Genomic DNA, 216,611 nt, shown 5'->3' on the forward strand with positions numbered 1-216,611 from the left:
ATGGCTGGAGCCAAGAGAGTCAAAAAGAAAAGGGGGCTGCATAACAATGTAAATGTACTTGGTGTTACTAGATTGTATACCAAAAATGGTTAAAATGCTACATTTTATATTGTTATTTATATTTTACTACAATAAAAAAATGTAAAAGAAGCCTGGCTGGTGTGGCTCAGTGGTTGAGTGTTGACCTATGAGCCAGGAGATCACAGTTCAATTCTGGTAGGGACACATGCCGGGGTTGCCAGCTTTGATCCCCAGTCTGGGGCGTGCAGGAGGCAGCCAATCAACGATTCTCTCTCATCACTGATGTTTCTATCTCTCCCTCTCCCTCCCTCTCTCTGAAATCAATAAAAACATATTTTAAAAAGTATATAAAAGCCCTAACCGGTATGGCTCAGTGGATAGAGTGTCGGCCTACGGACTTAAACGTCCCAGGTTCGATTCCGGTCAAGGGCATGTACCTTGATTGCAGGCACATCCCCAGTGGGGGGTGTTCAGGAGGCAGCTGATCGATGTTTCTCTCTCATCGATGTTTCTAACTCTCTATCCCTCTCCCTTCCTCTCTGTAAAAAAATCAATAAAATATATATATTTTTAAAAAGTATATAAAAAAGAGAATTGACCAATGAATGCATAGATAAGTAGAACAAAGTGGTCATCTCTCTCTCCCTCCGTCCTTCCACTCTCTTTCCCTTCCTCTCTCTCTCTCAAATCAATAAATAAAAATTAAAAGAAAAAAAAGTTATTTGAAAAGATCAAGAAAATTAACAAAACTTTAGCTAGACTAACCAATAAAAAAAAAGGGAAGACAAATGATTAAAATCAATAATGAAAGGGGATATTACTACAAATCTTAACAGAAATAAAAGGGATTATAAGGGAATACTATACACCGTTGTAGACTAACAAAAAATGGACACATTCATAGAAAGACATAAAGTACCAAAATGGACTCAAAGGTAAATAGAGCCCTAGCCAGTTTGACTCAGTGGGTAGGGCGACAGCCTATGGACTGAAGGGTCCCAGGTTCTATTCTGGTCAAGGGCACATGCCTGGGTTGTGGGCTTGATCCCCAGTGGGGAGCATGCAGGAGGCAGCTGATCAATGATTCTCTCCCATAATTGATATTTCTATCTCTCCCTCTTCCTTCCTATCTGAAATCAATAAAAAAAATTTAAAATAAAGAGAATACATTATTTTTAAAAAAAGTAAATAGAAACTCTGACTAGTCCTATAATGAAGAGATTGAGTTAGTAATAAAAACTTCCCACAAAGAAAAGCCCAGCACCAGACATTTTCACTGATAAACTCTACTGAATGTTAAAAAAATATATATATTAATGGCAATCCTTCTCAACTGCCAGGAGCTGGTCCATCCTTGCTGTTTCAAGGGACCTGGCATATATGGCATACTGTTCTTAATATGTTTGCTCACCTTCTTGGCACTATGTGTTTTAATCAAGGTTACCTCTCTGAGAAAGGTTGTTTCCCCAGGTAGGGATTTTCCCCTGAAGTTAGGGAGGGAATAAAACCCATTAACTAAGTGCCAGGCGGGTAATTAATCACTTTAACTACGAACAATCATACTTAAGCTACATAATCTTTACTCCCTGGAATGGAGATAAGAAACGCCCTAACCGCGAGTCTCTAGGGACCCAGACTCAAATGGGAGAAGCGGGACTGTCTGGCTTCAGTCGGAACTCGAAGGCAGCTTTCTCTCCGAGGTTTGCAGCGGTTGCTGGGACTCTGTGAGGCAGAGCCCCTAGGGACGGAACTGAGAGCAGCCATAACTGCTCGCTCCTGCCCGCCCTGTAGATCCCCAGGGACCCGCCCCGCCCAAGCCCTGCTCAGAGCCATTTGCCGGATAGCCTCAGGCAAATGCTAGATTAGCACCGCCCTAGAGATCCAGCACAGAAGCTCTCCCACTGCAGACACAGCGGACTCTCATAGCCAGTTAGCCTGGAGGTCAAATCACCCCGAGTATTGCCGACATCAATCAAGGCTTAACTACAAGACTGCGCACAAAGACCACTAGGGGGTGTACCAAGAAAGCATAAAAAATGCGGAGACAAAGAAACAAGACAAAACTGTCAATGGAGGATATTGAGTTCAGAACCACACTTTTAAGGTCTCTTAAGAACTGTCTAGAAGCCGCCGATAAATGTAGTGAGATCTTCAAGAAAACTAATGAGACCCTCAATGTTATGATAAAGAACCAACTAGAAATTAAGCATACACGGACTGAAATAACGAATACTATACAGACTCCCAACAGCAGACCAGAGGAGCGCAAGAATCAAGGCAAAGATTTGAAATGTGAAGAAGCAAAAAACACCGAACCAGAAAAGCAAAATGAAAAAAGAATCCAAAAATACGAAGATAGTGTAAGGAGCCTCTGGGACAGCTTCAAGCGTACCAACATCAGAATTATAGGGGTGCCAGAAGATGAGAGAGAGCAAGATATTGAAAACCTATTTGGAGAAATAATGACAGAAAACTTCCCCCACCTGGTGAAAGAAATAGACTTACAGGTCCAGGAAGCGCAGAGAACCCAAAACAAAAGGAATCCAAAGAGGACCACACCAAGACACATCATAATTAAAATGCCATGAGCAAAGGACAAAGAGAGAATCTTAAAAGCAGCAAGAGAAAGAAACTCAGTTACCTACAAGGGAATACCCATACGACTGTCAATTGATTTCTCAACAGAAACTTTGCAGGCCAGAAGGGAATGGCAAGAAATATTCAAAGTGATGAATACCAAGAACCTACAACCAAGATTACTTTATCCAGCAAAGCTATCATTCAGAGCTGAAGGTCAGATAAAGAGCTTCACAGATAAGGAAAAGCTAAAGGAGTTCATCACCACCAAACCAGTATTATATGAATTGCTGAAAGGTATCCTTTAAGAAGAGGAAGAAGAAGAAAAAGGTAAAGATACAAATTATGAACAACAAACATGCATCTATCAACAAGTGAATCTAAGAATCAAGTGAATAATCTGGTGACCATAATAGAATCAGGGACATAGAAAGGGAATGGACTGACTATTCTTGGTGGGGAAAGGGGTGTGGGAGATGCGGGAAGAGACTGGACAAAAATCGTGCACCTATGGATGAGGACAGTGGGTGGGGAGTGAGGGCAGAGGGTGGGGCGGGAACTGGGAGGAGGGGAGTTACGGGGGGGGAAAAAAGGAACAAATGTAATAATCTGAACAATAAAGATTTAATTAAAAAAAAAAAAAGAAACGCCCTAACCTTTGGAATAGAGATTGATAGGATTGGAATCAACTGGTATAAATACAGATGTAACAAGACACAGAACCTAGACACAGAACCTACACAGAACCTAGAGACAAAAGAACTTCGCTGGAGAGAATATGGCAAAAGATCCTGGACAGAAACTGGAGACAGAACCTAGAGACAGAACCTAGCGAGAGAACCTTTCTGAAGAACCTAGAGACAGAACCTGGCTACAGAACCTAGATAGAACATGGCAAGAGAACCTGACTAGAACCTGGTGACAGAACCTGGCTGGAGAACCTAGCGAGGGAACATGGCTACAGAACCTGGCTGGAGAACCTAGCAAGAGAATATGGACACAGAACCTGGCTGGAGATCCTAACCAGAACTTCGCTGGAGATCCTGAACAGAACTTGGCTGGAAATCCTGGCTAGAGATCCTGGCTAGGCTGCTGATCAACTGAACGCTGTCTCCGTGTCATTCCTTCTTCGCCGACTCCGTCCACACCTTTGGGGACCCCTGGACCTGCTGGGTTGGACCCCAGCACTCAACCTCTTACAAAAATAGGAGGGAAATCTTCCCTACTTATTCTAAGAGGCCTATATTACCCTGATACCAAAGATATATATAAAAAAGCAATTACAGACCAATATATTGATATATTGTATGAGTAGAGATGTAAAAAATCTTCAACAAAATACTAGCAAACAATATATAAAAAGTATTAGCCCTGGCCAATGTTGTTCAGTGGTTAGAGCACTGGCCCACACACTGATGGGTCATGGGTTTGATTCCCAGTCAAGGGCACGTACCTGGGTTGCAAGTTTGTGCGATCCCCGCCCTGGTTGGGCTGCTGTGGGAGGTAAGCAATCTATGTGTCTCTTTCACATCAATGTTTCTCTCTCTCTCCCCCTCCTACTCTCTCCATCTACCTCCCTCCTCCCCTCTCTCCCTCCCTCCCATTCTCTAAAAACCAATGGAAAAAATATCCTCGAGTGAGGATTAACAAAAAAAGTATTACACCCATGGTCAAATGATTTTCAACAAAGGTGTCAAGACCATTCAAAGGGGACAGAATAGTCTTTTCAACAAATGGTGCTGGAACAAATGAATATCCACGTACAAAAGAATGAATATTGGATCTTAGCCGGTTTGGCTCAATGGATAGAACATCAGCCTGCAGACTGAAGGGTCCCAGTTTCGATTCTGGTCAAGGGTACATGCCAGGGTTGCATTGCGGGGCTCCATCCCAGTTGGGGGCGTGTAGGAGGCAGCGGATCAATGATTACCTCTCATCATTGATGTTTCTATCTCTCTCTCCCTCTCCCTTCCTCTTTGAAATCAACGTTTTATATATAGAGAGAGAGAGCGAGAGAGAGCCCCTACACATTAAATACAAAAATTAACTCAAAATTAATCATAGACCTAAAAATATAAGAATTAAAATTATAACACTGTTAGGTGAAAACATAGCGGTAAATCTTTGTAGCCTTGGGTTAGGCAACAGTTTCTCAGATATCAAAAGCATAAGCAACTAAAGGAAAAACACAAAATGGGACTTCACCAAAACTTAAAATTTTGTGCTTCAAATGATACCAATGAAAAAAGTGAAAAGATAATCCATAGAACGGGAGAAAATATTTGCAGATTATGTATCTGATACAGGTCTAGTATCTACAATACCAAAAACACTCTTACAAACTCAACAAAAGATAACCCAATTTTAAAATGGGCAAAGGACTTCTTCAATAGACATTCCTCCAAAGAAGATAAACAAACGGACAATTAGCATATGAAAATAGGCTCACCATCACTAATCATCAGGGAAGTACAAAAACAACAACAACAACCCACAAGATACCAATTCACACCACCTAGGATGGCTAAAGTAAAAACACGCAACAACAATCAGTGACGATGTAGAGAAACTGGAATCCTGTTACGTGGCTGGTGGGGATGTCAAATGGGACAGCTATTGTGAAAAACAGTTGTCCGTTCCTCAGAATGTTGAACAGTCAGTTTATGACCCAGCAATTCCACGCCTGGCACTGTATATACTACCAGGTATATACATACCTAAGAGAAATGAAGACATAGTGTGCTCGAAGTCAGAGGCTCAAGTCTGTCTTGAAGACTTTTTGACTTGCAACCCCAATCGGATATATTAGTACTGCACAATCCAATCGGAAGCACAGCCCTTGCAGACTGGGTTGTGGTTTTTTGGGGTTTTGGTGGGGGGGATTGGGGGGGATATTTTTGTTTGCTCACTTGCCTGCCACGCTGCCGTCAAGCACTCACTGTCGCAAAAGACACGTCCTTCCACATTTCTTTTCCCTTCCGCCGTCAACCGCGGCCCAGCTTCGCTCCCAGAAGGCCTCGGAGCACGACTAAAGGGAGTGACAGCGCGCTTTACGACAGTTGCTTTGTGGCAGCGCCAGAGGAGAAAGATGGCGGCCACCTTAGTAGCTAGAGGAGCGGGTCCGGCTCCAGCCTGGGGGCCGGAGGCCATTACCCCCGACTGGGAAAACCGGGAAGTCTCCACAGGGGTGAGGAAGGACTCGGGGTTCAGGAGATGTGCGCACGTCCGAATGCGGTGGGAGGACAGGCCTGGGAGCGTTGGGAGGCCCGGGGGGCGGGGGCGGGAGGTGGTCTGGGATGCGCTGGAGGCCGAGGGAGAGGTGTCCCGAGGGTGGTGGTGGTAGGACGCGGAAGGCGGGCGGAAGGGTGGAGTTCTGGAAACTTGCGCGACACAGGCTAAGGCTGGGATGAGCCTGTGGGGATTTGAGGGTTGGAATTCTGGTATTTCGCGGGTCGTTGAGGCCCCTCTGAGACTTGACAGTGGGTCCCTCGTACTCTAGGGGCTGGTAGGGGGATCATTGTTTGCTTGTGCTGGAGGATGCGAACAGGCCCAGACTCACCCCTTTCTCTTCTTTCCCAGACCACTATCATGGCCGTTCAGTTTGACGGGGGCGTGGTTCTGGGCGCCGATTCCCGAACAACCACGGGGTGAGCTCACGGCGGACGTGGGAAAGGTCTTCCTGTCTTTCTCTTCCTTCCATGCCTGCCAGCCCATCCTTACCCCCCGCACTCAGCTGCGGGAGGGGCAGGTTTCTCCTCTCCCTGGAGATAAGGATTTGTTCCAGCTTCTGCAACTCACCCGTAGGTGAAATTCTTGCAGAAGTCTGTCCTCCAGACTGCTTCAGTTTGGATGAGAACAGGAAGTAGAGGACGCCCTATTCCTGAGGCCAGAGGGAGTAGATAATAATGGGATGGAGGTGGGAGACAAGTGGGGTCCTTTCCCTCACTATCCTGTCATTCTGCAGGTCCTACATCGCCAACCGGGTGACTGACAAGCTAACCCCTATTCACGATCGTATCTTCTGCTGCCGCTCAGGCTCTGCAGCTGATACCCAGGCTGTAGCTGATGCTGTTACCTATCAGCTTGGTTTCCACAGGTGCTTGTGGGCTGGGAAGAAACAAGTATGTGAAGGGAGCTGGGGTGGTCTGACTTCTAGGTCCTGATCATGCTTTCCCTGTGACCCCCTGGTCTTCTAGCATTGAGCTGAACGAGCCGCCTCTGGTCCACACTGCAGCCAGCCTCTTCAAGGAAATGTGTTACCGATACCGCGAAGACCTGATGGCAGGGATCATCGTCGCAGGCTGGGACTCCCAAGAAGGAGGGCAGGTCAGATACTCCCCACCCCGGGAGTCTTGGGGCCATGCCTTTGATCTTCTCCCCACCCCAGCCATTTTCTGTTTGCAGCCTCTACCTCACTATTAACTCTTCCCAGATCAGTCCCACAATGGACAGGTGAATGTACATGTGTTGTGAGGAGGGTACAACTGATGACTCTTTTCCTCCCTCCACCTGGCAGGTGTACTCGGTGCCCATGGGGGGGATGATGGTAAGACAGTCCTTTGCCATTGGAGGCTCCGGAAGCTCCTATATTTATGGCTATGTCGATGCTACCTACCGGGAAGGTATGACCAAGGAAGAGTGTCTACAATTCACTGCTAATGGTGAGAACGGGTTTCTGGGCCTGTGAGCTTCAACCCCCATACCCACGCCAGTCCAATTTTCATCATTCCTTGTAGTGATGCCAGCAGCCAACTCTGACCCCCAACTTTTTTTTATCCACAGCTCTCGCTTTGGCCATGGAGAGGGATGGCTCCAGTGGAGGGGTGATCCGTCTGGCATCCATATCAGAATCAGGGGTAGAGCGGCAGGTACTCTTGGGAGACCAGATCCCCAAATTCTCCATTGCCACTTTACCGCCTCCCTGAACCCTGGGATTCTAGGGTACAGTAAGAGACATCCCATACTGACCCAAAAATTAAATAAACAGTTTGTCAAAAAGAGTCTGTGTGCTTTGAGGTTCTTTTTTTTTTTACTTCAAGCCCAAACTTGTCTGGTCCACTACAGTTTGTACAGACCACTGCTCTGAGCTCTGGGGGCATTGGAGAGGAGCCTTTACAGGGGTGGTTTTCAAACTCTTCAGGCCACCTTCCCCCACATTTCCTTTCCTCTACTAAATCCAGCTCCTTGTGACACCAGACTGTAGTTTATGCAGAACCACCAACAAATGATCATATCCCCACCCCTGTTCAAGCCCGAGGTAGAACTCAGTATTTTGGCTGAGACTAAGGTCTCCTCCCGTTAGCCTGCCTCCTGCCTGTCATCATGGGAGGCTACTGGCTCTAAAGCCAGAAGGACTCCAGATCTCCTCTGACTCAGGCTCATGGTCCAAACTCCCTCTGTCACCTCATCTTGTCAGGAGCAGCAGTGTGACTTCCTTGGCTTTTGGGAGAAAGGTGTTTGCAATTGGAGCTTCAGATGGACATTGGGTGGGAGAGGGCAGCCACAGAGAGTGCGGTGGGCCAGTTCCAGAAGCCACCGTTCCCATGGGGAGTGTAGTGATATGTTGGCCTTCAGCCCCTTAGGTGGGAGGCAGAGAGTGGATTCTGGCCCCTCCGTGGCTGTCTCCACTCAAGCCAGGGCCCTAAGTGAGCAAAGTGGTGTTCATTGACAGTGACCAACATTCTTAATCCTGTCCCAATCTTCTTTTCTCCCCACTATGGGCCAGGGAACTGAATAAGCTACATTTGAAAACTTTGCTCTAGAACAGGGGTGGGCAAACTTTTTGACTCGAGGGCCACAATGGGTTCTTAAACTGGACCGGAGGGCCGGAACAAAAGCATGGATGGAGTGTTTGTGTGAACTAATATAAATTCAAAGTAAACATCATTACATAAAAGGGTACGGTCTTTTTTTTTTTTTTAGTTTTATTCATTTCAAACAGGCCGGATCCGAGGGCGTAGTTTGCCCACGGCTGCTCTAGAATATAATCCTGCCCTGTAGAGGGGTAGTATCTGATTAAGTGAAAAAGAGCTGAAAGGATCTCTGTCCTCAAACGTGTGCTTCAAACTTAAAGTAACCAATAGAGAACTTCTGATTTTCCTGCCAAACCTGTTCTGATCCTCCCTGCCTTAGGGCATCTTGGGTTCCTCTCTTTCCCGTGTACTCCACATTCAGTCTAACAGTAAGTCCTAAAACTCTCCAAAAATACCTGTAGAATCCGTCTGCCTCTCACTGTGCTGTCTTGGGCCAAGCCACCTTTATCTCTTCCCTGGAGGATGGCAACACCCTCTCCTACATGGCCTTACTGCTTCCATACTTGATCTTCTCCAATCTTTTCCAGGTACAGCAACTAAAGTAATCTTTCATTGTAAGTGAAATCATGTTGTTTCCCTGCTCACAATTCTTCAGTGGCTTACCATTCCATCTAGAATGCTATTTTAGCCCCTTACCATGGCCTAGAAGACTCAGTAGTTCCCTTCAATCTTGCCACTCCAGTCACTGGCTTTTTTCCCTAGAACCTAAGAGGTTTTGCACTTAATAGTTACTGTTTTTTTTGCCTGAGACTACTCTGCTGATTTTTTAAAAAATTATTTTTTAGCCAAAACCGGTTTGGCTCAGTGGATAGAGTGTCGGCCTGTGGACTGAAAGGTCCCAGGTTCGATTCCGGTCAAGGGCATGTACCTGGGTTGCGGGCACATCCCCATTAGGAGATGTGCAGGAGGCAGCTGATCGATGTTTCTCTCTCATCGTTTCTAACTCTCTATCTCTCTCCCTTCCTCTCTGTAAAAAAATCAATAAAATATATTTTAAAAAAATAAAAATAAAAAATTATTTTTTAGAGCAGTTTTAGGTCCACAACAAAATTGACCAGAAGATACAGAGCTTTCCCATAACCTTCCTGCCCCCCACATATGCATAGCCTCTCCCACTATCAGCATCCTGCACTGAGTGGTGCACTTTTTACAGTTGATGAGCCTACATTGACACATCATTCAGGTCTCAGCTCTGAATGGCACCTTATCAGAAAGGCCTTCCCTAACCACCTGAAATTTAAGAAACAGACCCCCACCACCACCTCTTCCATATTACCCTGTTTAATTTTCTTCATAGCAGCAGTTATTGCTATCTCATATTATCATGTTTCCTTGTTTCCTTACTGTCTACCTCCTCTATTAGGAAGTAAGGTCAGTGAGAAGAAAGAATTCTTTCTGCTTGTTCACTGATATGTCCTCAGTGCCTAGAAGAGAGTGGACACTGAATGAACATGACAGCCCTGTCTGCTGTCCTGCCTAGCCCCCAACCTCTGCAAATGCTCTCACCACACAACTCTGCAGTTTGATTTCAGCAAACTTCCAGCTAGCCACAGCGGGCTCTTCATTAGATCAGCTACACCATATTGACCACTCCTATGTTCCCCACTCCCACCCAATTCTGCACTTCCCACCTCAGCCCCCTAACCAAGCCTACTCCCCATCTACTCTTCCACCCCAACATACATGCACATACACAGAACATTTGGCAACTCTGAATATATTTAATGAGAAGATCACGAGAGACTTGGGGGAACCAGAAACTGGAATCACTGAGAAGCGGGGGGAAGGAAGGCTGCCAAGGCTTCCTAGAGGTTCAGCCCCTGGTTGTCCCCTTCAAATGGTGGAGTCATTGGCTGATGCTATGTCATGCAGCTGGTGGCGGAAGGAGAGCCGGGCTTTCCTGCTGAAGTAGGCACTAGACCCTAGGGAGGGCATCCCTCCCTCAGGCATGATGGGGGCTATCACTGGGCTGGGATCTGGATCTGGAGGGGCAGCTGGATCCAGACCTAAAAGGGAGATTGAAAGAAGAAGGGAATTGTGAGTCTGGATCCCTTTTACCCCCACACCACCACCCTCAGTGAGGAGGAAAAAGGCCAGGGAAGACATCTGAGGGTCCTGGGTGAATGTTGGTGGCATCAGCAGGGAGAGGGAGAGGAGTCCTTGAGAGAGCAGGCCTGTGCAGTTGCAAAGGGCCCCACACTCAGAAGGACCCCATGCTGGGTGTACTGCTCTACTCTCGTCATCTTGAAATTCTTAATCATTTTTTAATATAGGGTCCCACTTCTGCATTTTGCATTGGGCCCTACAAAGTATTTAGCCAGCTCTGTGGGGAAGCCATAGACCCACCTCCCATCCAGGGAAACAGACTATCCTTTTCCCTTCACTGGGTTAAGCATTTACCTTTCTCCCAGTGCAGTTTATAGCTTCCTGATGCCCCCTCCTTTTCCCCATACCTGCTCCTCTTTCAGTCCCCCGCTGTCTCCGGCACACACACCATGGGAAACACCATGCCCCCTTGAGACCCATCTCAACAGTGGAGGAGACCAGGGTGTTGGGAACGGCCAGGAGGGCCCCAGGAGAAGGGGTGTGGTTTCCAAGCCCCACTGTGGGCAAAACTACCACTTAGCCTCAGACCGCCTGGTGATTAGAGGCGCCAGGAGATGGAAGGGGGAGAAGAGGGTGGAGGGAAGGGGTGGAGGGATACCCCACTCAAACACCTGTCCTTTTGTGCCCTCTTAATTTGGGGGCTCTCTTGAAGCTTGTGGAGAAGCAGGAGACTGAGACGGGTGGCATGGCAGAGACACGCAGAGGGGCTGGGACATACAGGTGCAGTGAAAATTCACTACAGCAATGCTGGACATCTTGGTGCCAGCCGGTACACTGCTGGGGACTCATTTATATTTTCAAGTGAGAATTCCCAAGATGTAAAGTCTTAAAGAATAGTCCTTTTTTTTAAAATTTTTATTTTATTTTACTTAGAACAGGAAACTTTACCAGTCAGGGAAATATTATGTTCTCATTAAATGATACAGTAGCTCTTGTCCCCTTTTATGAAGATAATGAGTTGTAATTGATTAATTATGCTGTGCCAGGTAGATTCTACGGACTTGCACATGTTATCTTTTTCATGTCAGTGTTCCTTTGAGGCAAGTGTTATTACTATCTGATTTTAGAGGCGAGGAATCAGAGGCACTGAGGGACTCGGTAACTTGCCCAAGGCACACGGCAGTTCTCAGCAGGGCAGGAACTCACCCCCACTCCCATCAGTCTGACTCCAGAGTCCACTTTGCTTGCCACCACACTGAGCTTCCCTAGCATGTCCCTGGCAGCTCTGAGGCCTCAGCCAGGCAGGGAAGGTGCCCAGAGCCTGGGCTGGGAGCCGCAGGTCCACCCTAGACAAGGACTCTAAATGCCTTTAGTAAAGCTGCATGAGAGTATTCCCTTATGATGTGGGTGAGAAGGGTTGGGAAGCACTGCTGACTATATTGCCTGACTGAGACAGAAGCCTGTTTTCTGTTTTTAAATCAACTTTATTTACTGAAGTAAAAATTTACACACAATTTAATACACACATCCTAGTGTACAGTTCTATGGGTTTTGACAAGTATATACACCCATGTAATCACCACCCCAATCAAGATACAGGACATTGCATCACAGAGTTCCCTTACATGTCCTTTCACAGTCACTCTTTTCCCCACCCCCTGCCACAGGCAACTACTGATCTGATTTCCACCACTGTAGATCGGTTTTGCCTGTTTCAGAACTTTCTATAAATGGCAGCATATAGTATTACTCTTTTGTGTCTGACTTCTTTCAGCATCATGGTTTTGAAATTCGCTCATGTTGCATGCATTAACAGTTTGGTTTGTTGTTGTTTTTTGTATCAACGGCTGTATTAAGAGAGAATTCACACATCATAAAATTCACCCTTTTTAACCTTCTGTCCAACATTTAGCAAGGCTGCAGTGGTAGCAGCTGCTCTTTGAGCGTCCCTGTGCTGCCAAAGAGGACAAGAAGAAGAAAAATGCCAGAAAGTTGGCCAAGAAAGACAAAGACCCAGTGAACAAATCTGGGGGCGAGGCCAAAAAGAAGTGACCCAAAGCGAAAGTTGGGGACAAGCTCAATAGCCCAGCTTCACTTGACAAAGCAACCTATGACAAACTCTGTAAGGACGTTTCCAACTATAAGCTTATAACCTTGACTCTTGTCAGGACAGCCCTAGGAGCTCCTTAGTAAGGACTTATTAAATGAGTTTCAAAGCACAGAGCTCAAGTCATGTACCAGAGACACCGAGGGTGGGGACGCCCCAGCTGCTGGTGAAGATGCATGAACAACAGGTCCCACCAGCTGCACATTTTGAAAAATAAAACTTTATTAAATAAAAAACACCCTTTTAAAGTGTACAATTCAGTGGTTTTTAGTGTAGTCACAGAGCTGGGCAACCATCACAACCAATTTTATAACAATTTTATAACATTACCCTCAAAAGAAAGTCTGTACCCATTAGCAGTCACTCCCCTGTCCTTCTCCCCAGCTACTGGCAACCACTAATCTACTTTCTATAGCTATGGATTTATTCTTCTGGACATTTCATACAAAAGAGTCATACAAAATGTGGTTCTTTTGTGTCTGGTTTATTTCATTTAACATGTTTTCAAGATTCATCCATGTTGTAGCGTATTAGGACACTGTTCTTTTTTATGGCTGAATAATATCCTACTGTAGAGATTAAACCACATTTTGTGTATCTATTGATTAGTTGATGGACATTTGGGTTGTTTCTAGTTTTGGGTTATTTGAGTAATATTACCATGTACATTCATATACAAGTTTTTGTGTGGACATGTTTTCAATTCTCTTGGGTATATATCTAGGAGTGGCATTGTTGGGCCATATGATAACTCTATGCTTAACAGTTTGAGGAACCTTTTCCAAGGTGAGTGCACTATTTTATATTTTATGCACTTTTATTGCTAAATAATATAGCCTATATACCACCAATTAATCAAAATAAAAAACTTCTGCTCTTTAAAAGGCACCATTATTTTATTTTAAAATTTATTTATTGATTTTTTTTTTTTTTTTAGAGAGCAGAAGGGAGAAAAACATTGATTTGTTGTCCAACTTATTTATGTATTCATTGGTTGATTCTTGTATGTGCCCAGACAGGGAATGGAACCCGCAACCTTAAAAGGCACCATTATTTTATTTTATTTTATTTTATTTTTGTAAAATATATTTTATTGATTTTTTACAGAGAGGAAGGGAGAGAGATAGAAAGTTAGAAACATTGATGAGAGAAAAACATTGATCAGCTGCCTCTTGCACACCCCCTCCTGGGGATGAGCCTGCAACCAAGGTACATGCCCTTGACCAGAATCGAACCCGGGACCCTTGAGTCCGCAGGCCGACGCTCTAGCCACTGAGCCAAACCAGTTAGGGCAGGCACCATTATTTTAAAAGGACGAGCCACGTTCTAGAGGAAAATATTTGCAATGCAGATATTTGATAGAGGATTTGTATCCAAATATATATCTAGAACTCCTACAATTCAATAATAAGACAACGTGATTTAAAAAAAAAAACAGTGAAGACTTAACAGACACTTTACAAAAGATCTACAAATGGCCAATAAGCACATGACATATGGTCAACATCATCAATAACCAGAGAAATACAAATAAAACTACAGTGATGTATGACTTTACATATTAGGATGGCTAGCCCTGCAAAGATTGGCAGCATCAAATGTTGGCCATGTGAGGAGCAACTGAAAATGTCAGATGAGACAACTGTTTTGGAAAACAGCTTGGCAGTTTCTTACAAGGTTAAAGCACAGTTACCCTATGACCCAGCAACTCCCCTCCTAGCTATTTACCCAAGAGAAATGAAAACATGTATCTACACAGACGTACACAGGAACGTTCTAGGAGCTTTATTCACAAGAGATAAAAACGAGAAACAACCCAAACGTCCCTCCAAAGAAGAGATAAAGAAATCTGTTTTCAAGTGTTTTGAAATAGATTGTCCTTTACAACCTGAACATGTTCCTGTTTCCTCCTACGCTGTAAGTTCCAGGACAGCAGCTCCCGCGACTGTCTCGCTCACTTCTGTAAGCTTCACGTCTGGCGGGAGCAAGTGCGCAAAAACTGTTGAATGAATGAAAGAATGCAAGCCTGCGTACATTGACTTTATGGCCACCATCCCTCGGGCCTTTTATCTCCCCTCCCATCTACAAACGCCGGCCGGGAGGTATCCGGTGTGGCTCACTGCCCGCCCGGGAAGGAACAGCCGCCGGTCCCCACCGGGAGGCGCGTCTCCGTTGGGGCCGGAAAGCGCCCGGGGGCCGCGCCAAGGGGAGGTGCGGTGCGCCGCGTCGAGCGCCCACAGGGCGGCAGCAGGGCACACCCGGACCGACGGCGCGGGACAGACGGACGGACCGGCTGACGGCGCCCGACCGCCGCACGGAGCCGGCGCGCGGCCCAGCAGAACAGAGGAGGACCCCCCGGCCCAGGGCGGCGCGCAGGACGGCGGGGGCGGGACGGACCCGACGAGGATCGCGCGGAGGTGAGGCGGGGGCCGTCCCGCCCCCCAGGGCAGGCCCCGAGCGCCGCCCGGCCCGGGATCGCTGGGGTGGGGGCTCCCGCTCCGGCTCAGCTCTGCTCCGTCTGCTCGCGACCCCGCGGCGGCGCTGGCTCGGGCTGCCCGAGGGAGGGGTCCGAGGAGGGGAGCGCGGAGGACCGGGGCCCAGGAAGTCGGGCGGGGTCCGGCATGAGCCCGGGCTGCGGAGCCTCCTGACTCAGCCGCACTCTCAGATTTTGGGGTTTCCCTGCCAGGCGGAGAGCGCGTAACTTCCTCTTTCCCGCAGGGATTCCCCCTCCCAGCCGGGCTGGCCTAGCCCGAGTCCCCTGGCGCCCCCGGGGCCCCTCTCCCTGGCTTCTGCTCTGCCCCAGTTCAGCGATATCGGGGCCTGACTGGGTGTTCCTGGCTGCACGCCCTGCTTACAGAGCAGGAGGCGGGATCCAGGGGTCCTGGATGAAGGACTGGGGTCGGGATGGATGTTAGAGGCGGGTTGGAGGGGGTTTGCAGGTGATGAGGCCGCAATCAGGGAGACTGGAGTTATGGGAAGCTAAGCGGGTTGGTAAGAGGGGACCTGTGGGAAGTGGAGAGCCTTGGGGGCGAGATAGGAGGGGCATTTCTGCAGGGCAGATCATTTCTCTGAGGTTTCCCCTTACTCCTAGGATGGCGGCTAGCCCAGAGAGCCTCTTCTCTTCCGGGGGCGACCTGGACTCCAGCCAGTTACAGATGGAGCCCGATGAGGTGGACACTCTGAGGGAGGGAGAGGACCCAGGTACACAGGGAGCACGGCGCTCAGGGAGAGGAGGGGGAGGGGGCTGATACCTCCTGGGGTCTACACTCTTCCACTTTCTTTCCTCCCAGCTGATCGGATGCACCCCTTTCTGGCCATCTATGACCTTCAGCCTCTGAAAATGCACCCCTTAGTGTTTGCCCCTGGGGTTCCTGTCATCGCCCAAGTGGTGGGCACTGAAAGATATACCAGTGGATCCAAGGTAGCTGGGCTGGGACCAAAGGATGGGGGGGCGGGGGGAGGGTTAAGGGAGCACTGGCCAGAGTTGGGGGTTGCAGCCCAACCAGGGAATATCCATTCAGTTCCTCACACCCCCAGGTGGGAACCTGCACTCTGTATTCTGTCCGCTTGACTCATGGGGACTTTACCTGGACAACCAAGAAGAAGTTCCGGCATTTCCAGGAGCTACACCGGGACCTCCTGAGACACAAAGTCTTGATGAGTCTGCTCCCTCTGGCTCGGTGAGGGAGGACCAGACTGCTTCCTGTGTTGGGCAGGCGCACCTCGCCCTGTGGGAGCTGTCACTGCCCCAACCCCCATCAGTCCTTCTGCCTAGTCTCGCCCCCTAGACCCCAACTTCTCCTCCCTCAGGGGCTTTCCTCCCCCAACTCACCACTGAGCCTTCTCCCCTGACCCTGGTTACCAGGAAACCTTCCCTGCTCAGCTCTCTCAGTCCATGGTTCTGTGCCAGTATCTTAGCCGGGCTGGATGCCCAAAATGCCCTTGGCAGCCTCCTCCATTTCTTTCTTTTTAAAAAATAAAAAATATTTTTGCCCTAGCCAGTTTGGCTCAGTGTATAGAGTGTCAACCTGTGGACTGAAGGGTGCCAGGTTCGAGTCCAGTCAAGGACACATGCCAGGGTTGTGGGCTCCATCCCCAGTAGGGGGCATGCAGGAGGCAGCCGATCAATGATTCTCTCTCATCACTGATGTTTCTATCTCTCTTCCTCTCCTTTTCTCTCTGAAATCAATAAAAATATATTTTTAATAGAGACATGAATGATGAGAATCATTGATCGGTTGCCTCCTGCACGCCCCCTACTGGGGATCGAGTCCACAACCTGGGCATGTGCCCTGACCCAGAATCGAACCTTGACCTCTTGGTTCATAGGTGGATGCCCAACCATTGAGCAACACCGGTCGGACTCCATTTCTTTCTTTCTTTTTTTTTTTTATATATTTTATTGATTTTTTACAGAGAGGAAGGGAGAGGGATAGAGAGTTAGAAACATCGATGAGAGAGAAACATCGATCAGCTGCCTCCTGCACATCTCCTACTGGGGATGTGCCCACAACCCAGGTACATGCCCTTGACCGGAATCGAACCTGGGACCCTTCAGTCCGCAGGCCGACGCTCTATCCACTGAGCCAAACCGGTTTCGGCCGGACTCCATTTCTTATCTCCATTCTCAGCATAGGGGGGCCTTCCTGCCAGCCCCTAGGTCTCCTTTCTCCAAGGCCCCATCTCTAGTGCTTCAGGAACCCAGGTGCTCAGCCTCCCAGCTCTTACTTGACCCTCACCCCATCCCTTCCACAGCTTTGCTATTCCCTATCCTCCAGCCCGAGAGGCAGCCGACAGAGAGATGCCCTCTCTACCCCGGGCAGGTCCTGAGGGCTCCACCAGACATGCATCCAGCAAACAGGTGCGACCAAACACCAGGCCCTCGGGGAAGGCGTTGGTGTGCAAGCGGCTCTGGTCCCATCTGTCTCTGTCTCCCATTTCTACTTCAGAAATACTTGGAGAATTACCTCAACCGCCTCCTGACCATGTCTTTCTACCGCAACTACCATGCCATGGTAAGGTTCAGGGGCTGGCTGCCTGGGTCTTCTTAGGAGGAGCAAGATAATCAGACCCCCATGGGGCAGAGGACTGCGGTCAGTAGGGCCTGAAAACTAGAGTCTGTCCTCTGAGCCTGTTTCTTCTGCAGACGGAGTTCCTGGAAGTCAGTCAGCTGTCCTTTATTCCAGAGCTTGGATCCAAAGGACTGTAAGTGTCTGACACCCCTCGTCCAGGCACCTGTAAAATGTCTGTGTCTGAATCACTGCCTGAGAATGGGGGATGAAGTGAAGGGCTCCCCATCCAGCATCTCTTCCTGGTTTTTCCCACAGGGAAGGGGTGATCCGGAAGCGCTCCGGTGGCCACCGTGTTCCTGGCTTTACCTGCTGTGGCCGAGACCAAGTTTGCTATCGCTGGTCCAAGAGGTGAGGCCTGGGGTGGAGCAGCTGGGCCTTGGGTCAGGATGAGGAAGGAGGTCCCAGGGGCAGGGAGGAACAGACAGAGCCCTTCTGCTCCAGGTGGCTGGTGGTGAAGGACTCCTTCCTGCTCTACATGTGCCTCGAGACAGGCACCATCTCGTTTGTTCAGCTCTTCGACCCTGGCTTCGGCGTGCAGGTGGGGAAAAGGAGCACAGAGACACGGTATGGAGTCCGGATCGACACCTCCCACAGGTAAGACCTTTCTGGTGTGGACAGACGCCTGGCGAGTCAATAGTCAGCCTAGGGCCCTGAGGGGAGTTTTGTGGAAGAGCCCGTGGAAGAAGGGAAGGCATTTCCATGCCCCTGGAGCTGGCCTTGATTTGGAATCAGGGAACGGTTCTAGCCAGATGCTTGGGATTGCTCTTAGCGTCTAGGCCCAGAGAAAGGGGCTGAGTGTAAGCTTGAGGGAGGGACTCTTTTTTTTCTTTTTTAAAAATATATTTTATTGATTTTTTACAGAAAGGAAGGGAGAGGGATAGAGAGAAACATCCATGAGAGAGAAACATCGATCAGCTGCCTCCTGCACACCCCCTACTGGGGATGTGCCCGCAACCAAGGTACATGCCCTTGACTGGAATTGAACCTGGGACCCTTCAGTCTGCAGGCTGACACTCTATCCACTGAGCCAAACCGGTCAGGGCGAGGGAGGGACTCTTGGTGTAAAAGAAATGCACTCCATTCATTCATTTATTCATTGGACAAACCTGTGTGCCTGACATAATACTAGGTGCCAGGAACCCAACTGAATAAGGCAGATATATGCCCTGTCCCTATGGAGCCGTGATTTAGGGACTAAGGGAGGAAGTGGGGAAAATATGATAGCTAAAGTGGGGAGGTTTCCGGGCCAGACCAGAGGTACTGAGGGTGAGGGTTGTGGTCCGTCTCATTGTTCCCGTCCAGGTCCCTAATTCTCAAGTGCAGCAGCTACCGGCAGGCCCGGTGGTGGGGCCAGGAAATCACTGAGCTGGCCCAGGGCCCGGGCAGAGACTTCCTGCAGCTGCACCGGCATGAAAGCTACGCTCCACCCCGGCCTGGGACTTTGGCTCGGTGGTAAGACACTGATGCGCCTACTGAGCTCTGTGCCTTCTGTGGCCTTCTGGACCCTCTTGGTGTGGAGTCTTTGATTCTCTTTTATCTCCATTAACCCCTTCTGACCTCAGTAACCTCCCTCTTTGACTTCTTGAATCTCTCCAACCCCCTGACCTCTTTAAACACACTGATCTCTCTCATTCTCCTCTGATACTTCTTCTTCTTTTTTTTTTAATTCTCACCCGAGGATATTTTTCCATTGATTTTTAAAGAGAGTGGAAGAGAGAGGGAAAGACAGAGAGAAATATTGATGTGAGAGAAATATATCGATTGGTTGCCTCCTGCGCATACCCCGACCAGGGCCTGGGCTGGGGAGGAGCCTGAAACTGAGAGGTACATGCCCTTGACTGGAATCGAACCCGGGACCCTTCAGTCCACAGGCCAACGCTCTATCCACTGAGCTAAACCGGCTAGGGCTCCTCTGATATTTCTCACCCTCAAACTTGGTAATCTCTTCTGATCCCTGAACAATCTGACCTCCTGTGATCTTGTAAACCCCCTTTCACCACACTGACCAGACTTTGTGTTCTCTATGATCTCCTCAAATCTCTCTGATTTATTCATTTTATTTATAAACATTTCCTAAGCACTACTATATGCCATGTCCAGTGCCAGGAATAAGAGTTCAGTCGGTGATTCATTCACAAAACAATGGGAGCTCACCAAGCTGGTGGTAGATACAGGATAGGAGCAGTGTCTGCCCCAGCGTGGGAACGTCAGGACTGTGCTTCCAGAAGGCAGTAACCCTGAGGTTTGCCTTAGCAAGATAAAGAAAATGGAGAAGGGCTGTCCATGCAGAGAAGCTAGAAATAGCCTGGTGTGTTTGGGAACCACTGGTCTGACCGTTGTTGTGGAGTGAGGAGGAGTGGCCAGAGAAGAGCCTGGGAGTCGCACCCCCTGTCCTGTCCCCGAATACTAAGCTAAGGAGGCTGACTGTTATGATAGGCAGGGGGCAGTCATGGAAGGACGGAAGGGGTGCTGAGATTTGTTTTTAAGTTGAGAATAATAATAGCTAGTACTTACGTAGCACTTACTGTGTGCCAGGAACTGTTTTAAGTGTTTTATATGTACTACCTTACTGAATCGCCACAACAACCCTACAAGGCAGGTATAGTTATCTCCATTTTACAGATGAGAAAACCGAGGCGAGGGGACGTTAGGTAACTGGCCCAGGGTCACACACCTTGTAAGCAGTGGCACCAGGGTTCAAATCCAGGCAGGCTAGGTTAAGACGCTGCTGTTAACCATCATACTAGAATGTTATTAAAAAGTCAAACACGTTGCCCTAGCCAGTTTGGCTCAGTGGATAGAGCATTGGCCCACGGACTGAAGGGTTCCGGGTTCGATTCTGGTCAAGGCCATGTACCTCGGTTCTCTCTCACATTGATGTTTCTCTCACTCTCTCTCTCCCTCTCCCTTCCACTCTCTCTAAAAATCAAGGCAAAAAATAAAAAATAAACAAAAATAAAAATCAATGCAACCCTAGCCGGTTTGGTTCAGTGGAGAGAGCGCCGGACTGCAGACTGAAGAGTCCCTGGTTCAATTCCGGTCAAGGGCACATGCCCAGGTTGTGAGCTTGATCCCCAGTGTGGGGCATGCAAGAAACAGCCGACCAATGATTCTCTCCTATCATTGATGTTTCTATCTCTCTCTCCCTCTCCCTCTCCCTTCCTCTCTGAAATCAATAAAATGTATTTTTTTAAAAAAGAAAAAAAAATCAATGGAAAAAAATCTTCGGATGAGGATTTAAAATAAATAAATAAAAGTCAAACACGTTAACAAAATTAAAGTTCCCACTCATTGCATAATCCTTTATTCCCCCCCCCCCCCCCCCCATACATCCTCCCAACAATCCCCTTTTCACCTCAGAAGTAACCCTGGCAACAGTTTGAAATTTATCCTCCCAGATTTTTCTCTGCATATTTTCATATTCTTATTTGTTACTTTTTGTTTTAATGTAAATGAGATCATGTACTCTCTTCTATGACATTTTTTCACTTAATACATGTATTAGAGATTAGGTGTTTAGGTTTTTTTTCCCATTTTTTACTTTCTTTTTTAAATGTTTGTATTAATTTCAGAGAGCGGAAGGGAAAGGGAGAGAGAGATAGAAACATCAATAGTGAGAAAGAGTCATTGATCACACCCCCTACCAGGGATTGAGCCCGCAACCTGGGCATGTGCCCTGACTGGGAATCGAACCGTGATCGCCTGGTTCATAGGTCAATGCTCAACCACTTAGCCACACTGGCCAGGCCCCATTTTTTACATTTTCCCCATTTTTCATTCTTGTAAGTAATGCCGCAATGAACATAATCTTTGCACAAGCATTTAATTGGATATATTCCTAGAAATAGAATTACTATGTGAATTTAATGGTTTTAATGCATATGTACATCTAACATTCAGATAGATACTGCCAAGTTGTCATCTAAAAAGGTTATAACCAATGTATCCATAGTCTATGAGAATACTCACTTCCTCATATGCTAACATTAAATGTTACCAGTGATTTTTGCCAATTTAGCGAATTAAAAAATGTTATTTCACTTTATACCAGTTTTTTTGCTTACTAGTGAAGTTGAATATCTTTTCTTATATTTGACTAGAGGCCCAGTGTATGACATTCGTGCACTGGGGGTGGGGAGGTCCCTCAGCCTGTCCTGCGCCCTCTCTCACAGTCTGGGACCCCTTGGGGGATGTCCGGGGCTCTCGCAGTCCGGGACCCCTTGTTCCTTACCACCTGTCTGCAGTGGAGGCGGGAGAGGCTCCCACCCGCCACTGCACTCGCCAGCTGTGAGCCAGGCTTCTGGCTGAGGGGCACTTCCCCTGTGGGAGAGCACTCACCACTAGAGGGCAGCTCCTGCACTGAGTGTCTGCCCCCTGGTGGTCAGTGAGTGTCATAGCAACCAGTTGTTCTGCTGTTTGGTCGATTTGCATATTAGCCTTTTATTATATAGGATCATTATAATTTCCTCTGTGAACTGTTCTTATTCTTTGTTCACTTTTCAGTTGGTTGATATCCTTTGTTGGAAATCTTTATGTGTGATGTATTAATCTTCACAATCTTTAGTCATTTTCCTTACTTTATTGTCTTTCCTAATTTTTAATTTTTTTTTTGCTCATATTGGCAAATTTATCCCACTTTCATATATCTGATACCATCTGACCATTCTGATCACTATTGATCTTTGACCCTGCTGTCACCTCTGACCCATGACTATCCTCTGGTCTTCACTCTCCAGAGCTTTCTGACTCCCCTGACCTCCTTGGCTTGGCCTCCCCCCAGGTTTGTGAATGGGGCAGGTTACTTTGCCGCTGTGGCAGATGCCATCCTGCGAGCTCAAGAGGAGATTTTCATCACAGACTGGTGGTACGTGGGGGGAAAGCCCAAGCAAGAAGGTTTGGGATAGGGCCTATGTCAGATCAACTATGGATCCCAGGAGGGAGTGGAAAGGGAGGTATGGCTGGTTGTCTGGGGCTTAGCTCACCCTCCTCAACCCCTTCCCTGAATCCTAGGTTGAGTCCTGAGATTTACCTGAAGCGTCCAGCCCATTCAGATGACTGGAGATTGGATGTTATGCTCAAGAAAAAGGCGGTGAGGAGAGTGGTCAGGCTGGAGGGGAGGTGTGGTGGGGTTGGCTAGAAGGGACGGAAGCATGAAGGAACATAGGAACCCAAGGCTTCAAGGGGAGGAAACATGCCCATCTTGGCTCAGTGTCCGGCAAACATCACCTCCTCCTCTTCCCTAAGAAGAACTGACACCTCCCTCTTCATGCTCCTCTACCTGGTATAGATTGCCCTCCCAGTGCCCATTGTACTTTATTGTGTTACCTGGGGGTGTTCATGTCTATTTCCCATTGGACTGATTAATATCACTAGTTCCAGTACAAGGCACAATGTCTACCATGTTGGAGGCATCCATAGATGTTGACGGACAGGAGGAAAGCTACGTGGATGATGGAGAGTGGGTGGGCAAATAGATAGGTAAATGATGGAAAGGGAGATATATGGAAGGATTTGAGTTTGGAAAGGTGGATCAATAGGAAGGTGGGTGAATAGTTGGATGAATGATAGACAGTGGATCAGAGGATGAACAAATGGTTGGGAGAATGGATAGTGATAGATAGGTGGGTAGGTATATAGGTGGATGAATGAGTGCATTGCTCACCCACTGCTAAGTGCTTTGCAAGCATCAAAGCCGGGTAAGTGGCAGAGCATCGAGGTTCTCCAGGCTGGGTAGGGGGGACATTCAGGAATCCTGAGCCAGGGGAAGAGTTTTGGGAAGGTGGAAAGAGGCCATTCTGAGAGACGCATTAGGATATGATACCTTGTGCACCACCAGGAGGAGGGTGTCCGTGTGTCCGTCCTACTGTTTAAGGAAGTGGAGCTGGCCTTGAGCATCAACAGTGGCTATAGCAAAAGGGCTCTGATGCTGCTGCACCCCAACATAAAGGTGACTCACACCTCAGAGACCCTTCCCACACACAGCCCTCCTCACCACCCTTCCCTCCTCTCCACCCTCCCGTTCCTTAAGCATCATATCCTTCTCTTTCCACTTCCCTCCCAACAGTACCTCTTGTCTTTCTCTCGCCTAAGCCCACCCTCATGAACTGCTCCATACCTGCTCCAGGTGATGCGTCACCCAGACCATGTGACATTGTGGGCCCATCATGAGAAGCTACTGGTGGTGGACCAAGCTGTGGCCTTCTTGGGAGGGCTGGATCTCGCCTATGGCCGCTGGGATGACCTGCACTACCGACTGACTGACCTGGGAGACTCCTCCGAATCAGCTGCCCCAGAGGTAATCCCCCACGGTCTTCCTGAACACCCCCAAACTCAGCTAACCTAAATCTATACCCCTTTCCAGCTCCAGCCTTTCCCCTCATTTCCACTAACCCACTCCCACCCGCCACCCCCAATTCCTCTAGGAAGTGCAGCTGAAGGGGAGGGCTGGGAAGTCAGACTGTCCGTTTCATTCTTACTCTGTGTCTCTGTCCCTGTCTCATACTCTTTCAGTGTTCCTCTCTTCTCTTTGGCCCTGGCTCTGTATGGCCCCATGACCTCTCCTTGCCCATGGCTTGGGTGTGTTCCCCCTCACAGCCTCCCAACCCGTGCTCAGACTCTACAGCCACCCCAGATTTCTCTCACAACCAACTCTTCTGGCTGGGCAAGGACTACAGCAATCTTATCACTAAGGACTGGGTACAGCTGGACCGGCCTTTTGATGGTGAGGGGTCCCCTCCCCCAAAGTCCCCGAGAGCTGGGAGCAGGGGCAAAAGTCTGGGGCTGTGACTGAGAATGGGATAAGCTGGGTCAAGGATAATGCAGCCTTTTCCTCTGGTCAGCTGCTCCTCCTCCCTGCCTCAAGTGTCCCCAAGAAACCATCCCTGACCTCTCTTCTGGGATCCCCAGATTTCATTGACAGGGGCGACCACAGCCCGGATGCCATGGCGGGATGTTGGAGTGGTTGTCCACGGCCCACCTGCCCGAGACCTGGCCCGGCACTTCATCCAGCGTTGGAACTTCACCAAGGTGCTCCCTCCCTCCTGTGGATGCTGGAGGTTGGGAGGGAGCCAGGGGCAGCTTGCCACCTCCCACTGACTCTGCCATCCCTCCCCTCAGACTACCAAGGCCAAGTACAAGACACCCATGTATCCTTACCTGCTGCCCAAGTCCACCAGCACTGCACACCAGCTCCCCTTCACACTCCCAGGGGGGCAGTGCGCCACCGTGCAGGTGAGGCCGGACCGACTTCAACCTGCCCCCCACTCCCCCTCCCTTCAGCCCACTCTCCTTGAGCTGAGAGCCCTCCAGACTCCGCCCCTCCTGGGGTCAGGCACCACCTCATATTTGCCATTCCCCCAGGTCTTGCGGTCAGTGGACCGCTGGTCAGCAGGGACTTTGGAGAACTCCATCCTCAATGCCTACCTGCACACCATCAGGGAAAGCCAGCACTTCCTCTACATTGAGGTCTGACTGGGGGTAGTGGGCGGGGGGGGGGGGGGCGGGGGGGAGGAGAGAGAGTGGAGGGATGTCCCAGGAGAGAGACAGGATGTCAGCAGATCGGTGCTGATGGGCTGGTATAGCTGGGCCCGAGGGAAAACGGGAGCCTAGGGCTGAGGCCTGGAGCCTGGAGATGGGGATGGCAGCCGGGGAGCTGAGGGCAGGGCCGGGGGCTTGGCTGCTGATATCTCTTTGGTCCCTGCCCCAGAATCAGTTCTTCATTAGCTGCTCAGATGGACGGACGGTTCTGAACAAGGGTGGGCGATGAGATTGTGGACAGAATCCTGAAGGCCCACAAGTAAGGTGGACTGGCAGGTGGGGGGAACTGAGGGCGTGGTTTAAGCCCAACTGGAGGGGCGGGGCTGTGGGGAGAAATCACACCTCTGACTCTCCCCAATTCCCAGGCAAGGGCAATGCTTCCGAGTCTACGTGCTTCTGCCCCTGCTTCCCGGTTTTTGAAGGTGACATCTCCACAGGTGGTGGGAACTCCATCCAGGCCATTCTGCACTTCACTTACAGGTGCCCTTCTATGGGGTCTCCATGGCCCCATTCACCCTGCCCCCACCTGATTCTATCCCGATCCCTTCCCACTAGACCTTTGAGGTCTTGTCTTCCTCTCTCCAGACATCCCCCATCCCCTCCTCCAGCCTTTATTTCTCTCCACCACTCTTTTCCCTCAGGACCCTGTGTCGAGGGGAATATTCAATCCTACATCGCCTCAAAGCAGCCAGTGAGTTCTGGGGGCTGGAGGTTCAAGCCCTGGACCCCTTGGGAGGGGGAGATGGGGGACCTGGAGACCCGGGGGGGGGAAGGAGTCTATTATTCCTGTGTGCTTCTGGGGCTGCTGCCCTGAGACCACAGGTGGTCTTTCCCTGGAGGGAGAAGTGTATAGACTGGGCTCTGAAGCGAGGAGGTGGATGGGCCAGGGCTCCATATGCACATGGAAGGCACCTGTCATCTCACCCCCCTCCACCGATCTCTCGCTTTCAGTGGGGACAGCGTGGCGGGACTATATATCTATCTGTGGGCTCCGCACACACGGAGAGCTGGGTGGGCACCCAGTCTCAGAGCTCATCTATATCCACAGCAAGATGCTCATTGCTGACGACCGCACAGTCATCATCGGTCAGTGCTGGGTCTGAGTCCCTGGCAGGAAGAGCGGGTGGGAGAGGCGTGAAGGGCAACGGGGTGAAGGGAGGCCCAGTTGGGGATGGAGGCCAAAGAAGGCGTGTTGCCCACAGGCATGTGCTCTGGTGGAGGTGATGGGGTGAAGGGGGTCACCCTGGGTTCAGACAGGCCCAATGTGTCCTGCACCCACCCCAGGCTCTGCCAACATCAATGACCGGAGCCTGCTGGGGAAGCGGGACAGCGAGCTGGCCGTGCTGATCGAGGACACGGAGATGGAGCCGTCCCTCATGGATGGTGTGGAGTACCAGGCGGGCAGGTTTGCCTTGAGCTTGCGGAAGCACTGCTTCAGGTAGAGCCTGGGTGGGCCCTACAGGGTGTGGCAGGAGGGGGAGGGGGATCTATCTTCTGAGGAGGTGGGAGGATTGCTTAGGCATACTACTGGGTTTCCCAATAGGCAAACCAATCAAGTTTGGGGTGCCAGCAAAGTAGGGGCACCAAAAAATGAGAAAAAATACTTTAAAACTAATTTGGTATGTTTTTCAAAACATCGTAGTCACCAAAGTAGAGACACATGAAGGCTCGTGGATACTATTTTACTGTTTAGCATTGCATCCACTTTGAATGACCTGGGTAGGCACAGCATGACTTTCCTGGTATTCGGGCTCTCTGAGGATCCTAATCTGGTCCTGCTGGGACCCCTTTCTCATGTAGCGTGGTTCTCGGGGCGGATGCCCGGCCAGACTTGGATCTCCGAGACCCCATCTGTGACGACTTCTTCCAGTTGTGGCAAGACACAGCTGAGAGCAATGCCAATATTTATGAGCAGGTGGGAGCTTCGGGGAGTGGACCGGGGTGTGTGTGTGTGTGTGTGTGTGTGTGTGTGTGTGTGTGTGTCGGGGGAGGGGGGGTCATGGATTATCCTGTTCAGAGTGGGATGGGAAGAAGCCCCACCACACAGCCATACTCAGAAGGCGCATGAGACTCTGGGGCATATCATGGGATTCAGTGGCTCAGGGTTGGTATGGGGATGTGGGCTTCCAGCTTAGCTGAGCTTGGGCTCTTGACAAAGTCTCCCCAAGTCTTATTGGCTTCTCTGTCCCCCCTCCCTCCCAGATCTTCCGCTGCCTGCCATCCAATGCCACACGCTCACTGCGGACACTCCGGGAGTACGTGGCTGTGGACCCCCTAGCCATCGTCAGCCCTCCCTTGGCCCGGTCTGAGCTCACCCAGGTCAAGGGCCATCTGGTGCACTTTCCCCTCAAGTTCCTGGAGGATGAGTCTTTGTTGCCCCCACTGAGTAGCAAGGAAGGTGTGATGCCCCTAGAAGTGTGGACATAGCCGGGGCTCCAGCCAGAAGAGGTCACCAGCTCCATGGTCTGGCTCCCTGCCCTGGAGGACTGAGGGCAGTGCCCTTTGAGACCCGTGCGAGCAGCATCTCTGAAAGGGATGGGAGAACGGACAGAGGACCCTTTCTTGAGAATCAGCCAAAGAGGGCATTCCCAGCCCCGGGCTTGGGTGGCAGGAGAGGGTCCCAGAAAAGTTCACCTTCCCTCCAGTCCAATTCAAACCACTGCTACAGAGGAGACGCGAAACTCCTGCCAGGATTCCTGGGGCAAGCCTTCCCATCTCTCCCTTCCTCTGCCCCAGGGCCTCTCCCAGCCCATTGCTGCCAAGGTGGAGAGAAGGATGGAGCCACTCCTGGCTTCAGCCCCCACAGTGGGGAGTGTAGGAGCCGCACACTGACTCCCTCCACATCCTGCTGCCAGACACTAACTTTGTATCAGTTCAATAAGCGTTTCATAAATAAAAGCATGGGAAAAATCCATGCCTCTTCCTCAGTCGGAGTGAGTACTGTCTCAGCCACCCTCCCTGCCTACACAAAGCACCGGTTTCTTCACCCTGCCACCCCACTCCTTTCTTCTTCCTGCTGTCTCCATTTCCACTGTACTTGTCTGCGGCTTTGGGAGCTCGGTTTCCTAGGTGCCGGGGAAGGTCACACTGCTGCCTGGGCAGAAGGAAAGCAGGATGCCTGGAGAACAGTGGAGCTGGTGTTGCAGTTGCACGTGAGGGAGGTGCACAGAGAAGGGCTGGAGGAGCTGCCTCCTGTTCCTCAAGTGACAGCACAGGGAGAGGCTCAGGGAAGCCCCTTTCCAAGTGGTTAAGGGTATAGGCTTTAGGTCAGGAAGAGCAGGGCCCAGATCCTGGAGTGATCACTTAGTACCAGGTGCCTTCTCAAGTCACATCACTCTGGGCCTCAGTGATCCCAACTGGGAAATGGGAACAATCCTATATAATAAAGATGTAATATGCAAATGGTTGTTACACCATGAAGCAACAAGCAACCAGGTAATGACTGGATCACGGATCAGCAGGAGGGTGGGGCAGTGAGCTACAAGCAGGTGGCGGAAAGCTACAGGAGCGGGCAGGGCAGCAAACTATGACGCAGGGGCGGGGGGGGGGGGTGGTTAAGTGGGGGAGCTACAGGAGGGCAGCAGCGAGCTGGCAAGCTACTGGTGCATGGATTTGTGCACAGGGCTACTAGTGCTTACATAACTGGCTTGCTGCAAAGATTCAGTCGTTGACTTAGTTACTGAGCACTTGCTATTTCCCAGGCATGGTTCTAGACCAGGGGTGGGCAAACTTTTTGACTCGAGGGCCACAATGGGTTCTTAAACTGGACCGGAGGGCCGGAACAAAAGCATGGATGGAGTGTTTGTGTGAACTAATATAAATTCAAAGTAAACATCATTACATGAAAGGGTACGGTCTCTTTTCTTTTTAGTTTTATTCATTTCAAACGGGGCGGATCCGGCCGGCGGGCCGTAGTTTGCCCACGGCTGTTCTAGACTCACAGAAGTGAGCATAACAAAGCCCTCATCCTTGTGGGGCACTTGGGCACATACGGACTGTTCTGAAGCTTCACTGTCCAGTACAGTAGCCATGAGCCACTTTTTTCAGTTTATATTGAAATTAATTAAAATTAGAAATAATTAAACATTTAGTTTATCACTTGCACAGGACACATTTCAAGTGCTCAGTTGTTGCTAGTGGCTAGCATATTGGACAGTGCACAAGGTCCTATTGAATGTCGCTGCTCCAGAGGAAGAAAGAGAGAAAATAAATGGTATAGTTTATGAGAGAGTATAGCACACACCAGCTTGAGAAGGATTATCTCCCAGGTGTGGAGAAAAAGGGATAATGGGTATGCAGAGAGCCCTCCAAATGAATCAGTGACTTATTATTTTTTAAAATATGTTTTTAATGATTTCAGAGAGGAAGGGAGAGGGAGAGAGCCATAGATACATCAATGATGAGAGAGAATCATTAATTGGCTGCCTCCTACTGGGGATTGAGCCTGAAACCCGGGCATGTGCCCTCATAGAGGAGAATCAAACAAACCATGACCTTCTGGTTCATAGGTCGATGCTCCACCACTGAGCCACACTGGCCAGACAGAGACTTTTCTTAAGCTGGGTGGTGGGTGTATGCATTTTTATTACATATATTCATACTTTTTTATGTAAATATGAAATATTTTGCCATTAGAAAATAGTTGAGCAAAGGTCCTGGCTCTTGTACTTCATTCCCCCCAAGCCTCACTCCACAGTCTCAGAATGGACCACAAGGGAGTAGAGTGAGGAGTGTGCTGTGGATAACGATGTGGCAAGAGGAAATGCTGTCGTCTGTTCCCATCTTTTCAATCCAGTCCTCCCTCTGAAGAAGGCATTTCCACACATGAAACCCCCTCCCACATGTAGCGGTCCCCTGGTGCTAATTGATATTCTGCTAATTAGCCTCATTGTCAGCACTAAGTGGCTCTTTCCCTAGGAGACCATTACCTCATTAACTGTGGAGTGGGTGGAGACAGCAGCTGCCTGGGGCTGGGCCAGGGGCTGGGCACGGTGGCTTTCTGCTTTACATTGTTGGTGTATCTTCCCACAACCGCCTCCCCCCCCCCCCCCCCCCCCCCCGCCCCCCAAACATTTGTCCTGGAGTTTCTTGAATGGAGGCCACCAAGTGCAGGGAAAAGAGTAGTAAGCTTGGAATAGGAAGAGTTGGCTCTAAGGAGACTAGCAATTTTCAACCTTTTTTTTTATCTCATGGCATACATAATTACTAAGATTCTGTGGCACACCAAAAAATATATTTTTGCTGATCTGACAAAAATAAGTATATATTTTTTCTTTTTAAAAAAATTTTTATTGTTTAAAGTATTACATATATCTCCTTTCTCTCCATTGACCTCTCCCCAGCCATTCCCACCCCCCAGCACATGCCCTCACCCCCCTACTGTGTCCATGGGTTAAGCTTATATGCATGCATACAAGTCCTTTGATCTCTTACTCCCACCTTCCCTCTGAAGTTGGATGGTCTGTTCGATGCTTCTATGTCTCTGGATCTATTTTTGTTCATCAGTTTATGTTGTTCATTATATTCCACAAATCGGAGAGATCATATCTTTCTCCATCTGGCTTATTTTGCTTAGCATAACGCTTTTCAGGTCCATCCATGCAAATGGTAAGAGTTCCTTCTCTTTTACAGCAGCATAGTGTTCCATCGTGTAGATGTACCACAGTTTTCTAATCCACTCATCTGCTGATGGGCACTTAGGCTGTTTCCAAATCTTAGCTATGGTAAATTGTGCTGCTATGAACATAGGGGTGAATATGTCCTCTCTGATCGGTGTTTCTGTTTTCTTGGACTATATTCCTAGAAGTGGGATCACAGGGTCAAGTGGGAGTTCCATTTTTCATTTTTTGAGGAAACTCCATACTGTTTCCTCCACAGTGGCTGCATCAGTCTGCACTCCCACCAGCAGTGCACGAGGGTTCCTTTTTCTCCACATCCTCACCTTATTCATTTACACCAGACAGCTATTGTTCTGTTGGCTGTTGTCTTTTTTTTTTTTTTTTTGACAATCTAGGGCAGTGGTCAGCAAACTCATTAGTCAACAGAGCCAAATATCAACAGTACAATGATTGAAATTTCTTTTGAGAGCCAAATTTTTTAAACTTAAACTATATAGGTAGGAACCTATACGTACATTGTTATTAACTTAATTAGGGTACTCCTAAGGCTTAGGAAGAGCCACACTCAAGGGGCCAAAGAACCACATGTGGCTCGTGAGCGGCAGTTTGCTGACCCCGGATCTAGGGAAAAGAGGTTAGTGCTCCTATAGGGTGGTGAAAGCCTGAGGTGGGGGTGGGGGCGGGCTAGAGGAGGTCAATGGGGGGAAAAAAGGAACATCTATAATATTTTTAACAATAAAGATTAAAAAAAAAAAAAGAGGTCAGTGCTCCTGACTAAATAGATGTTGCATGTTTTAAAAATTCTTGCAGCACACCAGTGTGCCGGGGCACACCAGTTGAACATTGCGGCTCAGCCCTGGCCAAGTAGCTCAGTTGGTTAGCGCTTCATCCCCACACGCCAAGGTTGTAGGTTCCATCCCCGGTTAGGGCACATACAGGAAGCAACCGATGAGTGGATAAATATGTGGCACAACAAATTGATGTTTCCCTCTCTGTCTCCCTCAAAATCAATATTTAAAATTACAAAGAAAATTGTTGCTCTAGACCAGCGGTTCTCAACCTGTAGGTCGCAACCCCTTTGGGGGTCGAACGACCCTTTCACAGGGGTTGCCTAAATACATCCTGCATATCAGATATTTATATTATGATTCATAACAGTAGCAAAATTACAGTTATGAAGTAGCAACAAAAATAATTTTATGGTTGGGGGTAACCACAACATGGGGAACTGTATTAAAGGGTCGTGTCATTAGGAAGGTTGAGAACCACTGCTCTAGACCCAGGCAGAAGAAAATAAATTCAGCCTCCCAAGGTGGTGGGAGACACCGAGGGTCACTGGGCCTGTGGAAAATGCTCACTCATTGCCCTGGAGTACTATAATTTGTCTTATTTTTAATATATTAACTTTCTTCATACCTGACCCAGGACTTCCTCCATCCACCTCATTGTCTCTCATTAAGTTTTTATTAAGGACACATTTCATATACATATAGAGGAGTGGTCAAAAGTAGGTTAATAATAATACAATAATTAATTAATATCAGAATAAACTGTTTCACTTACAATTGTAAACCTACTTTTGCCAACCCTGTATATATAAAAGTAGGGAATAGGATAATGAACCCTCACATATATGGGAATCCATATTCTGGCTTTGATAATTATTAACACTGGACCAATTTTGTTTCCATCTTCCCTAACCCCCAGATTAATTGTCTCTTGAGGTTTGAATGGCCATTTATCCTATCGCTGTGATCTTAATTTGCTCATTCAATGATTCCATATCTCTTCATTAAACACTGCCTATGAGTCAGGCATTAGTAAGTTTATTGAAGACCTAGTATATGCCAAGTGTTTTACATACCATTTTATTTTATATTACCCTCCCTGTTATTATCTCTATTTTACAGATAATAGAAGTGAGCCTCAGATATTTAATGACTTGTTCAAAGCACTAACTTTAAATTCTATGTTTTTTCCTACGACCCAATGGTCTTGACCTTGAATTATTATATATCACTGTGCTTCCCAGACAACAGAGGTCTTCATGCCTTCATTCACTTACGTGTTACCGAACCTCCAAGTGTGGGTCCCAGGCCCTGTGTTAAACACAACTGACACAATCCCTCCTGTAAGGAGATTCAACAGGCATTTCAACAGGCATTTAACGCAAATTCAAAGCGTTAAATGTTACCATGGTTTTAAGCCAGGTAAAATCTCAATCTCAGTCAAGGAAGGCTGCATGGAGGAAGTTTAGGACAAAACATGTAGCACAAAACAAAGGGCAGAGGGCATGGTTAGAATGTTCCAGGGAGAACAGCCACAGTGCAAAGGCAGGAGGAGGGTCTGTTGAATTCTGTGATTTTAGCATGGCTAGAATATGTAGAGTTGAACGGTGGAATAATGGAAAACAAGGCGGGAGAAGCAGGCAGAATCTTGAAGGGTCTTTGATGCCAAACTTTAGACTTTATTCAAAAGACAGTGGGGGTGCCCAGCTGGTGTGGCTCAGTGGTTGAGCATGAACCTATGAATCGGGAGGTCAGAGTTTGATTCCCAGTCAGGGTACATGCTGGAGTTGAGGGCTCCATCCCCATGTGGTGTGTGTGTGTGTGTGTGTGTGTGTGTGTGTGTGTGTGTGTGTGTGCAGGAAGCAGCCAACAACGATTCTCTTATCATTGATGTTTCTCTCTCTCCTCCCTTCCTCTCTCTGAAGTCAATAAAAGCATATTTTTAAAAATATATTTTATTGATTTTTTACAGAGAGGAAGGGAGAGGGACAGAGAGCTAGAAACATCGATGAGAGGGAAACATCAATCAGCTGCCTCCTGCACATCTCCCACTGGGGATGTGCCCGCAACCAAGGCACATGCCCTTGACCAGAATCGAACCTGGGACCCTTGAGTCTGCAGGCCGACACTCTATCCACTGAGCCAAGCCGGCCGGGGCAAAAGCATATTTTTAAAAAAAGACTGTGGGCAGCCAGTGAAGGGTCTTAAATAGGAGAGTGACACCAGATTTGAGTTTTAGAAAAATCACTAAGGATTTGGAGAATTGATGTCAGGGGGTTGGACAGGGAGACCAAGTAGGAGACTGATAAGAGTAACGGAGATGAGTAAGGTGTGTGGCTTGGACAAGGACAATGGCAAGGTAAATAAGAGGGCAGAGGAGCAAGCCTGGACGTGCACCTGAAAGTTCTCAGGAGAAGGGCTCAGGGAGGAAGGTGTCAGCCCCTTCCCAAGCACTTTCCATTATTCAAACTCTCCTAAATGATGCTTACATTAAGGCTGGTGGCGGGGTCCGTCAGAGATAGTATTGTTTCTGGAAGTGATCTGGAGGAGCAGCCTTCTCCCTCAACATCACCGTGAAAGAAATGTCCAGAGAAGCGAAGCGACTTGCTCAAGGTCCCCCAGCACGTCAATGGCAGAACGTGACTCCTTGTTCTTTACATGCAAGTACCCGGCCTCCCGTGAGGCCAGCAGCTGGGGGTGCTCTGCCTGCATGAATGGACCTGAGGGGACCCGAGCAAGATGGAAGAGCTTGGACACATTCTTCCTCCTCCCCTCTGCCTCTCCCTGCCACGCTTTCCCCCACACGTGGCTCCAGCCATCAGTCAAGGCATAATTGTTGAAACAGCTCCCCGGTGCAGAACAAGAGGTTCAGAAATTACGGTCTGCGGCAAGAGTACCTATCTTGAGATCTGAGATCCCCTCCTCCACAACCCTCTCCCGCTAGGGAGGGGATAAAGGGCATTCCTGAGGCACCCAGTCCCACCCACTGCACTCCCCAACTCCCTGGTGGTTTCTCCAGGCAAGTTCTCACTGAGAGGCCCCTCCCTCAGCGGGCCCACTGTTGCCATGGCAACTAGGTGGGTGGACAGCCCATCCTACCTAGAGGCCACCCAACCCTCGCGTGGGGAGTTACCATAACAACCCCCTTAGTAATAGAGGGGGTGGTGTCCCTCCCCCTTCCCCTGCAAAGAGAGCGGTGGGTGGTTTGATTGGCAGCTGGGCACGCGAAAGAGGAGGGGAAGGGAAAAGGGAAGGAAAGGCGTCAAAGGAGAGCTAAGAAGAACATGGGGGAGAGAAAGGGCAAAAATTAGGGGAAGGGAAGGAAACACGTGTGCGCACGCGCGGCAGCGGGCGGTGCGCGGCCGCCTCGGCCGCCGCCCACTTCTTTCACGCCCGGCTCGCGCGGTCGCTCGGTCCTCACGCGCGCCGGTCTCTCCCTCCTCTGCGCTTGCGCGCAGGTGCCGGCGCCTAGGGGGAGGGGGACCCGGCGCGCTCGCGTCACGTTCTCTCGTCCACCCTCCCCGCGCGCCGCCACTCCGCGCCTGCGCAGCAGAGTCGGCAGGCTCGGGTTGCAGGCTCCCGGGCGAAGGCTCCTGTCAGCCCGTGGGTCGGTCCTCCCGCCGGCCCTCCCCTTCCCCGGTGGTGTCCGCCCCCAGGATCCCCCGATGGGGGAGAAGTGGCGACGGCGGCAGCGGAATAGCCGAGCAGGAGCGTGAGCGGCTCCGGGGCCCCATTCGCCGCGGAGGCCATGGGCGACCCAGCCCCCGCCCGCAGCCTGGACGACATCGACCTGTCCGCCCTGCGGGTGAGCGCGCCGTCCCCGAGCTTCGCCGGGGTTCCGGTCCCCGTCGCAGGGGAGCGGGTTGGCTGCCCGCCTCGCGTGCGCCCCGGAGGCCCTCTCCGGCAGCCCGCCCGGCCCCCCTCGGCGACCCCCGCTCCTTTCCCGGGCGCCCCCCGGGGCTGGGCCCCCGCCCTGTGCTCTCCTCTCTCCACTTGCTGCAGATTCTGGGGAGCCAGTTCGGTCCCCACCCTGTGGGGTCCCGCCCCCACACTTCCCTGCCACCTCTACCTTCGCTAAGGTTCCGGGCTCTCTTCCTTCTGGGTGTCCTATGGTCACCCTCGAGTTCCTCTAAACTTAAGCTCCATCACCTGCAGAATCCTTATTATGGTGCCCCTCCCTGGCTCCCTCGTCCGCCCCCCTGCCCCCCCGCCCCCCTCTTGAACCTCTTTCAATCCTTGCCTTTACTTAGGGCACGGATTTCCTCCCCCTCCTTTTTCTGGGTTTCTCGAATGTTGACTTTGCAACTGTCTTGACCAGCCTGCCTCTCATCACTCTTTATCCTCCTCGGCCGCCCCTGAATTGCATCTCTCTCTGGTCGGAATTTCAGCCTCCCCACCCCACCCCGCCCCGCCTGCCGTCGTCCTCGTCCCCCCGTTCAGCTCTCCCCAGCGCTTCTCTGGTGTTTCGAGTGCAGCAGCCTAGAACCAGGCATTTCCGGTCTCAGGGTCCCTGCATATTACATTACCAACTCTGCAGCAGCGGGGCTGCGAGGGAAGACAAGTGCACTGGTGGAGGAGGGGACGCGCTCATTCTCTTCAGAAACTCCAGCACGGGTTGGGGAGAGGATGTGTGTGTGTGTACACACACACACACACACACACCACATGCTCTATGTTATGTGGTCGGTCAGGAGGTTGGGAAAACCTGCTTAAGGTGTGGGGAGGTCGCGAAGACCTCTCCGGGGAGGGGCTCATTTGAAAAGGGATGGGAATTTCTTCGAAATACCTATTTATTGTTCCGCCCGGGGCGCTGGCATGCCCTCCTATGGGAGCTTTCAGGAGCACTTGTGTGCTTTTCGTTCTTCAATAAGGAGCTCTGGCTTCAGGGCCAATTGAGTGGTTTCAAGGTGAACACTCCAGACTGTCAACCCAGGTGGTGTTTTTGTCCTGTGTCCTTCGAGCCTTTTCATCAGGCCAAGATGTGGGGAGAGTAGGATTTCCCGTCTCTGGGTTAGCTTCTCTGGAGGCCGTTGACATTGTCTTCTGGCTTTGGAGTTAGCCAGGGAACACGGCCAGTATCAGAAAAAAAAAAGAAAAAGAAAAAAAGAAAAAGGCGGTCAGCCACACAGGTGCCCCGGATATGACTGGAGGGGAGAGGGGAATTGAAGAGAACAGAGTCAGGTTGTTAATTGGGTTTCTCGAGGTGACACAGATTTTCTTGCCATTCAGGTCATAATTTGGTTGGTGCAATGTTGGGCTAGGAGACCTGACTTGCTGGAGATAAGGTGATAAGTAGCTGAGGAGGGAGAGACTGAGCATCGGATTTCTGTGTGTGTCTGGGTGGGGAGAGTGTCTGAAGGCTTTAGCAGGGAGATTCTTAAGGTCAGTTTAAACTTTGATTCTCAAGTGAAGCCAGTTAGGGTATAAGGTGGTAATTCAGGCTCCCCTTGATTTGCTCCTCTCTGGGATGAGTCCCCACTTTCCCTTCTTCCTTTCCCACTTTAGTTGTTCATTAACTCTGGCTACAGGTTCTGTGGCTGTGGTGACTAAAATACAATAAAAAAGGGGTGAGTTCAAACCATGACCTTTGATTTAAACCTTATGGGACTCTGCTTAGGCTTCTGTTTTCCTTTAGCCTCCTCTGCTAGTTTGGCCTGGATCCTCAGCCTGAGATTTCCAGCAATTCTGCAAACACCCTTTGACCTTGGATGTGGTATTTCCTTTCTGGACTTTTCTGCTGGAAGCAATGTTTGCCTCCTTCCTCAGTTGCCTCCTGCCTTAGTCTCCTCTCTCCTTCCAGAGAGGCCGCTGATCTGCTCCCAAGTGCTTCTGTCTTTCCTGCCTCCGGCTTCTTAATACAGCATCCCCTCCCCCCAGGACCACCCGGGTACTCAGGGCTTGAGAGGGAGCTGTGCTTTCTTTGAAATGGGGCTAGAAAGGGCTGCTTCCTCCTTGATGCTGACCTTTTCTCAGTGCCTGTCCCCTCTACTCCACCCGAGAGAGCTGCTGTGGCACTGTGGAGCAACTAGCTCAGTCATCTCTTGCTCTGTTCCTGTTTGTTTTCCAGGGAGAAATTGGTAACCTAGAGAATTAACAGCAAAGATGTTTCCCATTGCCCTAGCCTAGCTGGTTTGACTCAATAGATAGAGCGTCGGCCTGTGGACTCAAGGGTCACAGGTTCGATTCTGGTCAAGGGCACATGCCTGGGTTGTGGGCTCGATCCCCAGTGTGGGGCATGCAGGAGGCAGCATGTCAGTGATTCTCATCATTGATGTTTCTATCTCTCTCGCCCTCTCCCTTCCTCTCTGAAATTAATAAAAATATATATTTTTAAAAAGATGTTTCCCTTTATATCATCTTGTGTTGGGGGCCTGGGGAGGTGGATGCGAGAGGAACATATTCAGCATTTATTAGCTGGTCTTGAAGAGGCCAAATTGTCATTCTCTTGTTTCAAGATAAAGCTTGATTTTTAGCTGGTGATGAGAGTAATAGTCTGATATTAGGGAAGATTGAATTGCACTGATCTCTTAGTCATGTGTGGGGAAGCCAGGTGTACCTGCCGCTTTGTAATCACAGGCACACTTGACCTCTTTGAGGCTCCATTTCACCCTCAGCCCAGTAGTATGGGGCTGTGTTCCTAAGTTCAAGTCCTGGCTTTTTCACTGAAACCTTGGCCTTGTTCCTCCTCCTTCCCTTACTTGCTACAGATTGTGCAAAGAGCCTTAACCTCTCTGAGGCTCTGTTTCCTCATTTGTGTAGGAGAGGATAGTATAGCACTGAACTCACTTGTTGAGGGTTAATGAAATACTGTGTGCTAACTACTTAGTCCAATTCCTGGCACATAGTGACCATATACTAGCTTTTATTGTTGTTAATTGTTATCAAATGGCAATCAGAGAAGCCTTCTAGGGCAACTGTATCTAAAATAGCACTCCCTCCCTTGCTTAATATTTACATAAAATTTTATATAACATCCCCTTAGTCTGCTGTATTTTTACTTCATAGTACATATCACCAGCTGACCTATATATTTTCATCAACCCTGACTGAAATGTAAGTACAGTGAAAGCTAGGATTGTGACTGTTGTTCACTTTTGCATCCCCAGCGCCTATAACCGTGTTTTGCACATACAGGGGGCTCAAACGGTTGTTGAACAAATGTATGTTATAATAAGTGAAAGCTCTTAGCACAGTGCTTGCTTAGAGAAAGCATTCAACACACGTCATGCTTGTTCGGCTTCCTCCTGCCGCTCGTTTATATGCACACAATTAAGAATCTATCTTTTCTGAGTTGTTTGGAAATCAGACCTTGTCTGGTGGTAAAGAGGGTCCCGGAAACTTCCATCTGAGCGATGCTCGTGAAGTAAAGTTAGGGTCATCCAAGAGAAAATTTGGGCCTCTTGTTTCAAACCTTTTTTGTGTCCACGTTTGGTTATATTCCAGAAGAGTCTTCTGACATGGAACTCTGGGCTTCTCACGGAGGGCAAGTATCAGTGGAAGTGGATGGGACAAGAAGGGAGCAGACCCCAGGCTGGCCTCTTTCCTTTGCATTGCTCCTTTTGGTTGACCCACTTCAGTAAATCAAACAGCTTCTCTTTCCTGTCCAACCAGCTGGAAGTTTTAGACTGCAGTGTTCCTTGAAACTATGGAGCTAAGTACAGTGTTGATGTATTGAAATAATATCACGGAGCGCAGTCAAGAGAGACTTGTTGCTAGGTAGTAGGGCTGACAGAGATGTTCTTTTCCAACGATTTTGTGTTGTTGTGTCTGTTCTTTGGAGAAGTCTCTTCCCCCTCCTTGTCTCCTCATGAGACTGTAGAGCCAGCACCACTTGGAAAGCTGGCAGTTCTGGGCATGCATTTCTAGGCTGCTGAGCAACATGGGACTGCTACTGTGTTCTGATGTGCTAGCTGTCCAAATGTTGATGACAGATGCCTCCGGCAGGGGAATGGGAAGACTGACCTCCTACTGCAGGAGAAACGGTATTAAATAGTGACTTTTTCCTTAGAGAACTGTAAATGGGGAGTGGGGCTGTTTGGGGAGCTCGTGGCATTTGGAGTGAAGTGAAATGCTGCTTGGCAAAATGAAGGAAGAGTGCAGAGAGTTTTGCTGGAACTAGATGTTCAGCCATTCCCCCAAACGAGGGCAGAGGCACCACCACCCTTTATGCTGTGGGATAGGACAGATTGCCATAGTCCTTAGTGATACATGGAGGGGAAGGTCTTTGCAAAAGGGAGGTTTTGACAGTTAAGATAGTAGTAGGAGGGTTAGCCAGAAAGCCAGCGATCCACTGCCTCAAGCTTGCCCCAGGAGCTCAGTCGACACTATGCTGTGTGGAATCCTGATTTCAGACTTAGCCTCCCCCTTTCCTTGCAGTTTTGAACTGTGTGCTTAACACAAGGTAACCAGTGCTCGCTTCGGCAGTGTATATACTAAAATTGGAATGATACAGAGAAGGTTAGCATGGCCCCTGTGCAAGGATGACTCTCAAATTCATGAAGCGTTCCATATTTTTTAAAAAGAAAGAAAAGGCAGGATAACTCACACAGCTTGGATAGGTAGAGTGTCCTCAGTTGTCATCTTGGGGACAAGATGGCAGAAAGTGTGTAACCACTCTTTGCAAGCGTGCACCTTTCGCATAGGCCTATAAATAAGGAATGTGGTAACCTCTCAACCCAGAAGTATAAAGCAGTTCTGGGGCCGCGGAGCATCTCCAGAAGCCATCTGAGAGTCTGTCTGACTAATCATTCTGTCTCCAAAGCTGTGCCAGAGAAAGTTAATAATATCCTTTCTTGCATCAGTCAGTCACCAATCATTGTCAGTCTGCTGTATTGAGAATCAGGCTCTCGGCACTATGGAAAGGATGTAATATTGTAGTCAGTACTGTACAAAGCTATTTAATCAGAGCTCTGGGAGCATCCACTTAAGAAATGCCTTTGTGCCCTGGCCAGGTAGCTCAGTTGGTTAGAGCGTCAACCCAATATGCCAAGGTTTTGGGTTTGATCCACGGTTGAGGAACATAAAAGAATCAACCAATGAATGCATGGGTAGGTGGAACAACAGATCGATGTTTTTTCTGCTCTCTCCTTCCCTTCCTCTCCCTCTCTAAAAAAATCAATAAAAATTTAAAAAGAAATGCCTTTGCAAGTTCAGCAGGCTCCCCTTTTCTGATCTGTTATTGCTTTCCTCAATGCCTAAGACCCTTGGAGGAATTTCTTGTTAAATTTGTTTTCCTTGAACTATACTCATTTTCTGTTATCCTCAGTCATCTTGAAACCCAGTCTTTTCCCTCCCCCAGCAAACACTTTATATCCTCCAGCTCCCTCAGTCTTTTCTTTCCTAGGTTTAAGAAATAGAACAAAAGTAATCAGGTTAATAAGTCAACTCTCAAAGCATTTCTTGAATGCCCACAGAATACAGAAAGACACAAAACATCACTTGGTAGAAGACTTGGACCCTGTCCACAGCCAGCATTCATTGTCTTCTCTCTCCTGTTCTTCCTGCCATTCTTTTCCCAACCAAGCAGTCCTTGACTTGCATCTGGGATTTTCCTATCTACAGGAAGCTCCTCCAGAGAGTAATTGGAAAGGTACTTGAGGTGCTTTATAAGGGCAGGGAATGGTAGAGGAAGGAGAGAAGAAAGGGATGGAATTGTGGTGACTCAAGGAGCCTCGGGAGATGTTGAGGATGTACTTGCTAACTGTGGGAAGGATTTCCTATCCTGTCTGAGGAAAGATCTAGAACTAGGCACAGAAGATACAGTGACAAACAAAATAATCATTGGTTTTCCTGCAGTGTAGGTAGTAGGAGAGACATTAATAAAATAATCAATGAATGAGCCCTGCCTGGTGTGGCTCAGTTGGTTGAGTGTTGTCTCATTCATTGAGATCTCTGATTTGATTCCTGGTCAAGGTACATGCCCAGGTTGCAGGCTCGGTCCCCAGTAGGGGTCGTGCAGGAGACAGCTGATCCATGTTTCTCTCTCTGATCCATGTTTCTTTCTCTCTCCCTCTTCATTCCTCTCTCTTTAAAATCAATAAAAACATATCTGTATATATAAAAGCCTAATATGCTAAGTGTTCAACCAATCGGTGGACTGTTTGGTCAACCACTCAACCAGTCACTATGATGCATACTGACCACCAGGGGGCAGACGCTCCGACCGGTAGATTAGCTTGCGGCTGATGGCGACTGGGCAAGACAGGCCCGACATGCCCTGGAGCCCTCCTGTGGTACCTCCCCGGCCAGCCAACCTCCTGCAATCCCTCTCCAGCTGGCCAGCCCCCATCTGCCCTGATTGGGACTGGATGAAATGGCCCTGAGTGGCCCTGATTGCCAGCCAGGCAGAGGGACCTTACCTGTCCACGAATTTGTGCACCGGGCCTCTAGTTAAAAAAATATTCATATATAATACATACACATACAATTGCAAACCATGGTAAGGACTGTAGGAGAAAACTTTAGTATGACATGAAAACATATAATAAGAATTGTCTTTACTTTTTTTTTTTAAAATATATTTTATTGATTTTTTTTACAGAGAGGAATAGAGAGTTAGAAACATTGATGAGAGAGAAACATCAATCAGCTGCCTCCTGCACACCTTCTACTGGGGATGTGCCCGCAACCAAGGAACATGCCCTTGACCGGAATCGAACCTGGGACCTTTCAGTCTGCAGGCTGACGCTCTATCCACTGAGCCAAATCGGTTAGGGCTGTCTTTACTTTTTACGCGACAGAAATATTTGGTTGGTTGATTGAGAGAGAAGTAAATCACATATAAGAAGACCAACCTCGTATTGCCATAGAAGGAGTAGATAGAAGTGAACCAGCAGGTAGAGTTTGGTGATGATGAGAAATGGGAGACCCTGGAATGGGGCCGTTCTTAGGGTGGGACATTTGGTCAAAAATCAAGGGCTTGGGGCCTGAGGATGGGATGGAATTTTCTTCTTCTTCTTCTCCTCCTCCTCCTCCTCCTCCTCCTCCTCTTTCTCCTCCTCCTTCTAATGCTTTTTATTTATTTTTATTTATTTCACAGAGGAAGGGAGAGGGAGAGAGAGACAAATACTGATGATGAGAGCAAATCATTGATTGGCCACCTCCTGCACGCCCCCTACTGGGGACCGAGCCCACAACCTGGGCATGTGCCCTCGACCGGAATCAAACCTGGGACCCCTCAGTCCACAGGCCAACACTCTATCCACTGAGTCAAACCAGCCAGGGCTGGGTGGAATTTTCAAAAGGATTTCTTCTGAGCCTTACTTGTGTGTGGCGGGGGGTGGGGGTGGGGGCGTTATTTGTTTCAAAGGGTAAGGGCATATGACTCATATGACCCTCATTTTTATTTAGTTAGGGGAGAAACTCTGAGTATGGGTTTTGTGGACTCACATGTTGCTTTGCAGAGGGTGCATGAAGGAATGTGCTTGTTGCCTAGAGAGGGCCTGTGAGGGAGAAGGGCATATTAGTAGATGTTTTATTTTTTAAAGTTAAAATTATATATATTTAGGGTATACAACATGATGTGTTTTTTTGTTTTGTTTTTGTTAATCCTCACCTGAGAATATTTTTACCATTGATTTTTAGAGAGAGAGGGAAGGAGGGTGGGAGGGGAAGAGAGAGAAATATCGATGTGAGAGAGACACATTGATTGGTTGCACACGCCCTGACCGTGGCTGAGGATTGAATCTACAACCTAGGTATGTACCTGTGACCCAGGAATCAAACCTGTGACCCTTTGGTGTGTGAGCTGATGTTCTAACCATGGAGCACACCAGCCAGGGCTGCAACATGATATTTTGATATACACAGTGAAATGGTTGCTACAGTCAAGCTAATTAACATAGTCATCTCTTCACGTAGTTACCTCTGACTGTGTATTACTAAATGGCATTAACATAAGTGGTAGCTAGGATTGGAAGGTAGGTAAGTCTCACAGAAATAAGTACAAGTAGGCCTGGTTGTTGTGGTCTGTGGGAAGTAGGATTCTTCCTGACATTAGATGTATATAACTAGATGATACTCTCAGTTTACATTGTGTACAAGTGAAGGGTGTGTAGGGGGAGTCTTACTGATTTTGCATGTTCGAAATGAAACAGGGGTGAGGAAGCCAGAGTCTTGGGCTTCTTGGAGGAGCCATACTCCAGGAGCAGCTTCAGTACCTGGGGTGTCAGAGTAGAAGACAGTGGGATAGACGGAGAAATGTTTGATGGCACAGCCTGTGGGAGGAGCCTTAGTGGTTGGAGAGAGATGAATGGAGGGAATGGACTCTCTGCCTAAGAAAAATGGTGATGGTTGGTAAGGGAGGAGGCAGAAAACCTTTGACAGAGGAGGTGGTTAGGACCTCAGACTCCTCTAGGAAGTGCATGTCCCCACAGCAGGAGAATCTTACAAGGCCGAAGGTGACGTGGGGAGCTTCTGTAATCACAGCCGGGAACTCCCTCCACCCGGAGTCTGACTGAGTCAGTGCATGTGGCAGGGAATGCACCCCTGCCTTGCCTCTGGGAAGAGAAGGCCTCCTTAAAGGCCTGCCATTAGCTGGTCTTCTGAAGAAGAATGGGAAATTCCTCACAACCTCTTCTGCCAGGATCCATTTGAGGCTGTGATTTGAAGGGCTTGCAGTGCTGAGCTGCTCTCGGAACCATAGGTTTGGAGGAGTTTTCTATGTACAGCGGTGCTCGCAGGGACAGATTGAGGATCAGGAGGGGCTGAGTGAAGAAAATTCCACCTCCTTCAAGAGTTACCTCAGCTGCTTTTTCCACGAAGACTCTCCTGCCTATGCTAGTCCTCACTGTTTGTGTTCTCCGCCTTCTCACAGACCTTACAATTTGGTATTTGGTTATATATTACCTCTTATTGAAAATATTTTATGGGTGTGTGTTTTTTTCCTATCACTTCCTTAGGTATAGGGACTAAGATCTGTATTTTCCATTGAGTTCTCACAGTGCTTACAAAAATGCCGAGCACATAGTAGGGGTTCAGTAATAACCTGCTTGGTAAGAGATGTGGATTTGAACATTCCTATGACTTGTCCTTTCCCACTAGATTCAGTCCACAAGCACCAAAGCGTGCCTAATATGTGCTTGGCACTGCAACAGAAAACAATACAGGTTATTCAGTGCACTGCCTTCCAGGGGGTGTTTGGAAATGGGGAGGGAGGTTTAATTGTCACATGTCTTGGAAGCACTAACAGCATTAAATATTTGGGGTTCAGAGATGTTGAACACCCTACAATGTCTGGACAGCACATTGAAAAATTGTGGGGTTTTTTCACCTAAATTTCCAATATTGCCTCTTGTAAACTTGTTATAAACGAGGGAAAGGTTAGGTGGAGCACTAGACAGCTTTCTTTCATGAAATTGGAAAGTAGTTCCTAAGTGACCTTTTGCTTCTTTTGGGGTGGGGAGAAGAATGTAGGCTTTGCATTACTTTTCTGCATGGCGTATATCTCTTCTAACAGCTTTTATTTGTCTGCCAGCACACCTCAGGAGGTAAAATGGGCCTGCTCCAAGCCAGACTGTAGGGAAGGTTTTCATGTTCTCTTTTCACCACCCACCCATTTTTTCTTTCAAGGCACATTTAAGAAAGTGGCTGAAGCATGTAGCTCTTGGTCTTTCATTCTAAGTGGCTCAGGAAAGAGTTTTCAAAAAAAAATCAATGAAACAGGGCCACCCCAAAGCCTAAGCAGTATGAGGCAGAGGTAGGGATGTGCGCACACAGTGTTCGAGAAGGACAGCACCTTTGTCTCATCTTTCTGGTCCCCTTGAACACAGAGGTGTCATCACTCAAATTTCAGAAAAGTAACCAGATGTAGAAGGCAACTTGCCTAGTGGATTCTTTGGAGAAAAAGACCGTTGGGGGTGGGTGAGTGGCTGGGAGTAGAGCTGCTGATGGGGACAAGTTGATGAAGCTGTCCATTCACTTCTCACTACGCATCTCCTAATCTAATTTAGGAGAGCAGAACTCTGAGTGCTATATTTCTGACTGGAAGCTTTATTCAACAAACATGTATACGTGTATTTTTTAGGAACTGTTCTAGGTTGTGAAAGCTTATATGTGGGTGACATCAATTAAAGGGAGTAGGTTTTTAATATCAGGTAGTGTGAGTTTGGATGCTTCTCTCATGTGGGACTATGGGCCATGGAAAAGACCTAAATTCTTATGGAAAGAAGAAGGCGGTTAACTGCTAATGTGTTTTGGGGAAACCATGGGTAGCCTTTTAGGCCCCTTTAATGTTCCCTTCTGGGCCTTCAAGCCTGCAGTTTGGAGCTGGGTCAGGCTCCGTATCCCTCTGCGGTGTCTACACTGCTGGAGAGACCCAAAGCATGACCTAGAATTGAGTTAGATTTCTTAGACCAATTCAATGGCCTCCCTGGCCTCCTCACTTTCCTTTGTCCACACTATTTACCGGTTTTTCATTGAACTTCATGGGGAAAGAGGAGAAAAGGAAGGAGAGACAGGCTTGGCTCTCAAGTCGCCCAGGGAGAAAGGAAGGCAGGAGAAGCCTGCCTTACAGGTCAAAATCCAGGCCACAGAGGCCTTGAGCTAGTAGGTTGGGGGTGACAACTTAGGGCCCACTGTACAGGGCTGTGTCCCTAGATCACCAGTTCTTGTGTTGGATTCCAAGGACTGAGGAAGAGTTTAAGGACTCGTAGTCTTTTTTCCTGTCTCCTATGCACAACAGAAGGAGGTTACACACGTATAGTGTTTTCTTCTCCAGGGTCTGCCCAATACTGAATGGCCCTTCATGCCACAGTCCCTCTCACCGCAACCTGAAGCCTACTTTTCTCTTAGATTGAGCCTAAAAATCCTTTGAGTACCTACTATGTGGGGCACTCTGTTCACAACACTGACTTAAACATCTGAATACCAGATGTGTGATTTGCAGTGTAGTATATGTAAGCAAAGGTGTATTTATGAGGTAGTGATTGTGTGTGCGCATTGAGGTTGATTGTTTTCCTTGGACTGATCCTGTTACCGAACCCTGGTGCTCAAAGTTTGAATGAAGAAATGTTCTACTCACTCACTCTTAGAAACACTGCATTTTTTAGCTGTTATCCTACAGTATGGTATTACTCACTGACTGCATATGGTTATCATCACCATCACTAATAAAAGTAAAAAGTGATTTAAGTGCCTATATTTAAAGCAGAGCATTCACGGGCCATCTTTTTTTTTTTTTTAAGTTATTTTATTGATTTCTTTAGAGAGAGAGGAAGGGAGAGGGAGAGACAGAGAAAAACATCAATCTGCTGCCTCCTGTACACCCATTCTGGGGATCAAGCCTGCAACCTGGGTATATGTCCTGACGGGGAATTGAACTCTGACCTCCTGGTTCATAGCCCGATGCTCAACCACTGAACCACACCTGCTGGGCCCATCTTACATTTTTAAGGTGCCAGCAGTAGGTCAGGTCTCAGAGCTAGTTAGGTCTGACTTCCAAAACTCTTGTGCTTTAACCACTCCATTGTATTGCCCAGTCCCCACCAGAAACAAAGAGCTCCCATGTGTTTGGTCAGCCTGGGGTCCAAGGTCATTCTGCACAGATGAGGTGTGTTTCACAAGTCAATGATGAATGCCCAGATACTTCCCAGATCCCCTGCCCTGGCCTCCTAAGTTCCTTAGACTGGGTAAAATTGACAGTCTCCAGAGAGCTCCTAGCTGGAGGCCTACTGACTGTAGAGGCTATTAGAGCTTAGGCAATGTGACACTTGGAGTGAGCATGGCATTAGAAGCTGGGAGACCTGATTCCAGCTTCAGTCTCATCTCTAGTTTACAGGATGAGAGTGCTTTCTCTAGGATGGTTTCCTCACTAGCAGAAGAAGGGGATGAGAACAGTGGCTTTTAGTCACAGGCTGAATCAGAATTACGCGGGTACCTTTTTAACCTACATATACCCAGGCCCTGCCCTTAGAGGTGATTCAGTCATTCAGGGTGGGGCCGGGTGTGTGTGTTGTTCCAGGTAATCCGATGCATTTTCCTTCCAGAACGACTGGACCAGATGAAACCTAAGGTTTTTCTAGACCCAGGAGTCCACTCCTGCCTTCTTTCCTTCCTCCCTTCCTAAAAATTTTTGAGTGGTTACTATGTTCACAACACTGACTTAAACGTCTGAATGTCCGATGCGTGATTTGCAATGTAGTATATGTAAGGAAAGGGAACTTATGGGGTGGTGATTGTGTGTGTGAAGCTGGGCACAGGAGGAGCTGAGAAAAACGATATTGGAGGAGGTTGGCCAGAGTTGGGTAACTGGGGATGATGTGTGAGTCGGTCTGGGAAACAGCAGCACCTGCTGTGTAAAGATCTCAGTTTGGCTGAGTGGATAGAGGATCAGCCTGTGGACTGAAGGGTCCCAGGTTTGATTCTGGTCAAGAGCACATGCCTGGATTGCAGTCTTGATCCCCAGTAGGGGGCGTGTAGTAGGCAGCAGCTTATCAATCATTCTCTCTCATCATTGATGTTTCTATCTCTCCCTTCCTCTCTGAAATCAATAAAAAAATATATTTTAAAAAAAGATTTCAGGGTGGGGATAAAGTTGGGGTATGCGGCTGGATATCTGGGAAGGACACAAGAAAAAGATCTAAAGGACTGTTTGAAGTATGAATCTCAGAATATGTTCACTCTAGAGACTGTTTCCTGAATCTCTTAGTGCTGAGTGGAGAGCAGTCAGACTAGGTGAGGCTTGACCCTGTAAGAAAGGAAATTTTTACTTGGGTTTTAAAGATAGGGAGGGGCCAGAAAGGTAGGACTTTCCCCATCATCATTCATCCCTAAAAGCATAGCCCTTGTAGACAGGCTTTCATTCAAATCCCAGTTCTATCACTTAATGTGTGACCTCTGACAAAGTCATTACTACCCCTATGCCTCATTGTCATCATTTGTCAAATGAGGATAACAAGACCCACCCAATAGAGCTGTTGCGAGGGTTAAATACAAGTGTAGGTCTGGTAAGTGCTCATTAGATAGGTGGTAGCTGCCTGATTTCTCTTATGAAAGAAAGCACCCAGAAAGGGTGTCTCCCGGGGTTCTGTTAATATTCCTCTCCTCCTGTGTTTTGTTTGGGAAAGAGAAAACCACCCAGTCTATTGAGTTCTAGCTTAATGGCTGTGGGTGGGTGAGTCACTGAGCCCCCACGTGTGGGCATAGAATTCCATGAGCCTGACCTCCCTTTCTCTGCCCTAGAGCCTTCTACCATCTCCTGAGAGTCTTCCAGCTTCATTGGAAGAAAGAGCAACTTTAAAATCTAATACCTGAACTTGAAACTCCTGTTTGTCCTGCCCCCTGAGTCAGGAATTTCCTGCAGTAGCTAGGCAATCACTCTGGCCCTGCTTACACTTTTGTGTAAAGGCTCTCTGGACCCACCCAGAGGAAGCACTGAGCCTGGGGGTGGGACCAGTGCCTCACCCTTGGGAACATTCTGATGGGGATACATTGCTTTGTTTTGATGTGTAAGACAGGACATTCGCACTAAAATGTATAAAGTGCTTTGGCAAAAGGCACAGATTCCTGGGTGGGTGTCTAGGGCCTCTGGGCTCCTCACAAGGCCTTGCCTGGAGATTAGAGACTTTTCCAAACTCAGATCCTTGGGCCTTTCCTACTACCCGACCTTTGCTTGCTTAACTCTTATCCTTTTGGTCTTAGCTTAAATATCACTTCCCCAGCAGGCCTTTCCTGGCTCACCTCCCCCACCATGACCTCCCTTTCATCTTTCTAATAGTGTTTTGTACTTTTTTATAGTTGGATTTGTGTAATTGTGTCATCATGTTCTTAATGTCTGCTTCCTGTAAACCCCATTTCTATTTTCATTGCCAAACTCTACTGTCTAGTAGGCACTTGATATTTGAACTGGTGTCCTGGGGCCTAGAGTTGATATGAATGCAGGCAGGGAGGTTTTCTTAGGAGAAAGAGGAGAGATGGGCCTGTTGAAAAGTTGGGTGAGCATATTTGCTCCATCGTGCTGGTCAGGAAGTTCCTTCTGTCTCACCTACATCCTTTGGGCTATAATTTATTCTGAGTTAGTCCTTGGCAGAGCCAGAGACTATCTGGTCTCCACCCTTTGGACACTAACCCTGGTTTTCCTTTGTAAGTCTGATTCTGACAGTTCTCCATTCCCCTCCCTGCTGGCCCCACCCTTTATCTGCTCAGACGGCCATTCCTTCCCAGTTCTCTTTTCATAGTCCTCTGGTCTTTCATAGCATTCTTTCTCTCATGGCAGCTGGTTGGTCTCCCATCTGGAAGTAGAAGCATACAGGGGTAAGACAAGTCACGGGTTTTCTTGGTCATAAAGCTTCCCCAGTCTTTTGCCTTGGATTTGTGGACACCTGACTCCCACAGAAGGAGGTTGGCAATGAGGTATAATGATTTGTTTGTGCTCCAATTGAAAACCAGCAGTGAGAAGCCTTATTATTATCCAACCTCTGATTTTTGTTACCCTCTTCCGTGAGCTTGTTGTCTGCCAGCTTGAATGAGCTTGATGTCTTCCCCCCTTCCCTGCCTGCCTCCTGCTTCCATACTCTGCCCTTTCTTGCCTGCCCTAGTGTCTACTTCCCAGGGACTCCCCCTCTTCCCTGCCCTTTTTAGCCCTACCTCCAAGGCCATAGATCTTTTTCTCTCCCTTCCCTTTCACCTGCCCTCCTCTCAATTCTACTTTTTCATCTTATTTCTTTTCTGTTTAGTTGCCACTTCTTTACTCTAAATCCTAGTAACACCAACAGGCTTATTAGTAAATGACCTTTTTATTGTGTTTTAGCATGTGAATTTTTTTTATTTGGGGGTAACATTGGTTAATAACATTATATAAGTTTTAGGTGGTGTATGCCATTATAACTTGATACCTGTATACACTATGGCATGCTCACCACCAAAAGTCTAGTTTCCATCTAACACCATAATATTTTATCCCCTTTACCCATTTAACCCTCCTTCCCCCCTGTAACCACCAATCTGTTGTCTGTATCTCTGAGTTTGTTTTTAATTGATTTTTTTTGTTTCCTTTTTTAATAATCCAGATATGGGTGAAAACATATGGTTTTAGTTTTTGTTTTCTATCTGACTTACTATGTTTAGCATAATAACCTCAAGATCCATCCATGTTGTTGCAAATTGCAATATTTTATCTTTTTTATGACTGAATAGTATTCCATCATAGATGTATCACATCTCTATCTATTCATCATTGATGAACAGAAGGTTTGACACAGTTTTTCCTTGCTCTATGGGAGGCAGTCTCTTCATAATAACTATGCAAATTTGTTGCATTTTATGGGTTTCAAAGTGTTTACATCCATGAATTCTTGTGAGATGAGTTTGGGTAGATCAGGAAGAGAAACTCTGAGAGGTTAAATAATTTGCTGTTTGACTAAATTACATGAAAGAATTAGAACGAGTGCCCAGGCCTTCTGATCCTTGGTGAAGTATAAACACTAACCATTTCATACCATTCCATTTTTACTACACTTCTGGCTTTCTTTTTGCAAATAAATAAATAAAATCTGTCCTTGCTTTTTCCTCTTAAAATTTTCAATCTTCCTGTAAGTTGTCCTCAGAGGTGGGATCACCTTCTGTCCTCACCACCCCATTCTCTGCCCGCTTCTTTCTCCTTTTCAGAATACTTCGCTCCTTTCTCCTCCAGGAAGCCTTCACTCTATCTCTTTTACCTTGTTGCTTCCTACGGTCTTTGGGTCCTTATTAATGTTCCCATTTGGGTTTTGCCAACTATATAGGAGTTCCCAGCTTTCAGAAAGTCCACTTTCTAATGACATCTATATACCAAATATATAAATTAGGGGGTGCTGAGTCACATGACAAAAACGGATTCCAAGCCCTGGCCAGGTAGCTCATTGGTTAGAGCATCGCCCCAGTATGCCAAGGTTGTGGGATTGATCTCCAGTCAGGACACATAACAAGAAGCAACTAATGAATGCATAAATAAGTGGAACAACAAATCGATAGTTCTCTGTCCTTCTTTCTCTCTAAAATCAATAAATTTATTTTTTAAAAAAAGGATTCACATTTAGTAGCTGACTTAGTGCATTGCTTTTAAGTAAATATTCATGGATTATTTTGAAAGAATGGCGATAAATCCAAATTATTGTTAGAAACCATTGTATTAAGGAGAAGGGAAGGCTTTTCTAGATAACACCAGCCTTCTTTTATGTTTATTTTTATTCAACAGGTTGTGGTATTGAATGTGGCCCTGACCTCCAAGAACTTAGGCTAGCAGAAAAAACAGCCAGTTAAAGAGTCAATCACAAAAATGTAATTGGTGCCATGAAGGGGACAGTACAGAGTCCTGTGAGAGCAGAGGATAGTCAGGGAACCTTCCTGGAGGAGGTGAGGCCTACATCGAGGTCTGGAAGAATGGGCATGGGACATTCAGGTAAGGAGGGAAGAGCAAACAGCATGTGCATAGACCCTGAAGTGAGAAAGGGCATGGCAGATTAGAAGAACTGAAAGAAATCCAGTAGAGTGTAGGGCTCTTGCCCCTCAGCCTCCTTCCCAACCTAACATGAAACAGAACGACCCCAAGATGGGAACTGACAAAGCTCCAGATAGATTGTCCTGGGATAATCAGTTGTAAGGCAGTCAGATCTGAGCCCGAGGAAGACCCTTTTGGCCCACAGATGAAATGCAAATGGAATCTAGTGGACAAAGCCAGGGGGTGGACTATGGGAAGCCTCCTTGGATTTGCCATGAGAAGACTAAGCAAGCTTTAGTTCTGACTTCACCGTCACAAACATTTAGCTTCTCGGAGACTTGGCTCTCTCATGTGTGAAATGGGGTAATAATTTCCACCTGGCTTCCCTATGGGTCTGAAGTGCAAATGAGATAATGGCTGTGAAGGCACCGTGTGGTTTGTAAGGTGCTGGGCAGTTGGGTGATGGCATCAGTTGGCTGTAGCCATGAGGTGATGAAATTGATTCTGCTGGTTGCAGAAAGATCAAATTGCTCTGATAGCTTGTAACATTTTAAAAGCAAAGAACTTAAAAAGTTGAGACTTGCCCTGCCTGGTTTGGCTCAGTGGATAGAGCGTCGGCCTGCAGACTGAAGGATCCCGGGTTCGATTCTGGTCAAGGGCACATGCCCAGGTTGCGGGCTCAAGCACCAGTGGGCGGCATGCTGAAAGCAACCAATCAATGGTTCTCTCTCATCATTGATGTTTCTATCTCTCTCTCTCCCTATCCCTTCCTCTATGAAATCAATAAAAATATATATATAAGCAAAACAAAACAAGCAAAAAAAGTTGAGACTTGGGAAGTGAGTATTGGAGCGGAAAAGGGAAGTACCACCTCAGCGGCCTAGAAGACTTGGCAACGTCTGCCAGGTCTGGGCAGGGGATGGCCAGAATGACCGCCAGCAGTCTTCAGACCTGAGAGCAGGGGTTGTTCTCCTAGGCCTGCAATTCTTAATTTTCCCTTAGAAGGCTCTGGAGGCAGGCGGAACTTCAGAAACAAGCTGTCTATCTTTTAGGTTTTTGGGTTTATTTTTAAATTTCTGACTGTAATGGTATTTATATTTTCCTTTTTCCTTTTCCCACTTCTCCAGCTCAGCATCAGGAAGGGACCATCTGTCTCCTGCCTTGCCTGTGGCCATTTTAGAACCAGCACAAGGCTGCTTGAATTCTGGTCCATCTTCCATTTCCCTCCCTCCCCCTCTGCCTGACTTTCTCTCCTCTGCACTCTCCCTCTGTCTCCCTCCATGTATCAGCTATCCATCTCCTGGGGGCCTCTGCAGCCCTGAAGACCTCTGGTCTGGCTAAAGCACTGGCCCAGGGTCCCTGATCCTGGCATGGAGACGTGGAGGGCAACTGCTTCTAACCTCCTTGCTGAGGCTGTGCCCCTCTGCTCTGACTGGTTTCTGATTAGAATGGTATTTATGTTCATGTATGTGGCATGTCTGAACTTGTTTTTGCCTTTGTTTGTATCTGCAAGCGTGTATGTTCATGTGTGTATCCTGGCATAGAGACTCAGGAGGAGTGACTTAAAAACTACTGCGCCCCCAGCATATCATTCCTGGATTTCCCCCCTCCCCCCTCCTCCAGGAGCCTACTTGATTTCTTCCCTATTTCCATAAAAACACTTCAAAACATGTATAACAGTCAATAGCTAAACAAAGTACTAGTACTTCACTGTGTGGAACCAGAATAAAAGAATCTGGTTCAGTTCCACAGTGAGAGGTAGGTTAGCCCAGAGCAGAGTGGAGAGTCAGTTTTACAGAATGATGAAAGCTGGGAAAGGAGTTTTTTGAAGACTTTATTGAGTCCAGTTTATTATTGGACATGATGGGCAATGGGGGATTGATGAGGGTTTTTTGTTTGTTTGTTTGTTTTTAATCCTCGCCTGCAGACATGCCTAGAGGGAGGGATGTGGGGAGGGAGCAAGGGAGAGAGAGAGAAACTTCCGTGTGATGGAGATACGTTGATCGGTTGCCTTCCATACGTGCCCTGACCAGGAATCCAACTGGCAACTTTTCGTCTTTCCATGCACACGACGACAATCAATGAGCCACTCTGGCTGGGCTGATGAGGGTTTTAATCTTCCTTTCACTTTGTCTTCCTTCCAGTTTGTTGGTCCAATGAGAGGTGTTCTGATGATCCCTCTCCTAGATCCCCCCTCTTCCTCTTTGTATGGGCTTTCTGGGTCACAGGAAGAGCTCAGGACAGTGATGGCGAACCTTTTGAGCTCGGCGTGTCAGCATTTTGAAAAACCCTAACTTAACTCTGGTGCCGTGTCACATATAGAAATTTTTTGATATTTGCAACCATAGTAAAACAAAGATTTATATTTTTGATATTTATTTTATATATTTAAATGCCATTTAACAAAGAAAAATCAACCAAAAAAATGAGTTCGCGTGTCACCTTTGACACACGTGTCATAGGTTTGTCATCACTGGCTCAGGACTTCCTTTCTCACCATGGGAATATTTCATCTGTTTCATGCTTTGGCTTTGGGCCTGCTTTCCACACTGAGCCCTGTTGGGTAGGAATGGGGGTGATGCAGCATACTTCCCCTGGTTGATTTAGGGGTAGATGGAGACTGACTCGGGCCTTGGAGGACCAACTCCTGTTGAGAAAGGCAGGCATCTGAACCAGTTGTGTCTTTGGGGCTGTGTCTGGTTTCCCTGCTTGGGTAGGAAGGAAGAGGTGACATAATGAAACTTTCCTTGCCACTTCCCTACCTCCAACCCACACATCCACTCCCATTTCCCCCTCTTATGCACTCTCTTTCTCACACACACACCTTTCTGTATTTTTTTTTATCATATGCACACATATCCTGTAGCTACTCATAGCTAATTGAAGGATGTTTAAGTATCCACCCCTCTACCAGAATAATCCCCCGACTCCCTATCTCTGCCACTACTGAGTAAGCGAGGCCTGTGCCTTGTGGGACTTGAACTGTTGGAGCAGCCCTGTCTCTGCCCCTCATCTCACAGGCCCTTAGCTTCTCCCCTGGTGGTGGAGTATCTCCTATAGAAGGGGTTTAGGCTGGGCACCCTGGCTGGTAGTGGGACTACGGGATGGGGCTTCAGGTTGCATTTGCATGGCTGTCACTGTTTAGCACTTAGATTATTGGGTTTTGGGGTGTGGCTTTGTGGCTGCTGCTGAGCTTCTGCGAGGTGGAGGGCCTCCTCCCCTAGGCTGTGCCTTGGTACCACGCTGCTACCACACTGCCTTTGCCCCCCTCTTCCTCTTTGTGTGGGCTTTCTGGGTCACAGGAAGAGCTCAGGAAAACAGGCCTATTGTTTTTTTCTCTCAGTCCAGCCCAGTCCAGCACCAGATAAATAGAGGCTCCACAGGCCCTGGCAGCCCGGCTCTTCAAGGGCAAAAGAGTTGTTTGTCTTGGGACTTTCTTATGCCAGCTCTGTATACCGCAAGTTCCCATTCTCTTTCCCTAGTAGCCCCGCCATTATTTTTCCTACTTCCCCCTCTGTTTGTCTCTATACACATTTTTCTGGGTCTCTCATCCTCTGTGGAGTCCTGGTGTGCTTGGCAATAGGAGTGGGCCTGTCTCCTGTAAGTGGGAGGATACGGGGCTGTGGCCCCCTCCCTCAGCCCTTGTCCTCCTATCCCCCGACACCCCAGGGCAGCCCCACCTCCTGGCGCTGCTTCCCTGTTGGGGGTAGGATGGCACCTTGCCTGGGTTTAGGAATGGCACTGGTTATGGCAGCAGGACATGCTGGAACATATTTGAGTGAATAATCATTGCTGGGCTTGAAACACAGAAGAGACCAGTCCTTCCCTCATCTCTTTCCCAAGGACTCTAGCCTTTCCCCGGGCTTTATGCTTCTAATTCTTTCTGCTATTCTAGCAGCGTCCTAGACTCAATATCCTGGAATTCTTAGTGCATGGACCCTTCCAGCTCTGGAATTCTGTAACAAAAAAGTAGGGACTACATTTTCCTATTTTACCTGCTTCTCCTGCAGTTTCCTCACAAGCAGTCTTACTCTATGTTTTAGCATGTTACTCTTCTCAACATGTTAATTTGCTGTATTGATGTCTGACTTAGAAGCTCTTAGAAGGTAGAGCCAGGGTTTAAGAAGGCATTCTTGGACAGACACTTAAAAAAGATGACAGTTGCCTTGCCAGCGTGGTTCAGTGGTTGAGCATCAACCTATGAACCAGGAGGTCACGGTTCGATTCCTGGTCAGGACACATGACTAGGTTGCAGGCTCGATCCCCAATGTGGGGCATGCAGGAGCCAGCTGATCAATGATTCTCTCTCTTCCTCTCCCTTCCTCTCTGAAATCAATAAAAAAAAAAGTATATGTATATTTTTAAATCTTTATTGCTGAAAGTATTACATATGTCCCCTTCTTTCCCCCATTGACCCCTTCTAGCTAAAAATATATTTAAAAAAAAGATGCCAGCTAATACACACACACACACACACACACACACACACTAAAACCCTAATATGCAAATCGACTAAACGGAGGAACGACTGGCAGAACGGTCACTGTCACATGCACTGACCACCAGGGGGGCAGATGCTCAACACAGCAGAAGCCAGGCTCACAGCTGGTGAGCGCAATGGCGCCTCTCCTGCCTCCGCTGCAAGCAGGTGGTAAGGAGCGAGGGGCCCCGGACTGCGAGAGCCCTGGACTGTGAGAGGGATGTCTGACTGCCAGCTTAGGCCCGATCCCAGACTATGAGAGGGTGCAAGCCAGGCTGAGGGACCGCCCCCCCCACAAGTTCATGAATTTCGTGTACCGGGCCTCTAGTATATATACTAGTATATTTGTTGTTGTTGATGTTGTTGTTAATCCTTACCTGAGGATATCTTTTCCAGATGCTTTTTCAGAGAGTGTAAAAGGGAGGGAGGAAGGAGAGAGAGAGAGAGAGAGAGAGAGAGAGAGAGAGAGAGAGAGAGAGAGAGAAACATTGATGTGAGAGAGCCACATTGACTGGTTGCCTCTCGCAGGTGCCCTGATTGAGGACAGGGGGTGAACCTGCAACCTAGGTACATGTCCTTGACTGGGAATGAACCCAGGATCATTCAGTCTGTGGGCTGATGCTCTAACCACTGAGCAACCAGCCGGGGGGGGGGGGACCCACTATGCCAGCTAATATTGATAATAAATAGCAGATTGGCCCTAGCCAATTTGGCTCAGTGGATAGAGGTCAGCCTGCAGACCGAAGGGTCCTGGGTTCAATTCTGATCAAGGACATGGCATGTACCTTTGTTGCAGGCTCCTCCCTGGTCCAGGCCCTGGTAGGGGCCTGTGGACGAGGCAACCAATTGATGTGTTTCTCTCACATTGATATTTCTCTGTCTTTCCCTCTCTCTTCCACTCTCTCTAAAAATCAATGGAAAAATATCCTTGGGTGAGGATTAAAAATACTTTTTAAAAAATAAATAAATAGCAATTTGCTTTCGTTGACATACTTAAAAAAACAACAAACCCTTGCCAAAACCGGTTTGGCTCAGTGGATAGAGCGTCGGCCTGCAGACTGAAGGGTCCCAGGTTCAATTCCGGTCAAGGGCATGTGCCTTGGTTGCGGGCACATCCCCAGTGGGGAGTGTGCAGGAGGCAGCTGATCGATGTTTCTCTCTCATTGATGTTTCTGGCTCTCTATCTCTCTCCTTTCCTCTCTGTAAAAACTCAATAAAATATATTTAAAAAAAAAAAAAAACAAAAACAACAAACCCTTACCCTCAGAGGATTTCATCTACATGCAGGGCAGACACAGCATGAATGACTGACTTGAATGACTGTGGCCATTTGGAGATGGCAATAAGAAGTACCCTGGGAAGAGGCACATTACTAGAGGAGGTATTGTTAGTGGAACAAGACTGGAGGCCAGGGTTCTAATCTGCTAGCTCTGGGCCACTTCCAAGAAATGTGACCCCAAACCTAAGGTATTCCCCTCATTGTGCCTATTCTGTCTCCCACCCCTTTCATCCTAAATTTCATTCTGACTCCAGACCTCTCCTATACATTTCTAGGTACTCACATGCTAACTGTGAGGGAGCAATTGAGGTTTCCTCCTTCCCGTGTCCTACAGCTTTCAGTCACTGCTCCCCTAGTCCTTGGGCTTCAGGTAGTACCCCCCTGCCACCCTGTCCCACAGCCTCTGAACTGGACTGTGATTTGATAATCCTGAAATAATTAATGCATAAACTCCTTTGCATTTTCTCTTGGGAAATGGGTACAGTGTTCATTTCTTAACTTAATCTCAATCTGTCCTACTACTGCATTAAAGTGACTTTTTGGTTTCAAGGAAGGGAAAAGAAAATGCCAGTTGGTACTGGTCCCGAGCATCAGACCAACTGCCTTGCTGTTTGTCAGAGCTGTGCTTGCCATTTCCCTGTAGTTCTTTCTGTGGATACAAGCTGTGAGAGAGACCCAGGGAGCCCCTTCAGGGTCAGCAGAGCAAGGAAGAAAGAGCCGAAGGCCAGTTTGTGCCCAGTTCTCTCCTGGCCAGTCCTAGTGAGTACAGCCCTCGACGAAGGTGTAAATCCTCCGCGTCTTGGGAAGGATCAAGACGCTGTGCCTGGTCCTCATTCAGCTCACCTGTATCAAACACATAGCATGTGTTGAAGGCTGGGGAGATTCTAAAGCACAAGGTAGTGCCTTTTGGAGGTCCGTGGCTATAGCTGGGGAGATGAACACACTTGAAATCATTAAAGGGGAATTTAGGACAGAGGAGGAGAGTCTGAAGGGACCACTCTTCCCTTTCTGCCCCTTGCCCACCCTCAGGCTCCGTTTCCTCTTTTCCACCCAGGTCGGTGCCTCTTCTCTCCCTCTGGCTCTTTATCCTCAATTTCTTCCAGAAAGCTTTCCTTGACCAAACCCATCTCTACCTTGCTCTGTCTGGCATTTAAACATTAAATCAACAAGCATCCAAGTACCTTATGCGTACTCAGAAACATAACAGGTGCTGTGAGGAAAACAGAACGGGCAACAGGCACTCCCTGAGTCGTGCAAGGGTAACATTTGAATGAGCTGCCCCTCACTGTGTTAAATGAGTGTGGGACATGGTCCCTTGTATTACACATTGCACACGGAGTTACATCCACCTGGAACGATTCTGCAGTTAACATCATTGCTGTCTCTTCATATCTGAATGTGCATATTATAAATCGTAAGTGATATACCGTGTAAAGCACAGTGCCATGTAACTTGTCGCTGGCTGTTTTTGACCTACGTGAGGGGAGTTGTCAGTCATCTCAGAGCCACACTCTTCAATAATTTATCCCAACACTTTGGTGATGCCTTCCTCAGCCTCTACATCAACGGAATGCTTTATAAAGTTTTATGGTTTATAAAATGTGGAGGACGAGAAATGCTTAGTAACATCAGCTCTAGTGCGTGAAAGAAAGCAGCCACAGGCTGTTACTCCACATGCTTACTATGCAGCAAAAGTAGTTTGTGTGTGATACAGATTCTGAGCTGCACAGAGCCTCACTGCTGTTATTTTTCATTCAGGCACCCATATCAGCACAGGTTTGCATAACGCACGCTGTGTAGTACCCAGGAACCCACCTGGTTCCTGCCCTTAAAGAGCTTCTGTTCTATTTGGGAAGTTGAGACATAAGCATGTGAAAAGTTAAATAGTGATGTTGTGGTCTAGTTTGTTTGGTTGCAAGGAACCTGCGCAAACTATATCAAATGAAGGGATGACGGTAGCACAGACTCTGGAGCCAGGCTATAAGCATTCAGATCCTGCCTCTGCCACTTAATTAGCTGTTTGACTTTGGACAGTTACTTTACATTCACTGTGCCTCAGTTTCCTCATCTGTAAAATGGTACTAACAATAGTGTCAATGTCATGGAGTTGTGTGGGATTACATTAATTGGTATTAGAATAGCGCTGGCTATTAGAAATAATTTTTATTTACTTTAAGGTCCAGAATCTCATTAGCACCTGAGCATAGCCAGTTCCTTGGAACTATAGGGTAGTTCTGGATTGATTCACAGTAACATAAAGAAACAACTAGAACAAATCAGTTCATCTCTCCCCACTTCCATCTCCCTCCACTTTGCTTTATTCTCAGCTTTCATTTACCTGAGATAGTAATGGCCTCTCCAGCCCTGACTCTCTGTGTACTGTCTGGCATCTTCCCTCTGGGTTTTAGTTGGAAAGACTGAGGGGGAAATCATCTTTTTTTCTTCAGTCTTGGATTGACTACTCTTGTGCCAGGAACCCTTTTCTTAAACTCACGAGCTATGGTTGAAAACATGGTCCCTTAGACAATAGGAACTGTGAGCAACTAGGGCAAAACAGAGCAGGGCGACGCAGTACTGGAGTCACATTTTTGAGGTCAGACCTTGGCTCTACCACTTCCTGGCTGTGTGTAACTCTGGGCAAGTCATTTAATTGCTCCAAACTTTCTTCATCTGCGAAATTAATGTACCAACAGTACCAACCTCAGAGTTTGTTAGGAGATTATACTCCTAAAGCGCTAAGCAGTACCAGAAACAAAATACTAACAAATTGCTACCTTTTTAATTATTAAGGGGCTATGGGGAGTGTGGGCAATGAGAGATATCCCTGAGACAGATAATCTAGGAGAGCTCATAAGATAATAAAGGAAAGGGCCACAAGGATGGAATCGATAATAGCATTCATTGCTCAGAGGAGAGTAGTACTGGGAATGCTTTTAGACCCCAGCTTAAACATGTTGTCCTGAATGAGCCTTTCCTCAATTCCTCTGACTTGGTCAAGTTTGTTCTCTTAGCGCCAATTCTTTTCCATTGTATGTAAGATGTATCACGGTTATAATTAAACAATTGTTGAGTTACTTGATGTCTGCCTCCCCCATTAGAATGTAATCACCATTATGGCAGAGTCTGCCCGTTTTATTCACCGTATGTCTGAGTCCGACACAGCTCCTAGCACACAGCTAGGATACATTAGGTTGGCAGCTTCATGGAATGTGGACTTGAGCATTTAGAATTATAGAGGTAGAACTGGAAAGTTATTCTATTTGTTGGAAGGGAAACAGTGACTTGCCCCCGAAACCCACAGCCTGTTCACAGCAGAGCCAAGAATAGAAATCAAGTTGCCTCACTCTTCATCATATAAGTGGTTGCATTTCATCATTTTCTGTGTTTGTCTCAGGACTTTTTCATTTGTGTCATTAGGTCAGAAGCCCTTTGAGAGCTTCCTTCATATTAGTAGAGTAGCTTTCTTGAGTGGAAACTGTAATTAATCAACAATAATTTATTGAGCGTTATGGAACGTGCTCTTGGGATTATTATTTCTTTATTGAGGTATAATTGATATACAACATTATATTAGGCTCAGGTGTATCACACAATGACTTGACATGTATGGGAAAGGATCACCACAATAAGTTCAGTTAACATCTGTTACCATATATACAGAATTTTTATTTTCTTGTGATAACTTTTAAGATTTACTCTTAGCAATTTTCAAATATGCAAATAGTATTATTAACTATAGTCGCCATGCTGTATATTACATTCCTATGACTTATTTTATAACTGGAAATTTGTACCTTTAAACTACCTTCAGTATTATTATTTTTAATAACAGTTTTACTGATATAACTCACATACCTCCAAATTCATTCTTTTAAAGTATTTTAGAAGTCTTTTTTTTTTTTAAATATATTTTATTGATTTTTTACAGAGAGGAAGGGAGAGAGATAGACAGTTAGAAACATCGATGAGAGAGAAACATCGACCAGCCGCCTCCTGCACATCTCCTACTGGGGATGTGCCCGCAACCCATGCACATGCCCTTGACCGGAATCGAACCCGGGACCCCTCAGTCGCAGGCCGACACTCCATCCACTGAGCCAAACCGGTTTCAGCAGAAGTCTTTTTTTTATTATTATTTTTTATTGATTTTTTTTACAGAGAGGAAGGGAGAGAGAGAGAGAGAGTTAGAAACATCGATGGGAGAGAAACATCGATCAGCCGCCTCCTGCACATCTCCTACTGGGGATGTGCCCGCAACCCAGGTACATGCCCCTGACCGGAATCGAACCTGGGACCCTTCAGTCCGCAGGCCGACGCTCTATCTGCTGAGCCAAACTCTTTTCGGTGAAGTATTTTAGAAGTCTTATGACCAAGGATTTATAGAAGAAGCCACATGGAGACTGGTAGGAAGAGCAGAGATTGAAGAGGGCTGGCCCCGCTCCCACGGACTGTGACTGAGATTCCAGAGGGATATCTCAGCTACAAAGGTTCCCCCTGAGGAGCTTAGGTCTCAATCCCATGCTGGGCTTCCCAGCCCAGAGCACCAGACCCAGGAAGAGATGTCCATATAACATCTGGCTTTGAAAATCAGCAGGGATTCTGTCTGCCAGGGAGAAATGGCAGTCTGCTAGAGACACAGGCGCCCTACTAAAGGGTCAATGCACAAAATCTCAATTGCAACTACTCACCTTGGGCTATGGCAGAGGAAGGGTGGAGCCGATTAAAGTCTTGTATGGGGGGAGGTTTGTGGCTCTGGGGAGAGAGCTGAGGGCACAGCTGCCAGGACCCCTGTGATGAATCATTCTTCTATACCACGACTCCATCTTTCTTGGATAGAGTACTCTCTCCTTATGGCATCAGCCTAGAGGAAAGCAATGGCCCCACCCTGCTGAGGAGTCAGCTGCCTGGGCTGGGGTGTAGATGTCTGGGCAGACTCAGAGAGCGTCAGTGACTAAGTGGTGTGGTGTTGGGATGGGGGCCATCCCCCCCACTTTCCCATGAATCCCTCACTGGAGATCTCCTAGCCCCACCCCTTGGGCTCCAGGTAGCTAGTGGTCATGCTCTATTGAACTTGAGCTCCTGGCATAATTTTGGACAGCTGAGTTTTGTGGCTCTAGGACGGGCGCCATTTTTCCCTCGCATGCCCGACTGCTTTGTTTGGGCCTCATAAACTCTGCTGGACTCAGCCTGGTGACTCCCTGAGACCCTGCCTCATGACAAAGGTCTGCTGGCATGCAGCAGGTGGCAGCTAGAGTGGGTATACCCTGGCACATTTGCTGATCCAGCCTTAGATCCAGCACTGACACTGAGTTTCAACCTGCATCAACCTGGTGAACACCACTCACCCTACCTAGTGACTCACCGAGAGCCTACTTCATTCAACTTGAGTGCTGTCAGGGACTCTTTCAGTGACTGAGCCTAACAGGCAGCTGGCAGGAGGAAGCAGATCTTGGGATTCCTTAGGACTTTTGCTGACCTGCTTTTGGCTCTGGCGCTGGTAAAAGCTGGCCTTGGTGGTCAGCTTGGTACTTCCCACGCATACCCAGCCCAGCAGAGGCAGGCACAAGCAGTAGATTGCTTTGTAATTTCTAACAGGTTGCCCAGAGCTAGTCACAGGCAGTGTCTGACATTGGCCTGCACCAGTGTCCCTCCCAGAACCAACTCACCCAGTGGCCAGCTTTAGACAACAGAGCAGCATCCAATTAACTTAATAAGCAGCATATCCAAAGGGATATCTTGGCAGTCACCAGACCCTGCTGAGGCAAATTTAGCTACATGTGATCAACACCTGCACAGCCTGAGGGTCAACCCCACACACGAGTGGGCCCATAGTAATCAAGACTAAATTATAACAGGAGGACCCACACAAGGGACTTTCCTGGAGCACCCAGATCAGGTGATTAAGGAGACAGTGCCACTGGGTCTCACAAGACACCTACTACCTATAGCTACCCTACCAAGACTGGGAGTCATAGCAGATCTACCTAATACATAGAAGAAACACAAAGTGGTCGCCAAAATGGGAAGACAAAGAAACATGCCCCAAATGAAAGAATAGGAGAAATCTCCAGAAAAAGAGCTAAGTGAAATGGAGGCAAGCAATTTATCAGGTATAGAGTTAAAAATGGTTATACGGATGCTCAAGGAACTTAGTAAGAGCATCAACAAAGAGATAGTAAGCAGATAAAAGGACATAGAGCCAGGCTGGTGTGGCTCAGTAGTTGACTGTGGACCTATGAGCCAGGAGATCACAGTCCCATTCCTGGTCAGGGCACATGCCCAGGTTGCAGGCTCAATCCCCAGTGGTGGGTGTGCTGGAGGCAGCCCAGCAATGATTCTCTCTCATCATTGATGTTTCTGTATCTCTCCCTCTTCCTTCCTCTCTGAAATCAATAAAAATATATATATTTAAAAAGATTAGAACCGAAATAAATGTAATAGAGTCTAAAAAAATACAAAAGATAATTAAATCAAGAGCTGGTTCTTTGAAAAGATAAACAAGATTGACAAACCTTTAACTAGACTCATCAAGGAAAAAAGAAAGAGGATCCAAAAGATAAAATCAGAAATAAAGAGAAGCAACAACTGACACCAAAGAAATACAAAGCACTGTAAGAAAATATTACCAATAACTATATGCCAACAAATCAGACAATCTGGATAAAGTGGATAGATTCCCAGAAACATACAATCTTCCAAAACTGATTCAGGAAGAATCAGAATCTGAATAGACAGATTACAACTAGTGAAACTGAAGCAGTAATCCAAACACTCCCAACAAACAAAGGTCCTGGACTGGATGGCTTCACAGGTGAATTTTACCAAACATTCAAAGAAGAGCTGACACCTATCTTTCTCAAACTACTCCAGAAAATTAAAAGGAGTGAAGACTCCTAAGTTCATTTTAAGAGGCTAGCATTATCCTCATTCCAAAATCAGATAAGGAAAGGAAGAAAATTAGCCAGTATCCCTGATGAATATAGATTCTAAAATCATCAACAAAATATTAGCAAACCTGATGGAGCAATACATTAAAAAGATCATACACGGTGATACAGTGGGCTTTATTCCAGGGATGCAAGGTTATTAAAATACCCGCAAATCAATAAATGTGATACAACACATAACAAAACGAAGGATAAAAATCGCAATAGATGCAGAAAAAGCATTTGATAAAATCCAGCACCCATCTATAATAAAAACTCTCAGCAAAGGGGGAATAGTGAGAACATACCTGAACATAATAAAGACCATATATGACAAATCCACAGGCTACATCATACTCGGTGGCAAAAACTAAAAGTGTTTTCCTTAAGATCATGAATAAAACAGGAATGCCCACTTTCACCATTTGTTCAACGTAGGACTGGAAGTCCTAGCCCCAGGAATCAGACAAGAAGAAATAAGAGGCATTTAAATTGGAAAGGGAGAACTAAAGATGTCGTTACTTACAGATGACATAATACTGTATCTAGAGAACCCTAAAGATTCCACCAAGAAAAACTCCTAGAACTGATAAATGAATTCAGTAAAGTAGCAGGGTACAAATAAATATCCAGAAATTGGTTGCATTTTTATGTACCAATAATGAACTAAGAAGACAATCCCATTTTCAGTGGCATAACAAAGAAAATACCTTGGATGTAAAAGACCTATACTCAGAAAATTAGAAGACACTGAAGAAAGAAGTTGAAGAAGACACCAATAAGTAGAAGCGTATACCATGTTCATGGGTAGGAAGAATTAACATCATTAAAACTTTTATACTACCCTGGCTGGATGGCTTCAGTGTTTTCTCATTTCTAAAATCAATAAAAACATACTTAAAAAAAATGTCCATAGTACTCAAAGCAATCTACAGATTCAATGCAATTCTTATTAAGATACCAATGGCCCATTTTACAGACCTAGAGCAAATGTTCCAAAAATTTATATGGAACCACAAAAGATCCTGAATAGCCATAGCAATCTTGAGAGAGAACAAAGTTGGAGGAATCATGCTACCTGATATCAAACTATACTATTAGGCCATAGTAATCAAAATAGCATGGTACTTAGCCTAGTTGGTGTGGCTCAGTGGTTGAGCATTGACCTTTATGAACCAGGAGGTCACTGTTAGATTCCTGGTCAGGGCACATGCCCGGGTTTTGGGCTCGATCCCCAGTAGGGGGAATGCAGGAGGCAACCGATCAGTGATTGTCCCTCATCATTGATGTTTCTATTTCTCGATCCCTCTTCCTTCCTCTCTCTGTCTAAAAATCAATTTTAAAAAAACATATTTAAAAAATGGGCAGAGAAGCTGAATAGACATTTCTCCAAAGAAGTTACACAGTGGCCAATAAGCACATGAAAAGATGTTCAACATCATTAGTCATGAGGACAATTAGAAACAAAATCATAAGATACTACTTTATATCCACTAAAATAGATATAACAAAAGGATGGATAATAACTAGCGTTGGTGAGGGTGTGAAGAACTTGGAACCCTCACACGTTGTTGGTGGGTATATAAAATGATGACATTATTTTGGCAAACAGTTTGGCAGTCCTCAAAATGTAAAATAAAGAGTTACATATATATGACCCAGCAATTCTACTCCTAAGTAGATACCCAAGAGACTTGAAAATAGTATATGTCCACACAAAAATCTATACATGAAATATTCACAGTGGCATTATGCATAACAGCCAAAAAGTAGAAACAACCTAAATGTCCATCAACTGATGAGTGGGTAAATGTGATATATCCACATAATGGAATATTATTTGGCAATAAAAAATATATCAAGTAATGATATATACTATAACATGGATGAACCTTGAAAAGATTATGTTAAATTGAAGCTAGTCAAAAAAGGCCACATATTGTTTAGCTCCGTTTATGTGTAATGCCCATAATAGGCAAATCCATAGCGATAGAAAATAGATTAGTGACTTCCAGGGGTTGAATGGAGGTAGGAATGGGTAGTTACTGCTAATATGTACTGAGTTTTATTTGGGTTGGATGAAAATGTGCTGATGTTAATGGTGATGGCAGGTCTGTAAATATACAAAAAACACTTTAAAATACTTTATTATTTTTTAATTTTTATTGAAGTAATTAGGATTTAACTGGTTAATAAAATTATATAGGCTTCATGTGTATAATTCTATAATACATCATCTGTATATTGTAGTGTGTGTTTACCACCCAAAGTCAAGTCTCCTTCTGTCACCATTTATCCCACTTTGCCCTATTCTACCTCTCCCCACTCCCTTTCCCTCTGGTAATCACCACACTGTTGTATCTGTGTCTGTGAGTTTTTTGTTTGTTTGTTTAATCCTTTCACCTTTTCATCCAGCCCCCCAAAGTGCATACCCTCCAACAGCTGTCAGTCTATTTATTGTATCTATGTTTCTATTCTGTTAGTTTATTTGTTCATTAGGTTCCACATGTAAATGAACTCATATGGTATTTGTCTTTCTATGACTAGCTTATTTCACTTAGCATAATACTCTCCAGGTTCATCTATGCTATGGCAAAAGGTAAAATTTCCTTTTTTTTTTACAACCGGTTAGTATTCCATTGTGTAAATGTATCACTGCTTTTTTAGCCACTCATCTACTGATAGGCACTTGAGCTGCTTCCAAATCTTGGCTATCCTATCTAGTAATAGACAAACATGGTAATTGACCGTACCTTCACTATGCCTCCCATTGGCCAATCAGTGTGATACGCAAATTAGCCGCCAACAAAGATGGCAGCTAATTTGCATACTGCAGGCAGGGCGGGACAGCGCCATCCTGCCTGCCCTGCCGCCATCTGGGCCTGCGATCTGCGACCCTGGGTGGCGGGTGTCCGTGTGCAACCCGACCCAGGGTGGCCGGGTGGTGCAGCAGCGATTGGCCAGCCCACCCAGCCTCCATCTGGGCATCCTGTGTGCGACCCATCCCAGGGCAGCCAGGCGGGGCAGCAGCAATCGGCCGACCCGCCCGGGGCATCCCGTGTGCAACCCGACCTCGGGCGGCGCCCCAACCCCCGGATCGGCCCTGCTATGTGCATGACCCGGGGAGGTGGGGCAGGCACCGAGGGATCGGGCCTGCCATCTGCCACCCGGGGAGTGGGCCTAAGCCAGCAGGTGGCTATCTCCCTGGGGTCCCAGACTGTGAGAGGGCACAAGTGGGGCTGAGGGACAACCCCCCCCCCCCACCGCTAGTGCACAGATTTTTGTTCACCGGGCCTCTAGTCTATAATAACAGTGTAATATGCTAATTAGACCAGACGTTGTTCTGGACAAAGCCACAGCAGGTGGGGGCCGCGGCCAAGGCCCTTGTACAAATTTCGTGCATTAGGCCTCTATTTATAAATAACACTGCAATGAACAGGGCTGCATATATTCTTTCAAATCAGTGTTTTGGGTTTCTTTGGACATACTCCCAGAAGTGTTATTGCTGGATCATAAGACAGTTCCATTTTTAATTTTTTAAGGAAACTCCATACTGTTTTCTACAGTGGTTGCACCAGTCTGCATTCCCACCAACAAGGGTTCCCTTTTCTCCACATCCTCACCAATCTCTGCCCTTTTTTTGTTGTTGTTGAAATGTGGGCTTCTATTTTTATTATTATTTTTTTTAATATTTTTTCCACTATATGTTTACTTACTGATATTTTATCTTTTTTAAAATTTATTTTATTGATTTTTTTACAGAGAGGAAGGGAGAGGGATAGAGAGTTAGAAACATTGCCCAGCTGCCTCCTGCACACCCCCTACTGGGGATGTGCCTGCAACCAAGGTACATGCCCCTGACCGGAATCGAACCTGGGACCCTTCAGTCCGCAGGCCAACGCTCTACCCACTGAGCCAAACCGGTTAGGGCTATTTTTATTATTTTTTAAAGATATATTTTTATTGATTTCAGAGAGGAAGGGAGAGGGAGAGAGATATAGAAACATCAATGATGAGAGAGAATCATTGATTGGCTGCCTCCTGCACACCCCCTACCAGGGATTGAGCCTGAAACCTGGGCATGTACCCTTGACTGGAATCAAACCTGGGATCCTTCAGCCTGCAGGCCAACATTCTACCCACTGAGCCAAACCAGCTATGGCTCTGCCCATTTTTTAATTGGATCATTTGTCTTTTTGTTATTTTATTATTGAGGAGTCCTTTTTATTTTTTTTTTATTTTTATTTTTTTAAATATATTTTATTGATTTTTTACAGAAAGGAAGGGAGAGAGATAGAGAGCCAGAAACATCGATGAGAGAGAAACATCGATCAGCTGCCTCCCGCACACTCCCCACCGGGGATGTGCCCGCAATCCAGGTACATGCCCTTGACCGGAATCAAACCCGGGACCCTTCAGTCCGCAAGCCAACGCTCTATCCACTGAGCCAAACCGGTTTCGGCGAGGAGTCCTTTTTAAATAAAAATCTCTTATCAGATGTAAGTCGCTTATCTAGATACAAATCCCTTATCTGATATATAATTTTCAAATGTTCTCTTCCATTCTGTGGTGTGTGTTTTCATTTTTCTGCTGGCATCCTGTGAATCACGAAAGTTTTTAATTTTGAGAAGTTCAGTTTATCTTTTTTTTTCTTTTGTTGCTTGTGTTTTTGGTGTCATGTGTAAGAAACCTAGTCCAATGTCATGAAGATTTACTCCTATGTTTTCCTTTAAGACTCATGGTTTAAGCTCTTACATTTTAAAATCTGTGATTTATTTTGAGTAAATGTTTTTGTATATGGTATGAGGGAGGGGTCCAGCTTCATTCTTTTGCAGGTGGATATTCAGTTGTCCCAGCATCATGTGTTGAAAAGACTATTGAATGATCTTAGTACTCTTGTCAAAAATTAATTGATCGCAAATTTAGGCATTTATTTTTGGATTCTCAGTTCTGACCCATTGATCTATATGTCATGTTATCATGCTAATATCATGCTGTCTTGATTGCTATAACTGTATAGTAAGTTTTGAAATTGGGAAGTGTGAGCCTTCCACTCCAACTTTGTTGTTCTTTTTCAAGATAGTTTGTCTCTTCTGGATCCCTTACATTTCTACATGATTTTTAGGGTAAGCTTGTCAATTTCTACAAAAAGCCAGCTGGGCCCGCCTGGTGTGGCTCAGTGGTTGAGCATTGACCCATAAACCAAGAGGTCCTCGGTTCCATTCCTAGTCAGGGCACATTCCCAGGTTGCAGGCTCCATCCCCAGTAGGGGGCATATAGGAAGCAGTCAATTTATGATTCTGTCTCATCATCGATGTTTCTATCCCTCTCTCCCTCTCCCTTCCTGTCTCTGAAATCAATAAAAACTTTTTTTTTTTTTAAAGCCAGCTGGGATTTGATAGAAATGCATTGAATCTGTAGATCTTAACAAAATTAAGTATTCTGATCCATAAACATAGGATATCATTCCATTTACTTAGATCTTTAATTTTTTCAACAATGTTTTGTCGTTTTTAACACTTTTTTTGGTTAAATTTATTCCTTTTGGTGCTTTTGTAACTTGTACTGCTTTCTTACTAGTAGTTTTATTTTTGGACTGTTTATTGTAGTATGTGGAAATGCACTTGTATCCTTCAACTTGCTGAACTAACCTGCTTGATTAGTTCTAATAGGGTATTAATGTATTTCTTAGAATTTTCTACATACAAGATTATGTCATCTGCACATAGAGATAGTTTTACTTCTTCATTTTCAACCTGGATGTCTGTTATTTCCTCTTCTTGCCTAGTTTCCATACAGAACATTGAATAGAAGTGGCAAGAGTAAACAACCTTGTCTTATTCTAAGATTATATTATTTATAGTATATATAAAAATATATCCATTTGGTCATATTCTTGAGAAAGTTAAACTCACGGTAGAGATGAAATTAATATGTGAAATTGAGGGTGAAATTCATGGGTGGAATAGCTTGTGGTGGGCTAGAGTAGCTAGGGAAGATTTCCTGGGGGAAAAAACAACAATTTGGGATTTGGCTTGGCTGATAGGAGGTGATTTTTTAGGCATGCTTGGATACTTGAACATAGAAAAAAATGGGGAGTAAAGATAGAGATTCTGTAGAGCTATTATAGGAGAGAGCAGTAGTTGGTCATCCAGAGCGCTGATGGATCTCCTACCACTGCTCAGCCTGCCTGGCTTCACTCAGCTCTCTGGACGGTCTACACCTTCCATTCACCAATTAGTAACCCCATAAAGTTTAATGTTGCTCAAAATGGGTCCACTGCCTTTTGCATTAGAATCACCCAGGAGGATCTGTTAAATAGACCGATACCTGCTCCTCACCTGTGGTGCTGAATCAGAATCTCTGGAGGCAGATCCTAGAGTCTGATTCCCAGATGATTCCTATATCTCGTGAAGTTTGGGAGACAGTATCTTAAAGCACCTTGTGTACCATCTGTTCCCAAGTTTTTCCCAACTCACTCAGGCCCCCAATTCTACTTAGTAGATGATCTTCCCTCTGACATCCTTAAAGTCATAGTCATTCGATATTTATGGAGTTCCCTCATCTTCCTTCCTCTTTACCTCAATAGACCAGTATCTCTTCACTTTTTATCTTTTCCTGTCCTTCTCCCTTCTCTCTTTAGTTATTCATACTCTTTTTCCCACCCCTTCCCACCTGCCAGCAGCTGGCTGGACAAGAAATTAGACTGCTGAGAGCAAAGAGTTTGAGCACCAAGAGAAAGAGCTGGAGAAGGCCTACCACAGCGTCGTTACAGAGCTGTGTCCGCGTGCAGGGGCCAAGCCAGGACTGTTTTGGTGGCTTCCCAGTAGCAGAGCACCTCCCTCTGCAGGCACCTCCATTAGATTGCCATCAAAGAGGGTGACCAGGCACGGACAGGTGCATATTTGAAGGGCTCACATTTGAGACCAGATCAATACATAAATCATATTTAAACTGCTAAGCATTTCTGGGCATTCTGAATCATTGGGTATGTGAATAAGAGAGAAATAGGCACTGTTGTATTTTATCACTATGTAAATCAGTGGAAGATACAGATTACATACTATGGAATACACATATACATGCATGTACACATGTATATCATTAAAAATCAATTCATCGCCAAAGCCGGTTTGGCTCAGTGGATAGAGCGTCGGCTTGCGGACTGAAAGGTCCCAGGTTCGATTCCGGTCGAGGGTATGTACCTGGGTTGCGGGCATATCCCCAGTAGGAGATGTGCAGGAGGCAGCTGATCGATGTTTCTCTCTCATCGATGTTTCTAACTCTCTATCTCTCTCCCTTCCTCTCTGTAAAAAATCAATAAAATATATTTAAAAAAAAAATCAATTCATCGAACATCATCAGTCTCCTCTCTGGCTTCTTCCCTTCCACCCCTTCCACAAGCATGAGAGATCTTCCCTATTTTAAAAACCCTTTCGTCTGGCCCTTCTGCCTCCTCTAGCCATCATCTGATTTCCCCCTTCCTCTCAAAGTTAACATTCTCCAGTGAGGGTGCAGCACCCATAGCCTTTACTGCCTTGTTACGCCATCTCCTCTTCCTGCTCTCACAACTGCAGTTCCCACAGAGGTTCCTAGTGGTTTCCTGGGTGCTGAGTCACTGCTGTTTTCCTCAGCCCTGATTGCCTCCTCCTCTGGTGTCTGTTCTGCTGCTCTCCATCATGGTGCACATGGCCATTCCTCAGAGGCTGACCTTGGCTCTTCTATTCTTTTTTCCCTGTGCATGCTCCCTGGACATCTGGTCTCCTGTCTCCAACTCTCACAGTGTGAATGTCCTCTAAATCTTTATCTCCGGACCTTTGTTTCTAACTGCCTGATAGACATTTACTCCTAGCGTCCCCTAACATCTCAAACTCAGGACCCAAACCCAGACTGCTGTCCCTTAGCATATCATGGCCTTCCCCACTCCTTTGTTTTTTAAAATATGTTTTTATTTATTTCAGAGAGAAAGGAAGGGGCGTAGGGAGAGAGGGAGAGGGAGAGACAGACAGACAGACAGACAGACAGACATGGATGGGTTGCCTCCTGCATGCCCCCTACTGGGGATTGAGCCTGCAACCTTGGTACGTGCCCCCACCAGGAATTGAACCAGTGACCTTTTGGCTCATGGGACTTCGCTGAACCAACTGAGCCACTCCAGCCAAGCGGCCTTCCCCAGTCTTAAATTCCTATCGGCAACTGAAACCTTAGCCAGCCGCCAAAGCCCAGCCTAGACTCTCCTCTGGGGAGTCTGCCTGAGATTTCCAACCTGAATTTAGTTCTGTTCCCTGAAACCAGGAAAGAGATTTTTTTTATCCAATACATCTCCCTCTTAGTTTGTATGTGGAAGATGAGTCCCCAAACCATTAAATACCTGCTTAGGAACATACAGCTAATGCTAACGTCCTTAGAAACTCACTCTCCAGTGCTCTTTCCACTCTACCAAGCAGTTTCTTAATGCCTTGAGTGCTTTCAGTTGCTCTTATGGCAAATAATCATATACTGCCATGTGGACATGCTGGGGTCCTTGTAAAGTTAGAGGATCCTTGAGCGACCTTCCATGTTTCTCAGGTATCACTGAGCTCCTCATTGTGCCTGATTGAGGAGTCATCACTCAGTTAGTGCTCAGTAAATATTTAATTGCTGGATGAAAGAAGAGAAAGTCTCCTTATAGATTTTCCCTGATTAGGGCCTAGCCCGGTGCAGGGTAGATGTAGACACTCAGGAAATATTTATTGGTGACGGGAAGCTGTAACGAAAGGCTCAGGTGTTGGGACTCTTCTTAGGCAGTGGGAGCCATGCTGGTTCCAGGGAGAAGAGTAGGATTTAAAAAGCACCGTGTTAGGAGGGCTCAATCTGGCGTCTGCGGCAGAAGGAAGAGTGGTGAGGCAGGAGCTCCAGGAGGGAAAAGGGGAGGGATTGCCGGGCTGGCAGCGTTAGGAATTGAGAGGGAAAGACAGTCAGGGACATTTTGAAGGGAGAAAGGATAGGTGACTGTGATGTGGAGAAGGAATGGGGAGGAGGTAGAGAACGGTAGAGGAGAGGTTTTGCTTTGAAAATGGTATTGCTCTTGACGAGGGGAGAGGAGTCCTCTCTGAGGAGCATGCTCTGTGCAGGATGTTAGGTACATAACTGCTGTGTCACATTGATGCTCTCAGCCTAGTTCTTAGCGTAACCATTTCAAGTAGGTGTGTTATCTTTGCTTGTGGGTCAGAACACGGGCTTGAAACCATTAAATCATCTACTGAACCCAGTGAGTCTGACCTCAGAGATAGTTCTTCCAAACATCTAGGAGGAGACAGATTCGGAGCTAAGATGATAAAATTAAATCTGTGCTGATTTGAGGTGATGGTGGTATATTATTATGACTCGAGCAGGCCCATCATATTTTCTCTTAGATTAGGAGCATCCAGAAAATTCTAAGTCCTTTTTCCTTGTCTCTGTCCATCTAGGAAGAACTAAGTTGGATGCAGAAAAAGACTTCTCAACAGAGTTAAGAGGCCCCCAAATAGATGAGCCCTTCTTTGGGGGAGACTTGTAGGGAACGGGGCTCCCTTCTCTAAGTCTAGATTTGCAGGTAGACACGACACCTTCTTCCAGGTTCCTTGCAACTCTTCAGGCCTCTCATTAGTCCTCACACTACAGTGACAATATCTCCCTTTCCTGTGGGGCCTGCTGTTTTATTAGACCTGTTCAAGGACTTTTTTAAAGTAATTTCAGCTGGAGCTAAATAATTGAACATAGAACCACGAAATTCTTGGTCTGGCCAGCCTAGGTTCGTTCAGAGCCCGTAGAAGGAGCCGTCTTCTACTTCTATCAGGTCTCCCCCTGGAGTAGCTCGTGGAGTAGCTCGTGTTCTTTCAGGCTTCTGTATGCGAGGCTCTGGGCGAGGTGGGTACTGGACACACCGGTAAACAAGGAGGACTTAGTCCCTTTTATCTGGGAATGTATACACAAGTCGATACACAATTTCAGTGCATGCTAATACGCACTCTGATAGGGGAAGTACATTGTTATCCTCCAGTTCCCCTCTTTGAGAAAATGGACGGAGATAGTATAGGGTAAGGATATTATAAAAAAGCCTGGGGCTGGTGTCTTCCTGGTCCCAACCATACCCAAGCTATGTTCCATGTGCTGGCTTCAGTGGATGACAGACAGGTGAAGGATTCTTTTGGTGTTTTTTGTTTGTTTTTTAGAAATCTTATATTGGTTTTCAAAATCAGGGGGAAAGGCGTTTTAGATTATATACTTCTAGGATTATCAGCACAGAGGCCCCAGCACTGCCTGGAGAGTGTGTTTCCTAAGTGACATCCTCAGTTTATGCCTCTCCTCTCAGTCCTGCAGGTGGCGGGAGAGGGCCTGCCCAGTCTGCAGGAGCTCAGGAGGCAGGCTGGCTCTCCGCTTGCAGCCCCACTTCCCAGCCTCTCTCCCTCTTTCAAAAAAGAAGTCCTGCCAGGAGGGGTGGGCAGGCCTCCCGGCAGCTGTGCTGCTCCGCCAGGCTGCCTGCTCTTGGCTCGGCAGGCAGTGAGCCTCTTTAGAGGCTTTGTCTGAGCCTCTCGGGCTCTCTCCTCCTGGCACTGCTTGGCTCAGGAAAGCAGGAACCGAAAGTTCTCCTTCTCATCTGCCCCTGCCAGTGGCCCTCTCACTGTCACCTGCTCTCCCTCCTACCTAGAGGTCTCTTCTACCCCCAAAGGCCACAAACACTGGCTCTGAAGCCCTTGGTCTTGGGAGGACTGGGAAGGGGGAAAATGTCAAAAGGATGGTGGCTCTCAAGTTCCAACTCCCTGCTTTTAAAAAATTAATAACTATAAGTAACTGTTATTGCACACACGCTCTTAACCAATGCCAGGCACCGTCTTAACCATTTTATGGGCATTGCCTCATTTAAAGTTGACACCAACCTGCCCTAGCCAGTTTGGCTCAGTGGATAGAGCGTCAGCCCGTCGACTGAAGGGTCCTAGGTTCCATTCCAGTCAGTGGCATGTACCTGGGTTGCAGGCTCAATCCCCAGCCCTGGTCAGGGCATGTGTGGGAGGCAACCAGTTGCTATGTCTCTTACATCAATGTTTCTCTCTGTGTCTCTCCCCCTCCCTTCCACTCTCTAAAAATCAATGGAAAAATATCCTTGGATGGGGATTAACAATCAATCAGTCAATCAAATAAAGTTGACACCAATCCAAGAGGTGGGTACTCAGGCACCCCCTTTTGCAGATAGGCTATACACTCTCAGAGTTTGTCATTGAGTTTGAAATCAGGAGCATACCTTTGAAAAGGTAGCTGGGCTCTGGCTTCTGTTTTCTCTCATCTTCTGACTTTTCCTATAGAACATGAACTCTGAACCAGTCCAGGAAAGGGACAGCTGGCCATCAGGGTCCCCCTGCAGGCCTCGCATAATACACTAGTCTTCACTTTTCTCTCCTGATGGAATACATCCCCACCACCACCCCCAGGCTACATAATCTTTTTCTGAAGTCCAACACGTTATTCTTTCTCTCCCTCTCCCCTCCCCTCCAGGACCCTGCTGGAATCTTTGAGCTGGTGGAAGTGGTTGGCAATGGAACCTATGGACAGGTGTACAAGGTGAGACTCTAATGGTGCAGAAGTGTGACTGTCTTCCATGGGGCCTTCTCAGGAGGGGTGGGAGAAGTATATTCCAGGTCAGGAAAGTGGAGTGGTTATGGGAGATTGCCGAGGCTGGGGACCTGGGAAAGAAGAGAGAGAAGAGGAAAGTAATGAGGGAAGGAAGCAGGAAACAGCAAGAAGTGGGATGTTTTTGCTGGCTTCTGCCCGAGTTTGGAATTACTGGTATAGCAGGGACAGGTTTGGAGTTGAATGGGGTGTGGGAAAGGAACAGCTGAAGACAGAAGGAACGATATCAGAGCTCACCTGGGCGTTCAGAGTAAAGCTCAGGCCAGAGGTGCAGGTGTGGCCTGACAACAGAAAAACCCAGGACTTGGAGTGGGTGGGATCCCATGAGTGACCCTCTGCAGAGGGGAAGCGGCTTTCTTGAGCTCCCACAGCTGGTCTGCAGCAGGGCCAGAGCCGGAGCTCAGGCCTTCTGCCCTTGAGGCCACCTCTCTCCCACAGAAGTGGTGTTTCCTCAGCCACTGATTGTACTTTCTGGTCTGGCCAGCTCGGCATTCTCCTGTGGCCTGATCTCTGGTCCCACTTGAATGGGGGGAGGTGGCCACAGCAGAGAGATGTTCAAGGTGGATGCTGCCCCAGGGAATACACACCGGCTTCTTTGTCTCCAGACACGATGCTGAGTCTTCTCACAAGTCTCCTCTGCATCTCCGGGGCCTGTTTCCTGGGTCACTGGGACCACCTGCCCTTCTCTTACCCTTCTTCCATGGAAGCTTTGGGAAACAGGCACCTCCTCCCCCCATTTCCCCATCTCTTGCCTAATTGTTGCCATGGAAATCCTAGCTCTGTGTTCCACTGCTTTTCTGGGCTTGGGTCTTGAATGACTGAGGATAAAAATAATCCCCGGCCTGGCAATGCCCATGTTCATCCCCTGAGGGGCTGCTTTCCCTCACCCTGCTCTTCCCCAGGAAGCCTTGGGCTTTCCTGTCCAAACCCCAGGCGGCTCCTGCTAGGAATTTTAGGAGGAGGGAGGGGGGGGGCAATAGCAGGGCCATCCTATATATATAGAAGTTTCTTCCCATTAGCACTGGTGATGGGGCCATCGACATGTTAGTCGATGTTTCCTTCTGTGTTTCCCTGAGTTTCCTAAAACTCTCAGCTCTATTTTTAAAAAATATGTTTTTTATTGATTTTTTTTTTTTTAGAGAGAGTGAGGAAGGGAGAAGGATAGAGAGATAGAAACATCTATGAAAGAGAAACATCATTGATCAGCTGCCTCCTGCACACCCCCTACTGGGGATCGAGCCTGCAGCCCGGGCATGTGCCCTGACCTGACCGGAACCGAGTTGGTGACCTCCTGCTTCCTGGGTCGATGCTCATCCTCTGAGGCACACCAGCGAGTTCAGCTCTATCTTAATTCTTTCCTGTCAACAAAATAAAAAGCTGGGGGGTGGGGGGAATCCTGGGAATAGCCTCCTATCCAAAGGGGGCTTGTGTGGCATAGAAGATGCAGAGAGAGGCCAAGGCCCTCCCTCCTCAGCCTCTTTCCCAGCTCCCTGCAGCTCCATCTGAGGATGGAGAAGGTATCCTTGACTCCCGCTCTAACTTTCAAACTGTAGGAAGTACAAGCCAGAGAGGCTTGAGTATGAAGGGAGCAGACCCTTCATTTTTACCAAGCACAGAGCTTGGAAATCCAGTCTTGGTAGTTTTTCTGTAGCCACTGTTAGTCCTGTGATCAACCAATAAATTGAGGTGTCTAGCCACCATGAGGGGCATGTTTTAAGATAGAAAAGAGCCAAAAGGTGTGGCTTCTCCCAGAATCAGGCCCTTCGTGAGCATGACCCAGGCCCCTCTGTGTGCATGTTCACCTTTCTGTGCACAGGGTCGGCACGTCAAGACTGGGCAGCTGGCTGCCATCAAGGTCATGGATGTCACGGAGGTAGGAGCCGCGGGGGCAGCGGGGGGTGGGGGGGGGCGTGGAGCATTGAGAATGAGGCTCACCTCCTCGCATTCACCCAGGATGAGGAGGAAGAGATCAAGCAGGAGATCAACATGTTGAAAAAATACTCTCACCACCGCAACATCGCCACCTACTATGGAGCCTTCATCAAGAAGAGCCCCCCTGGGAATGACGACCAGCTCTGGGTGAGTGCCCTCTGGCCTGCCCCCGGCCCTCCCTGCCCTTTCTGTCTCCAGCGTCAGTACCCGAGTCTCCTTGCCAGCCCTCTCTTCAGTCCCACAGCCTCTCCTGTGCATGGATGGAGGGACCTCCTGACCCACACTTGGCAGTCTCTTGTCCTCTGGGCGTTTCGGTGGCAGGGGTTCTGGGGCTCGCCTTTGCCCTAACCAGTCCCTTACCTGTGTCCAACAGGCCCTTCATAAGTATCAAGCAATGCAATGCTAGCAAGGGCTGGGAAGGACCCAGGGAGCTTAGTTGATGAGTTCTCCTGCGCTGGCACAGCCCCTAGGAAAGCAGCAGGCCAAACTCTGTGGTAGGCGAACGTAGAGCGTGGACCCCTCCTGGCAGTGTACAAGCCTCTGGGTGATTGTTCTAACCAGAACTTACTGCAGCCCTTTTGGTCTCCCCCAAATTCCCTCATGGCCCAGAACATTTCTAAGTCATTCACCCTCCCTGCCTGGGCGCTGGTGCCAGCTGATTCCTCAGCCTCATCCTCTCTGGTACTCAGCCAGACCCAAGGACAGAGCAGCAGAGAACATGGTGGTGGCTGGCAAGGTGTGGGTGGGGGGCGGCCGGGGATTGGTGCCCATGCCAGGTCTCCCCTTGCAGCAGTTGCCAGATGAGTACTTATTTAGCACTTTCTGCATACCCTGCACAAATAAGTATGAATCATGGTTCCTGTTTCTATGCAGTAGACTTTCTGAAGGCATGCACATGCGACACACAAGCACACACACACACACACTCACGCACACATTCACATTTCATACACACAAAAGAAGGTGATGGGTTAGAGAGGTTTACCTGCCAACTGTACCTAGTGAGAGATCCTTGAGGACTAGAGGTCAGGTGCTAGTGACCAGGCGCCCCCTTCTAGACCTGTTGGACATTGTCTTTCCACTATGCTATGCTCAAATGTGGAGCATATGTAAATTATTTTTGCATATGCAAATGTCCACATCTCTTCCAACCGTTTTCTGTGCTGGGTGTGGCTTTTAGAAAAGGTACAGTGAAAACATTTCGACAGACACGCCTTCACCGGGGGACTCCCTTTGGCACCTGCCTCTGGGCCTCTGGTTCTCCCTAGAGATGGCACAGGCGCCCTCCTCATCTCCCCGCTGTAGTCTTACCTCTGTTTGTGGAGTTTCTCCCAGAACACTACCAGGTTCCCTCAGCTCTCTGGTAGACCCAGTGCACTCTTTTTGTCTCTAGCAGACTGGAGAATTGCTGGTTCTAGCCCCTTTCTTGACTCGGGATGAGCGGTTGGCAAACTTTTTCTGTGAGGGACCAGACAGTAAATATTTGGGGCTTTGTGGATCATACTGTCTGTCACTACTCAGCTCAGCCATTGTACCATGAAAGCAGCCATAGACAATATATAAATGAGTGGGCATCACTATATCCCCCAGAACCTTTATTTAGGACACTAATTTGCATATCATGTGATTTTTTTTTTTATTCTTTTCAGCCATTTGAAAATGTAAAAAACTAGCCATAGTTTGCTGACCTTGCTCTAGAGCAGTAGGGGTTATGAATCCCAAAAAGGATCTGATGAGCACATTGGATCCCTCATTTTGTCTACAATTTTAGGGATTCCTTGGGCTCCTACTTGGGACAAAGACCATGTCCCCAAACCCTCCCTGTCTATCTTTTCCCAACTGTATTTCCTTCCCCTTTTCCTCCTAACCTCAGGAAGGTCTGTGGTCTTTGTGAGAGGGGGCATGTGGCCCCTGCCCTTCAACTTATACCACTTTTGACCCCAAGGCCTCTGGTTCTCCTCCAGGGCACTGGCAGGGGAAAGGGGCCTTGCCTAACTGCTACTTTTCCTTCCGGTCTCCCTGGGACTACAGCTGGTAATGGAGTTCTGTGGTGCTGGTTCCGTGACGGACCTGGTAAAGAATACAAAAGGGAATGCCCTGAAGGAGGACTGCATCGCCTACATCTGCAGGGAGATTCTGCGGGTAAGCGCCAGGCCCCTCCCTGCCTCCTGCTCCTGGGCCACCCCCTCTGGAGCTTCTCCCTGGGCATGGACCCCCCTGCACTGAGGAGGAAATGGAATTATGCCCTTTTTATTTAATTTAATTTATTTATTTTTATTGATTTCAGAGAGGAAGGGAGAGGGATAGAGACAAACTATCAATGTGAGAGAATCATTTATTGGCTGCCTCCTGCACGCCCCCTACTGGGGGGTATCAAGCCCGAAACCCGGGCATGTGCCCTTGGCCAGAATTAAGCCTGGGACCCTTCAGTCTGCAGGCCGTCGCTCTATCCCCTGAGCCAAACCAGCTAGAGCCGTGCCCTCTTTTAAGGAGCAAGTGGCCTGATGGGGTTGGAGGCTAGAGACAGAGTCCTAACCGTGAGGACTCAAACTGTTGGAGGAGACAGGTGCCACTGTTGCCAAGCTCTGCTATTTCTCCACTTGGAATCTACACCTGCTGGGGATCCCCAGGAGCCACCATGCTGAGGAAACTCTCCAGAAATCTCAGCCTGTACTTTGGGCACATGGTGGAGAGGGACTGCTTCTTCAGCTCAGCCCCATCCAGACTGATGACCTCCCCTCCGCTCTCAGTCAATCCAAGTCCTCGCTTCTTCTCCCTCCTCCAACATCAAGCCTAATTCCCCCCACTCTCTGCCCAGGGTCTGGCCCATCTCCACGCCCACAAGGTGATTCACCGAGACATCAAGGGGCAGAACGTGCTGCTGACAGAGAATGCCGAGGTCAAGCTAGGTGCGCTGCTTCCTCTGGGCGGACGGCCCTCTGACCTCCAGGCGAGAGGCCCCTTTCCCTCTGGGGGCTTCAGTCCCACAGCCTGTAGGCTGGGGGGCTTGCTTTCCCATAACCCTCCCCTGGGGTGCCTGCTGTCTGCTATGTCCCCAGTGCTGTGCAGGTCCCTTTGGAAAGATGATCTGAGGTGATGTCCTTTCACCTTGGTTTTTCCCAAGACGCAGGGAAACTAGGTCAGGTTCTTCAGGGTGTTGATGGGATGGGAGAGGTTCCGGGGAGTGTCTAGGTAGAGCCAGGACCACAGCTGCCTTGGGACACACCCATGCTGGGTCCAGGATGAGGGGAGCAGATGTGACACTCTGCTATGACCCCTCGCCTCATGTCTTCTCAGTGGATTTTGGGGTGAGTGCTCAGCTGGACCGCACCGTGGGCAGGCGAAACACTTTCATTGGGACCCCCTACTGGATGGCCCCGGAGGTCATCGCCTGTGATGAGAACCCCGATGCCACCTATGATTACAGGGTACGGACCAGAGAGTGTGCAGCATGGGGCAGCTAAGGCAGGAAGTGAGATGGGGGTGATGGATAGATTGAAAATATCGGGGACTTAAGCAGCTTGGAGGCAAAATGAAGGTCTAATGATGTGTTGGCTATGAGGGGTTGGGGGACATTTTGTGGCAAGGGAGGTATGGGTGGGAATATTGGGTAAGTTGGAGGACATGCAGGGTTAGAGGAGGGGCCTCAGGAAGGGATTGGCCAGCAAGGGGTTCTGAAGAGACAGGGATAGTAGGTGAAGAGAGTTACCAGGAGCGTTCACCTGTCCTTTCTTTCCCCTCTGTAGAGTGACATTTGGTCTCTAGGAATCACAGCCATTGAGATGGCAGAGGGAGCCCCCCGTAAGTGCGGAGTCTGGGAGAGAAGGGAGGGCCCAGAAAGTGGCTGTAGGGGAGAGGTGGGCCTTGGGAGGTCATGGTGAGAAGGGCTCCTTTAGGCTCTCAGCATGGCAGAGGGACTGACGGTCTCTTCTGTGTCCTAGCTCTGTGTGACATGCATCCCATGCGAGCCCTCTTCCTCATCCCTCGGAACCCACCACCCAGGCTCAAGTCCAAGAAATGGTAGGTCTCTGGGGATTTGGTGTCTAGGAAGGTCTCTGGACAAGGCCACCTCCACCATAACCCCCTGGGTTCAGGCTTGGGTCTGCACCATACAAGAGGCATTGGGAGGGGCTGGTACTGCAGCCACAGCATTAGGGGCGCTGGTGTTGGGGTATGGAGAAGACAGAAGGGAAGTCAAAGTGGCTTTTTAAAAAAATTTAAATTCTTTATTGTTTAAAGTATTACATAAGTCTTTTCTGCCCCCCATTGACCTCTCCCCAGCCACTCTCACCCCCCAGCACATGCCCTCCCCCCGCTACTGCCTGTGTCCTTTGATTATGCTCATATGCGTGCATACAAGTCCTTTGGTTGATCTCTTACCCTCCCGAAGTGGCTTTTTGATGAATGATCTCCCCTCTTCCTCCTGTGACACCCCCTCCCAAGGGGGCCCTCCTAGTGTGAGCCATTGTTTCCAGGTCTAAGAAGTTCATCGACTTCATTGACACATGTCTCATCAAGACTTACCTGAGCCGCCCACCAACAGAGCAGCTGCTAAAGTTCCCCTTCATCCGTGACCAGCCCACAGAGCGGCAGGTCCGCATCCAGCTCAAGGACCACATCGACCGGTCTCGGAAGAAGCGGGGCGAGAAAGGTCAGTGGGGGAGGTGGGGGTGGGGGGTCAGGACACACTTCAGCCCTTGCTCCTCTTCACCAGCCCTGGCTCCTCCTTGCTCCCTTTCGGGCACCTCTCCCAGGCCCCAGCTGTCCCCATCCGACGACACCTCCTTTCCCAGGCTTTCAACGCCAGAGTGCTTTTTCTCATAGCGCCAATTCAAGCCAGCCTTCCAAATGAGTGTGGCCCTTTTGCATCCTTACAAAAGCTTCCTGTTGAGCACATTCATTTGTGAGTGCATGCACACATTCAGTCACATCCCACCTACTGTTGGGTCTAATCCCCATGCCTGTGCAGGCCCAAACCTGAGACCCACCGTCATTCCATTGCTCCCAGGAGGTGGGCAGGGACCCAGGTGCGTGGCCATCCAGACAGATCTTATTGGTTGTCCCCGTCTAAGGTTTTCCTAGCCCAGGGTGGGGTCTGGGGCACTGGGTGAAGAAACAGCAGTGATCTCCCCCCTGCAGAGGAGACAGAATATGAGTACAGCGGCAGTGAAGAGGAAGATGACAGCCATGGAGAGGAAGGAGAACCAAGGTGGGCTTGGCAGGTGGGGTTTGGGGGCCTCACTTTTCATCCGAGGGAACATCAGAGGTCCTTGGCTTGGGGACTCTCAGCCTGGGGATGGTGGGTTAGAGACCCATAAAACGATCTCTGAGAGCTGAGAAGAAATGGAATGAATGAACAAGAGGTGGCAAGAGCCCAGGCCAGTGTGGCTCGGTTGGTTGAGAGGTCGTCCCATGCACCAAATGGGCGCTGGTTTGATTCCTGGTCAGGGCACATGCCCGGATTGTGGGCTTGGTCCCCAGTAGGGGCATGTAGGTGGCAGCCTGTCGATATTTCTCTCTCTCTCAAAGAAAAAAAAAAAATCAGAAATTAAAAAAAAATAAAAAGCGGGGAGAGGGTAATTCAGGGCGCAGGCTGGGGTATTGCTGGAGGACAGGGTCCAAGACTGGGCAGGAGAGAGTGACCAGAGGCAGACTGTCTGGTCCAGGCAGAGCAGCTACTCTGGTGTCTCCCAGACGTGAAAGTGGGAAATGACTACTGGGTTCTGACCCCGCCCTTCATTGTGCCACCCTGACCCAGCTCCATCATGAACGTGCCCGGCGAGTCCACGCTACGCCGCGAGTTCCTCCGGCTCCAGCAGGAGAATAAGAGCAACTCGGAGGCTTTAAAGCAGCAGCAGCAGCTGCAGCAGCAACAGCAGCGAGACCCTGAGGCGCACATCAAACACCTCCTGCACCAGCGGCAGCGCCGCATCGAGGAGCAGAAGGAAGAGCGGCGGCGGGTTGAGGAGGTGGGGTTGTCCTGGGAGGACCTGGCCAGGCCTGGTTCAGCACCCCTCCTGGCCCCATCCCTGCTTCCATTAGGACAACAGGGAGAAGGGGGAGCAAACTAGGGCTTCCTAACCCCCTTTGTTCAGAATTGGATAGAAAGGGTCTGTGCTGTTAGAGGCCAGTCCCCACGTGCACTGCCCGCTCATCAGTCCTGTGTGAATGGTGGTGCTCTCAGCCTCCCTTGGGAGCAGAGCTATTTCTGAAAAGCCATACTGGTTCCCCACAGACAGGACTGTCCCTGTCCTTGTTGTCTGGCCCCCGGAGCTGGGGTCTGTGTACAAATACTCCAGGCCCCTGAGCATCTGACTGATAAGCAGTTGTCTAGTCTGAACATGAAGAGGAGTCTTCTCTTTACCCTCCTTTTACTTTTAATTTTTGGCTTAGATTTGCTGGAAAGTACAGTCTTGTCAGTCGGACTTGCTGGAGGTGGGTGGGAGGAATTCATTTTAATAGAGAATCTTAAATAGCTACAGTTTTTTATTTTAACCACCATTTTAAAAGATCTATATGCATATTTATTTTTTCTATGCATCTGTATTTTTTATTTTGCAGAGGGCCATGGTGGGAAAGGCAAGGTATAGGTTAGTTTTAAAGATGCCTTAAGTGATGAACTTTTTGTTGAAACAATTACATGATTTCGAAGTTCACGGAGAACTGGGCTTAACACAAAAATTAATAGACAGAGGCATCCACACTGTCTATGAACTGCTCCCCAAAGCAGGCACAAGTCTTTGTTGAACAAAACACAATTTGTAAGGAAGCCTGCTACCGGAGAACATAGTAAACATTGTCTTAAGGTCGTTGAGTGACAGAAAATTGTGTCTAGCGGGTGTTTACTGGAGCAGGCCTGCCGAATCCTCATTGTGGAGATAGCCCCGGCACAGGCCCCCACTGTACTGGCCCTGAGGGCTTAGCTTTTCCTTTTCCCTTTCCCTTTGTTTCTCTTTCTGAACATGAAAGATCCTTCTAAAGAACCACCTTTTACTTTTGTTTCAGCTTAGATTTGTTGGAAAGTACAGTCTTGTCAGGTGGGAGGGAGACATTCATTTTAATAGAGACCTTTTTCTCTTTTTCTTTTATTGGGGCAGACTCTGGTCGGAAAGGTTGTGAAAGTAAAATGCAACCTGAGCCTCTGATGTTGGCTGAGGACCTGGCCGAGTCCCTCCCCGCTGGGTTGTGCTTCTGTGCATGGGCATCTGCTGCTCTCTTGTGGCCAGAGGCCATCATTACAGCCCACTCCTTTTGGATTTACAGGCAGGTTGTTTAGAGGCCAGTATTGACTCTGGTTTTTGGTGGGCGAATGGCTAGGAGAAGGTGTTATCCAGTCCAGCCCACTCCAAGGGCAGCAGCCAGCTGCTGAGTCTCTGGTCCCAAGCTCACAGCCACATTGGACGAGTAATTTTTCCCAAGCTCAGCCCCCCATGGGCTCCTGTGTAGGAGTTGGTAGGTCTGTGGAAACAAGTTGAGGCCATTCTCTCTCACCATCATCCCAGGTGAGAAGGAGCATTGTCCTGAAAGGGTCGCCTTTCCAGGAGATGCCCAAAGTGGGCTGGTTTCCCCTTCCAGGGCTGTCTGAGTGTGCAGTCCTTAAGACCACACCTCTCTCACCCACAGCAACAACGGCGCGAGCGGGAACAGCGGAAGCTGCAGGAGAAGGAACAGCAACGGCGTCTGGAGGACATGCAGGCCCTGCGGCGGGAGGAGGAGAGGCGGCAAGCAGAGCGGGAGCAGGTACAGGCCCCCAGCACACACTGCACACACCCCTCCCCTCCCCGGCCTCCCTGCCCGCTCCTGCTGCCTGCATCCCTGCTCCCCGAAACCCTTTCCCCCTTCTTTCCCTACCCCTAGATTCCTCCTATCTTTTCTAGCTTCACTCTTTCTCTCTGTTTTCTCCCACCCTTCAACCCCCAACCCTGGCTCCCTGCCCTCCTCCTGTCTCTGTGCCTTCATTCCCCATCTCTTTGCCCACCCTGACTCCTCTCCCCTGCACTTTCCCTCATGGGTCCTCCACCCTGACTTCCTCCTCATTCCCTGCCCCTTCGGGGCTCATCCCCTCCCCATCCTCTCTATTGCTCTTCCCTGCTCTCCTCATCCTCACCCCACCGACCCTTCCTCTTTCTCCAACTCCTTCGCCGCCGCCGCCTTTTCCTCTTTCCCTGCCCTTTGCCCCCACCCCAACCCCACCCCCCAGGAATATATTCGTCACAGGCTAGAGGAGGAGCAGCGACAGCTCGAGATCCTTCAGCAACAGCTGCTCCAGGAACAGGCCCTACTGCTGGTAACGGGGTCCCCCAGCTTTCTCTGGGAAGATGCGTATCAGAGCTTCTCTGCCGGAAGGAATGGGCTGGGAGCACTTCAGGGGAAGGGACTCACCCAGGCATCAAGGGGAGACATCTCTCTAGGCAGGAGAAAAGAAAGGGCATGCCACCTCTAACTTCCAGGGCTACATCTTGCTGAGCCCCTCTTCCTACCCTTGGGCCCAGGAATACAAGCGGAAGCAGCTGGAGGAGCAGCGGCAGTCGGAGCGCCTGCAGAGGCAGCTGCAGCAGGAGCACGCCTACCTCAAGTCCCTGCAGCAGCAGCAGCAGCAGCAGCAGCTGCAGAAACAGCAGCAGCAGATCCTTCCCGGGGACAGGAAGCCCCTGTACCATTACAGTCGGGGCATTAACCCCGCCGACAAGCCAGCCTGGGCCCGAGAGGTACTCACTGCCTCCTAACAGCCTAAGCCACCACCCTCCCAAGCCCTCTGCCCGAGGCCTGAGCTGTAGGAAATGGTCATTCCGCACTGGCAGACACTGAGAAGGGGGAAGGGGTGCTCTGCACAGGCATGAGGGCTGGAGCAGTGGGGCAGGTGGGGACCTACATTTTGAGGACAGTGAAGCAAAAACTGGCCTGCTTGGCATCCGTTTGAATCACAGGTGGAAGAGAGAACAAGGATGAACAAGCAGCAGAACTCTCCCTTGGCCAAGACCAAGCCAAGCAGCACAGGGCCTGAGCCCCCTGTTCCTCAGGCCTCCCCGGGGCCCCCAGGACCACTTTCCCAAACTCCTCCTATGCAGAGGCCGGTGGAGCCCCAGGAGGGACCGCACAAGGTGAGTTTCTTCCCATTTCCGTCCTAACACAGACATAGGGAGCCTCAGGCAGCGCAGGGACACGCACACACAGACACATACTTAGCCAGGGATCACAGACCTCATGATAGGTACCTGGGCAGACATCACCTGCTTGCTGCTGCATGTCTGTCCTACATCTTGCCTGTTCTTGGGCTCCAGGAGCCCCTTCCACTCGATGGGTAATTGGAAGCTGGAGGCTTTACTTGCCCCTTCCTCTCGGCCCAGGCCCCGGCTCACAGGTGGGGATGTGCACAGAGTGGGCAGCCTACCCTCCCTGGTCTCTCCCTGCAGAGCCTGGTGGCACACCGGGTCCCACTGAAGCCATATGCAGCGCCTGTACCCCGATCCCAGTCCCTGCAGGACCAGCCCACCCGAAACCTGGCTGCCTTCCCAGCCTCTCATGACCCTGACCCTGCCGCCCCCACACCCACTGCCACGCCCAGTGCCCGAGGAGCTGTCATCCGCCAGAATTCAGACCCTACCTCGGAAGGGCCTGGCCCCAGCCCGAACCCCCCAGCCTGGGTCCGGCAGGATAATGAGGCCCCACCCAAGGTAAGGACAGGCCTGTGGGACCAGGAAAGAGCACAAAATACAGTTGACCCTTGAACAATGTGGAGGTTGGGGGCACTGACTTACACACAGTCAAAAATCTAAGTGTAACTTTATAAAAATATGTTTTTATTGCTTTTTAGAGAGAGAGGAAAGGATAGGGAGAAAGGAGAGAGAGAAAGAAACATTGATGAGAGAGAAACATTGATCCTCCTGCATGCCCCCGACCGGGGATTGAGCCTGCATCCTGGGCAGATGGCCTGACCGGGAATCAAATCAATGACCTCTTGGTGCATGGGTCGATACTCAACCATTGAGCCACACTGGCCGGGCTAAGTGTAACTTTTAAATGCCCCAGAACTAAATTACTAATAGCCTACTGTTGACTAGAAGCCTTACCAGTAACATAAAGGTGATTAACACATAATTTTGTATGTTACACATATTATATAAACTAGAGAAAAGAAAATGTTATTAAGAAAGTCATAAGGAAAAAATAATACACTCACAGTGCTCTACATGTTTCTTGAGAAAAATCTGTGTGTAAATGGACCTGTGCAGTTCAAACCCATGTTATTCAAGGGTCAACTATAGTAAGAGAGAAAATGGAGGAGAGTGGAGGGAGCAGTGAGGTAGAGATGGGTTTGGGGTTGGAAGGGAAGAGGAAGGCAAGTCATCCAGCACAGCCCCCGTCCCGACGGGGTTTCCGTCTGGTGGCCCCTGACTGTGCCGTGGCGATCCCAGCGGGTGACCCCGGCGTGAGTGTGGGAATGGAAAGATGCCCAGGGTGTTGGGGAAGCACTAGGGGCAGACCTTCTGGGTTGGAACCCCAGCTCTGCCATTTCCTAGCTTCATGCCTCTGCACAGGTTCACAGGGGCCAGGGGAGCACCTGTGGGGCCTCAGCGAGGACGAGATGTTTGTGGTTCCAGCACAGAGCTGGCTCCCGGCACACTGACCCTCCTCCTCTCCTCAGGTGCCTCAGAGGACCTCATCTATTGCCACTGCCCTTAACACCAGTGGGGCCGGAGGGGCTCGGCCAGCCCAGGCTGTCCGTGCCAGGTAACACTGAGCTGTGCAGAGCTGGGTGGCAGGCTAGGGAGCGGGGCGGGGACAGAGGGGAGTTTGTCAGGTTACCCGCTTAGGGGTGGGCAAGCCCCGACCCAGTCACCTCAGCCCCCTCCCTGCCCCTGCCCCCGGCACCCCTGTGCTCCCTTCACAGACCTCGCAGCAACTCCGCCTGGCAAATCTATCTGCAAAGGAGGGCAGAGCGGGGGAGCCCCAAGCCTCCAGGGCCCCCTGCTCAGCCCCCTGGTCCGCCCAACGCCTGTAGGTAATGGAGTTGTCCCCTCACTCACTCCCACCCTCACTTCTGCCACCTACTTGCCTCCCCTGGTGATGGCTCCCTCTGCAGTGCAGCTCAGCCCCCAGGCAGGGGAGCCCCTTGTCGCCCTGACCCCGTCTCTGCTCTCCCACAGCAACCCCGACCTCAGAAGGAGCGACCCTGGCTGGGAGCGCTCGGAGAGTGTCCTCCCCGCCGCTCATGGGCACCTTCCCCAGGCCGGCTCTCTGGAGCGGAACCGTGTGGGAGGTACGTGGGTGGGCCTGGCAGCCTGCTCTGGGGCCTGGACGTCTCCCTCAGGGTAGGGACTGAGACATCCTCAGGGGTAGGGTGGGCCCTGGGCTGGGTGTGGAGCGTGTCTGAGCTCCGGGGCTCAGGCCCAGGTCTCAGCCCAGGGTGTGGGCTCGAGGTCACCCCCATCGGGTGTCAGTGACCTCCTTCTCCCACCGTGCCATACCAGCCTCTTCCAAATTGGACAGCTCCCCAGTGCTGTCCCCTGGGAACAAAGCCAAGCCTGATGACCACCGCTCACGGCCAGGCCGGCCCGCAGTAAGTCGGCAGGTGGCAGCTGTGGCCCTGCCTTCTGGTCTGTGACTTTGGGGCCAGCTTGGAGCCTCTTCAGCTTGGGTGCTGGGAGGTGGGCCTTCATTAACCTGCCTGGGGGGGGGCTGTGGTATTACAGATGTACTTCTCAGTTACTAACCTATCTTAACCTCTCTCCTGCCTCTTCCTGGCTGCCCTTCCCCTGTGGCCCCTCCCAGAGCTATAAGCGAGCCATTGGTGAGGTTAGTGAGAAGGGGCCTGCTTGCGGGAGCCCTCCTGTGACCCTGCCCCTTCTCCTTGGACATCCTTTACCACCGCCCTCCTCCCCCACACCCCTCACACAGCTCCTCCCTTCCAGGATTTTGTGTTGCTGAAAGAGCGGACCCTGGATGAGGCCCCACGGCCTCCCAAGAAGGCCATGGACTACTCATCGTCCAGTGAGGAGGTGGAGAGCAGTGAGGACGACGAAGAGGAAAGCAATGGCGAACCATCAGAAGGGAGCAGAGACACCCCTGGGGCCCGGTATGGGGCTCCCTGGGGGGGGGGGGTGGCACGCCCATATCAGAGGCACCCAGAGAAGGGCTGTAGGTTGGAGGGAGGGGGGCCTGGGGCACATCTGTGGGAGCCTGGTGTCACTGCGGTGAGTGCTTCCTTCCTTTCTCTGGAGAACGGGGTGTTCCTCTCTCCCGTTGTGCTGTCAGTGGGAGTGGCGGTGGTCTCTTCAGGTGTCTCTGCCACCAGCCTGCCCCAACCCAAGTGTGGGGCCCAGGACACCCAACAGCAGGACAAGGTTGCTCAGTGGGGGCTGAGCGCATTGTGTTTTGAATAGAATCTGAAGCTGAAAGCGCTAGGCCTGCTCTCGCCTGCTGCCATGGTACTTGGGTGGCAGGCAGGACCTGGAGGCCCTCATGACCTCCCTCTCCCATAGCAGCGATGGGGATACAGACAGTGTCAGCACCATGGTGGTCCATGATGTGGAGGAGATCGCCGGGACCCAGACCCCCTATGGGGGTGGCACCATGGTGGTCCAGCGTGTGAGTAGGCACCCCATTCTTCCCAGCACCTGCTGTGACCCTCCTTGGCCCTAGCACTGGCCCCCTTCCCTCTGTTCCTTTAGACACCTGAAGAGGAGCGAAGCCTGCTGCATGCCGACAGCAACGGTTACACAAACCTGCCAGACGTGGTCCAGCCCAGCCACTCGCCCACTGAAAGCGGCAAAGGTCAAAGCCCCCCCGTGAAGGATGGAGGCAGTGATGTAAGTGGGTGCAGGCTGGTCCATGGGACGAGGGGAGGGCACTGGCAGTGGGCAGATCAGGGGGTGTTGGGGGCTACTGTGCTGGGCGGGCAGAGCACCTGGGCCAGGGTTCCCCTGGGGGCACATGGGGCCTAGGAACAATAGAAGGGGGGGCACAGGCCAGGGTCTCACATGTTTGCCTGACTCCCACTCCTGCCCCCACAGTACCAGTCTCGTGGGCTGGTGAAGGCCCCTGGCAAGAGCTCGTTCACGATGTTTGTGGACCTCGGCATCTACCAGTCCGGAGGCAGTGGGGACACCATCCCTATCACAGGTGAGGATGGGAGGACGGAGCTGCCAGGAGGCCTGGAGAGGGCAAAGGTGAAGCCCCGGCGAGGCGGTTCACAAAGCGGGTGCTCACGGCCGCCCCTCACCTGCGCACCTGCCCTGGCACAGAGGCAACCAGAGCTCCTGAGCCTCTCTCCCCGAGAGGGACGATGCTCAGCAGCACAGGGCCCTGCGGGACGGAAGGAGCACTTTGCCAGGCCTTTGGCTGTTCCAACTCCTTCATGCACCTCCTCCAGTCTCCGGTCTTTCTCTTTCCTTCTGAGTATTCAGAGGAGCCGAGACTGAGTGTAAAGGTAGAGTAAGAAGAGACGGGGTAAGGGGACAGCAGCCCACCCCCACTTCTCTCCCCCCGCAGCCCTAGTGGGTGGAGAGGCCAGTCGGCTCGATCAGCTGCAGTATGACGTGCGGAAAGGCTCTGTGGTCAACGTGAACCCCACCAACACACGGGCGCACAGTGAAACCCCCGAGATTCGCAAGTACAAGAAGCGGTTCAATTCCGAGATCCTCTGCGCGGCCCTTTGGGGTAAGCCAGGGCTGGGAAGGAAAAGAGGGATCTGTGTGCCCCTCTGCCCCTGGTCGGGTGAGGGCCTGGCTCTGCCTCTGATCTGCCCAAGGGCTCCCGTTGCAGGCGTCAACCTGCTGGTGGGCACGGAGAACGGGCTGATGTTGCTGGACCGAAGTGGGCAGGGCAAGGTGTATGGACTCATTGGGCGGCGGCGCTTCCAGCAAATGGATGTGCTGGAAGGACTCAACTTGCTCATCACCATCTCAGGTGTGTGTGTGGAGGGCGGGGGCGGGGACAGGGCCTGGAGGAGGGGGCTCAGCTCCTTGGCTCTCTGTCACCATCTTCAGCCGGGGCAGAGGGCACCCTTGGTCCAGGAGCCAGAAGGTGGGGCCACTTTCTCACCCCTTGTGGTACGCAGAAAAGGATGGCGGGAGGCCGAATCTGGATCTCCAGCGAAGGGAGTGTGTGTGTGTCCTCGCCCCTCAGGGAAAAGGAACAAACTGCGCGTGTACTACCTGTCCTGGCTCCGGAACAAGATTCTGCACAACGACCCAGAAGTGGAGAAGAAGCAGGGCTGGACCACCGTGGGGGACATGGAGGGCTGCGGGCACTACCGCGTGGGTGAGGAGGTCACAGCAGAGTGGCCAGAGCACATTTGTTTATGAGAAGAAATGAGGGTTTGGGCTTAATGGTCATGAAGCCAGAGACGTGGGGCCTGGCTTGGGGGTGTAGGACAGACCTGTGGGAGGGGCCCCGCAGTCCAAGGGAAGTCCCAGCATCCCTCTTCTTTCCTGCCCCCAGTGAAATACGAACGTATTAAGTTCCTGGTCATCGCCCTGAAGAATTCCGTAGAGGTGTATGCCTGGGCCCCCAAACCCTACCACAAATTCATGGCCTTCAAGGTAATCCCAGCCTCAGCCCCCCAACACTGCTCCAAGGTCTGACTCCTCCACCTGTGTCCCCTGATCCCTTCTTTCCTCCACAGTCCTTTGCTGACCTGCCTCACCGCCCCCTGCTGGTGGACCTGACGGTAGAGGAGGGACAGCGGCTCAAAGTCATCTACGGCTCCAGTGCTGGCTTCCACGCAGTGGATGTCGACTCGGGGAACAGCTACGACATCTACATCCCTGTTCATGTAAGCTCAGCTGGACTGTGGGCAGAGGGGGGCCGCCGGTCTGGGCTCCAGACTCAGGGACTCCAGCCCCCCTCCTCCCAGATCCAGAGCCAGATCACACCCCACGCCATCATCTTCCTCCCCAACACCGATGGCATGGAGATGCTGCTGTGCTACGAGGACGAGGGCGTCTACGTCAACACGTACGGGCGGATCATTAAGGATGTGGTGCTGCAGTGGGGAGAGATGCCCACTTCCGTGGGTGAGTGGTGCTTGTCCCCGAGCTGCGGGTCCCCGAGCTGGCCCTAGAGTGGGCCTGGGCTGCAGTCCACTCACTGCCCCTCCCCTCTTTCTCCTCCAGCCTACATCTGCTCCAACCAGATAATGGGCTGGGGCGAGAAAGCCATCGAGATCCGCTCCGTGGAGACAGGCCACCTGGACGGGGTCTTCATGCACAAACGAGCTCAGAGGCTCAAGTTCCTGTGTGAGCGGAATGACAAGGTAGGCGCCCCTTGCCCCTGGAAAGGGCTGGGGCCTGCATTGGTCTGGCTTCCAAAACCTTAGGTTCCGACCAAGGAGGTGACCATTGTGGAGTCTTCCTGAAAGGGGCCCCTTGGGGAACACACTCAGTCTCAGCCTGCCCTTTCCCTTCCCTCTATCCACCCCCCGCCCCCTCCCCCCAGTTTCTTTCACCCTAAAGGTCTGCCAGCTGCCCTCTTCCCCAAGCAATTCTGCTCTTCAGGGCGATAGGGGTAGTTCTTCCCTTTTTTTGGGTAATCCTCACCCAGGGATTTTTTTTTCCCGTTGATTTTTAGAGAGGTGGTGGGGGGGGGGGGCATGTGGAGAGAGAGACACATCAACTGGTTGCCTCCTGCATGTGGAAGATTGAACCTGCAACCCAGGTATGTGCCCTTGACCAGGAGTCGGACCTGCGACCCTTTGTTTCGTGGGCCGTTGCTCTAACCACTGCACACACTGGTTGGGGCGGGTGGGGTTACTCTGAGACTAAACTGCAGTGTCTCTCTCTCCCAATTAATGGAACCCCTCCCCCCAACCCCTTGGTGACTTCTTCTCTTCCCCCCTCCCCCCAGGTATTCTTTGCCTCCGTCCGCTCTGGGGGCAGCAGCCAAGTTTACTTCATGACTCTGAACCGCAACTGCATCATGAACTGGTGACAGGCCCTGGGCTGGAGCTCTCCCCTGGGACCCAGCTCTCCCCCCCAGCCAGACTTCCCAGGCCGCCCTGCTTCCCCCTCCTTGGGCTTTTGCTTTTACTGGTTTGATTCACTGGAGCCTGCTGGGAACGTGACCTCTGACCCTTGATGCTTTTGTGATCACATGACCACCTTCTTCCCCAACATGTTCTCTTCCCCAAAACTGTGCCTGTCCCATCTTCTGGAGAGAGGCACAGCTTCCCCTTCACAGGAATCGAGCGGGCTCAGCCCCTCCCCCCTTTTCTCCGCTTGAGAGGAGAGTGCGTGGGGCTTGGAGCCCGTACCCCACTGCTGCTGACTGGGCAGGGCCCTGGGCCCCTTTATTTGCACGTCAGGGGAGCCGGCTCCCCCCTTGAATGTACCAGACCCTGGGGGGGTGTCACTGGGCCCTAGGTTTTAGGGGGGTCACCAGCCACTCCAGGGGCAGGGACCATTTCCTCATTTTCTGAAAGCACTTTAATGATTCCCCTCCTCCCAAACCCCAGGGAATGGAAGGGGGACCCCGCCAGCCAAAACATTTCTCCCTTTCCAGCCCTCATCTCTTCTAGCCTCTGTCCTTTCCTGGTGGAGGGAGGGAGCATGGAGCTCTGGCCTCCACACCCCTTGCTTGCATCTGTATATAGTGTGAGCAGCAAGTAGCCCTGTTCCCTCCCTGTCCCTACCCCTCCTCAGTGTAGTGGCCTTGGATATCCCGTTTGTTAATAAAGACTATTCTACCAGCTCCCACCACTTCAGACCCCTTTTTATTCTGTTTTCTCTCACAGTCCAGCTACTCGCCAGGGCAAGCAAGCAGAGTTAGGACGAAGGGGGTAGGGTGGGGTGGGATCTACAGTGAGTCTTGGGGATCCAAGTAGGTGGGCAGTACTTGACCAAGAAAACGTAGAAGAAATGACGGAGGGAGGGCCAGGGCATCCTCAGCCTTATTCTGTGGGCCTGTGGGGCCTGCCCTGAGGGCACTTGGTCCCAGCAACCGTGTCTCTCCTGCGTGGCCATCGAATAGCTGCCAGCTTAGAAGCTCACAGGGCTAGAAGGTCCTACGCGGCTGGAGCCTGAGCAAAACTGGAAGGTCAGCAAGGCTAGGTCTAGGATGGTCTTTGCTTCCCAGAGGACTGGCATTCAGGAGCTGCTTGAACAACCATCTTGACTGGCTCAGTGGTGGGCAGGGACCTGTGAACCAGGAGGTCACGGTTCAGTTCTGGTCAGGGCACGTGCCAGGTTATGGGCTCGATACCCAGTGTGGGGCATGCATGCAGGAGGCAGCCAATCAATGATTCTCTCTTATTGGTACTTGTATCTCTCCCTTCCTCTCCAAAATCAATAAAAAGTTTTTAAAGTCTTTCCTCTTTCTAATCCCTGCGCAGTGATCAGACCTACACACTTGTGCACAGGCAACATGTGTTTACAAAATACTGATTTATTATCCGTGGTGGTAAAGGATCATAATATAGCAGTGGTAGCAACTTGTTTTTCAAAATCTGTTTCCTCCTGGAGACGGACAGGAAAGTTGAAATCAGGCGGCCAGCAGCGCAGGTCTACATGCACGGCGGGTAGGGCAGGTCGGGCACTTGGTTTAAGTAGCCCCCCAGGAAGATGAGGCTGGAGCCCACACTGAAGAGCACCAGCGCCGCCCAGAAGCAGATGTTGTCCAGGGCCTTCCCCATGCGCACCCAGTCGGACACCTCCTAGGAAGGGGCAGGCGCCAGCTGAGTCCCTGCAGCACAATAGCTGGTGGGGAGGCCTCGGCAGCGCCCCGCCCGCCCCTGGCTCCGGCCCCACCTCGCCGCTGGCCTCCTGGTCTCGCGTGCTCTCGGCCATGAAGTTCACGGCGTCCACACAGCAGCGGATCTCGGGGGCGGCGGCGCCCAGGCTCTGGTAGAGGGCAGCTGCCGGGAGGTGGGCGCACCCCGGAGGGTTATGAAGGCCTCCCCCAGTTCAGGCGCCCCCGTTGGCCCACCCGGCCACGCTGCTCACCCGTCCAGGTGCCGTGCCGGTACCTCTGCCCCTCAAACACGAGCTCGCTCCGCGGCTTTTTCAGTATCAGCTCCTCCGCGCGGAGCAACAGGCCCACGGACGATGCTCGCCTTGGGGGCGAGGCTGCCCCGGGGGCCTCCGGGGGCGCGCCCGAGCCCAGGAGGCGCGGCAGCAGCTCCAGCAAGACCTAGGGCCGGGGGGGGGGGGGGGGGGGGGGGGGGCCGGAGGCCGGGCGGCGCTCAGCTCCAAGGCCTCCCGCTCGCCCGCCTGCCCCGCAGCCGCCCACCCGCCCACCCCGCGCTTACGTGGCGCAGCCGCGGGGACGTGGCGTGAGTGGTGGGCGTCCGCAAAGACACGTTGAGCACGACGACGCAATTCATTACAATGAGCGTGGCAACCACCATGACGAAGATGAGGTACCTGGGGAGCCCGAGGTGCGTGACCTCACAGCCTCCCCACGGCCCGAGCCGCAGGTGGAGCGCCGGGCCTCTGACCTCACAAACCCTCCTCTCCGCCGGGAGTGGGGCCTCCCCAGCCGCTCCGCTGCGGGGCCGCGCGCGCTCCCCGGCGCTCTCCCTCTCCGACCGCCCGTGGCAGCCATGAAGGGGACCCCCGGCTCCCTGGAAACCCTGCTGTGGGTCTACCACTTCCACAGTTCCACGGAGGTGAGGCGACGCCCGGGGCCCGGCCTGAGGGTAGCACCTCGACACCCTCGGGGAAGGTCTCCAGGCCCCCCCCCCGCGACCTTTGTCCCCTGACCCGACGGCTCCACTGCCCCTGCGCCTCCCCAGGTGGCCCTCCAGCCCCCGCTTCTGTCGTCGCTGGAGCTCGCTGTGGCCGCGGCCCACGAGTATCTGGAGCAGAGGTTCGCAGAGCTGCAGTCTCGGGGAACGCCCGCTCCGAAGCCCACCCTGGGGCTGCTGCTAAGAGAAGCCGCGGCCAGCGCCGTGAACTTGGGCACCACCTTGCTAGAGGTAGGGCGCTGGGGGCTGAGGAGGGGCGGAGACGGGGGACAGGGACCTCTGCGTCCGCAGCTAACTCCGGGACCCCCACCCCCATGCAGATCTCAGCCCTGTGGCTGCAGCAGGAGGTGCGGAAACTCGGCGGACATGCCCCGGACGCCGGAGATCCGGGTGGCGCGCTGGCCCGGGTGGCCCAGGCTGCGGGGCAGGGCACTCGGCAAGCAGGGGCTGCGGCGGGCGCGAGCGCGCGGTTCCTGCTCCAGGGGGCCTGGCTGTGCCTGTGCGGACGCGGTCTCCCGGGGTCCGCCTCATTCCTGCAGCGATGCGGAAGCCAGCTGGATCTCGGAACCGCCGGGGAACCGGTGAGTTCGGGATGGGCAGGTGATTTGGGAGCCAGAGGTGGCGCGGTGGGGGAGACACGGAGCCGCCTCCCCGCCTCCCGTCCTCCCCCGGCAACAGAGACACGCAGAAGGCCTCAAGGTGGCGTCCAGCGGCGGTGCGGAGGATGGGGGGCCAGAGAACCCACAGGCGTCCCAGACCCACCCTGTGTTCAAATAAAGCCCAGGCGGAGACCAGGCAGCCAAGGCGGCTCCCAGAGTCATTTGGGTTTGGCCCCGCCCACTCCGGCCCAACCCCCTTAGCCCCGCCCCGTGCCAGCCTGGCTCCGCCCTTCGCGCTAGCCACGCGCCGCACGGGCACCGTCGGACCCCGGCGCCCTCACCTGCCCAGCAGCGGCACGCTCAGCGACGTCTCGGGGATTTTCTGGGCGATCAGGAACAAGAAGACGGTCTGGGCGAGCAGGACGTTGATGGAGACGGTGCATTTCTGGCCGCCGGCTGGAGGGAGCGCCCAGTGAGAGCTGCTGCACCCCCCCCCGCAGCACACACACACAAACATCCCGGAACGAGCCCCACCTGAGGGTTGAGGCGACTCCTTACCCTGCGCCGGCAGGAAGTAGGCGAGCAGCACCAGGCCTGAGATGAGCACGCAGGGCACAATGATGTTAATGATGTAGAAGAGCGGCTTCCGGCGAATGATGAGCGTGTACACGATGTCAATGCCCCCTGCGCCGTCAGCGGAGCCTCCGTCCTGGCGGTGGATCTCCCCGGGGCAGAAGTCGATGGCCCACTCGCCGTTCTCTGCAGGACGGGGCACGTGCTCAGCCTGCTCTGAGGCCCCACACCTGAGGGCGGGAGCCCATAACTCCGGGCGGAGGAGAGAGTCTGCAGCGCTCTGCACCGGGGAGGGTGGGGCAGGTGGGCTGGACGGCTCGGGCCTTGGGCCTTCGGCAGACGGGCAATTCGGGCAGGGCCGAAGCGGGTATTCCGGGTGAGGTACGGAAGGACCGCGAGGAGGTAGGACTGGTCCGACCATCGAGAATAATTTCAGGAAAGGGGCAAATTAAAGCGCGGCTGCCAAAGTCGGTCCCTAGGCTTGAAGATCTGGGGCAGCCCCACTTTGCAAGTCCATTCTCGGGACCCGTCTGGAAGCGGGTTTTAGGAGCAGGAGGGGACCTCACCGGTGTAGGCCTCAGTGTCGATATCGATCTTGCTGATGGTTTCGCCGTCATCGCCCACCACAAAGACGAACTCCACCTCTTGGGCATTGTACGTCTCAGAGCTGTGGAGGCAGGGGGCCCCCACCCCAGCAACTCGGACCCAGGCCCTAAGCCTCAGGCCCTGTCCTGGAAGCTGGGCTCTGGCTGGGTGAGAACGCCCCACCCCATTACCCCAATTATGTTGTTTTCTCCCCCACTTCAAATTCGCTGGAGCAGCCCCAACCCTTTCCAGAGTCTGGCTCCGCCTCCAGCACAAAGCCCCGCCCCCCGATTAGTGTTTTCCCCCCCCCCGTATGACGTCACTCCCTGCTCCCCTAATCCCGTAATGGTCCGGGCCCGAAGGAACTGTGCCCACCGGAAGATGAGCGAGCAGTTCTGCCAGTCGAAGGGGAAGTAGGAGACTTCCACGGCGCAGACGCTGCGGTAGATGGCGGGGGGCAGCCAGCTGACGTGGCCGCCTTCGTAGACCAGCACGTTGCAGTCGTAAGCCACCCCGAACTGGCCGTCGATGCTGTGGGCCCCAGAAACCCGGCGTTCGCGGAGGTCCGCCACCCCTCGCCCTCCAAGCAACCTCCCGCCTCGGCCAGGTCCAACCCAGCCCCTCGGGCCTCGGCTTCCAACAGCCTGGTTTCCCTCCGGTCCGTACTTGTTTTCCAGCACAATCTCTGGTAGCCATACGTGTTTGGACGGGACCCGCAGGATTCCGATGTCCCCAAAGTCCTCCTTGCTGAAGTTGAGTCGGTAATCGTCCCAATCCTAAGGGGGGGGGGGGGGGGGGTGACGGGAGGACGTGTGCCCTGCATCTCCCACCTGGTGCCCGCGAAGAGTGTGGGAGGAAGGGGTGCACTGGACCAGACCTCGCACTGTCCCCCAGATTGGACTCACGATTCCAATCCAGACGCTGGTGGTGAGGGTCTCCTCTTTCTCGTTCTGCGCAGGGGAGATGGGGAGGGGTTCCAGGGCCACAGTGAGCGTTAGGATAGCGCTCAGTGGTTGGGGCCAAAAGTGGGATTTCAAGCTCAGAGATGGTGCTGGGAGTGGAAGTGGGGGATCTTACCAGCGAGATGAGGTTGGTCAGGGTGACCTTGATGTTGATGCTGACAGTGTCCTCAGGCTCCCTCACTGGCCTGCATTGTGGGTCATAATTGTCGAAAAGATGGTGATAAAGGCGCAACTCCTCATTCCCCTCACCTCGGCCTGGGGATGGTGACAAGCAGCAGAGACACTGAGATGAAGAGGCTAGGGGGCCTCTCCCCTCTGCCCCCTCCGAGTCTGTGCGGGGCCCTGCTCCCCTGTGTGTCTGCCTCTGAGACGATGTACTTTCCCATGAGTGTCTTCGGAACCAATGTTGTGCCTGGGGACCAAATATTGCAACCCAGTGTACATCGTGGTCTCTATCTTGTTTATGTTCATGTCTGTGTGTGTGTGTGCGTGTGTGTGTGTGTGTGTGCGTGTGTGTCCAGCCACCTCCCCCGACCCTGTCCATACCAAGAAGCTGCAAGAGGAATAGGGCGCTGAGCAGAGCCCCTGCCATCCTGCTGTCTGGTCCTCAGGGTTATTCTGAACGTTGGCAGGCTTGGAGCGGGCAGGCCAAGGCTCATGAGTGAGGGGGGGCGGGGTGTTAGTTCCGGGCCGAGTTAGGGGACTGTCACCTAATCCTCTTACCGCCCCACCCCTGCTGAAGCCAGGGACAGCTTGTCTGCTTCCAGAGACAGCTGCCTCGTCCCATGTTCCCTGCCACCACCCCATCCCAGCATCCTTTGCTTGGCCTTCAGCCAGCTTCCCAGCAACAGAGCTCATCCTCTCGTGACTGGAGCAGGCTGGGTTCAGGTGAACCCTTTCAGAGCACCTGGAACCACAAGCCTGGCATCAGGCGGATGGGGAAACCCTGCTTCAACATGCACTGATGCCCTTTCACTAAGCTGCCTTGTGCAGGTGACAGCCCTTGCCTCCCATACTCACCATGTGGAACACACATTACTAGCCCCTCAGCCAGCCAAGGTCACACTGGTGCGGTTTCTGCTGGCAGAGTTTGGCAAAAGCAAAGCGTCTGTAAAGACCTGGTAATCAGACAGGCGGTCACAGGGGAGCAGTCTGCAGCAATAGACTTCAGCTGGCAAAGATGACCGTGCTGAACAGGGCCCAGCTCCTCCCACAACCCATCCCCAAGTCGGCCTGCTCCCAGCCCCTCACCTTGCCTCTCTCTGCTGCCATCTCATGGCCACATATGATAGTACTGTCTCCCCCCCCCCCCCCCCACACACACACAACTTAACCCTTTCAGTGTTTCTTAAAGTCTCCCTGGACCACCCTAATCAATCACCAAGGACGCTTATTTAAAATTCAGATGTTTAGTCTCCATCCCCAAAGAATCCCAATTAGGAAGAGGGCAGAGATGGGATGCCAGGAGTCTGTTTTTTAAGAAGCTATCCAGCTCTGGCCTGTGTGGCTCAGTTGAGCATCTCCCATGCACTGAAAGGTCACAGGTTCAATTCCGGTCAGGGTGCATCCCCAGGTTTCAGGTTTCATCCCAGTGGGGTGCATATGGGAGGCAGCCAATCCATCTCTCTCCCTCTCTCTCTCTCTCTCTCTCTCTCTCTCTCTCTCTCTCTCTCTCTCTCTCTCTCCCCCTTTAAAATCAGCTAGCTTCCTAGTAACAGAGCAGATCCTCTCGTGACTGGTGAAACAGCGATGATCTCTAAAATCAATAAAAACATTTTTTAAAAGAAGCTATCCATATAAGAAGCACTTTTTATGCCTTACGCATTGCCTCCTCAAGCCAATCCAGCAACGCAGTTACCATTGTGCTGAATGTATAAAAGAGGACCTTAAGATCAGGTGTAAGATCACAGAAATAGATTGGCACTAATGCATGAGACTTATCAATAAGCTTTATTAATCATTTTACCTGTGTTCATTTTACACTTCACAAAATACTTTCATGGCCATTTTGGGGGTCTCCTTCCTCTACCTGTGAGGTCCCCATGTTACAAGCACGGACACTAAAGATCAGAGGGGCCACACAGTTTATCCATTTCCCACACATCTTTGAAGCTGCTTTGCTTCCTCTGCTAACTGCCTTACCATTCCACGCTTTCCACTTCAGACCCCAGAAAGAATCTTCTCGGCCATCTCACCTTTCTGCATGTGATACATAGACTGATTCTAAAATCTGTGATGCTGCTTATTCCAGAGCCTCTAGATTAGGGACTGGGCAAATAGCTGTGATAAACAGATATTTATTCAAACATTAGTGGCACCTGCAACACTCCCTGAACAGGGCCAGATGCCGTTGTTATAAAGATGAGCAAGACATGGCCTCAAGGCTTATGAGCAGACAGTGTCACCAGAACTGTCAAAAGGGTAAAAAAACAGGAGCCGCTTGGCCGGTCTGGCTCAGTGGTTGAGTGTCGACCTATGAACCAGGAAGTCATGGTTAGCTTCCAGGTCAGGGCACATGCCCGGGTGCAGGCTAGGTCCCCAGTGTGGGGCATGCGGGAGGCAGCTGATCAATGACTCTCATCATTGATATTTCTATCTTCTCCCTTCCTTTCTGAAATCAATGAAACTATATGTATTTTTAAAAACCTACAATAGTGAGGCAAAGCCACATCTGGACCAGCAGCCTGCATGTGGGAGAGTAGTTTGGGGTGGAGGGAGAGTGCGTGGAAATCCTCATTCCTTGCTGCTCAAGCCCTGAGTTGCTGCTTGGGTCACAGCCCAGCATGTATCACTTTCGCCACAGAGCACCTCGCTGCAGGACCCCTGGCTGGGACTGTAACTCGCTGCAGGACCCCTGGCTGGGACTGTAACTCGCTGCAGGACCCCTGGCTGGGACTGTAACTCGCTGCAGGACCCCTGGCTGGGACTGTAACTCGCTGCAGGACCCCTGGCTGGGACTGTAACTTGTGGGTGAAGGTCTTGCTCAGACCAGTGCATCCCACCAACATCTCTTGCAAAATCTGCACATCAGAAACCTTCCCCTACAGCTCTCACCGGTTTGGCTCAGTGGATAAAGCATTGGCCTGTGGACGGAAGGGGCTGCGTTTCGATTCTGGTCAAGGGCACATGCCTGGGTTGCAGGCTCGATCCCCAGTTGGGGGCATGCAGGAGGCAGCCAATCAATTCTCTCTCATCATTGATGTTTATATCTCTCCCTTCTCCTTCCTCTCTGAAATCAATTATATATATATATATATATATATATATATATATATATATATATATATATAATCTCTTAAAAAGAAACCTTCCCTTATGTAGTCGCCAGGAGGGCCGCTCACCCCTCATCCCTTCCTCCTCCTCCCCGCTCTGGCTCCTGGCCGCAGTCCATCCCACTAGTGCTGGCACAGAGCTGGGCCATCTTTTTTCTTTTCCTTTTCTTTTTTGCTGTTTACTCAGGACCACAATTGTCTGAGGAACTGAGACTTTCTTTCAAGTTGGTGGAGTCAGGCACCAACCTCAGGCCTGGGTTTAGTATTTTTATAATAAAAAGTCCACAGATCCTTAGTGGGCTCCCTGACAATTTTGTTTCTGGGACGCCTTAACTTCCAAGCTAGACTCAAAGATCTCAGCTCAACAGGAAGCCACTCCCTTCACCTACTGGCTCTTGGCTGGTAACTCACAACAGCTGCAGCTGTCGCCGTTGGCCAGGCCAAGCGTCTCTTTCTTAGTCATCTGTGTCCTCACAGTGGAAATATCCCCAAGCTGCTCTGACCAAGGGGCCCCCTCTGACACAACAAAAGAGACCCTTTTGTCAATTGGGAGAGTGGATTGGCTGAGCTGGGACAGGGACAGCAGACACTGATTTCTAGGCTGTCTTCCTCACCGGAACCTAAGCTCTCCGGTCACTGAGACCTTGCTAGTTTACTGTGTTCAGCAGCACAGAGCCCAGCACATAGTAGGCATGCAATCAAAATTTACTGAATGAGTGAAAGAATGAGTGCCTTCAAATATATGGTGATGGAAGATGATTTGACCTTGGGTGGTGGGCACACAATGTATCATAGAAATGTAAACTTAAAACCTATGTAACCTTATTAACCAATATCACCCCAATAAATTTAATATTAAAAAAAAATGAGTGCCTTCCCTAGCTGGTTTGGCTTAGTAGATAGAGCATCGGCCTGTGGACTGAAGGGTTCCGGGTTTGATTCTGGTCAAGGGCATGTACCTCGGTTGCAGGCCCCTCCCCGGCTCCTGCAGGAGGCAACCAATCAATGTGTGTTTCTCTCACATCGATGTTTCTCTCTGTCTTTCCCTCTCTCTAAAAATCAGTGGTAAATATCCTCGGGTGAGGACTTAAAAAAAATAAATAAATACAAATGAGCGCCTTACCTTCCCAGCATCCTCCCATCTACTGAGAACTGTTCTTCTCCAGCCAGGTGACTCCCGAGGCTCTGCCAAGCGCTTAGAGCAGTGGTTCTCAACCTTGGCTGCACATTAGAATCACCTGGAAATCTTTTTAAAATCCTGATTTCTGGGCCTCATCCTCCGGAAATTCTGTTTCTTTGTTATGGGGTGGGGCCACAACATTAGTAACAAAGAAATAATTTCCGGAGGATGAGGCCCAGAAATCAGGATTTAAAAAAGATTCCCAGGTGATTCTAATGTGCAGCCAAGGTTGAGAACCACTGACTTAGAGGCTCCTCACCTCTGGCCAGAGTTGATGGATCCAGAACACCTGGCCACAGAAAGCCCTTCCCTGAGAATATTGTTCAGCAGGAAGTCAGTCTCTCTTTGCTGTAGGAGGGCAAGAGATAAATTTCACATTTTTGTTGTTATTAATCCTCACCAAGGTTATTTTCCCATTTATTTTTAGAGAGAGTGAAAGGGAGGGAGGGGAAGAGGGGAGGGAAGAGAGAGAGAGAGAGAGAGAGAGAGAGAGAGAGAGAGAGAGAGAGATGTGAGAGAAATACATCAATTGGTTGCCTCCTGCACAAGGCCAAACTGGGCTGGGGATCAAACCAGCAACCGAGATATGTGTCCAGGAATTGAACCCATGACCCTTTGATTCCCCCGTCAAGGCCCTAACCACTGAGCAACCGGCCAGGGCAAGATATAAATTTAGATGCACAAGGCAGCCATGTTCATTCCCCATCCTTTATATGACTGAGAGAGAATGCAGCCGGTACACAGAGACCAAAAAAAAAAAAAAAAAAAGGCCTCCAGTATCCCAGGCCCCGGCCCCAGAAATTCCAGGGGCCCATCTGCATTTGTCTCCTCCTGCAGGCTGCTCGAATGAGGAACATCAGCATCCTTCCAGTAAATCCTCCTTTTCTTGACTTAAAGATATAGGGATTAAAAAAAAAAAATACGCCAGCCAGTGCTGCTCAGTAGTTGAGCATCGGTCTATGAACCAGGAGATCACCATTTCATTCCCAGTCAGAGCACGGTTGCTCGATCCCCAGTGAGGGGCATGCAGGAGGCCGATGAGTGATTCTCTCTCATCATTGATGTTTCAATCTCTCTCTCCCTCTCCCTTCCTCTCTGAAATCAATAAAAATATATTTGAAAAGAAAAACAAAGAAAACTAAAAAAGAAGAAATAAACTAGTATAAAGAAAAAAAAATGCCTCGTAACACACGTCAATTGATTGCCCAGAAAAACCCTTCTGATAAAAAAGGTAATGCATGCCCATCACTAGAACTGAAGACTGCAGAAGGACATAGCGAAAACCCAAAGCTTGTTTCTATCCCTTCTTTCTCCCAAAGGTTGGCAGTGTGGTTAGCTGTAAACCTTCCTAAAGTCCAGCACATGTAAGTATATATATATATATAAAAATACTAGAGGCCTGGTGCACAGATTTGTGCACTGGTGGGGGGCATGGCCTGTGGGGATCAGCCTGCTGTGAAAGCGTTGCTCATCTCTGTCATCTGAGTGGCTGCTCCCGCTGTGGGAGTACACTGACCACCAGGGGGCAGCTCCTGCATTGAGCATCTGTCTCCTGGTGATCAGTGCAAGACATAGCGACTGGTCCACCCGTCATTCTGGTCATTCCACTGTTCGGTTGCTGGGCTTTTATATATATAGATATGGCATCAGACTATGCTTACTATTCTGCAACTTTTGTTGAGATTGGCCCATATCAGTACATACAAGTCTTCCTTGTTCTTTTAAACTGCTGCACAGCGTTCCACGGCATGAATGTGCCATAGATACTTTATCCAGTTCCCAATGGATAGACATTTAAGTGCTAACCATTTGGGGTTTTGCAATGACAAACTATGTGAACATGTTTATGCATTTATCTTTGGCATACTTTTGCAAATGTATCCATTGGGTTAATTCCTAGCAGTGAAATTGCTGGGGCAGAGTTCATGCATTTTCTTTTAACCGTTGATGCCTTTTGCCAAATTGTTCTCCAAAAAAGCCTTCACACCAACAGAGTGTGAGAGTGCCCGTGTCCTCATACCCTCCCCGGCAGAGAACATTATCAACCTTTCTTTTCTTTTTCTTAAAAGCCTCTATTTATTGCCTGGCCGACATGGCTCATAAGAAGATAAAAGGTGGAGAGAAGAAGGCAGAAAGGCAAGGGACCTCGAAACCCAAGGAACAGCAGGATGGCGGTGAGTTTCCTGAGTTTTCTTTTTGCTTCGCTCATCCGTCTCGAAAGTGAAGTCAGCAGGCTGGACACCAAGGCGCAGACAAAACAAAGAAGCAAACAAAATAAAACAGCCCACAACAAAAACCTGCTCTCTCTAGCCAACGGACCAGGAAAGGGCCGCCTAACAAGAGAGAAAACTTGGAAAATAACGGCTCTATTCCAGCGAAATACCACAGAAGAACTGTGGCCACACCCACACCCGACCACACCAGTGCTGAGCCTAGACTTCCACCCTTCCCAGGATATAATGAGGCGCCCCAACTCACCAGGGTGGTTTCCGAGAAGGCCAAGTAGGGAGGGGGAACTTTCACCCCCTACTCCCCCTCCCCCACCAGCGGGAAATGAGGCCTCCCACACCGCAGGGTCAGAAGGCCATGTGGGTGCGGGGACTTCAGTCCCGGGCTGGCAGTGGGGAGGAGCCCTCACCTCCCTGCTGGGCTGCGGCAGAGGAGGCCTCCGCTCATTATATCCTCCCCAGGTGGCAGTGCAGACCTGTGGGAACTGGGACACCCCCCTCCCCCCTCGCGCTGCAGTGAGGCGGCCCTCACCTCCATCCAATGTCAACAGGGGCTGAGCTGGGCTTTGAGGGCTACCTCCATCTGGCAGTGAAAAGACAGCACCCCCCCCGCCACCCCCAGCCCTGTCATAGAAAACCGGCTAAAAGAGGAGGGTTAAATAAGACCCAGAGTCTCATAAAATAAGACAGAAATGTCCATGTTTGGCGTGCGCCAAGCACACAGCACGCGCTGGAGTAAGAATGACAGTCGGGGAAATCCACGTGTCAAGACCGGGGTCTTTCCTGCGCATGCGCGGCTGCGAAAGCAGCGAGACGGTCCAACAGGAGACCCCGGGCCTGAGCGCGGCTGCAGCAGTGCTCGAGAGGAAGCAGCCGGAAGCAGCCGAACCGGCGCCTGCTGAGCAAGCTGCCGAGATGAGGAGGCTGGCCCGGGGAGGGAGGCGATGCGGAAGGAGCCCGGCATGCCTCGTGGCATCTGCCCAGCGCGGTGACGAGCCCCTGTGCACTGGGGACGGGAGGAGGGAGCGCCCGGCTAGGGGGCTGCCAGCTCTGCTGCCCGGGAGGCCGCGCACGGCTCACTCCGCAGCCTCTCGCCTCCGATCGAAGCCCCTCCCCTGCAGCCACGTGCCTGAGGGCTGGGGCGGGGGAAGGGGGGGGTGGAGGGGGCTCCAGTGCGTGGGGACGGCCAGGGCCACGTGCTGTACCTGTTGCCTTGGGGCCACCCCCAGGTCTGGGTGGATGTGTTCAAGCGTGAACTCCGCCTCCCGCACAGCTGAAAGCCGAGCTTGCGCTCGCAGGGACTTGCTGCGGACTGGTTTTATGAGGCTTTCCTTAATTTTAGTACGAAACACGCACTGACCAGAAGTGATAGTTGGATGACAGATGAAATGAGGAAGTGTTGGCGAGTCCTAGGGCGCCCTGGGCCCAGGGCTCCTGCGGGCCACTGCAGGGACCTGCTTAGAAGGCGCATGCTGGCAACCCATCCCCTCTCCTGCCTCCTATGTTTTCCCTTTTTCTCTGAAAATGTTGTAACAGGAATGAGTATCAGACCCTTTTGGTTTAAAATAAACACAATTTTAGCATTAAAAAATGTCCATGTTTCCATTGAAAATCATTCATCATACCAAGAACTGGGAAGGCCCTGGCTGGTTTGGTTCAGTCAATAGAGCGATAGAGCGTTGGCCTGTGGCCTGAAGGGTCCCGGTTCAATTCCTGGTCAGGAGGGCACATGCCCAGGTTGCGGGCTTGATCCCCAGTAGAGGGCGTGCAGGAGGCAGCCAATCAATGATTCTCTCTTACCATGGATGTTTCTAGCTCTCTCTCCCTCTCCCTTCCTCTCTGAAATCAATAAAAAAATATATTTTTATTTATATTTTATATATTTTTATTTTTTATATTTATATTTATTTTATATATATTTTATTTTTATATATTTTTTATTTATAATTTTATTCTTTTATATATATTTTTATTGATTTCAGCTAGGAAGAGAGAGGGAGAGAGAGCTAGAAACATCCATGATGAGAGAGAATCATTAATCGGCTGCCTCCACACCCCCTACTGGGGATCAAGCCCGTAACCTGAGCATGTGCCCTTGACCGGAATCAACCCGGGACCCTTCAGTCCACAGGCCGAGGCTCTATCCACTGAGCCAAACCAGCTAGGGCTATATATATATCTTTTAAAAAAACTGGGAAGATCTCAAATTGAATGAAAAAAAGACAATCAGCAGCTGCCAACACCAAAAGGAGAGAGGTATTAAAATTATCTGAAAAAAAACCTTTTCAAGCAGCCACAATAAAAATGCTTTAACAAGAAATTATGACTTGTTTGAAACAAAGAAAAAATAAAAAGCTTTAGCAGAGAAATAGGTCTAAAGAAGAACCAAACAGAAATTTTAGAACTAAAATTATAGTAGTTGAAATTAAAGTTCAGTTGAAATGGGCTCAACAACACTATTCATGAGAAAGCTTGTGAGATGGCACAGAGCAGCACTCCAATGAAAAGTATAATTTAAGTGGATTTCCCTAAAAAGCAAAAATGATTGTATTTCCAATCTTTTTAGTGAACTAAGATTTCAACTCAAGAAAGTAAAAAGAGAACATGAAAATAAGCTCAAAGTATGAGGAATTATTAATGATGAAACTAGCCAGTGATGGCGAACCTTTTGAGCTCGGCGTGTCAGCATTTTGAAAACCCTAACTTAACTCTGGTGCCGTGTCACATATAGAATAGAAATATTTTGATATTTGCAACCGTAGTAAAACAAAGATTTATATTTTTGATATTTATTTTATATATTTAAATGCCATTTAACAAAGAAAAATCAACCAAAAAAATGAGTTCGCGTGTCACCTCTGACACGCGTGTCATAGGTTCGCCATCACTGAACTAGACATTCATCATCAAATAGAAAGAACACAGCAATTGAATAGTAACACTAATAAATTTAGTTCTTCGACTGGTCCAATAAAATAGACCAATCTTTGGTAAGTCTGATGAAGAAAGAAAGGAAGGGGCAGGGGAAGGAAGAGAGAAAGAGAGAAAATACAAATAAACAATATTAGGGGTTATTACTATAGATAAGGAGATTTTAACAAATGATAAAAATATAAATGTTCAAACATGCAATAGTAAATTTGAGCAGGAACGTTAAAGGTATATTTTAGTAGAAATATCAATTACCAAGTTTGACTCAACATGAAGAACTCTCAACAGAGCAATAATTATGGTAGGAATTGGAAAGGTATCCAAGGAGCTATCTATCCCCCCAAAGGCATGAGGTCCAGATGGTTTTATAGGTGAATTCCACCAAGCCTGCACGGAACGGAAAACCCCTAATTTTTCCAGAGAATATAAAAATTTCCAACTTACTTTACAAGGCCAATGTAACTCCAATAACAAAGCAGAACAAAACCAACAGAAAAAGACAAAGCCCCTCAAAAGAAATCTATGGGTCACTCTCATTTTCGTTGTTTATTTTTAACTTATGAGGCTCTATACTTTTTTAAAATTTTTTTTATTGATTTCAGAGAGGAAGGAAGAGTGAGAGAGAGATAGAAACATCAATAATGAGAGAGAATCATTGATCGGCTGCCTCCTGCAAGCCCCCCACTGGGGATCGAGCCCACAACCTGGGCATGTGCCCTTGACCAGAATCGAACCTGGGATCTTTCAGTTCGCAGGCCGACGCTCTATCCACTGAGCAAAACCGACTAGGGTGAGGCTCTATACTTTTAAAAATTAAATTTATTAGGGTGACGTTGGTTAATAATCACATTATATGTTTTAGATATACACCTTTATAATATGGCATCTGTAAATGTTGTCACAAATGGCAATATTTCATCTTTTATGGCCACATAGTATTCCATCATATATATGAACCACATCTTTGTCCAATCATTTGTTAATGGACACTTATATTATTTCCATGTCTTGGCGATTGTAAATAGTGCTGCAATGAACATAGGGGTACATATATCTTTACAAATAAGTATTTTCAAAAATTTTGGGTAGCCCTAGCCAGTTTGGCTCAGTGGAAAGAGAGCGTCAGCCTGCAGACTGAAGGGTCCCAGGTTCGATTCCGGTCAAGGGCACATGCCTGGGTTGCAGGCTTAATCCCCAGTGTGGGGCATGTGGGAGGCAGCCTATCGATGATTCTGTCATCGCTAATGTTTCTATCTCTCTCTCCTTCTCCCTTCCTCTCTGAAATAAATAAAAATATTTAAAAAAAATTTAGGTAGATGCCTAGGAGAGAGATTGCTAGGCATATGGTAACTCTATTCTTAATTTTTTGAGGAGCATCCATACTGCTTTTCAGAGTGGCTGCACCAGTTTACATTACCACCAGCAATATATGAAGGTTCCCTTTCTCCACGTTCTCTGCAACATTTGTTATCTCTTGTGTTATTGATAGTAGCCATTCTAACCGTATGAGGTGGTATTCCGTGGTTTTGATTTGCATTTCCTTTATGACTAGTGATGTTGGACATTTTAAAAATATATTTGTTGGCCAGATGTATGTCTTCCTTGGAGAAGTGTCTATTCAGATCTTCTGCCAATTTTTATTTGGATTGTTTGTTTTGTTGCTGTTGAGTTGTATGAGTTCTCTATATATTTCGGATATTAGTCCCTTATTGGAGGTATCATTTGCAAATTCTTCTCCCATTCAGTTGGTTGCCTTTTTGTTTTGTTGATGGTTTTGTTGTTGTGCAGAGCTTTTTGGTTTGAGATAGTCCCATTCATTTATTTTTGCTTTTATTTCCCTTCCCTTTGGGGTCAAGTTCACAAAACACCACCAAGGCCAATGTTGTAAGTTTAATGCCTGTGTTTTCTTCTATGTGTTTTGTTTTTTCAGGTCTTACATTCAAATCTTTAATCCATTTTGAGTTAATTTTTGTGTATGGTGTCAGATAGCAGTCTACTTTCATTCCTTGGTATATGACTTTCTGGTTTCCCAACACCGTTTTTGTTTTTGTTTTTTTTTAAATATATTTTATTGATTTTTTTACAGAGAGGAAGGGAGAGGGATAGAGAGTTAGAAACATCGATGAGAGAGAAACATCGACCAGCTACCTCCTGCACACTCCCTACTGGGGATGTGCCCGCAACCAAGGTACATACCCTTGACCGGAATCGAACCTGGGACCCTGAGTCCACAGGCTGATGCACTATCCACTGAGCCAAACCAGTTAGGGCCCAACACCGTTTTTTGAAGAGACTTTCCTTTCACCATTGTATGTTTCTGGCTCCTTTGTTGAAAATTAGTTGGCCATATATATGTGGTTTATTTCTGGGCTCTCAGTCCTTTATAAAATTAAAAACATTTTTTTCCATCTCCCTCCCCTTTGGCAACCATCTGCTTATTCTCTATATCTATGTGTCTATTTTCTATATTTATGGGCTCTCAATTCTGTTCCATTGGTCTGAGTATCTGTAGTTCTGCCAATACCATATTGTTTTGATTATTGTAGCTTTGTAGTATAGTTTGAAGTCAGGGAGTGTGATACCTCTGGCTTTGTTTTGTTTTGTTTGTTTGTTTGTTTGTTTTTTAGTTGTTTTGGCTATTTTGGGTCTTTTGTGTTTCCATACAAATTTGAGAATTTTTTTGTTCTGTTTCTGTAAAAAAAAATGCCATTGGGATTTTTATAGTAATTGCATTAATTCTGTATATTGCTTTAGGTAATATGGCCATTTTAACAATGTTAATTCTTCCAATCCATGAACATGGAATATTTTTCCATTTATTCGGTTTTAACAATGTCTTATAGTTTTCTGGGTATGGATCCTTCACCTTCTTTGTTAAGTTTATTCCTAGGTATTGTATCCCTTTTGTTGCACTTACAAATGGGATTATTTTCTTTATTTCTCTTTTTGATGTTTCATTGTTAGTGCAATGAATTTTTGTAAATTGATCTTGTGTCCTGCAACTTTACAGTATTTGTTTATGATTTCTAATAGTTGGTTTGTTTGTTTTTTGAGTCTTTAAAGTTCTCTTCCTATAGAATCATGTTATCTGCAAGTAGGGACAGTTTTCTTCATTCCCAATTTGGATGCCTTTTATTTTTGGTCTTTTTCTTGTCTAATTTCTCTAGCTAGCACTTCCAGTACTATGTTGAATAACAGAGCAGGATAATGTTGGGCTCATAAACTGAGGTAGGAAGTATATCCTCACCCTCCTCCTCAATTTTTTTAAAAATAGGTTGAGATAGATTGGTATTATATCTTTGAATGTTTGGTAGAATTCACCAGTGAAGCCACCTAGTCCTGAACTTTTGTGGGGGGGGGGGGGGGACTTTGTGATTGTTGTTTCAATTTTCTTACTAGTGATTGGTCTATTTAGGTTTTCCAGTTCTTCATGATTCAGTCTAGGAAGGCTGTATATTTCTAAGGTTGTATATTTGTCCATTTCTTATAGGTTAGTGAATCTGGTGGAGTATAGGCTTTCAGAATATTCTTGTATAACCCTTTGTGTTTCTATGATATCCGTTGTGACTTTTCCTCATTCATTTCTGATTTTATTTGAGTCTTTTCTCTTTTGTCCTTAGTGAATCTAACCAAAGATTTGTTAAGTTTATTTTTCTTTTCAAAGAAACTGGAAATTAACTTTAAGAAGCTGAAAAACCACAAACACTTGGAGATTAAACAACATGCTACTGGCCCTGGCTGGATAGCTTAGTTGGTTAGATCTTTGTCCTGATACGCTAAGGTTGAAGGTTTGATCTCTGGTTAGGGCACATGCAAGAAGCAACCAATGGATGCATAAATAAGTGGGACAACAAGTCGATGTTTCTCTCTCCCCACCCCTCTCTCTAAAATCAATAAATAAACCACATGCGAGAACCAAGATGGCGGCATAGGTTAACGCCGGAGTTTGCTGCTTTGAACAACTACTTCAAAAGTGAAACTAAAACACGGAACGGACATCACCCAGAACCACAGGAACGCTGGCTGAGTGGAAGTCCTACAACTAGGAGGAAAGAGAAACGCATACGGACACTCAGAGGAGGCGCAGTGCTGAAGTCAAATTCTGAGGTGCGGAGTGCACGGAGCGGACTGGCGGCGGAGGGCGCGGTTGGCGTTTTCAATCGGGAGGGAGTCACAGACTCTGAGCTCCAGATACAGGCGAGTCTTTAGGGACCCAGACTCAAAGGGAGAAGCGGGACTGTCTGGCTTCGGTCAGAGCGAGTGCAGCTTTCTCTCCGAGCTTTGCAGCGGGTGCTGGGACTCAGAGAGGCAGAGCCCCTGGGGACAGGACTGAGAGCCGCCATAACTGCTCTCTCCGGCCCACCCTGTTGATCCTGTGCGACCCGCCCCGCCCAAGCCCTGCACAGAGGCATTTGCCGGATAGCCTCAGGCAAAGGCTAGATTAGCACCTCCCTAGGGGACAGAAGTTCTCCTCACTGCTGACACAGCTGATTCTCATAGCCACTTGGCCTGGAGGTCAAACCCTCCCTGGGATTAGCTACAACAATCAAGATTTATCTATAAGACTGCGAACAAAGACCACTAGGGGGTGCACCAAGGAAGCATAACAAAATGCGGAGACAAAGAAACAGGACAAAATTGTCAATGGAAGAAATAGAGTTCAGAACCACACTTTTAAGGTCTCTCAAGAACTGTTTAGAAGCTGCCGATAAACTTAATGAGATCTACATGAAAACTAATAAGACCCTCGATCTTATATTGGGGAACCAACTAGAAATTAAGCACACACGGACTGAAATAACGAATATTATACCGACGCCCGACAGCAGACCAGAGGAGCGCAAGAATCAAGTCAATGATTTGAAATGCGAGGAAGCAAAAAACATCCAACTGGAAAAGCAAAATGAAAAAAGAATCCAAAAATGCGAGGATAGTGTAAGGAGCCTCTGGGACAGCTTCAAGCGTACCAACATCAGAATTATAGGGGTGCCAGAAGATGAGAGAGAGCAAGATATTGAAAACCTATTTGAAGAAATAATGACAGAAAACTTCCCCCACCTGGTGAAAGAAATGGACTTACAGGTCCAAGAAGCGCGGAGAACCCCAAACAAAAGGAATCCAAAGAGGACCACACCAAGACACATCATAATTAAAATGCCAAGAGCAAAAGATAAAGAGAGAATCTTAAAAACAGCAAGAGAAAGAAACTCAGTTACCTACAAGGGAATACCCATACGACTGTCAGCTGATTTCTCAACAGAAACTTTGCAGGCCAGAAGGGAGTGGCAAGAAATATTCAAAGTGATGAATACCAAGAACCTACAACCAAGATTACTTTATCCAGCAAAGCTATCATTCAGAATTGAAGGTCAGATAAAGAGCTTCACAGATAAGGAAAAGCTAAAGGAGTTCATCACCACCAAACCAGGATTATATGAAATGCTGAAAGGTATCCTTTAAGAAGAGGAAGAGGAAGAAAAAGGTAAAGATACAAATTATGAACAACAAATATGCATCTATCAACAAGTGAATCTAAGAATCAAGTGAATAAATAATCTGATGTACAGAATGAACTGGTGATTATAATAGAATCAGGGACATAGAAAGGGAATTGACTGACTATTCTTGGGGGGGAAAGGGGTGTGGGAGATGTGGGAAGAGACTGGACAAAAATCATGCACCTATGGATGAGGACAGTGGGTGGGGAGTGAGGGCGGAGGGTGGGGCGGGAATTGGGAGGAGGGGAGTTATGGGGGGGGAAAAAAATAAAAAATAAATAAATAAATAAAAAATAAACCACATGCTACTGAAAAACTATTGTGTCAAAGAAGAAGTAAAAGAAAATGTCAAAATATATCGAGAGACAATTAAGAATGACAATATGACATACCAGCATTTTGGGAGTGCGGCGTGTTTTCTGTCCTTGAGAATGTCCCATGTGCCCTTGAGGAGAATGTGTGTTCTGTCGTTTGGGGATGAAAAGTTCTATAAATATTGATTAAGTCCATTTTGTCTAATTTCCCTATTGACTTTCTGTCTGGAGGATCTGTCCATTGCTGACAATGGTGTATTCAGTCCTCTACTATAATTGTATTTTTGTCCGTTTTCCCCTGTTGGACTGTGAGTAATTGCTTTATGTATTTTGGTGCATATACTAGTATATGTGTTATATCTTCTTGGTATTATCTACTTTGTCACTATAAAGTGCCCATCTTTGTCTCTTATTACCATTTTTATCTTGAAATCTATTTTGTCTGATATAAGTACTGCTATGCCCACTTTTCTCTAGATGCCATTTGCTTCAAGTATCATCTTCCACCTTTTCATTTTGAGCCTCTGTTCGTCTTTGGAGCTTAGATGAATCCCCTGCAGGCAACATAGAGTTGAGTCTTGTTTATTAATTCCTTCCACTGCTCTGTGCTTTTGATTGGTGAGTTTAGTCCATTTACACCTGGGGTGATTATTGATATATGGGGACTTACTACAGCCATTTTATCTCTCATTTTCTGATTGCTCTGTATCTCCATTGTTTCTTTTCCCTTGTGATTCTGTTCACTATTTTGTTTTGGTGGTTTAGTATTATGTTTTTTCTGTTCACTTCTGTTGTTGTTTTATGTTTTAGTTCTGGATTTTTGTTTTGTGGTTACCATTATGTTTGTGTAAAACTTCTCATGCATAAAATAGTCCTTTTTCTTCTACTTGCCTTTTATCTTCATTCACCTGTATCGGTTCGATCCTTTTTCTCCTCCCCTTTTATGATTTTGTTGTTACAAATTATCTCTCTTTATGTTGTACACTTGTTACCAAATTTCAGTAATTGCAGTTATTTTTAATGTCCCCCTTTAACCTTTATGTTATAATTAAGTATTTAATATCCTATTCTGACGTAGTTTTGCAGTTTCCTGTTTCTGTCTGTCTATTGTTCTTTTTACTCAAAGCTTTGTATACTTTTGTCTTTTTGTATGTGGTAGAAGAACTTCTGGAGACGGGAAGTCCCAGGTCAGGGTGCATGCTATGGGCTCCGGGAGAGGGTCTCTTTCTGGCCTGCAGATGCCATCTTCTTCTATCCTCGCAGGGCAGAAGATTAATTTTTGACAGTTTGAATAAAATGTGACCTGGAGAAGTTCTTTTAGCATTGGTCTATTAGCTTCCTCCCAGCGGTTCTCAACCTGTGGGTCGCGACCATCGGAAAACACATATAGCGTATCAGATATTTGCATTACGATTCATAACAGTAGCAAAATTACAGTTATGAAGTAGCAACGAAAATAATTGTATGGTTGGGGGTCACCACAACATCAGGAACTGTATTAAAGGGTTGCGGCATTAGGAAGGTTGAGAGCCACTTTAGAGTCTATTCTGAAGTCCAGTTCTTTCCAAAAGCTTGGGAAATTCTCATCAATTATTTCTTTCACTAAGTTCTGTGTTCCCATCTCCCACTCTCCTCCTTTTGGTATACCTGTGATCCTCACGTTGCTCTTTCTAATTTAGTCAGATAGTTCTCATAGAGTTCTTTCATTAAAAACAAAACAAAACCAACAACCTTTTAGTTCTCTTTCTTCTCCCTCCTGAGTCACTTAGAGGTTGTTGTTGTTTTTACTTATAAATTTTTATCTTCATGTTCACTCTTCGATCTGATCTGCTCTATTTTCAATGTTCTCTAGTGTATTCCTCTTCTCCTTTATTGAATTCTTCAGCTCTAGAATTGCTTTTTTGTTCTCTCTTATAGTTTCAATCTCTTTGGTAAAAATCACTGAACTGTCTTTTTTTTAAAAAAATTGTAAGTATATTGGGCATTTTATTATGTGGTTTTTGTTGTTGTTGTTGTTGATTTGTTTTTTTGGGTTTCAGAGAGATAGAAACATCAAAGATGAGAATCATTGATCAGCTGCCTCCTGCACGCCCCACACTGGGGTTTGTGCCTGCAACCTGGGCATGTGCCCTTGACTAGAATCGAACCCGGGACCCTTCAGTCCACAGGCTGACGCTCTATCCACTGAGCCAAACCAGCTAGGGCTGAACTGGCTTTCTGTGTATATCACTGAGCTTCTTCATAACTGCGATCTTTGACTTTGAGTTTGGTTTCTGGGGACTTTTTTTCTTTCTGTTACCTTAGTTGTTTATGGTTTTTAATGGTTTGCTTCTCTGCCTGCGCATGGAGGTAATGAACTTTTTTCTTGTTTAGATGCTGTTTGCTCTCAAAAATTCAGCAGGTTGATGGATAGGTTACTTTCTTCTTGCTGTGGTGCTTAAGTCATCTCAGTTTTCTTTACCAGGCTGTGCCAGGGAGTGTGGGCAGGGGAGGTAAATTAGCTGTCTTGCAGCTCCATCCCCCTCCCAGTAATGGCTGTCAGTACTGTTCTGTTGTTTTAAGCTTCCCAGCCACCTCTACCTGGCTCTACCCTGACGGGGAAAGGACAAGGGAGATGTCCTTTTTCAAGTGAGAAACTACTTCTCCTCCTCTTCTGCTCCAGGCCACATGAGGAGAAGGGCCGCACCCTGACTCTTGCAGGAGCTGCAGTGGATGCTGAACTGCATTGGTGCCCACTGTCCCGTCCTTCCCCTGTGCCACTTCCCCTACTTATTTCAATACGCCCACCTTCTGATGTCCTGAATCTTCCAGGTGTGTTTGTGTTAAGCAAGATCCTTTATTGAGTTATAGTTCTATGACCTGTTGCAAGTTTAAGTGGAGCAACAATGGAGTCTTCTTAATCATGATGCTGACATCAACTTGGACTACTCTTATTTTCTAATGTAGATGTAAAAGTTTTAAAGAAAATGTGAGCAAACCAACCTAGAATTATACTAAAAAAAAAAAAAAAATCATAATGGCCACAATAGGGTTCATCCCAAGCATTCAAAGATGCAAAATTGGAAAAAATTAATGACATTGACATGGAAGAAAATAAAATATAGGATCATTTCAGCAGGTGCCAAAGCACATGAATCTCTTACGTATGACTGCAAAAATCCTTCAACTTATGAATCCTTGGAGAAGCAGAACTTGGTTCCTATTACAAAAGCTGGAAATATCAGATACTTGCTTTCACTGACCCACGGAGTCACAGGCACAGGATCCATCAGGTCACACCAGATGTTGATTCAGGAGTTAGTATCACAAAGAGTAGCAGTGGCACCGAATTCTCTCTCTCTGCAGCGGGAGGTTGAGTAAACACTGAGTCCCCGGCTGGGCAGCTGGAGCAGTCCAGGCTTCAGTGACCTGGTCTTGCAGCAGGAGCAGAGCTTTGCTCGCCAGACTGGTTCTGCAGCCTAATTCTGGGCACTGTCCTGGCTACACAGCTCCAAGTTCGGTTCTCTAGCCCTCACGGACAAATCTGTAAAGTAGCCCGTGTATTTTTAATAAATTCCTTTCAGCCTAAATTAACCGGATCATCTGCTGCTGCTTACCACTATTGACCCTGCTACTAAGGCAGCAAAAACCAACAGCTCAGGGCCTTATTCCGCACTGTAATCTCTCTCTACAACTTTCTGCCTCACTTCCTGCTGTTTGCTGTCTCCTTTTCTCCACATTTTCAAATACTTTTTGCAAATATGTAAATGGCAAGACTATGGACTAACTGCATCTGGCTCGTGCCCACCCCTTGTCCAGTCACCAATGGCAAATAGACAAGGGCAGACTCATGCCCTTTCTGGGGTATAGTAGGTAGGACATTTAAATCATTAGGATATGGTGGCTGGATCTCTGAAATAGGCACCTAACCTGATGTTGGCAAGTCCTAAAAGCTTTCTAGATGAAGGAATTCTGGGCTGGAACTTTCCATATAAGTAAGAGTTACATAGGAGGAGGTAAGAGATGAGAGAGTCCAGGCACAAGAAAGAAAATGGTCTAGTGTTAAGAGATGGGGCTGGAGAGGTAGGCAAGCATCAGATCGCATAGGACTCTATAAGTCATGTGAGGGGTCTTAGACTTCCTCCTGGAAAGAGCCATTGATGAGTAAGCAGTGAAGTATTTGAGCAAATCTGAAGTTCTGAAAGATAGCTCCAGTGGAGAATGGGAGAAAGGGAAGTCAGAAAGCTAGGACACCAGATGGGAGGCTGTTTCGGTGAAGCAGCAGAGAGAAGATGGCACCCTGGACTAGAAATGGTGGCAGTAGGGAAAGAAAAAAAGTGGATTTGAAAGTGACTAGGAGGTAAAATCAATGGAATTTGGTGACAAGTTAGATGTGGGGAGGAGGGGGGGAGGAGTTAAGGATAACTATCAGGGATTTTGTTTATATTGATTGAATGACTAGACCAGCATTTTCTTTCTTTCTGTTGTTCTCTTTCCTCCTTTGGGCTTTCATTTTATTTTGTCTTCTTTTTTTTTTTAATCCTCACCCAAGGATATTTTTCCATTGATTTTTGGAGAGAGTGGAAGAGAGAGAGAAAGACAGAGAGATATATTGATGTGAGAGAAACACATTGATTGGTTGCCTCCTGCATGCACCCCAACCAGGGCCCGGGCTGGGGAAGGAGCCTGCAACTGAGGCATGTGCCCTTGACCAAAATCGAACCTGAGAACCTTTGGTCTGCAGGCTGACGCTCTATCCACTGAGCCAAACCAACTAGGGCTCATTTTGTCTTTGTTTTTGTTCTTTTCTTTTATTTCTTTAAAAAAAAAAAACCTCTTTTTTAAAAATATATTTTATTGATTTTTTACAGAGAGAAAGGGAGAGGGATAGAGAGTTAGAAACATCGATGAGAAAGAAACATCGATCAGCTGCCTCCTGCACACCCCCCACTGGGGATGTGCCCACAACCAAGGTACATGCCCTTGACCGGAATCGAACCTGGGACCCCTCAGTCCGCAGGCTGACACTCTATCCACTGAGCCAAACCAGTTAGGGCAAAAAAACCCCACCTCTTTTTTAATCAATATTTTTTAGAGAGAGAGGGAGAGACACATTGATGTGAGAGTGAAACATTCATCAGCTGCCTCCTGCATGTCCTCCATTGGGGCTTGAGCTCCCAACTCGGGCATGTGCCCTGACCAGGAGTTGAACTGGCAACCATTCAGTGCAGGAGATGACATCCAACCAACGGAGCCACACCAGCCAGGGCATCTTTTGTTCTTTTTTTGTATCTATCTTAGACCAGCAATTTTTTTTAATTTATTGTTTTTAGAGAGCGAGAGGAACATCAGTTTGTTGTTCCATTTATGATGCATTCTTTGGTTATTTTTTGGATGTGCCCTAACTGGAACTCAAATCCACAACCTTGCCATTTCAGGATGACACTCTAACAAGCCAGGGCCAGACCAGCAATTTTTAAAAATATGTTTTTATTGATTTTAGAGAGAAGAAGGGAGAGGGGTAGATAGAAACATCAATGATAGAGAAACATCTATCAGCTGCCTCCTGCACACTCCCTACTGGGTGGGGATTAAGCCCAAAACCCAGGCATGTGCGCTGACTGGGAATTGAACCAGGGACCTCTTGTTTCATGGGTCGACACTCAACCACTGAGCCACAGTGGCTGGGCCAGACCAGTGATTTTCAACCAGTATGCTGTGGCACACTAGTGTGCTGCGAAAATTTTTAAAACATGCTATACCTGGCTATTTAGTCAGGGGCACTGACCTCTTTTCCCTTAGACTGTCAAATTTTTAAAAATAACAACAGCCCTACCTGGTTTGGCTCAGTAGATAGAGCATCAGCCCACGGATTGAAGGATCTCATGTTCAGTTCCAGTGAAGCATGTACCTCGGTTGCAGGCTCGATCCCCAGCCCCGTTGGGGCACATGCAGGAGGCAACCAATAGATGTGAAAGAGACACGTTGATGTTTCTCTCTCTCTGTCCCTTACTCTCCCTAACACTCTCTCTAAAATCAATGGAAAAATACCCTTGGGTGAGGATTAACAAAAAAACAAACAAAACAGAAAAATGACAACAGCCTGGCAGGTGTGGCTCAGTAGTTGAGTGTCAACCCATGTTTCTCTGTCATTGATGTTTCTATCTCTCTCCAATTCCCTTCCTATCTCTAAAATCAATGAAAATATATTAAAAATAAATAAAGCCCTAACTGGTTTGGCTCAGTGGCTAGAGCGTCGGCCTGCGGACTGAAGGGTCCCAGGTTCGATTCCGGTCAAGGGCATGTACCTTGGTTGTGGGCACATCCCCAGTAGGGGGTGTGTAGGAGGCAGCTGAATCGATGTTTCTCTCTCATCAATGTTTCTAACTCTCTATCCTTCCCCCTTCCTCTCTGTAAAGAATCAATAAAATATATTTTTTAAAAATAAAATAAAAAATAAAAATGATGTTACTTTTAAAAATAGATAAATAAATAAATATCAATAGCCAACACAATAGCAGTCCAGTGTGAATGCCATCTTGAACCATACATATATGTCATATAATAAAGTTGCATCTTGTTGATCATGTTGCATAATAAGGTTGCAACTATTGGTTAAGTTTTTGGTACCAGAAATCCTTATATACAAATACCGGCATCTGGCTTTTTTTTTTTTTTTTAATAGCACCTGACTTTTTAAAAAGTCACTTTAGAGCAAAAAGTGTAGGTTATTATTATTATTATTATTTGTAAATCAATCAAAGTTATACCTATTTTTTTGTCAGATCGACAAAAATGTATTTTTTGATGTGCTGCAGAATTTTAGTAATTAGTTTATGTGTGCCATGAAATGAAAACGGTTGAAAATCGCTAGTAGAGAAATAAAGGCATAATGGTACCATTCACCAGGCTGGACAACACGGGCAGATAAGCTACTTGGAGAGAGATGAGCTCTGTTTTGAACATATTGTTCTACTGTCTTTGGGACACTCAAGAAATCCAAAAGGCAGTGGGATATATGTGTTTGGGTCTCAAGAGAGAGGTCTGGCCCTAACCGGTTTGGCTCAGTGGATAGAGTGTCAGCCTGCGGACTGAGGGGTCCCAGGCTCGATTCCGGTCAAGGGCATGTACCTTGGTTTCGGGCACATCCCCAGTGGGGGGTGTGCAGGAGGCAGCTGATCGATGTTTCTCTCTCATTGATGTTTCTAACTCTATCCCTCTCCGTTCCTCTCTGTGAAAAATCAACAAAATATATTTTTTTAAAAAAGAGAGAGGTCTGGGCTAGAGATAAAATTTTAAAAGTCACTGGAGTACAAGTGGTAGTTGAATGCAAGGGAATGGACAAGGATAATCTCAGGGGTTTGTGTAGCATAAAAAAAAGAAGGGGCCCAAAGAACCAAAGTCTGGGGGCTGGTTAATTTTCATGAAGGGCAGAGGAAGAAGAATCCATGGAGATGGGGAAGGGCTAGCCGGAAAGGTAAGAGGAAAATCAGGAAGATTAGTGTTAGGAGTCCCAAGGTGGGTGTGACCGTGAGTATGCAGGCTGCGGAAAATAATGGAGAAGTGTCCAGTGGCCGTAGAGGGGTTGGGGGCACTGGCAAACTTGGCAAGAACGCTAAACAGTGGAGGGGTGAAACCAGCCTAGAGTCAGGTGAGAAGGCAGAGGGAGGTGAGGGTAAAATTAGGCGACTCGAACGATGTAGCTGTGGAGGGGAAGTGAGAGTGGCAGCTGGAGGTTTCTAAAAGCTGGATGAGGGTGGTGGTTAAAGAAGTCCACTCCCAATCTCCCTGCTGGAGAAGGAAAGTGGGAGAAATTAGAGCCAAAAGGAGGGCTTGGGGGAAGGCTTTGGAAGGGGGTGATAAGGGCCTGTGTCCGGGAGGGAGACTGTTGACGGGGTCACAGGAGTCCCTATCAGGTTGGCACTTCCTCCCATCCCCATTCCCTTCCTGCCCCTGCCCAGGCCCTCCCTAGAGCTGGAAGAAAGAAGGACCGAGTCACACCCTGGAAGAAGCTCTGTGCCTTTGGAGGTTTTTCTGCCTGCCCTTCTGCCTGCCCGTAAGCTGGGGTTAGGGCTGGGAGGGGAGGGGAGAGGGTCTGAGGGAGGGATGAGAGCCAAGGACCTGCAGCTAGCAGTTAAGGCTTTGGGGGACAAGGGCAGGAGAGGGGAGTGGAGGTTGGGAGGTGTGGGAGCCAAGTTTCCGGAAAGGATCCCGGAGGCTTCAGCGAGGGCTAGGGCCTGGGGGGATAATGTTGGGGCCAGTGAGGTACCCGCTCAAACTCCCCTTGCCCACAGGTCCTCATGCCTCTCCTCCTCTTGCTGCTCCTGCTACCGAGCCTTTCACATCCCTTTCCCTCCTGTGAGGTCTCCAGAGTGGCCAGCCAGGTGGAAGCGAACTGTGACAATCAGGGTCTGAAGGCGATGCCTTCAGATTTGCCGGCAGACACCACCATCCTCCGCCTGGGCGAGAACCCCCTGCGCACCTTCTCCATGGCGTCCCTGGCGCCTCTGACTAGGCTCACTCAGCTGCATCTGGGTGACAGCCAACTGACGGAACTGCAGGCCGATGTGAAACTACCGCTGCTGGAGACCCTGGAAATACCCAAAAACCAGTTGAGAAGCCTGCCCTCGCTGGGACAGACACTGCCAGCACTCACCACCCTGGATGTCTCCTTCAACCAGCTGACCTCATTGTCTCCTGGGGCCCTGGATGGCCTCAGCCACCTCCATGAGCTCTCCCTGCGGGGCAACAGGCTGAAGAGTCTGCCACCCCGGCTCCTGGCGTCCACGCCCCAGCTGAAGAAGCTCAATCTGGCTGAAAACCGGTTGACGGAGCTGCCCCTTGAGCTCCTGGATGGGCTGGAGGAGCTGGACACCCTCTACCTCCAAGGAAACTGGCTGCGTACAATACCGGAGGGCTTCTTTGGAGATCGCCTTCTGCCTTTCGCCTTTCTCCACAATAACCCCTGGTTCTGTGACTGCAGCATCCGTTATTTCAGTCGCTGGCTGCGAGACAATGCTGACAGTGTCTACTTATGGAAGGAGGGTGAGGAAAACAAGGCCATGACCCCCAATGTGGGGAGCGTGCGATGTGTCAATATGGCAACACCCGTCTCTGACTTCGTAGGGAAGGACTGTGGCCCTCTCAGAAGTGTGGATGGCCTAGACTATGATGTATATGACGAGGGCGCTACGAGTGAGAAGGTGCCTACCACGAGGGCTGTGATCACCAGCACCAAAGCCCATACAACTCCCAGGGGCCTACGCTACTCAGAATCTACTGCTTCTCCAGACAGCCAAATGCCCTACTTGCCTCCAACTCGTGAGTCCACTAAGAAACAGACCACATTTCCAACCACGTTAGAATCCATTACATTCTCCCGCACCCCCAAACCCACGACTGAAACCACCAAGACCTCGACCACCCCAGAGCCCACCACAGCCCCGACCTCCCCAGAGCCCACCACAGCCCCGACCACCCCAGAGCCCACCACAGCCCCGACCACCCCAGAGCCCACCACAGCCCCGACCACCCCAGAGCCCACCACAGCCCCGACCTCCCCAGAGCCCACCACAGCCCCGACCACCCCAGAGCCCACCACAGCCCCGACCACCCCAGAGCCCACCACAGCCCCGACCACCCCAGAGCCCACCACAGCCCCGACCACCCCAGAGCCCACCACAGCCCCGACCACCCCAGAGCCCACCACAGCCCCGACCACCCCAGAGCCCACCACAGTCCCGACTACCCCAGAGCCCACCACAGCCCCGACCACCCCAGAGGCCACAACCCTGACCACCCCAAAACCCATCACAACCCCGAGCACCCCAGAAACCACAACTCCAACCACCTCAGAACCCATAACCTCAGAAGCCAGCACACTCCAGACCACTTCAGAACTGACCACAGAACCCACCTCCCCCTCTCCCTTAAAATCCACAACAATCATCTCTGACTTTTTCGACCCCGAAAAGGTCCGAGGACTGGCTCAAGGGAATGTGGATAGCTCCAGAAACGACCCTTTTCTCAACCCCGACTTTTGCTGTCTCCTCCCCCTGGGCTTCTACATCTTGGGTCTCCTCTGGCTCCTGTTTGCTTCTGTGGTCCTCATCCTGCTGCTGATCTGGGTCCGGCACATGAAAGCGCAGGCCCTGGACTTTGGCCAGCCTGTTGCCCTGACCACAGCCAAGCACACCACACATCTGGAGCTGCAGAGGGGAAGGCAAGTGGCTGTGCCCCGGGCCTGGCTGCTTTTCCTCCAAGGATCACTCCCAACTTTCCGCTCCAGCCTCTTCCTGTGGATCCGGCCTAATGGCCGTGTGGGGCCTCTGGTGGCAGGACGGCGGCCCTCAGCCCTGAGTCTGGGTCGTGGTGAGGACCTGCTGGGTACAGTGGGCATTAGGTACTCTGGCCACAGCCTCTGAGATTGGGTGATTTGGGGACTTTGAGAGGCTCTGATGGGCTTTCTTATTGGGATCTAGTGGGGGGTGGGGGCTAGTGAAAATCACAGGGTCAGGGGGAGGTCTTAATTACTTTCTTATCAGAAGCCTTCCCTTCATACCACAGGAACATAACCTCAAAACCAGTAAGCCGGAGAGGAAGTGAGATGGAGTTGGATGGTTCAAAGAAAAAAACACTGGATGTAGGTGGGGGGGTCTCAGACCACTAGGTTATTACTACTTTCGGGAAGTTTTAGATAAAAGCAAATAAAAAACAGAATAGAACCTGGCTGGTGTGGCTCAGCAATTGAGCATCGTCCTATAAACCAAGAGGTCATGGTTCAATTCCTGGTCAGGGCACATGCCTGGGTTGTGGGCTCAATTCCCAGTGTGGGGCATGGAGGAGACAGCCAATCAGTGATTGATGTTTCTACCTCTCTATTCCTCTCCCTTCCTCTCTCTAAAAAAAATCAAAAAAAAAAAAATCAAAAATACTTTTTAAAAATAGAATAGTGGCCCTCACATTTATCTGTATTGAAAATTTAGAGATTTATCAAGATGTGAACCCTGATTGTCTTGGGGTGGTATAAATATGGTTTTCCTTCCCTCTGCTTGGCATTTTCTATCACCACATTATTTGTACAATAAAAAATAATTTCAAAAAGAAAAATGAAGTTCTTTTGGAGAGAAGAGTGGCTGGGACACCTGTCCTTGGCATTCCCAAGGCTCCAGCTACCCCCACTCTAGTTGCACTACTCACCCAAAAAGATCTAGCCGTAGATTGCACTTCTCCTGCTTGGGGTGCCTACTTGTCTTCTCCAGGGGTGACCACCCTCCAGACCACCCCAAGCACCAGTTCCAGATCAAGAACCATACGTTTCCCTGGAGGTTAGTAACACCATGAGGCCCGTCTGTGGCCGCAGCACGAGTGAAGGTGGGTGCTTGCTCTCACCTGCAGCCTCAGAATGCAGCTTTCCTGCACTGTTCAGGTGAGTGGGACAGAGGAAAGGTGTGGGTTTTACCGAGGAGTCCGTTTCCTACTCTCAAGCGAGGACACACGCTAATGGAACCCACTTCTCTCACCTTGTGCCACATTCTCCCGTTCTCCTCACCACATCTGATGGGGCCCTGTCCTACCTTGCCTCCAGCACAAACCTAGGCTTGGGGCCCAGAGAATGAGGAGACCCCCCTCTCCCAGATGGTGCTGGAAGAATCTTCCTAACTCAGAAACCCAACTGAATTTCTCCTGCTCTGAACTCTTCCCTGGGTAGAGGACAAACTCCTGAGCGTGACAATCAAGGACTTCTGTGCACTGATCCATTGAACACTTCAGCTCCATCTCACAAACACTTCACCACCTGTGTCCCGGCTATTGCACCTGCTCCCCGGCCTTTCCCCTCTACGTCTTTGCAGTCATGTCAGCCACAACTGCCCCGCCCCCCCTTCCCCAGCTAGTCTGCTACTGTGCACAGGTCTCTCCTCCCCCAAGCAAAGCCGGATGCTCCAAGTTACCCAGCACCTGCCTTTGCTACACTCCCAGCAACCCGAACTGCTCCTGTGCCATCTTCCCCTCTGGACTTGGAATTCCTTAAGTATAAGACTCAGACCCCAAGTGTCTCAAAGTGGCCACAAGGCGCAGGCCAGCATGTACATGGAGCAGGTAAAGACAGGCAGAGGTGGGAGGGCCCAGCACGATGCCAGGCTGCTGAGCTCCACTTCTATCAAGAGGCTCTGCCAAGAGGACAGCTCCCACCTGCTGCCTGCCTGTCCCCTGGCCTGGCTCACAAGCCTTCAGACCTCATACTGCCCAACCCTCCTTCCAGCTGACCTTCTCATACCCTTTTATGCCCCAAGAGGTTTGGGGGCTCCTAGAGGCCAGGGTCTAGGAGTCACGCAGACAAGGCAGTCACTCTCCCCAACCAAGTGCCCAGATCAAGTCTCGGGTTCCTCAAACTCCAGGCTTTGGGAGTCTGGCTCCTGTGCTCACTCCCCCCGCCCTCCCCCCAACACACAGGTCGGCCTTCTCTTCCCATACTCTTTATTCCCTCCCTCTTTAGGCCACAGAAGCAGTCACCAGTCCCGAGGCTTTCCCGGGGATTACATGAGCTGACTTGTGCTGACTTGTGCATCTGTCGCATTCTTGGCCAAGTGGCTGGGAAGCAAGACACAGTGCTTGGGTTTTGGTTTTCCTCGCCCAGTCAGCTGCCACAGTGAGGCTGATTTACATCGCACTTTCATAAAACCAGCAGGTGCTTTTTCTTTAATCGGTTTTCTTAAAAATTCCAGTTGATGTTCTCCAGGGGCGTCACTTCTTTGTCCAGTCTCCCCCCTCCTCCAGCCCTCACAACTCTTCAAATTTGGGGGTAGTGTTATCAATCCAATTACAATGTCCTCAGGGAAGTGGAGGAAATCCAATTTATTGATTATGTCCTCTCACTGCAGACCCTCTGACCATTCTGACAGCTCCCGCGCTCTCTAGTCCCTCAGCTCTGCCTTGGTTTCCCTACTGAGAAGGAGGAATCTTCTGCTGTCCTATGTGACGTGAAACTAACACCCAAGAGGAGGCTGGAAATTCTCAGGGAGTTTCTCAGCTTCCCCCAAGGCACAGCCAGGGACAGAGAGGTCATGAAGATCAGGACAAGCAGGGTGAGCTGGAGCAGGGGGAGGGCAGACCAGACTCCTTTACCGCAGAGGAAGGAACCACACTGTGGAGGGAAAATAAATAGAGGGGCCCAGGGCAGCAGTCCAGGCCCCCCAGGGGCACACTGACTGTAGGAGCAGCAGGCGAGTGGGAGCCCAGCACACTGGCTCCAGGCCCCTCGCCTGCCTCAGCCACTGAGGAAAAGACGCTTGTAGGCCTTGTTCATCTGCTCCAAGAAGATGAAGGTGAGGACGGTGTGGGGGCCCAAGCGGGCATAGTATGGTGTAAATCCCTTCCACAGGCTGAAGAAGCCCTCGTAGCGAACGACCTTCGCCAGCACATCCTAGACAGGCAGGTGGGCAGGACACTGGGGCTAGGACCTGGCCTCTGGGGCCCTGGCCCTCATACCCAGCTACCCTCACTGTTTTCCCAGGACATCCAATCCTCCAGCCCAAGCCCCCAGCCCTGTTTCCTCACCAGGCCGTTTTTGTATTCCGGCTTCCCGTCAATCATTCGCATGTTCTGGATCCTGAAGGAGAGGAGGCAGGGGCATGAGAGACCTAACGGGGGCCCTCCCTTCCTTCCCCAGGCCCAGGTCTGCAGACTCACCGGGTCTTGACAATGTCCACGGGCATGGAGGCAGCAGTAGTGACCAGGCCACTGATCATGCTGGCACAGAAGTGGCACAAGATGTTGTCAGAGAAGTAACCTGGGGGAGGTGGAGCAGGGAGTGGCAGTCAGCTGGAGCCCGGCTCAGGCCAGGCTGGGAGCTAAGGGCCCAGCTCTAGGTCTCACCTGAGTCCAGTAAGAACTGCTTGGATTGGGAGTAAGAGGCGAGCTGGGCAGCATTGACGACGACCGCCCGAGCCATGGTAGGGATGCAGCCCTGGGTGGGGAGTGGAAGAGGATTCAGAAATGCCTGGGTCCTGACCCCACCCCTCGGGTCTCCAGCCCCTTCACTCACCCTCCATAGTGTGGGGACCCCCTCTTCCCGAGCGATTCGAACCAGGGCATTAAACACATTTTTGTAGCCACGGCGTTGGTCAGCTGGAAGCCTGGTGGGAAGGCAGGGAGAGGCCAAGCTCAGGACAGACCATCCTGTCCCACAGGAACAAAAAAAGGGTGTCCAGAACAGGTGAATGCTCTGCTTCAGATGGAAGATAAGAAGTGAGTCCTTAATTCTAGATTCCAAGGAATGGAGCTGGAGGCGGGCTCAGACCTGGAACTCACCGGCCATCGGCGGTCATGCGAATAAGAGCCACCTCAGCTGGTGTTCCCACAAAGGCACCAGTTGCACCTGCAGTCATGCCAATCAGGGCCTTCAGCAGAAAGCCGGGAGGTGTACCATCAGCCCCAGTCAGGCGTTCAAACAGCACAGTATAGATGCCAAGGCGAGTGGTGGTGTAAGTGGCCTGGCGCAGTAGGCCAGCTGACAGCCTGGCGAGTGAAGGGGTCAGTCTATTAGGCCAAGGTCTGGAGCTACCAACCCGCACCCTAACCCCCATCCTGTGGCCTCAATACCCGGTGTAAATGCCCCGCAGCCCTTCTGCCTTAAGGATACTGGTAAGGGCATGGAAGCTGGTTTTGTACTCTCGTGTTTTGGCTCCTTCCCCGCTCAGCTGCATCCGGTTCTTCACCAGGTCCAAGGGTTGTACAAAAACGGTAGCTCCCATCCTGGGGGAAGACAGGGGTAGAGTCCAAGTGTCCCAGATCTACCAGTGCCTACTGGTGCCTGGCAACAAGTCACAAGGGGCAGGGCCTGCCATACGATTGACTAAATGTTCAGGAGGTCGTTGGACATGAGTCTAAGTCTATGCGTGTATCAGGAGCAATGGGTCTAAACAGTCCAATGATCCAGCATGCAATGAAAAGTGCTCCATGCAACTCCAAGGGAGTCAAGCAGTGACTTGGGACTGCATGCAGTCCGACCCATTCAGGACCGGCAGGAGCCATGCAATGACCTGGAACTCCATAAACCCGGCAGAGCCAAGCCAAGCAATGGGTTGAGAAATTCAGGTGGCCGCCCAGCGGGAGCCGTGCAATGACCCCGCATGCAGCCTAGTAAGGGCCCTGCAATGGGTAAAAATATCCTGGTATCCCATCAAGGACCTCGAAGAACACTGAGGACGGCGCTGACCCCGTGCCGGCTCAGTACACTGCAACAGACCCCAAGATGAACTGGGCCCGGTTACTTGCACCCGTCCCTTCCTCCTCTTTACCATCCCTAGGGCCTGCGCTTACCCAGCCAGGCCCCCAAACAGGAACTTGACCGACTTAGGGGACGTACGGGGTTTCCCGTCCATCCCGCCGGCCCCGGGACTCGCCGTCGCCGCCATCGCTACTCGATGGCCCTGGACACCCGGTCCCGTGCACGCGCGGCCCCGCTCGCGCCCAAGGTGACACCACGCGCAACAGGGGCGAGGGCGCGCGCGCACAGGCCGGCGGCTCGGGGTCCAGAACCACGGGGATGAGGGCGCAGGCGCGCAGCGCAAAGGTGGCCGGGAGTAAGGCGGAGCTTAAGGAGGAGCTCAAAGATGTACTGCGAAGGGGTGTGGCTGATTTCGGAAGTCAGAGCATAGGCGCAATTTTTACCAAGTTGGAATCGCGGGAAAATAAAGAGGGTGTTGAAGATCTCGCGAGATCGGGTAAACTAGGGTAGCCAGAGTTAGGCGGTATCTCGCGATAGATACAGCAAGTTTCAGCAGGTGGGAGGGAACTGTGATGAGGTCTCTCGCGAGACCTGAAGGTACCGCGACAGCGGCAGCGACAGCGGCCACAGGGAGGAGAGGTTTGTAAACTGGTCAGCTCCAGGATTCGGGCTGTAAAAGGGGAACGACTAGGTCGTCTTCTGGAACTTCAGTGCTTCCTTCATCTCCACAGGCACTCCCTCCACCTCTAACCTTTCTTTTAACCGGCCTTTTAGGACCGGAAGTCCATCTTGAGCGTCCAATGCTGGAAGCGGCCTGACTTTCCTTACCGGAAATCCTTTTCCAGGACCTAGGAAGACGGCCCACCTGGCCGGAAGTCCCACCTCTTTGAGCGCCCCCACCCTCCCAGAAGTTTTTCTGTCACCGGTGTTTACCTCCCTCTCCTTTCCCCGTTTTATCCCCATTCTAGGGAAGGCTACATTTAGTGTCCCCCTCCTAGGTCCACTAAACGGTTTGGATATCTCATTTTCCGAGCCGGGGTTCCTTCCCCGTATCTCCATGTAGCTGGGAAGTGGAACCTGGGGGTGTTGGACCCCTGGGATCCTGGAGGGGCAGAGAGGGCGCAGAACTCCGCTTCTGCTCCTGCTACCAGGACGCCGGGGCCTCAGCCTCTCCCTTCCCGCTGCCATGCACTCTGCGGCCTTCTCGCTTCCTGTAGTTGTGGCCACTGTGCTGTGGGGAGCGGCCCCCATCCGGGGTCTCATTCGAGCGGTGAGTCAAAGGGGTAGTTGGGGGAAGGGCGCTTGAGGGAGAGATTGCAGGCTGAAGGGGAACATGCAATCTTTTGTCCGCAGACCTCGGACCACAATACCAGCATGGACTTTGCAGACCTCCCAGCTCTCTTTGGTTCTGCCTTGAGCCAGGAGGGACTTCAGGTAATTTTCTTTCCTCTTTTCTGTTTCCTTAAACCTCCCATCCAGGATAGGGATTGAGGAGCCATACATACCCTTGGATGAAGCTAGAGGTAGGAAGAGTTGAGTGAGAAAGTGCATTAGCACATCTAGCGTGGAATCCAGAATCTAGAGGGAGAAGACCACGCCTAGCCTAAGAAATCTGAACCCTGTGAGGGAGACTGAAAGTGGATCAAGATAAAAGGCAGGGAGAAGTGGTGTTTACAGTAGAATCTCTGGGGTCAGTTATTGCTTTATATGATCATGGACAAGTTGATCTCTCTGAGCCTTAGTTTTACTTTACCATGTGATAATAATAGATGTTATCTCACAGGGCTATTGTGAGGATTAAATTAGATAAAGAAATTTTGTAGTACTTAATCACAAAGATGCCCACACATCAAAAATTGGGCCATAGATATCAATGTAATTGTTTGTAAGATGGGTAATTGGAAAATTAAAGAGAGGTGTTAAAAAACAAAATTCTAGCCTGGCAGGTGTGGTTCAGTGGTTAAGCCTTGGCCCATGCAGAGAGATCACAGGTTCCATTCCAGGTCAGAGCACATGCCGGTTGTGGGCTCCATCCCCGGTCAAGGCTGTGCAGGAGGCAGCCAATCAATGATGCTTCTCTCTTATTGATATTTCTGTCTCTCCCTCTCCCTTCCTCTCTCTCTAAAATCAATAAAAACACATTCTAAAAAACACACAGAATTCTACCGAGTAAATTTTAGACCTTCCTGGCTTTATCCAATGATTTATGAATTGGGCAATAACCCATGGAGCAAATAGAAAGTAACTCCAAAGAATTGTACATATTGAAAGACTTTTAAGGCAGAAGGGAGCAGGACAAGGGAGTTACATTAGCAAAGAGCTGGTTGTTTTTGGCAAGGTCACCTTTCGGTAATGGCAGGGGGTCTATCAGGCAGATTACTTCACTAGTGCTGACCAGGTAATTCCAGAATGGCTTATGATTCCATTCCTGGGAGTGGCTGAAACTGTAATTAAGTTCGGTATTAAGTCTCAGTTTGGTGACATGGGGCTTAGCACAAGTGACTCCATTTTTTAAATTGAGGTTAGAGAGAGAGGAAGGGAGAGAAACATCAATCACTGCCCTCCCATACACACCAGGGATTGAGCCTGAAACCTAGTGTGTGCCCTGACTGGGAATGGACCCTGTGACCTCTTTTGTGTATGGGATGACACTCCAACCAATTGAGCCACACAGGTCAGGGCCCTGTTGCCTCTTTTCTATTTATATTTTGTGTGTGTTGCCGCTTCTTTTTAACAGAGAGGAGTATGTTCTGTATGAGTATGTACTGGAGAGGGGAGTGTGAAATGGAACTTGAGAGAAAGTGACATGGCTAAGTGGAGAGGTGATGTACAATCAGTGGGAAACTGGAATGCAGAATTTGAATTAGAGAATTGGAGTATGGGGTGTAGGTTAGCTCATCTGGGACATGGAGAGGGATAAAGGGATGGTCTAGTAAAAGGATGTTGTTTGATATATTTTCATATTCAAGAAGCTGAGAAGAGGTAGATTTCTGACTTAGGTGGAATGCTCAGACCCCAGGAATGAGAAGGAAGTAGATAGAGAACATGTATGTGGGAGCCAGTGTGCTTGGTGGGCCCTATGGAGAGCAGAACCTAGGGAGGTGAAATCCAACTGTTTACTTCTCTTCTCCAGGGCTTTCTTGTGGAGGCTCACCCAGCCAATGCCTGCAGCCCCATTGCCCCACCACCCCCAGCCCCGGTCAACGGGTCAGTCTTTATTGCACTGCTTCGAAGATTCGACTGCAACTTTGACCTCAAGGTTGCTGAATATGGAGTGGGAGCTGGGAATCTGAGGGTAAAAAATGCACCAGGAATGAAGGGAGATAAGACCCATAATGGCTCCTTATCCTATCTTGTCTCCGTAGGTCCTGAATGCTCAGAAAGCTGGGTATGGTGCAGCCGTGGTACACAATGTTAATTCCAATGAACTTCTGAACATGGTGTGGAATAGTGGTAAGGTTGGACCTGAAGGGCTGGGTTTTCAGTAGAGTTCAGACTTAAGAGATGGTGGATGGGCTAGAGCAGTGGTCGGCAAACTGCGGCTCACAAGCTGCACGCGGCTCTTTGGCCCCTTGAGTGTGGCTCTTCCACAAAATACCGACCTCTGCGCATGGGCCACGAAGTTCCAATCACACTATATGTGTGCGCCCACACGTATTTTGTGCGGGCCGAGCACTGGGCTAGAGAATTAGGGGAAAGAAGTCAATCTTTGGGTGGGATGGCACAAAAGAACCAAATGCTAGGATTACCAAAGCATTTGAGTAAAGGGTTGAGTCCTCGGTGTAATGAATGCCCTGATCCCTGCAGAGGAAATCCAACAACAGATCTGGATCCCGTCTGTGTTTATTGGGGAGAGGAGCTCCGAGTACCTGCGTGCCCTCTTTGTCTACGAGAAGGGGTAGGATGTGTCCCTCTTTCCCACTCTTTCTTTAGCACTTCCATGCCAATCTGGAGCCCAAGCCTCAGGCCCTTCTGTCTCTTGACTTTCCGCCCCTTTTCCATCCATGGGCCTTATCCAGAGTCAGTTACTTTTTCTCTTCCTTTGTCACTTTGCTTTTCCTGCCCCTCTGATCCTGATCTTCCTTTCCCCAGGGCTCGAGTGCTTCTGGTCCCGGACAGTGCTTTCCCATTGGGCTATTACCTCATCCCTTTCACAGGGATTGTGGGACTGCTGGTTTTGGCCATGGGAGCAGTGATGGTGAGTAGCTCAGGGAGCATGATGGGAAGAGCTGAGGCCTTTAAAACCACACTGGCTCTGGGGTTTAGTAATGGGGATGCTTTGTACTGGATTGTCCAGTTTTGTTCCCTAAGGCTGATCTGATCCATCACTCCCTTTCCCCAGATAGTTCGTTGTATCCAGCACCGGAAACGGCTCCAGCGGAACCGACTGACGAAAGAGCAACTTAAACAGATTCCGACACATGACTATCAGAAGGGTGAGGGGGATAGGGGAGCAGAAGGCCTTCCCCATAGTGTATGGTTCTGAAGGAGTTTGAGCCCAGGAGATAAGGGGCAAAGAAAGATGGCAGGGAGATGTCAGCCTGAGATGCTACCTTTCCTCTTTTAGAGAGGGAGATGGATAGAGATAGAAACATCGATTTGAGAAACATAGATTGGGTGCCTCCTGCACCCCCCTACCGGGGATCAAACTCACAACCTGGGCATGTGTCCTGAACAGAAATCCAACCAGTGACCTCTTGGTTCATGGGTTGACAACTCACCTGAGCCACACCAGCCAGGCACCTTTCCTCTTTTTACCCACACATATAATGAAGACAGGATAAGAACAGAGCAGATGAGAAGTAAAGATGACTAATGGAGTAGTTGGGGGGAAAAGATGAGGACCAACCTTGATTATAAGAGAGAACATAAATGGAAGGAGTGGGCAGGATTTACCCTGAGAACAGGTGAGGAGGGGCTAGGTCTTTCGGCCCAGGAGTCTCCATGCCCAAATAAGGCAATAGTAGAAGCCCTACCCTCATCTCCACCCCTCCCACTGCTGTTATCTCCACCCGCACCCCTCCCCAGATAAAACCCACTTCCCTTCTTACCTCTGCTTTTCTTTGTCCCTTCTAAACCTCCGTTCCTCGTGTCCTACCTTGGCTTTATCCTTGCAAGTCCCAGTCTTAGCTATTCCACTGGCTTTGTAGAACCAGGGAAAATAACTTGCAAGGGTTAGCTACCTATAGGCTTCCCAGAGTGAGTGCTTATGGGCCCTGGTCCAAAGTACCTGAATAAAAGGACTCCTTTTTTCCGCCCCCCAGGAGACCAGTACGATGTCTGTGCCATCTGCCTGGATGAGTATGTGGATGGTGACAAGCTGAGGGTACTCCCCTGTGCACATGGTGAGGCCCTCAGTTTCAGTGCCCATGTCCCACTCTACCAGCAGGCGTGTTGTTTCACTTCACTTCATTCCTCTCGGCAGCCTATCACAGCCGCTGTGTGGACCCCTGGCTCACTCAGACCCGGAAGACCTGCCCCATTTGCAAGCAGCCTGTCCATCGAGGTCCTGGGGATGAGGAGCAGGAGGAAGAAACTCAGGGACAAGATGGTGATGAGGAAGGGGAACCAAGGGACCATCCTGCCTCAGAGCGGACCCCACTTCTGGGCTCTAGCCCTACAACGCCCACCTCTTTTGGCTCCCTAGCCCCAGCCCCACCTGTTTTTCCTGAGTCTTCAATAGATCCCGTACCCTCTCCTTCGCCCTCAGCTGCCATCCTAGTCTAATAACCCTTGTCATCCCCACCCTGATTACCTATTTTGCACAGCCTTTCTCTAGCCTTCTGTGTTGGAGAATAGGGGATATTTCTACCCTGGGTTTCTCCCTTACCCAATCCCATCCTTTTGAGGGGGTTGGTACAAAGGGACTGGGTCTTCAATTACTGGGTTAATAAAATTGTTTTTGTTGACTAAGGAAGGGGAAGATCATTCTCACACAAATGGACCTCTTACCCACTTGGGAAATTGCCCCCTTTTTTGGTATAAAGGGGCAAGGGAGTTCTGGAAGAGACTAACCTAAACATGGGGATAGCCCCAGCATTTTGTGAGTCAGAGAGGGGGAGCCCCACCCACAGGATGACTCAACTGTCCCTGCCTTGCTTGCAGGCTGGGGCCCATTCTATGGTCTGGATGGCTCTATTCCATTATTCACTAATTCAACTAGCACCTGCACCTAGGGTTAGAAACAGGCGGCCAGATAGGCCTGAGGCAGGTGCTCAGTCCTAGACTTTGTAGTGCTTCAACCCTTCCTGCTCCCAACCCCAAACAAGGATAAAGGAGGCAAGTCCTAATGACTGCCCTCCACTCAGGCTAAAACCACACAACACCTTGTTAGAATCTTTTTTATTCAGAAAAAAACAAAAATTTTTTTCCAACCACACACGGGAGGGGTATGGATAGGGGGAGGTGTCTTCCGCCCAGCCCTGGCCCCCAGCCCATGTGGTTTTGGCAGCAATAAGGGGTATAGGGTAATGGCCCAAAAAATAAAAATGGTATATGTGTGTGTATAGGAAGGAGAGTGCCAAAGCAGTGGGGAGTGGTAGGGGGAAGGGAAAGACGAGGTCAGTACTGGGAACGCCGCAGGTGGACGGCCATTTCAAAACATTTCTTGTTGATCACACCACCGTGGGTACCTTCTTTGCCCATCAGCAGGATTAGCGCTAGAGGAAAGAGAGAGGAGGCTAGGACCCAGGTGTCACAATGCTACCCCCTGCCAGCTGTTGAGCAGCTGTCCAGCCCTGGGGGCTGTAACCCAACCTCATTTCCCAAACCCCACCCCCACCCACCCCCCCCACACACAGGCAGGCCCGACTGTCAGTCACCCTGAAACAATAGGGCTTTTCAAAAAAAAAAAAAAAAAAGGCGGGGGGGGGGGGGTGTCAAGCTAAAAGACTGGAAGCAGAACACTAAAATTTAGGGGTCAAAGGCTTATAGACCTGACGCCTGTTCAGGCTAGAAATGGATATGGATGAGCCTGCCAACTCCAAATTTTAACAAAAGGGTTCAAAAGACAACTCCTAAGTGCTGACTACAATCAACAGTCAGCCTCCTCCCAAAAAGGAGTTTCTCATCTGAAAAGCCTCAAGTAGGAAGAGACTGAAGAGGTAATATAGTCGATTTCTTTATATTTTAAGATGAGGAACTAAGAACTGGAGGGACTGTCCAATATCCTAAATACCCAGCAGGCTGGGAGAAGGCTGCTCTCATCCCTTCACACTGGGGAGCCACACAGAAGAACCCAAAAGATTCATAGAAGGACGTACATTAGGGATATTGGAGCTACAGACTACAGAAAGAGAAGACTCAGAAAACTCACCCTTGGCAGTCATGGCGACAGCGACGTTGAAGGTGGGGGCTCCCCCAGTGCTCTTGGTACGAAGATCCATGCTATGGTCCCCGTCCTGCAGCAGTGAGTCCCGGATCACAGAACATTTCTGGCCCCCGATTGTCAGCCCATTCACGCACATACTTCCCCGGTCTTTGCCAACCAGGACATTAATTTCAGCTGGCTGGAAGGGGAACCAAGCACTCAAGTTAGTACACCAAGGTTCCCACCTTCTCCAAGGGCATACCTGCTTCTCACTTCTCGGGAGAGGAAATGTGTGTGTTAAGTGATTTGTACTCATCTATGAAAGCGGAGAAGCTCTTAGGACTTTCTGGAAGTTAGTCCACAAAAAGATCAGGATCCTCAAACCCAGAGAATGGTAACATGAAGAGATGGCATATTCCTCTGGAGACTTAGCAAACCCAGGAAATAAAGGGCCAAAAGCCAGTGAGGAAAGTGGAGTGGAATGGAGTGGGGAGCCTTTGGATGCTCAGAACCCTCCTTCAGGAAAAGCAGAAGCTAATAGGGGAAGAGAGGGGGCGGGCAAAGCCGGAGAAGCAACTTTGTCCTTATTTGGTCAAAGGTTCTGAAGGAGTTGTTAGGGGCCCGGACGCCTGGGTCTCCAAGTAACCTGGAGTTTAGGTCCAGGTACCTATGCCCCAAGATGAGGAAGCAGATCCCTGGGGGCTTTCCGGGGAAGTTGGAAAACTTCTAAAAGGGGACCTGGGATGGACCCAGCACGCCAGCTCTCGGGTATAGGTACCCCAAGGAACCTTCCCACCCCTCCCCCTTACACCCCAAATCCCCACATCCGGTCCCCTCCCGCCCGGAAATCCCCTCCCCCCCAATTTGAACTTCCGCTCCCCCTCCCCACTTCCGGGCAGTGTGGACCCGGGAGGCAGTGATGGGGACAGCAGGGGTCATTCCTTATACTACCCTAAACTTCTCACAAAGTTCCCCTGCTGCAGGCCCCGCAGGATGGCGGGAAGGGAGGGCGAGGGGACTTCCGGATTTGGTCTCACAGGAATGCTGAAGTCCACCACGCAGACTTGGGGAGGGGAGTTGGGGACATGAGGCGGCCCAGTCTTTTCCAACCAAGTTGGGAGGGGCAGGGAGCCCACAGAGGACCAGCAAGGAACCCCGACCACGCTCCCTCCCGCATAAGGGGGAACAATGGTGGAGGGGGCATGAGTTGGCGGCCGGAAGTGGAGCTCGGGGGTCCAAGGGTCCCACAGTCCTTTCTCAAGCATAATCCCCGGTTGGAACTGCAGCGCGTGCCCGCCCCGCCCTGAACGAGGCGGAAGTGGGCCGCCGCACCGGGCGGCGCACCCCTCCCCGCCCTGTGCCCCGGATGTAACGCCCCGTCGCGGAAAGCGGGCGGCGGGCTGGATGGGAGACACCGCCTGGGGCGTAGCACTTCGGGGGCTGCCGAGGAACCCTCACGTGCAGCCGCCATTCGCGCCGCTTCCAGGGCAAGGGCCGGGTCTCGGCCTTTCGCAGCCCTTCCCAGACCGCACCCGCCGCCACACAAGTCCCTCCCTCAGAGTCCAAGCTCGGCCAGTACCCGGACCGCGGAGGCCTCGCAGTACCGTGATGTTGGCGAAGGTTTTCCCGGGGACGGAGGCCCAGACGGAGGGCGTGTCCTTATAGCCCACGATGGCCGCGTCCTGACAGGTCCCGTCCGCCATGAGGTTGCCGATGTAGGCTTCCCACCCGGCCGTCGTCGACATGGCGCTGCTGCTGGGGCTGCTCTCGGCGCTGCTGCTGGGGCCGCGGGCTGGGCTCCGGCTGGCGGGCGGGGGGAGGCGGAGAGCTCGGGGCACGCGCTGCCGTCCGGACCGCGGCTCTGCTAGCTGTGCAGCAACCCTCGCACCGCCACTTCCTGCTCCTCCCCCCCCTTCTAGATTTTTATTTGCAAAGGGCGGTAGGGGCGGGGCCTGCTCCCCATTCCCTCCCTACCTCCCCCCTTGCCTGCCCAGATACCTAACTTTGTGCAAATGCAATTTAAAAAATCCCTCCCCCATTGCAAAATTTGCAAAGGTCAATGGAAAACAACATAAAGGGATGAAACGAGTGGGGAGCAGGAAGAGGTTAGGGTGAAGGCTCCCTCCAATTTGCATTGAGTGTGAACCACACTTGGGTATAAGGGAAGGGAGTGAGCCAGAGGAAGGAAAGTAAAAGGAGGAATTACCGACCTGCCAATTTAGCAAATTAGAGTGGGTTCGGGGAACTCAGGGTTAAACGGAACGACTCCCCTTCCCCCACCTCCGCCGGAGGGAAGGAACGGCGGGCGGCGGCGCGTGCGCCCGCGCCTGCGCCGGCCCCGGAGGGAAAGCGCGTGGGGCGGTTGGGGCCGGCGGCCGGCTGCGCCCGCCGGGGCCGCTTTGGGACCCCAGCGAGGGAAGGCGGCCGGGGACGCGTCTCCCGCCGGCGGAGAGGCGGGGGCGAGAGCCGAGGCGTGCGCGTTACCGCTTCTCCACTTTTGATTTTATTTAATAAACATAGGAGAGCAAAGGGGAATTTGACAAAATACCCCGGCCAGTTTCAGAAGTGAAGGCACCCACTGGAGACACTTCCGTCCTGTCTCCACTCTCTGGCCGGGTGGCACCATTTCGACTCAGTGGAGCCCCCCACCCCCACCCCCACCCCCACGTAGGGGATCACCCCTGACGGCATCGGCTCCAGTGCCAGGCCTCACGCTCAGGTCCCAGCCCCGCCCGTTCCCCGGCCAGCAGTTCGGGTCACCGGCCGCGCTCCCGGGCGCCGAGGTCACCGAGCGCGGGCGCCCGCGGGGCTCGGCGGGCGGGCCTATTTTTTAAGGCGGAAGAATACTAATAAGTTTCAAGCTTTGCAACTTTTTCAAGAAGGGGAAGGTCCTTTCTTCTCTGGGGCCGTTGGGTTTCTTTCTTTTTCAGTAAAACGTATGCCAACAACTTGAGTTCGAATAGGTCGCCCGCCGCCAACTGGAAGGGGGTGGGGCCGGACCCGGCAGCCGGCTCAGGGGAACCAGCCGCGCTCCTGCCGCGGGGCCCGGCCGCTTCCGGTCCCCGGGGGAGGGGAGCCTCCGGGCGGGAAAGGGCTTCATCTCTCACCCTCCCGGGCTGGGCGCGGCCGCTCCGCACGCCCTGGGCACCCGACGCCCCCCGAGCTCGGGTTCCTAGACAGCCGCCGGGGCTGAGTCACCGGCCCGCCGAGGCGGGGCCGCACTCGGGCACGTGGCGGCGCTCCCCGCCCGCCATCTCCTGACCTCTGGCCTGCCGCACCCCCCACCCCGGGGTGGAAAAATCCCGAAAGGGAGCGGCCAGAGATAAGGGGGGAGGGGCGAGCCGGGGGAAGGCACTCGGGGCTGGGGGCTGGAGGGCGGACCGCGCGGCGCAGGCCGTGCGGGGGGGGGGGGTGGAGGTGAGGACTGGCCCGCGGCAGTGAGTCACCGGCGCGGGCAGCCCAGGCGCTCCTTGGCCCTCGCCCGCCCGCCCGCCGGCCCGCGCCTTGGCGTCCCTCCCTCTCCGGGCCGGCGCCGCACGGCCCCCTCCCCCACCCCCGCCGACCGGGCGGAGAAGGCCTGCGCTGAGACCCACAGCCCAGCGAGGCCGCTAGAGGACCACCAGCGTGGCCCGGGCGTGCGGACACTCTAAGGGCCGCCCCTCCTCCGGTGCATTCATTGTCACTCCCGACTCGACGTGGATGGGCTGGGACCGCGTCCTGAGCCGCCCGCCGGCGCTGGGGAAAGGGGCTCCTGGCGGACGGCCTCCCCGCTGGGCGATGAGCGCCGCCCCAGCGCTGTCGGGCGGCCGCGCTTCCTCCCGGGGCCAGGGCCAGTCCAAATGCGTCTCCCCTCCCGCTCCCCCGCCTTCCTTGCTTGCGGGCAGAGGCCGCGATGAGGGCCCTAAGAGGTGAGACCCTCTCGCCTTCCGAATGGGGTTTCCGTTTTGGACTCCAGAGCTGGCCCGGAGCCCCGGTTCCTCCCCCCACCGAGGGCAGCGGCAGCCCCTACCGGCCACGTGCGCTCGGCATGTGTGGATGCCAATCCGGCAGCCCCTCTTCCAGGCCCCCTCCCCAGCCCTGCGGGGCTCAGGTTACTCCTGGCCTTTCCTAAATGGCACTAGTTCCCCTTTAACCTTTGCAAAAGGGGAATATAGTCCTGGGAGGGGAAGACCCCTCCGCCCCCCTTCGGAAACTCCTTCCCAGCGCTAGAATTAAAAGTAGGGACATTTTACTGGGGAACAGAGAGCAAGGAAGGGGTAGTTATTGACCTTTGGGAAGGGGGCCTTAGGCTGTAGTGGGCACTTGGCTGCCAGCCGGGTGCGGAGGGGGAGGATAGAGAGGGAGAGAGGCGGGGCTGGCTGGGGGACAGGGTGGCTGGGGATAAATGCCCAGCCTGAGAGGGGGTGAGCTGACACTGTCCCAGCTGCCACCTAGACCCGGAGCTCACCCCAAGCCCCAGCCAAGACATTCAGGTCTGGTGAATCTTTCAGCCCCAGGGGGTGGAAGTGGTAAAGGGTGAGGGTGGTGCTGGCTTGAAGGAAATGTCAGCTTTTTCCCCTCCTGGGACTGGGGGTGCTTACAAAAGACTGGAGGAGTTGGAGCAAGCAGGATGGGTAGCCATGGGTAGGGAAATGAGGATGTGAAGAGAGGCAGGCAGAGATACGGAGAAGGGTAGCTAGGGCTACAGCCAGGCGGAGGATGTGGGCCCCCCTAGGATCTGAAGACTGAAGAGCAGGGGGAAAAACACAGAATAATGATAGAAGATCTGATGGCTAGGAAGCCATGGAGAACAGGTTGCTTGACTTTGCGGTACAGGGGTTCAGGGAGTGGTGGAATCAGACTCGCTGGAGCTGTAAAGGAGAGGCCCCTGGATTCTTGCGACTGGTGGAGGGTGGAATAGGAGCTGTTCTGAGTGGGGGAGGGGGCTGTGCCTGCCTCTTCGGTCTGTGACCTTTTTGTGGGATATTTTTAGCTCCAGCACCTGCCTTCTTGGGGTGGGGAAGACTCTTAAAGGGCACAGGATTTGGGGTTCCTAAAGGGATCAACTCTCCACACTCAACCCCTTGTCCTGCAGCCATGGCCATGCAGAAAATCCTTGCCCGGGAAATCCTGGACTCCAGGGGCAACCCCACTGTAGAGGTGGACCTGTACACAGCCAAAGGTAACACAGGCCCGGGACTTGGTTTGCCTTGGAAGACCCTGACCCCATCTGGTCTTTATCCCCCAGCTGTCCCACATCCTCACCTTTCTCCGAGATCCCCTTCCACAGAGCTCTTCCCAGGCCTTCCTCTTCCAACCTGGCTCCCCTGCTGGGAGAAGCCCTAGTCTGGCTGCTGTCTGCATGGCCTCCACCCTAGGCTCAGAGAGGCGGCCTGGGCCCTTTGTCTGTGATCTTCCAATTGCTCTCACCCCAGGCCGATTCCGAGCAGCTGTGCCCAGCGGAGCTTCCACAGGCATCTATGAAGCTCTGGAGCTAAGAGATGGAGACAAATCTCGCTACCTGGGCAAAGGTGAGGAAAGACCAACACTTGAAGAGCCTGTGAGGGGTGGTTTCAGGACGTGGACACCCCTCTTCCCAATATCTGCTTGGAGTAAAGGCCTGGAACCCAAAGTTCTTGAGGAGCTGGGGTCCACGGGAAGAGACCTGATTGGATCAGAGGTCTGAACCCCCTCCTCTGGCCTCTAGGCGTCTTGAAGGCTGTGGAACACATCAACAAGACTCTGGGCCCTGCTCTGCTGGAAAAGGCAAGTGGGGAGAGCTTCTTCCTCCTTACCCCCCACCACCCCCTGCCTGGGAGGGGCCAATGGTTCATCTCTCCAAATACCTGCACTTCTTCCTTCTGCACATGCCCTGGCTCTTTAGAAATCTGACTTCTGCTCTCCCCTCCTCAAACCTGCTCTTCCAGAAACTAAGCGTCGTGGATCAAGAAAAAATTGACAAGTTTATGATTGAGCTGGATGGGACTGAGAATAAATGTGAGTGAAGGGATGGGATGTGGGATAGACGGGGAGAGACCGTGGGGCTCATGTCTGGTTAGGATTATTACTGTGTCCCACATTGCGGGGCACATCGTAGCTGGATGGACTTTTATTCATTCCTCAGGTGTTTCCTGATGGCTGTGGACACAGTGTGAAGCTGACACGTTCCCTTTGCGATGACCCCAAACACTGGGGGAGAAGCTCTCACCCTTTCTTTGTGCTTGCTTCCTCCAGCCAAGTTTGGAGCCAATGCCATCCTGGGAGTGTCGCTAGCTGTGTGCAAGGCTGGAGCAGCCGAGAAGGGGGTCCCGCTCTACCGACATATTGCAGATCTTGCTGGGAACCCGGACCTGGTCCTCCCGGTGCCTGTGAGTGCAGATGCCCCCCCAGATCCCACAGTGACAGAGTTGCCTCATCCAGCCAAAAATGTATAAGCAGCCCCTGGAGTGTTCACCTTCCAGACCCAGCTCCAAAGAAAGTTTCCTGAAATGGAACCTCTCCTGCTCAGTCCAGCCCCCCTCCCCCTCCCTTCTCTCCCACAATCCAAACCTTCCCTTAAGCCTCTCTGCTTCTTCCCCCTCAGGTAACCCAGTTCCTTCACATTCCAATCTGAGGCTCAATAACTGCAGCTTCTTATTTTGTTTTCTACCCCAACCCCCAAATCAGATAGAGAGCTTCTTTATGGCAAGGATCTTGGCATTTCTTTGTATCTTCTTTAATCCTTATAAGCTCAGATTTCCTCTTTATGGAAACCCTTTGAATTTAATGTCAATAAAAATGTTATAGACAAAGCCTGAACTATGAACAACTTCATACCATAAAAGCTATTTTTTTTTTAAAAAAAAAAGGTAAAATAAAAAGTTGCAATTTTTATTGTTACTAGGCAGATTGTATAAGAACATGAGCTCTGGAGATAAACTGCTGGGTTCGAATCTTGGCTTTGCCTGTGTGTTAGCTGTGTGATCTTAGGCAAGTTATTTCACTTCTGTATGCCTCAGTTTTCTCACTGGCCGATTTGGGGGGATAATAATAGTGCCTAGTTTCTAGAGTTGTTTAGAGAATGAAATGAGCTAATAGAATATATGTGAATCACTTAAAGCAGTGCCTGGCCTGTAGTAAGTGCCGTATCAGTTACTGTTGTGTACAGGCACATGCTAGGAGCTTTACATTCACTTTCTCTAATTTCCAGCATAAGATCCTACAGGGAAGCAGGTGGTATTCCCATGAGAGAAATGAGGAAAGAGGCTCTGAGGAGTAAAATTACTCACCTTAGGTCACTCAGCTAGTAAGTAGGGAAGCCAGGATTCCACCTCGACCCCTCCTCTCCAGCTCTTCTTGATCCCTCATACCCTCGCCCAGGTCTGAACACCCACTCCTCCTCTCAGGCCTTCAATGTGATCAATGGGGGCTCCCATGCTGGAAACAAGCTGGCCATGCAGGAGTTCATGATTCTGCCCGTGGGAGCCAGCTCCTTCAAGGAAGCCATGCGCATTGGTGCGGAGGTCTACCACCACCTCAAGGGGGTCATCAAGGCCAAGTATGGGAAGGACGCCACCAACGTGGGTGATGAGGGCGGCTTTGCCCCCAACATCCTGGAGAACAATGAGGGTCAGTGTGAGCACTCGGAAGGGCAGAACCCCTGGTCCTCACAGAGGAGGGGGCTGTGGAGACAGGGTGCCCAGGAGCCTCAGGTCTTCTCTTGTCCTTCTCGCAGCCCTGGAGCTGCTGAAGACGGCCATCCAGGCAGCCGGCTACCCAGACAAGGTGGTAATTGGTATGGATGTGGCGGCATCTGAGTTCTATCGCAATGGGAAGTATGATCTTGACTTCAAGTCACCCGATGACCCCGCACGGCACATCACAGGAGAGAAGCTAGGGGAGCTGTACAAGAGCTTCATTAAGAACTATCCTGGTGAGACCCTCCCCCTCCCCCCAGGTGTTCAGTGCACCTGCCTGAGTACCTGGTAACTGCCCAACACACTGACTTCAGAGCCTCCATTGCCAACTCAGTCCTTCAATCCTTAGCACCATTGCAATCTCCATCCAAATTCTTCTGACCTGTCACCCCCTTCATGAAGCCCTCGGACCTTTAACCTGACTCTGCCCCATCTCCTGCCAGTGGTCTCCATTGAAGACCCCTTTGACCAGGATGACTGGGCCACTTGGACCTCGTTCCTCTCGGGGGTGGACATACAGATTGTAGGAGATGACCTCACAGTCACCAATCCCAAGAGGATTGCCCAGGCCGTGGAGAAGAAGGCTTGCAACTGCTTGCTGCTGAAGGTCAACCAGATTGGCTCGGTGACTGAATCCATTCAGGCGTGAGTGCCTCCTGGCCCTGGGGTGCACTGTAGCCTCTCTCCACCCCAATTCTGCCTCCTCCAGCTGCAGTCCTGCCCTCAAACTCCAAGTCTACCTTTCCCCTGGCTCCTGACCCACCCCACTCTCTTGACTGACCTCAAGGCTTTGACTTTTTTTTGAAATATACTTTATTGATTTTTTACAGAGAGGAAGGGAGAGGGATAGAGAGTTAGAAACATCGATGAGAGAGAAACATCGATCAGCTGCCTCCTGCACACCCCCTACTGGGGATGTGCCTGCAACCAAGGTACATGCCCTTGACCAGAACTGAACCTGGGACCCCTTCAGTCTGCAGGCCGACGCTCTAGCCACTGAGCCAAACCAGTTAGGGCTAACTTTTAAAAATATATATTTTTTCATTGATTGCAGAGAGGAAGGGAAAGGAAGAGATAGAAACATCAGTGATGAGAGAATCATTGATTGGCTGCCTCCTGCACGCCCCCCATTGGGGATCTAGCCCACAACCCGGGCATATGCCCCTCTGGGAATTGAACCATGACCTCCTGGTTCATAGGTCAACACTCAACCACGGAGCCACACCAACTGGGCAAGGCTTTGACTAACTCTTGGCCTGGCCGCAAGAGCTTTGCCATTGTGACCTGCTATCCCCACCTCCACCCCATACCATTCTTTTCTGCAAGATTCTGCCCTTCTTTCTACCAGCATCTCAGGAACCAAGTTCAAGATCAGGAATCCCCCCTTTTCTTCTAGTTTACAAATAACTTTAGTCATTACCCTCCCCGCAAAGTGCCTGCTCCCCAAAACAGAAAAGCCTCATCCAGCCCTGGCTTTCTCACTGGAGGTCCTGTTAGGCCTTATGGATTATCCTCTCTACACAGCTGCAAACTGGCTCAGTCTAATGGCTGGGGAGTGATGGTGAGCCACCGCTCTGGGGAGACTGAAGACACATTCATTGCTGACCTCGTGGTGGGGCTCTGCACAGGACAGGTACTCATGGCTCCCCTCTGTCATGTTAGAACAAGTTTTCTTGGGATCCCTGGCCTCCTGCCCCTGAGTTGAATGGCACCACAGGCTACTTCCTCAGGGCCAGGCCCAGTCCCTCCTCTCTAGCCTCATGCAACCCTTGGAATCCTTCTTCCCTCCTCAGATCAAGACTGGAGCCCCCTGCCGCTCAGAGCGTCTGGCCAAATACAACCAGCTCATGAGGTACAGTGGGTGCAGTGGGTCTGGGTGTGGGAAGCTGAGCGCTCTTGGGCTAGAAGGGTGCAGTTCTGACTTGGTCTACCTTCTAGGATTGAGGAGGCACTCGGGGACAAGGCTGTCTTTGCTGGACGCAAGTTCCGCAATCCAAAGGCCAAGTGAGAAGCTGGGGGCCCCAGGACCCACAGGATAGATGGAGGCCTTCAAGTCCTTCTCCCTGAAATAAACACTGATGCCAACCAAGACAGTGGCGTGCTCCTTTGTGGGAGGGAGGAATGCTGTCTCTGGACTGGAAAAGTCAGGAGATGGGGCAGGAAAGAGAATAGAAGTATCACCTGCTGTTTCAAAGAGGAAGTGAGGGACTAGTCATTGAGGAAGTTGGGCTGAATCTAGGACAACAGAGTTCACATTGTGAAGGAGCTGGGGGAAGCAGGTGCCACATGTGAAATGAAGCTGGAAGCACTGACAGAACATGGAACTAGAACCAGGAGAAGGGGGGGACCGGGGTCTGACATCACCATGAGGGGAAGCTGGATCAGATCTGCCAGTAAGTTGGAGCACACAGTCTGCAGAGTGTGTGGTGTCGAAGTCAGGTGCTTTGTGAGATGACCGTGAAAACCAGAGCAGCTACCACTTCTGTGGAGCTCAAAGATCTGCAACTGCTCTAAATATCTGACATATACTGACTTGTGTAATCTTTGAAACAGTCCTTTCAGATAGTTACCATTATTATCCCCATTTTATGGGTAAGGAAACTGAGGCACAAGTCAAACACCCGACCCAACGTAACAGTAACTGGCAGAGCCAGGATCCAAAACTAGGCCACCTGGCCCTAGCAATTGTGCTCTTAAAATACTCTCTCTTATGAAAGTGCCAATATTTGGCCATCTTTGGCTTACACAAACAACAGTTTTATCCTGCTCAAGCTAAAATCACTTCTCTTCCTCTTCAGGACCCACCTCGTATTCTGTTTAAACAAACCAAGACATTGGTTCAAACAGTGTTTATTGAATGTAAAGTAACCCCAACCCCATGGGGAAGAAAGTTCCCAGGAGAAAGAATAATACAGATTAAATACCCACCTGTGCATTCACTCTCTTGTGCGCAGCGCGCGCGCACACACACGCACACACACGCACACACACACAACCATACACATATCCAAACTAAGAGCGACAAATCAAACACCTGCTTCCTCCAGCCTGAGTGATGGCCGTTAGCAGGTGGTTCAGAGGTGGGGCTCCAGAATGGGTTTTAATAGCAGCAGCCTGCCCCTCCCTACCCCGTCCCAGAGAGCTGGGGTGCCTAGGAGGTAGGTGGCAACTCTTCCCCACTCTGCCGCAGACGCTTCTTGGCTCGGATCTCATTCATGGCCTCTTCAATGGAGCGTGTGTCCCTCTTGTTGGCCACGGGCACTAGGGGTAGAGGAAAGGGTGGGGAGGGCCTAGGATCCCTGTGCCTTAGCCTTCCCTCTCCTACCCTCACCAGCCCCCACTGTGGCCTCACCACAGCCATAGGTCTTGTTGGCCTGTAGCATATGGGCTGCATCCTTGGCTGCCCCCTTGCCGATGAGGTGGCTGTACTTGTCCTTGTAGTCACTGGTGGGGCTCACTACCACAGGTCCCTGCTGAGCTGCCTCCTCCTCCTGCCGCTGGGCCAGCTCCTAGGGGTGCAGAAGTGGAGCACTGGTGCTCAGGGACCTGACCCAAACCCCTCCCAGGTGGTGGGCTCCAGGGACTGCCAGGCATAACTCACCTTCAGCTTCCGTTTCTCCTCAGCCTTCTGGGGGTCCCACTCCTCCCCACGACGGTAGGAGTCCAGCTCTTCATCTGAGGGTGCAAACTCCTGGGGAAGAGGGATGATGGCGTCAAGGCTCCATATACGTGTTTCATCTCATTTCTCTTCCCCAGGGGGGCATAGGATGAAAGGGAGAGAGTGGGGAACTCGGGCCTTTTACCTTTTTGAAGATCATGACATAGCGACATTCATCATCTTCCCCGAAGGAGAAGGATGTCAGGCCAGCCACTTCCACCACGTCGTGTCTGCGAAGGGAGGGAGGACAGAGAGGAAAGAGTATGTAGAGCCATGAGGGGGCCTCGCACCCTCCGCTTGTGGATTTCCCCACTGGACCTTTCATGCCGCCCTGGCCACCCGTTTCCTGCCTCCCCAGCCAAGACACTCACAGTATGCTTCTCTCTATCTTGTTCATCGGCTGAAACTTTTTCTTGATCTGCCCACTGTCTTGGATGAAATCGGACACCTCTTTCTCCATCTTGGGAGAGGGAAAGGGGGAGAAGATATGAGCCGATGGCTCTGCCCCAGTCTCCCTCTTCCCAGCTGGGCCAACGGGCCTCTGCCTCCCCACACCTAACCCGGCCCCCATGCCACTGGCTTCCAGGCTTCCCGTCTCCTGAGGCATTTTCAAAATCACCGAGTTCTAATTCTGACTTATTGGAAATCCTTCCTGAGGCTGCCTTGATCTCTCCAGTTGTTCTCACCCTTTTACGAAACTCCACTTTCTGTTGTTTCTCTTGCTCCTGTAGTTTCTTCAGGCGGGCAGCCTGCTCTGGGGGTGAGAAATGGCAGCATGAGGCCAGGGCAGACGCATGGGTGGGAGGTTGTAAGGCTTCAAAGGAGGTCTGGTGTCCACTGGGAGGTCTCGGGCTGGGAGGGGAGGGCTGCTGTTTATTCACCAAGCATTTATCGATGTTTAAACCTGGCACTGTCCTAGGCCCTGGAGCACCAAGCTCTTTAAGACATAGCTTTGCCCTTCAAGAGCTCAGAGGAGGAGGAGCAAGATTGAAATCATGCTTACCCTCACTTCCCAATCTCACAGGGGAAACCGATTCACAAACATCTCATACCCACAATACACAAAGAACTATAAGGCACCTGCGGAGGTAAGGAGACCAGACTAAGCCCTGGCCTTAAAGAGTTTATCATCTCATTGTCTACATCGGAAAGGGGAAATTATTTAACTTCCTACCTTTATTTTGTAAACCCCGCCCCTCGAAACTTCTCACTTCTACAGACAAGATGAAGCCGAAATGACTAATCTGACACCATTCTCCTTGGAGAGTGTAGGTGTTCAGTCAATTGTAGAGGAACTTCCCATCCTTACATCTTACTGTCCCCTCTCCTCTCTTCTGTCATTTTAAATCCTTTATATCCTTAAGGCCCATTTCTTCCACAGCATCCAAATAGCTCTAGCTGCACTGACCTCTTCCCATTTTCCTAATCACTTCTTGCCTTTGAACATGTTGTTCCTTCTGCTTGAAATGCTTTTCCTCCTCTTGCAAACTTTGAGAGTTGCCATGAGTCAGGGTTACTCACTTCTTCCTCTGGGGCCCACACACATTCGGCTCAGACAGCCACTACAGCATGTGCTGAGAACCAGTATCGTTTAACTGTTTGTCTCGCTACCATCCTAGAAGCTCTAGGAGGCAGGGACCCTGCTCACCTCCTATCCAGTTATTCTCTGTGGCCCCTGACAGCTTAGGAGCTCTCAGCTCTTTGACATCAAGGGCTCTGACCATCAGTGGCCACTGAGGGTTCCACAACTGGTTTGAGTTCTCTCTGTATCGGAGATGGCAAATAATGATGGTTAAGGTCATAGGCTTAAAAGCCGCACCTGGATTCAAAACCCTGTCACTTATTAACCCTGTGACCTCAGGCAAGTGACTAAACTCAACCTTGGCTTCCTAGTCTGCCAGCTGCTGCTGCTGCACCTGGTCATGGCGAGCATGAAATAATCCCAGCTGCCAGGTCCATTATGTTCCCTCCTTCCTCAGAGCTTCCAAATTCGCATCTGCCCGTAACACTTGGCTCCCCCTCTTACTGCATCACCTATCCTTCACTTCAGATCCCAGGTCGCCACACACTAGGTTAAGGGCCCCTCAGTGGTCGCTCTCATAACTATTTTTCCTCACAGAGTACTTATCAAGTTGATAATTAAACTTCTATGTGATCATTTAATCAACGTGCATTTCATCAATGCTTCAGACTGTGGGCTTCGGAGGGTCCCCTGGCTCCTAGCAACCGTTCAGTAAATAATAGATATTTCGCTATTAAGCAGCACTTGAGCTCACTGGAGGCATCCGGCCTGCCCTGGCCCCTAGGGCGGGTGGGAAGCCGGGGCCGGGCCGGGGCTAGTCTGTGGTCTCGCAGGGTTGGGGGCTGGGTCCTTCCCAAGGCACTTCTGTCTGACTCCTTCACACGCCGCCGCGGGCAACCCAGGGGACGGCTGCACGCCAGCCCGACCGCGCCCTACGCCGGCGGGCGAACTCAGGAGCCCGCCTGCAGGGAAGTCACTCAGAGAACCCGAGTGCCTACAGCCAATCGGACCGACAGAGGCATTTTCTTCTCTCCAATCAACATCACCGCCCGCTCGGAGAACTGGGGAAAGTAAGGCCACAGATGGGCAGGGTAGGAAAGAGGTTAAGTCAAGTAGGAGGGGCATAAGGGCACCAAAAGGACCCATCAACCAATTGGAGGTGCTTGAGGTGGGTGGGTGGGCCAGAGGAAGGCCTTTAATAGGCAGACCTTTAAGATGGCCAATAGAGGTGAAAGGATTGCGGATGGGCGTGTCCTGGACCAAATCAGAATGGGAATGGGTCGTGGGACACTCCGGAGTTGGGAGGGGCTGAGTGGCAGAACACGCCCTCCTGCGACCCGAAGGCGGGCCAAGAAGCACCAAGTTGGGTGGGGTCGGAGGCAATCTACCAATCAGAGCACGCCAGCAGCGGACAGGCAGGCCTCTTGGCGAATAGAAAACAAGGACTGCGAGGCCAGGAAAGAGGCAGGAAACTGGCACTAGGCTTCGGGTAGCCAATCACCGTCCGCTACGAACAGCGGGCGGGTCAGCAGACCTTGTAGGGATTCTGGGGGGCCTAGGAAGGGGCCTTTGAGGGGGTTTTCAAGGTGGAAGAGGCGGCACCGTCTAAAGGAGGAAGAATGCGGTCCTGAGAACCGAATGAAGAAAAGCAGATGTGAATTTGGGATCCTCACCTCGGGCCCTGCGCCGAGTCTCCTGGTCACTGAGGCTGGGTGGCTTTTCCATGGAGCTCAGGATGGAGCCCAGTAGGTCCGCCATCTTGGGAGTGACAGAGACGGGGCGGTGCGTCTTAAAGGGAAGGGCGAAATGCCTTTAAGGCCGGAAACACGTCGGAGGTGGAAAACCTCACACCGGTCCCGCCCAGGCACTGAACTGGCCGGGCGCGCGGCAGCCTCCCCTGCCGAAGCCCCGCCCCGGCCCTCCCCTCCCCCTTAGACAGAAGTCGGAGGCTGGCTGGTGCAGCGATGTTTAATGGCATTTCTTAGAAACTAAGCCCATGCACAAGTAGAAAGTGCTCGTGGGGCCGGAGGAGGCCCCCCACAGCGCCTGGGAACCACAAGCCCGGCCGTGCAGCCCTCCCCGGGCGCCTTAAATAGATTCTTCACTAAACTCTGTATGTTACATATTTACAAACCCCCTCCCATCAGGGGCTGGGGTGGGACTCCGCAACGTGTTCCTATATACAGTCTCCCCTGTGGCCCCGAGGTTGGTGGCCAGAGTTGGAGTGACGGGGGAAGACAGGGCCAGAAAGGGAGGAAACGGACGCGAACATGCGGAGTCGGGTGGGGGCACGGTCAGCCCTGAAACACGAGGGGCGAGCGCAGCGAAGGCAGAGGTGGGGCCAGGCCGATACATTCAGAGACGCTTCGAACAAATAAATAAGGCAATTCGGGAAAGGGGTGAGGCGGGTGCAGGCAAGGAGGGAGCTGTGGAGAAGGGGCAGGCGGGGCTCCGGAGGTCACAGCTGAAGATGCAGGTATGTGGGGCGTGGGTCTTCTGGAGCCGGGGACCAAAAGAGGGCACGACCCGGAGGGAAGAGGAGCTGGGGGTGGGAGAGGGAGTTCAGCACTTCGGAGGGGGGGAGGGTAGAGACCTAGGAAGATCTCCAAACAAAGTGACGAGGAAAGCTGCCGACAGGGGGCTCCTCCCCCGAGAGCCCTCTCCCTTAAGACTGCCAGGAGCGGCCTCAGAGTGGGGAGAGGTCAGGTGGCCAGTCCAGGTTGGGGCAGCCCTTCCAGCTCCTGGTTCTGCTTCAGTTCCCTCATCCTGCAGAGAAACAAGGAAGGAGTCAGATGAGATCAGCAGATCAGGGGAGGTGGGTGATGGAGGTGGCTGAGCAAAATCCAGCAGGAGAAAGAATGGGTACCTGTGTCGGCAGCGCCGCAGGAATCTCATGATTTTCCGGGCTGCCTGGTCCTGTTTTTTGGTGAGAAAGGAGCTTCTGGCAAAAGGAAGAAAAGATGAGGAAAACTCACACAACACTCAGGCATCCCGTCCTCAGCCCTTTGGGACCCTAGCAAGGAAGGACTGGGGGCAGGACGATGAGCTGGGAGTTGGGGGGCTGTGGGCTATGGGCATGGATGCAGTGGGCAGGCACAGAGGGCTTGGGGCTGGACCCCTACTTGCTGCGGGGCGGCAGGCTGCCCGCGGGCCGGCGGCGGTAGGAGCGGTAGTGCTGCTGGATGAGCACAGCCGCTCGGCGGCTCTGCTGAAACCGCTTCTGTTCGTAGTAGCTTCGGAACTTGCTCTGGATCAGGATGGCCGCCTGCGTCATCTTCTTATAGAGAGCAAACTAGGAGTGGGGAGGAGAGGCGGGCTGAATTGGAGGGACAGAAACCAAACCCCTGAGGGTCACCCCAAGTTCCGCTGATGCAGGTCCCTTTCTCTGATCCACACACTCGTGGAAAGGCTTGAATCACCACAGACAACCTCACACCCGGATCTCATGCCTAATACCTTAAGTGCCATCCAGGTCAGCTTGTGGAGAGAGAAGGGAGTCAGGGTTCCAGCAGCATTCTGGATGCTCTGGGTGGGAGTGGTTGGTTATGCCTTAGAGCAGGGACTCACCTGTTTGTACTTCCGGTAACAGCGCTGGATCACAGCTGCTGCTACCTCCTGCTGCTCCTTCAGCCACCGGCCCTACGGGGAAAGCAGGAAGTCTCAGCACCTAAAGGCCCACCTAATAGACATGTGATCTGTCCTTCCAACTTCCCTGAGGTCCCCTGGCCTTCAGCCCAAGGCCACTTTGGGTGATTGCTCTCCCTCCCAAAGCCCTGGGAGTCCGCAGTCTCCCCTGACTCAAAGATTGTGTAATTCTTTCCCTGAGACCTCCCAGCCTCCTGACCTTGTACTTTCGGAAGGCCGTCTGGATGACTCGGGCTGCTTCGTACAGTTCCCGCTGCTCGTGATCCGACAACGTGAGCAGGGCAAAATCACTCTCCATCTTGCCACTGGCAGATGCAGAGAGAAACTCTGCCCAGGAAGGTGCTGGAGGGACCGCCAGGCGTCCCCGCTCAAAAGACGGTTCGCTGCAGGGACGGAGAGGACAAGTCACGGGGCATGTGAAGTCCCTCTTCTACCCAGGGACAGCCCCAGCAACGGAGCCTGGAGAGCATGGCTTCAGAGCTCAGCCAGCTTCAATGCCCTCAAAGGCCCGGAGGGCCTCTGCCAGAATGGATCTCTGGCTATGGGGAAGCTGCCTTCCCCTTGCCATCTTCCCTTAAACAAGAATCTGGAGGCTTTGTCCTAAGCTGGTCACCTGGGAGGGGCGGCGCTGGGGAAATGGTCCACATTCTCCAGGTAGCTGGCCAGCCAGGACATGGTCTCGCTGAGCCCCAGGGCCCCTGTCCGCTCCCGCATTGAGGCTCCAGCCTCAGGCAGCCCCACAAAGCCCTCTCGTTTAATCCGCTCTGGTGTGGCTTCGATGATTTGCTTGGCCAGTGAGATCATGTCCACCTGGATGGAGAAGCGGGGTGAGCCTTGGGGGTCCCCAGTGACAGATGTTACTGCCCCGACACAGCTGTCGCCTCGGTCCCCTTCCTGTCTTGTTCCTTCTCTCCCATCGGGTGAGGCCTCAGGGACTGCTGTCACCCCATCTTTCTCAGCCACTGTTCCAGATTCATTCATTCGTACTTACTGGGTCTCCACCTGTGTTGAGACGTTGCGGAGAACACAGGACAGGGAGGACATACTCCAAATGGAGATTCAAGCTGAGCAATGAAGGATTTAGCCTTCCAGGCTGACTGCTTACTGTCCCACCCAGGTCTGGCCCATGCAAGCACATCCTACCCCCAGGTTTGGCCATGCCGGCCACCCCACCCCCCTTCAGCTCTCTAAGAACCGGCTCAACCAACCACATGACCCTATTGAATGGCTACAGCCTTGCTTTTGCTCCATTCCTGCAGCCTGCAGCACTTCCTGCTGGCCACATGTAACACAGCCTACCTTGTGGAAGTCTCTAGGTTTTTGTACTTACAGTGCTACCCTGACCTCTCTAACCCATTAGCCTCTAAAGCAGGCATGTCCTCCGGTTCTTGCTGCTATACCTAAAGATTTACTCTATCATTTATCCCACAAGAGTTTCTTAGCTTTTACTATGGACGGGCTTCCTCTTCACCAAAAGTCATCGCCAGATACCTCCATCTTGCCAAGCTCTCTCTTCCACAACCCTCCCCATTTCCCTCTATCTCTCTGGTTCCCCAAGAACCTTGTCTCTTCATGGATCAACAGGCAACCCCTACAATCCAGCTCTAACTGAAGATACTCCCCAGAATTTTTAAGCTCTCATGCCTCATGACTCTGAGTTAAGCTCTGATAGAAGTTAAGCAAAGGATTACCTTGCTTGTCCAAAAATGAGGGCCAAAGCTGCTCCTTCCCAAACTGAAGCAAGACTCAGTCTGTTTCATGAACTAGTCGGCCTCCCCCCACCCCTGCACCCCCCTTTCTAGCCCTCATAATTCCATCGCACAAGCAGTACCGGGATCACGTCCACAGCCGGTGGGCTGTAAGCTTCCTCTGGAGCAGCCCCTGCATCCAGGGCTGGTGGGAGAGGAGGTGGTGAGGGTGGGGGCCCTTTGGGGTTGGTGGCTTCATAGTCCATGAGGAGTAGGGGGGCCTCTGGGGCACCAGAGGAGAGCTGGCCTGGGGCCATCTCCATAATAATCTCAGAGGCTGGCAGAGGAGCGGAGGGAGGACTTCCATCTGGGGCACTGGAATAGGCTGATGTGACAGAAAAAGTGCCATCGGACAGCTCTGAGGGCGAGGAGACACTGCTCAGACCTGGAAGGTAAGGGGAGAGGGTGAGGGCAGCAGGGGCCATCTGCCATCCTAGAGTCACCTACCTGCCCCGTCTGTGCTCTCAGCCTCCCTGTCTGTCCTTGCTAGTAGGATCTCCCCTTCCCTGCCTCCTCCTCGATTTCCCTCCTCTCACACTTTCTGCCTCCCACTCTTCAGCTGCCCCTGGCCTACTGTCTCACCCACATCCCCCTCCTAAAAAGATGAGGGGTAACCCTCACCCGTGTCTGGACTGGAGGAGGGTGGCGACAGGGCAAGTGGGGGCTCAGCTGAAGCTTCCTGTCTCTGCAGTTCCTCAAGGCAGCGGGCAAGGCGCACGTGGCCCCGGGAGTGAGCCACAGACAGGGGCAGGCGGCCCAGAGAGTCGGGGATGCTCAGCGCCCGCCGATTCCAACGGAAAAGGAGCACTGCGGCTTCCAGGTGTCCCAGGGCACACGCCCACATCTAAGGAGGGGCAGGGCAAGGGCAGGAGTGGGGAGACAGGCAGAGGTGAGGCCGAGGCCCTTTTCCTGGTGGCCCGTCTTCAGTCCCTTGTCCTCCCCACTCCTGCAGGCCCTCCCTTCAAAGCACCCTTCCCCTCTCCCGACGCCCCACATGCACTCGGGACCCCAGCACCCTCACCAGAGGCGTGCAAGAGAAATGATCCACGTTGAGCGGGTCAACCTCCTGCTCTAAGTCCAAGCTTCCGGTCTCCACACTTCTGGAGGGTTTGGGGAAGGGACAGCAGAGCCCAGTTAGGGGAAAAGTGGGGACAAGGGGGGAAGCCGGCTGTCTAGAAGCACTACAGTCAGTGGGATGAGGCAGCCAGAAAGTAATAAATGTGATGGGGGTGGGGGTGTTGGGAGCGGGTGGAGGGATTGAACAAAAAGGAAAGAAAAAGGGAACTCGTGACATGAACAACAGTGTGGTGATTGCGGGATTGGGGGGAGGGGTGGCCGTGGAAGAGGGCACAGAGGGGATAAATGGTGATGGAAAAATAAATAAGTGTCAGGCGGTCAAGAAGTCAGTGTTGTAACTCAGGGGATATTAAAATTCCTCCCACACAAACCTTCCAGCCCCTCTTCCTTCCCAGTGACTCCAGCCCTCTTAGCAGGCTTCAGTCCCGACACTTCTGTTCCAGTGGTTGCCCAGTCCCCGCCCTGCTGCCCCTGCTCACCGCCACTGGCTCAGGGTCTCGATGAGGCGGGCATAGCCCTGGGCAGCGGCCAGGTGCAGAAGGCTCATGCCCCGGAAGGGGCTTCCGTGGGCCAGACGTTCAGGACCCCTCCAGGTGGAGCGTGGGATCATGCTCTCTACCAAGACCACTACCCGTGCCTCGAACCCGGGCCCCTGGCCTTCATCCTGCAATACACACAACCTTATGCAGAGAACTGAGCTGTGGCTTGGTACAGCCTTGGCCATCCCATACCTGGCCTCTCAGCTTCTAACTGCCCCTCCGACACTTCTCACTCCAGGTTCCCACCACACAGACCTCTGATGGCCTGTCAGTTCTCCCAGTTCAAGTTCCTGGATGTCCCCTCCTCCCATAGCCAACTTCCTGCAGACCCTCTGGCAGCCAGATCTCACACACCCTGGCCTATGTTGTGCCTTCACGTCAGCTCAGGTTAGTGCCATATCCACAGATGCTTCTCCCCTTCAGAACCCAGAGTCCTTCCCAGTCTTCTTCCTTCAGACACGCAGGACTCCCAGAGCACTGGACCCCAACCTCCTGGTCCCCTCCCCCACCCTCTCCTTCACCTCCACCCTTCTTCAGCCCAGAAATAGTCGGAAGCCTGTCATGCCAAGAGGTGCCCAGAATAGCCACTCTTGCCACAGGGCGGGGGTGGGAGCAGGTGACGTCAGGGATTAGGAGGAGGGTGGCCGAGGGGCTGGGGACGGGGGAGTGAGAAGTCACACACCAGAGCCATTTTCTGCAGGAAGACCCTCCCTCCATCCGCCAGGCTCCCTCATGGAAGTACCCGCATCGGAGGCCGGTCGGGACCCTGGCAAGGTGCCTGCCCAGCGGCTGCGAGCTCTGCCATCCGCTTCTCCATCTGCTCCAGCCGCTCCAGTATGGACATCCGGAACTGGTTGTCTGAGGGGGAAAGGGTATGGGAGGCTCACGGGCAGGGTCTAGGTGATGCCCTTAACACAGAACTAGACCTATCCCAGGATCTGGGAGGTAAAGACACTGAATCATATTCTTTCCCCTCCTCCAAACCAACAGCCCCTTTACCCACCCACCTTTGAAACTCAGTCCTTAAGCTAGGGCTCTTAACCCTACTCGTCCACCCAGGACCAGAATCCAGAGCCACAACTGTGTCCTTCAAGGCACAGAGACAGGAGGTATTCCCACATAGTATCCAACCCGAACTGCTCCAGATCACACAACACTCCCTCAGCCTTCCCCTAGGTGAAACACTGTCCGCGCTTGCCCCAGACACTACCTCTGTCCCCCATGCTGGGGCTGAAGGACTCCAGGGTCCCTGCTCTCTGTTAGCCACAGCCCCAAAGAGCTCAGGAACTGTGATTTGAAAAGCACCGCCCCTTCCTCCTGGCCCCCCACAGCTGTCCACAAAGAGGATGGTGGGGAGGGAACATGACAGAGATGGATAGCCATCCATTCCTCCTCCTCCCCTCACCCCATGCACAAATACACACGCGCACACACACATCCCAAGCTATATCTGTCCCCTCTTGAGATCACACAAGGACAAGGAGGAGGGGCGGGAGGGGATCAGAGCCATGGAAAAACAAGCATCGAGAAACAGGCTGGAGGTCAGGGGTGTTCTGAGATGCTAGGCAGAAGGGGCTGAGGCACAGAAGTGATGGTGGGGAGGAAGGAAGGTGGAGAAGGATGAGCAGAGACCTTTGTATAGCAGGGAGGAGAGAGAGCAGAAAGGATCAACAAGGTGAAGAGAGGAGAGAGGGGACGAAGGAAAGCTGGGGACTGTACCAAGCAAGCAACAAGGAAGAGAAGAAGGGGGACAAGTTAAGACCCTGGTCCAAGGAGAAATGAAAGAGGGAGGAGCGATGGTAGAACAGGGACAGGAAAGGAAGGCGAGGGGCAGTCACAGCAGGACAGACAGAACAGGCCTGGGAGACCTGGCAAGATCCCACGGTAGGCTGCAGGGCAGCCCACACACAGCCCCCTGAAGGGGCAGCTCTGAGGGAGGTGAGCCAGGACGAGCCCTGAGGGAGACACCACAGGGTGACAGCAGAACTGAGACACCCAGAGGCAACAACAGAGACACCCAGAGGAGAAGACAGAGAAGCGCACACCCTGAGAAAGAAGCAGGAGCCGAGAGAAACAATTTCTCAAAGCCAGTGCTGGATTTAAATAAATACACACTGCCCAGCCAGCACAGCTCAGTGGTTGAGCATCGACCTATGAACCAGGAGGTCATGGTTCGATTCCCAGTCAGGGCACATGCCTAGATTGCAGGGTCGATCCCCACTGTGGGGCATGCAGGAGGCAGCCAATCAATGATTCTCATCATTGATGTTTCTCTCTCTCCCTCTCTGAAATCAATAAAAATATACTTAAAAAATAAATACACACATACACATGCGTGTATGCATGTCTGTGTTTGTATAAGAAAGTGTGTTTGTATGAGAAAGTACAGGATGCTATTAAAGTGGTAGATATTACTGAGTAGTAATATCGGCAGTTTTCATTTGTAGTTTGTGCTTTTCTATAATTTCCTATAACAAATACCTATCTTTATGGAGAGGAAAACAATACATGTCTATATACACGTACATACTTGCACATCCTATATATATTGCTCTAGACCAGTGATGGCGAACCTTTTGAGCTCGGCGTGTCAGCATTTTGAAAAACCTTAACTCTGGTGCCGTGTCACATATAGAATTTTTTTTTGATATTTGCAACCATAGTAAAACAAAGACATATTTTTGATATTTATTTTATATATTAAAATGCCACTTAACAAAGAAAAATCAACCAAAAAAATGAGTTCGCGTGTCACCTCTGACACGCGTGTCATAGGTTCGCCATCACGGCTCTAGACCCTGCCCCTGCTCCCGCCTCTTGGCCTCGCTTGCCTAGATCCCATCCTTTGGAATGGAGAAGACAGGGCAAGAACTGAGACCAACATGGCTCCAAGATGCACAGGGAAGAGGAGGGAATACATCTGTATTTATACCAGTTGATTCCAATCCTATCAATCTCTATTCCAAAGGTTAGGGCGTTTCTTATCTCCATTCCAGGGAGTAAAGATTATGTAGCTTAAGCATGATTGTTCGTAGTTAAAGTGATTAATTACCCGCCTGGCACTTAGTTAAGGGTTTTTTTTTCCCCTCCCTAACTTCAGGGGAAAATCCCTACCTGGGGAAACAACCTTTCTCAGGGAGGCAACCTTGGTTAAAACACATAGTGCCAAGAAGGTGAGCAAACATATTAAGAACAGTATGCCATATATGCCAGGTCCCTTGAAACAGCAAGGATGGACCGGCTCCCGGCCGGAAGGGAAGTTTGCTGCTGCATTTAGAAACGACCAGTGAAGCAGGAGTTGAGAAAAGACTGGTGAATGCGGGCTAGGTGGTGGCCACCTGAGTGCTGAGGGGACCTAGGAGTGTCGTGCTCCAAAGTTGTGGGGCCCGACGCTTGGGATCAGAGGGCTAGCGACTTACCATCTAGTGACAACCAGTCGAGCTGCGTACTAGGCAGTGACAGGAATCGGCGGGCTCGATACTCAAAGAGCACAGAAGCAGAAAGGGGTCCCTCCCGCCCGGCCACCTGCAAAGACACCAGCCCTACCTCATGGGCTGGGAAGGGCAAGGTCAGTGAGGAGGGCTCTCTCCCTGCAGCTCCCTCTCTGGCCCTCTGTGTTAGAGCCACAGCTGGTCATTTCATATTGCGCTTCCCAGCTTCCCCGCTGTGGGCCAAGAGGCTGCTGGCTTCGGTGGCCTTGGCACTAACTGGGAAGGGATTCCATTCATGTGAGAACTCGGTACCTGCTACGGACTCTAGACCCTGTAGTTAAGGATGTTTGTTACTCAGCACCAAGGCCTGGAAGCTGAGGGTCAAGAGACACCTATACTTTAAATAAATAATTTGATGGCATAGAAACCCCTTGGTCTCCCAGAATCAGTGTCCAGACGTCATGACCCTGTTACTAAGATGGGAGGAAGGAGAGCCAGCTGCCCACCAACGGTGTCTAGTGAGGGCGACGCCCCAGCTATAGCCTTGAAAAGGAAGCCGTCAGGCCCTGGTCCCTGATGCACCATCTGTGCACCACTGAACAGGGCTGTTGGGATGGGGAGATCACGCACCGAGAACAAAGCTGTCACCATGTCACTGGTGAGCCTTTGGGGTCCCACAGTAAGGCTGACTGTTGAGTGCAGGGTAAGGGGCAAGGTTGGTGGCAAAAGGGCAGACACTGGAGGTTGCCCTGGCAGTGACGTCTAGACCAGCACCGTCCAACAAAACGTTCCTCAATGATGGAAATGCTTATCTGCACTGCTCAATAGGGTAGCACCAGCCAGGTGGCTACTGAGCACTCAAAATGTGGTTAGTGCGACTGAGGAACTGAATTTTAAATTTTACTTAATTTTAATTGATTGCAATAGGCACATGTGGCTAACAGTTACTGTATTAGATGGAAGCCAGTGTCCTTCAGTCTCAAGATTGGTTGGAGGAGACCAACATCTCTCCCTTTTCATTCTTCCAAGAGCTAGACTCCGGCTTTAAGGCTGGAACAGACATTAGAGACTCCTTGGGTCAAATACCTGACCTTACAGGAGGGGAGGCCAAGGACCCAAGAAAAGGGCAGACGTATCTAAGGTCACTAGTCCAGTAAGGAGTAGATTTCTCAGGCCAGAACCCAGACCTTCTGACACCTAAGCCCAGACTCATTTGCCTGCTGGGGGACCATGGGACTCAGCCTCAAAACTAAATGAGGGCTTTGTGTTCTCAGGAACAACTCAACACGTTTGTCCCCAGTGCTTCCAGAAGTCCTAAATGCCATTAGTTAGTCCCTTCCCCCACTAGTCCCCATCCCCATACCAGGACAGTAGCAGCGTAAGACACCAGGCTGGACAAGTGACGCGGGCACTGCGATGTGGTCAAAGACACAGGAGTAATGCTCGGAGGCCTCCGTCCACGGGCCCGTGATGAGCACCTTGACCCCACCCTGCAGACAGAAGTCAGAAGGCCATGTGGCTAGAGCTCTGCTGGGTATTCATTCACTCACTTATTCATTAATGTAGACTCCCAGAGAGTATCTCTATGTGGCAGGCCCTGTGCCTGAGCTTGGTGATACAGGGACTGGACAGGACCCACTGGGGTCAGGTCAGCTAGCCTGTCCCTCCTCCCCAACATCCCTGCCCTCCACCTGAGTCTGCTAGCCTCACCCAAGGCCACCGACTCATTTGCAGATAGCTGTCATCAGGAGGAAGTTCCTTTTTAGGCCCCAGCAGCAGGTCCTCCTTTCCCTCACTAGGGCAGCATAAAGCAGAACTTCTCTACTAATGAAGACAGCCTTTAGCTTCTCAAAGTCTGCAATCATATCCCGACTATGTTTTCTCTTCGCACTAAGTTGCCCCAATTCCCTCCCTGTGAAAGTCGCCAAGGGAATGAAGTCCCCTGGGCACTTGGGGACTCATACAACCCCGTGGAAGGGGAAGGGAGGGAGAAGGGTGAGTCAGAAGGACTACAGAAACAGGAAAGAAGCCACACTCTGTGGAAAAACAGAGGTTGGAAGGAGAACTAAGCAGCCATGGTAACTAGGCCCCATCCCAGGGGGTAAGAGGGGACAGGGATGGGAGAGACTCACCTCTGGGTAGGACCACTCTGGGGAGAAGTCTGTGATGGTGCTAAGAGCAGGTGAGAGCTGGGGGTTGGAGGCAGGGATGCTTGGAGCTTCGTCACTGATGAGCTCTCCCATAAGGTCTGGGAATGATGAAAGACTGAACGGCTCCAGCTCGCTGGCCCCACTAGCTCCTCCAAACAAGGCCTCCCCTCTTCCTACCCTGCCCGATGGCTCCGAGGGGGCAGGTGAGGGGGGTGGTGAAGGAGGGGGTGAAGGTACGGGTGGGGCAGGCCCCTGGACCTTAAGCTCCTCTCCACTGTCATCATCTTGAATGAAGAAGCAGTTTCCTCTCCTCCCACCTCCTACTGACTGTGGAGGGGGACCCCGAGCAGCCGCCTGGGGCTCCAGGGCAGCAGCAGGCTCTAGGGCAGGACAGGGGGTATGGGCAGCCTCTGCCTCCGGGAAGTCTGGGCTTACCCCCTGCCCCCCTCCATATGTCTGGCCCCTCTGGGGGCTGTTGAGAAAACGATCAGGGTCAAAGGCAGGGCTGGGAGGAGCTGGTGGGGCAGAGGGCTCAGAGCCGACGACCACTGCCAAGCTCATGGGAGGGTGAGGATCAGCCTGGGGAGCCAAGTGCCTGGTGGGCGTCAAGCCCCCAGTACGCTGCTCCAGTCCAGTCAGAAGGAGGATAGCGGTGCCTCCCCTCGATGAACCCCCTCGAGAGGTGGGAGGGCTAGGTCTGATCTCTAGGGGTTCTGCAAAGCCTGAGGAAGAGGAGGAAGAGGAGGAAGAAGATGGGGAGGTATGTGCCTTGGGGAGCTCTGGGGGAAGTGGGGCTATCAGTGGAGGGGGCTCAGGGGGATGGGGATGGGGGATAGAGGTCAGGGTTAAAGCTCGGGGCTCCACTTTGGGAGAGATGATGCGGTGTTTTGTGCTGCTGCATTTGTGTGTAAGGCTCCCGGAACCTGGAATGGAAAGAGGTGGGGAGGAGAGAAGGGATATGACACATCTTTCCCCATCATTCCCAGGCTGGGTTGGGGGTAGGACTAGTCTGCTCCCCAACTCTTCCTCTGTGCAGTCCCTTTGCAGGAATCCCAATCTTCTCACAAGTTCCTCTTCAACCCTTACCCACCCCCACCTTTCCCCACACGTCATGTAGTTCCTGGGACTCCCCTATATACCAGAGATGTAATGCTGATTATGGCCACTCGGGGGCAGCAGAAACACTCCTCCTTCCCCATGTTAAACAGGACCGAAGGAGCATGGGGGGGGGGGGGGGGGGGCGGGCTGAGGGCTTGGAGGAAAGGTGAGAAAAATAGGTAAAAGCATAAAAAAAGGACAAAAGAACAGAGCCAAGGGGGTACCATTTAGCAGTAAAGCTAAGGCTGGGTCCAAGTGGTAGTGCTGGGGTAGAAGGAGCTGCTAACGGTAGAAGGCAGATAAAAAGCTGGGCTGCCAAGACTCAAGTAAAAGGAGCCGGGGTCAGGGTGCACTCAGATGGGAAGGCATGCAAATCCCAGCAAGACAGATAACCCCCTGGCTTAAGTGCAGTGTGACTAGACAGGAAGAGAGCTCCAAAGTTGGGGGTCACTAACCAAGGCCCCCACTGCAGAGACAGGCATGGGTCCGTGGTGCAGGCTTGGTCGGGTGGGTGTCCAGGATCTGCTGCACCAGCTGCTCTACAGAGAACTCCTCTGTCCCGTTCCCACAGCTCCACTTGATGCCATGAACTAGAGGAGAGTTGGGGGGAAGTGCTATGGGACCCCCACAAAAGTCCCCAGAGCACCTTGACAGCTCGGCTCCTTCAAGCACCTGAGATGCTCCAAGACTTCTGGCCAGGTGCAAGGAGGCCAGCAGCCCCAAGACTGCTTGCATTTGTAGTTCCCAGCGGTCCCTTCTCCACTGTAGAACTCACCAGGAGGCCTAGCACCCCCGCAGGAAAGCACCCTCTGGCTGAGAGGGACCTGGTCACCCCACAGGCTCCTGGTGCCTCTGGGAGGCCCGTTTCCACTCTCCCCTTGGACACTGTCCTGGCCCTGCTGCCTTACACATGGGCTTCAGCTGTCCCAGCAGCTCCTCCCGGGACCACTTGAGCCACTCTCGACGGTCACTGCTGATGGAACAAAAGATGGGGCTGCAGCCCTTTCCACAATCCTCCAGGGCCGGGACGTTCAGGTAGTGCACAAGGACGATGTCAGGGTTCTGCGGGCACAAGGGTACACAGAGCACGATGGGGTCCTGAGATCCAAGGGCTCAGCCTCCTAGCCTTCACTTTTCCCCCAGGCATCCCCCAGCTCCATCCCCAAGTTCTGGTTCTCTCCGTCCCAAACTCCCTATCTCCCAGGCTGCTGCGCCCACTCAGAACTAGTCATCCTTCACTGCGCCCTTCCAGACCCCATCTCCCTCTAAGCCAGGAAGAGTGTGTCTCCCTGAGCGCTTCCTTCCTTACCTGGAGCAGCCAGTAGCAGCGCCGATGGAATGTGGGGACGATGGAAGAGTGAACGTAGCAGCCATAGAGACACTGCCAGGAGACAGGCTGGGGTGGGGGGAGGGCTAGTCTGCTCCCCAACTCTTCCTCTGTTCAGTCCCTTTGCAGGAATCCCAATCTTTCCACCAGTTCCTCTTCAACCCTTACCCACCCCCACCTCTTCCCCACACCTTTAAAATCCCAGCACCCCAAATCATGGATGAGAGGCCGGAGAAGGGAACAGTGGGACGAAGGCTTTACAATGAGGATCACATTTGAGATATAGAACTATCTAGAAATCGGAGGGCGGGGCAAGAACACAACTGAGATGAGGAGCAATGATTTGGGGAAGATAAACCTGTGCTTAGAGGTTCAATACTTGGACCCCTAAGGGAAATACAAGTGAGGTGAGGGGACTGGGCATGGGTGTCCTCCAGGGGAGGCATAACCGATGGCCTGCAGAGCTGGGACATGGAAGGAAATGGGGTGTGGAGGGTGGGCTAAGCTATCAGCCAGCTAATGCAAAGCGAGTGAGAAGGGCGGGTGGTGAGGCAGACAATGGTGCCCAGTCCTGACAGGGCTGGAACCCAGCTAAGGGTTGAGAAGGGTGGGCCAAGGCAGATGAGCTGGATGCCTTGCTTACCTCCATGCCCTGGACCTTCAGCTTCATGTGGTCCTCTCGGGTGGTCTTCCCATCCTTCCGCTTCTTCCAGAGGTAACCATCCTTCCGGTATTTCACCTTCTTGCGGTTGTAGAGGATAATGGAGCCATTCTGAGGCCTGAAGAGGATAGGGTTGGCCTTGAGCTCTGTGAACAGAACCCAGGACCCCTGCCACTCGCCACCTTCACAAACTTTCTCACCTTGTCTTTGGGGCACAGGATAGCCACTCCTCATGCTTCTCAAAGGTGATCAAGTAGGATGCAATCTCCTGTAGAAGAGGAGGTACCCAGGTGGGTGTCCCCTGCATACAGTCTCAGACTGGCCTCCTGGCCACCCCCTCAGGGTCCTTCTCCACTGAGTCCTGGTAGCTAGTGGAGGATGCTGCCAGCTATCTGACCCAGCAAGGCTCACTGCCCTTCTAAGAATCTCAGGCAGGTTCCATCGCAAACAAAAGTCTAACCCCTGGCCCTGACCAGTTTAGCTCAGTGGATAGGGCGTCGGCCTGCGGACTGAAAGGTCCCAGGTTTGATTCCGGTCAAGGGCATGTACCTTGGTTGCGGGCACATCCCCAGTGGGAGATGTGTAGGAGGCAGCTGATGGATGTTTCTCTCTCATCGGTGTTTCTAACTCTCTATCCTTCTCCCTTCCTCTCTGTAAAAAAATTAATTAAAAAAAAAAAAAAAAGTCTAACCTCTGGAATTCCATCAGCCTGACTCCTTCCCTCCCTGCCAACTGGGGCTTTTATCTTGGGGCCAGACCCAAGCTCTTCATCATTCTTTGTTCATCATTATCTTCCTCTCCAAATTCCACGTTTGTGCCACTTCCTGACTCAGAAAACTTCAATAGTTTGACATCACCAGGAATTCCAGATTCTTCAGCCTGACTCCAAGGCTCTCCCTGACCAGGGATCAAACCATTGCTCCTACGCTCACACTGTTTACCCATTTGCACCTACATTCCTGCCAGAACGAACCATTGGTTCTTCCCTGAACTTGAGCTGAGCAGCAGTATCCTCAGTGTTAGCGCTGTACAACCTCATGGCACCCTGAAGTGCCATGTACACATCTCTTTGAGTCTGGACCTCCTAGCCATCCTATAGACAAATCCCTTCCCAGATCTCCACGAAGCGCTGCTGACCTCTCTAGCGCTAATAACACACACACACAGACACACACACACACACACACACAGGCACACACACCCCTTTTGACTGACAGTCCTCTCCTAGTCAAATAATCAAATCAATAATGATCAACCACCAAGTACATAGGAAGCACTGGGTGTAGGGAGAACAGAAGGTGTGTAACACGGGACATGCCCTCCAGAAGGAGCAAGCATAAGTGGTGGTTAAAAGCAGGCGCTCTGGAGCGAGTCAGATAAGTCATTTCCTCATCTATACCACGGGGAGAGCAGTGCTTGCTCTACAGATAGCATCATCAGAGCTGCAGAAGGAGATAATGGAGGTCAAGTGCTTAACACAGTGCCCGGTTTGTAAGAAATGCTGTAAAGGGGGTAGCTATTATTTTTACTCGGGTGGATATGCCAAGAAGTGAGTTCCTACAAGATGCAGGTCTTTATACCTCCCCGGTGATCCCCAGAGACCCCACACTCTGCACGCGGGAGCGTGGACAGACACAGGGCGACCCTCATTCACTCTCCCCAGACCTTCCACGCCCTGAGCCCCCACGCTCCCTAGGAAACCTCATTTGTATTCCACCGCAGCCGCTCCGGAGGCAGCAGTGGACATCGAGGAAGACACTCCAACAGCTTCTTGGGGAGAAAGATCTTCAGGTGGTGGCTGTTCTCTAGAGGGAACGAGAAAGGGGGGCTTAGGGTGCTGGCCGAGGGCAGAGGGCTGAATCCAGGGCACTGCGGGGACTGAAACAAGGAGAGCAGGGAATCCAAGGACCACACGCACCACAGGGCAGGGAGAGAGGAAGGTTGTGTCCAAAGTGGGAACCTGGATTGTGGACTCACCAGCAACCTCGGTGGTGTCCTTGGTACTCATGGTGAGGGCTCCAGGGGCAAGGTCACCCCTGGCCGGAGGGGCCGGGGGGAGGGGGAGTCTGTGCTGGGAAAAGAGAGAACAGGTCATGGCAGGAGCCCTCACCCTTCCCCAGGATGAGGTGGGAGAGGCAGTACAGACTGGGCCATGGGAAAGAAGAGGAAGAGAGGAAGGAAGGGGATAGGCTCTGATGGGAGAGTAGAGCCAGGCCATGGGGGAGGGCGAGAACCCGGACCTGGTGCCAGGAACCAACGTGAGTGGGGAGCCACGACAGGAGTAATCAGGAAGAGACGGGTGGGTGGGGGAGGGGAGGGGAGGCGTTGGTGGGGCGGGCGTCCTGTAGGGTAGGCTCGGTCCCGGGGACTGGGACTCAGGGCATCCGGTCCTTGGAGAATGGTTTGGCAAAAGAGAGCCTGGATGCTGGGGGTTGGGCGCTGGGCAGGAGAGCTAAGTCCAATGGAGAGCGAGGCCTTAGAAGACACACCCTGAGTCCCTTCTCTATTTGATTTTTCCAAGAGGAAAGACATCTGATAACCGACCCTAACCCATCTCTCTGGTCCAGGATGGTCAAGGCCTAGGTCTAGGACAATCTGGGATATTCCCCCAGGACCCAGCTTCCCACCCTCAGGACAGCCCTCTCCACCCCTAACCCACCTCTCTCCCACCCTCCCCAAACGCCTCTGCTTCCGGGCCCCCAGCGTACCCCACACCATCTACACTCGGCTCCAGCCCGAGCCCCACCCTCCCGGGGGGACAGATGGAGCTGGAGGAGGCGGTCGGCGCGGCTCCGCCAGGTGTCCGAGGATGAAGAGGGGGAGGCGGCCCCGCCGAGCTCGGCTGCGTGGGCTGGGTAAGGACTCCGCCCAGGGCGCAGGTGCACAGTCCGGGCCAGGCCGCCTACTGGGGTGCGGAGCGGGCCGGGGGCGCCCCCCACGGCGGGGCGGTGGTCCCCAGAGAGGCTCCGCGCTGGGAGGGTCTTGCCTCCGGTTCGCAGGGAGGGAGGGATGTTCTGGAGAAACTGCGGGGCAGAGTCCGCGGGCGCGCGGCGCCGAGGGGCAGTCGGGGTTCGGGGGTCCCCAAGGCAGTCCCCGCGCGCAGGTCCGCGGTGGGGCCCTACGCGGAGCGGCGCCCCCTGGCGCGGGGGAGGAGGACGGAAGCGGGAGCGGAGCGCCCGGAGGAGGGCGGTGGTCTCCCGCGCGGCGCGCCGCGTCGGGACCCGTGGAGTGGCGCCCCCTGGCGCGGGGGCGGGGAGGCGGGCAAGGGCCCTGGCTCTTACCTCCCGGGGTCCCGCAGGTGACGGCGGCAGCGGCCATTCTACCCCACACCGACCCCCCCCCAGCGCCGGCTGACAGCGGCGTCCGACGTCACTGCGCACGGGGCGGGGCCTCCCAATTAAGGGGAAGCGGGTGGCGAAGGGAACCTGGGCGCTGCAGTGGGGCTCGGGGTGGGGCGCTGGTGGGGGGGGCTCCCGGCCGGGAAGTCCCCGAGGAGGCAGCGGGGTGGAGGGGCAGGGTCCCGGGGTCCCGGAGGCGGGAGCTCGCCCGACTGGCGTGACCCTCGAGACGCGAGAGTGGGGCGCGTGGCTGTCCAGCGCTGGGCGAGGAACGCTGGACTGGGGGGCAGGCTTTTCTCGCCCAGGGCATGACTCCTTGAATTTTGGGGACCCAGCCCGACTTCACTGTAGCTGGGTCTTGCCCACGAGCCTTTCCATCACTCCTTCCCGGAAAGACAACTCTGAGCTCAACTTGTTTTCCTTTTAATGACAGGCCAGGGGAAAGAACCCTGCAGGGAGCCCGCGGGCCCGCCGGCCTTGGGGAGCTCCTGCGAGGGGCGGGTTGAGACGGGAGGCCCGGGGGCTGTCAGTGCCGAGTGCAGAGGCGGGAGGGGAAGCTGGGAGAGGCTGAGGACGGGAGATGCATTCGGGGGCGATTCCAGCGACGAGGAGGCGGCGTGGGTCCGAGGCAGCGCGAGCATGTTGGATCGACAGGGGTGGTTTCGTTACCATCCCTGGGCCTTTAGTCTGCGGAGACTTCATAAGGGCTCTTCCTTATTCCTCGGGCAGCTCCATCCCCCAGGTATTGAAAGGGGGGCTCCTACAGGCTGTGACAGTGCTGGAGGGCGTCAGAGAGCTCAGCTGCCTGGAGAGGAAAGATCCTTCCTGGGCCAGGGGACTCCAGGGAGACCAAAGCAGCTGGAAAGAGGAGAGAGATGGAAACAAGAATGAACTAATGGGAACGTATGTCTCTCTCCAGATTTCCTAGTGCCCATACCCAGGTACCCCCACGTCTCTGATTTGTTCCCCTCAAATCCAGCAATCCAGCTTGGCTCTTGGCTTCCGATGCCTCTCCAAGCAGGACCAGGCACCCACATCGCCCTCCGAGTTCCTCCCCAACCGTACCTGGGCCCTGCCGGGAGGGAGGAAGTGGTCGTCTTCCTGTGGGTAGGTTGCCTGCTCCGCGTCCTGACGAGGCTGTTGGCTGGTGCCCGGGAATCCACAGCTCGCTTCGCCAGGCACCGGGGGCTCGGCCGCAGCGCCAGGGCTGCTCCACTGGGACTTCTTCAGCCTGTGGAGATTTTAGGCTTAGCAGAGGTGCCTGGAGGCCAGGCTTCCTGTCTCTCCATTCTTCACCTTTCTGCCCTAAAATACTTTCTGCTGGGACGGAGGGGCATTGTCCTTTGACTTCCTACTCTCCACTCCCACTGTCTGCTCCCCTCAGACTGAAGTATTTTTAGTTCAAGGACTCAGAGGTGACCACTAGCTCCCCACTGTCCTCCAGGTCTATGGAGTGCTTTCCTGGCTTTAGTGATCCAATTTCCACTTCTTCTAGCTCAGGATGGCTCATCCACCATCCCTTCGCTCCCGCCTTTCCACATTATGGAAATTCTGCTGCGATCCCACCAAGTTCATGATTCATTTCCAAACAACCTCCAATTCCTTCAAAATCCTCCACCCCTTCCTTAGTTCAAACCATTCTGCCTCCAAACCCTGCTAGGCTCCCGGAGCCCAGATGTCGCTCCTTACTCATTGATGATTCTCTGTCGCCTCCTTAGATCCTCCAGGTGGTAAGTGACAGCCCTTACCCGGGCTGGGATGCCCCCAGGTCCCTGCATTCCTGCCAAATATGACCTCCTCCTCTTTCTTCTGAAAAGCATCTCAGGGGGTGGGAGCCCCTCAGGTGGGTACACGCCAGGCTGGGAACAACCAGTGGCTCTCTGTGCCAAAGAAGGGGGAAAGGAGGTAGATGGCAGAACGGGGGCTCTCGGGGGAGCTTCGACTGAAACAGGGAGTCAGGGGTCTTGGGAAGCTCAGATCACGAAAACAGCTGTGATCTGGAAAACACGATGGATAGAAAGGAGGGCCTGTTCTGTGCTTTGGTTGGGGGACACTAGAGGGAACGTGTAATAGGAGAGCTGGGGTGCAGTTTTAACCGAGAAGTATTGAAGGGCAGAAGGTTTGTCATACCTGCAGGGAGGGGATGTACCGTTCTTCCATCCAGGTGGAGCTGTGAAGCACAAAAAAGGGGGCTAAGTGCAGCGCGGCACCCCCATCCATGTTGTTTCCCTAATGATCTCTCCCAACCACCTATTTATCTATTATCAGGAGCCTACAAAGTCCATCAACCAGTGAGGCAGTTATTCCCAGACTAGTGCATATTGCTATAGAGCTTTCTTCCCCTTAATCCTCACCTGAGGACCTGCTTTTATTGATTTTAGAGTGAGAAGAAGGGAGAGAGAAACATTGATCAGTTGCCTCCTCACTTGTGCCAACCAGGGATCAAACCCGAAACCTGAGTATGTGCCCCAACCAGGGTTCAAACCTGTCACCTTTCCGTGTTCAAGTCAACTAAGCCACACCGGCCAGGGCTGTCAAGCTTTGTGAGTGTTAAAATTGTACAGCCTCACCTTCCCACCGCCAGTTAGTCCCCGTTTTCCCATTTCGCCCACCTGGGCCTTTCACTAAGGCTGTCCTGGAAGACGTCTCCATAATGCTGGCGTGTCAGTCTGAGGCTCTGGGGAGGCAAGCTGGGGGGTGAGGATCGGCTGACCACCCTGGAACACCTGCGGTGAGGACAAGGGAGGCTAGGCTCTGGCTCTTCCCTCATATCTACTCACCCCAGGGATTCAGAGGCCCTGTCTTATTTACTTGTTTATTTTTAGTTAATCCTCACCCAAGGATATTTTTCCATTGATTTTTAGGGAGAGTGGAAGAGAGTGGGAAAGACAGACAGAAACATCTCTGTGAAAGAGACACATCGATTGGTTGCCTCCTGGATGTACCCCAACCAGGATCCCTGGGCTGGTCTGCAGGCCGGCACTCTATCCACTGAGCCAAATGGCTAGGGCCAGAGGCCCTGTCTTTCCATGCGACCATACAGCTACTCAGACTCCCTCAGGACATGTCCTCACTTTATCCATTTTAGCTGCAGAAGGCTCTAAAGCCTCTGATTTAAACGGAGATTGGAGCTGGGATGAGGGTGGAGATTGGCTATTGTTGAGCCTCAGATCTCACTGAATCTCAAACTTCTACACCGGACAACCAGAGAACATCCTATTTAGCAAGCAGGGCTGTTAAATAGGAAGGCCCAGCTATGGGCTACTCAGATGATGATGATAGGCTAATGCAAGGATGCAGGAGAGCAGATCCCTGTTTAGTCCTGCTTCCTCTCCCCTATCTCAGAAGGACTAATGTCTTTGTAGGTGGTGAGGGATGTACGGAGCTGTTTGAGGACAGTGCTCATCACTTCCAAAGCCTGCAGATTAAATGATGACTGCTCTCCTGCTCTCTAGGAGGAGAGTGTCCAAGGGCTTAGGCCTGAGCCCTGTATCTTCTCCATTTCCATCCCTCCTTGGGTGATCTCACCCAGACCCATGACTTAATTCCCCACCCCCTGCACCATGACTTTAAATACCACCAATGTGCTGATGACTCCCAAATCTGTATTTCCAGCCTGGCTCCTTTCCTGAACTCCAGGCTTGCAGGTTCAACTGCCCACTCAACATCTCCTTAGCCTTTCCCAGCTCACTGAAAGGCACCCTAATGCCCAGGTGCTAGAGCCCCAAACCTGGTCTACCTCATTTTCCCTCACCTCCCAAATCTATCAGCAAGTCCTATCAGTTCTACATCTAAAATACTCCCAAATGTGACCGCTCCTCATTTCCACTCCCGACTCCGTATTCCAGCTCATCTTCCGCGACGCTGCCTGGACTATTGCAATGGCCTCTCCCTCCTCTCCCTCTTTCTATCTAATCTCCTACATGCTACTCTTCACAGAACAGCTTGAGTGATCTTTTAAAAGTGATCCTGTGAAATGATGTATAATTTGAGATTTACTTCAAAATAATCTGAGTAGTAGGAGGTTGGCTAAGTATACAGATGAGATGATTATCCGTATAATAACAGTTATTAAAGCTGACTGAAAAGGGTACACCGAGTTCATTACTGCTGCCTTCTCTACTTCTGTATTTGTTTGAAATTTTCTGTAATAAAAAAGTTGAAGGAAAAAAAAAGCCTGCAGTCATTTCCTTGCTTAAAAACTTCCACTGATGGCCCTAACTGGTTTGGCTCAGTGGTTCTCAACCTTCCTAATGCCGTGACCCTTTCATACAGTTCCTCATGTTGTGGTGACCCCCAATTTCATTGTTACAAATTGAACATAATGAAAGCATAGTGATGAATCACAAAAACAATATGTAGTTATATATGTGTTTTCCGATGGTCTGAGGCGACCCCTGTGAAAGGGTCGTTCAACCCCCAAAGGGGTCACGACCCACAGGTTGAGAACCGCTGGCCTAGAACCATGCAGTGTTCAAAAATTATTTGTTGAATAAATGAATGAGTCATCAATCCCCTGAGCCCAGGCATTGAGCTTCTCGGTCCTTATTTCCGACTCTGCTTAGGAAAGAGCCCAGGCGTGCAATCTTCCCTCCATCCTGTCCCCATTCTCCCCACTGGGTGGGGACGACTCACTTGGCAAAGGGGATGAGGTTATCTCCATCTTCCTGTACCTGCAGGACTGGACTGGGCTGGCTGGCGGGACTGAGTCGCTTCATGGGTGCTGGGAGGATAATGAAAAATGAGTCATTCACGCGTGTGCATGGCTGTGGGGATGAGACCAGGAGCAGATCTAGAGACTGGAAAGAGGATCCTGGGTCCTGCAAAGGGAAAGGGAGCTTTAAAGGCATTTCTAGTGCCGGCAGGTCTAGTGGCTGAAGATACAGGTGGAAGATGGAGAGCCCAGGGCAGCGATGGCGAACCTATGACATTTTTTTGGTTGATTTTTCTTTGTTGCATGGCATTTGAATATACAAAATAAATATCAAAAACATAAGTCTTTGTTTTACTACGGTTGCAAATATCAAAAAATGTCTGTATGTGACAGGGCACCAGGGTTAAGTTAGGGTTTTTCAAAATGCTGACACGCCACGCTCAAAAGGTTCGCCATCACTGGGCTAGGGGCTGTGGATGTGGCAGAAGACAAAGGAGAAAATGAATTTTCTGAAGCCAAAGGTATAGACCCTATACTATAGAGTAAGTGACATTTGCAAACGGCGGTTAAGTTACTTAACTGGCGCTAGGAGATGATGAAACGAAAAGGGGTGACAGGTGGAAAGGACAGGACAGAGGCATTTGTGGCTGGTGGTATGGACTCGTGGCTGGGGCAGCTGGAGAATGGAGGGCTGGTAAAAAAATCAGGTGTGGACAGAGGGTCAAAGGGTGACGGGAAGGGCGGGCAGGGGGAGCCGACAGGTAAAGGTGAGCAAAGGCCAGCTGCACGGAGCCAGGGGAGGGGGAGCCACATACAACCTGAGAGCCCGGGACGTGGGGTGCTAGTTGCAAGAGCGCCTGCAGGGAGCATGGAAGAAAAGGCCCGCGGGGAGCAACGGGGACTGACTGTATCCCAGGGCAGCTGGGACGGGGAGAGCAGGTGGGCGAGGGGAGAGGAGGATGTTCAGGCCGAGGCGGCCGATGGGATGGAGTCGGGCTGAAAAGGCCGGAGGGTCCACACGGAGGTCCTGGGCCGGAAGGGGTCAGTTAGGGCCTCAGGGGGTGGCCTCGGTCTGAGGGACAGGACGGGCGGCAGGAAGCTGGACGGAGGACCCAACAGCTGGCCAGGGGTGCAGGCGAGGCCTCCCCTGGCAGAGCGGGGCCGAGGGGTCTGGGCTGCGGGGAGAGGGCGGGCGGCCCTGCCTGGAGAGAAGGGCCAGGCCTGTGTGTGGCTTGGCCTAAGGGGCGAAGGCGACCCTTGCCTGGCAGCCAGACTGGGGCTCGGGCAGGCCTTCGGGGGCAGCCACGCCTGGGGGTCGGAGGAGCTGAGGGAACGGTCTGGTCTGGACCCTTCCTGAGGGGACGATCTGGGCCCTGCGGGGCCAGGCTGGGTCGGGAGGGGCGGCCTGGGCCTGAGGCGGCGGCAGGAGCAGAGCGCCGGTGGCTGTGCGGCCGCTGCCCGCACTCGGCGGGGGCACCTGAGGCAGCTGCGCGGCGAGTTCCAGAACGCCGGGCCCGGCGGGACGGGGGCGAGGCGGCGACGGACAGGGGAGGAGCCGTCCGCACCGCGCGCCGGGGGCGGGGCCTGTGCGGAGCCACCTCCTGGGCGGGGCCCGGCGAGAGGCCCCGCCCCCCGAGCGCGCCTCCGCCGCGTGCGCGTGCGCGGGGCTGGCCTGGGTCCCCTACGGGGTCCGCCCCCAGCGCTCTGGCTCCTCAGGCGCTAAAACCTTCCCGACACCCAGCGTCCAGCTCGCCTTTCGGCGACCGTAACTTGGATCCCCATCCCCGCCCGCTGGGCCCACAGTCCCGAGGGCATTGCCCCTTTAACAGTCGTTCCAGTCTCTCCCGGGCCCTGCTCCGGCGGCGCGCCCCCGCCCGCCCGCGTGCGCGCGCCCGTCGGCTCCCCGCCCCTCGCTCCCGCCCCAGCTCGCGCTGCCCGGGCGGGCGCCGGCCGCTGGCGCCGCTTCTGCAGCCGCCCGCGGGGCGTGAATCGGCCGCCCGCCGCCCGGGGACCCGGCGAGGGGCGGGGGCAGCCCCGAACCGGCCCGGGATCGCCCCGCTCGCGTCTCCCGCTTCCCCGGGAAGTGTGTCTCTGTGCGCCGTGCCCGCCGCTCCGGGAGCCCCGCCGCCGCCAAGTGAGAGCTGGGGGAGGGGAGGGAGGGACGCCCGCGGAGGAATGTGTCGGGCCGGGGGCGGGCGCGGGGTCCTCGTGTGCGCGACCCGGGAGGGCCGTCTGGCCGCCGAGCCGGGTCATGTGCTATGGGTCCCGCGGGGGCGCAGAGGGGTGCCAGGCCCGGGCCGCCGTCGGTTGGCTGGACCGGAGGACGGGTCCGCACGGCCTCCCAGGAAGGCCGGGGTCCGGGCCTATGTGAGATCTGCCGGGCGGGCTGGGTCCAGGTGGTCCTTGGGCTCCGGTTCGGGTGGGTCACCCCCTCCCCAGTCGTGGCCCCTCCCTGCACCCACTGCTCCTTGACGCCGCGCCGGCTGACCTGCCTGTCCCCTGGCCCTGTACCCCGCTGTCCCCGAGCGGTGCCATCCCGACCCTGCTCCATTGGCCCCCTCGGCGTCACCATTGCATGCCCCCCCCCGCCCCCCAGTGTGGTCAGGGTCTGGGGTCAGGGCTGTTCTTCCTGAGAAAGCCTCTAATGTCAGCTACTCCCTTCCTGCCCTGGGACACACCAGCCCTCTCCCTCTGCACCCCCACCCCCGAGGCCGGTGAGGGGAGACCCAGCCAACATGACAGCAGTTTGAGGCCCTTTAGGGTCCCGGAAGGGGCCCCAGCATCCCGGATCCCTCTCTCCACACTCTCCACCCTGTCTCCGTGGGCGTAGGCTGCTCAGCCTCTCCTCCCAGGGTGTGGGCACCCGATCACCCACATTCCTGGGCTCCAGGCTGGCACCTTCCCCAGGGCAGTGGACGCCATAGCATTAGCCTCAGGCAGGGACCGAGACCTGCCTGCTCCTTTCCCGTCTCCGCCTTTTCAGGGAGACAGACCCCAGGGTTACCCTCCCTTCCCCATAAAGACAGGTATCCCGGCTTCCTCCACCCAGAGCCGGGGCTGGATGGATGCAGGATGACCCCGCCCTCCCCTGCCCATTGTCCTGGATCCTGGGGAGGAAGTGCTGGGGGCTGGGCGAGGGGTTTGGGGCCACAGGCCCTGCGGATCCCAGGCCTGGCCTGTACCTCCAGCCCTTGCACTTTGCCCATTGGCAATCCCTGCCCCTGGGTGGGGGTTGTGGGCCCTGGTGGGAGCTGGCTGCCACTTGGCCCTGGCTGACCCGGACCCTGACCCTGTGTGGGAATTTTAGGGTAGTTTTGTGTTTAGGATTTTCCCTCCTCTTGCTTCTCTTCTGGGCTCCCCGTTTGTGCTTTGGCCCCGGAGTTCTCTTCCCTGTCTGTCCTCCCATTTCTGTGTTTGTTGGCCTGCACCTCTGCTTCCTTTTCCTCCCATTATTTCCTTCATAGCACGACCTCGATTTTGCCTTCTCTCTTGTGTCTCTGGTTTTCTTGGTATCTGTGACTCTCTGCCCCTCCTCTTCCCCCTTCCTGCCACCCGCAGGGTCTCTGCCCATGTGTCCCTTTCTCAGAATTGCCCTCCGTGCAGCCTCTCCTCTATCTGACGTTTAGCACACTTGTGAGTGACGAGGAATAAAAATATCACCATCTCTGCCCTTGGATTCACATTGCATTCGGCCACTCCAGAGGGACAGCCATCCTTCCTTTTTCCGACATTACCCCCCACCCCCTTTTCTCCAGTCATGCCACCCCAAACACACCTCTGGAGCTACAGGTGCCTCCTAACCGCTCTTCCCCCACAACCAGGGTTTCCCCCACAGCCCCAGCTGGCGTGGCCAGGCCCCAAGTGTAGGATGGGGCTCCCCCTACGCGGGCCGGTGGCAGCCAGAACTGATACAGCCCCCCTGGTCCGGGGCCAGGACGACAGGTAACTGCGAGCTGGGATATGGCTAGGAATACCTGTGGGAGTCCCTGAGGAGAGTGACATTTGGGAGGAAGGCCAGGGAACTAGGACCTGGGTTCGTGGGGGGTTGGGTAGCTGGAAGGGGGGTGGAGAAACTGGTTTCTTGGAGAAGCTGGGAGTTAATGTCTGGGTCCCCCCAGCAGCTCTAACCACCTCTGTGTCTCTGTCCTCCAGCTGAGGAGGGTGGGAGTATCTGAAGCCATGACTGGTGCCTCAGTGAAAGTGGCAGTGAGGGTTCGGCCCTTCAATGCCCGTGAGACCAGCCAGGATGCCAAGTGTGTGGTCAGCATGCAGGGCAGCACCACCTGTGAGTGAGTCCCAGGAGCCTGGCAGGGGACAGGCGGGGTGGGCCAGGCCCACCACGCAGGCTAGTCCTGCTGGGCTGAACCCCGGAGAAGGGCTGTGCCCAGCACAGAGCAGGTGCTAGTTGTAAGGGTGGGGGTTGGGGCGGGCTGGCCTTTCCGTGCTCCCAGTCCCTGGGAGGGGGAATGCTGGCCTGGAGCCCTCCATTGCCCAATCCAAGGAGGCAGTCTGGTGGGGGCGGGTCCTAGGAGGCCAAAATTAGCTGTGGTGCGGGAGGGGGTGGGGAGTATTAAAGGGGAGAGATGAACTAGGGCAGAGGAGGGAGTACTAGGATGCCTGCATTCGGGGGCTTGTGGGCAGTGGGCAGAGGTTGGGAGTACCTGACCTTGGCCTTCCTTTGCCCTCTCCTGCCCCCTCAGCCATCATCAATCCGAAACAAAGCAAGGATGGCCCCAAAAGCTTCACCTTTGACTACTCCTACTGGTCACACACTTCGGTAAGGTTGTTGGGCTGGGGAAGAGCTAAGCAACAAGGGACGGGGGATTTAGGTCCTGGGCGGGGGCATTGCAGGGGAATAGCACCTGTGGGGGGTTGGGTGGGATGGGGTGGGTAGGACACGGGTTGTGACTGGGAGCAGGAAATTGAATAGGACCCCCAGGGATGTTTAGGATGTGATGGGGGTGGGAAGTGCACAGGACCTTTGGGCAGTCTCTGACAATGGGTGCAAGCCTCCCGGGACCTAGACACTAAGGACAAAGCCATGTAGGGCTCATGCTGTCTTTCTCTGCTCCATTTCCACCTAGGCTGAGGACCCCCAGTTTGCGTCTCAGCAGCAGGTGTATCGGGACATTGGAGAAGAGATGCTGCTCCACGCCTTTGAAGGCTACAACGTGTGCATCTTTGCCTATGGGCAGACCGGGGCTGGGAAATCCTACACCATGATGGGGCGGCAGGAGCCCGGGCAGCAGGGCATTGTGCCCCAGGTACTTGCCGGGACCTGGCAGGGCCGCCGGGGCGGAAGCATCTTCAGCTGTCCCGAAGGGGTCTAAGGGTGATGGAGCAGAGAGCTGGCTCTCTGAGGCCCTTAGTGACAGGGAATGTGATGGTGGGTAGGGGTTGGCTGCAGCCTGGACATCCAGGACCCTCCAGAAGCAACAAGGCTCAGTAAGGAGAGCCAAAGCTATGGCATCAGAGAACCCTGGTTTGAACCCTGGTTCTGCCACTTACATTTACCTTGTCTCACAGCCGCTGTGAGTATACCTACCCTGTGTTCTGGGGTACCGTAGTTAGCGTGGTGAGTATACAAGAAGCCAGCCGAGGATAACTGAGAGATGCTCGTAGTTCTCCCTGGCTGTGCGGTGCAGTGGCCTTGCACACAGGCTCTGGAGTTAGGATGCCTGGGTTTGCTAGCTGTGACCCCGGGCAAGTGTGAACCTCTCTGAGGTTGCTTTCCCATCTGGAAAACAGGAATGACCCCTCCTTCAGGGTTGAGTTAGGGTTCAACTGGACCACTTAGGACAGGGCCTGGACTGATGCTGGGTGCCGCAGGTGCACTGTGAACAGCAGCTTTTCTGTGTCCTCTCCAGCTCTGTGAAGACCTCTTCTCTCGTGTTAGTAAGAACCAGAGCGCTGAGCTCTCCTATTCTGTGGAGGTAAGCCCGGGTCTAGGTGGGCAGGAGGGAGGGCGTGGTGATCCTGGGGAGAGAGGGGGAGAGAGGAGTGGTTAAGACCAAGGGCAGTCTCTGAGTCAGCCAGCCTGGATTCATGTCCTGCCAGTCACTAACGGTGGCTTTGAGCAGATGATTTCATCTCTCAGCTGCTGAGTCTGTTCATCTATGAAATGATAATGGCGGGGTCCCGTCCTAGGTTGTTGGGTGGTTCAGTAAGCACATGCGAAGTGCTTAGCACCATGCCTGGTGCCTAGTAAATGCTCAGATCACCAGTTTCATACTCAGTGGAGTATAGGGTGTTTCATAGTCAGTATTTTGTTTGCTTGTTATGTTTGTTTTTTTTTAAATTGAATTTATTGGGGTGACATTGGTTAATAGAATTATATAGATTTCAGGTGTATGATTCTGTAATATAGGGTGTCCCAAAATTCATGCAAGATTTGAATTTTGCGTGAGCATTAACAACAACAACAAAAAATAAAAGCCTAATTTTACTTGGTTTATTGAATCAGATTCTAATATCTGTTGCCCTTTGATTTCAATCCCTTCAATTTGATAAGCATTACCAAGTACCAATTATGGCCCAGGAGCAGGGACAATGAAGACCAATGAAGACCACAGCTTTGCGTATGTGCCAGCAAAGCCGTGGAGGCCATTTACCCGATGTGCTATTCCATACATAACCTATACTGTATACTTTATGAATCAATAAAAAATTTACAATTTTTAATTATAAACCTGTATTTTCTATCAAAATTACTTCTTGCGTGAATTTTGGGACACCCTGTATGTCATCTGTACATTGTGTTGTGTGTTTACCACTGCAAGTCAAGTCTTCCTTCACCATTTACCTCCCCATACGCTCTTCTGCCTGTGCCCACTCCCCTCTACTTCTGGTAATCACCGAACTGTTATTTCTTATTTTCTTCTTCCACTTAGGTGAGCTATATGGAGATCTATTGTGAACGGGTACGGGACCTCTTGAACCCCAAGAGTCGGGGCGCTCTGCGGGTCCGGGAGCACCCCATCCTGGGCCCCTACGTGCAGGACTTGTCTAAATTGGCTGTGACCTCTTATGCAGACATTGCCGATCTCATGGACTGTGGCAATAAGGCGAGGTGAGGTGGGCCGGTGGAGTGGAGGGAAAGGGAGCCAGGCTTAGAACGGTGAGAGGCGGGATCCAGTGACCACTCCCTTTCCCCCAGGACTGTGGCTGCCACCAATATGAATGAGACCAGCAGCCGTTCCCATGCCGTCTTCACCATTGTCTTCACACAGCGTTGCCATGACCAGCTCACTGGGCTGGACTCAGAGAAGGTGGGGACCCCCCCACTATCCCTACCTAGTGACACGAAATGGCCTTGTGTCCTCCTCCCTGCCCACGCTGGGTTTGAGTGCCTTCTCCAGGCTTCCAGAGGTCTCTGTCCTTCCCCTCTCAGATCATGGGCTACAGTCTCCCATTGGCTTGTTTGTCCTTACTAGACTTCTCAGGGCAGGGCTTGGATTCCACTGTGCCTTGTCCTGGCACACAGTGGGCAAGTAAATACCTATAAACAAAATGAATGCCAAATGGATGAATAACCAGTCCCTTATTATTGTCTTCATAAATTTCATTTCCTCCTGTCCTGTTCCCTCGTCCCCTCCGCATTTCCCCATCCCTTGCCTACAGCCCAGTTCCCTTGCTGGGTGTTCTGCTGATTTGCCTGCCCCGCCCTCTGACCCAGTCACCTCTACCTTTTCCTCTGACCCAGGTTAGTAAGATAAGTTTGGTGGACCTTGCTGGGAGTGAGCGGGCCGACTCCTCAGGAGCCAGGGGCATGCGCCTGAAGGTGAGGCTTAGGAGGGGCGGACAGGGTTAGTGTTGGGGGCTGTGTGCAATGGTCTCTCATCCTAACTTGGGACTCTGGTTGCGGGGAGGAGGGTGGGGAAGTGGGTTGGAGTGGGAGAGTAGGGCCTCATTCCTCACATTCCTTATCGCTTTTCAGGAAGGTGCCAATATAAATAAGTCCCTGACTACTCTAGGGAAGGTGATCTCTGCCCTTGCGGATATGGTAAGACCTGGGGTGGGAAGAGAAGGGGCTCTGGGTGAGAGGACACCAGGGATGGCCCACCCTGACCCCCTCCCCTCTTCTATCCCCCAGCAATCAAAGAAGCGGAAGTCGGATTTTATCCCTTACAGGGACTCTGTGCTCACCTGGCTACTCAAGGAGAATTTGGGTGAGGAGCTCCTCCTCTCTGTCTTTGCTGACCTTGCCACCATTCTGCTAACCCCCTTTGATAAATCCCCTTGCCACCGTGAGAAGCTCAAGTTCTCCAGTTGTCCGATGGACTCTCCCCTGACCTGGGGAACATCCTTTGAAGATGTCCTGTTGCTGAGATCAAAGCCACACCCTGCCTGCCAAGCCAAGTGCCTCACTAACCTGGCCACTCATGACCCCTCTCTGATCCTACACCCACTGCTGACTTCATCCTCCTGCTACTGCTCTCTGTCCCACAGATGTCTGTCCTCTCCTTGCCCTCACCTCTGCTCCCTCTAGCTACTAGATTTCATGTGTAGCTCCACAATGCTTAGCTTCACCCTACCTTGGACAGTGCCCCGTCAGACCCCTGTCAGGGCACTAAGGCCCCCTGACCCACTATGACTTTGCTTAGGACCCAGCCCAGCTTAAGCTTTCCCCTCCTCTCCATGCATAGGTGGGAACTCACGCACAGCAATGATTGCAGCCCTGAGCCCCGCAGACATCAATTACGAGGAGACTCTCAGCACCCTCAGGTGGGGCTCTGGTGGGGTGGAAACAGCATAAGAAAAGTGCCAGGGGAGCTCAGAGGCTGGTAGGTAGTTCAGGACCTTGCCCATGAGACAGAGTTGACCCTCAACTGTGCCCCAGTATTTTAAAACCTGGGAGGGAGAGAGGGAAATAGGCAGCAGGCAGCAGACTAAGGTCACCTGGGTCTGGGCCTCACCATTCCCAATTCTCCTCCTCACCCAGGTATGCTGACCGCACCAAGCAGATCCGCTGCAATGCCATCATCAATGAGGACCCCAATGCCCGGCTGATCCGGGAGCTGCAGGAGGAGGTGGCGCGGCTGCGGGAACTGCTGATGGCTCAGGGGCTCTCAGCCTCTGCTCTGGGAGGTAGGGCTCCAAGGGAGGGGCAGCTCAGGGATGCCCCTTGGCTTGCCTCAACCCTCCTCATTTGCCTTTGCCCAGGCCAGGGAGGGGCCACTGACCACGAAGCCCTTCATGTCCTCGGTGACATGGTACAGATATGGAGCGGGGACTTACCCTGTCTTGCAAAAGTTCATGTGAAACATAAGCTTAACAACAGTTAATAGTGGGATGGTTTCTAAAGTTTACTGCTTAGCCTCACTGATACAAAACAATGTCCATTCTCAAGGATGTAGAACTGTATGGGCTGCGTCAGGTGTTGACTCTGAATTCAGTATTTGAGTCCATCCCATTGAGAACAGTCAGGGTGCTGAGGGGCACAGTGGGGGAAATAGGGTGTCTATTCTAGGTAAGAGAAGGATAAGGTAGATGTAAAAAAAGAAACAAAAACAGTCTAGTCTCTCTTATCCCAGAAGGCAGGATCAGAAACAACGGCCACCTGTAACGGAGGTAGATTTTAGCTCAGCATAGCTGAGAACTTTCTGATGGTGTGAGTCATGTAACACTGGAAGGAACTCACTGCCTGGTTCAGTAATGAGCTCTCCACCCTTAGAGGGGAGCAAGCAGAGACTGGGTGCCCATTTGTTAAGGCTGCAGTAGGAGGGCTTCCTGGTTGGTGGAGGCTGCCCAGATGTCTTCGGAAGTCCTTATAGACTGGTCCTCCCTGAGGCCTCTACGTTTCCAATCAGCTACATCTTTCCTTAGCTCCTTCTTTGCCTTCTCTCTCCTTCCCAGGCCTGAAGGTGGATGAGGGGAGTCCTGGAGGTGCTCTGCCAGCTATAGCGTCTCCCCCTTCCCCAGCTTCACCCTCATCTCCCCCCACACACAATGGGGAACTGGAGCCATCATTCTCCCCCAATGCTGAGCCCCAGATTGGGCCTGAGGAGGCCATGGAGAGGCTGCAGGTGGGAAGCTGGAGCTGGCCGGGACTGGGGACCTGGGGGCTGGTGGGAGTGTAGTTCTCTAAAGCCAGGGTCGAAGAGGAGGAAGGAATCCCAGGAGTGACGTGGGCCCCACGGTAGGTGCTTGTCCCAGAATGTCCTGATCCCCGTCTGCCTCGTGCCCCCAGGAAACAGAGAAGATCATAGCTGAACTGAATGAGACCTGGGAAGAGAAACTACGCAAGACGGAAGCCCTGAGGATGGAGAGGTTTGAGGGGAGGGGGGACAGCTGGAGCCTTGGAAGACTGGGGGATGGGGAGGGAAGGTCAGATTCTTTAGGGGAGCAGTTCATGGGTAGCGATGATAAGACTAACATTTGTTTCTTGGCCTGCAGAGAAGCATTGCTGGCTGAGATGGGGGTGGCTGTCCGGGAGGACGGGGGAACCGTGGGTGTCTTCTCTCCAAAGAAGGTGAGTGAGTGGTTGGGTGAAGAGGCCTAGGAGACCCTGGATGCTTAGAGAAGACGGTTGGGAGTGGGAGAGTGATGAGTTCTAACCCTGATCTCTGAGGTCTCTGAATTGTCCCCCCATCATCTCTGTCCCCACTCCTGCATCTTCTCTCTGTGTTATCTGTCCATCCCTGCCTTCTCTCTCCCTCCATCTGACAGTTAGCCAAAGAGGCAGGTGCTCAGTAAGTGCCTGTGGCTAGGGACTCTAGGGACCCAGAAGGGTGACAGGGCCCCTGACCTTAGGGGGATTCAAGAGCTGCTTAGAATCTAGGTATTTACAAACGTAACCTCACACGTGTGTATGTGAATTCATGCCTGGAATTTATCTCAGTAAGAAACTGGTTACAGTGGTTGCCCCAGGAAAGAGGGAGAGGACCTGGGAGGTTGGAGGTTGGTTGGATAGAGACTTATTCACAGTATACTATTTTGTATCGTTTGACTTCTGTACTCTGTACATATGGTATCTACTCAAAAAATGAGCTAAAAATACATTTCAAAAAGGATAACTTGGAAACAGATAAGAAATAAACACCAAACTGTATGATGTTGATTGCAGAAGCAGTGAGAGGCGTAAAGATGGTAGCATCAGTACAGCCTGTAGATGAATGGAAACTGGTTTCCTGGAGAAGGTGGTTTGGAAAATGGAGCGTGAATGAAGGTCAGGATTTGGGAGTAGCGAAGAGCAGAGAGAACATTAGGCTAAGGAAACACAGGTGTCAGTGGGTGGGGCGCATGTGTCATGTGCCTGGTGTATAGTGGGTAGCGGGTGCTCAGTACATCTTTGCTGAGAGGAAGGAAGGAAGGAAACAGGGTAGGAGTGATCAGGCTCAGCTGGAGACACAAGCAAAGCATAGGAACGGACCAATCAGAATGGACGCTAGCCATAGACAGCTGGCGCAGCTGTATGGGTCAGGCATACTGATGAAGGGATGACGTGGAGGCCAGTTGGAGTAAGTCAGGAATTCCCAGTCCCCTGGAGAGCTAGCCACATCTCCACTTTACGAAGGAAAATAGGATCAGGACCTAAGTCAGATACAGTGCTGATACAGACAGGGTCACGGGGACTGCCTAGAAGAGGTGGTGGGTTGTTGGAAGAAGGCCCTCCTGGTTTCATAAGATCAGGGCCGTCTGGGAGGCTGAGCAAGCAGGGATCATTGGACAGGGATCTGAAAAGAAAGGGGTGTGCTTTGCATGGCCTACGGCACAGTGAGGGAGTGAGAGAGCTATGGGTGGATGATGGAGGGTGGCAGGCTGGACTGAGGGACCTGGTCCAGGGGTGAGTACCCAGGGCTTGGGGTCCTCCTGAGGTCTGCATCTGGGGGAGGAGCTACATATGGCTCTCAGCATAGCTTGCAGCCACCTTGAGGTACTGGTACCTGAGGAGCTTCCACCATAGTTGCAGGGGTTCAAGGAAAAGTAGAAATGGGTGAAAGGTAGATGTGGTGGGCGTTTCTTCCCTGGAGGGCTTCCGTTGCACAGGGGAGCCACCTACTGAAGCCCAGGGACCAACAGGGATGTGTTGTTTTTTGTTTGTAATTATTCTTTTTTTTTTTTTTAAATATATTTTATTGATTTTTTTACAGAGAGGAAGGGAGAGAGATAGAGAGTTAGAAACATCGATCAGCTGCCTCCTGCACATCCCCCACTGGGGAAGTGCGCGCAACCAAGGTACATGCCCTTGACTGGAATCGAACCCGGGACCCTTCAGTCCGCAGGCAGATGCTCTATCCACCGAGCCAAACCGGTTTCGGCTGTAATTATTCTTATAAAGGTGATCTATACCAGAGAGAACCCTCACGTAGTCCTTTTCCTTCCCACTCTCAGGTTCCCCTCCCAGAGGCAAGCCCTCTTACCAGGTCCCGACGTGTTCTGGAGGTAGCCAGTGCACACACAAGTGTGTTATGTATAATTAGACGCAGGTGTGTGTGCATGCAGGCGCGAGTGCCTACATACATGACCTCTTTTTGGAATATTAGTTGTTGAGTACTTTATACTTTATTTTTTCATATAACCTTGAAATTCTGTCTCTTCTTTTTTGTGGTGTCAGAATATCCTATTGATGTAGGATAATTTAATTAGCCAGTTTCCTGCTGGTGGTATTTAGGTTGTATCCCATTTTTTAATATTATAAATAATATTACAACGGTTGGTCTTAAATAGGTCTGTTATCTGTAGAAAAAATTCCTAGAAGTGGAGATTTGGGTCAAATAGTAGCTATGTGAAATTTTAATCTATTTTGCCAAAGTGCACTCCAAAGATAATAACCATGTCACTTTATACTCCCAGAAGCAACATCCTCACCCTCTTCTCATGTTTGACTTTTGCCAATCTGGTAAAATGGTGTTTTACTTTTGCGTTTTCTCAAGGTGGTAAGGATGAACATATTTTCATATGTTTAAAAGACATGCATGTTTCGGGAGGGGCAGCTGTTAGACTACAGATGGGGAGATGGGCTTGGTGGCTCCAGCTGGGAACGGTGAGTGAGGAAATGTGGTCCTAGGGGAGAGGCTGTAGTTTGTCTTGGAGAGGGCCAAGAGACTTAGGGAACGTTCCCTCTTTCTGGGGACCCCCCCCCCCCCAGGCCTGCTTAACTAGGTGATTTTTAAACCTGGCTTGGTGCTGCTTTCACAGGGGTGGGAGTGGGTAAGGGTGGCGGTGGGAGGACCAAACGCTGGGTCCCCCACCCCCAGCCTCATCCTGAGTGGCTCCCTGCTTATCTGCCTGACATATTAGGCTTCTAGGTAAGGTTTCATTTGAACAAAGGGCTCCAGGGCTGAACAAAGATTGAAAAGCACTGTCCTCAATCATGTCCCCTCTCCCAAGGGATGGATCCCTTTCTGCTCTCAGAGCCCATCAGTGTTTGGCGTTCCTGACACTACAGTGTTGGGAGGGGCGTGAGAGTCCCTTGGGAGAAGAGGAAGTGTGGCAGCAGTGAATTGTTGGGGTGCCTGGGTAGAGGGGTAGACACATGGATACATGGTATGTCCACCAGGGATCACCATTCAGGGCGTCCCCAAAGAAATATGGGGCCCGACTATTGGCCCTTTTCCCCTACACGGTGCGCTTTCATGCCTCCATGCTGTTGCTCACACTCCTCTTTTACCTGGAATGCTCTCCATTCTGCATGTCCACGTCCTCGTCCTCAAAGATCGGATCCCATGCTGCCTTTCCACGAGGTCCTCTTGAACCTCCTCTGAGTTCCTGCAGTTCTTCACTTTATTCATCTTTGCATCTACCCTCCCCCCAGCCCAGGATATGGTGGCACTCACCTCCTGGGAACAAATGAGTGAATGAATTACTAAGTGAAGATGTGAAAAGATCAGAAACTCTACTGTGAGGCATCCCTTTCCCACTTGTAACGTTGCCAAGTCTTACCTCCCCACGTTGACGGGTTTCCTTGCTGACAGGCCAGCAGCATTGGGGGTTGCTTCATCGCTGTGTCCCACCTAGCACTTCACAGGGTCTTTAGAAAGTAAATTCTTGTAGAAAGGAGGCAGAGGATCTTGTCTTCAGTTGGCAGGCAGGGGAGAGCTTCGTAGAGGAAGTGGCATTTGAGACAGACTGAGGGAAGTGAATGACTAGGACAGTGGGGATAGGGGTGGGGCTGGGAATATGGGGAGGAGCCCCCAGGCATGTTTAGGGATGAAGGCGGTCTTCTGGAATAAGTGTTCAGCAGTCCCACTGGGTGGGAACACAGGAGAGAGGATCCCAGGAAGGGGCTGGGATAGGAGGGTTGGGACCCTGATGTGGATGAGGCCCACAGATGCCAGTGTAAAAAGCAGGCTTAGCCCTGGCTGGTTTGGCTCAGTGGATAGAGCATTGGCTTGTGGACTGAAGGGTCCTAGGTTTGATTCTGGTCAAGGACACATGCCCTAGTTCAGTGATGGCGAACCTATGAACTCATTTTTTTGGTTGATTTTTCTTTGTTAAATGGCATTTAAATATATAAAATATATATCAAAAATATGAATCTTGCCAGACCGGTTTGGCTCAGTGGATAGAGCGTTGGCCTGCGGACTGAAGGGTCCCAGGTTCGATTCCGGTCAGGGGCATGTACCTCGGTTGCGGGCACATCCCCAGTGGGGGGTGTGCAGGAGGCGGCTGGTCGATGTTTCTCTCTCATCGATGTTTCTAACTCTCTATCTCTCTCCCTTCCTCTCTGTAAAAAAATCAATAAAATATATTTTTAAAAAAATATATGAATCTTTGTTTTACTATGGTTGCAGATATCAAAAAATTTCTGTATGTGACACGGCACCAGAGTTAAGTTAGGGTTGTTTTTTTGTTTTGCTTTTTTTAATATATTTTATTGATTTTTTACAGAGAGGAAGGGAGAGGGATAGAGAGTCAGAAACATCAATGAGAGAGAAACATCGACCAGCTGCCTCCTGCACACCCCCCACTGGGGATGTGCCTGCAACCCAGGTACATGCCCTTGACTGAAATCGAACCTGGGACCTTTCAGTCCGCAGGCCGACGCTCTATCCACTGAGCCAAACCGGTTACGGCTGAGTTAAGTTAGGGTTTTTTTTTTTTTTTAAATATATTTTATTGATTTTTCACAGAGAGGAAGGGAGAGAGATAGAGTCAGAAACATCGATCAGCTGCCTCCTGCACATCCCCCAACGGGGATGTGCCCACAACCCAGGTACATGCCCTTGACCGGAATCGAACCCGGGACCTCTCAGTCCGCAGGCTGACGCTCCATCCACTGAGCCAAACCGGTTTTGGCAAGTTAGGGTTTTTTAAAATGCTGACACACAGAGCTCAAAAGGGTCGCCATCACTTCCCTAGTTGCTGATTGATCCCCAGTAGGGGGTGTGCAGGAGGCAGCCCATCAATGATTCTCTCTCATCATTTATGTTTCTATCTCTCTCCTTCTCCCTTCCTCCCTGAAATCAATAAAAATATATTTAAAAAAAAAAAGCAAGCTTAAGTCCGGTGGGCATGGGTGCCAGCTGGGGTGGTCTGAGTGGAGAGGCATGACTTGGTCATGGTGCAGTATGAGCAGGAATACTGGGAGACCCCTGGAGACGCAGGAAGTCAGGCCTGCGGCAGGGTAGACCGAGGCAGCAGACAGTGGGGAAGGAGACCTCCCCAGGATGGCAGCAGTGGCATGAGGGGGTGTAGAGGAAGAAAGGCTTATGTACTGTGCTTTCCAGAGTTACATGTCTGGGGAGAGTGGGGTGTTGCTAGAGAAACAAGTCAGGAAAGGGTGCTTTGGGGGAAGGGAATGGGCTGAGTTTTCAATGTGGAGCAACATAATGATCAGCCCGTTAGATGGGGGCTCGACAGGGACAGCACCAGGCAGCTGCTGTGTGACCTTGGCCCCAGGTGAAGCAGGGCTGGGAACCGGCAGTGGCCAGGGGAGATTGGGGAGTCTGCTGGGAAAAGGGGGTTTGTTTGTTTTATATGCTTTTGAATTGAACTGACACTGTTGTTGTTTTTTTAATCCTCACCTGAGGATATTTTCCCATTGCTTTTAGATAGAATGGAAGGGAAGGGGAGGTGAGGGGACATTGATGTGAGAGAGACTGCGACTGAGGTACGTGCCCTTAACTGGGAATTGAATCCCAGACCTTTTGGTGTGTGGGCCGATGCTCTAACTACTGAGAAACCCGGCCCGGTCTTGAACTGACACTTTTTTTTTTTTTAAATATATTTTATTGATTTTTTACAGAGAGGAAGGGAGAGAGATAGAGAGCTAGAAACATCGACGAGAGAGAAACATCGATCAGCTGCCTACTGCACATCTCCCACTGAGGATGTGCCCACAACCATGGCACATGCCCTTGACCGGAATCGAACCTGGGACCCTTCAGTACACAGGCCAACGCTCTGTCCACTGAACCAAACCGGTTTCGGTGACACTTTTTATTTTTAAATTATGATTGTAAGTAAAAGTAATCCATGCTCCTAAGAAATTGAAGCTGTAATAAAAGGTGGGAAGTACCAGTCCTCTCACCCAGTCCCCTCTTGTACTCTCCAGAAGTGGCAAGATACCTTTTGAAGGAAGAAATGAGACCTGGGGACAGGGAATACAGGGAAAGCAGAGGCGAGGGCAGGTGGACTCTAGGCTTCAAGGAGATGGGTGGGTCGAGGTGCCTCTGAAGAAATGGGGCCTTAGGAAGGGTTGCTGACCTGGGAAGGGGTAGATGGAGGGGGCTATTTAGGCCCCTTATGTATGAGGAGAGGGTGGGTTAGGCTGTTCTGAAAGTGATTGGAGTGGGAGTAAGGAGAGGGCAGAGTTCTCCAAGTGAGGGGAGGAGGAGCAGCCTTAGTGCTAGAACCGGGAGGGATGTCCGCTGGAGCTCCTTTCCTCCCCTGCGGCACCCCCTGGCTGACTCTCAGGATCCCTTCCCTGACCCCCGCTTTCCCACAGACGCCCCACCTGGTGAACCTGAATGAAGACCCCCTGATGTCAGAATGTCTGCTCTACCATATCAAAGATGGCATCACCAGGTAGTGTTTAATCAATGGCCTGGGGGGCAGCCTCTCCTTTTGGGGTGTGATTTGCAGAGGGACGGCCACACTAGTGACTCCCTTTCCTGGTGACCTTGCTGGAAGCACCCCAGACGTCAGGACGGCTGGCTCCATAGCTCTGCCCACTTTCTAGGCTTCCTGAGAAGTGGCTGAGCCTGGCTGCGAAGCAGCTGTCCTGCCTCACACACCACTTCGGTTTGGCTGAGACGCCTACTGGGACCAAACTGACCCAGTGCTTCGGGGATAGCTCCTGACTGCTTAGAGCACAGGCGGGGGTTGGAATCCAGACCCCGCATTTTTAGCCCTTAGCACCACTGCCTGGCCTCCCTTGATGGGACCCTCCCTGTGGGGTAGAGGGAATCGTGGTCCTAGGCCCTCGTTGTTTAGGGGCAGTGGCTGTGCTGCAGGTGGCTGCATGGCTAATGCTAATCCCTGGGGCTCCGTGCCTCTGAGGTCACCTCTTAGAGTTAACGAGGTGAGGGTGCCCCTTTCTGTCTCACCACAGGCATTTACTAGCTGTCCATGGTAGGCAGTGAGCCCTCAGGGTGACCAGCTCTAAGGATGATGGGAGGCCCATTCCCTCCAGGTTCCCTTTTCTCTTCTACTGTGAGTCAGGCAGATCTGGGTACAAATCCCAGCCTCACCCCTCCTGGGCTGCATGACTTTGTGCCAGTTACTTACTTTCTGAGCCTCAGCATCCTCATCTGTGACGTAGAAATAATTACACTTGGCTCATAGATGGGGAAGAGCTGGCATTCAGAAGTGGCTTGGTGAATGTCCGCCACCTGCTGAGGAAATGTTGGCATTGCTTTCCCAGGGTCGGCCAGGTAGACGTGGACATCAAGCTCACCGGGAAGTTCATTCGGGAGCAGCACTGTGTGTTCCGGAGCATCCCTCAGCCGGACGGAGAAGGTAATGGCTGAGGGAGCGAGAGTGGAGTGGCCAGACAAGGAGAGGGACAGGGCCCATGTTTCACACTCTGAATTGGCACCGGGTGTGCAGCCATGTAAGAGGGCACGTGTCCTCGCCCTCACAGGGGCTTTGAGCTCCTGGTAAGCATTAGGGAAGTCAAGGGCCCGGCTGTCTGCACGCACCCCGAGTGCTGCAAGGGGCAGTGCGTGGCGAGGGTCTTGAGGCAGAAGCAGAGCACTGGCATTTTGGTGAAGAGGTCGTCTGCCTTCTTTCTTGACTTTTTTATCCTAAAACAGCATCCTGGTCACTTTAATGGAAAATTATATTTGTCCCAGTGGGCTATCTGAATTTATCTCTGGAAGATGTGTATATCTATCCAGCTATGACTGCAATGGTTTCAGGGAGTTAATTGGTCCATGTATCCCTTTGATTTCAAAACTTTCAGAGATTTTTTTGCCTCTCTATGGCCATAGCTGCAAAAGCTTTTAAAAATCACAAGCCCAAAGGGTGAAGGTAGTAGCCTGTCTGATGTTGACAAAACAATGCTCCTGAGGTTCAGGGGGTATTTCGAGGTCACCATTTTGTTCTTGATCAGTCATTTAAAAAAAAAAAAATGCAATGATTTGTGTTCAGTTAGGCCCAAGTGAAATTGAGCTGAGGAAATGTGCTGGGCAGGGTGGCAGATGTTACACATGAGCTCTTCATCACCTTGAACTCGTATCTTGTATCTCACAAATCTGAAAGGAGTGCCTAGTCTGATGCTTTTGAAGGCACAGGGAGATGGGACAAGCAATGTCAGCACGTTTTTAAAAATAAGAAAAGACACTGTTGTGTGGCTTGCAGTTCAGGTTTAAGACATGCCCATTGGGCTGCAGTTGGTTCAGGATCAGCAGGTTATTATTTTTATTTTTTAAATTGAACTTATTGGGTCACATTGGTTAATAAAATTATATAGGTTTCACGTATACAGTTCCACAGTGCATCATCTGTACACTGTATTGTGTGTTCACCACCCCAGGTCAAGTTGGGTCAGCAGATTCATGCCATCGTTCTGGTCTGGTTCAGGTCCCCAGTGGCAGCATATGCTTCCAGCGCTGTGGGCTAACAGCTGTTGAATCAGCCCAGCCCACTGAGTTATTGCTGAGTTCCTGTTCTGAGGTTCCCAGGCATGCGGAGTGAGCCCGCCCTCAGGAGCTCAGAGTGTGTTTTGAGAGATGACAGGTGAAAAACCATTAGTTACATCAGTAGAAGCAGCTGATGAATCTGTGCCCCAAACATCGGGGGCCCTAAAGGTTCCATCCATTTGTGCCTCTGTTCTTACAGCAGATTGAAGACTTGACCAAAGACAGGCAGAGGAGGTGGGTGCAAACCTAGAAGAATAGTTATCACTGACCATCTACTGCGTGCCTTTGCTTTTTCTCATGCGGCTCCTGTGAGGGAACTGAGACCCAGGGTTAGGGAATTTGCCCAAGACCAATATGGCTAGAAGAAAGCAGAACTAGTTTTGAATATAGCGTGGCAGGCTCCGGGGCTGTGCTGTGAGCTCTGCTCTGGGCTGTCTTAGTACCGATTGCTGGATTGCTGTGAGTTCATGGACATGGAGAAGGCTGTCCTGGCCAGCTGTGGCAAAATCCTCTCCTTGCCCAAACCCATTTTCCTCTGTTACACCTATCCTCCTGACTTGAGATTACCTCCTGACTTACTCCTTTGCCGTCTGTCTTAGCACCTGGAAGTGAGCTCTGTAAGAGCAGGGATTTGGGGTTTTATTTCTACTGCATTTCCATGACCTCAGATAGTGCCTGGCAGATAGTAGGGATGCAGTGTATGTGTGGAAGGGCGATTGAATTTGGGGGCATGACAGGGAATAAGGGTGGGCGTAGACTGGTACCCATTACAGGCACACCATCCTCTCCTCTGCTGCCTTCTTTCGTTGTTGTTCTGGGGCATATGGTGATGCCTCTTTCTCTGTCTTTTTCTTCTCCATCATTTCTTCCCCTTGAAATTAAGCATCGGCTCAGAAATTGCTGCTTTCCCATACTCGTTTCTAGTCCTCTTGTCTAAGCTGAGTTCTTCTTTGCTTTCTTTGACTCCCACAGTATCAGTAGTCCCATCTCTGCCTTATCTTACAATTCACTCCAGTTTCTCTATTACTTCCAGCATAAATAATAACTCGAGTTTGCATATCACTTTATTTGGGCTTTCAACCACTCTGAGCTAACATCTGTGAGCTATAGAATGGGAGGTCTTTGATGATCACATTTTATAGCTCACAGGGGTTGGATGACTTGCTCAGCGTCCCTCAGCTCAAGAGTTGCAGAGCCTGAATTTTTGGGATACAGGGCTCTCTCTGTGACAACAGGAAGACAGGAAGCTGCCTCAGGCATCTTTGTGTCTCGGCAAGCAGTGGGCTTGGTGATTTGTTCAGAGGAGCACCTCGATAAGTGTTTGGCTTGGGTTGACTTTACCTTGTCCTGTGAAGGCAGTGATCTGTTGGTTGGCTGTGGCTTGAGCAGATTAGTCCAGTAGTGTTTTGTAAGATGCATCAGACAGGAGTGGGCTAGGGGCCTGCTGGAGGAATCCAGGCCTCCCCCGGGATAATGCTAGTTGGAAAGGAAGGGATGGACATCTGGAAGGCAGGAATGACAAGCCCCGATGACCATTTGGCCGGGAATTACTGGTTTGCTAAGCTGCTGTGGGGAGGATGGTGGTGGGTGAGTACAGAGCTCCTGCCGAGGCTCCTGGGAATTCCAGCTGGGGCGCTAACCCTCCTTCTGCTCTTCCTTTCCCTTGCTGCCTGCCACCAGAGGGGCCATGACACCCCTAACAGGTACTGGGGGGGTGGGACTGGGGATGCATGTGTTTTGGGGGGTAATGCAAGATGGGAGTATGACCATAACCCTCCTGCCCCCAGGGTCTGATCGCTTCCTTTCCTTTCTCCCTCAGTGGTGGTCACCCTGGAGCCTTGTGAAGGAGCCGAGACCTATGTCAATGGGAAACTTGTCACCGAGCCACTGGTGCTGAAGTCAGGTAGAGGACGTGTTCAGAGGGAGGGCGCTGGGCATGCTGTGCAGAGGAAGTGCTAGGGCCGCGCTTCCTGGTGAACCTTAGGCAGCACCCAGAGAGAACTAGGGAGCAGCGTGGGGTGTGAAGAAGGGACTGGGAAGTGAAGATCAAGGAATCAGGTTTTGGTTTCTCTTGCTGCCCAGGCAAACAGGAACAGGATGCCCAACTCCCCCAGGCGGTGGTTCCTGGTGCCAGCCGGAGGAGCCTGGGCTTAGACCACCCTCAGGCTTGGCATGATGAGAGAGCTGGTGTCAGGGGCCCGGGGACTTGTGGGCAAGACCTTGCACGTCTTGGGCACGGGGATGAGTTTGCTGCCATGGGGAAGCGAGTCCACTTTCCCCTCCTCCCATCTCCAGGGAATAGGATTGTGATGGGCAAGAACCACGTTTTCCGCTTCAATCACCCGGAGCAGGCACGGCTGGAACGGGAGCGAGGGGTCCTCCCACCCCCAGGACCACCCTCTGAGCCCGTGGACTGGAACTTTGCCCAGAAGGAGCTGCTGGAGCAGCAAGGCATTGACATCAAGCTGGAGATGGAGAAGAGGTGCGAGGAGGGGGTGCTCCAAGCCCCGGGCCCTCTAGGCTGTTCCTCCAGGCCCCCAGCATCTTGGACACCCATTGAGGTGGCTCCAGAATCTCACAAAGCCTTCCTCTCTCTTCCCCACCCCAGGCTGCAGGACCTGGAGAATCAGTACCGGAAAGAGAAGGAAGAGGCTGACCTTCTGTTGGAGCAGCAGCGACTGGTGAGGAGTTGGCAGGCGTGTGGGGTGCAGAGGCAGGAGACAGGCTGGCAGCGCTGCAGCCTGACTCCGCTCTTGGTGCACACTGTGAGCCAGAGTGAGGAGTGGGCATGGACTCGGGTGGGGGTGGTGTCTAGGAGGAGACAGTTGTGAGAGAAATGTGACCTGCAGGACACTGTGTGCAGGGTACTGGAGTTCCTCCCAGGGCTTCCCAGACTCCAGTCTATCCTGCGGCACCTACCTCTCCTATTAGTCATTTAAGATTGCTTTTCACATGCACTTTTAAATCGTTTTTTTATTTTTATTTTTTTATTGATTTCAGTGAGGAAGGGAGAGGGAGAGAGAGATAGAAACATCAGTGATGACAGGGAATCATTGATTGGCTGCCTCCTGCATGCCCCCTACTGGGGATCGTGCCCACAACCTGGGCATGTGCCCTTGACCAGAATCGAACCCAGGACCCTTCAGTTTACAGACCGACACTCTATCCATTGAGCCAAACCGGCTAGGGTGACTTTTAAATCTTTAACCTCATCCTGAGCAGCAATACATATGCAAGAAATCTAGACGCTATAGCTGCAGCTTGTGCTTATTGGTCACTTTCTGGGCCAGCCACTGTTGCCACACTTGGTGTACACGAACCCTCAAACTACCTGTGAGGGAGATAGTGGTATCATTTCTGTTGCGTGGATGAGCAGAGGTTAAGCAGCCCACCTAAGGGTGTGCGGTTCTGATGAGTGTTTCCAGTGTTGTTGGGACTCAAGGGTTTTGGGATGTCCTTAGCCTCCTCCCCATTTATTCTCTCTCTGGCCCCACCCAGTACGCGGACTCTGACAGTGGGGATGACTCTGACAAGCGCTCCTGTGAAGAGAGCTGGAGGCTCATCTCCTCTTTGAGGGAGCAGCTGCCACCCACCACAGTCCAGACCATCGTCAAGCGCTGTGGCCTGCCCAGCAGTGGCAAGCGCCGGGCCCCACGCAGGGTGTATCAGATCCCGCAGCGTCGGCGGCTGCAGGGCAAAGACCCCCGCTGGGCCACCATGGCTGATCTGAAGATGCAGGCAGTAAAGGAGATCTGCTATGAGGTGGCCCTGGCTGACTTCCGCCACGGGCGGGCCGAGATCGAGGCCCTGGCCGCCCTCAAGATGCGGGAGCTGTGTCGTACCTATGGCAAGCCGGAGGGTCCCGGGGATGCCTGGAGGGCCGTGGCCCGGGATGTCTGGGACACAGTGGGCGAGGAGGAAGGCAGCGGAGGTGGAGGTGGTGGCTGCGAGGAGGGAGCCCGCGGGGCAGAGGTGGAGGACCTTCGGGCGCACATTGACAAGCTGACCGGGATCCTGCAGGAGGTGAAGCTGCAGAACAGCAGCAAGGACCGGGAGCTGCAGGCCCTGCGGGACCGCATGCTCCGCATGGAGAGGGTCATCCCCCTGGCCCAGGTACAGAGGGCCTTGCCCGGCTTTCTCCCTCCTCAGCTATCCCCTTTCAGAATCTGAACCTCCTCCCAACCTCCTTCCCCGTCTTGCTTTCAGAAATGTCGTTCACGTATAGGAGCTTTGCTCAGTCTAGTTGGTGAATCATGTGCCTCGGTCACTAGGGCACTAACTGAAAATGCAGATTCCTGGGTCCTACGTCAGACCTACCGAATCAGCATCTTTGGGGATGAATCTGCACTTACGACAAGTACCCAGGTGTTTCTGAGCTATAATAAAGTTTCAGGACCACTGAGATACAGTGCACTTTCAGTTACCGCTGGATGAATGTTCACATGTGCATTCTCATAACCTCCCCTTCAGGGGGACCACTTATTTCGTGGTTGCTGCTGTGCTGAGCACTTTCCTGTGTCACCACATTTAATCTTCACAACAGCCCTGCGAGGGAGCGTTATCACTGATCCCTCATTTGCATGTATCCACTCAATAAATAAATACTTGAGTGCTTACTGTGTACCAGGCTCTGTGCTAGCCACTGGGGCTACCCAGCAGACATGGTTGCTGCTCTGCCAGCTTGCCTTCTGATGGAGGCAGCAGGCAGGCATCCACAGCAGCTCGTGGCTACTGAAGGCTTACTTCTCCAACACAGCTCCCTCTCTCGCTCTCTCCACTCCTGCCGCTCTGGCTTACTTGCTGGGCGCACTCCTACCTCAAGGCCTTTGCACCTGCTGTTCATCTCTGTCTGGATGCCTTTCCCCATGAAAGTCTCACAGCTTGCCCCTCAGTTCCTTCAGGTGTTTCCTGTAAGGGTAACTTCTCAGTAAATCCCTTTCTGGCGATTCATTGCAGCCACCCCACCCAGGCCTCCCATTCCCCTTCCTCGTTCTGTTCTTCTTTATCTCAATATGTATAATTTATATAAAGTATATTATGTAATGTATGTACTTATATATGATATGGGTAATGTATACTAAATAGTTTAAATATATACACTTACATTTAACTTTTTATTGAGCTATAATATATGCACCATTTTATAATTTTTCTTATTTGTCAACTGTCTCACCGCTAAAATGGTGGCGAGTCTTGTTCTCCCCTTTTTGTTGACTGCCATATCCCCAGGGCACGTTATTTATTCAGCTGTTTGCCGAGTGCCTACTGTGTATCAGGCACTATTCTAAAAACTTTACATTGTTTAATTTATTTAATTCTTAAAACAACCCTATGCAGTAGCTATTATTACTACTGACCTCATCTTACACATGAAGAGACTGAGGCACAGAGGTGACAAGCCGAGTTCCAGGCCACACAGCTGTGAAGGGGCAGACCAGTGTTGAGCTCAGACCCCCTGGCTCCCGGGCCTGTGCTCCTAAACCACTGTTCTAGCTCCCTGTCTCCAAGCCCTTCTGGGACCCCTTGACATCCGGCCACTCAGGGCCTTCTGACTTCTCCCAAACCCGCTGTGCTCAGGAGACTCGGCTCTTCTCACATTCCCTCTCTTCTCTCCCCTCTTTTCCTCCCAGGATCATGAGGACGAGAACGAAGAAGCCAGTGAGGCCACCTGGGCCACGTCCCCAGGGTCAGAGGTAGTAGAGGAGGAAGCCCCCAATGACCACGGGCCCTCAGCCCGGTCTACTTCGCCACCCCTGTCAAGCTGGGAGCGGGTGTCACGGCTGATGGAGGAGGACCCTGCCTTTCGTCGTGGCCGCCTTCGCTGGCTCAAGCAGGAGCAGTTGCGGCTGCAAGGACTGCAGGGCTCTGGGGGCCGGGGTGGGGGGCTGCGCAGGCCCCCAGCCCGCTTTGTGCCCCCTCACGACTGTAAGCTGCGTTTCCCCTTCAAGAGCAACCCCCAGCACCGGGAGTCCTGGCCAGGGATGGGGAGCGGGGAGGCCCCAGCGCCACCCCAACCCCCTGAGGAGGTTACTCCCCCAGTGGTCACCCCTGCCCGCAGGCCCCCAAGTCCCCGAAGGTCCCACCGTCCCCGCAGGAATTCCCTGGATGGAGGGGGCCGATCCCGGGGAGGGGGTGCTGCACAGCCTGAACCTCAGCACTTCCAGCCTAAAAAGCACAACTATTATCCCCAGCAGCCCCAACCATACCCGGCCCAACGCCCCCCCGGGCCCCGCTACCCCCCATACACTACTCCCCCGCGAATGAGACGGCAGCGCTCAGCCCCTGACCTCAAGGAGAGCGGGGCAGCCGTGTGAGTCCACGTCCTGGGCAGAGGGGGCCTGGTGGGCCCCTTGCTAGGAGGAGAGAAGAAGCCTGAGACGCTGCTTCCCCAGAAGCCTTGGGGCCGGGAAGCCCTAGAGAGGAGAGAGAAGGTTCGAGTAGGTGCTAGATGACCAGGTGATGGGCCGGAGGCTGACGGAAGGAAGAGGGCACGGAGATGCCAGGAGCAAACCAAAGTGAAGGAAGAGCACGGGAAGCTGCCTGGGGGCCGCCCCTTGCAGAGGGGAGTCCCACAAACGCTGCTATGGGTGGGCGGGGCTGGGGTGCTGTGTAACCAGTGTTTGACTTTCTTTTCAAGTGGGCGCAATGGGGAGAGAACCTAGAGTGAGGCACGTTCTCTTCCCCAGCCCTTGTCTGTCTGTCTGTGGTGGTTTCTGTTTCCAGGGAGGTGTGGTGGGATCATGAGTCATTCCCCTCCCCTTCTAGGCCTCCTGCTATAAATGGAGGGCCTGTCTGGTTTCTGGTTTGGCTGGGGTCCCATGAGGGTGTGGGACCCTTCAATAAAGGATAGCAAACGGAGCTTGTGGCTGGTGGTCGTTTGGTTATGGTGTCTAATGGAGGTGTCGATCATATAAGGAAGATGCACGGATCTTAAGTGAGCGGCCCCAAGTTTCACAGTCACCACCCGGAGCACTAGGTAAGAACAAGTCCACCATGGTTTCTGGAACATTCAGCATCAGGTGCCTTCTCTTCAGAGTGCACTACCCACTTTAAAAAAATTGTTGAAAGTATTACATATGCCCCTTTTTCCCCATTGTCCTCCCCCAGCCCAGGTATTGCCCCCCCCCCATTGTCTGTGTCCATTGATTATGTTTACATGCATACAAGTTCTTTGGTGGTTCTCTTACTTCATCCCTGCCCACCCTTCCCTGCCTTTATTTCCCTTTCATTTTTGCTTACCTAGTGCCTCCATCTCTGACCCCAACACAGCTGTCATTGTCTAGGACAAAGGAGAGGGAAGATGAGAGGGGAGGTAGAGGAACAGGTCTGTCAGCACCCAGCTGGCTGTTCCTAACCGGAAACCGAGGGGCAAGGAGAGGTTCTGCTTCATGTGATCACTTAACTGCTGGCAAGGTCTCCTAAGGAGCCATGGTTTCCCCAGAGCCTGTTCATCTTGGATGTGTTCACCAGAGGCTGTTGGTCAGGCCGACTGCACTTCCTATTTTCATCCTGCTTCTGTTTCCTGCCTTAGGGCAGGGTCCACGCAGCATTCCAAGCAGCATTTTGTCTTAAGACTGTTTTCAACATGGATGCTGGCTGCTTGTCATGTTCTGACTTGGAGGAACACGCCCAGGGCAACGTAATATTGTGGAGGTTGTACAGTTACACTGTATCCTTGCTCTGCCTTCACCTTGTCAAACCCTAGAACCCCCACTTTTCATCCTGTTCTCACAAAAACATTTCCACCCACTTGGAAATTGAGCTGCTTCCCCGCAGCTTCCTGATGTTAGTGTGGAGGTGCAACCAGCCAAAACCACAGACATTATCCCAATTGCAGCCGAACCACAGCTCTGGGCAGGGTGCAATTAGGTTTACTCTTGGCTTCTGTACCCGAATGCTGGCTACCTTTGTTTTGGCACCTTTGACTAAAGCCAGGTCTTCAGGGACCTGTTGACAGTGACTCAAGATCTGGACTGTAATGGGTAGTTTGGCGACAGTGTTTACTTGAGCAGTTGTAATCTGTTCAGGGAGACGACCTGGGAGCAAGATGATGATTGAGGGGAAAGTTCTCTGAGTCAGAGCAAGCTGAGTGGTACAGACAGTGCTGTGGGACTTCAGGTGGGAAAGATAGCTCATTGATGTAAAACACAGTTGGGTTATTTTTCTCTAAAGGTTGCCTTATTAAATGTATTATGTGATATTTTTATCCATTTCTCACTTCCAAATCAATCTTTAACAATGTGATGAAATTTAGATTTTATTCAAAGAAGTGCCTGCTTATCTCTTACCGTGCTACACACTAGCATATCCTCCTTAGAACAGCCCTGTAAAGTCAGTCTCTTTTTGTCTCCGTTTATCAGATGGGAAGACTGAGGTTTGAATAGATTAATGAGTTTCCAAAGGTCACACAGTTCATAAGGCAGTTAGGACTCCAACCGAAGCCAATGTGACTGAAGCCCAGACTTTATCTCTGATGCTTCTAGGACAGTGGTTCTCAACCTTCCTAATGCTGCGACCCTTTAATACAGTTCCTCATGTTGTGGTGACCCCCAATTTCATTGTTACAAATTGAACATCGTTAAAGCATAGTGATTAATCACAAAAAACAATATGTAGCCAAAACCGGTTTGGCTCAGTGGGTGGAGCGTCGGCCTGCGGACTGAAGGGTCCCAGGTTCGATTCCGGTCAAGGGCATGTACCAGGGTTGTGGGCACATCCCCAGTAGGAGATGTGCAGGAGGCGGCTGATCGATGTTTCTCTCTCATCGATGTTTCTAACTCTCTATCTCTCTCCCTTCCTCTCTGTAAAAAATCAATAAAATATATTAAAAAACAAACAAAACCAATATGTAATTATATATGTGTTTTCTGATGGTCTTAGGCGTTCCCTGTGAAAGAGCCGTTCAACCCCCAAAGGGGTCGCGACCCACAGGTTGAGAACCGCTGCTTTAGGACATCAGACACCACTTTTCCTCTAAAAACCATGTTGCCTTCTCCTCACCTTAGGTCTTCTCAGTTATTTCATGAGTCTGTCTCTAGTTTCTGATCTCTCCCAACATTGTCCTGTGAAGGAGTGAGAACTATTTGTGGCCCTCCTCCGACATCAGGGGCAGAAGTCACCCCAACTATCTGCCAGGTTTTTTTTTTTTTGCCCAATTTGGACATGTCTACAGTTTCACCCTTGGTTTCCTTGGAAATGCCATTTGCTTTTTAAAATTTTTCTCTCTTGCCGAAACTGGTTTGGCTCAGTGGATAGAGTGTCGGCCTGCGGACTGAAGGGTCCCAGGTTCGATTCCGGTGGAGGGCATGTACGTTGGTTGCGGGCACATCCCCAGTGGGAGAGGTACAGGAGGCAGCTGATCAATGTTTCTCTCTCATCGATGTTTCTAACTATCTCTCTCCCTTCCTCTCTGTAAAAAATCAATAAAATATATTAAAAAAATTTTTTTTCTCTCTGGAGGCCTCTTTTGTTAGCTATTCACTTAGACTTTTTGTTTTTTCACCTGGAATTTTTATACCTTGAGTACATTTGGGGATTCCCAAGATGTTTTTTTTTTTTTAATATATTTTATTGATTTTTCACAGAGAGGAAGGGAGAGAGATAGAGAGAGCTAGAAACATCGATGAGAGAGAAACATCGATCAGCTGCCTCTTGCACATCCCCCACCGGGGATGTGCCCGCAACCCAGGTACATGCCCTTGACCGGAATCGAACCCGGGACCTCTCAGTCCGCAGGCCGACGCTCTATCCACTGAGCCAGACCGGTTTCGGCTCCCAAGATGTTTTAAACAGCCTTTTGTACCTTTCCTATATTCCTAGCTTCAATTCGGTTTGGTTTGAAATTGTTCTCTTCCCTTTTAAAGATTTACCAGTAACGTCAGCAGCTACCTGATGACATTTTGGTTCAGGTGGACTGTGTGTAGGTTCTTACCGTCCCAGAAGACCCACCACTCCTGGCGGATCACAACCTCTGCTTGCATCATCGAATTCCTCCACAGGGCGTCTGTGAGACTCTGAGTGTCCCAGGGCCCTGCTTCCGTTTACCAGTAGTTTTAGAGAAAATCTCCTCAAGGCAGGCTGGCTGTAAGTATCCATGTAACCTGATGGCTCAGCCTCTCCCTGTGGCCCTGGCGTACTGTGCTGCTTCCTTAACATCTCTGGCTACCCACTAAGGTGGGCTGAGTGTAAACCGCTCTGCAGGTCAAAGGCCAGCAGCCTTTGCCTCATCATACAGGTTCTCACTCCTACCATCCATTCTGTTTCTCTTGAAAGGCAGGGGGAGACTGACATCATCTGGATATATGTCTCATAAAGTTCTGGTCACCAGCCTGGCCAGTGTGGCTCAGTGGTGGAGCGTCGACCTATGAACCAGGAGGTCACGGTTTGATTCCCTGTCAGGGCATATGCCTGGGTCGTGGGCTCAGTCCCCAGGGTGGGGTGTGCAGGAGACAGCCAATCAATGATTCTCATCATTGATGTTTCTAGCTCCCTCCCTCTCCCTTCCTCTCTGAAATCAATAAACATATATTTAACGTTCTGGTTACCAGATGGGTGTTGTGGAAACAGCCTCTCTCATCCCTGAACAATCCAGTTGCAGGCGCTGACATCAACCGGCAATGCCCCTGATAGTCTCAGCCACGAGGATTCCCTCCTCAACCCCTCCTCCCCCAGTTTCTTGTGCTCCCTCCACCCCCAATCCTGGAGGACCAGGTTTCAGATACCTTGGGAGCTCTCGTTCTGGGCTGTGGCTGGGTTCCTGCCTGATGCAATAGGTGGACTAGCCTGACAAGTTTTCATGCCTCATGAGCTGAGCTTTAAAAATGACCATGGAAACGGTTCTGGGTGCTTTACCTTCTCAGCTCGAGGAGACACTCCTTTCTCCCCGTCCAGGGCCCCATTCCCGACAGGTTAGGGCCACAGTCAGCCTTTGGAGCACACAGATCCAGCCTGGTCACGAATGAGCTGAAAGTCACCCCTTTGGGCCTCATTATCCTTGTCTGTTAAGGACAATTAGCCCAGGGGAGCTGTTGTGAAGATTTAATGCAAAGTGCCCAGCACACATTAGGAGCTCAAGGTTTTGCCTTGCCTTTTTCCTTGTTTTTAACTGGAAATGAATTCTTGGGGAAAAAGGGAGGGGCCGCAACATCAGGTCAGGTCAGGTCCCCCCAAATGTCAAACTGTACAGCTCAACCCTGCTCAACGTTTGACACCCCAACCTGCCTCTTCCCTAAGCTCTGTTGTTCCACGGTTGTCCGCCAGGAGGAGAAACGGCGCCGGTTCCCTTTCTGGCTGCTTTCCCCTGCGCGTTCCCGGCCCCGAGAGCGCGCCCCGTGTCTCCCGGGGGCGGGGCGGGGCGGGGCGGGGCTGATCCGGAGCCAGCCGTCTGCTTCCCTTTCTTGGTGGAGGTAGTTGGATGTACAGTAGTTGAGGCCTGGGCCTTGGGGGCCAGAGGAGGGCGGGCCAGCTTCCATCTTCGTTTTCCAGAAGGGGTGACCTGATTCCTTTCAGAATTACCATTTCCCCCATCGTGGCTGCTCTTGATTCCAAAGAAAGGGAAGAGAGAGGGCATTCATTGAGCACCGCTGCCACAGGCACAGTGCAAGGGAAGTAGACCACCCTGACGGGAATGATGGCCCTGGAGGGGAGGAGGTTTGGGGTGTGCTTTATCCCAAATTTAGCAAATACAGAAAAGTGGAAGGAAGAAAATTAAAATAATCCATATTTCCTCACCCCCAAAGTACCCATTGGTGCCTCCTGAAAATGTATACTAAAATGTTTGTTCGATAAGTATTTATTGAGCCCTAGCCGGTTTGGCTCAGTGGATAGAGCGTTGGCCTGCGGACCAAAGGGTCCTGGGCTCGATTCCGGTCAAGGGCACTGACCTCGGTTGCAGGCTCCTCCGCGGCCCGGGCCCTGGCCAGGGTTCGTGCAGGAGGCAACCAATTGATATATTTCTCTCTGTCTTTCCTCTCTCTCTTCCACTCTCTCTAAAAATCAATGGAAAAATGTCCTCAGGTGAGGATTAAAAAACAACAACAACCATAAGTATCCATTGACACCTACATATACTGTGTGCTCAGTTACTGTTCGATTGTGTGGGGACTACAGAGGGACGAGAGTGATGATCAGGAAACAGGGTTTCTAGAAATCCGTGCAAATGAGCACATGTTAGTATCTTAAGGGAGAAGGGCAAAGCCAGAGAATCTCTTTACTAAGGAAGATTTCAGAAAAGAAAACCCACAGAAGCGAGGAGCTACAATCTGCACCCGAATCTAATTGCACGTTAGAGAATACATACAGTACGTAAAGAAAGTTATTTAGCCCAAATCTCTGGTTTTACTAATTTTTTCTTATAAGGTTTTTACTTAACTTTAAAAAACAAAATAATAATGTATAATGTTAATTATATATAAAATTGTAAACTATCAGAATTTTCATACTCATGAGAAAATTGAGGCCCAGAAAAACCAAATGACTTGCTTAGAATCAAGGAGGGCAGGACTGGGACTGGGCCCTGGACCTCAGATGTCCAGGCCAGTCCTGTTTCTGTTGTATCAAATGTAGCTCAGGCTTTAAATGAAATTCTGACATTATTGAGTTTCAGAGGATGCATCTTGGAGGAAATAAGTCTATAAACTTAATCAGAACTGGCATTCTCAGATAAAAATTATATCTTGGATAATTCTTATTGAGAAGATAGTCTATAGACATAATGAGTAGCTTTGGGCTATATCGTAACTTTTAGGAGATAGCAGGACTTATACTGGGAAGTAGCTAAATATTTCATAAATATGATAAGAAGTCAGAAGTGTTCTTATCTTTGTTAAATTCCAGGGAACACACTCTTGAATTAGCTCCTGTAAAAGTTTACAACTTCCATAGAACCAGATGGGTGCCTGTCACTCTTGTGATTGGAGGAGCCACACAATTTGTTTTCTTTGTGATTCAGAATTTTGTGATTACTCTCTCTCTCTCTCTCTCTCTCTCTGTCTTTTGATTTTTAGAGGAAGAAGAGAGAAACATCAATGTGAGAGTACAACATGGATCTGTTGCCTCCCGCACGACCCCTACTGGGGATCAAGCTCAAAACCTAGGCATTTATTGAACATTTAGTTGTCTACGTGTTCAGAGGCAAAAGAAATCACGATGCCTTTAGAACCGGGGCTCTGTAACTGAAGAGAAGCAGAAGGCTACAAAGGCCTCAACAAGGGGAGCCAGGCCCACCAGAACGGAGTCTGGGAGCGGGCTGTGAACAGTTACTGTCAGAACAAGTGTGCCTGGGGTGCTTGTGATTGTAAAGGCGCCTTTTGTCGGGGAGAGGGGTCCAGCGAGGCGTGGGTACTTGTAGTAGGAAGTGGAAGAACCTTATTTAGTAAAGAACATCACTGGGCACTGCCATGTCCCAAGGTCAAACTTGTTTATGCCACGGGGGTGAGCGCTGACACATCTCGGGGAGAAAGGTCACTGTAGGTCTCAGTGGAAAGTGCCTCAAACCTTGGGCTTTACCAGAATTTTCACAAAAGAGCAGAAGCTGGGTTACAAGGAATAGGAGTAGTGGCCCTGGGGGAGGGATGGGGCCGGGGAACAACCAAGTGGACTAAGGTCTAACCTGCTCTCCTCACCTGTAGGCTCCCTATGCTCCTTGGTGGACTTGGGTTCGTAGTACCTAAGGACCCTAAGCCACCCTGTGTGCCCCAGGGGACAGGCACCCCCAGGGAATAGCACTTAAGACAAAGAGTGAGTCAGTTTGGGGACCTAAGGCTGTTCCCATTTTGCTGCCCAGAAAGATGATGGCTCCTCATGCTCCCTCATAATATCCAGTCCATTTGGGTGGGAGGTGCCAGTGGTAAGGATTTTCCAAATCTCCATTCCCTGACCTTTCACTTCCCCTAATGTCCTTATCTATTAGCCACAGAGTACCTGGAATCCTAGCCAATTGCTAGGGTTTCTTTCTTTTTTAAAAAATATATTTTTATTGATTTCAGAGAAAGGAAGGAAGAGGGAGAGAGAGAGAGAAAATCAATGATGAGAGAGAACCACAGATCTGCCTCCTGCACACCTCCTCCCATTGGGGATCGAGCCCACAACCTGGGCATGCGCCCCAACAGGGAAGCGAACCGTGACCTCCTGGTTCATAGGTCAACGCTCAACCACTGAGCCAAGCCGGCCGGGCAAGGGTTTCTTTTTTCTGAAGACCTCACACAGCATTCAATCAATGTTGCAGGGAGTGGGTTAGGAGGGCGGACACAAAGTCCTCAAAGCGGATTGGGCTGGCCCTGCGGTAGGCACCTTTATTCATAGACCGTTGTGCATGGGATCAACCATCCTTCCTGATTTCAGTGACTTATCCCCCGTCTGTGTTGGAGCTGTGGCTGTCGCCCAGCATTTGCCTTCTACCCGGCAGCAGGCCCCTAGCCTCTCCTCTCTCCTCCATCTCAGGAACGGTGGCCTCAGAGCTCAGAGCAGGAGGGTAAGCCCAAGTCAACCTGAATTCTTTTCTTTCTTATCTTGTTCCTCTGCTTCAAGTGGCTCCTCCAGAACCCCTCCCCGGGGTTGTCAAGGGCCACAGTCTTACCCTGGGTGTGACTGTCTCCAGTCTGATTTTGACAACTCCCCCAGGGGGAGGGCAAACCCAGCTGAATGGCATAACTACTACCTTCAGGTGGTTTCACACCGCACCCCCCCCCCCAAATAGATACTTCTATGGAGCAAAAGTTCTAGAAAATAAGCCCACAAACGAGACCTGATACTCCCATTAGAAACCCACAGTATTCGGAGCTCAGAGAGACCGTGGCGGCAGCGCTGACTTTGAGGAGGGCTAGGAACTTTAAACCCATCCTCTTATTTTATTTATTTTAAAAAACATTGAAGGGCCTACTGCATAGGATGTGTTTTGCTATGTAATTTGGACGACACAAAGACATATTACATGTCTATGAAAGCCTGGCCCTGTCCTTCCTCTCCTGCCTTCTTTCTGGCACTCTCTGCCTCCAGCAAGTTGTTTACGGTTCTTTGTGAACACCACACTGCTTCCAGCCTCCGTGCCTTTCCTCCTCCTGGAAGGTCCTCCTACCTCTCAGCCCCCTCCACCGGCCGCCTCTGTACCCCTCAGCCCCCCTCCACTGGCTGCCTCCTCCTCACCGTGAGTCTCAGTTTGGCTGCTGCGGTCTCAGGAGACCTTGATTTCCTCTATCTGGGTTAGGGATCTCTTTCCCCCAAAGCGTACCCTGGGCACATCTCTATCACTGCACTCACCGCGTATAATAACATGATTGTAAATGTTGTCCTTGTCTCATCCCCTTGCCTCTAGACTCCTTGAGGTTAGGGACTAGACCTTATTTGCCCTTTGAATCAGCCCTAGATTTTCCTCTAATCAACACTGCAGTGCAGCTCTAGCTGGTTTGGCTCAGTAAATAGAGCATCAGTCTGCAGACTGAAGGGTCCCGGGTTCAGTTCCAGTCAAGGGCATATGCCCGGGTTTCAGGCTTGATCCCCAATAGGGGGCGTGCAGGAGGCAGCCAATCAATGACTCTCTCACCATTGATGTTTCTATCTTTCTTTCCCTCTCCCTTCCTCTCTGAAATCAATAAAAATATATTAAAAAAAAAAAGACTGCAGTGTAGTAGGATAGAGAAACTGGCATGAGGCTTATACAATGATTACATCAAGTAGGTGTGATAAATACCATAATAGTATAAATGAGGAAACTGAGGCTGCTACTTGTGGAAAGTCAACTCTCGACTTCTTGGCAGCAGGCCAGGGCTAGAAGCCCACCTCCAGCTGGAGGAACTAGCCTGGGGAGGGGTGTGAAACCACATCAGACTTAGCGTCAGAGCTAAAGGCCTTGAGTCGCGGGGAGCTTATATCAAGATCAGGAGCCCAGGCTGGCCTGTGTGACTCAGTGGTTGAGCATCGACCCATGAACCAAGAGGTCACTGGTTCCATTCCCTGTATGGACACATGCCTAGGTTGTGGGCTTCATCCCCAGTAGGAGGCAAGCAGGAGGCAGCCTATCAATGATGTTTCTCTCATCCATGTTTCTATCTCTCTACCCCTCTCACTTTCTCTCTCTCTCTAAAAAAGATCAATAAAAACATTATATATATATTAAATTAAAAAGATCAGGAGCCCAAGTCATAATCAGGTGAATGTTCTGATCGACAAGGAGGCAACAAGTAGTGGGAGGAGCCCAAGACCAGGCATCAAGAGTGACCTGGGTCCTGGCTCATACTCTGTTCCATCTGATCCCTTGCCTTAGATCCATTTCAGCCCATAATGAGCACCCACTAACCAAATGGGACTTCCCAACTTATCATATCTACTCCTCAGCCTAGAGTAACTTCTGTCCTTCCCAGTGATCTCCTGGTCAAAATACTGCCCTTTTTAAGATCCAGCTCTAATCCTATGTCCTGAGTGAGGCCTTCCTCATCTCCCTAACCAGAGGTGAGGCGAGGATTTCTCTTCTCACCTCTGAGTCCCCACAGACACATTCACATACCTCTCTTAGGAAACTTAGTCTTGTTCTGCCTTATTGTTACGTAGATGCTTCTCTTGTTTCTCCTACTAAACCAGTGGTTCTCAACCTTCTGGCCCTTTAAATACAGTTCCTCATGCTGTGACCCAACCATAAAATTATTTCCGTTGCTACTTCATAACTGTCATGTTGCTACTGTTATGAATCGTCGTGTAAATATCTGATATGCAGGATGTTCTCAGGCGACCCCTGTGAAAGGGTCGTTCGACCGCCAAAGGGGTCGCGACCCACAGGTTGAGAACCGCTGTACTAAACTAACCCCATTAGATTCCTCCTCCTTGAGAACAAAGACCATATTTACTCGTGCAGCTTCCTTATTACCTACTTTATGGTAGATGCTCAAATATCTGTTGACCTAAAGAAGGACTCTCTTTTATCAGTGAGGTGTCGTGGCCAATGGCATGAACTCTGAGTCACCCACTAGCTGTGTGACTTTGGGCGAGGTAAGCTTTCTGTGTATCAGTTGCCCCGACAGAAAATGGGTATAGCAGTACCTGCCTCATGAGGGGTGTTGAGGAGCCAGTGAGCACTTAGCCATGAGAGTGGTCCCCGCCTTCAAAATGTGCCAGAGCTGGAATGCCGTCCTCAGTGTTAAATGCCCACGGGTAAGGAGACCTTTCTCCTCCCTGAATGAGTGCCCTTCCTCCTCAGTCCCTGGTTCTGCTGTGAGCAAACCACCAGTGAGTTGTGAAATCCTCCCAGAGAACTTCAAATTGTTCTAGATATTTCTGTGGATTACTTGGTTTGGGTCTGCAGTCTACAGATGGAAAATTAAGATTCTGTATCATGTTTTCCAGTTCATTGTACAGTTTACTTATTAATTTGCTTTTTTTTTTTTTTTTCAAGAAGGAAGACCTTTAGATAGGTTCCTGAGAAGCCACAGAGGTTTTTTTTTTTTCTTTTTTTTTTTCTGGTTTCTTTTGTTTTAAAAAATATTTTTATTGATTTCAGAGAGGAAGGGAGAGGGAGAGAGAGATAGAAACATCACTGATGAGAGAGACCATTGATCGGCTGACTCCTGCATGCCCCATACTGGGGATTGAGCCCACAACCCCAAGCATATGCCCTTGACCGGAATCGAACCCGGGACCTTTCACTCCCCAGGCTGACGTTCTATCCACTGAGCCAAACCAGCTAGGGGGGCCACAGAGGTTTTTTGTTTTTTTAAAAATATATTTTATTGATTTTTTACAGAGAGGAAGGGAGAGGGATAGAGAGTTAGAAACATCCATGAGAGAGAAACATTGATCAGCTGCCTCCTGCACATCTCCTACTGGGGATATGCCCGCAACCCAGGTACATGCCCTTGACCGGAATCGAACCTGGGACCTTTCAGTCCGCAGGCCGACGCTCTATCCATTGAGCCAAACCGGTTTCGGCACCACAGAGGTTTTTTATCTTTGGTGGAGTTAATAAGAAATAGACCAGTGTTGTCCTCCAGGCTTAACAAGACTGGTCCTTGAATCAAGTCAAAGGTCTTATGATGATTAACACAATTTACAATTTAAGTGAACAAAGACACTTTTCTCTACCAAACACTCAAACAAATGTAGGTTCCTGTAACATTCATAGGCTCCAGGTTACAAAGGAACCACTGTTAAAATTATGAAAACAACTCTTCCAATATTAATGAAAAGCTCTGACACTTAAAAGAGGAGAAGGATCTCAAAACCAGTTTTAACAGGACAAGATACAGAACAAGTCAAGGTCTAGCTTACGTTTTGTGGCTGCTCTAATATTTCTTATTCTGAGAAACAGGCTCACGAGTAGCTCGGGGCTTTGTATTCTTTAAGCGCCTCAATCTGCATCAAAGGTATTTGGCTGATAGGCTTTTTAAAAAATATATTTTTATTGATTTCAGAGAGGAAGGGAGAGGGAGAGATAGAAACATCAAGGATGAGAGAGAATCATTGATCAGCAGCCTCCTGCACGCCCCCTACTGGGGATCAAGCCCAGAACCTGGGCATGTGCCCTTGACTGGAATTGAACCCGGGACCCTTCAGTCCGCAGGTCGACGCTCTATCCACCGAGCCAAACCAGCTAGTTTTTTTAAAAAATATATTTTTATTGATTTCAGAGAGGAAGGGAGAGGGAGAGAGAGATAGAAACATCAAGGATGAGAGAGAACCATTGATTGGCTGATAGGCTTTTAAATTCCACAGGGTGAGGTGGACCTGTAGATAAAGGGTTGAGAAGCAGAAGTGAGGGGCGTTAAGGGGAATAGGAGGGAAAGGGGCGGCCACCCCGTGGAGGGAAAGAAGCAGGTTGCTCTGACTGGTTCTCTGCTATTAACTCCGGCACAGCTGGCCCTCTGCCCGGTTTTGCTGCACAAATACTTTGTGTTTCCGAAGCTTTTCCTATTGTAAGGCCCTGGGACAGAGCTGCGCTGCTTTCCCCAGTACCCACATCTGGCACCGCAGGGAGGCCTGCAGGGACAGGGAGCCTCCCCAAGCCCTGCTTTCTTTCGAGGGCGAGACACACTGCAGACACCGCTTTTGGGTGTCTTCCCAGGCCCGGGCTCCTTCACTCGGGGCAGCCGGAGTGGGGAAAGGCGGGGGCAGCCTGGGCAAGCACCCTCCTCCTCATGCTGGTGCTTGTCTCCTTTTAAGGACATTTATTTTGTTTCTGTTCTCACAAACAAATACTAAGATGTCCTGTGGAGGGCTGGACAATCAGAGGAACTTCAGGGCGGGGGGCGTAGTCCTGCTTTCTGTACAGCTGTGCAAGGGGGGAGGGGAGGAGAGGGCAAAGATGGGCGTGGAAACCTTAACTGCATCCTTGAGCTGTTTTTATATGTCCGGGAAACAAGCGTTAGAGTTAACCCTCATCACACACAAGCCCTCCCCTACAGTGGAGAGGGGGTTCACAGCAGTGACCATGGAGACTGAGGGCTACACGGCACCCCAAAAGCAGCATTCAGTGTTGGAACGCTCAGTCCAGATGTGAAGACAGACAAGCCTCGTGGGGAGTGTCAACGCAAGAAACCTCTAAACCCGTAGAGAATTTTTGTGAGTTTATTTGAGCCAAACTGATGACACATGCCAAGGAGCGAGATCTCAAATGCCTCAGAGAGTAACAGTTCTGTAGCTTTTTATTATGCCCTTGAAATTGAGAGAGCAGCAAGATTCCATGGAGGCGGGAGAAAGCAAAGTGGGGGCCCGATTACAGGACAGTTAAGATTATGTGTTCTCTTCAGGGTGGTCATGTATTAGAAGGGAGTCTGAAAAGGGACATTTCAAAGGTGTGTTAACCTAGATGCATAGAAACAATGGACAGGGCTTGCTAAAGGAAAGATAAACCTTTTGGCCCTGGCCGGGTAGCTCAGATGGTTAAAGCATCGTCACGATATGCAAATCGATGTCTCTCTCTTCCTCTCTCTCTCTCTCTCTCTCAAAAAAAAAAAAAAAAAAAAAAAGAAAGAAAGAAAATGAAAAAAGGAAAAAGAAAGAAAGGAAGGAAAGAAGAGAAACAGATAAATCTTTTTCTAAAGAAGTTATTGGCCTGGGGCCTGACTGCTCACCATGACCTGCCCAGTTAGGAATTTATGCTCTGGTCGTGCTATGAGGTGACTCCATAGAATCCCTTTTTCATCACAGGAGGTTCAGTGGTTAGACTTTTTTGAGCTTTAGACATTTGACTAAACCCGTGGTCGGCAAACTGCGGCTCGCGAGCCACATGCAGCTCTTTGGCCCCTTGAGTGTGGCTCTTCCTAAGCCTTAGGAGTACCCTAATTAAGTTAATAACAATGTACCTACCTATATAGTTTAAGTTTAAAAAATTTGGCTCTCAAAAGAAATTTCAATTGTACTGTTGATATTTGGCTCTGTTGACTAATGAGTTTGCCGACCACTGGACTAAACCACTGAAGCTCTGAGTTTATGAGAGACAAAAAGAAGCAGTCCCAACATATTAGATGGTCCCATTTATATGAAATATTCATAATAAGATATCTAGAGTCAGGAAGTGGATGAGGGGTTGCTAGGGCTGAGGTGGGGTGGAGGGATGGAGAGTGACTGCTAATGGGTACAACGTTTCTTTTCGGGATGATGAAAATGTTCTAGAATTATGTTTTTATTGACTTTAGAGAGAGGGAGAGGGAGAGAGAGAGAAACATCATTCAGTTGCCTCCTGTATGTGCACTGACCAGGAATTGAACCTGGTTATGTGTCCTGACTGGGAATTGAACCCGCAACCTTTAGTTGCATGGGATGACACTCAACCACCTGAGCCACACTGGCCAGGGCAGGACTATATTTCTTTTACTGTTGTTTGCTGTTTGGGTTCACAAATTTGTTTTCTATAATTAAAATAAAATCACTTCTAACTACAGTAGGTTTTTTTTTCATTGCATCCAGATAGGCTTGCTCTCAAATTATTGTTTAATGTGATTTTCTGAAGCTCTGGCATTGCATTAAGACTGGAAACAAAGATCCAGCTTTTGGTTCCATTGATTTCCTGTTTTCAGACTCACTGATTTTTTTCTCTAATTTTTTTAATGGCATTGGCCAATTTTGTATTTATTTATTTACATTTTTTAAAATCCTCACCTGAGGATATTTTTCCATTGATTTTTAGAGAGAGTGGAAGAGAGAGGGAAGGACAGAGAGAAACATCGATGTGAGAGAGAAACAGAGAAACATTTATCAGTTGTCTCCCACATGCTCTGACAGGGGATCTAACCCACAACCTAGTATGTGCCCTGATTGGGAATTGAACCTGCAACCATTTTGATGCATGGGAAGACACTCTAACCAACTGAGCCACCCAGCTAGGGCGAAAGAGGACATTCTTGAGAATTACCTGTCCCACATTCTCAGCCCTGCTCCAGAAGGGTTAGAGTCAGATGTCAGGCAATCTGGATATGAGACCTTTGGGGGGTAATCAGAGGGTTATCTGGAAGTTTGGTGTATGTCCAGATGTTTATCTAGGCATTGATGCATGACTGGAAAGTTCAAAACAAGTTTAAGTTCCCAGGATAGTTAGAACAAGAATGGAATCTTTCCTCATGCCTGTAACTTCGTAATGTTAATAATTTTAGCAGCTTGGTTAAAGTGACTCCTTTTATATATTCCCTATCTTCACATGTTCCTCATTTTTAATGCTATATATTTCCCTCTAAGCTCTGCTTTCACTGAGCCCCGGAAATTTTGGTAAGTTATGTTTTAATTTTCTCCCCCCCCCCCATGGTTTTAAAGCTTTTATTTGCATATTTTAAATATTGTGCATTCCAATCATTAAAATCATCTGAATGGGAGAAAAATGACACTTTGACGAAACTGCCTTCCGCGGCCTGCAGTGCACTTGAACAGCTGGGTTTTTGCTCTAGATTCCACTGTCCTACCACCCAGCTTCTCCCTTCACCAACACACAAGTTATCTTCCTTTCCTGCCAGCCAGACAGGCAGATGAGAGAGGCAGGTGTGGCCTTTGTTGTCAGTAGTTCTCTGATGTGAAAGGGGCAGCATTTACACTGACTCAGCCTCCTTGCAGCTCACAAAATTCAACAACTAAAAGGAGCAAAATGAGAAGGCAGTGCACACTGGCTGTGCACGCCTCATTATGTTTGCCTGCTTGCTTTGTTCAGTTGTTTCTTTTGAAGGCAGTGGATTTTTCTCTTGCATTTCTGTCTTCAGTGTCGACCTAGGGGATTTCTCAGTCTCCGCCATATCTTGTTTATCAGACATGGCTGCAGAGGAAGTGGGGTGAGGCGTGCGAACGAGTCGAGGCAGATCTGCTCAGCGGCCGCCACCGAGTTTAATTTTCATTTAGTTCAAAATATTTTTTTTAAATTCTCTTGAGATTTCTTCTTTGACTAGTGTGTTATTTAGAAGTGTGTTGTTTAAGCTCCACGTATTTTGGGATTTCCCAATTATCTTTGTGTTATTGATTGCTGGTTGAATTCCATTGTGATCTGAGAGCAAGCATTGCATGATTTCTATTATTTTAAATTTGTGAAGGTATGTTTTATGGCCAGAAAGTGCTCCATCATGGTAAATGTTCCATGTGAACTTGGGGGAAATATGTATTCTGCTGTGGTGGATGAAATAGTCTGCAGATGTTCCCTATAGCCAGCTGATTAATGCTGTTGAGCTCAACTAAGTCCTGTCCTTACTGACTTTCTGTCTCCTGGGTCTGCTCATTTCTGATGGAGGGTGTTGAAGTCTCCAATTATAGTAGTGGGTGCGTCTATCCCTTCTTGCTGTTTGTCTTTTTTCTTTTTTTGCCTTGTGTATTTAAAAAAAATATTTATTTTATTGATTTCAGAGAGGAAGGGAAAGGGAGAGAGAGAGAGAGAAACATCAATGATGAGAGAGGATCATTGACTGGCTGCCTTCCGCCGGCCTCACACTGGGGATCAAGCCCGCAACCCAGGCATGTGTCCCTAACCGGAATCAAGTCTGCAGGCTGATGCTCTATCCACTGAACCACGCGGGCCGGGCTTGCCTTGTGTATTTTGATGCTCTGTTGTTAGGTGCATACACACTAGGGACTGTTGGAGAATGGCTCCTTTATCATTATGTAATTACCCCTCTTTAGCCTGATGATTTTCCTTGCTTTGAGGTTTGCGCTGTCTGAAATTAACATAGCCACTCCTGCGTCCTTCTGATTAGTGGTAACCTGGTGTATCTTTCTCCATCCCTTTACTTTTAATTTGTATGTGTCTCTATATTTAAAGTGGGTTTTTTGTAGACAACATATAATTGGATCTTGTTTTTTGATCTACTCTGACAATCTGTCTCTTAATTGGTTCATTAGACCATTGGTGTCCAAAGTGATTATTGTCAGAGTTGGATGTGTATCTACTATATTTGTTACTATTTTCTACTTGTTGCTCTTTTTATTTGTTCCTATTTCTGTCTTATACTCTTTTTCTACCTTTTGTGGTTTTAATTGAGCATTTTGTATGATTTAGTTTTCTCTCCTTTCTTAGTATATCAGTTATGTTTCTTTT

At 50.6% G+C, this 216,611-nt stretch overlaps 14 protein-coding genes, 3 long non-coding RNA genes and 1 other non-coding gene across 57 annotated transcripts; 10 read left to right on the forward strand and 8 right to left on the reverse strand.

Annotated features, from left to right (window-relative positions):
* Positions 1-5,626: 5,626 nt before the first annotated feature.
* Positions 5,627-7,598, forward strand: PSMB6 (proteasome 20S subunit beta 6). Of its 2 annotated transcripts, none has more exons than XM_059668911.1 (6): positions 5,627-5,785; positions 6,178-6,245; positions 6,563-6,694; positions 6,795-6,924; positions 7,115-7,259; positions 7,381-7,598. In XM_059668911.1, the coding sequence occupies exons 1-6, from the start codon at positions 5,687-5,689 to the stop codon at positions 7,521-7,523; spliced, it is 717 nt and encodes a 238-aa protein (XP_059524894.1). In that variant the 5' UTR covers positions 5,627-5,686; the 3' UTR covers positions 7,524-7,598. The 2 variants fall into 2 exon arrangements, with proteins under 2 accessions (XP_059524894.1, XP_059524895.1); XM_059668912.1 differs by having other exon boundaries at positions 7,361-7,567.
* A 2,540-nt stretch (positions 7,599-10,138) lies between these two features.
* Positions 10,139-14,685, reverse strand: C16H17orf114 (chromosome 16 C17orf114 homolog). 3 transcript variants are annotated; one of them, XR_009449084.1, is made up of 2 exons: positions 14,599-14,685; positions 10,139-10,417 (listed from the first exon to the last, which is right to left on the reverse strand). XR_009449084.1 is itself a non-coding variant. In XM_059668914.1 (2 exons), exons 1-2 carry the CDS (start codon positions 10,935-10,937, stop codon positions 10,245-10,247), a joined length of 246 nt encoding a protein of 81 aa, XP_059524897.1. In that variant the 3' UTR covers positions 10,139-10,244. The 3 variants fall into 3 exon arrangements, 1 of the variants encoding a protein (XP_059524897.1); XR_009449083.1 differs by lacking the exon at positions 14,599-14,685 and adding an exon at positions 14,453-14,579; XM_059668914.1 differs by lacking the exon at positions 14,599-14,685 and adding an exon at positions 10,865-10,937.
* PLD2 (phospholipase D2) lies at positions 14,502-28,493 on the forward strand. Its single transcript, XM_059668913.1, is given in 28 exon segments — positions 14,502-14,981; positions 15,656-15,765; positions 15,855-15,985; positions 16,102-16,244; positions 17,320-17,425; positions 17,514-17,579; positions 17,711-17,769; positions 17,892-17,984; positions 18,078-18,230; positions 18,939-19,088; positions 22,417-22,500; positions 22,647-22,725; positions 23,473-23,583; positions 23,761-23,931; positions 24,231-24,357; positions 24,543-24,556; positions 24,558-24,662; positions 24,753-24,866; positions 24,996-25,100; positions 25,342-25,389; positions 25,391-25,431; positions 25,538-25,586; positions 25,588-25,652; positions 25,814-25,863; positions 26,124-26,258; positions 26,457-26,610; positions 26,973-27,087; positions 27,375-28,493. Coding segments are annotated over 28 exon segments (3,210 nt in total). The 5' UTR covers positions 14,502-14,574; the 3' UTR covers positions 27,600-28,493.
* Positions 28,494-35,103: 6,610 nt separating this feature from the next.
* MINK1 (misshapen like kinase 1) lies at positions 35,104-94,943 on the forward strand. 13 transcript variants are annotated; one of them, XM_059668916.1, is made up of 34 exons: positions 35,104-35,383; positions 76,188-76,253; positions 78,139-78,195; positions 78,276-78,401; positions 80,286-80,396; positions 81,073-81,163; positions 81,552-81,682; positions 82,001-82,055; positions 82,196-82,274; positions 82,730-82,905; positions 83,394-83,463; positions 84,013-84,223; positions 85,878-85,994; positions 86,455-86,541; positions 86,747-86,962; positions 87,182-87,355; positions 87,668-87,928; positions 88,900-88,985; positions 89,146-89,256; positions 89,402-89,514; positions 89,726-89,814; positions 90,027-90,050; positions 90,167-90,330; positions 90,737-90,842; positions 90,926-91,063; positions 91,268-91,376; positions 91,746-91,913; positions 92,019-92,162; positions 92,382-92,516; positions 92,697-92,797; positions 92,881-93,030; positions 93,112-93,271; positions 93,371-93,510; positions 94,101-94,943. In XM_059668916.1, the coding sequence occupies exons 1-34, from the start codon at positions 35,327-35,329 to the stop codon at positions 94,182-94,184; spliced, it is 4,107 nt and encodes a 1,368-aa protein (XP_059524899.1). In that variant the 5' UTR covers positions 35,104-35,326; the 3' UTR covers positions 94,185-94,943. The 13 variants fall into 13 exon arrangements, with proteins under 13 accessions (XP_059524899.1, XP_059524900.1, XP_059524902.1 ...); XM_059668917.1 differs by having other exon boundaries at positions 90,740-90,842; XM_059668919.1 differs by having other exon boundaries at positions 87,728-87,928.
* On the forward strand, positions 39,989-40,093 carry LOC132219515 (U6 spliceosomal RNA). The gene has a single exon (XR_009449506.1). It is a non-coding gene; the product is annotated as a U6 spliceosomal RNA (small nuclear RNA).
* A 677-nt stretch (positions 94,944-95,620) lies between the features above and the next one.
* Positions 95,621-102,499, reverse strand: CHRNE (cholinergic receptor nicotinic epsilon subunit). 7 transcript variants are annotated; one of them, XM_059668933.1, is made up of 12 exons: positions 100,202-102,490; positions 99,771-100,067; positions 99,599-99,643; positions 99,360-99,469; positions 99,069-99,224; positions 98,675-98,775; positions 98,094-98,294; positions 97,877-97,991; positions 96,499-96,613; positions 96,194-96,380; positions 95,999-96,105; positions 95,621-95,904 (listed from the first exon to the last, which is right to left on the reverse strand). In XM_059668933.1, exons 1-12 carry the CDS (start codon positions 100,511-100,513, stop codon positions 95,755-95,757), a joined length of 1,896 nt encoding a protein of 631 aa, XP_059524916.1. In that variant the 5' UTR covers positions 100,514-102,490; the 3' UTR covers positions 95,621-95,754. The 7 variants fall into 7 exon arrangements, with proteins under 7 accessions (XP_059524916.1, XP_059524919.1, XP_059524915.1 ...); XM_059668936.1 differs by having other exon boundaries at positions 99,771-99,910; positions 100,202-100,305; XM_059668932.1 differs by having other exon boundaries at positions 99,069-99,469; positions 100,202-102,492.
* Positions 102,500-105,328: 2,829 nt separating this feature from the next.
* Positions 105,329-125,988, forward strand: GP1BA (glycoprotein Ib platelet subunit alpha). 3 transcript variants are annotated; one of them, XM_059668950.1, is made up of 4 exons: positions 105,329-105,471; positions 106,177-106,281; positions 123,019-123,113; positions 123,352-125,988. In XM_059668950.1, the coding sequence occupies exon 4, from the start codon at positions 123,358-123,360 to the stop codon at positions 125,479-125,481; it is 2,124 nt and encodes a 707-aa protein (XP_059524933.1). In that variant the 5' UTR covers positions 105,329-105,471; positions 106,177-106,281; positions 123,019-123,113; positions 123,352-123,357; the 3' UTR covers positions 125,482-125,988. The 3 variants fall into 3 exon arrangements, with proteins under 3 accessions (XP_059524933.1, XP_059524935.1, XP_059524934.1); XM_059668952.1 differs by lacking the exons at positions 105,329-105,471; positions 106,177-106,281 and adding an exon at positions 118,906-119,073; XM_059668951.1 differs by lacking the exons at positions 105,329-105,471; positions 106,177-106,281 and adding an exon at positions 119,268-119,417.
* Positions 125,989-127,728: 1,740 nt separating this feature from the next.
* SLC25A11 (solute carrier family 25 member 11) lies at positions 127,729-130,625 on the reverse strand. The gene is made up of 8 exons (XM_059668958.1): positions 130,379-130,625; positions 129,659-129,811; positions 129,368-129,574; positions 129,102-129,192; positions 128,933-129,023; positions 128,747-128,846; positions 128,615-128,666; positions 127,729-128,480 (listed from the first exon to the last, which is right to left on the reverse strand). The coding sequence occupies exons 1-8, from the start codon at positions 130,471-130,473 to the stop codon at positions 128,325-128,327; spliced, it is 945 nt and encodes a 314-aa protein (XP_059524941.1). The 5' UTR covers positions 130,474-130,625; the 3' UTR covers positions 127,729-128,324.
* A 122-nt stretch (positions 130,626-130,747) lies between these two features.
* Positions 130,748-136,199, forward strand: RNF167 (ring finger protein 167). Of its 2 annotated transcripts, XM_059668956.1 has the most exons (10): positions 130,751-130,937; positions 131,070-131,556; positions 131,640-131,720; positions 133,420-133,545; positions 133,652-133,739; positions 134,094-134,184; positions 134,379-134,484; positions 134,629-134,722; positions 135,551-135,631; positions 135,712-136,199. In XM_059668956.1, the coding sequence occupies exons 2-10, from the start codon at positions 131,473-131,475 to the stop codon at positions 136,011-136,013; spliced, it is 1,053 nt and encodes a 350-aa protein (XP_059524939.1). In that variant the 5' UTR covers positions 130,751-130,937; positions 131,070-131,472; the 3' UTR covers positions 136,014-136,199. The 2 variants fall into 2 exon arrangements, with proteins under 2 accessions (XP_059524940.1, XP_059524939.1); XM_059668957.1 differs by lacking the exon at positions 133,420-133,545 and having other exon boundaries at positions 130,748-130,937.
* Positions 136,200-136,613: 414 nt separating this feature from the next.
* PFN1 (profilin 1) lies at positions 136,614-139,504 on the reverse strand. The gene is made up of 3 exons (XM_059668964.1): positions 139,200-139,504; positions 137,602-137,794; positions 136,614-136,945 (listed from the first exon to the last, which is right to left on the reverse strand). Exons 1-3 carry the CDS (start codon positions 139,338-139,340, stop codon positions 136,848-136,850), a joined length of 432 nt encoding a protein of 143 aa, XP_059524947.1. The 5' UTR covers positions 139,341-139,504; the 3' UTR covers positions 136,614-136,847.
* Positions 139,505-141,117: 1,613 nt separating this feature from the next.
* ENO3 (enolase 3) lies at positions 141,118-147,339 on the forward strand. Of its 2 annotated transcripts, none has more exons than XM_059668954.1 (12): positions 141,118-141,503; positions 142,670-142,756; positions 143,010-143,105; positions 143,282-143,340; positions 143,502-143,571; positions 143,809-143,942; positions 144,960-145,182; positions 145,289-145,486; positions 145,694-145,895; positions 146,775-146,883; positions 147,044-147,102; positions 147,189-147,339. In XM_059668954.1, the coding sequence occupies exons 1-12, from the start codon at positions 141,488-141,490 to the stop codon at positions 147,256-147,258; spliced, it is 1,323 nt and encodes a 440-aa protein (XP_059524937.1). In that variant the 5' UTR covers positions 141,118-141,487; the 3' UTR covers positions 147,259-147,339. The 2 variants fall into 2 exon arrangements, with proteins under 2 accessions (XP_059524937.1, XP_059524936.1); XM_059668953.1 differs by lacking the exon at positions 141,118-141,503 and adding an exon at positions 141,934-142,067.
* A 921-nt stretch (positions 147,340-148,260) lies between these two features.
* On the reverse strand, positions 148,261-153,165 carry SPAG7 (sperm associated antigen 7). Of its 2 annotated transcripts, XM_059668962.1 has the most exons (8): positions 153,024-153,165; positions 152,104-152,218; positions 149,595-149,662; positions 149,280-149,368; positions 149,054-149,138; positions 148,852-148,941; positions 148,603-148,759; positions 148,261-148,511 (listed from the first exon to the last, which is right to left on the reverse strand). In XM_059668962.1, the coding sequence occupies exons 2-8, from the start codon at positions 152,186-152,188 to the stop codon at positions 148,402-148,404; spliced, it is 684 nt and encodes a 227-aa protein (XP_059524945.1). In that variant the 5' UTR covers positions 152,189-152,218; positions 153,024-153,165; the 3' UTR covers positions 148,261-148,401. The 2 variants fall into 2 exon arrangements, with proteins under 2 accessions (XP_059524945.1, XP_059524944.1); XM_059668961.1 differs by lacking the exons at positions 152,104-152,218; positions 153,024-153,165 and adding an exon at positions 150,557-150,854.
* Positions 151,256-159,799, forward strand: LOC132218153 (uncharacterized). Of its 3 annotated transcripts, none has more exons than XR_009449087.1 (3): positions 151,256-151,500; positions 157,678-157,826; positions 158,140-159,799. It is a non-coding gene; the product is annotated as an uncharacterized LOC132218153 (long non-coding RNA). The 3 variants fall into 3 exon arrangements; XR_009449086.1 differs by lacking the exon at positions 151,256-151,500 and adding an exon at positions 156,578-156,712; XR_009449085.1 differs by lacking the exon at positions 151,256-151,500 and having other exon boundaries at positions 157,563-157,826.
* On the reverse strand, positions 152,385-169,468 carry CAMTA2 (calmodulin binding transcription activator 2). Of its 7 annotated transcripts, none has more exons than XM_059668939.1 (23): positions 169,388-169,468; positions 168,084-168,177; positions 167,808-167,911; positions 166,307-166,374; positions 166,089-166,224; positions 165,428-165,499; positions 165,027-165,180; positions 164,574-164,708; positions 163,003-163,943; positions 162,234-162,360; positions 160,859-160,993; positions 158,182-158,297; positions 157,380-157,564; positions 156,845-156,923; positions 156,445-156,667; positions 155,907-156,208; positions 154,689-154,885; positions 154,275-154,458; positions 153,998-154,069; positions 153,887-153,907; positions 153,553-153,722; positions 153,297-153,371; positions 152,385-153,196 (listed from the first exon to the last, which is right to left on the reverse strand). In XM_059668939.1, the coding sequence occupies exons 2-23, from the start codon at positions 168,112-168,114 to the stop codon at positions 153,133-153,135; spliced, it is 3,591 nt and encodes a 1,196-aa protein (XP_059524922.1). In that variant the 5' UTR covers positions 168,115-168,177; positions 169,388-169,468; the 3' UTR covers positions 152,385-153,132. The 7 variants fall into 7 exon arrangements, with proteins under 7 accessions (XP_059524922.1, XP_059524920.1, XP_059524921.1 ...); XM_059668937.1 differs by having other exon boundaries at positions 165,428-165,514; XM_059668938.1 differs by having other exon boundaries at positions 165,428-165,514; positions 168,084-168,172; positions 169,388-169,462.
* LOC132218154 (uncharacterized) lies at positions 168,476-172,406 on the forward strand. Its single transcript, XR_009449088.1, has 3 exons — positions 168,476-168,961; positions 170,364-172,175; positions 172,309-172,406. It is a non-coding gene; the product is annotated as an uncharacterized LOC132218154 (long non-coding RNA).
* On the reverse strand, positions 169,852-175,848 carry INCA1 (inhibitor of CDK, cyclin A1 interacting protein 1). 2 transcript variants are annotated; one of them, XM_059668960.1, is made up of 7 exons: positions 175,576-175,848; positions 174,080-174,167; positions 172,057-172,170; positions 171,575-171,614; positions 171,134-171,324; positions 170,510-170,675; positions 169,852-170,302 (listed from the first exon to the last, which is right to left on the reverse strand). In XM_059668960.1, the coding sequence occupies exons 2-7, from the start codon at positions 174,160-174,162 to the stop codon at positions 170,159-170,161; spliced, it is 738 nt and encodes a 245-aa protein (XP_059524943.1). In that variant the 5' UTR covers positions 174,163-174,167; positions 175,576-175,848; the 3' UTR covers positions 169,852-170,158. The 2 variants fall into 2 exon arrangements, with proteins under 2 accessions (XP_059524943.1, XP_059524942.1); XM_059668959.1 differs by lacking the exon at positions 175,576-175,848 and having other exon boundaries at positions 174,080-175,560.
* Positions 175,849-176,040: 192 nt separating this feature from the next.
* Positions 176,041-199,984, forward strand: KIF1C (kinesin family member 1C). 5 transcript variants are annotated; one of them, XM_059668948.1, is made up of 23 exons: positions 176,041-176,232; positions 177,920-178,040; positions 178,251-178,387; positions 178,799-178,875; positions 179,183-179,362; positions 179,966-180,031; positions 180,989-181,167; positions 181,255-181,366; positions 181,801-181,878; positions 182,035-182,100; positions 182,191-182,266; positions 182,744-182,822; positions 183,040-183,185; positions 183,954-184,123; positions 184,288-184,367; positions 184,494-184,569; positions 190,990-191,069; positions 191,908-192,002; positions 194,946-195,029; positions 195,422-195,608; positions 195,735-195,807; positions 196,625-197,239; positions 198,757-199,984. In XM_059668948.1, the coding sequence occupies exons 3-23, from the start codon at positions 178,324-178,326 to the stop codon at positions 199,438-199,440; spliced, it is 3,267 nt and encodes a 1,088-aa protein (XP_059524931.1). In that variant the 5' UTR covers positions 176,041-176,232; positions 177,920-178,040; positions 178,251-178,323; the 3' UTR covers positions 199,441-199,984. The 5 variants fall into 5 exon arrangements, with proteins under 5 accessions (XP_059524931.1, XP_059524927.1, XP_059524930.1 ...); XM_059668944.1 differs by having other exon boundaries at positions 176,042-176,232; positions 178,251-178,383; XM_059668947.1 differs by having other exon boundaries at positions 176,042-176,232; positions 177,934-178,040; positions 178,251-178,383.
* LOC132218155 (uncharacterized) lies at positions 190,006-190,581 on the reverse strand. The gene is made up of 2 exons (XR_009449089.1): positions 190,477-190,581; positions 190,006-190,247 (listed from the first exon to the last, which is right to left on the reverse strand). It is a non-coding gene; the product is annotated as an uncharacterized LOC132218155 (long non-coding RNA).
* Positions 199,985-216,611: the final 16,627 nt, after the last annotated feature.

The sequence above is a fragment of the Myotis daubentonii genome, chromosome 16 (genome assembly GCF_963259705.1).
Source record: "Myotis daubentonii chromosome 16, mMyoDau2.1, whole genome shotgun sequence".
NCBI lineage: Eukaryota > Metazoa > Chordata > Mammalia > Chiroptera > Vespertilionidae > Myotis > Myotis daubentonii.

Coding starts and splice junctions, on each gene's coding strand:
- PSMB6 (XM_059668911.1), top strand. CDS start 5,687: ATGGCGGCCACCTTAGTAGCTAGAGGAGCGGGTCCGGCTCCAGCCTGG. Junction 5,786..6,177: donor ACCGGGAAGTCTCCACAGGG/GTGAGGAAGGAC, acceptor CTTCTTTCCCAG/ACCACTATCATGGCCGTTCA. Junction 6,246..6,562: donor GATTCCCGAACAACCACGGG/GTGAGCTCACGG, acceptor GTCATTCTGCAG/GTCCTACATCGCCAACCGGG.
- PFN1 (XM_059668964.1), bottom strand. CDS start 139,340: ATGTCGACGACGGCCGGGTGGGAAGCCTACATCGGCAACCTCATGGCG. Junction 137,795..139,199: donor AAACCTTCGCCAACATCACG/GTACTGCGAGGC, acceptor TTCCCCTTCCAG/CCAGCTGAAATTAATGTCCT. Junction 136,946..137,601: donor TGTCGCCATGACTGCCAAGG/GTGAGTTTTCTG, acceptor TCTTTCCTCTAG/CGCTAATCCTGCTGATGGGC.
- SLC25A11 (XM_059668958.1), bottom strand. CDS start 130,473: ATGGCGGCGACGGCGAGTCCCGGGGCCGGCGGGATGGACGGGAAACCC. Junction 129,193..129,367: donor CGCATGACCGCCGATGGCCG/GTGAGTTCCAGG, acceptor CCTTCCCACCAG/GCTTCCAGCTGACCAACGCC. Junction 129,024..129,101: donor GGGTCCCCACACTATGGAGG/GTGAGTGAAGGG, acceptor CTCCCCACCCAG/GGCTGCATCCCTACCATGGC.
- RNF167 (XM_059668956.1), top strand. CDS start 131,473: ATGCACTCTGCGGCCTTCTCGCTTCCTGTAGTTGTGGCCACTGTGCTG. Junction 131,721..133,419: donor TGAGCCAGGAGGGACTTCAG/GTAATTTTCTTT, acceptor TCTCTTCTCCAG/GGCTTTCTTGTGGAGGCTCA. Junction 133,740..134,093: donor GAACATGGTGTGGAATAGTG/GTAAGGTTGGAC, acceptor TGATCCCTGCAG/AGGAAATCCAACAACAGATC.
- INCA1 (XM_059668959.1), bottom strand. CDS start 174,294: ATGCCTTTAAAGCTCCCTTTCCCTTTGCAGGACCCAGGATCCTCTTTC. Junction 172,171..174,079: donor AACCTCATCCCCTTTGCCAA/GTGAGTCGTCCC, acceptor TCCTCACCGCAG/GTGTTCCAGGGTGGTCAGCC. Junction 170,303..170,509: donor TCCCTCCCGGCAGGGCCCAG/GTACGGTTGGGG, acceptor TCCTCTTTCCAG/CTGCTTTGGTCTCCCTGGAG.
- CAMTA2 (XM_059668937.1), bottom strand. CDS start 168,114: ATGAGTACCAAGGACACCACCGAGGTTGCTG. Junction 162,361..163,002: donor CAGAGTGGTCCTACCCAGAG/GTGAGTCTCTCC, acceptor TTCTGTCTGCAG/GGTGGGGTCAAGGTGCTCAT. Junction 153,723..153,886: donor TGACCTGGATGGCACTTAAG/GTATTAGGCATG, acceptor CCCCACTCCTAG/TTTGCTCTCTATAAGAAGAT.
- CHRNE (XM_059668929.1), bottom strand. CDS start 100,513: ATGAGCTCTGTTGCTGGGAAGCTGGCTGAAGGCCAAGCAAAGGATGCT. Junction 99,470..99,598: donor CCAGCGTCTGGATTGGAATC/GTGAGTCCAATC, acceptor CCCCCCCCTTAG/GATTGGGACGATTACCGACT. Junction 98,776..99,068: donor AACTGCTCGCTCATCTTCCG/GTGGGCACAGTT, acceptor CTGCCTCCACAG/CTCTGAGACGTACAATGCCC.
- ENO3 (XM_059668953.1), top strand. CDS start 141,980: ATGCCCAGCCTGAGAGGGGGTGAGCTGACACTGTCCCAGCTGCCACCT. Junction 143,106..143,281: donor ATCTCGCTACCTGGGCAAAG/GTGAGGAAAGAC, acceptor TCTGGCCTCTAG/GCGTCTTGAAGGCTGTGGAA. Junction 145,487..145,693: donor CTTCATTAAGAACTATCCTG/GTGAGACCCTCC, acceptor ATCTCCTGCCAG/TGGTCTCCATTGAAGACCCC.
- MINK1 (XM_059668916.1), top strand. CDS start 35,327: ATGGGCGACCCAGCCCCCGCCCGCAGCCTGGACGACATCGACCTGTCC. Junction 92,517..92,696: donor CTGCGGGCACTACCGCGTGG/GTGAGGAGGTCA, acceptor TCCTGCCCCCAG/TGAAATACGAACGTATTAAG. Junction 92,798..92,880: donor ACAAATTCATGGCCTTCAAG/GTAATCCCAGCC, acceptor TTTCCTCCACAG/TCCTTTGCTGACCTGCCTCA.
- SPAG7 (XM_059668961.1), bottom strand. CDS start 150,710: ATGACCTTAACCATCATTATTTGCCATCTCCGATACAGAGAGAACTCA. Junction 149,663..150,556: donor AGAGAATAACTGGATAGGAG/GTGAGCAGGGTC, acceptor TCTCACCCCCAG/AGCAGGCTGCCCGCCTGAAG. Junction 148,760..148,851: donor AGGAGAAACGGAAGCTGAAG/GTGAGTTATGCC, acceptor CTGCACCCCTAG/GAGCTGGCCCAGCGGCAGGA.
- GP1BA (XM_059668950.1), top strand. CDS start 123,358: ATGCCTCTCCTCCTCTTGCTGCTCCTGCTACCGAGCCTTTCACATCCC.
- C16H17orf114 (XM_059668914.1), bottom strand. CDS start 10,937: ATGGGTCTCAAGGGGGCATGGTGTTTCCCATGGTGTGTGTGCCGGAGA. Junction 10,418..10,864: donor GGGGACTGAAAGAGGAGCAG/GTATGGGGAAAA, acceptor TCTCCCTTTTAG/GTCTGGATCCAGCTGCCCCT.
- KIF1C (XM_059668944.1), top strand. CDS start 178,278: ATGACTGGTGCCTCAGTGAAAGTGGCAGTGAGGGTTCGGCCCTTCAAT. Junction 179,363..179,965: donor AGCAGGGCATTGTGCCCCAG/GTACTTGCCGGG, acceptor TGTCCTCTCCAG/CTCTGTGAAGACCTCTTCTC. Junction 181,168..181,254: donor GACTGTGGCAATAAGGCGAG/GTGAGGTGGGCC, acceptor CCTTTCCCCCAG/GACTGTGGCTGCCACCAATA.